General features: G+C 43.9%; 4 protein-coding genes and 2 long non-coding RNA genes across 17 annotated transcripts; 4 read left to right on the forward strand and 2 right to left on the reverse strand.

The window, feature by feature from the left end:
- The first annotated feature begins 10027 nt into the window (after positions 1–10027).
- Positions 10028–45788, forward strand: LOC144380956 (uncharacterized). The gene is made up of 4 exons (XR_013445315.1): positions 10028–10126; positions 35624–35730; positions 44959–45061; positions 45382–45788. It is a non-coding gene; the product is annotated as an uncharacterized LOC144380956 (long non-coding RNA).
- Positions 45789–58718: 12930 nt separating this feature from the next.
- On the forward strand, positions 58719–107733 carry ADRA1B (adrenoceptor alpha 1B). The gene is made up of 2 exons (XM_036103642.2): positions 58719–59957; positions 107095–107733. The coding sequence occupies exons 1-2, from the start codon at positions 59009–59011 to the stop codon at positions 107706–107708; spliced, it is 1563 nt and encodes a 520-aa protein (XP_035959535.1). The 5' UTR covers positions 58719–59008; the 3' UTR covers positions 107709–107733.
- A 28672-nt stretch (positions 107734–136405) lies between these two features.
- On the forward strand, positions 136406–183221 carry TTC1 (tetratricopeptide repeat domain 1). Of its 4 annotated transcripts, none has more exons than XM_078066812.1 (8): positions 136406–136531; positions 137883–138244; positions 158643–158703; positions 160162–160274; positions 165948–165984; positions 170927–171075; positions 173026–173080; positions 182591–183221. In XM_078066812.1, the coding sequence occupies exons 2-8, from the start codon at positions 137915–137917 to the stop codon at positions 182722–182724; spliced, it is 879 nt and encodes a 292-aa protein (XP_077922938.1). In that variant the 5' UTR covers positions 136406–136531; positions 137883–137914; the 3' UTR covers positions 182725–183221. The 4 variants fall into 4 exon arrangements, with proteins under 4 accessions (XP_077922938.1, XP_077922937.1, XP_035959534.1 ...); XM_078066811.1 differs by having other exon boundaries at positions 136426–136539; XM_036103641.2 differs by having other exon boundaries at positions 136436–136535.
- On the reverse strand, positions 176043–181790 carry LOC118542975 (uncharacterized). Its single transcript, XR_004920861.2, has 3 exons — positions 181606–181790; positions 179973–180234; positions 176043–177253 (listed from the first exon to the last, which is right to left on the reverse strand). It is a non-coding gene; the product is annotated as an uncharacterized LOC118542975 (long non-coding RNA).
- A 113-nt stretch (positions 183222–183334) lies between the features above and the next one.
- On the forward strand, positions 183335–195704 carry LOC144381088 (uncharacterized). Of its 2 annotated transcripts, XM_078066814.1 has the most exons (9): positions 183335–183580; positions 183688–183796; positions 185157–185239; positions 185995–186220; positions 186385–186534; positions 188691–188957; positions 189274–189349; positions 192240–192318; positions 195241–195704. In XM_078066814.1, the coding sequence occupies exons 1-5, from the start codon at positions 183514–183516 to the stop codon at positions 186446–186448; spliced, it is 549 nt and encodes a 182-aa protein (XP_077922940.1). In that variant the 5' UTR covers positions 183335–183513; the 3' UTR covers positions 186449–186534; positions 188691–188957; positions 189274–189349; positions 192240–192318; positions 195241–195704. The 2 variants fall into 2 exon arrangements, with proteins under 2 accessions (XP_077922940.1, XP_077922941.1); XM_078066815.1 differs by lacking the exon at positions 188691–188957.
- On the reverse strand, positions 190437–225975 carry PWWP2A (PWWP domain containing 2A). Of its 8 annotated transcripts, XM_036103631.2 has the most exons (5): positions 225331–225973; positions 206469–207433; positions 194999–195118; positions 194168–194358; positions 190437–192604 (listed from the first exon to the last, which is right to left on the reverse strand). In XM_036103631.2, exons 1-4 carry the CDS (start codon positions 225912–225914, stop codon positions 194207–194209), a joined length of 1821 nt encoding a protein of 606 aa, XP_035959524.1. In that variant the 5' UTR covers positions 225915–225973; the 3' UTR covers positions 190437–192604; positions 194168–194206. The 8 variants fall into 8 exon arrangements, with proteins under 8 accessions (XP_035959524.1, XP_035959527.1, XP_035959520.1 ...); XM_036103634.2 differs by lacking the exon at positions 194168–194358 and having other exon boundaries at positions 225331–225971; XM_036103635.2 differs by lacking the exons at positions 190437–192604; positions 194168–194358; positions 194999–195118 and adding exons at positions 219464–219533; positions 223363–224486 and having other exon boundaries at positions 204226–207433; positions 225331–225463.
- Between the last annotated feature and the right edge of the window lie 48255 nt (positions 225976–274230).

Raw genomic sequence — 274230 nt, forward strand, 5'->3', positions numbered from 1 at the left:
TGGGATTTATCCCTGTGCTGCAAGGGTGGTTCAACATCCGCAAATCAATCAACGTGATACAATACATTAACAAAAGAAAGAACAAGAATCATATGATCCTCTCAATAGATGCAGAAAAAGCATTTGACAAAGTACAGCATCCTTTCTTGATCAAAACTCTTCAGAGTATAGGGATAGAGGGTACATACCTCAATATCATAAAAGCCATCTATGAAAAACCTACAGCGAATATCATTCTCAATGGGGAAAAACTGAGAGCTTTCCCCCTAAGGTCAGGAACGCGGCAGGGATGTCCACTATCACCACTGCTATTCAACATAGTATTGGAAGTCCTAGCCACAGCAATCAGACAACAAAAAGAAATCAAAGGCATCCAAATTGGCAAAGAAGAAGTCAAACTCTCACTCTTTGCAGATGATATGATACTTTATGTGGAAAATCCCAAAGACTCCACCCCAAAACTGCTAGAACTCATACAGGAATTCAGTAAAGTGGCAGGATATAAAATCAATGCACAGAAGTCAGTGGCATTCCTATACACCAACAACAAGTCAGAAGAAAGAGAAATTAAGGAGTCGATCCCATTTACAATTGCACCCAAAACCATAAGATACCTAGGAATAAATCTAACCAAAGAGGCAAAGGATCTGTACTCAGAAAACTATAAAATACTCATGAAAGAAATTGAGGAAGACACAAAGAAATGGAAAAACGTTCCATGCTCATGGATTGGAAGAACAAATATTGTGAAGATGTCAATCCTCCCTAGAGCAATCTACACATTCAAAGCAATCCCCATCAAAATACCATCCACTTTTTTCAAAGAAATGGAACAAATAATCCTAAAATTTGTATGGAACCAGAAAAGACCCCGCATAGCCAGAGGAATGTTGAAAAAGAAAAGCAAAGCTGGTGGCATCACAATTCCGGACTTCCAGCTCTACTACAAAGCTGTCATCATCAAGACACTATGGTACTGGCACAGAAACAGACACATAGATCAATGGAACAGAATAGAGAGCCCAGAAATGGACCCTCAACTATATGGTCAACTAATCTTTGACAAAGCAGGAAAGAATGTCCAATGGCAAAAAGACAGTCTCTTCAACAAATGGTGTTGGGAAAATTGGACAGCCACATGCAGAAGAATGAAACTGGACCATTTCCTTACACCACACACAAAAATAGACTCCAAATGGTTGAAAGACCTCAATGTGAGACAGGAATCCATCAAAATCCTAAAGGAGAACACAGGCAGCAACCTCTTCGACCTCAACCGCAGCAACTTCTTCCTAGAAACATCGCCAAAGGCAAGGGAAGCAAGGGCAAAAATGAACTATTGGGACTTCATCAAGATAAAAAGCTTTTGCAAAGCAAAGGAAACAGTCAACAAAACCAAAAGACAACTGACAGAATGGGAGAAGATATTTGCAAATGACATATCAGATAAAGGGCTAGTATCCAAAATCTATAAAGAACTCATCAAACTCAACACCAAAAGAACAAAGAATCCAATCAAGAAATGGGCAGAAGACATGAACAGACATTTTTCCAAAGAAGACATCCAAACGGCCAACAGACACATGAAAAAGTGTTCAATATCGCTCGGCATCAGGGAAATCCAAATCAAAACCTCAATGAGATACCACCTCACACCAGTCAGAATGGCTAAAATTAACAAGTCAGGAAATGACAGATGTTGGCGGGGATGCGGAGAAAGGGGAACCCTCCTCCACTGTTGGTGGGAATGCAAGCTGGTGCAGCCACTCTGGAAAACAGTATGGAGGTTCCTCAAAAAGTTGAAAATAGAGCTACCATATGATCCAGCAATTGCACTCCTGGGTATTTACCCCAAAGATACAAAAGTAGGGACCCGAAAGGGTACGTGCACCCCGATGTTTATAGCAGCAATGTCCACAATAGCCAAACTGTGGAAAGAGCCAAGATGTCCATCGACAGATGAATGGATAAAGAAGAGGTGGTATATATATACAATGGAATACTATGCAGCCATCAAAAGGAATGAGATCTTGCCATTTGCAACGACGTGGATGGAACTGGAGGGTATTATGCTGAGTGAAATAAGTCAATCAAAGAAAGACATGTATCATATGACCTCACTGATATGAGGAATTCTTAATCTCAGGAAACAAACTGAGGGTTGCTGGAGTGGGGGGTGGGGTGGGAGGGATGGGGTGACTGGGTGATGGACACTGGGGAGGGTATGTGCTCTGGTAAGCGCTGTGAATTGTGCAAGACTGTTGAATCTCAGATCTGTACCTCTGAAACAAATAATGCAATATATGTTAAGAAAGAAAAAAAGAAGAAGAAGAATGTAGCAGGAGGGGAAAAATGAAGGGGGGGAATCGGAGGGGGAGAAGAACCATGAGAGACGATGGACTCTGAAAAACAAACTGAGGGTTCTAGAGGGGAGGGGGGTGGGAGGATGGGTTAGCCTGGTGATGGGTATTGAGGAGGGCACGTTCTGCATGGAGCACTGGGTGTTATGCACAAACAATGAATCATGGAACACTATATCTAAAACTAATGATGTAATGTATGGGGATTAACATAACAATAAAAAAATTTAAAAAAATAAAGTCACGAAAAAGACATTATCTCACATCTAGAGAGAAGGGGACTCTCACTTAGGCATATAGGCCTAGTGCCTGTGATCATCACCCTCTGTTGCTTTGCTTTGGCTTTTATTTTCAAACTAGTGAAAACCAAGCCAAATTAAAAGAGATAGCAAAGAAATAAGGAGGAAGTGAGAAAAGGGAAAGCATGGAATCCCGAAGTAGAAGAGCTGTGGACATGCACAGCATCTAGCCCCCAGGAACACCATTAAATCATCATCGTTCCATTGTCAGGCCCATCCTCAGAGCCACTGAGTGTCTGAGCCAGATCCTATACCAAACATTTTGCACATGTTTTCTCATTTGAATCTCTCAAGAACCCTATGAGGTATTATTATTCCCATTATATAGCTAAGGAAAGAAGTACGGAGAGAATTAAGCAAACAGCACAAGACCACAAGATAAGGACAGAGCCAAAATTAGGATTCACATCAGTGCAACTCCAAAGCTCTCACTCTTAACTATGATATAAAGTGGATCCACCTGAAAGCCACATGAAACTTACACAAATTCAGCTAGAGATGTTCAAACAAGCAAGGAAGCAAAACAACCAGAGAGAAAGAAATAATCTAATAGTGTAGGTGGTTTCACCTGCTTTCTAACCACTGACCATGAACCCCAAGATGAGTGTCAGATAGAAGATGTGCTCCGTTGGTCGGTCCACTGCCATGTTTTGTAACATCATCACCACTGCATACAGAGTGACTCCAGACACACTTTTTCATTTCACCTAAACGTAAGCCCACTATGACGTCCAAGGCACCAAGAAGCAGCAGTGGTCCCAGTCCAAAACTGGGAGGAAAATGGCTGTGTTCTGACTCCTTTAAACTCCAGCAAGGGCAAGTCCTTCCGAGAGATGGGGAAATTCTTACCACACCCAATTTTTCTCCTTGTGTGTTCACTTTGGAGCCCAGTTGCCTTAGAAGTTATGCCTCCTGTGACTGGACCAACTGAGAGCCTGATGGAAGGCAAAAGCTTCAGGTTCTCACTATGCCACCAACCTGGAGGGAGATGCCTCCTCACCGTGTGCCAAGGTTTGGACTAAGCTGATCACTGAGGAGCCAAATGATGAAGAAAGGCAGACCTGATATTTGGGGCTGGTCTCTGAAAACTGCAGAAATTGGGTGAAACCAAGTTGAGCTGAACAAGGGGACTGTCCGGACCCTCAGGTGATTCCAGGTCTCACATGGTGGATGCCCACCACCCCCACCCCCGAGGAACTCCATACTGTTCAGCAGCTGGGCTGGGCCTCTTCTTGGTTCTGTGGGGAAACGATAGGGCACAGCTTCTTTGCCTGGAGGCACCGTTGCAGCTGGGCTGGGGCTCAGATTTTGGCCTGAGGAAAGGAAGACAGGCAGCGAGCCCCTCTCCGTCCTTGTCAGCCCCTCCCCCGCCCCACAACTGCCACCACACTACCCCCTCCCACACACACACACACACACACACACACACACACACACACACACACGCCCCCCCCCCCCAGTAATTCATAATCTCCATGACAGAAGACGTGGGAGAGCCAAGAGAAGGAAAGAGATCTTTTCCAGCCAACTGGGATCTGAGCTGTTGGATTCAGAAGTTTATTTTATTAAAAATAAAAAGGGAAAAAAAAGAAAAAAGAAATAAATAAAAATAAAAATAAAAAGGGAAAGGGGAAAAAAAATTTGACAAGGGTGATTACGGAGAGCCTACGTTGCCTGGTGAAAGATGAGGACTTTCTCTTCCAGACAGTGGTCTCATCTTCACCATGCCAAACAACCAGCACATTGGCTTGGTTTTCTTTAAATGAATTGACCCGTTTGTTTTTTTTTTAAGATTTTATTTATTTATTTGCCAGAGAGAGAGAGCACAAGCAGGGTGAGTGGCAGGCAGAGAGAGAAGCAGGCTCTTTGCTAAGCAAGAAGCCCGATGTGGGACTCGATCCCAGGATCCTGAGATCATGACCTGAGCCGAAGGCAGATGCTTAACCATCTGAGCCACCCAGGCGCCCTAAATGAATTGACCCGTCTTATTCAAACAAATAGATCAATTGTTTGAGTGCCAGGCACCATAGCCTTCATATTCTCTTGCAACTTAGCAAAGTTTCTCACATCACAGTTTTGCAGCCCTGCCCGGGCTGATGAGACATACAACTTCATCATCTAGCACAGTGAGCCAAGGGGATTGCTGGAGGAGAGAGTCAAACATAACAGCCTATGTGTAATGAAGGTCCAAGCGCCCATGGAGCTCAGGGGGAAACAAGGCCATTTGGAGCTGGCTACATCCTCTCCCAGGGGAGTTTCACTTGCAGTTACGGAGAAGACCTAGAAGCAGACAGTTCAAGACCATTCTGCTGACACTGCACTTTGTAACACAACACCCCCTGACTTCTGTGGTCTGCCCACTGGAGAGGGTCCCCTGGCCCTAACCAGATGCATTCTGCACACCAGCCTTCTTAAGGAACCAAGCCCCTCTCTGCCTCCAAAGGCTAAGGCAGGTACGCATTTGCTACTGGTACACTTATTCTTTTTTAGGAAGTAGTGTGTGTATGTGTGTACACACATACATATGTGATTAATATTAATAATAATGCTCTATCTAGCTTGTACCTGTGAACTGTCATACAACCCAACCTTTATCTCCTGTTGCTTTTATTCTCAAACTAGTTCATGGGTTAGTCTTTTCTTCTCTTACCAGGCTAGGAATAGCTCTTGTTTCTCTAAATCTAGAGAATTCCAGTGGATCTTAAAGGAGAGGTCTTAAAGTTTTCTTTTTCCATCCAATGCTTAGCTCGCTGTCCCAGAGCCCAGTATGGGACAGGTTCACAGTTGGCACTCAATAAGTATTTGGCAACTTAATCAGGAGGTGGGTTAAAGGCTGATGGGGGCTTACCCTGATCAAAGGCAGCTTCAGGTCCTTGGCTCTGCTTCCTTGACTAAACTAGAGCTACAGGGACTTTCATTATCATCTAACAAACAACATGCACACACACGCATAATTGAAAGCCTCACAAGGACAAGTTGGAATATCCCCCCTTTCCCAGGGCAGACCCTGAGTCAAGGACTCAAGGGCAATGGTTCATTTGGGAAGCGATCCCAGGAAGCACCCAAAGGGGATTGGGAAAGTAAGATGCAAGGGAAGGCAGCCAAAACAAGATGTGTTAACAAGTGACTGAGTCATATTCCCAGTGGGGACCTCTGGGAAAAGATGGAGAGCATGGCTCCAAGTTGCCTCCACCAAGGAGTATTTTCCACCACCCCCCATCTGTGAATTGAAGATGACTTCTGCAGTATCAATGCCCACGCGGCCCTGCTCGCCGGCTGAGAGTGCTGCTGCAGCCCAAGACAGCCCTGAGGCAGAGTCACAGGTACCTGCAGTAAGAAGCTGGGGAGCAAAGGAAGGATGACCCTGGCGCGTAGGAGCAGGGCCCTGACAATGGCTGGTACAGTTGGACACCCCCCCCCAGTGCCCATAGCAGTGCCCAGAACACAACGGGTGCTCAAAAACAAAGTTGCACAAATGAATGCATTTATTCTATTGGTTTTACGAAACCTGTTTCTTTTTTTTCAAAAAGAACACTTTCTTCAGAAGAAATCTTATGGGCAGAGTTCAGGGTGTAAAAAAGATTAAAGAGGAGTTCCTTGATTTAAGGACCAAATCCCCATTGCCTCCCCCCACCACACACAGACAGCTGTGAGGAACACTGAGGCAAGCCCTGATTTAATTTATCCTCCTCATTTTACAGATGGGACAGTTGACGTGCCGTGTCTCTGGTGACACCATGAGTTAGTACTGGAAGCCAAAGGCAGTCCAAAAGAGCTGGTCAGTGGGGTGGGCACTACCCTGAGCCCTGGCTCGGTCTCAGCACGAGCCTCCCCTGGAAGCACCTGGGAAGCCCTTGCTAAGGGTTGGGATGCTCTTCCAAGACTGAGGGTGGGAGGAGAGAGAATGATCTGTCGCAAAGTCGCGACACCTCAACTATCTCCAAGAGCACAGTGATTAAGCCCATTGTCATTCCCATCCCCTCACTCAGGACCAAATGTTGGGGTGGGGAACGGACGGGACGTCAGCACCTTGCATTGTTGCCATTGTCGAATCTGCTTTCCACCGCCACCAGAACCACTGTGACCTTGGACAGGCAGACTCTACACTCCCATGCAAAATTTAGTCCCCTCTTCCCTGGGAAGGCGTGCCAAGTAAACACATCTTGAGGGGGTAGCCAGGAGCAAAAATCCTGAAGAACTGAACAACACAAATTTCGTGCTAGAAAGCCAAGTTTGAGGCCACTAAACTGGAATGAACTCACAGTTTGGACAGAGAGAAAGAAATCGAGATGTGGAAGGAAAGATTTCAGCACTGGTTTCCAGGAGCTTTTGGATTTCCTGTGGCAAAGTTTGGATCCATGCATAGCGCCCACCCCTCTGGTCTAGGTCTCTTGTTGCCAACACTGAGAACTCCCAGCTCAGCCACCTACCTTTCAGTCTTGAAACAGCAGTCCGAAAACCAGGTGGGCAGCCAAGGCCACATCCTGGATTTATGAATGCAAGTGGGAAATCCCTCTTCCTTAGTCTCTCTGGAGCACCCAGACCTTCCTTCTGCTGATGAGAAAAGAAATAAGAAGGAATGGTTCAATGTGAACCCCTTATCATTCTAATCTCCAAAAAAAAAAACCTCAATGGATCATTCCAACCAGGGCAACTTGCCCAAACTCCTCATTTTCACAGAGGAAAATCTGAGACCCAGAGAAGGAGAAATGACATGCCTAAGATCTCAGGGCTATTTAATAGAACATCTGCAACTAAAATACCAGTTTTTCCTATCCTAATTTGAAAGACCATCTACATTTTTCCTTTAGCCCTGCTTTTTCTTTTCTTTTGTATTGATTGATTGATACATAGCTCTGTACCTGGCCCATAAATGCTCATCATATGTTTGTTGAATAAAGGATTGTATGAATATATGAATGAACCTCCCCTCTGATGGAAAGCTTGGGATTTTATTTAAATGCCCATTTTCAGACCTTCAGAGATCTTCCAAACGATGCAAACATAAGCATATTGGGCAAACCACATTCCTGATAGAGGCTGAGGTTGCTAGATGGGGGACGATACGGTTCAGAGTTCCAAATTAGGAGTGATGGAGAGCAGGCAACATTTGGCAGCCCCTGTGAACACCACTGCAGCTGCCCCTCTGGGAGGTTTGCTGGGTTTTTTTTTCTAGTGACGTCTTGTGTGTTTTTTTTTTAATTTAAATTTGATTAGCTAACATATAGTACATCATTAATTTTTGATGTAATGTTCAATGATTCATTAGTTGCATATAACCCCCAGTGCTCATCACATCTCGTGCCCTCCTTAATGCCCATCACCCAGTTACCCAGACCCCCACCCACCTCCCCTCCAGCAACCCTCAGTTTGTTTCCCGGAGTCCGGAGTCTCTCATGGTTTGTCTCCCTCTCTTATCCCTCCCCGTGGCCCGAGGCAGGGAGAGATCCATCAGGTGCTTGCCTCGTGGCAAGGCTGAAATTATGTCCAGGTCTAAAAGTCTGTAAGTCAGTACACTGATTGACTAAAAATTAGGATATCTCTGCTACCGGCTGCGATCACAACGACACCCTAAAAACACTTAGCCTGATGAGGGGATTTAGAAAAAAGAGGTTATTTTGATCCAAAACAGCCACAGTGATTCCACCTAAGGGAAGTCTCGGGGCATCAGTCTGTCTGCATTGCAGGCTGAGCTTGCCTTTCTTTGGCTTCATCTGCTTATCATTAGCACTAGAGCATTGCAAAGCAAGTGATAGGCTTTATCTTTGTTTATTTAAATTTTGTTATTTACTAGCCATTCTTGCCTTTCAGTAAGCAGGCTCACTGTAAACACACTTTTTTTCTTCAAACAACATGGACACTAAGCATGAACAAAATAAAAATCACTGCCAACATTTTTATGAGCATCTTTCCCTTTTACGTCTCTGGCTCCATCATCCAATATTTTCACTTCATCCTGGTGTTTCCATTCCCCCAGAACCACCTTCCTTTGAGTACTTGGGGCTGAGCCTTTTATATTATCTCATTTAATTCTTACAACATCCCCACAATGTGGCCAGTATTATCCCCATTTTACAGATTGGGAACTGAGGCTCGGAGAGGTTGTGACCTGCCCAAGGGCACACAGCTAATAAGTGACAGAGCTGGGTTTCAAATCCAAGTAGACCTTATTCCAGAAATCAAGAGTAAAACTATATATGTAATGACCATTTTTTTTACACCTTTGCTATGTACCGGACTCTGTGCTGAGTGCCTTATGCGTCCATTATCTCAGACCTTCTTAACAAATTTGATAAAGTAGGTTTTATTCTGTCATTGGGCATAGAGGTGTTAAATGACTTGCCCAGAATCACACTGGTAAAAGCTGGTAAAAGCAAATTCAGGAATTTTGACTCCTAAGTCTGTGCTCTTAACCAGGAAACTGCCTGGTACTCTCCATTCCTCCATTTGAGACAGATTGACACGTATACGTAGTCACACTCTACACACTTCTGTAACTTGTTTGTTTTTCTCCTAGGTGAGGTAGTGGATTTTCAATCCCTGCCTTTCAACTTGAAATGGCAAGGCCCAGGCCTGCTCCCAGAAGCCAGCAGCCAGCCCCACCACACCTGGCGGCTCTCCTGCTCAACCACAGCCCTCCCCCTGGCCACCCATCCTCGCCCTCAATCACTCCCGGACTCCTCACACTGGTCTCGTCTTCAGGCTGTCATCTTCTACTTACCCCTTAAACCGGGAACTGCATATAGGCCCACTGACCCAGACCTCCAGTTTCAAACAAACCCTCATCCCGTGATGTGGTTACTTCTGACTACTCCAGGGAACCACCTCACCCCCTCCAGCCTGCTATCCCGTTCTCGAACCCTGAACACCAGCCCTGGCCTTGAGAGCTCTTGCCACCTTTTCTAGATTGGCTCTGGCTCAATAAACACAGTCAGCCACAGACATTCCATCAGATAACCTCCGAATTCCCTGTAGTTGAAAAATAATATCCAATGTTAACACGTCCACTTAAATAAGGAGATGAGAGTTTCTTATACATACACACAAACTACTCTACCCTGAGGTAGAATTCTGTCAATCTCCCTGCCTGAGGCGATCTCGCCATTTGGCTTTGGGCTTGTCACTTCAGCTGTCTGTCCTAAGTTTATCAAACAGCTAGAAGTAGATGGTCCCGGGCCCCTGTCAATGCTGCAATTCTATTATCCTATGATTTTAAAAATGACAAGTCTGGTAGATATTACTCCCATCAGTGTTTTTGTCCAATCATTAACCAAACTAATGAGACCATTTGTGCAATCCAACTGCAAAGTTCACTTTGGGGGAGACGGGAGGAATTGGGGCCATTGGACATTCCGGGACATCACTGGGGCCAAATGAAGTTGATGGTTGTGTGCGGGCAACAGTGAAATGAAATCAGGCGAATCCTCACCTAGATGGGGTACCCTTTGGACCGAGGGAGCACTTTTGGTGAGTAGAAAACTGTTATCTGACTGAAGCCAAGATAAAATCTACTTTTTGCAAATGTTTGATATTTTTTTTAAGTTTGGCTCAATCACTTGTTTTTCTCTGTTCCTTATGTAATCTTGTGGGATGCAACGTCAGAAAGTCATAAATCATTCATGGTGCTCTGGGAAAAAAAAATCACTTGTGCAAAGCAGATGCAACTTGAAATGAGAGAAGTTTTTGCATGAAACCCAGAGAAAAACGTAACTCATATGGTCCGTAGCCCATGCTGCTCACTAATTCCCATAATCGCTCTGTGGCTTGGTCGCTTGTTTCTGGCCTCTTGTTTCTCTTCATTTTTTTTTTTTAAGATTTTATTTATTCATTTGAGACACAGAGATAGAGAGAGAGCATGAGCAGGGGGAGAGGCAGAGGGAGAGGGAGAAGCAGACTCCCCACTGAGCCAGGAGCCCGATGTGGGGCTCGATCCCAGGACCCTGGGATCATGACCCGAGCCGAAGGCAGATGCTTAACCATCTGAGCCACCCAGGTGTCCTGTTTCTCTTCATTTTAAATGGAGACTAACTTAAAGATACAGCCTGTCACAACTGACTGCATTTTTCCAGGAGTCTTAGAAAAGATGCTGTAGTTGTGGCATTTGTGGGGACAATTGAAGCTGGCAGATTTTATTTCCTGCTTAAAGAAGTCAAGCAAGCCCTTTATCGAAAAATCTCTTTTTCAGTATGCCATCACTCCTGTCCATAATTCCTACAGGTTAATTAAATTCCCTTTGTAAAATATAACACTCTTTTCCAAACCCACATAAAAAAAAACAAGTAGTCCCCAGCAGAGGTAACCCATACAGCTAACCCTCAAACATGAATGCCTTAAATTGGGTTAGTTTTATAATTTCCAATGTGGCAGCTAGATGTGATGGGGTTCCTAATAAACGAGCAAATTTGGGTTTTTTTAAAAAAACGTCTTTCATACTCATTAAGTCATTCAAGCTTCCCAGAAGTAGCAAGGACAGGTATGTGTTCAGTCATGAATTCATTCCTATAATATGAGTTAATTACCTTGGGAGTAAGCAAAACTGAGAAAGAATTCTCAGCAGAACAGAGGAGGGAAGGATTCCCATTGGTCAAGGTCACAATTTCTCCCAGTCAGTCCTGAGATGATGTTCAACCTAGCACAGTATCTGGCATTGGGTTAGTCCTCAAAATATGTCTATTTACTCTCTGTTCAATTGATTTCAAACTAGTCATATGACCACTTGTGGCTATGTTACCAAGTGACAGGCGGTTGCCCCCTTCCAAACTCCTGAGATCTTGGTAATGTTGCCTTGAGCCCCCAGTTCCACAGCATGGAAAAGCCTCACACCTTCCTCAAGATCTTTGCCTTTTCCTGTTATTGAGAATCTTCCTGTTTGGTTCACTGTCAGCATTCTACCACCATGCCCCAAGGCACTGTCTTTTCCCCATTTTCAAAGAGAAATCTATTTGTGCCAACCATTTGCTAAGCTTTTCAAAGAATTTACTGAAGATCAGACAGTTCTGGAGAGTACTTATATCACGCACAACCCAGCACAGCTAATTCACCATCTTGCTGGTTCTTTCACTCCCTCCCTCTCCATCTCTCATATTTCCCTCTTCCTTTCCCTCTTTGCTCAGACACAGCTAGATATCCAGAGCGTGTCAGCTTCTACTCTAAGTGGCCCTAATAAGGGGTTTTTTCCCCCACTGAGGTGAATCTCTCCTCAGAAAGAACTCTCAGATCAACTGCTAAGACAACAATAATGTTCTACCTCTCATTTCACCCAAAACTAAAATCAAAGATGTAGACCATTGCCCACTGTTTTCGATAATTCCTATGGCCACATGATGAAAAGTGGCAGAGTTCCTATCATAATATAGCTCCTCAAGGCTCTCCTGGCTCAGCCTGAGGACTGCTTCTACCTCAGTCCAATGCCCAGCATACCCACCTGCCTTTGATTCTCTGGTACCACACGCTTTTCTTTTTTTTTTCTTTTTTTTTTTTTTTTTTTTAAACATTAGTCTTTTTTTTTTTTTTTTTAAAGATTTTATTTATTTATTTGAGAGAGAGAGAATGAGAGACAGAGAGCATGAGAGGGAGGAGGGTCAGAGGGAGAAGCAGACTCCCTGCCGAGCAGGGAGCCCGATGCGGGACTCGATCCAGGGACTCCAGGATCATGACCTGAGCCGAAGGCAGTTGCTTAACCAACTGAGCCACCCAGGCGCCCCCACACGCTTTTCATATTCTGAGTGCGGCATAATATTTTCTGGGTCTGCAGCAATAAGCAACAGAAAAAAAATTATTAAACACCTAGGGTATACAAAAAACTATGCTAGGGACTGGGGAGAATAAAGAATCATGGCCTCTGCCCTCAAAGAGCTGAGCTCTGGCACAAATTTACCATGTAATCTTAGGAAAATGACAACTAAGGTTCAGTTTCCTCATCCATAAAATGGTGATGTTATAACACCTACTTCACAGGGTCACTGCAAAGATGCACTGTAAATAAGGCAACACACAGACACACAGACACACAAGGCAAAACGTGTAAAGTGCTTGGTTTGACACATGGCTGACAATAATAATAAATGGAGGGCAAATACGTAAATCCATACTTATCGCTAAAATGAAACAAGAAAGCATACATAATATAAGGCAGACTTTAATAAGTTTTATAGGAAAGATACCAAGTTCCAGGGTGGTATGTGGGAGGGAAACTCTCATTTTAGTTGACAGGATTGAGAAAGACTACTCAGAGTGGATAGAAGTCAAGCTGGGAGTGAACGAGCAGGATTTGGACAAAAGGTCTTGGGGAATTTCCACAAGTTGTTGATAATCAGTGTTGAAGAGTTGTATATTTCTGGTGGTGTTTTAGTCTTGAAGAATGACGATCTTGGCTTCTACCAGTTTGGGTGAGAAGCTTTGTGGCTATACTCAGAAATGATTTGGTTGATAGAACTCTTCAGAGCTTTATGGCTAAAACTCTACCTGACCCCTAGGCAGTCTATTGGTGGCATAGAACTATGAGACTGAAAGATTATTTAACCCATATTCATTAGATGTCTCAACTATTGTAGGTATAATATCCTTGCCCAAAAGTCATCTAATTATCAGTTTGCACACCTCCAATGACAGGAAGTTCACTGCCAATATAATTTTGACCACAGTTAACATATTGAAAAGAACCAGAGGTAGGGAAACCCAGCAAGTATATAGGAGATCACGGTAAGGACATAGTTTCCAGAAAGTACCAATTTTAGGAGGGATCTTATTTTTATTACTAGCTTGACCCTATGCAAGCCACTCAGTCTTTCTGGGCCTCAGAGTACCTCTCACACTGCTTATAGCTCTAATGTCCTAAAACATCTGATCAAAAAGTAATGCAGGTCAAATGTCATGCTGTAGAGAAAATCAGCTAAAATCAAACATGCAGAACTGTTTTGTGACTTCTCAACTATAAAATAAAAGGATTTTTATTACCACTATGAAATCTCTCCATTTCAGTTCAACAAGCAGCACATCAGTCCCCATGGATACAGAGATGAATAATCCTACCGTACTCCACCCTGCACTATCCATGCCTGAGAAACCTTGTATCGGGATACGGACACCACAGTTTAATTGGGATACCAATACGCTATGGTTTAGCAAGAAGCTGGAGCTATTGCTGGGATGGAAGCTGTCATCTAATTGGAAACTCTTCTCAGCGCTATGTGGGAAGGACTAAAATTCTTTTAAACTGCTGAGGGTAGAACAAGTATCCACAGGTAGAAATACCAGGGAAGTGGATTTCAGTGTCATGTAAGGAAGAGCATCCCAATGGTTAGTCGTCCCATCAGAAAAGTTAGTGAGTCTCCATTGCCAGAAATGTTGCGGAAGGATCTGAAGAACTAACAGAATAGCTAATGCAGATATTACTGCATGGGCTAGGAGGTTAGCCCAGAAAATATATACATGTCCTCCCAGTTCTGAGTCCCAGAGTTCCTCAATACACAGTAATATTTATCATGATTCATTTATTTATCTGACAAATATTTAGTGACTGGTCCTGACTTTGGGACCAGCATGGCTGGGTTTAAATCTCAACTCCACCACATTCTCACTCTCTGTTTCCTCACCTGTAATATGGGAATAATAAAAGTTCATGCTTATGCTCTGAAGATGAAAGGAAATGATTTATGTAAAGCACTTTTGAACAGAGTTTGACACACGACACACAGTTGATTCATGTTAGACATTCGTAGCAGTGGTAGTGTATGTCAGGCACTGAGCTAGACATTAGGTCACCAGGGCTAAGAAACACATGAATCCTACCTTTCCTGAGTTTAAAGTCAGCCAGGAGGTGGGAGAATATAAAATATATTAAACTAAAAGTCACAAAAAAATATGAATACAGCTTTAGACTATGACATTCACTATGAAGGGGAAAAGAAGATGCCATGACAGCGTGTGACAGAGGAGAGAAGGACTCATTTAGATTGGAAGGTGCAGGGAAGAGTTCTTTGAGGAATTGACATTTAAGCTGAGTTGTGATACAGCTGTGTCCCAGCACCAGTGGTTTAAAGCGGGGCCTGATGCCTGGCTTTATTTTAAGTCAACAGAGAAATGAAGCCAGCTAGCTGCAAGGGTATGGAGTCACGTGTCAATCTGAGTCTCAATTTGTGCATCAAGCCTCACATGAGGCAGTGTAAGTGTAGACAGGTTTTCTTCACTTTAGCTACTAGTTTCCATTTGATTTTTCTCTGAAATCTATAAACTCATCAATGTATCCATCAATCTGCCTATCCATCCATCCACCCATCCATCTATTTATCTATGGGGGATTCAATGATATGTAGTCCCCAGCCTCAAGGAACTTGTGTCAGGGAAGCTGGTATGTGCACAAGTTCCCATAAGCAAAGATACATCAACAAGGTAGAAGGAAATGTTATCGAAGTTGAAGAATCTAGAAATTCAACACATATGAGGGGATGAAGGGAAAATTTTTGGAAAAGGTGACATGTTGAAGCATGCTAGGGAATTCTAAGCAAAGCGAATTCGAAGGAATTAAATTTCACTCAGCATTTGGGTTCTAAAATCATGAATAAGGCAAGAAAAAAACAATCACGACTAGATGATGGTCAGCAGGGACCATGTTGGAGAATCGCATACTATGTCTCAAGAAATCCAATACAGCCAGTGTTTTCTCTAGTCCTGAAATAAATTTCGGTTGCTTCAGCTGAGCATCAAGTGAGTTTATGAGTTTGCTTTGAGGTACCATGACGTATGAAAAATGGAAGTTCTGAAAGACGGAGCTCACACATCGTGTGAGGTCCAGGGGAGAGAAGAGAAGGAGCAGTCATCGCCATGTTGCCTGCATCCTCCCGGGAGGGCACTCACCACTTACTGTGTGGAAAGGGGGCAGAACTGGCGGTAGCTTGGCTATTAGCATACTATTTCTCTGCCTCTGTCAATCTATCAATTAGCCTATCTCTTGTTAGTTTTGCCACATGGTTAAACGTGCATGTATGAAATAGAAATATAATGCATGTCCAATGTAACATAACCTGAAGTCAGCAAAGAGCTGGGCTCCCAAGAAATAGCTCAGTGAAACACTACCGCCCTAAAGTTGGGTCTGTATTAGTTTCCTAGGACTCCCGTAACAAACCACCACAAATCAAGTGACTTAAAACAACAGAAATTTATTCTCTCACAGTTCTGGAAGCCAGAAGTCCAAATCAAGGTGTCAATAGGACCTCACTCCCCCTGGAGGCTGTAGGGGATATTTCGTTCTTTGCCTTTGCCAGCTTCTGGTGGTTCCCACATTCCTTGACTTGTGGTGAAACAGCTCCAATCTCTACCTCTGTCTTTGGCCATCTTCCCTGTATCTTTGTGTCTCAAACCTCCCTCTCCCTTCTCTAAAAAGGACACCAGTCATTGGATTTAGGTCTCACTCGAAATCCAACATGATCTCATCTTGAGACCCTTAATTAATATCTTCAAAGAACTCATTTCCAAGTAAGGTCACTTGCCTAGATACCTGGGGTTAAAACTTGGGGGGCACCATTCAACCCACTACAAGATTCAAGAAAGAGTAATAAAAGTGGGTTGAAGCTCTATTTTGACAGGCTTTGTATGTTAATTTCAAACATCTTTGAGGGTCTAATTTTTTGCAGAGATGTGATGCTGACAATCTTTACTTCCACAACTATTTAAACACCTTCTACTGTAGGGTCCCCTCCTCTGCCTCACTGCCGCTATCTGACACCCTGAAGCTCTCCTCACTCTAGTTTATTTGCTCATCACGTCCCTGCAGTACAAGCCTTGACATACTTCCATCATCTGCTTTTCCATGTCCTAATCAAAATTCCCATCCTATATATGAGTGATGGTTACTCAACTAAAATAATCTTTATTAAGACACTGGCTCATCAACATTGTTAAAACCTGTACACATAGCCCTTAAAGTGTGATCATGTTAATTCTAGCTCCCCTCTGTGGAGACACAGCTGTTGCCAGAGATACCACTTGAAGCTGATGGAGAAGAGAGAAATGTCCTGGCTTCTTGTCCAGAGATCTCCCACCATTGGCCAAACCCAAGTAGAAGCCAGCAACACAGGAGCCTGGGAACAGCAGCTTGCAGAGATCTGCTCCTTTGACCCGGAACTGAGGAAGTAGGGGAAGGTATGGACCTGAGGACAAGTAGGGCCAGGACCAGCTTATATTATTATCCTCACTTTACAGAATAGGACATGGAGTTCAGCAAAGGTTATTAATTTCCCAGAGTCACACATCTAGTAAGTTTTAACATGGACTTTGAATCCGGGTCTATCCAAATCCAAAGCCTGAGTTCTTGCTATCCTCGTTCTCACCACCACCACGGACATTTCAGTTGCTTTGTCCAAATGCCTTGGTCAGGAGATAGCATGGGGTTCTGAGGGGCTGTTTCATGGCTATCACATCTGTAAGAGGACCTTCTCTGGGTTCGGGATTTGGATTTTGTGAAGGACACAGATCTCCATTCAAGGAAGAACTCCCCATGCCCCCTGCTGCCGGTGCTCTCAGCTGAGCTGCCGAGATCCACTTTGCTCAAGACTGTACCCTTCCCCAGCAGCGCATATCCAGTGACAGATAAAGGCTCGGTCCTTTTGGCCCACTACAGGACAATGGGACCAAGTATCACAGTTCAGCCTCTCCAGCTGCCCAGGCATCTCCTTTCCACAGGTGTTAATCCCTAACACTAAACCCTGGCTCACATCTGCTTCTAGAGAAGCCAAACTACAACAGGCTTTGCTGTTATTAACATTCTCATCTCGGCCCACACCCCTCAATCTGCACATACTAGTTGATGATGCAGCAACGTCCATCAAAGTGGAAGCAGTGAGGTGGTATCACCTTCTCTCCTCTTAGACAGTCTACAGGCCCTCACTGAGATGTTTCTGGCTACTTTAAACTGACAAGCAAGTGGAGATACTATCAGATGGTGAGGTATTTGGTCCTTTTCTTGGTGACCATCCTTTGATGGTCCACCCAGAATGAAACACCAGCAAAGTACTTGATCAGAAGGTCTGTGGAAACACAATCATCAACTCTTTAACCTCACTTCCTATTCCTTATGCAGAGGGCAGAAAATGTCTTCTGAACCATTTACTGTCTTGATGGCAAAGATTGAAACGCATCCTAACATTCCTTAGCGCTCCTGGGATGTTGGGGTCTACCTAGAAGTAGCCAAGGTTGGGCTCTGCCCTTCTGCAGAATTTCCTTCTGAAGAGCCCGGGATGTTTGGAGAAGGGATAGAATTCACTGATTTCTGACTGCCAGGCCCCTCGGTTATGATAAAGGCCTGGAGCCTGAAGGGGCTTCCAGAAGCCATCAAGTCCACCTCTCTGCCCTTGAAAAAGGACCCCTCTCCCCAACACATCTAGATTTTTTCCTTTAAAATGAAAGAAATTCCCTATTTTGTTGGGTATCCAATCAAACGGCAATGAGCTACAGGGGCTCTGCAGGATTGGGGATGGCCTCCCCCTCATACTGTTTTCTTCCCTGCCAACTAATTCTTGCCCTTAACCTTCTTACGTGTCAGTACAGCACCTATTATTCATGGCTTCATTGACATTTCTTCTCAATCCCTGAAGCTGGTGGTGACTCATCCTCCCTTGTCATCAAGAGGGCATCGTTGGGCTCTACACAGTACAGTGCATGAAGTTCATGTTAGCTCTTCTCTGATGCCTTTCAGCTAAGGCACTCCAAAAACTTTTTAATTTGATGACCTAAAGGCAAACATGAAGATTTCCAATTTTACAGCCTGTGGACTTAAAATTAAACAACCTACTTGGGTCACGCAGGGGCCAGGACTCAACTTGCCCCTGAGGAGCAGGTCCATGGAAAATGAGTTTAGCAAAGATCTAAAATGTCCACAGCCATCCAGGCCTTCCCTAGGGGGCTGTGTTTGTACTTACCCACCCACCAAAATGCTCTTAGCATGGAAGGGGAATGATCTTTCGGTGCAAGCCTCTCTCTGCAGACAGTGTCCTTGGATTTTCCACGGGATATTTTTATTTTGCTAAAAAGAACAGTGCAGGGTGCCTGGGTGGCTCAGTTGGTTAAGCGACTATCTTCAGCTCAGGTCATGATCCTGAAGTCCTGGGATCGAGTCCCACATGCTTCTCCCTCTGACCCTCCCCCCTCTCATGCTCTCTCTGTCTCATTCTTTCTCTCTCAAATAAATAAATAAAATCTTTAAAAATAAATAAATAAATAAATAAATAAATAAATAAATAAATAAATAGAACAGTGCACTTATTGGACTAAATGGGCCTGAGAAGGCTTGCTCCCAGACAGAATGTGTGTCTCCACAGCACTCACCAAGTCCTATGGATGGCAGTCTTCTAGGAGGTGGCATCCAACTTCCTGGCCCTCTAGCTACTTGATCGAATAGATTCTCCCCAATTCCATTTTTAGAACCTGAACAACAGTGATGCTCGAATAAGAAAAGGGGACCTCTGGTAATGGGACTTGGTGGAGTGACAGTAACCTTCTCTGTAAAAATCACACTCAGGACCTATGTGAAGAAAAGGTTTGACCCACAAGGTAAAAGTTTGTTGTCTTATAGATGTTCCACCTTAATGGCAGGCCACAGTCGTCACCTTCATCCTTCCTCCCCCCATCCTTCATTTTTCATCCCTGTATCACCCAAGCCCACAGCCACAGCCCCACTCAACACAAAATCTGAAAGAAGTCATTGACAGGCCACACTTGTGATCAAGCTAGGAAGAGATGGTACTTTGGGATGAACTGTCCTGGCACAAATGTGTGACTTCTGGACTATACCTAGTGCTCAGATGTGTTGGTTTGCTCCATACAGTACCTTTCTTTAAAATTTAAATGCACATATAAAATTGAGAGATTCCACATAAAAATGCAGTTTTCCAGTTTGTCTTGAACAGTAAAAACATCTAGCCACACCACTCCAGCATTCCTGTATGGCCAACACCAGCCCCTTTATAAGAAGCACTCATTCACCAGTTTGCTTCTCTAATACCACTCCAGGTTCACCTTTCTGTATTTCCGCGCTGGTCCCTGCAGGCAGCCAAGTTTGAGTCCCTTTGGTTAAGGCAGGGAAGGGAGAGGAAAGAGAAAGTCAAATGAAGAGAGGTTTCCCTGAATGCTTTCTGATACACATAACAATATCTGACTAAATGTGTGTAAACAATAAGTACTTTTAATACTTTAACAGAAAATCTACAGGTTGGCAGTTAGATGCAGGGTTAGATCAGTGGCTCACCAATTTCAACGCTCTGTGCTCTTGGCTTTTTCCTCATGGTGGCAAGATAGTTGTCACAGCTTCAAGCGCCACATCTTTACCCAATGACATACAAAAGAAAGAAAAGAGAGACCACAGTTTCTCCTCACAGGTCTCTTTCTTATCAAAAAGCAAAATCTTTTTAGATGATTACAGGAGACTTTGCCTTAGGTCCCATCGGCTAGAGCTAAACCACATGATCACACCTAAACCAATCATTAGCAAATGGGACTAGAAATGCCACGTTTGAGTGAGACCAAACATGGCTCATGCCTGGATCTAGTGGAGGGGTCCACCGTAACACATTGTTGCCCACACAGTTATGCTAAAAAGGAAGATGGAGAGAATGGTAGGTATTTGTAATACCTACCACTGGTGAAAGGTGTGGCCACACAGGGTATGCCAAAATCCTACTATAATGGTCCCATATCAACTGGGATGCTAAGGAAGAACTGCAATGTGGTGGAGCACCATTAGCCACTGTGGTGTCTGTAGAGGTTGTAAGATAAGACTGGAACACAAGGGCGCCTGGATGGCTCAGTCGGTAAGCGTCTGCCTTCGGCTCAGGTCATGATCCCAGGATCCTGGGATGGAGGCCCACATCGGGCTCCCTGCTCCGCGGGAAGCCTGCTTCTCCCTCTCCCACTCCCCTGCTCGTGTTCCCTCTCTTGCTGTCTCTCTCTGTCAAATAAATAAATAAATAAATCTTAAAAAAAAAAAAAAGACTGGAACACAAAGTAAAAGACTAATTGTCCCTTCTTCTGGACTCTGTATGCCCAGCATATGTTATGAACTCTACCGCTCCTATCTTCCACTGCATTTGCCTGGCCAGTAGGAGGGCAGGTTCCCATACAGACCCAGTCCCAGAATTTGCTTCCAGGTTTTCTTCCCCCTAAGGGGTACATAAAAAGGAGAAGCCCTTGGGAGCAGGCCTGGGACTCAATCCTGCAGCTGGAAAGGCAGTTCAGCTGGTTAAAGCTCTTTCCCAAAGGGACTAATGATGTGGCTTCTAGAATGGGAACCTTGGGTCATAAATCAGGGCTTGTTGCCTGGTCCTCTGTCACCTCCTTGGATCACTCAGTCCCAGGCAGCCTCAGAGCCAGAGACTCTGAGAAACAGTTGGCAAATAAAGCTTTAGCTCCTGGTCCTCCCCACTTATAGCCCACTCTGCTAAGCTTGAAAGCCTGAGCAATGTTGATAGCCCAAAAGGCCCCGGGACAGTAGGAAGATGCTGTTGAAGCCCTTTCCATCCCACTGCACCAGATCAAAATGTCATACAGGAGCCGGGTCTGGGAGAGTCCTCCACATCTTCTGGCTGTGAGGCACCCAATCTATGTCCAATAGCAATTAGCAATCATTTAGCAAATTTCAAAAACCAAGAAAGAAGATAATTATTTTAATACTCTTTGTGGACATCGAGCCTTCCAGTCTTCCAAACATGTTCAATTCTTTATCTCATGGGGTCCTCCTGATGACCCTGAGCAGCCAGTTAGGCAGGGGTCACAAGAACAAATCTCAGTCATCATAACCACCATTTTATTGACTGTGTACTGCGCCGCAGGCCCTGTGCTAAGCACTTTAGATCCAACGTCTCATTTAATGCTCTCAAGAAGTCTATGAGGCAGTTTCGGACCCCATCTTACAAGTGAGGAACCCAAAGCTCAGAAAGAGGGTGCAACTCGCCCAGGCTAGCAAGCAATAGGGCCAGGTTTCAAGCTCAGATCTGTCTGGTTCAAAAGACTGAGCTTTTAATAATCACTACATTATTCTGTCAGTCTAGGAAATGATGTTTTAATGGTGGTTGCAGTAACCATTCTTTATTGCAAGAGTAAGGATAGACGTTATACCATTAAGGTGATTGTCCTCCACTTCCTGACTTTTCCTGCTCTCCCCGGACTCACATCCTGCTCTCCCTTGCCCTCTGACCGCCCCTGGCATTACTTCAAAGCTCAAGTGCTGGATTTGGTGCTCTCTCTCTTTGAAAGGCAGGTTCAGGGCTCTTCAGCTTGGTCCCTTCAGGACTCCAGGGCTGAACCAACCTGAAGAATCAGAGGTAGAAACTGACAGGACCAAATGCCAGGCCAGTCTCCGGCAACCCTGACATGCTGGAAAGTTCCGGACCAATAGTAGAGCTCGAAGAAGAGCAGGAGCTTATACCTAAACCATTCAGGGCCAGGAGACAAGGGAGGGTCAAAGGCCAAGAGGAAAAGCATGTGAGGCAGAGCACAGGGTCTGCACTGGGCAGCTGGTGTCCGGTCCGAGGGATCTCTCGCCTCAGCTAGGAGCAAAGGTCCAGGTGCATGTGTGAGCCAAAGGAGAACAGTGGGAGCTGAGGAAAACTCACACTCAGAGCAGGGCTTGGAAATAAGGGGCCAACAGAACAGGCCATCCCAGGGGCACCTAGGTTTCTCAGTTGGGGTTGAGCATCTGATTATTGGTTTCAGATCAGGTCATGATCTTCATGATCTCAGGGTCCTAAGATCGAGCCCTGCTTGTCAAGCTCCATACTCAGCATAAGCTCTGCTTGAGAGAGTCTCTCTCTCCCTCTCCCTCTGCCCCTCCCCCCGACTCATGCTCGAAGGCCCATCCTCTCTCTCTCTCTCTTAAATAAATAAATAAATAAATAACACAAAATCTTAAAAAAAAAAAAAAAGAACAAACCATCCCAGGCAATCTTGGTGGGGGAGAGTGGGTGCTGTTTCCTACCTGGTACAATCTAACCAATTAATTCAATTCAAGTGTTATTGGCTGATAATAACTTGATATCCATTCCTCCCAGGTAGCATATACCATAGTGAAGTAACATACTTGCACTCTCTCTAATACTTAGCATAGCACCCAAAACATAATAGGTATCCACGAGTCCCCATTTTACAGATGAGCAAACTGAGGCTTGGAGAGATTAGGTGACTTGCCCAAGGTCTTTTAGAAGAGGTAGGATTAGAGCCCTGGTCTTCCTGGCTCTCTAAAAAATGTTCTTTCCTCTCAAGCACGCATCTTACCCAAGAACTATAACTGGGGCCCTCATACACTGGGAAATTAAAGAGGTCATGCATGTATCCATTGTCAACTAAGATCTAGGGACTGCCTCTATGTCAGGCAGTGTGCTGGGTGCTAGGAGTGCAACAGTACATGAGACACTCACTGCCCCACCCCTAACCCCCACCAGACTGTCCCTCAACGCCCAGCAAAGAGCCAGCTGCCTCTTTCCACCCCCTCCCTCGGGAAGGCAGGTTGGATCCAACGTTGCATTTTCCCCACACCTCTTGCTCTGCTCATTACAGAAACCACACTGTTGACAGAAGCAAGACCATTGGGCCAGCAGATTAGACTGTATCATTATGAATCTAAACTGCATCCTCTGTGATCAGTGGCATCTGCAAGCCCAGAGAGGTTTCTGTTTGTTTGGAGCTGGGGGGATTTGCTCGGATTAGCATCGAAATTGCCTGTGCACTGGGGAAAGGGGCCCAGCAGCAGCCGATGGACCAGCTAGAAGGCAGACAGTTCAATTCCTCCCCATGGACAGGAGCCCTGGAGTGACACAGCGCTTCTCGGCTCAGCGGCAACAGGCGCCTGCCTCTAACAGAGCTCGGTGGTGGGAACGACATCTTTTGGTTATCTTATCACTCTCCATCGCTGAAGCTCCTCAGGAATGATTTCAGCTCCCTCTCCAGCAGTTGAGGCTATAAATAAAGATTCCCCAGGGATGCTGAATTCTACCCTCATCCAAAGCGTCTCTGTGACTCATCCCACAGGCAGATTCCTCTATCTTCTTGATTAGGGGGAGGGGGAAGTGAAAGTCGGTGCCTCTCTGTGAGTGTAGATGGACACGGTCATGTCTGTCGGCACGCATTGTGCATTTATTAGGTGCAGTCTGCGTGCACGCATGCATGCAATTCTTTGTGGACGAGTGTCTACTTGTGACTCAGTGTTTAATTTTAAAGGGTAGAGAAGAAATGCATCCTCGTGAAAGTTTTGGCATGGGGGCTGTTAGCTAAGACTCCATATTGAATCCCATCCACTAGTATTTACAAAGGCCCTCCTTTGTGCACAGCCCTCTGCTAAGCAAGAATACGACATAGCTATATTGCCTTCATGAGCTATACAGGTGCTTAAAGCAAAGAATGTCCCCGAAGTGGCAGCAGTAGTGGGGAAAGCGGCATTTCAAGAAAAGAAAAGCCTCACCTGTCACCTGTCACAGAGAAGAATCAAGAAAACACTCATTTACTGAGTCCCTTCTCTGTGCCAGGGATTTACTAAGTGCCGTATAATTTATTCCTCACAACCACAGAGCCAGAGAGTTTCCTATCCTAATTTTCACAGATGAGAACCAGCTCCAGAGAAGTTAAATAATTTGCCTGAAATCATGCAAACCTAAAGGTCCAAGGTAAAATTATAATCTAGAGCTCTGGGGCAGAATCTTAGAAGTTACACAATCTAAACCTTCCTCCAATGTTTGCAACTATCCTACAAAATCCCCAAACACTGGTCATTTGGCCCAGTAGTAGGAGAAACTCAACTCTCAAGACAATCTGTTTCATCTTTAAACAGTGCCAAATTGCTGCAAAATTCTGTCCTATGCTCAGTCCCATTCTGCCCCGTTTCATCTCTGCCCATCAACTCTCTTATGCCCTCTGGGGCTAACAAAGCAAGTCTAATTCCTCTTCCTATCACTTCCCTTCAAATAAAGGATGACAGTCATCACGCTGTTTCCTCACCAAGCTGGACCTTTCAGCCATTCCACACCTGAAATCATTTTCAGTCCCTAAATATTTGTTCATCACTGTATCCTTCATGCTGTTATCCACAGTGCTGGTACATTGAGGTTAAGTAAATATCAGTTGAGTGAATAAAGAGATGAACAAGCTCTTTCAGGGTAGATGGTGCCATGACTTGTTTCATTAAGTCTTTTGTCTTAATTAAGGGTTGCCTGATTACCAAGAACAGAGCCTATTGTGGCTAGTTCAAGTAACAATTCAGGTTTGATGGAAGGATCCAAGGGATGCTAAAGAAAAACTAAATGTAGGAAGGTTAAGCAGCCTTGTGGACTGAGAACAATATCAGAAAATTCTCTCTCTCTCTCTCTCTCTCACTCTCTCTCTTTCTGCCCCCCCTTCCTCCCTCCCTCTCCTCTCTCCCTCTCCTCCCTTGTGTTGTCTGCTGTCTACGTTCTCTTTGTGTATCTGTTATCTTCTCTTCTTGGCATTCTTATTTCCTCTATTGCTTATGGCCCAACATGGCAGCTGTCCCAGAGCCATATTCCCATATGGCTCCATGTCCATCAACAGCTAAATGACAAGGACTCTGTCCCAGTAGAGGGGAACTTTTTGTTATACCTGAGTCAAGTGGCCACTTCTAAACCGATCAGAAATGGTTGGCAGGCATCAGGGAGGGATCACCTCGTGCAAACACGGATCCTTCAGCACCTCGTTAGCTGATTTTCCAAGGAGAGAAGGGGAGGGAAGATTCTATGGGAAAGGAGTATGGGTGAATAGAAATGCTGACATTTCTTGTACACCTTTAAGTACCAGTATTATAAATTTATCTGAAAGGTTCTCAGAGGATGAGCATCTCTGAGGATGCTCTCAGAGAAGCATTTTATCCTTAGCACATCCAAACACGGGCTCTAAGGACTAGGAGTGTTCAGAACTTCTTGTGCTTCTGTAAGTTTATTTCAGGGCCATGGAGCCCTGAAAAGCCTGACAGGTGGCCATAAGTGACCTGGAAGATTCCTTCCAGCAGGAGAATGTTCTACCAGATTTGTTGGTGGCTCCATGGCATATTGTCAGTAATCAGGACCATCTTCACAAATAGAGAAGATCTAAACAGCAAGCACTAAACAGATAAACAGCCCATTTTTCCCCTTTCCCTGTACACACAGAAAAGGTATAGTGTGTGGAGTGATGAGGACTATGGTTAATGAAGGGCTGGAGGAAATGGGAATGTGACTGTTTTCTAATAATAATAATTAAAATAAATTGAATTGTAGACTAGAAAGTTCCTTAGAAATCATTTAGCGATCTGGTCATCAATGTGTTCCTCAGACCTCTAGTGCAAGTACCTCAAGAACCAAAAGAAGAGGTAACAGGAAAGCCTGAGTAGGCAGATTTCTGCCCCCAGCACCACCACCTGACCCACCAGCATCCTTCTGGGAACCGGACCCATTCTGCTGTTCTTAGTATTGTATGTTGGGTTGCTGTGCGTTATTTCACTCTTTCACAGGTGAGGAGACTGACTGCAGAGAGGTAGAATGACTGGCTCATGGTCACACAGCTAGCTAGAGCCTGAGCTGGACTAGTCCCTAGCTGTGCTGACTCCCAGAGCCCTCTTTCTGTTGGCACAGGTCATATTGAGACAAGAAAGAGAGCAATGATTTTTGACAAGAATAAGTATCATGACAGCTGACCATCTGTGTCTTCCACCTGCAGTGAAGCACCAAGCATTCACTACTGACACATTTCCATTGCCCAATAGCCCGAACATACAGCTGTGCTTGGCAGTGTTCGAGTAGCAGGACAGTGATGAGCTGACAGCTTCAGGGCTCAACCCCCCCTAAATGGCCAAACTCACTCCTCTGGTGTCTGTCTATTTTGCAATTAGTTAATTCATAAAGGGACCCTGTAACAGTGAGGGTAATTGAATTGCAATCAACAGAACCAACTCTAACTAGCTTGCAAGAGAGACTGAGGGAAAACATTGAAGAGTTCTCCAAACAACAATGTCAAGGCACCATGGCTGGAATGAATGAAGGTCAACCAAGCTTCCCAACATGTAAGGTCCTGGAGGAGGGAGACACATAGGTGAGCTCAGTTCACGTGACCGCCTCCTTAGTGACCACTAAAGTTCTCATGTGCAGCTGCTGGTGCCAGGCTCTCTAGGCCATTATATTTACTACTCCCCTTGAGCCAAGTCCTAAATAGCATTGATCAATCAGTCACATGCTCTCTAGCTCACGAGTGGCTGTACTCTTTCTCCCCTTTCCCAGATCTTGTTCTCATCATGCCTCCACCACTCCAGGAATCATAAAAGCAAACTCTTATCAGACTCCTAAGCAGAGTCTCCTTATGTTCTCAGCATCTTGCAGCCTGGGGTTATGATTCTTTTCTTTGACTCACACATATAATTTCTTACCATGTTTTCTCTTCTGGGAACTTGGGAGAGGTCTTTTGGGGCAAGGATAGAGGGCAAGATGTAAAATATATCGCATCCAAAATTATCCCCTTTCTTTGACAGGCCATTCAAGAACTGCACTGAAGGGGCGCCTGGGTGGCTCAGTCGGTTAGGTGTCTGCCTTTGGCCCAGGTCATGATCCCAAGGTCCTGGGATCGAGTCCTACCTTGGGCTCCCTGCTCAGCGGGGAGTGTGCTTCTCCCTCTCTCTCTGCCCCTCCCCCCTGCTTGTGCTTGCTCTCTCTCTCTCTCTCTCTCTCTCTCATGCTCTCTCTCTCTCAAATAAATAAATAAAATCTTAAAAAAAAAAAAAGAACTGGACTCAAACTTAGAGTCAATTCAAGAGTTAAGGGGCAACCCTTGTTCCCTATCTCATTTCAAGAATTTTAGCCTAGAGCAAACAGTCAGCTCCAACATATTCCATCACTGGCTTTCCTAGGAGGCCTATGGGGACTCTACACAAACAAAATCTCTGTATCAGAGTCCCTGCAGCAGACATGAATTAGGCCCACCCCATGGACTGTGCAGCAAAAACATTTAAACACATAACCTCCAAAGTCATTTCTAGCACTAAGTGTTCATGATTCTCTGATGAAGCCAAGGGAATTTATTTCTAAGAAGAGAGTGATGAACATCTTACTCAATGAACCATAATTCACTCTGCCAGATTCTGGAGACTTCCTGGCTGATCATTGAGAACACTCCCATGGTACTGAATTTCTGCCATTTGCCTGGGAGTATGACATCAGAGAGCAGGGTCTGACCTGACCCTTGGAGGAAAAATGTTATATAAACTATGAGGTAATAGACCCATGTCTACCCTCAGAACCAAACACATCATTTTCTGGTTGACTCAGGCCAATTGGCTAGCAGGTGAGGAGTTGATGATGGTTGATTGAACTGACCATTTGTAACACACAGAAATGGTCTATGCCATCTGCTCAACAAGCAGTCTTCTTTGTGACCAAAACCAAGAATAAATTAAATTAAAAAGAAAAAAATCAATTCAATTATGCATGTGGAACTAAACTGTGCTTTGGGGTGAAGGAGCTAAAAAAATCTGGTTGTCCCATGTAACTGAGGAATATTTGATATGTCATTATGTTTTAGGTTGTTTCTCCAAAATGGGAGTAATTTTTCGCCAAGCCATCCACATGGGTCCTTCTTTAAAAAAGAAGAAAAAAATGTGTTAGCCACCCAATCTGTGACCACAAAACAGAGAGGAGCCACCTCAGTGAGCTAGACATGTTCAAATCTACCACCCTTCAATCCAGAACGCTATTTGAGGTGGGCTTGCCATCTTAAGGACAGGAAGGATTCCCAGGCGTGGTCCTAAAGTAGAAAAAGGCTTTGGCACATAATCAACTATGTCATCGGCTCAGTTACACAACTCACTGTTGTGAGTGACAGATGCTGGGATCTTGAAATCAATTTCCTTTGGCTCCTTCTTAGTAGTTCTGTATACCTGGAGTGTTTGGCTTGCGGTGTTTCTGGTTGGAGAATGAACATTGGAAGCAGAAATGTTACATTTCAGTTGCCTTCTCATCAGAAGAGGCAGAGACCAAACTTACTGACATGGTAAGATCAGAGTCATGATTCTCAGAACACAAAAGAGACTGGGATAGCTAGCAAGTAGTCTAAAGCAGAAACTGATGATAAAGATGGTAATAATATTTATCAATTGTGGAGATTTCGGTCAGATGCCTAGCCAGTATCCACATCTCCCTTCTTCTTTCCTAACAGAACCTCAATTTTGTTCAGCCATACAACCTCCCTCCATGCAGCCTCCGGGGAAGCTGACTATACCCCTTAACTCCCAGGTGATTCCATTGGTTAAATGCTTCTTACAGTGATTGATCAGAACAGGCATGTGACCCAATGAGACATAAACAGAAGTTTGCTGATGGGATTGAAAAAAAACCTTTTGTTTCATATAGAGTCACAGGAAAGACAGACCTTCTTCTTCCCTAGGACACTGACACATCTGCATAGTAGCCATTCTATTACCAGCTTGATTGTGGAGCCAAAACTCAGGATCGCAAAACAGAAATATAGAAGGAACCAGGTTCTTGAGGACATCACCGAAGAACTAATTTAACCAACTTTGAAGACATCCTCTCCCTGAACTTGTAGTCACATGAGCTATCACGCTTCCTTTTAAAGTCTCTCTGAGCTGGAAGTTCAGTTACTTGCAGCCAAAACCATGCCGAGTTAGAGAATGCTTACAATGTGCCAGCCACTGCCCTTACTACTCTGCAAGAATTATTTCCCTTTATCCTTGTGGCAGACCTGTGAGATGAATATTATCACTAACCCATTCTACAGTTGAGAAAACAAAGTCTTGGAGAGATTAAATAATGTGCTCAAAATCAGTTGGTAAGGGGTGGAGACTAGATTCAAAATTAAAGCCCAGGGCCTGCATTTTTAACCTCTATGCCATACAACCCAGAAAAGGGAAAAACTTGCTCTGAAAGTACCATATGTCAGTATCACTCAGGGATTGAAACGGAGGTCTAGTGCTCTTTCAGTGCTCAGGTGGACGGTGATGATTTCAGAGATCAGGAGTCAGTGTGGTCTCTCCCATCACCATTAAACCAAGGCATCCCTTCTCATGGAACCCACAGTCTGGCTTAAATGACTGGCCTTCTCTGTAATCATTGGCCACATTCTCTGGCTCTCTATGCTCATCTCCTTGCCACCTTTTTCTTCATTTCTGCCTTTTTAGCTCATTAATTGACTTTCTGCAGCCATTGAAGAGAGACATGTGATTCTCCTGGAAAATCCCCCATGGCAGGGACAAGATCATTGCCAGTGAGAAGTTCTCATCAGCAAGGAAATTAGGCTGTCTTCTGGGGGTGTGGAGGATGATTTGGCAGGTTTCCTATGTTAATTGGTTTCAGTCTTGATTCAGCAGGTCCCCTAAGCCAGGTGACTGCTCAACAATACCCAGCAGTTGCAGGCATGGAAGGAAGGCAAATACTTGAAGCAGCTTCAAGTTGAGGATAAGTCACCAGGAGCTTTCCCACAGGGGCTTCACAGGCCTTGTTGTGTGAGGGGACAGACTAATGATGGCAATTGCATCATGCTAATAAGACAAACAGGCATGGGGAGCCCACCCTTGCATTGTGCGGTTCTGGAAGTGGGAAGGCAGTAGCATGTCATTTATGAGCATGGTCTTGTAATTAAGCAGATGTGGATTTGACTCCAAGTTCAGTTACTTGTTAGCTGATGAATGCAAAAAGAGTGAGTAATAGAACTTGTCTAAACCTCAGTTTTCTCATCTATAAATAACAAGGGTAAGATGGTTGTAGGAATTAGATGTGCTTAGCATTATTGCTGACACATAGTAAATGTCCAATGCCTTTGAAGATAATGATGTTGGCTGCAAAGATAATGATGATAAGGATGAAAAATTGAATAGAGAACATGTGTTAATTCCCATGGTCAAAGTTTCTCCTTCTTAAGGACAACTCCAGATAGATCCCAGCCTTATTCAAAATATCTGCTTCTATTCTGGCCCATGCCCCTATGATTCTTCCCTCCATAAAGAAAGCACAAGTCAGTGCACTTGAACTTTATCTAAACACTCAACTGTCTCTATTGTGGCTGGCTACAAAGATGTTTCCTAATGTATCAAGCTATGTTAATGGTGAATACCCACCTCAGCTCAGTAGAGCAAATTAGTTAGGCCACATACAGCATTGGAAAAGGTGAACCAACACAGATATGGTTAGTTTCAAGAAGGAATGTTGGTTATAGGGTAACTGAGCCTCAGCATTCAAAGCTATTACAATGATCTTATCAGGTTCATGGTAAAAAGATTTGGACCATCCATATTCAAATATTTCCCCAGGATTCCATTTACATCTACCATTGAATGTGATGTGGTTTACCAGTGGCCAAAATATACATCTCTTATTTGATATGGTTTCAGGAAAGATTTGTACTCAGGTTCCCCAAATCTATTGGTAGAAATAAGGCCGTGTGCAGACTATCATATGAACAATGCATGGGTATCATCTTTAATTGGCTTCAGTTCACCTACTCGTTGTGCCTGTATGTGTAAAGCTAAAATATATAAACAAAGTGATCCAGTGCAGAGTTATAATTTTGCTCCTTGGAGCCCTAGAGGTGTGACAGAGGTACTACCAAAGGTCTGGGGATAGAGCAGCACTGGGAATGCCCACTCCTTACTTCAGTCAGAGCATTTATTTCTGTTTTACATATTGGGTTTCCGCATAGCATTACTTAAAACTTACACACAAAAAAACGTTTGGAAATCACCCTCCTAGTTGAACCCACTCATATTTCAAGAGGGGAAACTGCAGCCCAGAGAAGTCAGCTGACTTGCCCGAGGTTGCACAGTTAGCTACTAATGGAATCTAGACCAGAATTCCAGGCTTAAAGATCAGCACTCTTGCCCAAGCAAAGCTATGGAAGCATTATCCTGCAGACATGCACGTCTAATCCTCATGCTTGTCACTGTCAACATCAAGAAACACTATTGTCACATACCTACTTAAGAGAGAGTGGTCCTGTATTTAGCCCTTTGGGGCTTAAGGAGCAGAGGGTGGGGATAATATCAGGGAAGGCTTCCTGGAGAGCTCAAGTCTGAAGAAAGTTTTGAATGGTGCATATGTGTTTACCAGATGGAAAAGGCAAGAAATGGCAGCATTCCAAACATTAAAGCTCTTTGATATTGAGAATATTATAAATGTCAGGCATATTGTTCTTACCAAATTACCATGTGCATCAGTCAGAATCCAGTGAGGAAACAGGAAGCCTATTAGTATTCCAAATACAGGGGATTCAACCCAGAGAGCGAGTTACAAAGTTTGGGAAGTGCTAAAAGAACAAAAAGAGAAAGGGAGGTAAGGCAGAACTCAGGAGCCTAGAGAAAGCAGCTCCTTCTACAAGGGCTGAGACAGAGACGAGAACATGTTCCTATCCAAGCCCAGGAATGTACTAGGACTGCACCGCTGGGGGTGCCAGAAAGGGTGGTAGAACCCCCAAGGAGGGGCCACCGGGGCTGTACTGGGACCAGCAAGGAGGGCTCTCCCAGACCAGTGCTGAACTGTTGTGGCTGAACTGTAAAGGATACAGTCACTCCCAAAGATTCCATGGGAAGTGGTGAGAGAGAGAACGTGCCTTCCCACCTCTTTCCACCTTCCAACTTCCTACCAGGGCTTCAGATTGGCTGAACCTACCAAGGGAGACTAGGTTTGCAGGGGTCCAAGTCCTGTGCAGAGTAGAACACTGAAGGGCAAGAATGGTGCTGAGAATAAGCAGGCAGCTAACCAGCACATCACATTTTCCAAATATAATGATCTCACCAGCAACTTCCTCATAGTTTTCAAATTCAAGGTCTGCTCTCCTTCTCTCCCACAAGCACACAGTGACACATTAATATATCCTCAATAACAACAAGCCTAGAACTCAGTAGTGGACCTTTGTAATTTTTTGTCTGCTCAGTACCTGAAGCCTCTTTCTATGTGGGGGGAATTCTTCACTGTACAAAGATGAATTGATTTCCCAGCTATATCCTTGATTTCCCAGCTTCCCCTGAAGCTAGGAGGTGGCACATGACTCAGGATCCATCAATCAGGTTCATTTGCTCTTAGACTTGGAATTGAGTGCCAGTAACCCAAAGTAGAGACAGGGAGGTTCCATCCTGATGGAGAAGTAGCGTTATCTGTGTTCCAAGGGCCATAATAGTAGCTGCATCTGGGGTTCAGTGACACCCAGGTTCCAATGGCTGTGGCAACTGTGTCCTTGCTGAACTCATTCTCATGTGATCTAGCCCTTATTCCCTACCCTTCTCAGGGATTTTGAGAACTCCCAAATCTTTTCAATAATTTCATTTTCTGCTTAAATCATCTAGAATTCTTGCCCATTGTTTGCAATCAAGAACCTTGACTAACAGAAACTCCTTCATCATTTTGTGACCAGAGAATTTATATCTTGAGTCTAAAACTTATGATTGCCCGAGGGTTTTAGGGAATTTTATCTCCTGCAATATCCAAGAGAAATAGGTAATGGCGGTTAAGCAGGCTCTGGCATTAAACCTTCCATAAGTCCTGAGGGGCTGGGATAAGCTTCCAGCCTCCGGCATCCAGAGGGGTAAGAGCATGCTATCTCCAGCCATGATGACCTTGCAGAAGAGGACCTTGTCTCGAGGGTCAACTCAAAACTCAATGGTAGAGATAGGGTCATCTGCCTGCCTCTCCCACAGAAACATTCCATCCAGGAAGCTCTTGTCTCTGTTGCATCTTCTGCCCTCTCCCAGACCAACCACGGTCAGAAATGATTGACCTCTGTTCCCTTGCAGTTTCAGAACCTCCAGCCTCCTTGCAATATTAGCCAAGGATCTCTCAAGGGTAGGATACTTGCCCTGCTCCTCCTATTCCAAATCATCATCTATTTAATTAGTCATCTACTGCTGCATCATAAATCACCTCAAAACCTCACGACTTAAAACAACATAGTCATTTATTGCCTCTCATGGTTTCTGGGACCAGGAATAAATTCAGGGCACAGTAGGAATGGCTTATTTCTGCTTCACAATGTTTCAGGGCCTCAGCTAGAAAACTCAAAGACTGGATGCCTCATTCACCCGAGGGCTCATTCACTCAAAAGTTTGCTGATAGAAGCTGGCTGTAGGCTGGGATCTAGCTGGGGCCATGGACTGCAACTCTCCCAGGCATGGCCTCTCCATGGTTCAGGCTTTCCTCAACATGGTGGCTGGGTTCCAAGAGCCAGCTTGTGTTGCCTTCTACGATCTAAACTTGGAAGTCACCAGGCATCACTTCCACCACATTCTGTTGGGCAAGGCAGTTACAAAGATCCATCCTGTTCTGTGGCGAGGGAACAGAAACCCCACCTCTCAGGAGTGTCCCTGTCGTGTTGTCGGATAAGCTTGTGGAATAGGACATACATTGATGTGGCCATCTTGGGAACATAGTTTCTGCCCCAGCCACCTTTAGTAATTCCCAGGTTAAGAAGGTCTCTCTGGACTCCTTCTCCTTGGATCATGCAACAACTCACTCTGTACCTGCTAGACCCTCCATGAGTACAGAACGCCCTATATCCATCCACCTTCTAAGAGGGGGACTACATTCAGTGAGTCCCAGATAGTCTTCTGAATCCTTCTTCTGAAGAAAAACAAATAAATGCAAATGTCATTTTAACAAGGCTCCCTGTCATACACGTGAACCCAAAGATACTAATTTCAATAACCCCTCAGAGCTCCAAACTACTTTTAAGTTCACATTGTGCTTTTGCTTGTGTAGACTCATTTAATCAATAAACTCCGAGATGCACTTTTCTGATGAAAAAAGGGATGTAACCAAAACTACACAGTGTTAAGTACAAGCGTGGCTCGAAAATCACTCATGCTACACTTCTCCAGCTCTATTCATGAAGACCCAACCCCTCTGGAGCTGACACCTCGGCATGAAATATGTTGTATGTGAACAAGCTTGTGGAGGTGGGAGAGGAAACCAGGTAAGATGGCAGCTTACATGACAAGAAGAGGGGTCCCTCGCAGGCCTGAGTTAATGTTCCCAAACTGGCAGGAGCTGGATCATTGGCAGGTGGAAAGGCACCAAATACATTGACTGCGCTTTCAGCCCTCAGGCAAAGCATCAGTGACCCAGTGCTGAGATGTTCCCTAACACCCTCCCATGGCCCTACTCCCTCCATTCTTCTGCTGTAGGCCAGGCCTTACAAGGGCAAAGTGGTGTCAGGGAAGTCAGAACTGGGTACAAAGTCTGGGCTGCTCCAAACGTAGAGCTTCTAGGCCCCGATTTTGGTCACTGTGGGTTTCTACCCTGGCTTGCGCTCGTCAAATAGGAGACACTTGCACTCGTCAAAAAGCTTGAGTTATCGATACTGAAACTCGAAACGGGCTCCCAGCGGTAAATGAAAATAGTGGCTATCCTTTGAAGGTGCTTAGTTTGTGCCAGTCACTGAACTCTGACTTTCATAGATATTATTTAATTTAATTATTTAACCAAACTGATTAATCAAGCACATGTTCTTGAGTCTGTACCACGGTGTCCTGGAGCTTATGTTCTTTGAGGTATGTGCTATTAGAGCTAGAACTAAAACTAGCTCCGTGGGATCTAGAGCCTGACACATTAACCACAAAGCCATAGAACCCCATCCTGGTAACGCGTGTCCTCCGTGACCCAAGGGACTGGTGCCACGTGTCCAGAGGTTCATCTCAGGCCGCAGGGCTCAGCAGGTGGATATAAGAATTTCCATCTTGGTGATCTGCAGAGACAACTCAAAGGAGGGAAATGGAGAAGCTCAAGAGGCCCAGGCTACATAGAAAGCCAGGCCTGGATTTCAGTCCCAGCTCTGCCACTTACTAACTGTGTGGCCTTGGATGAATTATTCCACAAATTAAGGATAAATTAAGGAGAGAGATAGTTCTACATCAGTTCAGGTCAGGTTTTGCTATAAAAACTGCAAGTTTATATCAAAAACAAACAGATGAGTTCCAAACCAATTTTTTTTTTAACGTTCCATTTTCAGGGCATTTGGATTTTCGGAATTACGGAGGAGGATTGTAAACAAGATGATTTTAAATAGTGATACAGGCAATGAAGACAATCAAAGAGGGAAATGCAATCTGGAGTGAGGTAGGAACACAGCAGCTCGGGTAAGGTGGGTATTCACCCGAGGTCCCCTGCACAGCCTTCCCCACGCACGCCCTCATGTCACCTTCTTGTTCCCTGAGACGTAATGTTGTCACTTCCCTTTTACAGACCAGGAATGAGAGAACTGGCACCATCAAGAGCCTCATTCTAGGCCAGTATTCCCCAAACCCCCACAAGCAAGTACCACGCATGGTTTTACCACATTCCCATACACTCCGCTAGTCCTTAAGCTTCTCCTTTTAATCATATCAGTTGTTTTAAACTACATACATTTATTTTTAAAGGAAGCATTATAGAACCACCAAAAATGGAAAAATAGTATCTTTGTAGTGCACGTAAAATACATAGCCCTTAACATTGTTCGGTATTTGCCTCGGCACCACCTAAACATCATCTGTGTTCATCATACTTTGAGAAATGCTAACCTAGGCCAACTAGTGGGCCCAGCTTCAACCCGATTCTTTTCCTCTCACCCAGCACTGCCCTTCTAGCCCAGCATGGCAGCAACTACCAACTGGACCCATTTCACCAGCCCATCATATCTCAGGACCAATGGGCACCTTCACCTTCCAGGGACACGTCCAGAATGGGCTCCGGAGAAGAAAGCTTGCCACCAGGCGCTGTACCAAGTGCTGTCCCCACAGAGCCTTGTGGCAGCTTCACAACCCTGGGGGAGATGCCACTGCTACCCTCATTCCACAGAAGAGGACACCAAGACAAGGGGAGGCCAAGGTCACACAATTACCAGAGGCAAAGTTGGAATTCAAATTCAGGTCTCAGGCCTCCAGAGCTTGCACTCAGCTTTGACAGTCCCAGCCTTCCCTAATGTCATCCCCATCCTCCCTTCAGCATTCCAGAGCACTCTGTTCCACCACCACTGCACTAAAATCCTGACCTGGCAGCTTGCAGGTGTCTTGCGTGTGTCCTCCTCACCTACCAAACTATGAGCGCCTAGAAAGCACAGCCCAGGTTTTAATGCTCCCAGAAGACTAAGATCCATGAACCAGGGAACATTGCTGCCTTGTTCAACATAGTACAGTGCCTGATACCCACAGGAGGTGTTCAGTAAATCTTTGTTGAATCAATGAATGGATAATGGACAAAGGGATGGCTGGGTGTCCACCCGTGATTCTGGTACCCCACTACCCAGCACAGTGCTTGGCACACACACGGATCTCCATAAAGATTTGTGGAATCAATAAATGACACTCCTGTGACTTGGAGATTTAGCAGAACTAAGATTTTATAATTCCATTTTCTAGAATTGGATGCATTTTAAACGGGGCGTTCTTCTGCTTAAGTAAATAAATAAGCAAACAAGCACCAACAGGCAAAGGAAGAAGAGAGAACACTTCCCCATTCAGTTACTCAAGATCAATGTAGACAAACGTAAAACCTTAAAAGCCTTGGATCTGAAACCAAACCTGAGCCTGAAAGGAGGCACCTTTTCAGTGACATGTTTCCACGAGAACGCTCACTATAATTCCCAGATCGCACATCAGTTCCCCAGAGACTGATGACACCAACCAATTCTAAGTGATTAAATGTGTTCCTGGAATTCTCAAGTGTTCCTTCTGACTCAGATGGAAGGTGTGTGCTCAGCGAAGAGAGGACACATCTGACGATTTATTGTTCAGTGAATGTGGGTGTGGAAGGGTGGGGAGGAAAGGTAGGGACACCACGAATCCCTCATTTTGCGGGGTTTGGAAACATAATATGATATGAAACCAAATGCATATTGAAGAGCACATTAAGTCCTCTGTCAAATCCATTCTGGTTTTATGATGTGATCATCTCAGGGTAACACACTCATCAGCCTCGCTCCACTGGGATCTCAAATGTAACCACCCCCTGGACAAAATTCTCAAGGACAGAGAGCACCGCCCAGCATAGGGCAGGAAAACACCTTATTTCTCTTAGTCACCACGATGGGAAGATGCAGGACTGTTGCACATATTCAATGAGATCGTGGGTAAAACACCTATCTCAGTGCCTGGTCCATCAGAATCCAAGAATTCCTTTCTGTGATAATGAAAGAGTTCCACAGAAGAATCTGTCCAGGTCCCGAATAATTATTTACCTAATATGGGCAATTTGAAGCAATTGGAATTGGGGCAATTTGGAAATTGCTTGCATTTCCTTCCTTTCCTTTTTTTTTTTTTTTACTCCCCAGCAACCCTTTATGGCCAGTTGGCAATGGCTTTATTGTCCCCATGCAACCGAAGTAGAAATCAAGGCTCAGCCAGTCAAGTCACACAGCAAGGAGGTGGCAGAACTGGGGTGGGCACGCAGCTTCTGGGACTCTCGGGGCGATTTCCCTGGACTCCTCTGCCTCTCCCACTGGCTTATTTGGCAATGTCTTGGACCAGCCCCATGCATAAATAAAGCAGGTTGTCACTGAAGCAGATTTTTAAAATTTTTTCTGCCCCAAAACGTGTTTTCTCCAATGTCCTTCCAAGGCACCTGAGATCCCTATCCACCTCTCTTCAAGGTCAAGTGCCAACACATAATCCTCCACCGAATTGTCCCATCTGAGTCTTCGAAAGAGCCCAGGACTATCTCTGTTGGTGAACATTGGAGTCAAGATTTTGCTTCCAGACTCCCAGTGCCTTCATCTTTACAATGATGAGTCTGGATCACATGATCTTCAAAGTCCCCTCCTGCAGCAACATTCTCTGTCACTCTGATCTAAGCAGGCGTCTTAAGAGTTTGGCTATCTCTTCCTGATCCACTTATAAAAGGCCCAATATCAGGATAAGGACAAGGGACACTGGAGCCTGAAAAGAAATGTTCCTGCCAGAGGCTGGTATGCCCGAGAACTCTGGGACTGGCACGGCTCCTGACTCCAGTGCCATCAAGCTAATAACATCCACTGACCCTTCCTGCTCGCTCCCCCTCTCCTTGCTCAGCCTGGCAAGGCTGGCAAACCACAGGCAGAGAAGCCCTGGGCAAAACTGGTCTGTGGTATCTCTGCTGGCTCTGCCTATGATTCCACTCAAACCAGTGGTCCTGGTCTCGGTGACCCTGCCGAGATTGTTTCGCTGCTTCTGGATTGCTGGGCAGAACCACTGAAGGACAGCCCCTTCTGGCCTCTGCCATAACCACAGCCCTGCAAGCTCTCTGCTTTCCTCGGAAAAGAGGCAGGAGAGAGAAAGACAGAGACAGAGGCAGAGAGACAAAAGGTTTGGGGAGAGAGAGAGAAAAGAGAGACTGACTCATGAGATAGCCGTAAGACCTAAGGACACAGAACTATCCCTGGATTTTAAAAGCCACTGGATCATGGAACCTGATTCCCAGAAGGGGTGTGTGTGTGTGTGTGTATGTGTCTGTGTGTGTGTGTGTGTGTCTGTGTGTCTGTGTGTGTCTGTGTATAACAACTAAAACTCTGATAAACATCTAATTCTCATTAATATTCAGTAATTTATACCTCTGACTTATTTTCATAACCTAGGGATTAGGTTAAGAATATAAGCATTAGGGACTGTTAGTACATCAGACATATGTTTATGGATTCCAACAGAGTGATTTTTAAATATTTTATTATTATTTTAAACTACTAATTATTGACTATTTGCAAGATACCCATCACTATCTAAGAACTTTGCTTGTATTATCTCATTTAATCCTTAAAACACTCTTTGAAATTATCATGGCAGAATTGACTGCTTATTCTGGGGGGAAATTCCCTATCAGATGCTAATATCAATGAATAGAAACTAAGGTAGAGGCTTGGGAGGGGGACCATTCTGAAGACAGATTTGAGCTACTCATTTTAGAACAAAAAGGCAAATAGATATTATCTCAAGTGCCAGCTACAATTGAAAACTGGTGGGAACCTCGAGGGTTGGGTTGAAAAAGATTCTGTGATTAAGTCTGAGCTTAGTGGGAAAGAGTGACATGATTGACAGGCAATGCCTGTCATGGATATAGGAGGGAGAAGTGTCACTACATGGGACAAGTGTTTGCCGTCCCTGCGAAAGAACAAATTCCTTATCTATTCTCCTGTGCAGGACCCCTATGTATGCCCATCACGTTGTGCTCTGCACAACTCTAGAGGGCACCATTTATAGAGATTTTTATGTAAATGGAACCCCTGGAATTGTGCAGTCCATAACCTGCACAACCATACCTGGCAGCCCTGCCCCTATTATCCCTCATGGAAATGAAAATTGAGGTAGGAGATGATGACCTGGGCTGTAGAGATGGGTCCTTAAAGAGTAGGTGCTTTAGTGCAAAGAGCTCCAAATGGGAAGTTAAGAACCCTTGGCTTTGCTCTCAATTTGTTTTGTGTCCTGGGGTAAGCTCTTTTCCTTTTCTGGATTTCAGTTTTATAACTTATGAAATGAGCTGTTTAGAGTACAGGGTCCCTGAAATTCCTGCCAAATATGTATGTTGTAAACTTCGCTGCTGATTTTGCCACCCAGCGTCTCCTCCTCTTGTGACATCATAGCCCAATTTTGTTTGGAGGAGCTGACCTCCCCACTCTGAACTTTTACAAGCTTTACTGCAGTTGTGAGCACATTACTAAACTAAACCAAGCAGTGTATCTCATCCACCCCATAAACCCCAGCCACAGTGACTGGTTGAGAGTTGGACCCATAACCCAAATGGGGCCATGAGACTCAAGTCCAGAGAATTTTTTAAACTAGCACAGAAGTGGGGTTCATCTTTTCTACTGATGTAAACGTGGAAGGATGTAGCCCCAAGAAGTGTTGGCAGTAATTTGTGGGAACATGAAGGGAAACCTTGTTTAAAAATAGACCCTTGGGACATGTCTGCCTCTTGATTTCAGTTCAGGTCATGATCTCAGGGTTGTGGGATCGAGCCCCAAGTTGAGCTCCATGCTCAGCAGGGAATCTGCTTGAGATTCTCTCTCTCTCCTTCTGCCCCTCCCCGCTCTCTCTTCCTCTCTAAAATAAATAAATAAATCTTTTTTTAAAAATAGACCCCTATGAAAGAACAAATTAAAAAAAAAATAGAGAAATTGTATTCTGGTACTGTTTGAGCCCTGTTTCAAGCTTCACCTGAAGCCAGCCATTCTCTGACATGAACCAATAAATTTTTTGTGCTTAAGTAGTCTGGTACAGACTTCCCACTGGAAGAATCCTAGCTGAAAACGTCTGAATTCATGAATCTAAAGAGTGAATTCTGCACCCTCTTAACTCTGGCCAAAACTGGTCTTGGTATCACTGACAAGAGCCCAACAGAATTGGGACATCTGCATGACACTATGAGATGCTCAGTATGCATCCCGAGTTCCATCTACGTGCTTCTCCCACGCACATCACACACACACAATGGGACTGGGGAAATGAAACAAGTTATTACCATGCTTACCAAGCCTTCCCCTTCCAAGTGAGTGCTCTCATCAAAGCAGTTAACCGGGGGGAGAGGCTGTGGATTTATTTCTTAATGTCAAAAACGCTTCCAGTACTCTTTCCTGAAGTTGTACAGATAGTTTGCAAAACCCCCAATGAGAACACTGTAGATCAAAATCACAACAAACCTTCACTGACCACCCATTAGGGGTAAGGGGTTATGACAAGTGCTGGGAGATGAGAAGCAACCACAAAAACATCCAGGGCCTCAAAGTATTTACAATTTAGAAGGAAAAAATAAGGCAGATGCCCAATCCATCTAAACATTGCACTCCTGCTGGCTCTTAAGAACAGTTTTCAAGTGTTAAGTGGTTTTCTAGGCAAACCCTCCCAGTTTTTCTTTCCTCCATCCTATTTTGGATCCTTATGTGCTCTGATGAATACCTGTGAGGCACCTCTTTCCTAAGAACTGTCCCTTCCCTCGTCTATATGGCCACCGTGGAAGTCATCCCGGAAGAATGTGGACACCCCCCCTTTCCCCTGGCAAAGGTTGATGGCCCAGGGCTAGACACCTGTCCAACCTGAGCCCATCATTGAACCCATGGCCCAGCAACAGCCGATTGGCCCAGAGGCGAGCCCCTGACCTAAGCAGACTTGTCTGAGCCCTTCTGTGGGAGTTTGGGGACAAGGTGGAAAGGAGCCAGGCTTTTTGTGGCTGCCTACATTCTAAGATGTAAAAATGAGAATTTTTTTGTGGTTGTGTTTCTCATCCTGTGGATCAGAGGAAAAGAGGTTTCATCCTGTGAAAAGAAATGAAGATGAGATGTGGTATATGAGGTTCCATTGGCTACTGAAGCCCAGGTAACATGCCAGGTTTTGAATTGTTTATTATACTCAACTAACTTATAATAAATTCCTGTTTTTGCTTAAGCTAGTTGCAGCTGGTTTTCTATCAGCTAGAACAAAGGGTCCTTACAAATACATGGGCCTGCTAGGTCTGATGTCTGGTTCCAGTTTAAGTCTGTCCAGCCAGCCAGATTTGGTCCCCTCCCTAATTCCTGCATTTGGACTTCCGTGGTTGTAAGCATTTGTGTCCCCTTCCAAGTTGATGCCTTCCAGTCTGTCAGATAGGGCTTCCCCCACTTCATCCCAGCCGTAAAACTCCATTTTGATTCTCCTACAAAGGGGGGGATGGAGAGAGAAGACAAGAAATTCCCAAGAAACTACCACACCCAGCTGCAGGTGTGGACTGTGCTAGAGCCGTGTCCGAGGTGTGGTGGGAGCGCTGAGGAAGGAAAAAGCAAGTCTGCCTGCAAGGCCAGGGACCAGGTGAGGGGTGGGGTGTTCCTACAGGGACTTAGCCAACCCCCAAAGGCTGAGTGAGATTTTAATAAGTGGAGAAGATTGGGATTATTAGGGGGAAGGCAGCTTGGAAAGAGTATTTCTAGCTAAAGAAACAAAATGGGCCAAATGGATAAGTACAACTTTAATGGAGCCCTAAATAAAAAAGCCTCCCATCTTGATTCCAGATTTGGATCCAATTGATTCTGTCCTCCAAATTTTTTTTTTTTTTTAGGAGAGGAGGACAGTTGATGACATGTCTATTGTTTAAAAAAGGGGGGAAAGCCTTTGGGAAATAGGGGAAATTATGAAACCACCTAAACTCCCTCCACCTACTCAGATATAATCCCAGCTAATATATTTGTATATATGTTTATCACGTCTTTTTAAATCATCTAAACATTTGTACATGTGTTGTAAAAGCAGACTTTAACTATTCATAGAGATGGCATCCTGGTTTTTTTTTCACTTTCAATATTTTCTGAAAGACTATTCATTAAATATATACTACATCATGACTTTCCATCACTGTCCTTTAAATGGCTGCATTGCCTTCTCTGAATGCTTTAAACAATTCCCTATTAGTGGACGTTTAGGATGCTTCCAACTAGGTGTGAGTGTGTGTGTGTCAATTTGATTTCATATCAAAACTGTGATAAACAGATCTTTGTGCATTTGTTTGCTAGTTACCGTAAGGTAAATTCCAAGAAGTGGAATTACTATGTTAAAGAATACACGTTTTCAAGTCTTTTGACACCTGTTATCGAACACCCTTGAGAAATGTGCCGATTTACACACCTACCAACACTGTATGAGATGATCAATTTTCCCTCAGCCTTCCCAGGCTTTTCAGATTTAGTTTTATTCCTTTCTATCTTCCCAATAGGTAAAAACTAGACATCATTGTGTAACTTACATTTATTGTTACACAAATTTGTGTATGATTATTGATCATTCATGTATTTTACTTAAGATTTATCCATTCATGTTCTTTTCACATTTTTTATTTGGATGTTATTCATTTTTTCCTAGTTGATTCATAAGGATTTTTTTAAGTATCTAGAATGTTCATTATTTATGATTCATATAAGTTGAACATGTTTTTAATATATCCTTTGTGTTTTAACTTGATAATGTAGGAAGTTTTGTTATAAGTTTCATAATTTTGTTTGTATTCGGACTTGTTTCTTTTATGATTTCTGGTGTTGATTGTTAAAAAGAATTTCCCTAACCCTAAAGAGCTAAAAACATGTACCTATACTTTCTTCTAATATTTTTATGATTTAGATATTTACATTTAAATCTCTAATTTATCTGGAGTGTATAATTTATTTAAGGTGAGAAGTAAGGCTCTAACTTTATTTTTTTCCAAATATTCAAATTTGACACCATTTGTGAAAAATGGAAATGTCACCTTTATTACATATTAATTTTTATGCATAGTTGGACCTGGTTTTAGATTATCTATTCTATTCTGATGATCTGCCAGCCTAACCCTCTGCCAGTCACATTGTCAAGCATTTTAATCCAGTAGGGCAATTCCCTGCACATAACCTTCCTTTTTCCAAATTTTCTTGGCTATTCTTAAGCATTTATTCTTCCAAAAGCACTTTGGAATCATTTGTTAAGTTCCCTCCAAATCTCATTGATATCTTTTTTATGTGATTGCCTTAAATTAATAGATTAAACTGTGGGACATTGACATCATTATAATACTTCCAGAAGCATAATATATCATTCCATTTATTCAAGTCCTCTTTCATGCTGCTCACTGAAGTTTTGTCATTTTCTCCATAGAGGTCTTATACATTTCTTGTTAAAGTTATTTCTGGGTATTACATGTTCAGTTACTATTGTGATCGAGATCTTTTTTCTCTTGTATTTTATAGCAAGTTCATGCTGGCAAATAGCAAGCCATTGATATGTGTGTGTGTATAATATATATACAAATATATTTACATATTTATACTATTGGATCTGTCTGGTGGTGCAGGAGCCACGGAGGTAATGAAATTTTACCCGAGAAAAACAGAGAGAGAGATGTCCTAACTTCACTATTTCTCTCCCTGCTGCCATGCCCCCTACTGACCAAACCCAGCTGGAAGCAAGGGAGATGGCAAGGGAGCCTGGGAACTGTAGCCTGGAGGATGGGGGGTCAGCCCCCAGCCTTATAAAACAGCACAGGGCTAGGTACCTTCTTAGGACTATCGATTCTAAAAATCACATCTGCTCTCAGATAATGAGTGTTTGACTCCGCCATGATGGACACAAGAATGTGCATTGGTTTGAGAACAATATTGAGAGAGGAGGAAAAAATAGTTTTAATTGGATTATTGAAACAAGTGTATTGCCTGCTGAGGTTACTACTCTAAAGGAGAAAACCCACATTTGGATGTATTGACATTATTTTTAAGTAAGCACATTAATGTAGATTTATTTACTATGTAAACCGTGTGTGCTATTCCAACAAGCTCCCAAGGAGTGGAGACCAAAGATGGTTCACTCTCTACAATAACCCAGTCAAGTCTTATTTTTCTCCCTTCTGCCTTAGAGCAGCATGCTCGCCTTCCTGAGAGGGAAAAGTGAGGAGACTTCTCAGCAGGTGCATTCCCTCCTGCCTCCAGCACCAGCCAAATAGGCCAAATAGAATACCGGTAAGAATAATACTTTATGAATAAAGACTTGCTAAATACCCACATGAACTGATGAACCTGCTGTAAAATGTAATTTCAGCTCTGTAACTTTCAACTGTCTTAAAATCATCTAGATGTTACCTTGTAAAAAATTCCAAAACTTTTCTAGAAGCTTCTTGAGGGATTTCGTGTTCATCTCGGCTTTCCTTAGCATCTAGTAGATGCTAAAAGAATGAAGTGAAATTGAACCTACTTTTTTTTTTTTTTTGGACTGGCAATATGATTTTTGTATTGACACTTAGTTCTTATAATAACATCCAAAATGTGTTCTGTTCTTATAGCACTGCCGCTGGGGCTGCATCTGGTCAGGGGAGATGTTGCCGGAGTCTCCCTTGAGAAGTGTGGGGGAGCTGGTGGTGAGAGAGACACACTGGTTTCTCTTTGGGACCGCTATGCAGCCAGGTGGAGAGCTGCAGCAGGTGCCTTGGCTCTGATAGGGGGTGGGGAGGCGATCCCAGCCCACCCGCAAACACGGGGGCAGAGTCCCTTGTCCCCAGCCCCAAAGAACATGGGAACATATTTAAATACAAACGACTGGCAGGCTGACTCTTGAGGCCCTTCCACACTTTAACATCCCACCCTGGTGACAATACCCCATTCCACAGTTTATTCGCCTTGCCTAATTGATAGCATCGTGGATGGCAGAGTATGGGCTTTTTCCATGTTTGTGTTCCCCACGCGATCTAATATAAGCTGGCACCAAGCTCAACCAACGTTCATGAAATCAATAAAGGAGCAGATGGAATAGGGCCTCAGTGTCCCCATCTATACAATGGGAGCCTTGAACATCTGCCTTTTAAACAGTCTGTGTGATGGAGCAATTCCTCTTGGCTCTCTGCTTGTGGAAGGTGAGAGTGGGGGTTTTCCTTCCTTCTGTGCCACCCACACATGTCTGTTCCCCTCCCGATGAGTCATCTGGGAGCCAGACACCATCGCTTTCGGACAGAACACGTCAGGTACTTGCTCAGGAACGGCAGGGCCATAAATCTGTGCTGCGTCCCTGTGGTTACCTAGGGAACACTGGGGCATGGCCAGGAAGAGGGATGCTGCAGACAGAGAGGGCTCTGGCCGGTGTCCCAACCCTCTCAGCGACAGCCCAGCGGGCACTTCCCAGTCTCTAGTCTGGAACCAATGTCCTGTCCCCTGCAGAGGGCAGAGGTGGCCCCCAGCCAAGACCCCCGGAAAAGCTCCGAGATCCCCCTACCAATGTTCAAAGAAGCAGAAAGTATCCATAGGCAAAATGACTATGACAGGAATCAGGCCAGCTGATGTCTGGTCCCGCACCTCAGTCCCTCACCGCTACACAAGAAATCACACACAGCAGATCCCCCTTCCATTCTCTGCGGGTGTGAAGATTAAATGGAACAATATATTAAACTGCTTGGCCTAAGTCCTGACCACAGCAAACAATTAATAGAGGCAGCTGTAAATTTAATCATTATTATTGCTATTGGTAGTACTAGTGGGAGTATATTATCCTCACTGTAATCTCCCAAGTATTATCCCATTTTACAGAGGCAGAAACTGGGCACAGAGAGATCAAGTGACTTGTTCAAAAGCCCTCCTAAGAATTAGATCCAGGGGCGCCTGGGTGTCTCAGTCTTTGGGCGTCTGCCTTCAGCTCAGGTCATGATCCCAGGGTCCTGGGATGAAGCCCCACATCGGGCTCCCTGCTCCGCAGGAAGCCTGCTTCTCCCTCTCCCACGCCCCCTGCTTGTGTTCCCTCTCTCGCTGTCTCTCTCTCTCTGTCAAAATAAATAAATAAAATCTTAAAAAAAAAAAAAAAAAAGAAGAGGGCGCCTGGGTGGCTCAGTCGTTAAGTGTCTGCCTTTGGCTCAGGTCATGATCCCAGGGTCCTGGGATCGAGTCCCACATCGGGCTTCCTGCTCCGCGGGAAGCCTGCTTCTCCCTCTCCCACTCCCCCTGCTTGTGTTCCCTCTCTCGCTGTCTCTCTCTCTCTCTGTTGAAAAATAAATAAAATCTTTAAAAAAAAAAAAAAGAAGAAGAATTGGATCCATTGGTAACAGCCCACTAGCTACTCTAATGCATAGGAATTATTCTTGTGACTCCTGTGGGAGTGAGTGAGGGCAGACAACATCACTGAGTTCCATTTATGTCCACACCCAGACAAGCACCCTCACTGTGGTCACATGATGGCTGGAACACCCCCACACCTTACTCCAAAACTTCATCCCCTCATCTTCAGATCCCTTGCCAAAAGGGTCTTTGAGCTCTCACTGGCTCTGATGGGGTCAAGGTCTCCACCCCTAGAGCCACAAGGGACGGTCAGCCTGGGTCTGGGAGGTGGGGAACTCGGGGGACAGCTGTGGGGACCAGGGGAAGTTGAACAGAGGCTAGGGGCCCAAACAAGATGCACTCGTGTATGTGCACGTGCAAGCATGTGTGCGTGGGCATGTGTATGTGTGCATAATTGCACATGTGTGTGCGTGTGTGAGTGTAAAGTGTAGAAACGATTTGCCAAAACATTTACAGTGATGTTCTCTCTGGATAGTGGAATAAAGGGCGATTTCCCTTTTGTCCTCTGTACCTTTCCATAGCTTTACCAGAGGAACAATTTACTTTGATAATTTCTTCAAAAGCTATTTCCTTCTGTGTAGTGATTAAATAATGCAAATAATATATAGTTATTTTAAGTATATTTCTTTTTGAGATTCTTGGGCTAGACATCAGAGGACTCAGTCCTGGTTCTAGCTCTGAGTGACCATGGTCACGTCATTTATTTGGCCTTGGTTTCCCCATCTGTGAAATGAGGGAAGGGCCACACAACCTCTCCAAGCACCTTCCAGCTTATTCTGAATGCCTCCCTTCTGTATACGCCCGGCGAGCAAATCAGCTGGGTTCAAGGGGACCAGCTTGAACACAAAGAGAATAATTGTTTCTAAATAGATATCCATCCTGAATGCAAATGGGTACATTTATGGAGTTGAAAAAATGTCTTCACAAGTTGAATATACTCCCCAGAGCCCCAAAGAGAGCACCCCTCCTCAGCAGAGACCAGCTAACCTACTCAGCCATGGAAAAGGCTTCCTACCCTTAGAAGGAAGAATTGACGTTACTGAGTGGACCTACTATGTGTCAGACCCAATACAAAGTGCAATACACACACAGTCTAATTTAAACTCGTAACACTTGTGGTTACCATCATTTGCATGACAAATAACTAGATACTGAAGATGCTTGAAGTGTTACTTATTGCCACTCTGTTATTAAAGGCTAGTTTATGACCCACCTCCCCATAAAGATCCTTGAGGGGAAGAGATGCTCTTTATTCATCCTGGACCTCACTTCAGACCTACTGGATCAAAATCTCTGGGGCTGGGACCCAGGAATCTGCATTTGAAGGCTCACTCTAGGTGACTCAGGCCCAGTAAAGCTTGAGCATCACTGGCTGTCTAAGCAAACCTTTGCCTGCTCAGTGGCTCCAGGCTTCTTCCTTTCTAAATCTCTAGGCTTCCAACAGAGCAGCACCTGGAAGGGGTAAAGTTGGCAGTCCCCTAGACTGAGCAAAAGAACATTCTAAAGTTTTCAGGTGACAATAAACGACTGAACTTTTATACCTGGAGCTTGTCCAGCTGTTTAGGGACAAGTTCTCCAGCTTAACTTGAGAGAAAACAGCTCTAGACTGAATACCTTTTTTTTCTTTTCACTGCTTCATTCAAACTCTGGAATCTAATTGAAGATCTGTATTCACTGGAGTTTGTTCCCTGCCCTTTTCCCCACCCTCTCTTCTTCCCCTTCTCGTGGATCCGGTCCTTTCCGCAGTATCGGGGGCAGGTGGAGATTCATATGGGTCCCCCTTCCTTCCCTGCCCTTCGAGGGCACAAATGGTCAGCCTCTGATGTGATGGTTTATAGTCTGTGAGCCTCTTCATTCTGATACACAAGGAAAATTCCTGTTGATGCTAATTGTACCAGTGGCCAAGAATTATAGGCCAAGAGCCCATGGCCCTGCCTGCAGGTTCCCTTTCCCTCTGCACAGCAAGCTCATGGGGCCAACAGCCTACCACACCCCACTCCCGGAGCCCACAAGTACCCACTCTGGCTCGGTCTCCAACATCGCTAGGAGTTCTCTGCATGAAGAAATACTTCCAGCAAACCCTGGGCTCTGGGTGTGATAGAGTCACTTTCAGAAGTTGCATCTCAAAGGCCAGATAGATATTTCCCCCTACCTGATAGGATTCTTGTGTTAAAATGAGCTGGGGCAGGTAAAGCCCATAACACACGCCTAGCACGCAGTAATTTCTCAACAAGTGGTAGCTACTGTTGCTTATATGATTGCTATTCTTTTTTTTTTTTAAAGATTTTATTTATTTATTTGACAGAGAGAGACACCGTGAGAGAGGAAATACAAGCAGGGGGAGTGGGAGAGGGAGAAGCAGGCTTCTCGCGGAGCAGGGAGCCCCATGCGGGGCTCCATCCCAGGACCCTGGGATCATGACCTGAGCCGAAGCCAGACGCTTAACGACTGAGCCACCCAGGCGCCCCATGATTGTTATTCTTCCAGCCACTGTTTTTTCAGGGCTATTTGTATGAGAAAAAACAAAAAACAAAAAGGAATCATTTACATCAATTGGCAAGTGAAGGGTTGAAAGTATCACTGAGAGATCAGCTAGGAAAATCTATACCTATATACTCCAGATACTGAGAAATCTGGTGTGTGTTTTTAAGGTGATACAAAATATTGACAATAACTAATATTTACTGGGAGCTTTCTAGGTGCCAAAGTCTCATTTAATCCTTATAACAACTTGATGGGGTAAATACTATTAAAATCCCCATCTTACAGATAAACAGTTGAGAGCTTAAATAAATGAAATAACTTTGCCCAAGGTCACAAAGCTAGGAAGTGGCAGGAACTAGAATTTGATCTGAAGCTTAATAAGCTACTTCCTGAGGTCCAGCTGGCATCTCTCATGCTCTTTGGAGTCTATATACGCACTTGCATTTTCTCCCTCTCTCTCTCTCTCTCTCAATCTAACAGTTGGTTGCCATCATGGGATCAAAAACATAAACTTTGCAGTACTTAAAGACAATTATTGGATCAGGTCTCCCACCCTTCCACTTGGAAGAATTGAGACTCAAGCCTGAGCTCACTTGAGGCTCCTGAGGACAAGTTAGCAGGAGAGATGTAGTCTTTGGATCCAATTCCAGAGAAGGACTCATGTTTGTACTATGTGGTAGCACACAGTCCAAAATGACTTCTGCCTCTCTAGATCTCTGTCCCCAGCCCACCGAGGTTTGCCCAGAAATTCCTGTAATTTGGTTTAGCAGTGAGGTCAGCCTGCAGCCAGATTCGGGTTATCTGGGAGATGAAAAGCATCAACTTTGAGTCAAACTGCTTCTGCTCTAATCTCATCTCTGGGCAACCTTTAGCAAGTTTATTGATGTCTCTTATCCTCAGTTTTCTCATCAGTAAATTGGAGCCAACAACGTCTGCCCCAAAATTCTGTTTAGAGAATTAAGTAAGATGATGCCTGTGAATTAGCTTGGCACATGCTTGGTGCAGAACTGTACTCATAGTTAATTAAAATAGGGCCATGGGAAGAAGGCAATGCTTACCTTTAAATGGAGAGCACTCCAAAGGGCTAGGAGATATTTGGAAGCCCCTCCAAAAACTTGCAATTCATACCATGTGGCTAATAGCCATTTTATCAGGTGCTCCTGTCTAGATATTTCCACAAAATCTTCCCCGTACCCCCTACCCACAAGCACTTACCAGGGAAGTCCCACAAAAGGCAAGGAAAAAAAAAAAAAAGAAAGAAAAACAAGGCTCCTCCTCCTTCTCCCTTCATCTTTTCAGGACTCCTGAGGCAACCTTCCAAATTTGTCGGGTTGGTGTCCAATAAATAGCTGAGAAACGCTGGGCATTTCCTGTCCCGGCATTCTTCAATGCACGGCAGAGATAGGCAAAGAAAACTGCCTCTTTCTCACACTCCTCCCTCCTTTGCCATGCCCACAGGACCCACGGGGATGCCACACTCCCTTCCCAAGCATGCCCACCCACCCTCACCCTAGGGCCCTTCGCTGTCATCTCTGTCAGAGAACGGAAATGAGAAGGCAGAAATCGTCCTCTGACATCACTTCCTCGCCTTGCTCCCCAGGGGCCTGGTCTGTCCTCTCCAAAGTTGGGCTCTAATACCAGATATAATTTTTAGATGCCCCCAAGGAGAAAGGTTCCCACCACTTCCTTTAGACCTTTCTGAACTTGGTGGCCATCGCAAGTGAAAAACCCCCAAAAAAGGTTGAATGGTTTGGTTCAGAGAGCACAGAAGAGGAAGAAGAGGAAGGATGGAGAAATTTGAGACCTATGTCATGTATTTATTTGTTTCCTTATTTAACTCACATTCATGTTCAATGTCAGACACAACTCTGCATCCTCAGATGCATATTCCCGTTATTCATCTCAGACCGTGAGCTCCAGGAAGACAGGATAGGGCCAGCGTCCACTCACTGTACTCAGTTCAAGTGTTGCTCCATGATGAAAGGGAAAACGCTGGATTCGTTCTGTTGCCCAAGAGTGAAAGAGGTTACACTGAGATTGAGTCAGCGGGAGAGAGGCTCAGCAAACAAAAATAAGAAGTAACAGGCTGCAGATCAATTGATCAAGGGGCCCTGCCAGGAACTTGGCACTGAGGAAGCTCCTATAAGGAATTCAGGAAAAGAGTGGAGTAGAGCAATGTGTCCACAGCACTCAGTAGATCCTCAACAAGGTCCAGGACCCAAAAAGCTAAAGAACCAGTGGTAAGGGGTAGCCCTTTTCTTTATGAAATGTGGGGGGTGGGGGGGTTAAGATTAATACATGTAAAATCACAAAGGACATCAGTAATAATAATACATGTTGTTGATTGTGTTTTTTATGAGCCAGGTCCCATCCTGAGGGTTACAGACTATAGCTCCCTTAATTCTCACAACGACCCCGTCTGGGCCTTATCTCAAGAAATAGGATGCATTATCTGCAGCTCTCGGGTGAAAAAAATGGAGACTGAAAGAGGTTACGCAGCTCGCCCAAGGTCACACATCTCATCAACTATCGCTGAGATTCAAACTCAGAGCCTATGCCAGACTGCACAAACAGAGGCAAAAAAACAAAACAAAACAAAACAAAAAACAAAAAACCAGTGGCAAAAAACAGTCATGGGGATGGGGTCAAATCTCTGGGCTACTAACCCTGGCTCTGCCTTTGGCAAATCCCTTCTCCTTTCTGGGCCTTTGTGTTCCCACATGTAAAATAACAGTACTGAACTACATCAAGGGTCAACAAACATTTTTTATAAAGGGTCAGAGAGTAAATATTTTACGTTTTGCTGGACAGACCGTCCTATTGCAGCTACTCAGCTCAGTCATTGTAGCATGAAAGTACCCACAGACAAAACATAAGCGAATGAGCCTGGCTGTGTTCCAATAAAACTTTATTTACAAAAACAGGCACACGCCAGGTTTGTTTCACCGGCTAAAGTTTGCTGACCCCGAACTAGATGCTCTCTAGGGTCCTTCTGACTCTGACATCGCAGAAGTGGGTGATCCTGACTATAACAGAAGAGCCCAGAGAGGCCAGTGACTTAAAAGTCAGCTGTAAGGAGCCTATTGCCATAAATTTTGTTTTGTGATGTTGTACGTTAACCTTTGGCGGTTTTAACAAATGTGGTTGGAAAGTAAATCCTGGCAGCGGCAATACACAGGCACCTGGGGAGAGCTTTAGCCCCAGTAAAACCTCCCAACAGCTCCCTGCCCTAGGTCTTTGTTGTGGACAATGGCATCGGTCTTGTGGAGAGCACAGTGCAAACACAGCCACCCACCTTCAAACCAGATCACAACCTGGAGGCTCTTTCTATCTTGGGACCACCACAGATTCTTGGGCAAAATGATGGGCAAAGCCCACAGCCATAAAGGGACAGCCAGAGTCATTTGAGAAAACAACACACACTCCCCTTGGCCCTCGGGTCTGCAACACCTCGGGTTGGCGTCCGCAACCTGTTTACCTTGTCCCACCAGAGTTGCTGCTGGGGCATAAGGAAGAAGGGACCAGTTCCCCGGTTCCAGAGTCAGCGGGTTTTCACACTCCACGTTCTGGCACCCTGTGCGTTCGCACCCCAGCCCCCAATTCAGGGTTCCCGGGTTCTCCCAGAGCACGTGCCATGAATTCAGCCCCTGGATGACTTGGCAATTAATCGTCACCAGCCTGCTGCAAAAAGGACTGCTACAGAGCTCTCTCCACCTTACCGAGAAATGCTGTGCTACGGGAAGTTCTGGGCCGGGGAGCCCGCACCAAAGATTGACGAACTGTAATTACCAGAGAGGACAGGTTTGCCCCGAGGGAGCTGAAATCTCTCAGTCCTGGGATCCTCTGACCTGCCGTCTTTGGAGGCAGAGGAAACGCCTCTGCTGTAGCCAGCGTCCCCTGCCCAGGAGAAAGGGGGCTTCTCATCTCTCCCATCTGGGCTACATCAAGGGTAAAAATTCTCCTTCAAGTCCCCGAGACCTCAGTCTACCTCATGAAGCAGATGCCTCACATGTCCAGTTCTTTTTCATGTGTAGCCTCACTCACTGGGTGCATTGTATTCCAGCTCTGTCACGTGCTAGCCCTGCAGCCTTGGGCAACCACTCTGAGACTCAGTTTCCTTATCTAGAAAGTGTCAATCATAATAGCATCCACCTCACAATATTATTATCAGGATTAAATCAGATACTGTATATAAGGCATTTGGGGCACAATGCCTAGCGTCTAGTAAGCCCTTAGTAACTCTTGGCTGATACTATTACTATTACTCTGTCCTAGGCACTTTACACACATTGTCACATTTAATCCTCAACTCAGCCCAATCTGAGTTAGGGACTGTCAAGATCTTCATTTCACAGGTGAGGAAACTGGGGCTGAGAGCGATTAAGTGACTTGCCCAAGGACACACAGCTAATAAATTAGTGGAACTGGGACATAACCCAGGTCTGTTTGATGCTAGAGTTCACTTTATTATCTTGCCCAAGGTCATATTAATAGCTATTAAATGAGGGAAGCAGGGGGCGTCTGGGTGGCTCAGTCGGTTAAGCGTCTGCCTTGGGCTCAGGTCATGATCCTCGGGTACTGGGATAGAGCCCCCCGCATCATCGGCTCCATAATCAGCAGGGAGCCTGCTTCTCCCACTCCCTCTGCCACTCCCCCTGCTTGTGCTCTCTTGCTCTCTCTCTGTCAAATAAAGAAATAAAATCTTAAAAAAAAAAAATGAGGGAAGCAGGATTAGAATCCAAGCCGGCTCTCAAATCCTCAGCAGAGCAAGTCCTGGTCTGGAAGGCAAGGAAGCCTGACCTAAGGAGTCCCATTGCAGAGCCCTCTCTCCTGGCCAGCTCTGCCTTGCCGTCCCCACGCCGACCTCTGCTTTGCTCAGGACCCTGATCACATTCTGTTTTCTGCTGTAATTTCCTTCAGGGCTAACACTGAACCTTCTGCCACTTTTTTTTTTTTTCTTTTTTTTTTTAATCTCAGTCTGCTGCAGAGAGAAGGATGCAAGCTTTGGAGCCAGACAACAATGCTTCGAATACCAATGCTGCTTACTCAGTGAATGAACCTCTCTGGACTTCAGTTTCCTCATTTGTAAAATGGGGACAATTCTTACCTTGCACTGTTGTGAAGCTTTGAGTAAATGCTCACGGAGTACATAGCACAGGGCCTGGCACATAGCAGGTTACTCTCTGAAGGGTGCTTCACCATTGTCATCCCCTCTCACAGACCGGAGCTCAGGGCTAGGGCATCGCTTGCTTGATTTAATTCATCTTTGATTTGCCCACAGCACCTAGCATGGTGCCTTACACAGAGCAGATGTTCCTGTGTGAGGCTGGTGGAGAGAGCTAGAGAGGGAACACCATGCAAAACTGCATGGTCACAGGTGAGAGACCTCCCCCCATTGAGTCTCTAAGCTGATCTCAGAACTTCCCATAGCCCTGGTCTCCCCACAGGTCAAACTCAGTGACAGCCTCTCCTAGAGGGCTCACAGAAATGGGAGTTTGCAACATCAGAGGTTTCTAATGTAATCAGATGGATAATGAAAAGGTTCTTCTTCCCCAAGCCTCGAGTGAGTCAGAGCTTTATGCTTGGCTTTGCCCCAGGGAGTACCAAGAAAATGAAATATTGTCTGTATCCTCATGACACCTAAACAAATGGTCAATTCCATGGGTCAAATATCAGCCAGAGGGGTTAAGAGGCATATCCAGCGAAGGGAAGGGAGGAGCAACAAGAAAAGGACCATTAGCAAAGGTTGCTTAGTGGGGTCCTGGTACATGGCTGCTATTAAGGCTAATACCTGTTTGCCTTATGGTGGGATGTTTGTTTTGCCTTTGTGAAAGACACCAGTAAATGACAATATGTCTGAAATCTACATGGATTTTGAACCTTTTGATCTGGCTCAATAATCTCTTCTACATTCTGATGCCTGAACCAAGTCATGAGTGGCTATCGTGTGTGGCTTCCCTTTGGGCAGAGGAAGGAGCACTGCTCTGGGGTCTGGGGAAACGGAGTTTGATATCCAATTCCACACATAACTATCTATGGGAGTTTACCACTTCCCTCTGCCTCCTAGACCACCTCCCAAATGGGAAAATGGGCAAGTGAAATTTCTGATAGCTCTTGAGGAGTTAAATCGCTATAAACCTGTGAATCTCATATTTTAAAATCTTCAGATACAACTTAAGCAAATTTAATTGAAACAGGGGAAAAAAATCTGTTTTCAGGGTTGTCTCTACCACACATTTCTTAATCTCAAGGAACCCTTGAAATTGTGTATTTTGTGCATTTGAGAATCTCTGCATTTTGGTGGGAGAAGATTAAAGCCTTAGATTAAAACCTTAGATAGGTGTGTGATAACCATGTATTTATATTTTGTATTATATGTATTATATTTTATATTATCTATTAAATGTATTTATATTTTGTATTATATGTTTATATAATAAAAAAGAGGTTAAGAACCTACCTCTAGGTTGAGGAGTTTAAATGTAAATCACCCTGAGTGACTTCCTGGTTCCCCACCCCTATAACCCCAGGTTATAGTGATTATCAAGGGCAGACAGTGGGAAGCCCTAGATGCCAGCTTCTGGACGAGAGGAAAAGAAGGCGTCAAGCTTTACCTTTCAATCTACGGCTGTCACTACGTTGCTCTGCCACAAGTCTAACAACCACATGATCTCAGGAATGTACTAACTCTCTTGGAACCAGGGTTTTCTCATCTGTCAATGGACAATGGTTACGCCCCTCTCAAAGCATTGTTGTGAAGAATAAAAGAAAATGAGTAAATGCTTGGCTCTCAGTAGAAGCTCAATAAATGTGAATTCTTTCCTAGCACTAGTCACTCAGGTCCCAAAAATTTACTGCTTGGAAGACAGGTCCCTCTTCAACAATCAATCCACTCCCTTCCTCAAATGTAAATTGGGAGAGTCACTTTGGAACACAGTATGGAGGTTCCCCCAAAAAATTAAAAACAGAACTATCATATGACCCAGCAATTCCACTTCTGGTTATATAGCCAGAGCCAATGAAAATATGATGTCAAAAAGATATCTGCACATCCATGTTCATTGCAGCATTGTTCATGAGAGCCAAGATATGGAAACAACCTAAGTGTCCATCAACTGGTAGATGGATAAAAAAGATACAGTATATATATATACAATGGAATATTATTTAGCCAAGAGAAAGAAGGAAATCCTGCCACTTGCTACAACATGGATGAAACTTGAGGGCATTATGCTAAGTGAAGTAAGATAAAGAGAGAGAAATACTATATGATGTAGCTTATATGTGGAATCTAAAAGCCAGAGGTTGGGGACAGTGGAATGGGAAGATGTTGATCAAAGGGTACAAACTTCCAGTTATAAGATAAATAAGTTCTGGGGATCTAATGTACAGCATGATGATTATAGTTAATAATACTGTATTATCTACTTGAAAGTTGCTAAGAGTAGATCTTAAATGTTCTCACCACAGAAAAGAAATTATATTTATGTGACATGATGAAGATGTTTGCTAACACTATGATGGTAATCATTTTGCAATATATATCAAATCAGCACACTGTATACCTTAAACTCATACAAAGTTATATGTCAGTTATATCTCAATAAATCTGGGGGAAAAAATCCACCCCCTTGAGTGCTTCCAGGGGAAAAGTGTGACACAGCTGCTCAGTGCTCAACTTTAGATAGACCTGCAGTTGGATCAAGTTCCTAGCTTCTCTCCATGATGGCTATGTGGACTTGGGCAAAGGGTTAAACTTCACTGTACCTTGCCCATCCACAAAATGGAAATGATGATGAGAATAGCCCTTCTTTCTTAGGATTATGAGAAAATGCAAAATATATTTAGCGCACTGTTTGGGACATCACAAGTGTTGAAAAAATGTCAACTACCATAAGGCTCTCCCTCTGCCCGTATCTTCTCTCCTAAGTACCATATGCCCACCTTTAGGAGTGTGTCCCTATAACTGAATGTCCAACATGAATATCAGACAGAAAAGGAAAAAAATCAATAAATAATCCAGATTTCGCAAGTCCTTTCCCCAAATGCCTGGAGGTCTCTTCCGCGGCCACCACCACCCCCCTCACCCCATATAGCCCAGTAACTTGTCCTTCATTTCTTTCAGATCTTGACTCAAACTTGTCATTTCAGTGACATTTAAAATTTCAAATACCCCTCCCCACAACACACACACACACACACACACACACACACACCATTCCATTTCTCCCTCCCTGCTTTATTTTCTGTTACAACTGTCAGCATAGGACACACCTCATAATTGGCTTACTTATTTATTGTCTGTCTCCTCCCAGTAGAGTGTAAGCTCCTGGAGGGCAGGAGGTCTTTGTCTCCTTGGTTCAATTGCTATGCCCCCAGCGCAGGCAGTGGGGACTCCTTAACAATTTGTCGAATGAATAAGTGAATGAGTGAGTGAGTGAGTGAATAAACGAATGAAGAGAAGCCTCGGGACTTTATTAGGAGACCAGAGAGGTTTCACAAGGAGGTAAAGGCGAGAAGGGGTGGGGAATGTCTCACATCTGACTCAAATCCCTCTCACCTGCCTAACCTTGCAATCCTTCCTTTAGGCGCCACACAAGTTGCATATCCCCCTAAATCTGGGTGCTGACTCCAGACGCCCCCCATTAGCGGCAAACACCCCACGCCACTTCTGAGACTGAAGGGAGACTAGAAGGGGCGAGAATCCCAGCGGGCCAACCCAAGGTGGGGGACGGGGGTCCCTACGCTCAGGTTGCTCCTAACCCCTTCCCCAGCCGGAGGCTCGCGTCGGTTGGGGGTGGGGGCAGGGGGGGCCGGTGGGGGGAGGGGCGCGCGTCCGGCCCCCCGGGGGCTGCCCAGGGCGGCGACGTCGGGGCTGCGGGCGCCTTCGCTGGACCCGCATTGCCCCCTAGTGCCGCGCGGAGTCAGGGCGCCGGGCTCCCCCGCCTGATGTCACCGCCGTGCAGTCAGCCCAGAGGCGGCTCGTTGCAAGCAGACCCTCCTCGGCGCTGGCTGGGCTGGGCGCCGCTGCCGGCACACGCGCCGCGGGCCGGGCCGAGCCGGGCGCCCCCCGCCCGCCGCCCCTCCCCCGCCGCTCCCCGCCCGCCCGGCCCGGCGCGCCTGACGTGGACCATTAAACTTGGAGCTGCCGCCTCGGCCCCTCTCGCCGCCGCCTCCCTCTGACAGCCAGCGAGCGGGCGGCTCAGTGCAGGCAGGCAGGAGACGCGCCGCCGGGCTGGGCTGCCCCGGGCAGGGGAGATGACTCCTCGCCGGGAGGGCGCCTCTGGGAAGAAGACCGCGGGCGAAGCAAAGTTGCAGGGCAGCTGAGGAGCTTGGCCGCAGCCCTTCCAGCCTGCTCACCCCAGGCTATGGAGGGCCGACTCTAAAATGAATCCCGATCTGGACACCGGCCACAACACATCAGCACCTGCCCACTGGGGCGAGTTGAAAAATGCCAACTTCACTGGCCCCAACCAGACCTCGAGCAACTCCACACTGCCCCAGCTGGACATCAGCAGGGCCATCTCCGTGGGCCTGGTGCTGGGCGCCTTCATCCTCTTTGCCATCGTGGGCAACATCGTCGTCATCTTGTCGGTGGCCTGCAACCGTCACCTGCGGACGCCCACCAACTACTTCATCGTCAACCTGGCCATTGCCGACCTGCTGCTGAGCTTCACCGTGCTGCCCTTCTCGGCCGCCCTGGAGGTGCTCGGCTACTGGGTGCTGGGACGGATCTTCTGTGACATCTGGGCGGCCGTGGATGTCCTGTGCTGCACGGCCTCCATTCTGAGCCTGTGTGCCATCTCCATCGATCGCTACATTGGGGTGCGCTATTCCCTACAGTACCCCACGCTGGTCACCCGGAGGAAGGCCATCTTGGCACTCCTCAGTGTCTGGGTCTTGTCCACGGTCATCTCCATCGGGCCCCTCCTTGGGTGGAAGGAGCCGGCCCCCAACGATGACAAGGAATGTGGGGTCACTGAAGAACCCTTCTATGCCCTCTTCTCTTCCCTGGGCTCCTTCTACATCCCTCTGGCGGTCATTCTGGTCATGTACTGTCGCGTCTACATCGTTGCCAAGAGGACCACCAAGAACCTGGAGGCCGGCGTCATGAAAGAGATGTCCAACTCCAAGGAGCTGACTCTGAGGATCCACTCCAAGAACTTTCATGAGGACACCCTCAGCAGTACCAAGGCCAAGGGCCACAACCCCAGGAGTTCCATAGCTGTCAAACTTTTTAAGTTCTCCAGGGAAAAGAAAGCAGCCAAGACCTTGGGCATTGTGGTCGGTATGTTCATCTTGTGCTGGCTACCCTTCTTCATCGCTCTACCACTTGGTAAGTTGGGGACTGGCGGAGGGGAACTGGGTATTTTCAGATCTCGGGTCTGCTGCTGAGCTTACTGTAAAGTTTTTTGTGGGTTTTGTTTTTTATGCAGTCTGTGTGTGTTTGGAGATTAGAGAATACTGTTTGTTCTGCAAAGGCTTTGCAGACTGGGTAAGCTGGCTAAGAACCAACTCAGGTGTGAGTGGAACACACTAAGTAAGGTGCTAGTCACTTGAAATAGAACCACAGGAGGAAAATCTGGTACGTGGAATGACTCATTCAACAGCGTCAGTTTAATAATTAAGAAGGACACTGGACTTGAACATCACACCAGCGTTATCTCAGTAGTAATGATGTGTCGGCTAAGGCAGCGTCACTAATGCAGCATACAAAATAGTTTGTAGTTACCGCAGACGCGGTGTTTGGGAAGCAGGCAGGCAGCTCGTACGCAGAAAGGCAGTTTTCATTCAGCATTTCCAGGGCTCTTGCAGAGACCCACGCTCCCCATGAGCTTTGCAGAGGCTGCGTCCTCCCCTCCTCCCTTCACGGCTTGCTCTCACCTCAATGTACTCCCTTCATTATGAGTTAGGAAGAACATCTTAACAGCCGCGCCACCCCAGTCAGCCTTTGAGTTATCTAAAGCTTGAGATTTGAAAGAGAAGGAAGACAGAGGGTCACGTTTTCAATTTTTACCCGAAAATGTTCCTAACTCTGGTGAGTCATGGAATACCCAGATTTAAATTACAGTGGTCCCTCACCTTATGCTGCCAGACACCAAATCGTGCTGGGATGAAATTGAGTTCTTCCTCTCCTATACAAATATGTCCATCTTCTTTTGTTTAGTGGTCTTACTAAGTTGTTCAAAAAGCTTCCTGGTTTTTCCTAAGAAGACAAGGTCTGGTTAGGAGGTAAACCTAGAGGAGGGTACCGTGATATGCTGTCCACATGGGTTGGGAAACACTTGTCCCTTCTCTGAGGCACTGATCTGCTGTGGTTTCCTCTCCCATCCCTGGGGGACACTCCAGAAAATGAATGGAGGGAGGTGATCATTGCAAAGTCATGTGCCATGATATCAGAAGAGGTAACGGCTGCCACATGCCATGGACCATGTATGCCTGCAATCACACCCGGGGCTCCATTAGAACCGAACATAAGCAAATCCCTCAAATAACTAAAATTCTGCAGACACACTGCTTTCACCAGAAAAGGGTAAATGGAAAGAAAGCAAATTGACATCAGGAGTTTCCATTTAAAAAAGATAAAGGAAAAAAGGTGTTTAACCTACTCTCCATGTTGTCATTTCTGAGGCAGGCTTGCAAGTTAATGCCTTTTAGAAATATTTTTAGTCTGTTACGTGGGAAGCATTTGAAGCTGTACCTCCCCCCCCCCCCCAGAGTGGTCACATCTCACTGCAGAGAAGTTTTCTTTTTTTCCCAAGGTCTCAGGGTCCTTTTGCAGGCTTGTTGGGTTAAAGTGGGTAACAGTTCACACTGCTTTGGGCTATATAAAGATCATGGTTGTATGTGGAAGTGATTTGGTCATGCATTAGCTATGGACCGCTGGTCTGTGAGCCTCAGTTTCTCCATCTGCAAAATAGGGCTAATTACTATTTGCTTCATGGGGTTTGCACTAATGCATGGAAAGGACTTAATGCAGTGTCTGGTGCGCAGCAAAAGCTCAATGAAAGTTAGCTTCGTACTACAAACCAAATCCCAATTGCCCCTCAGTTATAACTGTGTTTCTCCTTCTCTACTCACTGGCCAATCCCACACCTGTTAAAGGCTTAGAACTGAGTTTTTCTCCTTTCTTCCTTCTGCCTCTGCCCCCCAGCCTGCAGAGGCTATGACCAGAGCATCCTCAGGAAGGAGAAGGCCCCAGCAAGATGCAGAGAATGGATCAAAGGTGCAAGCTTTCACTTTAGGGGGCAATGGAAACAGGTCCAAATAGGTGAAGAGGTTGCCTGCATGCCGAAATGGAAAGAGCACTGCACTGGGGATCAAAGGCAATAGAGTTCTCATGTGAGCTTTGCCATCAGTCCACTCTGTTACCCTAGGCTTGTTGCTTTACCTCTCTGGACTTCAGGATCTCACTTCCAGGGAACAAGAGGGTTGGACTAAATCAAGGGCTCTCAAACTTTATTAAAGATCAGAATCATCTGTGGAACTTGATAAACATTCAGCTTCTTAGCCATAATCCACAGATAATCTGATTCAGTAAATCGGATGGGTTCCAGGAATCCTCATGTTAAACTAGCCCACCAGGTGATTCTGAAGAGGTGGTCCACAGACGAGGCTTTGAGAATCACCGGCCAGAGGATCTCTCAGCTCCCTTCGGGCTCCAGCCTCCTGGACACCAAGGTTTTAAATGCTGCAAAGCTTAGCCCTTCCCCAGGCACGCGGTGGTGTAGGATGATGTGTCTTCTCCGTGGGTCCTGCTCTTCAAACTCACCCTCAGCTTCTTCTCACTCACCCTATCTCTGCTTTTCCTCCCTTTCTGTTCGTGACTGTCTGAGACCATAACCCCCAAATATCTCAGGTCCTTGGCTTCCATGGCCTGCTCTCAGAGCTTGTTTCTCCTCTCCTTGCCATGAAACCTGTCTGAATACCCCTGCCACCATCTCCCGGAGGTGTCCGCAGGTGTTGTCCCTAAGCTACTCTGCCTGCATCCTCTCCCTTGGTTGCCCAAGCCTTGGCAGGTAAGAAATATGGACTCTAGGCCTTGGCTTTGGGATGGACTTTGAAAGGTACTCAAGAGCTTCAAACAGATAAGGTGCTTAATTAGCATGTTCTTAATCATTTAGGAAGACCATCCCAGCAAAATGGAGATGTGGGTTTTTCTACTTCCCCTGAGTTCAAGTAACACCCAAACAATGGGAGCATGACGTAGAACAGTAACTCTTTTGGAGCCTGAACAAGATTCCAAATTCAAAATTTTCCATGAAATGCTTTTTGCTCACAAGGAGAGAAAGCAAATCTAGGGGGAGACAGTCATTGGCAAACAGGGAGGTGCAGGTAGAAGGAACTTCCAATTAGCAACAGACTTCCAGGTGCCTGGATGGCATGAGATTTCCATAGCTGTGTTTGTCTTCTCTGTGGGAGAGAAGGGTTGGGATCCCTCCTGGGAAGGAAGGAAAATAGCCATGCCCTCTGCAGGGTCCTGGGCAGAGGCCCCATTTGTTTTCCTTCCTCCCTTATTTTTATTTTTGGGAACAGGGTTGGGCTGCCTGTGGGGCTGGGCCCCTCATCTCCTGTGGAGCTCTCCCCACCTGTAACACCCTCCCTACCTCCTCCCCACCCTTCCCCTGTGGCCTCAGACCAAGTCGGACCAGGGACCAGCTCTCACTCAGGAGCAGGGATGGACTCCACCAAACAAGGACCTCTTTATTCAGCCCCTGGAATTGGGCCATGGAGGGACAGGAAATAATTGGAATATAATACAGCAGCATTTCTACTCAATGGGCCATATGCAAGATGTCCAAGGAATCTTCAGCTGCCAGGCATTAGAGTGAAGGCTGGCTCCTACCCACCTGGGGAAGACCTGGTCAGGGTCTCAAGGAGTGGCCGGGCTACTAAGGATGTGCACTGCATTGCGGGGATAGATTGGAGTGGGGCGGGGGGGGAGGTGCACGGACAGCAGGAAGTACTGGGCAGCCAACTGGTAGCTGGATTTAGTGCGTTGTTTAGAAAACACTGGAACCTTGCCTCGCTCCAGATCTTTCTTCCGTCTTTTAAAATGCTGAAAGGCACCAGGAAGCCATTATTGAACTAACTGCTTTCCCCTCCAAATAAATGAAGGTCAATTTCAAAGAAACAGTTGTGTTCTCATAGTACTGGGACCAAATAGGAATCCCTCTCTCCATTGATTTGTGTCTCTAGTCCTCTCATTCAAATCGAGGCTGATGAATTCCTGCACAGGAGAGGGTGAGGGTCTCAGAGATGACTCAGGACAGGGCCACCCCCACAAATACACACACTAACCCTTCAGCTCTGTTTTGAAACACGGGGATTTGAGGTGCTCACAAAGAAAGCAATTGGTTTGAGTGAGGGAGAAATTTTTATACACAGGGAATCCTTCCTGGAAAAGGAAAGTCCTTCTGAAGGAAAATACATTCAACCATTTATGAAATCATTAATAAAGACTTCTAACACACCTACTATGTGCTACATGGCTTCTGCCTGCAGGATGTTTACAGCCTCGTGAGATCATATTTTTATGAAGCAGGTACTATGTGCCAGACATTCTTCTAGGCTCTTTGCAGACGTTATCTCATTAATCCTCACAGCTGCCCTGACAGGGGAGAATAATTGCTCCCTCTCTAAAGATGGATACGCAGGAGCTCAGAGAGGTTAGTCTTCTTGCCCCAGGTCACACAGCAAGTAAATGATAGAGCCAAGGGTTGAATCCCAGTCTGTCAGGACAGGCACATAGCTGTTCCACTGACTGGAGCTAGGAGATGTCTGGCCTTCTTGCTCCCTGGTTCCAATCTGCTCTCATAGCAAATGTGCCCCGAAACTCCAGAGCCACCTTGTCAAAAGCTGGGTATTGTACTTCTGTTACAAAGCCCTGTCTTTCTTCTGCTCCCCACTCACCCCTGCAAAAAGACTCACCCAGAAAATGTCAGGGAAGGTCATCCGCATTCTAGCTCAGGGCTGGATTTGCTCCACACCTCCGGCCCTGTGTAGGATGTGGGTCTCCCGATGCCCGGCCTTTCATCACCCCAGCCAGAGGAAAAAGTGGGACCTTGCCCTCCATCTGAGAATCTAGCTCTACATCTTGACTCATTCATTCATTCATTCATTCATTGAATAAATATGTATTGGATGCCTACTGCATCCGGGTATTGTGCTAGAGATATAGTGGTGAGCAGAACAGCCATGTTCCATGTCCTCACAGGATTTCGTTCTAGTGGGAAACACAGATCATTTGAAAATCACATGCACACAAATAAACACGACCACAAATTGTAACAAGCGACCTAAAAGTAAAGGGGTGAGATGCCATTTAAAGTAAATAACAAGAGCCAGCATATCACAGGGGCCCCTGAGTGACATGGTGTGGAGGAGCTAACTCAGTGAAGGCTGAGGTAGAAGGAGAGGGTCCGGGCAGGAGCAAGGGCCTGCCTGAGAGACCTGAGGCAGGATCTGGTGGGGAAGTAGCAAGGCTGGGGGAGGAGGGTGCAGGTGCAGGTCAGGGCTGCAGGTGTGGGCAGAGGCCAAGCCATGCAGGGGTTTTAGGCCCCATCAAGGACTTAAGATTTTATCTTAAACTACACTGGCCACTCCCCGAAGCATTTGAAGCAGACGAGAGATAACATCTGAGTTATGTCTTGAAACGATGAATCAGGCCTCTGTGTGGAGCATGAGTCCGGGGCATGACGGTTAGGAGGCCACAGGCCCAGGGAGAGCTGATGGTAATTTAGACTCGGGCTGGGGGGCAGTGAAGGTGGAGAGAAATGGACAGATACAAGGACTTGGGGATGGGTCAGTTATATGATTTAGGAGGGGTAGTGAGAACGAGAAATGTGTCTGGAATGACTCTGAAGTTTCTGGGTGATACAGGTATAATTCGTTGAGAGGCCAGCAAAACACAGCCACGAGGATTCCTCCCAGGACCTTCCTCAGACCCCAGCCATCAGGGTTCACGGGACAGCATGCTAGGAGTGATCTGCCAGACACCCTTCTGAGTAGACAGAATGTCCTGACCCAAAAGCTGGGCACTGTGACCAACAACTGACCCGCTATTCATCAGAAACATCTGGCAGAGGGCTCTTCCCCAAAGCACAGATCCCTGGGCTCCAGCACAGACCGACTGTGTCAGGATTTCTCATGAAGGGGTGGAGAATCCCAATCTTTAACAAGTTCCCAGGTGATGCCTATGCAGCCAGCCTCGCACCAGTCCTCCCCATGCCTGGGAAGCCCTGGAATGAGCACCCCATGGAGAGCCAAGAAAACTTGCTTATGCTTCCCCCAGTGCAGCCAGGAGCACCTCCAATCCTGCCCACCGTGGGCTAGTCCACGGGGAGGAAGGCAGAAGGCTGGCAGGAAGGAGGGTGAATTCTTTCAACTAGAGCTGCCCCGGAGGAGAGGAAGAGAATGGGCACTGCAGACACAGCTCCTCAGTGTGATGCGTACACTGCTCACCACTGAGCTCCATGTATTGCCCATAATCCTCACAAACCCCTCTGCAGAGCAAGCATCATCAGCCCTGTGTTTATAGGTGAGGGAGCAAGAGATCAGAGAGGTTTGGTAACTGGCCCAAGGTCAAACAGCTAGTAAATGGTAGAGTCTATCAGACTCCACATTTGGCACTCAGTAAGCACTTGTTATCTCATTCCTGTTGTCACTGCAGCACTTTCTGAACATTTGTCTCGGGTCTGGTGCCCATGGGCCTAACATTTTTACTGGCTCGTGACAAAATAAGGAAAAAAAAAAAATGAGAAAAAGTCTGTGTTTTTCCAAATGTATTCAATATAAATGACTGTCCTTTCTATTTTGGGACACTGAAATAGCATTTCTTTGATGGAATGGTGGTAATAAGTAGTGATGATAGTCATAGTCCTGTGTGTATTGTGTGTTTAATGTCCTATTTGGCAGAATAACAAGTTGTAGCCCTATGTCTATTTCCACCAAAAATGTTTTTGAAATTTTACTGTGATCTCCTAAAGTCCTGGCATCATGGAAGATACCCTGGTGGTGAGACACAATAAATATTTGGGGGAGAAAGCGAGCAGTAAAGGAGGGAAGTAGGGCACCAGGGAGGGAGGAGATAGATAATGAGTTAGCCTCAGCTTTGCAGTGACATTCAAGGGACTGGGGCAGAAGGGCAGGAGGGGGAGGGATGGTGTGTGAAGGGTACAACAGGATGGGGGACCATTTGTGGAGGCACTGAGTCCTGCTGGGGCAAAACAGGCCACAGAAATGCCAACGGGTGTGGGTGGAGCTGCAGCGCCCTCCCAGATGGGCCCGTTCCGATCTGTAATGCAGGAAATGCCTTTACCTGTGAGTGTGTGTGTGTGTGTGTGTGTGTGTGTGTGTGTGTGTGTGTGGCTCATAAAAATAACTGATAGCCGCTGGGCCACACTGGGAAATTGCTTTCTCCGGCATCTGCGGGATGTTTCCGCAGTCACTGTGCTCCCGGATCACGTCTGATAATAATAATACTAAGAGATCCCATTTATAAGGTCTTGCCGTGTGCCAGGCTCCCTGGGCTACCCAGGGCTGGGGGGTGCTTCTGTGCCTTCTCTCATTGACTCCTCTCCAAAGGCTTACAAAATGCACACTGTTATTGTCCCCATTTTACAGGTAAGGAAACTGAAGCTCAGAGAGGTTGAGTGATTTACCTCAGGCCACCCAGCTGATGAGGGATAGAACCTGCATTCACATCTGGGCAATCAGATAATGCTAAAGCGTTATCACTGGGAGTACTCTAAGTGTGGAGCTCTGAGCTACAACTTATGGAACCCCAAAAAGGAGTTGGGGGAAACCAGAGTCTATTCAGAGACGGAGGAAAGGAAGGGCAAGTGGCAGCCCATCATTCGGCGACCGAGAGGCATCATGTCCTGGCAAGAACATAAAGAAATATAAAAATAATTGGGTCTTTCCCCTAGCAAGATAACTCAAAATTTCTCTTTTATTATGGTACTTCAGACATTTTGCAGCCTCCCAACTTATGATTGGTAATTTCACATAGTTTTTTAAGACTTTTATAAAATTTGGGGGTGCCTGGGTGGCTGTGTTTAAGCCTCTGACTCTTGATTTCGGCTCAGGTCACGGTCTCGGGTCATGAGATTGAGGCCTACGTCAGGCTCCATGCTCAACAGAGTCTGCTTATCCCTCTCCCTATGCTCCTCCTGCTATTCTCTCTCTCTCTCTCAAATAAGTAAATTAAAAAAAAAAAAACTTTTATCAAATTTAGGAAAACCTAAAACTTGGAAGACTTTTTCGCAGTTTAGTTTCTGGCTGGATATATTTCAGACCATGATTCACCCCTGCCACCCACATACATGTGGTCCCAGCACCATAGGACTTACCGTATCACGACTCAGCCTCTGGCCCTACCTCCTGATGTCACAGGTCCAGGTGAGTCAGCATCATGAACAAGAGAGAATCTCCAGAAGCTGTTTCCATGTTGCAGTAACTGGCTAGAGATGACAAAGCTATACAGAAAGAAAAGTCTGCAAACTACATATATTTACTGAATAGAACCAAAATGAAATATATCTCAACTCTTAATAGCTCTCAAAAATGCTGATGGCCCCTTTCCTAACACCCATGTGAGGGGAAATAAGATAGAGGGAAGTCGGGGGGCGCCTGGGTGGCTCAGTTGGTTAAGATAGAGGGAAGTCGGTATGGAAACAGACAGTGGCCCTAATCAACTGCACTCAATAGATCTTACTTTTGAAAACTACAAAATCATACAACTATGAGGAAAATTCCTGTGTCCCCTCCCAGGGCCTTAGAGTTCCCACAAAGAGAGGAACCGTGGGGCCCCTGGGTGGCTCAGTTGGTTAGGCAACCAACTCTTGATTTCAGCTCAGGTCATGGTCTCGGGGTCCTGAGATGCTCTGTGCTCAGTAAGGAGTCTGCTTCTCTTTCTCTCTCTCTCTCTTTCCCTCTATCTCTGTGCCCCCCTAAAATAAATAAGTAAATCTTTAAAAAAGAGAGAGAGAGAGGAATGCTGAGGCTAAGCAGGTGCCCTTCATCCACACCCAAGCATGGCAGGGATGGCTCTCCCTAGAAACCTGGTGACTGATCGACTTACCTCTCTCCTCTACAAACTGTGAATGTCTTATAAGCAGTGACCACATCTTTCCTCTCTGCCTAACACAGGTGTTCACAAAAGCTAACTGAGTGAGTAAATCGGCAGCACTATGAGTTTAGCGGGAGAATTAGGAGCCTACTATAACTCGGATAGAATTAGCTGTAGTTTCCCAAATACACCTTGCATCTTCCTTCCCCTGTGCATTTGCTCAGATTGTTTCTCTCTACTAGAAATGCTCTTTCTGTACCCCCTGAATATCCCAATCCCGCCTACCTGTGAAACCCCGGTTCTGTGGACACCTCTCTCACGGAAGTTTTCTTGGTTCCCATGCCTTTCCTGTCAGTGAACCCTCCCTCTATCCCGTGTTTATCATGCCCGCTACATCTGTCCATGGGGATTAGGATGATGTGCACATCGTTGGCAGCGCTCTCGGGTTGTGGACCTCTGGAGGACAGGGTCCAGGTTTGACTCATCTCATCCTCCACGCCTGAAGACATGTACCCAGTAGACTCTCAGTAAAAATACCAACTGCAGCTATAATTCATACAGAGCATTCCAGGCTTTATCTACCAGTTTCCCATCAGACAGGTATTAGGGTCTTGCCCATTTTATAAATAAGGAAATGGGCTTAGAGGCGTTAAATGACTTATCTCATTCCCAGAAATGATCACAGGCACATTGAAAGGAGATTGTCATGACTGCTTCTTAAAACCAAATGCCAATTTGGGCCTGGTCATGGGGCCAATGAAGTAAGATGGGATATGTGAAGACCAGAGTGGACACAGGCAGGAGCTTGAAAATTGGACAGCGATTTCATTCTTTATTAAAAGGTTACCATTCCACCCACTCCGGGTGGAGACCTTGTCCAACCGACCCCATTTCCCCTCACCTTACCGGCCCTTGTCAAGGTCCTCTCACCTCTTGGAGGGATGTGGCCAGACCTGATCCCCGTGGAAGAAGCGGAGGAGGAGACAATTCTGGGAACGTCATAGCAGGGCCAGATTAAGACCTTTAGAGGGGCCCAAGGTAATGAGAAGTGAATGCTTCTCCCATCTCCAATGTAATTCTAAACTAAAATACATACATGCACACACACGCACACACACATATGGGGCCCTAAGATAAACGTTAGGCCCACAACATTCTGGTTTATTCCATGAAGACTACTTTGATTTCTTTAATATCAAATTACTTCCCAAAAAAGTGGACATGTCACAGGTTTGCTACTGCTCTAAAGACTTACTGGGTCTGCTTGTCGGGCAATACAGCATTGCTTTACAATGAAGTGACCAGATGTCCCAACCCCCATTACGTCTGTTACCAAAACATGGTGATGATGATGATGATGATTATCGTAACGCTCCTTACTCTCAAAACAAATTTATCACTCAAAATTTGAGTGATACGAGTACCTCTGTATGTGAAACCCCTGAGTAAGAGTGTTTGCAGAAGAGTGTGCTCACTGAGGAGCCTGAGGGAGGGGAGAAGAGAGAATCTGGCACCCACAGCCTCAACCATCGGGAGAAAGAAGAAGAATGAAAATGAAGTGAGCAACAATTTCAGGAGGAAAGATGCAACTTCTCATGTCTATTCTTTGTGGGCAAGAGGAGTCACTGTAAATGTTGACTTGAAATTACTAGATCTTCATTCAGCTAACGTACCCTGGTTCCACAAGTGATGGAGGTGGTGTCTGAAACCATGGCTTGGCTGACCTTAAATACTTAGTAAATGAAGGAATGGATCCATCTCACCCAAGAGAAGTGGTGTAACCTGAAGGACACGTATCTCTGGAATGCAGAGACAAGAGAAGAGGAAGGCTGAAATAATAAGATTTGGGGAGCAGAGGGGAGAGTGAGCTCTGAAGGACTCCTCAGGCTGGAATATCTGTAGGGGGAGGGGCATCTTCACTCCATCCATCACCCCCACTCCTGGCATGACAGCGTGAGTCAACCCAGAGTAGAGTACTCACTGACAGGCCTGTGTTCCTAGGACTCTGTCAAGAGTACATCTGCCCACACCCACCAGCAGCACATCTGAGCCCCCTTTGAACCCCCAAGCACCCCTCTGTTGTGAGTACACAAATTGTGCTATAAGCTTGCATCAAGGAACAGTTCAGGCCAAATGTTCAGAAACAGAATGTTCTAGCACACACAAGGGGACCATTCCTCACAGAGCCCCATTTCACTTTTTCTAGGGGTATCTGCTCACAGCATCTTGCTCCCCTGAAGCTGGGATGCATTTGGGGTTTGGCTTCGCATGATTTTTGAAATTCTTTTTTAAGATAGAGTTTCTTGCCAGGCTGACGAGCATTGCTCAGAGGCTGAGCTCAGCACCCTGGCTATGCCCCAGAAGGAGGTTAAAATGGGACCAAGGGCAAGCCGGGCTTACTGTCATTCGCAGGCATGGGCCCCCAGGCTCCCACCACCAGCACAGCCGGGCAGAGATCCAGGGAGGCAGCTGGTGGGGGGGAAGGAAGTGCCACCAACTGGAACAACAACAACAAAATTACATCTCCAATTTATATATTCAGGCCATAAATCGCCCCCTGGCACCAAGAGAAAGTGGTAGGGCCCCTCTCCCTGCTTGTAAGTATACCCTGACAGCATCCATTTGTGACTTCTTGTCCCCAACACTTCAGAAGTTACCTTAACACAAGGGTTCTTGGGCTTTCTTGCTCCCTGGGCCCCTCTGGCAACCTGATGAAGCCCCTTCTCACTATAGACACATAAAATAAGAGACAGGATTGCAAAGAAAACAATTATGTTGAAATGATTATTCCAATGTTGAAAAAAACAAATTTATGATAGAATAAAAAATGTTCTTCTTTATTAACATATTAAATAAACAAGATCTAGCAGCAAGTCAAATAAATAACCACTATAATTTTGAAGTAGTGACAAGTGCAAATATTTCAAGATATCTGCAACAAATGTAATGTGATATCATAAATCTGATTTCTATTGGTGACAAATCCTGCTAATTCTACTATGGTTTGCTGCCCACATTCCTACTGAAGGAAATGCTAACTTTCAGCCAAAGGTTAGTTTAAAAATAAAAAAAGTGATTTTTCCCATCCAAGTTCACAGACCCCGCCCCACAGCCCCAGAATAAGAACCTTGCCACATGACATAAAGATGTACTTCAAGATGTGAAGTTCTCTATACATCTTTCTTTCAAACAATGCAGTCTTAGGACCACAGGGAACTTGGACTGTGCCATCGTGCTTTGTAATTATTTTGCATAACTATTTGTAGCAACTTTTTATCAGCTAACTTCTTCTTTTTTTAAGATTTTATTTATTTATTTGGGAGAGAGAGAGAGAACATGGGGGGCGGTGTTCAGAGGGAGAAGCAGACTCCCTGCTGAACAGGGAGCCAGATGCAGGACTGGATCCCAGGACTCCACGATCATGACCTGAGCTGAAGGCAGACACTTAACCGACTAAGCCACCCAGGCATCCCCTGTTTACCTTTACAAATGGTATCATTTTGTAAAAACTATCAGATAGTGAAGATAATGTTTTGCACTCAACAGGGTGTCTTGGACATAGTTCTATGTCAATGTATAGAGTTACTGTTTTCCTTTCCATGGCTATATCATAATCCATTTTATGGAGTATCCTATAGTACTTACCAGTTTCTCCACTGATGGACACTTAGGTTATGTTTGGCCTTTTACTACTACAAACACTGTTGCAATGAATATTTTCGCATATATGTCTGTGCCCACATATTCAAGATAAATTCCTCGAAATGGAATCACTGGGGCAAGGAATGTTTGGTATTTTAAATGGTTTAGCCTGATTATGTTCAATTTTACATAAATAAGAAATTTAAAATATAGTAAAATGTAAAGTGTCATTAAAACAAATAGGTTAGGGGCGCCTGGATGGCTCAGTCAGTTAAGCGCTTCCTCTTCATTTCAGCTGAGGTCATGATCTCAGGGTGGTGAGATCAAGCCCCTCGGGCTCAGCGGGGAGTCTGCTTCTCTCCTTTTCTGTCTCCCTGTGCCCCTCCCCCCACTCACACACGTGCTCTCTCTCTCTCTAAAATAAATAAATAAAGCTTAAAAAAAGCAAATAGGTTAGATCTATGTCTACTAATCTATTCTTTAGGAGGGTAGTTCATGATATTTAAGTTAAAAAAGTAACTCGTAGAGTAACATGTAATCCCATTTTTCAAAGCCATTAATTCAATCACCTGCAGGGGCAGAATGAAGGGAAAAAGAGTGGATTATTAACTTTTTTATATACCTCTGAATTATTTCATGTGTTACAACAAGCACATATTCTGTTTGTGATTGAGAAAATGTGATAGAATATAAATTGAGTTTCAGTAGAGTTATGATGGGGCTATTCATTTTTTTATGATTTTAAGAGAAAAAAATATCAATGGCCAAAAAGAAAAAATTGCACTTTGTCATTTTTAATCTAATTTTACTTTACATACATTTAATATTTTTTTGATAAACATGTATATGTGTGTGTGTGTGTGTGTATGTGTGTGTGTATATATATATACTGTTATGTGATCACCAGCTCTAGGACACTTAAAAATTACTTTGTCCCCTTTCTCTGTTGGATATAGCTCTGCCCACTGCCCCAGTTCAAAAATATGTTGTCAAGTTGTTTGTTGATTTTTGGTTTTGTGTATTTTTTTTCAAAATGAAAAGAATTTTGTCACTCTTGGTAACGAAAAATAATTTAGACACAACAGCAAGATAGATATAAAAAAGAAAGCAAAGGTCATCCATAATCCTTCTCTATATAATCATGTTTTAATATTTTTCCTGTGGAACTTTCCAGAATTTTCTATATGAGTGTGTATGTGTGTGTACATACAAACTGGATCACCTAGTGCTTTTATCACTAAGCATCAAGGGTTGACTTCTTGCCATTTCAATAAATCTGAATCTTTTCATTTTTTTTATTTATTTTTCACATTTTTTAATGCTGCATTGCATTCCATAATGAAAGGTACCATAATGTATTTAACCAATCCAGTTATGACAACCAATTTATGTAAGGAGGTGAGACACACACGAGGTATCACATTCAAAGTGTAGAATGAGAAGTATATATGTCCCTCTCACTTCGCTGGCCCCCAGCCATCTGCGTCCCCTCCCTGGAGGCAGCTGTTGTCAATTTCCTGCATAGCCATTCAGAGATAGTCTATGAAATATATTCATATGTTCTTTTTAATGGAAATCACATACTAAAAACACTATTTGGCACTTTGGGCTTTTTTTCACTAAATAATGTACCTTGGAGATCTTCCTGTACAAGTACTTCAATATAAGTACAGCAACCTCATACTTTTTAATAGCTGCATAATATTCCATTGTGCTTTTTTTTTTTTTTTTTTCTAGTTGACCTCTATGGAAGGACATTTAGGTTGTTTCATAATTTTTGTTATCACAAACAACACTATAATAAATATTCTTGTACACACTTCATTATTTTCTACATCATCTATAAGACAAAATCCTGGAAGTGGACTATTCTGAGTAAATTTTTACATTTTTATAAATATTGCCAAATCATCCTCCATAGAGATTGTACCAGTTTGCATTTCCATAACTGATATTTGAGAGTGCCCACACATTTGCCAACAGTGTGTTATCAAGCTTTCTGATCTCTGCCAACTTGATAGAGGAAATTTGGGGGAAATGAGGCTAAGCATCTTTTTGTATGTTTAGAATAATCCATCATCTCTTGATGTACTTTTATTTTGAGTTTTCAGCTGTGACAAATATTCTTCTATATCCATTTTTCCTTTAGGATCTTTTTGCACCTGCTCTTTAGGATTTCCTTAGGATAAAGTCCACTTTGAATGGTTAGATCAAAAAGGTAGATTCAGGTAAAAGGCATCAAACATATATCATCAAATTACCCTCTGGGAAGGGTGTAGCAATTTGCACTCCCACTAAGTGTGTTTCAGCATAGCTGAAGAAACTACTTTTTACTCTGATAGCTTCTCACTGCCAATGCAGAAGTTTCAGGCATCCGCATGACAAGTCAGCTTCCCCTCAGAGGTGATAAGATGGCTTGAAAGCTTCAAATCCTTCCAACTAATTTGGTGTCCGCTTCCCAAGTTCAGGGCTAGCAAGCTGCCCTCTTGGAAGGCAACACCCCATCCATCGGGGGGCCAGAGCAGGCAGCGGCCTTGGAATGTGTGTTTTTTTACCCAGGATATGAGAACAAAAAGCAGTCACCAACGGTGTTTGGCACACGACCAGGAAACACTTTCCTGCCACCAGTCTTCTGCCGCTGCCATCTCACCCCCTCATCCAGTGGAGAGGGCTGGTACCTTCCCTTCTCCGGGACAGCCTCGTGGTCCTTTGTGACTCCTGTTTGAGTGGCAGCTTCCAGTACTAGAAAGAACAGGGACATTGAAATCAGACAAATCCAGGTCTGAAGTCCTGGCTCTGCAGCTCGTCTCTCTAAGCCTCAATTAATTCATCTGTAAAATGTGACCAAAATCATCTGCTCATGGATTGTAATGGATTTGATCTTTCGCAAGGCTGCCAGGCCCACCACTGTCCACATCAGTGGTTCGAGGCTCCAGGGCTCCTGATTTAAATCTATAACAATATAAAAGCAAACGCTGCCCCCCAACCTCCAGGAAAACACGAGTTTGAGGCATTTGGAGGATGAGTTAGAAAGGAAGGATTCCTCTGGGCATCCGAACTTGCCCCACCCCCCACCATGGGAGCCTGTGCAGATCCAGGGAATGTAGTGGTCAGTCTATATTTAGACCCGAGCGTGGCAAATGCACCACATTTTCGTTGCAAAATTCAAATTGGCTCTGGAAGATGCCAGCCTCATGAACTGAAAATTGAATTGAGCACTGCTCAAGAAGCAAGGAGATAGGCTGTTGAGCAGACTCGGCTGGGAAAGGAGGCTCTTCGAGAGGCAGTCAATGGGCTCTGGTCAGCCAGGGGTGAAATTTAATACTGACCTTGAACTGCTGATCTGGAAGGAGAGGCAGGGTTATTTTCAGACTGTACTAAATCTAGAGGTGTTAGAACCAGCATCTAGGACAAGGCAGGGACGGGATGAACTTTGACCCACTGCCACAGGGCCAGAGATCATGGAGACGCTAAGCCAGGTGCTTGGGACCAGCCAGGGATTCTCGGAACACAACCAGGAAACACTTTCCTGCCACCAGTCTTCTGCCGCTGCCATCTCACCCCCTCATCCAGTGGAGAGGGCTGGTACCTTCCCTTCTCCGGGACAGCCTCGTGGTCCTTTGTGACTCCTGTTTGAGTGGCAGCTTCCAGTACTAGAAAGAACGGGGACATTGAAATCAGACAAATCCAGGTCTGAAGTCCTGGCTCTGCAGCTCGTCTCTCTAAGCCTCAATTAATTCATCTGTAAAATGTGACCAAAATCATCTGCTCATGGATTGTAAGTGAGGAATAAAAAAGGAAGGATGAAAAGGACTCAGCCGGGTGCCAAACACTAGTAAATATTGCATAAACATCAACTACTAAGGTATGTGACGGCTCTAACACACTATCCACTTTGAAGGAGATATTTTATAAGGTCCTGTCAACGTTGTCACGATTATGACAAATTCTGTAACGGAGCTATGCCTTTTGGGGAAACAAAAATACGATTGATTCCTGCACATTAGAAAGCTGGGGGAGGGCGCCTGGGTGGCTCAGTCGTTAGGCGTCTGCCTTCAGCTCAGGTCATGATCCCAGGGTCCTGGGATCGAGCCCCACATCGGGCTCCCTGCTCCCCCTGCTTGTGTTCCCTCTCTCACTGTATTTCTCTCTGTCAAATAAATAAAATCTTTAAAAAAAAAAAAAAAAGGCTGGGGGAATCCCTCTGTTAAGAAAGAGGAAAAGAATAAAAAACTGAGTAACTAGAGTGCCAGGTGTGATGGTCACATGCTCAGAAAATATCAGAAGATATTTACATTTCTACTCGTGTTTCGTTCTTTTTAAAATTATTGGTATTTAATTATGAGATATCTCAGTCATTCCAAAAAGTACAAAAAATAAGAGACACCCATGACTCCTCCACCCAGATTTAACAAATGTTAACACGTTGCTGAACTGGCTATGTATCTTTTTTCTTCTTTTAAGAAATAAAATGTTACAAATACATCTAAAAGCCCCCACTTGTCTCCTGGTTCACCTCTCTCCTCAGAAGCAACTACCAAGATACATGTATGTGATTAAATAGACCCTTCTCCCTACACTTTCTTAAATGTGTACTCTTAGAAGCAAGAAGAGTGTTCAAGACTGAGGCTCTGGATTATGTCAGTCTGAGTTCAAATTCTGTTCCTGCTCCTTTACTGGGTGACCTTTGGCAAATTGCTTGACCTCTCTGTTCCTCCTTTCCACTCTAAAATGGGACAAATAACAGGTCCTCCCCTGGGTCTTTGTGAGGATGAAATAAGATTACTCATGTAAAGCAATGGTTCTTTACCAAGGATGATTCCCCCCGTCCCTCCCCCACCCCCGCCCCCCATGGGTCATTTGGCAATGTCAGGAGACATTTTTCATTGTCACAACTAGAGTGCGTTACTGGCATCTAGTGGGAGAGGCCAGGGATATAGCTAAACATCCCACACTGCATAGGACAGAAAACTATCTGGCCCAGGGTGTCAATAGTGCCAAAGTAGAGAAACGTTCACGTAAAAGCATGCTGTCACTATTCTCTAAGGGTGCAAAAAAACATTTGTTTAATGAACATAGCAAATCATATTTTTTTATTTATAAGACATTATGCTGGACACTTTCGCATACATTATCTCACTGATATCCAGGGAGATGAATCTTCTTGGTAAAAAGAACAATGGAAGGCAAGTACTGTTGCTTCTGCATGTCTGAGAATATCTGTCCTGTTAAGCCAGTGATAAGCTTTTGAAAAAAAAGTGTAAATTTTGAGGCTAAGAGATGAATTAGAAGTTGTTACTTAGAGCCTAACCCCTCCTTGCTGTCTGTGAAGAACAAATTGTATCAACACATTCCGCCGCAAAATTGGTTCATTTAAACCACAAATATCCCTTCAACCTAAGCAGGCTCAGAGACTGGCATGGCAAAAAATAAATAAGGCATCATAATTAAGTGAACATTTTTGGCCCCTGTTTGCAAGGACTGCAAGTGACTCAAAACATCACAGAAGCAGGGTAAAAACAGGGGGAAGGGCTCTACTTCTCTGCTTCATCCCAGACTCTGGAGGACTCAGAATATTATGCCCATGGCCATCCCAGGGATTGGAACGACCATCTGTGTTGGTCAGAGAGCACCCACTACGAGTGAGCTTATCCAGTGAGTTTCCAGTGTTGTTCCCAGTCCAACAGCACCAGCACTGCCAGGGAACTTGTTAGAGATGACAATTCTTGGCCCCCACCCCAGACCTACTGAATCAGAGACTGGGGTTGCAGCCCAGGTGATGGGATGGGGGGGCGGTCTCCTGAGCCCCACAGGTGAGTCTGGTGTGCACTCGAGTTTAAGAACCATGAACCTAATCAGACTGGATCCCCCCCCCTTCCCCCAGGGGGTCCGTTTCCTGTTGCCCATGGCCCTCCCACTGTAACCACACAGCTCATCAGTTTAGAAGTGGAGAAGCCGCTACTCCCTGGCGCTTTCCTTGGGCGAGATGCCTGACACACAGCCTGGAACTTTCACGACAGGAATATGAGGAAGACACCAGTATCCCTTTGTCCAGATGAGAAAATCTCGGCCGAGAGAGCTTAAACAGCTTGCCCAGGTTCATACCTACAGAAGAGAGCTGGAACGGCCTCTGTGTCTGCGTCAGCCTGAGGCCAGTCCCACTCTCTTAATGATGCCAGCACACTGCCCATTGATGACGAAGAGAGAGAGAATGCAAACACATCAGCCCCGTCAGGGTCAAACAGTGAGCACTGCCAGGTTTTTTTTAGTGCCACTCAGCCACTTGTCCTGGGGTTTACCTGACCACAGATAATACCCCCCCACACCCCCAAGTGCTTAATTTAACCCCCAGTGTCCTGATACTGCCCCCTAGAGGCCAAGGCTCCCTGCACGGCCACCCTCTCCAAGCCTTTGCCTGGTGTCCTGGGACTTCAAATCCCCAGTCTCCCCCTCACTAGCTGTGCAACTTTGACACTGACTCAATCTCTCTGTGCCCCTGTTTCTTGTCTATTAGATCAGTTATAATAATGCATTCATATCAAGGTTTTAAGAGGATTAAATGGGGGATAATAAATGTGGAAGTATCTAGCCCAGTGCCTGGTGCATAGTAGAAACTAACTCTTGGTTTTTTCCCCATCCTGCTCTACACACTAACAACTATCAAAACTACTCACTCCCAGGACTGATTTTCTTGAGTCTCATTTATTGGCCGATTAGCTAATATTATGAGCTAATCTGTGGTAAGATATTAATCCATAATAATGGTTTCCTGTGTTTCCACAATACCATTGGCATTTCAAGGAGGGGCCCTTAGTCCTCAAAATTGTGCCATTTGGGAGTGATTAACGGTGGAAATATTAGGAAATATGGGAGGCCAATGGGGAGGCTTTCTCCATCCTTCATATCACTCCAATACACCTCCAGTGTACAGGGAATCCCAGAGAAATGGGAAATTAGGTAAAAAAGGGAAATATGCCTTCAAGGTTGCACCTGGCTTTGAAGAAAAAACAAATCAACCACAGGCATCTGAATATCAGGATAGGTGGGAGCCATGCAAAAGAAGTGAAATCAAAGACTAATGGGTCATTTGCCAACATTTAATGCAATTGCTTGGGATCTGCGTAGTTGAATGTAATAAAGCTTCATTAAAAAGTAGTTATAACAACTAATAAGACCTTAATTAAATTAGCTTTAACTGGGCAAGCTGCTTGTGAGGTCCTAATTAGGTTATTTGCTTCCATTGGCCTAGTCTGCAAACAAAAGAAGGTTCTGTTACATCTTCAGTGATGCCTAGAAAGCCAGATCTCTGGCCTTGTGCAAGAAATGCTAAGAGGCTTAAAATCTGGGGGCAGCCAGTCTCCACCTATCTCAGTTCTCCAAAAATCATGGTGTGTAGCCACAGTGAAGTCCCTTAATAGGTCCCACTGCTTTTAGGAGCCAGTTTTAAAGATGGAAAGGGCATTTAAACACAGAAATTCCAACAATTTCATTTTGCAGAGGAGGAAACTGGGAAGTGATTTGTTGAAGTTCCCCCGGCAAGGAGCTAGGTCCCAGCCCCCCCGCCACCCACCATGGTCTGGAATAGACACGCAATTCGGGCCTGCTGCTACAAATTTTGACTGGGGGAGGGAGACAGAGGCAAAAAGTGCGGGATTCTCAGAGGCTCCGATCATTGAAGCCGTGTGTGTGTGTGTGTGTGTGTGTGTGTGTGTGTGTGTGTGTGTGTGTGTGAGAGGGATTCACTCCCAGGTAAATTGCTGACCGGCTTACAGTGTGGGTAGAGCTCTCCCCAAAGCTGTCCTGGCAATGATCCCCCTAAAACACAGATCCAGTCACGCCAGGATCATGCTGAACTACCATCGAGGTAACTTCTCAATTCCTGCACATGGCGGGAGAGTCTCTTCACCACTGGGCTCCAGCCTACCTCGTGTCTCCAGACTGAGCTTTGGGCTCCACAAACCAGAATCCCAGCTCTGCCCCTCACAAGCTGTGCAACCTTGGCCAAATGACTTAGTCTCCCTCAGCTTCCACTCTCTGCCTATAAAAAACGGGAATGACATTTTACTCATCTCGTCAGGCGAATAGGAGAATTCGACGACACTAAAGCAGATAAGCCACACGTGACCCGTGCTATTACCCCTCCAACCAAACAGGAGCAGTCTCCCTTCCCTGAACTCGCCCAGCTTATCCCCCTCTTACACTTTTGCACATGCTGTTCCCTCTGTCTGCAACACCCCTCTCCTCCTCTTCCATGTCATAAATTCTTCCAATTCAAATGTCCGGCTCAAATGTCACTTCCCCTTTGCAGACTTCCACAACTCTCCAGGCAGAGGCTCCTTCTCTCCTGGGCTTTCTCTGCTCTCAGCCCCCCAGCCCCCATCAGCCCCTGGTCACCCTGGGCTGGAATGGGTTTTTGATGTCCAGCTTCCCCATGAGACTTTGACTCCACGGAGCACAGGCCTGGCACACAGTGAGAATGCAGTAAGGGAATGAAATCTCACAGGAGCTGTGAGGAGGAAGACTGGTTCCAGGGGTACTTCTGTTCCCTGTCCCCAAAGCTGAAATAAAAACAAATTCTGTGTAGACACACACACCGACCCACCCACCCGTACACACCAAGATATTAACAGTAGTTGCCTGCGGTCGTTTTTATTTTCTTCTCATGCTTCTCTACAGTGAATATGTATTCCTCTTGTAGTAAGAAACAAAACAATAAAGCCAGTTCTTTAAACTGAGTGAGCTGAAAGCATAAAGGAGATACACAAAGTGCCCATTTCCCAAACACATCCCTGAAAAAGTTTGGGAGTTAGCTGAATTTCAGTGTGGTGCAGTTCTAACTGAAGACATCATAGTCTCCGAATTTATCCTCTGTAATGTCTGTGACAGGAGCTGGTTTGGAGCTGTGAGATTCAGACCAGGAGGCACGTCACTTTCCCGGTAGATTAAGGCAACCTGCTTTTGGGAACTGTGAGTTTTTACGGACAGGAGAGATTAAGTACTCGGCTGACCAACACAGTAGTCCCTGGCCACATGGGGCAAATCAAATTTAAATTTGTTAAAATTATATAAAATAAAAAATTCAGTTCCCCAGTCACAGTAGTCACATTTCAAGAGTTCAGTAGCCACACGTGTCTGGTGGCTGCCACGTGGGACGGCGCAGATTTGGAATATCTTCACCATTACGGAAAGTTTTACCAGACAGCACTGAACGTGTTTCTCAGCTTGCTCCTCACGTGGTTGATGAGGTCTCAAGTTAATCAACACATCCATTTGCCCAATGAATATGTTCTTTCTTGTTTAAAAAAATATATATTCATGGCAATGTAAAATGATGCGGCAACTCTGGGAAAAGTTTGGCAGTTCCTCAACAAGTTAAACCCAGAGCTGCCTTATGACCCAGCAATCCCACTCCTGATACATACCCAAGAGAAATGAAAACATATGCTCACCTAAAAACTTGTACACAACTGTTTACAGAAGCATTGTTCGTAATAGCACCAAAGTGGAAATAAACCAAATGTCTGTCAGCTGAAAAATGGATGAACAAATTCTGTATATGCATTCAATGGAATATTATTTGGCGCAAAAAAAAAAAAAGTACTGACTCATGCTACCACATGGATGAAGCTTGAAAAGGGTATGAGAAGGAAAGAGGCCAAACAAAAAGGTCCTATATTGTCTGATTCCACCAAACAAAATGTCCAGAACAGGCAAATCCACAGAGAGAAAAAAGTAAATTAGTGGTTGCTAAAGGCTGAGGGGAGGAGGGATGGTAGTGATTGCTAATGGATACTGGGTTTCTTTCGAGAGTGATGAAAATGTTCTGGAATTAGATAGTGGTGATGCTTGTACAACTCCCTGAACACACTAAAAACCACTAATTGTACACTTTAAGACGGTGAATTTTATGATATGTGATATGTCTCAATAAAACTGTTATTTAAAAATGGGGTGCCTGGGTGGTGCGGTTGGTTAAGCCTCTGACTCTTGATTTTGGCTCAGTCATGATCTCAGGGTCGTGAGATGAAGCCCCATGCGTGTGGAGCCTGCTCAAGATTCTCTCTACCCTTCTCCCTCTGCCCCTCCCCTGCCTCTCTAAAAAAGAGAGAGAGAGAGAAGAAAAAAGTTATTTAAAAAAATATATTCTTATTGGGAAACAACCTAAATGACCATGAATAGGCAAGTGAGGAATTAACCCTGACATATCTGTACAATGGACTTTGACGCAAGAGTTAGAAAGAATGAATTAAATCTGTATACTAATTAAGAAATATCTTCCAAACAAATTGCTCAGAGAAGAGGGAAGAAAGTCTCATAGTGGTGCATGTAGTATGAAATGTTATCCCAAAAATATGAAAATTCCAAACATTCTATTTTCTATGAGTATATATGTATGAAAATGCATAGAAAAAAAAAACTGGAAGGTTATGCACCAAAAACATAACAAGAACTTCCTCTAAAGGAGGAGCTCAGAATTAGAGGTAATGGTCAAAAGGTATGTTCTTAATTTTTACAAAGAAAAAGAATTCATTATTATTTGTGTAACTAACAATTTTAAAGCCCTCTTTATTAAAATAAAAGCATAAATTAGATCATCTCTGTGGGGGAGAAAGAGAAATATAATAAAGAGCAAGTTTCAAAGAAAAACACTACCTAAGTATAATCAAATACTTTGTTAATTGAGCTCTTCTATTCCCCCTGGGGAGAACAAATGGCTTTTAAACTTTACCTCCCCCCTAAAAATATCCACACAGGGCTACTTCCTCTGGTTTCCCTGACAAAAGAGCCCCAGACCTAAAGGTCCCTGACTCCCTAGCTCCAACCTGATTAAAAGTTGTTAGTTGGATGACTTCCTCTCTGTGTTACCTGTCATCATTTCTCACTAACCAGATCTATCTAGGTAATGCCTTGAAATTCTTTCATGCTTCCTATAGCCTGGGCCCCCACAGAGATGATTGAGGATGCTGCATGTGACCTACTTAGGGGATTTTTTTTTCCCAGGGGTTGGGGAAAAGAAGAGATTTGCTTTTCATTTGACTTTCCCCATTTTTTTCAATATTTTCTTCCCTAGATCATAAGAAAAAAAAAAAGATAAAATGAAAACGAACACAATGGAAAACTTTCTCATTTTGCAGCTAAAATTCTGTGATGATTTTCTTCCAATCACTATATTATTACCTGGGTGGCTGACTTCCTACCACAATTGGCTCTCATTTTCATTCATTCTCTCTCTCTCTCTCTGTGACTCTTGCTCCCCAATTTTATTTGGGGATAAATAAATAAAAATAATTTTATTTTTTTATAATTTTCTGGGTTCTCTCTTCCTTACAAATCAGTAGCTTTTATCATCAATGAGGTTCTTCACCCAAGATCTGTCCATTTATTTACATCAGCATCTTATAGAGACCACTTTTACCTTTGTGAACTACTTAAAGCACACAGGTCCTGTTCCCTCTGAACCTTTTGAACAGGTTTTTGGTGGTTTTTTGTTTGTTTGTTGTTTGTTTGTTTTTACAAAATACTTCGAAAGATACCAGTTTACTTGGGATGCCCCATTTGTCCCAGTGGAGAGCCCTGGCAATCTGCTTTCTCACCAGCCGCTGTCTCCTGGCCTGAGTGTTGTGCTCCTGTGTTTTCATTTCTCTGGTATCTGACCATAGGCAGGGTCCTGCATGCTGCTCATTCTTCTAGATACAGATTCCATCTGCCCTGTCTTTTTTATTTTTTAAGATTATTTATTTATTTACTTATTTATTTATTTGAGAGAGAGAGTACACAAGAGGGGCTAGGGTCAGAGGCAGAAGCAGACTCCCCGCTGAGCAGGGAGCCCGACGCGGGACTCAATCCTGGGACTCCAGGATCATGACCTGAGCCGAAGTCAGTCGCTCAACCAACTGAGCCACGCAAGCTCTCCCTCTCCCGCTGCCCCTCCCCCCTGTTCATGCTCTCTTACTCTCAAATAAATAAATAAAATCTTAAAAAAAGAAGAAGAGCTCAGTGTTTTCACTACATGCAATAGAAAGTCACTGGAGGATTTTGGAAAGGGAAGTAATATAATCAGGTTTATGTTTTTTAAAGACTTCTGTGGATAAAGAGAGAATGGGTTGTAGAGGTTCAAGAGGGAGGCCACTGGGGAGGCCGTAGGAGTGGTCCAGGAGAGAGGTGAAAGCTGCGTGGGATTGTGCTATGTTCTTACATATAAAAATCTAGACTGGGGCACGGGGGTGGCTCGGTCAGTTAAGCAGCCGACTCTTGATTTTGGCTCAGGTCATGATTTCAGCGTCCTGGGATCAAGCCCCTAATCAGGCTCCACACTCAGCAGGGAGTTGGCTTCAGGATTCTCTCTTTCCCTCTCCTTCTGCCCCTCCCCTGGTGCTCACGCGCTCTCTCTCTCACTCTCTCTCAAATAAATAAATAAATCTTTAAAAAAAACAAAAAAGAAAGAAAGAAAAAGAAAGAAAGAAAGAAAGAAATTAAGAAAGAAGAAAGAAAGAAAGAAAGAAAAGAAAGAACTTAGACCATCTAAGAACAAGTGTCATCTAGGGTTCACAGAGAATTTCCCACCTTCCTCAGTAGGTTGACTCGAGACCTCTGCAGGCCTTGCCCCATCTCATACTGAAGGTGTGCCAAGGGTGTGTCTCTTACTTTTCTTTAAATTTTTTAGCGATGTGTGACATACAGAAAAGCGCACCAGTCATAAGGGTAACATCCTATCTGCTTTCACAAAGTGACCACATCCCTGTAAGCGGCACCCAGAACAAGAAAGAAAAGATTATGCACACCCCCACCTGGGGGCTCCCCGCATGCTCTTTTCCAGTCACTGGCTGGCGTTCCAAGTGTGTTTTGCTAGAATGACAATTTTCTCAGTCTTGCTTAACCCATGACCCCCTTTACCTAAACCGAAAGTCGCATGCCCTCCGTAATTAGAGATTCATATACCACCAGCCAAGATTCGCGCTTTATATATTGTGTTGTGTGTTATGAACACAACAGGGTTTCACATAAAATATTAGAGTATAATACTGAATATGCTTTTTTCAAATTTGACACGAATTCCCAGTCCCACGTTCTGTTAAGGGCCCTCTTAAGAATCACATGGTTGGAATTCTGGAAAGACTGCCAGTTGCCTTGTCAAAAAGAAGAGTCTGGAAGTCCAGGAGCATAGACAGCAGGCCCAGCATACGTGAGTCTGTCCTAGAGAATGAAGACGGGATTTCAGGGCTTCGTCCAGGGGACAGGACACGACAGAAAACTAATATTTACTGAGCACTCATTACGTCCCTGGCACCAAGTGCGGCGCTTCGATATGTTATCTTATTTAACACTTTGAAGATGGCATCATTGTCTCCATTGTATAAATAAGAAAACCGAGGCTCGGGAAAGTAAAATAATTGGCCCAAGTTGTAGGGGCTGAAAAGTGACAAGAGCTGAGCTTTTCTGTCTGTTCCTGTATTCCACACTCATTTCATTGCACCACAGCAGCTTCTCTCCTGCTTTTCTTCCTTTGATCTGTACCAAATAAATTGAAAATACTGGTCTCAACACTTGGTTGCTGCAATAAGCCTCATTTCTTCTGATGGTTTCCTTTTTACATTCCTTTTTAATACATTGACTTTCAAATTAACAGTGAAGCTATTCGTAAATGAAATGGGAACCCTGGCTATTACTTTGCTTCTTTCCAGAAAGCAAGGGCCCTTTAAGCCTGATCAAGTTTAATGCTTGCTGTAAATCCAGGAAAGAAATGAATGAGCGCAATTTACATCGCCCAACCCAGAGCCTGGCCACGCGAGGGACATGGGAGCCACACTGCGTCACCATATCATCCATTATTGAAAAGGGAGCCGACAATTAACAAAGCAATCTAGATTAACCATGTTAACATCTCTGGGAAAGCGATTCATGTTCTCTGGCTTTCTGGAAGCTCTTCCGAGCTCAAGCTGTCCCTTGGTTCTTAGGCTTTGCGTCACGAAGGGAATTGATTTGATCAATTTACATTGCGGTTGCCTAATTAGTAAGCATGGCCACACTTGCCCATCGGTTTCACAGAGATTAAACTTGGGATCCTGACTGCAGACTAATTTTCGTAGCTGAAAGTCACTGTACCTTTCATCCTCAATCCATACCAAGTTCCCCAGAGTAAATCATACAGGACTTTAGCCCAGAGCGGGAGGCAGGTTTTCAAAGTCCAGAGAGCTGGGCGTAGGGGTCCTGCATGACAAGGCAGATTGTTTTGTGAGAGCTTCTCTGATTCGGAGCGCCAGGTGTCACCCTTCACAAAGCACACTCATCCTCCCCCTGTCATTTGAGTTGCCCCTCTCTCAAGAAAGAAAGGAGGTACAACTTTCATCTCAGACCTGAAGAAAGGAACGCTCACAGGAATGACTACTCAAAGTCACAGTTTCTCAACTTGGATTAGTCATCCTTTTTTTAAAAAGTTACTTTTAGGGGCACCTGGGTGGTTCAGTTGGTTAAGCGTCTGCCTTGGCTCAGGTCATGATCTCCAGGTCCTGGGATCGAGCCTGCATCAGACTTCCTACTCAGCAGGGAGTCTGCTTGTCTCTCTCTCTCTCTCTCTCTCTCTCTCTCTCGCTTGGCCCCTCCCCACCACTTGTTCTCTCTCTCTCTCTCAAATAAATAAAATCTTTTAAAAAAAAAAGTTATTTTTATTGAGGTTAGTTTTGTCTTTATTGCAAGAAGCTATAATGCTCATTGTAGAAAATTTAGAAGACATAAAAAAACAAAAAGAAGACAATAAAAGCCACCCAAAGAAGCTCTCACAAAGCCACCCTTCCAACATAATCATTGAAATATTTAATGCATACTTTTTCAGCCACTTTTCTATGGGTATAATACATACTATTTTGTAACTTGCTTTGTCTTCTGATATAGTATGAACATTTTTTCAATGATACTCACTAATTTAATCTTTACTAGTTGAGTTCTATGGATCATGAAACCAGACACTTACATTGGATATTTGCGGTTGTTTCTAATTTCCAGTTATGATAAATAATGTGACAATCAGATCCTAGTATCTAAATAATAATCACTGATATTTATTGTGTCTCAGGCATTGTACTAAGTGTTTTACACGTATTACTACCTAGATGGATAAATAACATTACCTCCATTTTACAGATGAGGAAACTGAGGTCCAGAGAGCTTAAGTAACTTGCCCACAGTGACATAGAAAATGACTCTGGAGCCAGCGCCCTTTAAGATCAATTTCTAGAATTGTAATTTCAGAGTAACTAAATATATAACATTGTAAGGTCTCTGCATCATGTTACCCGATTGCCCTCTAACAGGCATATCCCAGTTAATACTCCCACCATCAGAGTCTAAATGCCCATCCATTTGCCTGGTCACCAACACAGGGCACTATTAACTTTTACTCTTCATTAGAGAAATGAAGCCTAGACTCCCTATAGTTGATCTGTGCTCTTTAGAGCATGCATGCAACCCAGTTCCTGACTGAGACATCGATTTTCTTTAGATCAATGGTTCTTATCCTTATTTTGGTACATGGAACCCTCTGAGAATCTGACAGAATTTATGAAGCAGCTACACAGAAAATGCACATGTGCCCATCAGATAACCACTTATTTTACAGGGATTCACGGACACCATTAAGAATTGCTGTGCTTACTAGAGGATTGATACATCAACAACATTGAAACTAAAAGCTAACCCACAGGACGAATAGACCCAGTCAAATGCTGGTTGACCAGATGGTTCTTTTAAACAATCCTGCAGCATACAGACCCAGATCAGAAGAGGCTGCAGTAAGATGCCCAGGCATGACAATTTGCCACATTGGGGCGGAAGCAGGTACCCAGGTCAAGACTTTCTCCTGAGGTCATGCTGTCCTCCAGCAAAGCAACAAGAGCTCAGAGCAGATGGGTGGGCCAGCCCCGGCCCGCCTCCACCAGGCACTTTGGCAGCGTCCAAAGAGCAAGTGCGGGATCCTGCTGCCAAAAAACCTTCTTCCCAGGCTGCCGTTTTTCATGATCGCCCCCCACATCCTGCTCCTTTATGGTTTGGAAAGCCTCATCCCAGATCAGTCAAACCTTCACAGACCCTCCCCAACGGCTCCTGTCGCAAGCAATGGATGAGGACAGGAGGGGAAGGGACATGAAGGCCAGGGCCTCGCCTGTCCATCTGCTGGGAATGCCACTTGGCCAGGCAGGCTTTTCCGGGAGCCCTCCTTGGCCTGAGCACATGCTTCTGGAAGTAACGGGGCCATTTTTCATAATGGTCCTCTTGAGGTTCGGTGACATCTTCAGAATTGGGAGGGAAAATCCGGTCTGGATTGTATGCAGCCTGGAGGGAAGGAGCCTGGAGGGAAGGAGGTGGACAAAGGAATTAGCACCCTCAAGTGAATTGCCCTTTTGGGTGACCCCGTGGATAATTTAGCTCCATCTGGATGGACAGGTTGCAGTGCCAAAGCACTGTGAGATACACACAGAGAATGCAGGCAGCTTCTCAACCTAGAACATGAACTGCCCTAGCTTTGCCGCCCAGCCATGGCCAGCTCTGGGGTCCCATTTTGCACAAGACCACCACATCTTTGTCAGAACTATGGGGCGGAGTCATGATGGAAAAAGGGACTGTTCTGCCTTTTACTGGCTTCATTCCATCTTTTGAGCTGTATCTATTTTTCTCCAACCTATGAAAACTTTGCCCTAGTCTCTCGCCTTTGCTCTTGGCATTGCCCCTCTGCCAATGATGGAAGAATCTGTGATTTAAACATCCCCTTCTCCCCCCACCTTCTTGGGCCCCTGGGACTTACTTACTTTTTATAAGGCAGGATATGGCAGAAGGATGACTTTTCAATTCTAAATAATTACAGTTCCTCCTGGATTTGGCAGGGAAGATGAGTCATCTGAAAACTAGTCTATTCACACCCAAACATGGCTCTTCTGTTTCCCCCAGCACCCCACACTCCCCTGCGGAATCTGCTCCACTTTTTAAAATGTTCTTTTAGTCCTCGGTTTCTTGGTGGCCTGCCTCACACAGTCAAAACAGCAGATGAGGGGACAGCAAGAACTCGTGGGTTGCAATAGAACTCTACTATCTCATAGCCCTGTGACTCTGAGCAAATTACTTCTCTTCCAAGCCTCAATTTCAACACCTGCAAAATGGGGACAGTAGCTGTACCTCCCACATTGAATTGTTTTGGGCACTGAATGAAATAATGCACATGAGGGGTTAGATACAGCGCTTGCCACCTATAAGATCTCAGTAGGTGGAACCTGCCGTTGTCATTGTTGTGGCTAAATTCGGATCACCACCATCTTCTGTCTTTTCTTTGGAACCATCATAAGTATTGAGTCCATTTCTAACTATCGTGAGAGTCAGCATGCATTCTCCACCTTCCCTGTAAGCAGGACACTGTGTAGGAAGTCAGGCCTCCTCTCAAGGACGAAAGTACCCTTAAGTTACAAGCTCTCTAAAACACACTTGCTTCATTGCCATTGCAACCCCACCGCACCCCTCCCACAAAGAGGACTCCTTGCCCTTCCAGTTCCTGGCTCCTCAAAACGTGTGAGGATGGAATTGTTTTTTGCAGGAAAGTTCTCTGAAAGTGGCAAAGTCAAATAACACCTCCTTCCCAAACCATCACCCACACACGTCTCTCCATGCCTCCGCGTAACCAGCGCCTCTGGGTTTTCTTCCAGCACCCTCACATAGAATGTTCCGGGGAAATAACCAGTCTCCGGTCTGTGGGAATCAGCACTGAGGTAGCAGAAACATCAGTTGCTCTGGTGTCAGGCCTGGAATTGAATTCCGTCTCCACCACTCTGTAATCTTGAGCAATTTCCTAAATCACTCTAAGCCATAGTCTTTCATCCATAAAATGGGCACCTCGTGGCTTGGGGGAGACTGAATAAAATCATCCTTGAAATCTCCTTGCTTCCCCAGTCAATGTTAATCTCCTGGATTAAATTCTCGGCCGGTTCCAGGCACCTAGGAAGTGCTCAGTAAAGACTTGCTACGAAATGCAGCAAAGCAAGGGCAGTGATCTACAAATCTCCATCAAACGGAATGGAGCATTTATTTACATGGGAAGAGATGGAGAAAATTGTGTTCTCTGAAAATCTAGATTTTCTGTGAAGAAAGGACCTGTCTTTGGGAAACATCTTAATTAGAGCTGAAAGTGGAAATTGAAACCCATCTCCCTCAATCACTGTCCCCAACTGTCCCCTCCCTGCTGCCCTCCACAAAGCCGATGTCAAAACAACTGGAAGAGAGAAGAGAAATGCTCACCTTAAGAATGAAAGAAAAGAAAAAGCAAAGAATTTGGAACTCTTGGAGCAATCTGGGAAAAGAGGAGCTAACATGGGAGGGGCAAGGAGGGGAGCAGAGAGCCCAGCATTAAGTAGTGCTTCAAATGGTTGGTGCAGGTGATGTTCCTCTTGTGGGATCATTGCCTCGAGGTGGGATAAGCAGAGCAGGCTGTCAAGGGAAATGGAGCCCAAGAAGCAGGAGAGGCGTGAGTAGCTAGCAGATCATCACCTTTCTGAAGGTTATTGCTGCCCCACACTAGGAATCCAGAGACTTTGAAGGGAGGATTTTGGACTTGACATAGTTAAGGAAAAGGGACACTCAAGATAATCCCACCTCGCTTTCAAGGGGCAGGAAGGCTCCCAGCTGACATCTGGGCTACACATATATAAACAGCACAGGCCATAAATATTGAACCCACCCAGTCCTGTCTTCACGGAAATTCCCAGAAAACATTCTCACGTGGCCTCAGCAAACCCAGCCAGCTCTCTGTCCTTCAGGCACTTCTACCTGGAAAGTTTCCTAGCAGCGAGGAGACTTTGCGCTCTGAGAAAGGGCTGGAATTTCAGGGTCATTTTTGTGGCGTGCCTGTGAACCTAGATTGAGAAGCAAGATAAAGTCCCACTTTGCAAAAATCTGGAGAGTGGCATGCATTCAGCAGCAAAGACTAATCATTTTATTATACAGTATTCACGAGGCCAGCAATGTGCCTAGCTCTCGAGATGCACAAAGGCAGGAGAGGGCTCTGGCGAAAAGACAGGACAGCCTGGAGACAGCGGAGTAGCATCATCACTCACTCCGTGGTTGAGAAGCTCTGAGGGCTGCAGGCCCCCCCCCGCAGGGAAGAGCGGGTCCCAGCCCAGACCAGGCAAGTGGAAAAGAGATGATGTGCTGTCCGTGGGTCCCAGGCCCAACCTGAGCCTGCAAACCAGTTTGGAAATAGGGGGCAGTTTTGATTATCACCAGCCAAAGGACAGAACAGAGGGATGAGTCAGAGAGAGGAGGGCAGGGAAGTCGGCAGACAGCTGCTGAGGGAAGGGATGAAAAGCCTCGCACGGAGCCTAATGGCCTAAGTGGCCCAATCTCACCATTTCACCATCTGATTCCCCAAGGCCAGTAATTGTCCTTGTTCTCTCATGGAGCCTTTCATCCAAACACACCGAGCCTCTCCACCCAGCGGCAGGCTCACGTGTGCCTCGGAAGGAAGGAGCGAGTATGCGAGGCCGGTTTGTTCTGGGCTCGGAGACGCTGGCTGCAGGTGTATGTCTGTACCTTTGCCCCTCATTTTCATTCCACCTCTAAAACCAAAGGAACACACAGCTTAGAATCTGAGAAGGAGGGGGCCTGGTAGCCCCCTCATTGCATTACGTGAAGAAAGGGGAGCCCAGAAAGGTGATGATCTGCTAGCTACTCACGGTACTTTGGCCCTTTTCTTCCCCTACATGCTCAACCTTTCTCTCTCCCTCCTCCTCCCTCTCCCTCCCCCTTCCCTCTCCGTCCCCCTTCCCTCTCAATTCCTCTCTTGCTCTCTCTCTTTCATGACAAAAGCAATGTTCGTTCACTGCAAAAATAATCCTAAATACAAAGTGAAAGTCTTCCCATAAACCCATCCTTCAGAAATAACCACCAAGAACAATTTGGTATATATTCACCCAGATCGCTTTTTCTGTGAACATGCTGTGCACACTCACACACACAAACACACACACACACACACACTCACCACACACACACAGAGTTTCTTTATAAAAACAGATCATAGAAGGCATTGTTTCCTGAAACTTACTTCTTTCTAATTAATTCTGTCATGGATATCATTCCTTGTAGACTTAGCTCACCATTTTAATAATGTGTGATTTTTCGTTGTGTGATAATACATGGCTCATTTCAAAATCCCCTATTGTTAGAAATTTAGGTAATTTCCTATTTGGAGGGGACGTTACTGCAGTTCCTTGTACTTTTATCTCTCTCTTTTAAGAGTTCTTCTGTAAGATAAATTCCTGGACATAGAGTACTTAGATCAGCTATGCTCATTTTAGTTTTTTTAGATAATGCCAATTTTCCACCCAAAATCTACACTCCTACCCAGAATATACAAAAAGGTCTGTTTCACACACCTTTGCCAGATTGAGCATAAGCAATATTTTAATATATTCCAAACTAATAGACCTGAAATATTTTGCTGTTGTTTAATTTAACCTTATTTATTTTGTAAAGGAATTTTACTACATTTTCACTAATTCACTAGCTGTCTGTTGTACTAATTTTTGTTATTTGCTTATCCATAATGATTTGCTTTGTTTTCTACTGAGCTATTTTTTCTGAGATTGATTTGAAAGAGAGCTTTGTGTCTTGGAAATATTACTCCTTTTACTACTGTTTGAATTACAAGTATTTCTCTCAATTCTTCCTTTAACTTTGTTTTCAAAGTTTGTAACCTTATCGAAATGTCTAGGCAAACTCATCAATGCTTTTCTTTGCAGATCCTGAACTTCTGTCATGCTTTAAAAGTCCTTTCCTATTTCAAAATTATAAAAACATTCACTTACATCTTCGAATATTTTAATAATTCTTATACTTAAAATCTTGGATGCATCTGGGTTTATTTTGATTAAGAAATAAAGTAGGGATCTGGTTTTATTTGTTTCTAACTAGCCAGCCTGGTGTCCCAACACTGCCTAGAGAATCATCTCTTCTTTCCCATAAACATTGAAATGGCATATACATTCTCATGGATAGTTGGCTCTCTTTCTAAAGTATATAATTTCATTGATCTATCTGCCTTTTCTTGCACTTCCTGCTCTGGTATTTTTTTTTTTTTTAAGATTTTATTTATTTAGGGCGCCTGGGTGGCTCAGTTGGTAAGCGACTGCCTTCGGCTCAGGTCATGATCCTAGAGTCCTGGGATCGAGTCCTGTATGGGGCTCCCCGCTCAGCGGGGAGTCTTCTTCTCCCTCTGACCCTCCCCCTCTCATGTGCTCTCTCTCTCTCTCTCTCAAATAAATAAATAAAATCTTTAAAAAAAAAAAAAGATTTTATTTATTTATTTGAGAGAGAGAAAGAGAGAGTGGGCGCGGGCAGGGGGGAGGGGCAGAGGCGGAGGGAGAAACAGACTCCTCTCACTAAGCAGGGAGCCCAATAGGGGGCTCAATCGATCACAATTCTAGGACCCAGGGATCATGACCTGAGCCAAAGGCAGACACTTAACCAACTGAGCCACCCAGGCACCCCTGGTATTTTTTTAATTACTGTGATTTTATGGTAGGTTTTAATATCTGTAGGAGTGGGTTTACCCATCTTCCCAAGACCACCATTCTTTATTTATTTCAATTAAACTGGCTATTTTTTTTCATGGTTATTCTTCCATCTTCCATATTCTTCTATATATATTCACTCTATATATATTCATTCATTCTATATATATTCATTCATTCTATATATATTCAATATATATATATTCTTCTATTTTTTATAGTTATTCTTCCATCTTCCATATTCTTCTATATATATTCATTCTATATATATTCATTCATTCTATATATACTCATTCATTCTATATATATTCAATATATATATATTCTTCTATTTTTTTATAGTTATTCTTCCATCTTCCATATTCTTCTATATATATTCATTCTATATATATTCATTCATTCTATATATATTTATTAATTCTATATATATTCAATATATATATTCTTCTATTTTTTTCATGGTTATTCTTCCATATTCCATATTCTTCTATATATTTGGATCATTTAGTGCCCCCCCGCAAAAAAAAAAAACCATCCTGTTGGCATTTTAATGAGGTTGTCTCGAATTTACTGGTTAACTTGGGGAGAACTGAAGTTCTCCTGAATAGAGACTTCCTGTACTAAAGCAAGCTATGTCTCTCCATTTATACATGTCTCCTTTTTATGCCCCTTTATAAAGTTTTGTAGCTTCCTTCACATAGGTCCCACTAATACTCAGTTTCTAAAAGCGATCTTCAGGGAAATTGCTATTTCCAGTGAGGTCAAAGCATGGAACACACTCAGTTCGGTATCAAAGATGGGCCCTTAAGTGCTGTGGAAACCACTCCATCCCATCTCCTCTTAACTCTGGGCCTATACCAGGAGGTAGCTTCCCTCCTGGAAGATGAAATGTGCCAATCAGTTAATCAGTGGGTAATTGATGGCACTGATTGCATGCCCAGTATAGGGCACAGACCCCCTCTTCAAGGTGCTTTGACGCTGCCTGAGCAGACAAGGGGCACATCCCTTAAGAATGGCGTCCCATATTAATCTATGTGCTGAGACTCTGTTCTGATGAGAAATAAAGAAGAGGCCTAGAGCAGTCGGGGAAGGTTCCAGGAAGGAGATGGGAACTGAACTGGGTGTTGGCATGTGGTTACCACTTAAAGAAAGAAAGAAAAGGAAGGAAGCAAGGCATAAGCAAGGGAATCACTCCACAACCATTTATTCAGCACCTCCTATGAATCTGAAACTGGCGTAGGCACGTGAAGAAGAGGTTATATGCTCAACAAATGTTTTTACACATTCACTATAAGGCAAGCTCAGTGTTAGGTGCTAGAGAAACCAAGATGAGTAAGATAGACCCTGGCCTTGAGGATCTTGTAAATAAGGGAGATGGACTCTCAGCTAAGTCCAACAATTGTTATGATAGGAATCTGTGCAGCAAATAGCAAAGACTCTTAATCTGGTGATGGTGCACCTCCTGGGTACCCATGGATGGGATTCAGTGGGTCTGTGAGCCCCTCAAATTAGATGGTGCTAAGTTATCTGCATAACCAGCATTGGCAGGTTAAGAACCACTGGAGTAGAGTGACATAAAACTCTTGGTTTCTAGATCCTGGCATCTTAATGGCCAGATAAAATATATGTAAGACACCATGACAAATAACAAGTAAACAATTCTAGACTTCCCCCACCCCAGAGGTGTTTTAAGAGTTCAGAGGCAATGCCCAGACTTGGACCAGGCAGATTTGGGTCTGAATCCCAGCTCTGCCATTTATGGCTGTGTGACCTTGGGTGAATTCCATTCCCTTGGAGACTTGATTTCCACATCTGTCATTGAGAAATGAGAATTAGACAACCCACCTCTCCTCCTGCCTGTTGGGAGGGTGAAATTAGGTAAGGTGTGCAGGTCACCTGGATCTTAGCAGGTCTTCATGGACCGTTCATTCCCTCCTCATGCTTTTACACTTCCGAGGAAGCCACGTAGGGTGGGCTGTGGTTGTGTGTAGGAGGAATCTGAGCCAGGCCTGGAAAGGATGGAGAGGAGGAGGGGAGAGCAGAAGGCATCTCAGACCAGTGGACAGTGTGAATAAAGGGAAAGGAGCCAGAAAAGTCAACTCATGTTGTGAAGATTCGATCCATTGCAGCCAAGTTGAGAAGGCCTTAAATTCCAGGCTCAGCAGTTTGAACTTTATCCTATAAACTATAGGAGCAGCGCGCTAGAGGGTTTGGGCCAAGAGTGTCAACCTCATGGTGAGGTGGCTTTCAGCCCAGCCGCTGCTCATCCATGAATCCCAAGATACCCAGGAAAACAATTTTAAAAGGAAAATTGTAACATGAGCTAAAGCAATGCTTTTCACCCCGGGACCTGGTTAAAAAAGCAGATCCTGATTCATTGGATCACTGAGGTTCTGCATTTCTAACATGCACCCAGGTGATATGGAGGCTGTTTATCCATGAACCTCACTTTGAGTAGCTAGGGGCTAACATATTTCAGTTTTATTATTTGTATTACGATTATCATTCCTGTAACACATGTTGGCTGAGTGCCTGTCATGTGTCAGGCACTGTGCTAGGCCCTAGGGAAAGAGAAAAATCAGACATGAACTCTCTCTTCTAGAAGCTCACAGTCTAATCAGAAGAGATGAGGCACAGCCCTCAGCAACTGTAATTCAAGGTAGAAAGTGATAAATGCCATACTTGGGGGTTCGGATAAAGTGCTTTGACAATTCAGCAAAGAGAGAGATTGTTCCCAGTTGAGGGAGAAATTGCCTGGTGCTTAAGGATATGAATAGAAGCTTCTTTTTCTTATTATTGAACAGTGAGTAAGAACCCAGACTTCAAAGTTGGATTTTAATCCTTACTAGACAGGTGACTTTGTTAATCTCTTAAACCTCAGTTGCTTCATCTGTAAAATGAGATACAGTAATAGCAATGCTCCTGGAAGGACTGCATGAGCAAATGTGTATAAAATATAGTACCTGATAACCGGTTCCTAGGTCATTGTAAATGGTGGCTCTGGTGACTATTATTGTCTCGTTTGCTTTAAAACTTAGCATGGGTCTGTTGGCCCCAAAGCTATTGTATTTGTTGGACAACTTTATGATCTCATTCCAGGGTTAAGTGGCAAATAAAAATGGAAAACCTCAAAGGGAATTTCCAAATCCAAGGAAACCTCCTTTATAAAACTAGTGCTGAAAGATTAGCAGCTATTCAAATTTTTTGAGTTTTTATTGCGCCAAACTGTTTCAGCTGGGGAGACTTGGCTTGGCTGTAGGTGTAGCTAAGTGCTCCTCATAGGAGCCATGTTGAAAAGGAGTTCCACTCAATTTACAAGTTGATCAAAATGGTTTTACCACCCACTGGCTCCCCTGAGGTCATCAGCTTGTCTGATTCTGTGAAATAGGGTCAAATCAAATCTATAATCCTAGAGTCTCAGAATGTCAGTGCCCGGGGGCATGTTACAAGCCACCCAGCCCCTGCTGGATGCTTTAGGTCCCCATGTCCTGGGGCATCTCCAAGGCCACCTGTTGGTCATTCCTCCAACCACTGTTTAATGAAGGCCTTGGACAAGTGCCACCTCCACCTGCATCTCCAGTTCTTCATCTGGAAAGTAGGGATAATCCCACTACTCACAGGCTACTGTAGGAATTAAATGAAATAGAGTCTAGGGAAGTTGGCCGACACATCACAAGGACCCAATAAGCACCGTATCTTTTGGGTTACTTCTTATTTTTTAAATAATATTCATTGGATTTTTCCCAATTACAAAATAATTCAAGTTTATGGAGAAAATTTTGGAAAACACCGAAAAGCACACAGAGGGGAAATTCACCCATGATTCTACCACCCAAGCATAAACACTGTAGACGTCTCCTTCCACGTGTATCCTTCAGTCCTTTATCCATATCCACATGCATATTTTGTCTCCCCATGTACTATCTTGGTGGTGATTGACAGCTTCTGTCAAAGGCGGCCTGCATTCAAATTCTAACTCTATCACCCACTGGCTCTGTGACATCCAGCGACTTACCTTCCATTCCCCAGAGTGTAATGGTCATGGCCTCCAGGGGGCGCATGCAGGTTGGCCACAGTTACCTAGAAGTGCTGTAGACGACCGTGTGGAATGGCGCCCCCTAGCGCTACGCCGGGCACAGCCATGCTGGGCTGCTTGGGAACATAGGCGGAAAGCACCGGAGATTAAGCATTTCCTCGGTGACTGGCACAGAGTAAGAGCTTGTCAAATGGTAGCCACTACTCCACAAACGCACCCTGTGGTTTTGAAGACTGGAGGCTCACAGAGGGTTGAGACCTTGTGTTCACTGCTCTGATTTGTTGAATGGCATTTTAACGGTGACCCACTGGGACCACATCCAGCCAAGAAATACTTCTCCCCAAGTAGATCCCGCTCAGCCTTGGCTTTTGAGCCTTACACTTCCCAATCCCTCTAAATCGCCCTTGCCCTCAGGCAGGCAAAACCCAAGTGGCATGGGTGGGCTCACTGCACCATCTGCTAAACTCTCAGAGGTACCCCCCCCCCCACCAGCTCCACCTCCTACGCTCCCCACCCAGGTAGAAGTGTTCCAATGACATGTTGTCCCATTGGATCTGGTTAAAAGGCCTCAGTAGGAGCCACAACGTTTCCCGGGCTGCTCCTAGACCTCTGCTCAAATTCACTAGGGATTTGAGCTAGTGTGCAGGATAGCTTGAAATGACAGCTAGAGGGGCGCCTGGGTGGCTCAGTCGTTAAGCATCTGCCTTCAGCTCGGGTCATGATCCCGGGGTCCTGGGATCGAGCCCCGCATCGGGCTCCCTGCTCGGTGGGAAGTCTGCTTCTCCCTCTCCCACTCCCCCCTGCTTGTGTTCCCTCTCTCACTGTGTCTCTCTGTCAAATAAATAAATAAAATCTTTAAAAAAAAAAAAAAAAGAAAGAAAGAAATGACAGCTAGAGATGGCACAAGAAACTGAATCACATACTCAGTAGATCAGTCGGTCATTGAGCAAATATTTATTCAGCAGCTACCACGTGCTCCGGGCTGGGTTCTCCCGTGAGAAAATTTTTCCCTGTTCACTTTTCCCTCAATCCCTTGAGTTCCTCAAAGTGGAATTCCTCTTAGTTTAGCAAGTAGTTAATACCCCGCAACCCCAGCTAATCTCCCTTTTTGAAAAAGAGAGCAGGCCTCAGGCCCACCACTGTCTGGAGCAATCCAGAGATACTAATATCATTTTTTTCATCTTATTTTTCTCTACTATGACATTCTATTTATAACAAGTGGTGCCAATTAAAAAATAGTGACAGAAAGCTTCCTAAAAAATGTTTAGTTTAGACACCAAAAATTAGTTGATCTAAAGAAAAGCATTGAGTAACTGGTGCTGAGGGGGCTCCAGACTTGAGACAGTTTCTTTCCCAGAAAAACGAGTGAACACTGCATGCAATTTCAGCATGTTTGAGAACCATAGGGTGCCCATCCTCGGGTCTGTGTTGGACAGAGCATAGGGTGGGAGTCCCCACACCCAGGCGGCACAGGAGATCCTGTGCTCTTTGCCACATTCCTCATCTTTGCAGCAGTAATACTGCGTTAACAACAGTGTTGGCAGTAATAGTAGTGGCTGTGTTTGAAGCCGTCAGAATAGTTGTACTTATTGGGTGCTTTTGACATGCCTGGCACTTACCGAGCCCAAGTTCATCTCCTCCACACAGAAAAGAACTATCACTATCCCCATTTTCCAGGAATCTGAGCCTCACTGAGCTCAAGTAGCTTCTCCAGAGTCAGCACTTGAACCCAGATCTACCTCCTTAAGACGTCTGAACAGGTCCCTAACCACTGACCTGCACGTTTGTTGAATCAACGTTTGTTGAATCAAATGAATGATGCTTGAACATGTTCTGGCAGTCACTCTGCTAGTCACCAGCTGAGTGACCTTGAGCAAGACCCTCACCCTCACTGAGCTTCTGTTAAGGAAGTTTTCCTGGCCCTGTCAAGCCAGGATTCTAAGATGCAGGGCAAGGAACATCACAGCATTTCATGAGCAAGAGAAGTGGAGGTAGGCTCAAGGACATGCACTACGAGCTGGTGGCCTTGTCAGAAAGGCTGACACAGCCCTGACCTAAAGCAGAGAGAGCAGGCTTCCTGGAACTGCATTTCCTTGCTTCCCTCTCTTCACGGCTTTTTGGGTCCCCAAAGGTCTGTTTGGGTGCCCAGGAGAAAAGATCCCTGTCACTGATCCTCTTTCACGCCAAAGAGGCTCAGCACCTTCCCTAATTAGCTACGGCTTCTTGGCGGCATCCGGACCACCCCGTGTAGCAAACAAGACCCCTCGGACCAGTGGCTTCTGTGCAGCTGGGGGGAGGGGCAGAGAGAAGGGGCAGAAATATGCTTGGAATCCGAGAGGCCGCTCGGCTAGCCCTTGACACACACTGCCCCCCTGTGGTGGGTCTAGAGAAGAGGGCACGTCCCAGCAAGGATGGGCAGGGCTTCCATCTCTGGCTTCATGGAGAGAACCCAGATCAAACCAGTCAACTAAAGGAGGGAAAGTGAGGCCCAGAAAGGGAAAGCAACTCATTCAGAATGATACATCGAGTTACCAAACATAGGTCCCACCTATAGACTTCCTGTAATTAGATTTCCAGCCCAATCGGTGATTGACAAGAATAAGAATTATTTGGTTGGGGTGCTTGGGTGGAGCAGTCAGTTAAGCATTTGACTCTTGGTTTTGGCTCAGGTCGTGATCTCAGGCTCATGAGATGGAGCCCCAAGTCCAGCTCCGCTCTAAGTGCGGAGACTCCGTCAGATTCTCTCTCCCTCTCCCTCTGCCCCTCCCACTCGTGCTCTCTCTTTCTCTCCCTCACAAAAATATATAAATAAATCTAAAAAAAAAAAGAATTATTTGGTTAATTAGCATTAATGCAAAGTTGATTGGGTGGCAGGCTCCTGGTACCCTGAGTGCTAATAAGGACTTTACATGTTTTACCTTCTTAATTCTCAAAATAACCCAGAGGCATTGTACCATTATTAGCCCCATTTTACTGATGAGAAAACTGAGACTTAGGGACACTGTAAAAACCTGCCCAAGGTCACTTGGCTGCTGGTGAGACAGCCTGGATTCTATCCTAAGGAGTCCAATTCTAATAAGGAAAGAGACTCCCTATCAGAGGTCACTGAGGGTTTGCTCAGGGTGGGCATGTAATACTGGGGTCTGCAGGAGGACAAAATAAAACAGAATGCAAAGGGAACAAGAGGGCAAAGTCATTATTCAGCTTTCAGACAAGTGAGGATTAAAGACTGACCAAAGCCAGAGTTGCAGATGTGGAGAGAAAATATCACAATCATACACAGCCAATGGGAAGGTGAATTGGTATAACTAGCTCAGAAGGCGATTTGGCTAGCTGTCAGCACTTAAATGTGCCACTGACTCAGTGGTTCCTCATGGAGGAGTAGATCCTACAGAAACACTCAAACACACAAAAAGCAAAACGCATAAGGCTTTTCATTACTACAGTTTGTAACAGCCAAAATTGGAAATCACTACTTGACTATCATTAGAAAAGAATTAAGGTTGGAGAACGTTAAACTAGTATATATCCAGACCATAGGATGTAATGTTCTGATGTGGGGAAATGTTTTATATACATATACATGTGCATAAATTAAATATAAATAATATATATTTAAATTAAATATAAATAAATATTTTTTTTTCAGATTTATTTATTCACTTTAGAGAGAGAGAGTATGTGAGCGCATGGGAGGGAGGGGCAGAGGGAGAGGGAGAGAAAATCCCAAGCCGACTCTGCGCTGAACTCAGAGCCTGACGTGGGTCTGGATCTCACAACCCTGAGATCACCACCTGAGCTGAAACCAAGAGTCAGACACTTAACCGACTAGGCCACCCAGACACCCCTGTCTTATACATATTCTAAGTGAAGAAAGAAATTTGGGGAAAGGTACGTGTATGACCCCATTAAAAAAAAAAATCTAAAAGGATAAAAATAAAACTGTGAACTCTGGTCCTCTATCTGAATGGAGAAGAATTTTTAATTTATATTATATAGAATTTTTTTTGTAATGTAATTTTTTAAAAATCAGTATGTATCACTCTTTATTTTAAGTAAATGAGGTGGTTGCTATATTTTTTTTTTAAGATTTCATTTTTAAGTAATCTCTACACCCAATGTGGGGCTCAAACTTACAACTCTAAGATCAAGAATCGCATGCTCTACCGACTGAGCTAGCAAGGCACCCCAAGTGAGGTTTTTTAATAGACTATTTTTTAGAGCAGTTTTATATTCACACCCAAATTGACAGGAAGGTCCTGAGATTTCCCTCACACCCGCTGCCCTCACACATGCACAGCCTCTGCCATTATCACCAGCCCCTACCAGAGAAGTTCATTTGCTACAATGGATGAACCTCACGACACATCATTGTCACCCAAAGTCCATAGTTTACATTAGAGCTCACTCTTGGTGTTACACATGCTATGGGTTTGGACAAATGTATAATGACATGTATCTGCCATTATAACATCATAGAGAGTAGTTTCACTGCTCTAAAAATCCTGTGCTCCCTCTATTCACCTCTCCATCTGTTATTTTTGTAATAAAAATATACAAATCTGGAGAGGGAAAGAAAAGAAATGAAGAGGTAGTCCTTGCCCAGAAGGAATTTAAAGTCTGAGTGGTGAGCGAGGACTCAGCCAGCCCTGGGATGGCTTTACAACTTTAACAGGCAAACAGTAAAATAACAGAATAAGATGTGATTGTGTATCTTCTGTGGAATACAGAATGAAGAAGTCAATGTGAGTTGGGAGGGGCTCATCAGAGCAGAGTTCCTGGAGAAGACTCCTGACTGGGCCAGGATATAAAGTATTTTTAGAAAATGGCCACTATTTATTATTTATTATCCCCGTGTCAAGTATTTTACATGGACATTTTCTTGTGTCCAAAATAACCCTATGGAACAGATACTATCTCCAATTTATGGATGAGAAAATGGAGGCCAATTAACTTTTCTAAAGTCAACAGCCAGTACACCAAAAAAGGGGACTCAAAACTAGGTCTGAGTGATCCCACACCCTGTATTCAAGCCACAGGATCACATTGCCTAAGTCGGCAGAAGGGTGACACAGGTAGGCAAAGAATGGAATGCAGAGAATGTCCGTCTCAGAAGAACTAGTAGCTCAGGAAGCCCAAACTCACAATATGGCTATAAATAAATGCTATGAAAAAAGTCAGCATCATCCCCTTACTTTTGGCTGAATACTTCTCAGAGCCATAGTCCTTGAAGAATACTTTGTAAGAAAATAAAGGCAAAGATCCAGCCCGTCTTTATCCTTGATAAGGGGTTTCCAGTATGAGGGAGGTGAAGAAGAACCAGAAAGAAATGCCACGTGGGCATAGGAGGACAGAGTAACATTTATGCCGCTATCGTGATGTCACAGGTATTCTGTTGCAATGACCTGTTAACACATCTGCCTCCCCACTGGTCTGTGGGCTGCCCGGGGCCGGAGGCCACACCCCAAGTCATCTCTGGATCCCTGCAGCTTGGCCTCATGCCCGGCACTTAGCAGGAACTCAGTATTTATGGAATGAATGAATGAGCAAACGGATAGATGTATAAATATGGAAATAGCGGGCGCCTGGGTGGCTCAGTTGTTAAGCGTCTGCCTTCGGCTCAGGTCATGGTCTCAGGGTCCTGGGATCGAGCCCCACATCGGGCTCCCCGCTCAGCGGGAAGCCTGCTTCTCTCTCCCACTCCCCCTGATTGTGTTCCCTCTCTCGCTGTGTCTCTATCAAATAAATAAATAAAATCTTTAAAAATAAATAAATAAATAAATAAATAAATAAATAAATATGGAAATAGCTACTACTCTCATATGTTGGTGTCCCGATCCATAAAATGAGACCGACAATAGTACATGCATCAAAGGATTATTGTGATAATTAAATGGGCTGATGGTATGAAGGTTTAGCACAAGCCCTCTACAGAGCACACACACAATATAAACAGTGGGTCTGAAGAATATCAGCCATTGGCATTATTGTTGTTAGTGTATCCTTTAAAAGAGCCAGTCCCTAAGGATGTATCCCCATTAAGCCATCTATATTTTACTGTCAAATTCAATGGGGTTGGCAAGCAAAGTTACGAGTTTGTTTTCAGCAAGCTGTCCTACTCTTGATCTCCTCACTGCCGCATGACTATCTGTGCATCCCCAGCCCTGGACCCTACGTGTCCTCATTAGGGCGGTGTGCCTGCCTGTGTACACGCTCCATTAGCATTTACCCTCCAGGGTAATGCACAAGGTTTCCTAGCTTTTCCACCTTCTCTCCACTTCTCCCAAAATTTATTCTCCAGTTTTGAATCTGTCAAGACCAGTGCCTATGCCCTTCAGACTCAGTGACAGAAACCAGAACATCCCCATGGACAGAGACAACTCATCTGGTCATGGGTACTAAGTGTTCACATGCCAAATGTGCACTTCAGCCGGAGCCTTCCATACAGCGTCTTAATCCAAAGGAGTATCTGGGAGGGGGGGATGAAAACCTAATGGGGCCGGCCTTGTCACAGATCAGACCACGAAGTGGCGCCCTCATCTGCCTCCCCAAAGCAAACCAAGAATCTAGCCCACTCCCACGTTTCCCCAACTGATTCAGGTTGCTTGGCTGGCTCAGTCGGTACAGCATGCGCTTCTTGATCTCAGGGTTGTGAGTTTGAGCCCCACGTTGGGTGCAGAGATTACTTAAAGAAACTTAAAAGAAAAGAAAAGAAAAGAAAAGAATCAGTACCTGTATAATTAGCACTTACATTCATGTATGGGTAGCCCTCTTTCCTTTTTTTTTTTTTTTAAGAGTTTATTTAGAGGAGGCAGGAGTAGAGGGAGAAGGAGAGAGAGAGACTCTCAAGCAGACTCCACGCTGAGCATGGAGCCCAGCGTGGGGCTTGATCTCAAGATCCTGAGATCGTGACCTGAGCCGAAATCAAGAGTCGGACACTTAATCAACTGAGTCACCCAGGCATCCCTGGATAATCCTCTTTCTAAGTTTAAACCCTTGCCTGGCTTAACCCTGCACCAGGAGCCCAGGGACATGGTTTGAAGTAACAAAAAAGGAAGGAAGGAAGGAAAGAAGGAAGGGAGGGAAAGGAGGGAGGAAGAGAGGAAGAGAGGAAGGAAGGAAGGTCCTATAAAGTATAATTGCATTTATCAAAACATTTAAAGATATATATACAACAGGAAAAAAAATCTGAAGGTATATGCACCAAATGTGATCTCTCTGCATTGCGGGGTTGTGTGTGCTTTCAAAATATTTTTTTTTCTTTTTGCTTTTTTGTATTTTCTCATTTTTCCACAAAGGGTATTATAAATAGCATTTTAAAATCATATTTTGTGGGCGCCTGGGTGGCTCGGTTGTTAAGCATCTGCCTCCGGCTCAGGTCGTGATCCCGGGGTCCTGGGATGGAGCCCCGCATTGGGCTCCCTGCTCAGCAGGAAGCCTGCTTCTCCCTCTCCCTCTCCCCCTCCTGTGCTCTCTCTCTCTCACTGTGTCTCTCTCTGTCAAATAAATAAATAAAATCTTTTAAAAGAAAATAAATAAATAAATAAAAATAAACAAAAACATATTTTGTATTCAAACAGAATTTAGTTTAAATCCCAGCTATACTACCAACATGCCGTGTAACCTGGGGCAAGTCATTTACTCTCTCCAAGTCTTAGTTGCCTTGCATTTAAAATGGAAATTGTTTTTAATTTAATATTGCCATAAAATATTTTTAGCTCTGAAATTGAGGGGCGAGTTAATCATGTTTCTCCATCATAGCACCTCATTGTATTTTATTGATTTATTTCCTTTTATTTCCATTTCCCTCTGCCTACACCCTTAGGCAACTATTTTGTGTTTGACATTATTTGAAGTTTTTTTGCAAAATGTGTGTGGTTTTTGGTGTGTTACTTAAATAGTATTATGTTGTAAATCTCCATTCTGTTTCCTATTTGTTCATAAAGAATGATGTTTTTAAGATCTTTCCATAGAGCTATATGCACATGCCACCCAGGGCTCTAAGTGCGACACAGTGGCCGTGCTAGGCATCTACCCCACTCTACTTTTCCATAATTCCCAGTGAGGGACACCTAGGTTCTCGCCAACTCTCTGTCACCATAAGCAGCACAGCTCTGAATATACTCATGCATGTCCCCTTATGGACCTGTGCGAAAGTTCTTTGAGATCTATGCCCTGGAGCAGAACTGCGGGGTCAAGAAGTCTGTATATATAATTAATGAGACCAAGTGGGGCCAGAGTCTCCAGTACCGCTGCACAGCCTGTGCCCCCACCAGCCGTGCAGAAGGCTCCCCCCTGTCCCCACAACCCTACCTACATCTAGCACTCTCCAGCTTTCTGATTTTTGCCAGCCTAACAGATACGTTGTATCTCTTTGTGGTTTTCATTGTAATTTATTTGACTCCCTAATATTTTGAGCATCTTGGTCTATGTTCATTAGCCCTGAGGTTTCCTGTTTTGTAAATTGCCCGTTCATTTTCTTTGCCCACATTTCTACTGGGAATGCTCTTTTTCTTGTTGATTTGCAGGAGTTCCTTATATATTCTAAACATCGATGCCTTTGACTGTCTTAAACATTGGAAATATCTTCTCGCATCCTTGCCTCATAGTTTATCTTTTTGAAGTGTTAAGTTGTCTTTCTTTCACCCCCTAGATCAAAAAGATCGTCCTTTACGTTGTCTTCTTTTACCTTTAAAGTTTTACCTTTCACATTTAGGTCTTTAATACCTCTCATATTCACTATGGAAATAAATCGGCGTCTGCTTCAAGGCCTTTCTGTAGGACAAAATAATATAGCTAAGCGCCTAGCACAATGCTTCCGACCTAAGAGCTGTGCGAACGCAGGTGATGCTGATTATCGCTGGGGTAGAAAGTGGTAAGCGCTGCCCCGGGAAATCGAGAGAAATGGGAGCTTAGGTGCTGGCTAGCTAGACCAGGAAAGGTTTTAGGGGTGAAGCGGAAGTCATCGAGGTTGGCCCTAAAAAGGAATGTCGGATTCGCTCGCTGTGAGATGGAAAGGCGAGCACTCCGGGCAGAGAAGGTGGCCCGGGCAGAGCCGTGGCGGCGGGGCTGCCGCGCGTTGGCGGCGTTTAGGCGGAGCACGCGGAGGAGAGGGCCCGACTACTCACGACCTGCTGTCTGTCTTTCTGCCCCCGTGCCCACCCCCCCCTCCCCGCTGCAGGCTCCCTGTTCTCCACCCTGAAGCCCCCCGACGCCGTGTTCAAGGTGGTGTTCTGGCTGGGCTACTTCAACAGCTGCCTCAACCCCATCATCTACCCGTGCTCCAGCAAGGAGTTCAAGCGCGCCTTCGTGCGCATCCTCGGGTGCCAGTGCCGCGGCCGCCGCCGCCGCCGCCGCCGCCGTCGCCGTCGCCTGGGCGGCTGCGCCTACACCTACCGGCCGTGGACGCGCGGCGGCTCGCTGGAGCGCTCGCAGTCGCGCAAGGACTCGCTGGACGACAGCGGCAGCTGCCTGAGCGGCAGCCAGCGGACCCTGCCCTCGGCCTCGCCGAGCCCGGGCTACCTGGGCCGCGGCGCGCCGCCGTCCGTCGAGCTGTGCGCCTTCCCCGAGTGGAAGGCGCCCGGCGCGCTCCTGAGCCTGCCCGCGCCCGAGCCCCCCGGCCGTCGCGGCCGCCACGACTCGGGCCCGCTCTTCACCTTCAAGCTCCTGGCGGAGCCCCAGAGCCCCGGGGACGACGGCGGCGCCAGCAACGGCGGCTGCGAGGCCGCGACCGACGTGGCCAACGGGCAGCCGGGCTTCAAAACCAACATGCCCCTGGCGCCCGCGCAGTTTTAGGGTCCCCCCCAGAGGTGGGGAGGAAACCATCGTGGGGGGGAGGGCGGGCGGGCGGAGGGGGGGAGGGGACGTCGGCGCCGGGAGACCCGGGCCCGGGGTGGGGGCGGGTCCGGGGGGGGAGGGGGGCGGGGAGAGGGGCAGCTGCTTTTCTGGCAGGGGCATGGGTGCCAGGTACAGCGCGGAGAGCTGGGCCGAGCATGCTGAGAGCCTGGGGGACCCGACGCCGGCCGGGATTTCCGTCTCTCTCTCTCTCTGTACATATCCAAACGAGTCCCTTGTACATGTATTTAACCGTGGGTACACGTGCGTGTGTCTGTGCGGTGTCCGTGTGGTCTGCATGTGTGCGTGTGTGGGGCCGCCCGCGCGGGGCCAGAGCGAGTGTGCGCCCGGGAGGCAGCGGGGGCGTTGTTTGTCTCGTGACTTCGTACCTCTCAAGCTCCTCCTTGTACTTCACTTAATGATGGCACTTGGGTGGGGTTGGCAACAAATCAGACATTAAAGGTCATTTCTCCTGTGCGCCTTTGAGCAGTTTGTGAACGGGGCGGTGGGCAGGATCTGGAGTCTCCTTTTCCCCTTCAGGTTTGTCCCCCGTCCATCCCACTGGTCCTGTGGCCAATAGTTGTGCTGGGGCCCCTTGGCCCCCCTTCTACCCTTGCCGTTACTGCCCTCCAGGGCTAAACAGATCTGACCCTGTGGCTGAAAGTGAGCCGGTGGATTGGTCCCATAAATCCTGCTTGCCTGCTTTGGACCCTTAGCAGTATCTAATCCTTCTGCTGTGGACAACACTGGGCAATGTCTGGTCTGGTCCTAGGGACCCCAATCCTAGCTGGGGCTCTGTGGCCAGGATAGTAGGCGGGCCTGTCACTTGAGAGGGGATGGGACTCAGAGAGATGGATTGGTTCCTTTCACCTCCTCCCTGCACCCCAAGGCCAAACACTCCATTATTTACCTGTGTCCACGGAACCCGATAAAGAAGTCCAGACTGAAGGATTTTCTGGATAAGATATGGATCCAGGTGACCAAGCAACATACATGAGCACAAAAAGCCTCATAAGCTCGGATCACTGAGGAGCCTGCCTGGGAAAGAAGCACTGAGGAAAGTCACACAGAGAGGTGGAGCATACCTGGGAGAAGGTAACCTCCACTGATTTACTGCATGACCTCAAGAGTCACATGCCCTTTCTGGATCTTGGTTTCCCATCTGTGTAATGATGTAAGTTCTTTTCTGCCTCTAAAAGCCTCCAATTTGCTAAAATAATAATTACTATTATTATAAATATAAATATAGGATGGGGAACAAAACGGAGCATTTTTCTTCCCTAAAATTCAAAAAAAGCATGACAGGAACACACCCACCTCAATCCCTTTCTCTTCCCACTTTGCTTTTCCTTTGCTGAGTTTCATACTTTTTCAAATGGCAGGAGACTTTTCTAATAATGTTAGTGCATCAATCATTTATTCTATAGGTGATTGAATAGAAAATACTTAGTGAAAAGGAGCAATAGGGTGCCTGGGTGGCTCAGTCGTTAAGCGTCTGCCTTTGGCTCAGGTCATGATCCCAGGGTCCTGGGATCGAGCCCGACATCAGGCTCCCTGCTCGGCGGGAGGCCTGCTTCTCCCTCTCCCACTCCCCCTGTTTGTGTTCCTTCTCTCGCTGTGTCTCTCTCTGTCAAAAAAATAAATAAAATCTTAAAAAAAAAAAAAAGAAAAAGAAAAGGAGCAATAGTTCATGTAACTGAAAAGTGTAGGGGTATCAGGCATGGCTGCATCCAGGAGCTTAAACAAGATTGTCAGCTTGCTCAGAAGGCTCTAACTCTTTCATTTAGCTTTCCTCTTTTAGCTCTGCTTATCTTTCCTCATTTCCTTCCTGCAAATAGCTTTTTCACACCATTCTTACAACTTGAACCCCCCCAAAAGGAGAAATATCTCCCACCAGTTCTGATTTAAAAAAAAAAAAAAATAGAAAAAGTCCTGAGAAGCTAGATGTTCTGTGTCAGAGACCCCGTTGAGACTCTGATGAAAGCTGTACATTCTCCTTCCAGAAAAAAAAATGCACTATATACATATAATATTTTTATACAATTTCAAATGACTCATCCCTGTTTAAGATCCCATGAACCAAGCATGATATCCCAGATCCACAGGTTATTTGAGCTAAACTGGATTTTCAGAATTATCTAGGCCAATCCCCTCATCTTTACAGATAGGGAGACTGAGATAAATAACTTGACTAAGTGACATTGAACTAGGACTAGGACCCCTAGGATGAGGCCTCCCTGTCCAGTACCTTTTACACTCCCTTGTGCTGCCATGTTGCGGTTGAGTACATCCTCCAACGGAGAGTAAATGTCTGCTTGCCTCAATACAGTTAAGAGTCCTAGGAAAAGAAGAGCCTGAACCCAATTTCCAGGGAAGAAGGAGCAGTTTGGAGCAGTCCTCTGAAAACATTTTGTTAGCAACACAGATCTTTCAAAGCCTTACACAGACTCCTGACATAATTGTGGACCAGAGTAAAGAAGGAAAGGGACAACAGACCCTCAACCCCTTGATTGCCCTCCTCCTCAGCCCCTCCCTCTGGCCTGCCGCAAGCACCTGAGGGTTCCACAGAATGAGGTCTGAAAATCACCGGTTTAGTGCAAGCAAGTTGGAGTCAGTAGGACCTGGGTTCAGCTCTTGGCTCTGTGTCACCTTGAGCAGTTCACCCCCTGCCTCTTTTGGTCTGTTTTCCCATCTACCAAATGGACATGATCATCACAGCCTATCAGGAATCCCAAAGGATTCAGTGAGATAATTGTGGTATAAACACCGAAGTGTGGCTCACTGGGCAGGTGCAAGTTGTAACTGGGACCACAGATACCTGAAGCCATAGGCACCAAAGGCGTTTCCTGAGCTGCTCGGTTCCGATGACCTCACACATCACTGGTGTTTGGAGGCCGCTCAGGCGACACAGGAAGGCCACGGCAACCTCCTGCCTTTTTCCAAAAGGAAAGGTGGCCAAGCAGTGGCCCACATCCTCACAGGTGCTGGGTTCCAGATCGGACTCCAGTCAGAGTCTGTATTATGCTACCTCTTCAGGTTACCTCACTGTGGTCGGACTGAGAGAGGGCCTGGAATTCAAGAGCCCTTGGGGAAAACAAGTCTTCTCTACTCTGACCTCCCCACTGGCAGCAAAGCAGGCCTACTGAATCCAGCCACCCAAACACTCCTGGGTCATTGTCACCACTGAGACATGCACAGGAATACATCTGCCAACCAAAGCAAAGAGGCAAGTGGCTTGGCAAAATGGGGTGATAGTTCTCCAGATCAAGGTTCAAAGCCTACCTCTGCCATTTAGTAGCTCTGTGACCTTGAGCAGCTCATGTTACCGGTCTAAACCTCAGTTTTCTTAACTATAAAATAATAATAGTACCTACCTCAGAGGTAGATCAAATGACTTCATGAGTATAAATCAACACCATGTCAGTCACTTGGAAACATCTGATGCACGATAGCTATTAGCAGAGGTATTAACTATTCAATCTTTACTTTGACATATGAAGTTTAGAAAATCTGAATAAATGGACAAAGAAAACAAATTCTGTGTCATTCACCAAAGTCCAGGGTTTTAGGACTCAGGGTCCACCTTGAAGAAGAAAGACAAATTTATAACAGAGTAAAAGAATTTTGTGTCCTACAGCATGAACAAACACGTTACTCAAAGAGGAGTTCAGCCCAAATTTGAAAGGAAAAATGAAATTTAATAAAAGTTATAGAACATTCCAGGGTGACAAAGCCAGAATGGGTGCATGAGGGAAGTCTGGGTGTCTTAGGGCTTGTGCATCCTATGATGGGGAGCAAAGGCAGGGGGCGGGGAGGGGCCTGCGGGGCACACAGAGCCGCTCTGAGCACACACCTGGGTTCAAGGCTCAGCTCTACTAATTGATCCAGGTGCCTTGACCTCCCTGCAGCCAATTGCCTTGCATGTAAATTGAGAATATAGTTAGCACGCACCCCACAAGTTTGGGATCAAACAAAACATGAAAGAGCTTGGCCCAGAGTAGGCACTATTTTTAGTACCTGTGGGTGACGTTATATATCCCCCATTCCAGCAATTCTCAACTTTTCCTGCATCAGCAGCTCCTTTAAGAATCTGATGAAAACCAGAAAGAAGTGAGTGTATCAGCCCAACTTTCACCTACAATTCATGCCCCCTGAATCTCCCAATGGACACATGAAACCCAGGTTATAAACTTCTCAACAGATTTGACTCCCTGAAAATATAGAAGTAGTCAAATCCAGAGAGAGGTACACACAGAAAGAAGAACGTCTTTGGCCCAGTCCTCCTGGAGTTCAGCCTGGATGAGAGGTGGGCAGGCACCAGGCAATCCCATTGGAGTGTATAACCAGAGTCGGGGATCTAGAACCTTCCTCACTTGGTGAGACCCTGAGTGTCAGGCTCCATCTTCCGTCTGGAGCTTGGCGGTGACAGTTAAGTGCCCTGGGTTCTTGGAAAGGGGTTGGATGGCACTTGGGCAGAGCATTGAGCATCACTCCTCCAGATGAAGAACAGGCTTGTCCTGGTTGCCATCAGCCTCTTGGTGACAAGGAGTAGAACAGCAACCACTCCTCACCCCAGATTCGGGGTTAACTTCCACCTGGTCCTGGAAGCAGACCTGGTGGCCTCTGGCTGCCTCATCTCCTCTCAGCAGGTCCCTTCAGGACCATCTCCACCCTACCTTGCCAGCCCATGGAATCTTTATGTAGCCTGGCTGAGAGTCGGGGGAGGATACGGAGGGAGGCCTGAGTCAGTGTGGAAGAACTTGCATCTTTCTACAGTTTCCCATCTTATACCTGGCCTTCTGAAACTTAAAAGCCAAGAACTTGACAGTCTTTTCTTTGGCTTTTCCTATAAAACCTTCCCCTAGGCAATGGGTGACTTCACTCCTGGATGGCGTGGCTAGAGTCAGAGCCTCGGTTTGCATGTTAATTTGCTAAAGTATGGGTGTTGGGAGGTGGGACAGGGACAGAGGTATAATCTGCCCCCCTTCCCTCCCCCTCTCCCCTGCTCGTCTCCCCTACCCTCCCTTCCCTGCAGCCAGGCTGCCTCTGCTATTCCTCAGGTTGGGGGAGCCCGACTCCCCACTCAGGGCCTTTGCGCTTCTGGTCCCTCTGCCTGGAGCCCCTTCCTCCCTCACCTCCTTCACACCTATGCTCCAGTGTCACTTCTCGGGGTCACCTGATTTCTCTGACCTTCCCACTGCCATTGCCACCCAGCCCGCCCTGGGGCATCTTCCGTACTTTTTCTCTATAGCACTTGTCACTACCTAGCATGTTCTATATTCCACCTGTTGATATGTTTATTTGTCTCCCCACACACACACTAGAAATGCACACTCCACGGGGGGTGGAGATTTTTGTCTGTTTTGTTCACTATTATAGTCTCAGCCTCTAAAGTGGTGCCTGACACATGGTAGTTGCTCAAATATTTGTTTTCAAATATTTTTGAATGAATGAGTATCTATGTCCCTAGCATGAGTATGGACATGCTATAAGAGCAGAACAGGGGGCTATGGGAGCTCATGGCAGGAGCTTCTGCCTCCAACCTGATGATGGAGGAAGGGAAAGTTCTGATCAGGGAAGGCCTCCTGTAGGAAGTGACATCTGAAGAATGTCAGCTGGGTCCCCACTGCCTGACGCCCCCTGTGTTTCCGTTGTTAGTGCTCTCACACACCCCTCAGTGGCAATGGGAGTCTGAAGGCCAGGTCCTAGGTCCCCACTCCTTTCTCGGCCTCTGTCTACTGACTGACAATCAGGAACACTGAACCAGAGACAACAGGCTTAGTAAGCCCTGCCAATCTGTGACTCCAGCTTTTCTTCTCCTCCCACAAGGCGCAATCCTCAGGGACAAGCTGTTTGGGGCGACAATTTTATTGGGATTAGTAAGACAAACAGCTTTGGTTCCTGCTAATGGCCTCATTCAGAGAAATGGCGTCTTCATAAAAGGCCTGCTCAGGAGAAGAGGGCAGCACTAAAATCTGGTGACTGTCCTCATGTGTAGTGCAGCCCCTGTGGGAAGCATATTCCCGTCTCCATCAAATGTCCCCAGGGCCAGCAAGCACTTACACCGTACACTCCATGGACGCCTGTATCCTACTTCACTCACCCGTGTGTTCTCTCGTTTATTCCACAAATGATCGTGGAGCACCTACACAAGTTGGGAGCCAAGGATACAAAGAAGAAAACCCAGCTTTGCTCTCATGAAAATTTCAGTCTGGAAGAGGACATTGAACTCAAAAAACCTTGTATACGAGGTAGAAAGAGTTCCAGTAGCACAAGGGTTAAGCATGAGAACCACAGAGTCAGACAGAACCGGGTGAGAATTCTGATTCACCCATTTATTAGTTTGTCTACTTGGGCAAATCACCTACTGTCTCGGAGGGGCAGTTTTCATGATCTGCGAAACAGGCATGATCATACCTGTCTTCAAGGTGTTACAGGATTTCTTCTCCTTTAGTGCCCACGGTTCTTGGTCACACCGCTTCGAAGAATGAAGAGGTAGACCAGATGAAGAGTGTTGGGCAGCAAAGCAAGGTATATTGAGCAATAGTAAAGTGATAATACAGAGCTCCCAAAGAGGGAGGGGATCCCAGAGGGTTGCCACTAGAATTTCTAAGTCTAGGGGTTTTTACGGGCTTGTTGGCAGGCTGTTGTAATCTGATTAACCGTCCAGGTTCCTGTCACCCAATCAGGTTTTTGTCATCTGTCACGTGGGAAAGAGTGGAGGGCTCCTTCCAGGGTGGTGTAAAATCCTTTTAAGGGTGGTTTCCTTTTGGGGGGGCAGGGGGGGTGGAGGCTTGTCCCTGCCTGCCTTTCTTCCAACTAGCCTTCATCAGAGGGTTGTTGTGAAGTTCAGTTTCAGTAGGCATGAGGTGTGTTCAGTACAGAGCCCGGCACCTGGTAATTGCTCAATAAAAGGCTATTGTGATTACCTGGCCACTGTAGCCCTGTAAATAATGGGCTTTGGGAATTTGAGGGAGAAAGAGTTCCTGCCCATCTGCACAGAATCAGAAAGGCTTCATGGAGGAAGTGGCATTCTGAGCTGGATCTGAAGACGTGGCTAAGTAGAGATGAGCAACAAGCTGGAGCAGAGGAACCCATCCGCTGTTCAGTGGGGAAGCTGAGGCCATGTGCAGATGTCTCTTCCAACTGAGCGCCCAGCCAGCCTCCACCATCAGACCTGTAAGTGATTCTTGAGTGAGAGCTGCTCGACTGAGCCCCATCAACCCCCAGAATTGTGACAGAGAACAATAAGTCACTGCTGCTGTTTCCCACCACGAATTTCTTACACAGTAACAGATGACTAGAAAGGAAAGAAGATTTCTACTTAGGCAGTCTGACCCTGGAACCCCTGCTCATAACCATTACCCTTAGTGCCTAACTGGTGCCCAAAATGTGTTCATCCTCTCTTGACAGAGCTAATGAAATGCTGGGCAAGATTTGAGGTCTGGCAGCTTCTGATCTTGACTTGCCAAGGAGACAGAGGATGATAGGAAAGAACAGGAAATTGGGCCAGGAAGGGATGTGCTTTGTGGTTTGATTATTTTTCCCCAGCTTTATTGAGACATAATTAACGAATAAAAATTATATGTATTTAAGGTGTACAAATTGGTGTTTTGATACATGTATACACTGTGAAATGGGATTACCACACTCAAGCTAATTAACATACCCATCACCTCACATAGTTACCTTTTAGGTATATGTGTCAAGAACACTTAAGGTCTACTCTCAGCGAATTTCAAGTGTACAATGCAGTTTTTTTTAACTATAGTTACCATGCTGTACATTAGATCTCCAGAACTTACTCATCCTGCATATCTAGAACTTTGTACCCTTTCACCAACATCTCCCTTTCCTCCCCCTTTCTGGCAACCACCATTCTACTCCTCATTTTAATGACTTCAACTTGTGAGATTCCACAGATAAGTGAGATCATACAGTATTTGTCTTTCTGTGTCTGGCTTATTTCACTTAGCACAGTGTCCTCCAGGTTCACCCATGTTGTCTCAAATGGCAGGATTTCTCTCTTCTTTAAGGCTGAATAAGATTCTTTTGTATGCATCTACATGGTTTTATTTTTTTCCCCATCTAAATTAGGGGAGGCAGATTTGTGCTCCCCAACCTCCAGGACCTCCAAAGTTTATTCAGTATTGTATTAGTTTGCCAGGCCTGCCATAACACAGTACCACGGGGAGAGGACATCCATCTACAAGCCAAGGAGAGAGGCCTCAGAGAAAATCAACCCTGCTGACACCTTGATCTTAGACTTTCAGCCTCCAGAACTGTGAGAAATAAATTTCTGGCTCCCTGTGTCCTCATACGGTCCTCCCTCCATGCATGACTATGTCCAAATGTCCTCTTCTTACGAAGACACCAGTCATATGGGGTTAGGGCCTACTCTAATAACCTCATTGTACATTATTTAACCTCTTTAAAGACCCTATGTCCAAATACAGTCACATTCTGAAGTACTGGAGGTTAGGGCTTCAACATACGATTTGGGGTGGGGGGATACAAGTCAGCCCATAGCAAGCACAAACAATCCAGAACCTTGGGACTAAAGCCATAAAGTCACAAGAACATGTGTCAGTGAAGTAGGCATTATAATTGTCTCATCTTTAGGCTTAGAGAAGTTTAAGTAGTCCAAAAGAATGTGGCTTCCAGGGGGCAGAGCCAGGCTTTGAATCAAGCAGCCCACCAATCTTGCTCTGCGCATGCCCAGCCTGAGGAAACCTCCTTTGTATGTGCGAAGAAGGGCCTCTCACCCTCCTGGTTCTCCAAGCTCCCTTCTTCCCCCGACCTCTGCCCTCTCTCTGGTCTTGGGCTTTTAGAAAAGAAAGCCAGGAAACCCTGCATGCTTCTCCTGCTTCCCCATCCACACCTCACAAAACCTGCTGCCTGCTTGAATGTCAGGAAAGGGATGTGTAGGGCAGAAATGTGGATGAACATCACAAACTGTCATCCAGTCATTCACTACCGGAATGTCCAGTCAATCCCCATCCAAAGGGTGAATCCAGCCGCGAAGATGTTCTGCATGTATGCGTGCACATATATGAAGGACGGAGCACGCTGACTCAGCCAGGTGTGGAGGGGTCCAGCCCACACAACTAATCCAGCTCAAGGCCACTGCTCCTGAGCTTCTGCAGAGCCGGGTTTGATAAGGAAGCACTACTGCAGCGGGCAGGGCTGAAGCAGCCTCCTTCCTTCCCTCCTTCCCTGATCCCAGGACGGGCTCAGCAGATTTCTCAGGAAGGGGCTCCAAAGGCAGAAGCTGGTGGTCCCTCCGACAGAGCAGACTCTGCAGGGCTTCTCCAGCCGGACCACTCTGCTGCCCAGAGAGCCCCGGGAGTGGGCCAGCGCCCGGCTGGGACCCATCCAAGGGAACACCTTGGGCAGGTCTTCTCTCTGCGCCCCGCCCCACCACCACTGGGAATCCCCTGCAGGGAGATTCTTTCAGGATCTTCCCCACCGCAAGGTTCAAGCTCCAGATATCCCAGCACAGTTGTGCTAGACCTTCAGTGTCGTTCCGAAGGTCCCTGAGGGACAGGTGCTCCTTCAGCACCATTCCCCATATGTTGCTCCAAACCAGGCATGCTTAGGGTACGGTGATGAACTAGACAGAACCATCTAGCTGCTCAGCCTCGGTGATGGGAATGTGGCAGGAATGCCGGGCAAACCGTATCTGGGATTCATGGTCTGATTGGGCCTGCTGTGCTGGTGGCCCAGTGACCCTCCTAGGCAGCTAGCTGCATAAATTGACATTTACAGAATCAAAGAAGCCTGCAAGAAGGGCAATTTTGTAGGTGGGCATCTGGGGGCAGAGAGACAATAATCCCCCTTTTTCCAGTCTTTACCTTTCTTTCTCTGTTGACCCCCATCCCATGTCCTCCAGCTACCAAACTACTTCTTTATTTCCCTTGACAAATCTCCTCTTTGTGTTTCCATCCGTGTCTCCACTCTGTGCCCTCCATTCCCTCTCTCATCCATTGCAACAGCTTTCATCCCCATCACCCCCTGGGAACCGTGCTTGTCGAGTCACGAAGGACCCTGATGCTGCTAAAACCAAGTCTCTTCTTGGCCCTCATCTTCCCGTCTCTTGGAAGCATTCAACACAACTGATCCTGCTCCTCTTTGTTTTCAAGCACTTCTTTCACACAGCTTCCAACCTGGCTGACCACTCTCCTTCTGAACGGCAGAGAACCTTCTCTTCCCATCCCCTCAGTGCTGAAGCCCCCCACAGCTCAGTCCTTGGGTCTTTCTCTTTACTCCCCGGTGACGGCCTCCACTCCTGTGGCATTAAATTCTATCCACATGGTGACCACTCCCAAACTGTGTCACCAGCCCAGGCATCTCAAACTTAACAAGTCCCCAACTGACCTCTTGTCTCTCTCCCACAACAGCTTCCCCCCAATTCCATTTGGTGATCAGATGTCATCACCTCAGAGAGGCCTTCCCTGATCACGTGTTCTAAAATAGATCGCCGATCACTGTGGCTCCTTACCTGGCTTTCCCTTTTCTACAGCACTTTTCATGAACTGATTTTATTTATTTATTTACTCACTTACTTACTTACTTACTTGCTTGTTTATTGGCTGTCTCCTCCATTAGAATGTGAACTCCACCCAGGCAAGAACTTGACCCATTGTATTTATTTCTGGATTCCCCAAATCAGAGAGTAATAATTGGCGCACAGCCCGCACTCATTAAAACTTTGTTAATCATCTGCCTTCGGCTCGGGTCCTGGTCTCAGGGTCCTGGGATCGAGTCCCATATCAGGCTCCCTGCTCAGCGGGGAGTCTGCTTCCCCCTTGGCCCCTGCTCACTCTCTCTCTCTCTCTCAAATAAATAAATAAAATCTTTATTTAAAAAAATTGAATTGAATTAAATTTTAAAAAGTTTGTTCCCCGAGTGAATGATGTCTTGGTATCTGGTCCCTGGCCAGGTCTCAGGTAGAGGTGTGCTAAACTTGCCTCTTACCAGTGATGAGGCCGATTATCAGCATGGCTTTCCAACTTTGCACTCAGTGACATCACACCGGTAGCTTAAAGCCCGCTGCCCTGGGAATATTTATGCCACAGAAATCGGCAAACACTACAAATGAGGACTTTGGTTTTCTTTTTTGGGAGGCAGCTTGCCAGCACACCACTTCTAATCTCGGAAGAAGCTCTTCCCTCAAGGGGCTTTGGGTCACCTGGGAGCCCAGGCAATGCGGCCTCGGGGCCCTGGTGACAAAATCTGACCCTGAGCTAGAAACAGGGCCATTCTGCTTGGAACAAAGCATGGCTGGGGCCCTGCAAGACCTGAAGGGAAGACACTTCCAGCTGGCCCTTGAGGGTTTGCAGCTTTGAGAGGGCCGGGCCTTAGCCCCAAGGGCGAGAGCCACGAGATCGAGCTGGGTAGTTACATTTCCAGGCACTCCTTCACGCAGCTTATAGGAAGCAATTATTAGGGAGGTGGTAGGAGAAAGGGCTTCACAAGAGTCTGTCAGAAATACTTTGGAAGACTTTTTAAGAAGATCTGAAGTGTAATAGGTGGGGCTGACTAGACAGAAACATCTATTATTCATACTCACCTGACCTAGTCTGTACCCTGCCAGAGGCAGGACTAGAGCTAGTCACTTTGGAGGGGGATGGGTGCCCAGAGGCTGCCTCTTGCACCAACACTTCCCTGCTCTGGATATCAGGACTGGCGCTGTGGTTCTCAAACTCAGAGTAGAACCGCTCAGGGGCTTCTTAAGAATACAGGCTCACCTCGAGCTTCCTCCAGCTGATTTACCAGGTGAAGGTAAAGCCCAATAATCTGCATTTTTAGCAAATGTTCCAGGTGGTCATTTTGAGAAGCACTGTACTTCAGTACCACCCCAACAGGAACAGGACTAGGTTTTACTCCCTCAAGATCCCCTATAGGGTCTACTGTCTTCCGGGACCCACTTTAAATACCGAGTTGAATGAGCCGATTCCTCTCTCCCTAAGCCCTGATGGGGTGGTTTCCAGGCGGGGCATACCTGCCATCTGCCTTTAACCCAGGATGGCTCCCGAGAAAGTAAGCCTCTCATCTGACCCAGAAGTCCAAGATTGTTGACCTCCCCACCCCTGCCTCCTGGAGGCAAAAGGGCAGTGTTGTAAGAAGCTCCAGGAGCCCATTTCCAGAAATCAAACAGCACTTGTTTTCATGCTTTAGTTTAAATCACGCTAAGAGGTTTCAGTGTCCTCCTTTTGCAGGCTCACAATAATATTTGGCGTTAGGTTTCTGCGTTTTCTGCCACCGCCTGGAGCTCGGATCGCCGGGCCCCGGGCGGGGGCGCAGTGCGCACCCAGGTACGCGGGTGTCCTGCGGGCGCAGCGCGCGGGCGCCCTGGCGTCTCCAGCCCCGCGCAGCAGAGGACGAAGCCTCCTGGGGCCGCTCCTCGCCGCCCTGAGCCAGGCGTCCTTCCTCCGTACGTGCAGAGACTGGGAAACAGTTCTTTAAGACACTGCAGTGACCGAGACCGCTCCACGCTCCCTTCCCTGAGCAGGTGCTCCGAATGGGACAAGTTTGGCGTTGAGGCGGACCCCGGCGCCACCTGCTGTTGCCCGCGCCTAAGCGACGGAGCGTTAAAGAACGAAGTTGCTTTGCAATTCAGCTTGCACTGCTCTGCCCGCTTCCTCTGAGCCCCGCATTGGAGTTTCAGCTAGCCAGACATTCTGGAAATCTGAGTTAGGACAGAAAGACGTTTGAAGATGCGGCGCAGCTGACTTCGAAACTGAGAGAAGGGGAGCCGCAAGACATTGGCAGCCTTTGGAAGCTGGACAGGACAAGGAAACAGTCTCCTCTGGAGCTTCCAGAAGGAACTGCTGACACCTTGACTTTAACCCAGTGTAACTAATTTCAGACTCCCAGCCTCCAGAAATGTGAGAGAACACATTTTTATTGTTTTATGCCACTAAGTTTGTAGTGATTTGTTACAGCAATAATAGGAAACTAACTCACATCTTAGCAGGCATCACACCCTAAAAGCGATTAGAGACTCCATACTCACAGCCCTTTACAATGCTGAGGGTCTCTGTATGACTGCTCCTTCCCCTCTCCAGGAAGAGACAAGTCAAAGAGGCAGAAAGTGCAAGTAGCACTGATTTACTGCACTTCTGCGCTGTGCGGGACAGGTAAGCCTACATCCAAGTCCCTTTCCTGGAGAGCTTGCGGACTGGGGAGGAGGCTAAAGCCCGGGCTGCTTTTTTCTACCTGGGCTATACAGAGATGTGCCAGGGACTGCACACGGTGGGAGGATAAACGTGGGGCATCTCCTGGAGCAGCAATTTTACTGGATGAGACAAGATGTAAAACATTTGTAATATAAAACTAGAATTAGGGGCGCCTGGGTGGCTTAGTCGGTTAAGCGTCTGCCTTTGGCTCAGGTCATGATCCCAGGGTCCTGGGATCGAGCCGCACTGGGCTCCCTGCTCAGCGGGGAACCTGCTTCTCCCTCTGCCTGCCACTCCCCCTGCTTGGGCTCTCTCTCTGTCTCTGTGTATCAGATAAATAAATAAAATCTAAAAAAAAAACAAAAACAAAAACAAAAACTAGAATTGTAAGATAAAATGAGACTTCAAAGACATTTTCCTCTCCCTTAAGCCACTTGCAATTGTGCTTCTCAGGTATACATTCACCCGGCTGTTAGGGATATTTTGGTGGGAAAATCCAAAAAGCTCCAGATTAAGCGATGTTGAACAAAGGATGGAACGCGCAGTTGGATAAACCTTGACCGCAGAGGCCTCCAGGCAGAGGCTGAGGCAGGAGCACCTGAGGAGGGGACCTGCAGCCCACCTCGAAGGATTTGAAAAGGCAAACAGAGGGGAGGGGAAGGCGTTCCTAGAGGGAGAGATGCCCAGAACACAACCTCGCTGGTTGGCTACTGTGTCATTAGAAAAATACACGCGCAGAGTGGCCTGGGTTCTGGAGGCCTCTGAAAGCACAGCAGGAAATATTTTTTTTCCATTGATCATCTATTGAGCATGTAGAGAGAGAGGCAACTGCATACAGAGCTGGGGGGCAGAGGTGTGGGGTGGTGCAGATATTTTGGAGGGCAACTTGGCAATGTCGAAAACATTTTAAGTGAACATGCTTTCAGCAGAGCACGCATAGTCCTCTGACCCACAGAGAGAGTCCTACAAGCGCACAAAGATGTACAGGGCGTTTACTGCAACATTGTCTGCGGTCGAGAAAAACTGAAGTGATAAACTGTCTATCCTCGTCTCCCCTCAGCTATGCGAGAAGGAAGTCCATCTTATTATGCCCTCCTGGTCCTAACTTTTTAAGATGCCATAACTGCTCAGGTGGTGTACTTTGTACTGGATCCAGTTCATGATGATTTAAACAAAACACTGACTGGGACATAATACTGAACCATAGAATGAGAAAGTGCTCTCTTTTCAGCCTCTTTTACTTCTGATTACATCAAATTGAGAGTCTCACTTCGGTGCTCATAAATCCTTAACACCCCTCTCCCACTTGCCAGTCTCTCCCCCTCCACCCCTAATTTTTTTTAAAGTAAAGAGATAGCAGAGCTTTCGGCAGGCAACCTTAGAACTCCAATTTAATAACACTGTTTTGTTTTCTTTGTATTCAGTTTTACTGAAAACTTCTCTTTAGAGCAAATGTCACTAGTGTTTCAACTATGCAGATGACATAAAATTTTCCTTTTAAAACAAATTTTATTGAGTGATGAAATCATTTTTCAATTTACATAAATAATAGAGGACCTCAGAAACGGCAAAAATCATGATGGGATATGCTAATGACTGCAGTTTGGGAGATGGTAAGTACACTCTTCAATTACTGCTCTTAATTCTCAGGAACTAATGCCCATCAGACCTTGAGATATTATAGGCTATGGACAGAGTTCTGGTTTAGACTCAGATTGTAGCAGCCCCCATTCACCCCCACCCTGTCACTGTGTCACTGTAATGGAATGAGGAGAGTGAGCCAGGGAGGCCTGTGGTTTTGAAATTAAAGCTGAGCAGACAGAAGCTGGCTTCTGGTCCAAAGCTTTTTGAGCTGGCCCTGAAGGTAACGGGGAGCTGGGCTGTGACTCCATCACAGAAGTTCTCAGCAGGGGAAGGGATGGCAGTCAGCCAAATGGAATGCTTGGTCAATCTTGCTGCCTCCAAAATCCTACCTCCTCTTCCAGATGTGAAAGAATCTTCTAGAAAGAGGTCTTCATGAGTTGGGCGCACACTACTAGTCCTAGTTATCTTCCCAAGAGGATGCCACTGGCAGGATCGGTCTCCATGAGAGGTGAGGTCAAGATAACTCTGCAAGCACTCAAATTTTTTCTTGTCTTCCCTCCTATTCCAAGAACCCTCCGAGCAGTGATTACTAAGAAGCCCCCAAATGAATAGCATCTCTAAATCTAAGATCTAAAGGGCTGTTCATTTTAAGTTATAACAAAAACAACTGTCTGTGCTTTAGCCTTTAGAAAAATCTTCCTAGATAAGAGAAAACATTATGAGGGGTTCCCAATTCCTTCAGACTGATGCCTTGAAAGCCCTGGGATTTTTGAGTAGAAAGCTGGGTTCAGTAGCCGACCAGCTGTGTAGCTTCCCGGGGGCAAGGGGACTCTAGAAGGAATGCTAAAACATGCCTGGGATGAATTAGTATAAAAACTAACTGGTCTCATTCCTGTTCCAGAAGATGGTTCTTGGAGACTTAAAAAAAAAAAAAATCCACTCTTTGCTAACCCAGACCTAACTCTGTATGTGTTTGGTCAGAGTCCACAAAATGTTGGTAATCACAGAATAGAGCATATTTCTTAAAGTTCTAGTTCTGCCTGTGTTTGGGAACATTCTCATACAAATGCTTCTGCTCATTTTAAAAATAAAGTTAAAAAATAGGTCTTCAAACAGTGATTGTATTTTGGCTCAAAATATGTCACAAATCAAAATATAACTTTCGGCAACCCCCTAGCGGAATCCAGCTGAAAGAAAGCCCTCACTAAATGAACTCAGCTCCTAGGATAGAATAGTCCTATTTACAACTGTGGAAGAGATGGGTAGTTAGAAGCTGGCTCCAGTCTGAGGGCCAAGACGAGGAGTTCAGGCATGGGGGTCCTTGTCACATCCTTGTACTGCTCCTTTGTGTCATCATGGTCATCGGCACCATTCCTCACAAACAACCCGGTCCTCAGCTCTCCCAGACATGGGAGAGGGGAGATCCAAGATCTGAACACTGATCCAGCAGAAGCCACTAACTCTGGGTAAGAAAACTCCATCAAAAAAATAGCCCCTCCCAAAAAAAATGGACCCCAATCCCTCCGTATCTTCTGCCCTGAAGTCAGGAGACAGGAGATTGGAAGATAGACAGTTGATGCCATTTTTTGCTGTTCCTTTTTGTCCACACCAGAAAATAATGAATTTCTTTTCTTCCTAAGTGCCTGCTGGTAAACAGTGATTGATTCCCTTGAACCATGTGGGTGGGCTAGAACAAGAATATGCTGCAAATAATTGATGTTAGGCTCACAAAGTCAATGGGTACCTCACTGTAGCTGAAATTCTGAAACCAAACAATGCATAGTGTGGGCCTGTTTCTGAGGAGTGGGTGCTTTGTTTCATTACCTTAAGTTTGCACCCTTTAACCTGTGTCCCCAAAAGTTATCCAGTTCAGAACAACCACAAAAGAGACTGAAAGAGAGAATAAGTATGTGGAACAATGAGAGACGCTCTCCTGAATTTTTTTCTTGGAACATTAATTCTGCTTTACCAGTGCAAGGGGGCACTACTAGGTGATTTATCTGATTCTATGAATTTTTATTTATAGAAAATCACTTCTTCCTCATCCTCACTGAATAAAATCTACAGGGCAAAGTTTGACAATTTGCTTTTGGGGCAAATGTGGGCAAACAAGTATTTTCATGCAGTATTCATGGGAATGGAAACAAAACTTCTTAAGAGAAGGTGCACATTACCCCCCCCCCCCAGCCAAGGAATTGCAAAAATTGATCGCCTACTTGATAAAAGGAGGAAGGGGAAAATATAGAGATCAAGCACATATTTCATATTTTGATGAATTGTCCTGCTCATGTATGTATATTATTAAGTCAGTGTATTAGTCAGCTCATGCTTCCATAACAAAATATCACAGAAAAATTTATTTTCTCACAGTTCTGGAGGCCCAAAGTTCAAGATCAAGACAACCGCACGGTTTCTACAAAGCCTCTCTCCTTTCTTGCCGAGGGCTGCCTTTTCGCTGTGTCCTCACATGGCCTTTTCTCAGTGACGATGCATCCCTTGTGTCTCTTCCTCTTCTTATTAAGGCCATCAGTCCTACTGGAGGGAGGCCACGCCCTCACAATCTCATTTAAACTTTATTACCTCCTTAGAGGTCCTATCTCCAAATACAGTCACACTGGGAGTTAGAGTTCGGCATATGAATTTGGGGAGGACATAATTCAGTCCATAACAGTGTGTTGAAGTCTTCTGGAAGGATACAGAGCACACTGTTGTTAATGTCACTTCTGGGGAATGGCACTGGGATTCCAAGTTAGGCCGGTCCTCTACTGAATTTTTTAAATGGTGCTATTTTTAAAATTTTTTTTCATTTTAATTTTCTTAGAGAGGGAGAGAGAAAGAGAGAGGGGGAGCGTTGAGGGGAAGGGAGAGAGAATCTTAAGCAAGCTCCACGCCCAGCACGGAGCCCGATGTGGTGCTCAGTCTCGCAATCCTGAGATCATGATCTGAGCCCAAATCCAGAGTTGGACACTTAACCAACTGAGCCACCCAGGCTCCACTAAATGGTGTTATTTGAGAAGACAATGATGATAAAGGGATATTAATTGGAAGGGGTGCCAAGTTTTAGCCTGCCCAGTACATCTACAGAGGCCCCACCAGCCCAGAGTGTGGAGAGCCACGTGCTTCACTTCTAGGCCCCACGGAGAAGGAAGCCTGCTTTGGCAGGCTTTAGCATCCCACTCAGTCCCCATGCCATCAGTGCAAAGGGAAGGAAAAGGACCCAGTGGGGAAACAGCACTGTCCTGTGACAAGTCTGTAGGCCAAGCGCATCTCTGGGAACCCCAACTGCATTTACGCATTGGCCCCTCCTAAGACCCATGGGCTTCCGCATGCCCTGACTGCCCCCAGCCCCCCAGCTTTGGGAGCAGAAGGTACAGCACAGTGGCCATGGAGCAGGGCGGGGGCAGCGTTTGGTGTTGAAGGGTCTTTCTCAACCTCCCCGCAACCTCTCCAATCACTTCCCATGCCACGTTCTTCCCGGGAAGTCAGTACTGCTGGCCGAAACCATTCTCAGGGCTGATGCAAGAAACCTGAGGAATAGCGAGAAGTTGCCTTCGTCCCTGAATTTCTACAAACTACCTAATTGCCCCATGTCTGTGTTTGTTAGCCACTAATTATTAGGTGTTTTGTCTCTGTCGGCATTTTTTATCAAGTGAGACATGATAAGCATTAAATCAAGGCTGACTTGGAGGCCTGCGTAGCAGAGCCACGGCGGGAGGGTAGGGTGCGCTGGTGAGGCTGTGTGTGGTTTGGAAGCTCAGAGCCAGTCTGGTCGAAAGCACACGGAACCGTGGGGCACTGAAACGGTAATGGTAATAACAGCTGTCTTTTTCTGTGCACTTGAAATTGGGCCAGGCACTGCCTTAAGTCCTCTCAGCCTTGAACCCTCACCAAGCAACCTTGAATGGGGCTCTTCTAGAGGAGAGCTGGGAGAAGCTCCATCACCCAGCCAGAAAGAGGATTATGTCAGTGAGGGAGGAAGTTTGGCTGTACATAAAAGAACACAAGTAACAGAGGCTTGAATAGTCAGAAGATTTCATTTTTTCTCCCATGTGGGAAGTCTGGAGGTAGGCAGTCCAAGAATGGTGTGGCCGCCTCATACTGCTGGAAAAGACCCGTGTCCCTTCTAGTGTTTGCCTGCACCATCCTTCTAGTGTGGCCATCATGTCCCTCTTCCACTCCCAAAGAGGAAAGGGACAAGGGCAAAGGGCTGGTTCTGTTCCCCCTTTAAGGAGATTTCCAGAAAGTCCCATCTGTGTGCTTCTGCCGTGTCACATGGACGCTCTTTTCTGCAAGATGACTATTGTGTGTTTATCCTTCATAACAGCCCTGTAAGGAAGGTCTTTCCAACCCTTAGGTTCTAGTTTTTTTGTTTGTTTGTTTGTTTGTTTGTTTGTTTAAGTAGGTTCCACGGCCAATGTAGGGCTTGAACTCATGACCCTGAGATCAAACATTGCATGCTCTATGGACAGAGCAGCCAGGCGCCCTCACCCCGGGCTCTAGCTTAGTCCCTGCTAGTACATGCCTAAGTCATCCCAGATAAATCTCTTCCCCCCCCCCCCGGCCCTCAGTTTCCTCATCTGTTTATGAGGGATTGGACTAGAGTTAAGAGTTCTTACTTGAGGTCTACAGACCTCTATAGGGCCATGGGTAATATTCAGGGGGGAGGGGGAGGAATTTGAATGGGGAAAAATAGTACATTCTTATTTTCACTGACCTCTAGTTGAATTTTAGCATCTCCTTTTTTTTTTTTTTTAAGATTTTATTTATTTATTTGACAGAGACGCAGCGAGAGAGGGAACACAGGCAGGGGGAGTGGGAGAGGGAGAAGCAGGCTTCCCGCCAAGCAGGGAGCCGGATGCGGGGCTCGATCCCAGGACCCCAGGATCATGACCTGAGCCGAAGGCAGATGCTTAACGACTGAGCCACCCAGGTGCCCCTAGCATCTCCTTTTATTATGGCTGTAGGCAACAGACCACAGTCATAGTAACAGAATCTGGGACTTCTTCACCAAAAGAAATCACAGACATTTTATAGCATATTACAGTTGTTTTAGATATGTTAAAATACTGTTTATGCTCATCACCACTGCAAAATTATGGTAGTTATTATACCTGCCATATTTAATGGGTTAATTATATACATATATAACAAATACATATATCACAAAAATGTATTTTTTAATATTTCAGTAACTGTATTTCAATATAATTTATTTTGTTCATAATCCTGTGTATTTTGTTTTATGCACTTAAAAACATTTTTCTGAAAGGGGCTCCGTAGGATTCAGCAGGATGCCAAAAGAGTCCATAGAACAAATGAGATGAAGAACCCCTGAACTATGATATTTCTGTGTCCTTCTGGCTGTAAATGAAACTCTGCCACTAGTTATCATGGCCACCCTGAACAAGTCCCCTCAGTTTTGTCTTCTGTAGAATGGGAATAATACATGCTTTGCCTAGCCCAGAGCTGCTAGGAGAACTGAAGTAATTACATTAGACAAACTCAAATACAAAGCTTATGCGTGTTCAAGACACAGCGTCCCTTCTGAAATGCTAAGTAAATGCTAAGTGTTGTTAAATTATTCAACTTTAGAGCTACTTTCCAGAGATGCTGATGTTTTTCTATCACTTCTGGATAAGTGTGCTGCGCTAGCCATATATATTCTGGTGCCAGATTGGGATTGAACTAGTATAAAATTCAATAATAATGGGGGAAAGGCACCTTAAGTGCACTCGGTTGAAGCTACTGAAGACCACAAGGAGACAAAATGAGATTTCACCAATGGGTCATATAGCTGTAATTATCTTAGACTTTTTGAAAAATTTGAGCCAACATACCATGGTTTAAAAACATCATGGATCAACCAGTCATTTCCTTTGTCATCTCTAAATATAGGGATAATTGGACAAATAACAGGGAAGTTGGGAAAGTTGGTTTCCTTCCTAATCTGTGCCATTAAAATATCTGTGAATACTTATTATGTATTCATCCAAGAAGCCTTCCAAGGTGGCCATAATTAATGTTTTAAATAGCAAAGTAAAGCTCTACAAATACCTTATTTGTTAAATTATATCTTAGAAAGGATCTCAAATTATGTTTGGGGTAGTACTGAGGGCTTTCACAGTCTTGAACTCAAAAACACAGGGTACTGTGAGGTCGTCAGCTTGGCCAAGAAAGATGCTTCCTAAACAAGCTGGTATTTTGATCAATTTTCCCAAGGATGTATGGAAGTACATATTCTGGGATGTTTTTGTTGGGGAAAATATTTGGTTTGCACAAGGGAGGCTGCCTTTTCTTTTGGCTTTGAGAGAATTTTATTTTTTTTTTATTTTTATTTTTTAAAGATTTTATTTATTTATTTGACAGAGAAAGACACAGCGAGAGAGGGAACACAAGCAGGGGGAGTGGGAGAGGGAGAAGCAGGCTTCCCACAGAGCAGGGAGTCCGATGCGGGGCTCGATCCCAGGACCCTGGGATCATGACCTGAGCCGAAGGCAGACGCTTAACGACTGAGCCACCCAGGCACCTGCTTTGAGAGAATTTTAGTCTGATGCTGGGGTCTGAGCTATGTAGAGAACCTAGCTAAAGGTTAGACTTGGGGAAAATTTTTATGCTACTAAAAAAGAAAAAGAAAAACCTACTTCCTATTTTTAAAAAAAATCAACAGAGTAAACCCTGTTTTTTTCCATCCTGAGGCTAATAGGAGATCATTCATTCATTCATTCACTTCTTGACAAGTGTTTCCTGGCTGCCTACTTTTTGGCCCTTGCCCCTGTGAAACATAAAGACTAATGTTGATAACATTGAACATTCTTAAAAGATAGGCTCTGTTCTAAGTACCCTGCATAAGTTAATTTATGTATGCTTCCCAATCACCCTAGAAGGAAAATACTATTACTATCCCCATGTTACAGACAGGGAATCAGAACCTTATTGAGGTTAAGGAGCTTGTCCAAGTTTACAGGACTAGTCAGGGGCTGAGCTTGTTATTCAGTCTTGCCCAGTGTGATGCTACAATCTGTGTTCTAAAACACAGGTTGGCAAACTATAGCCCTCCAGCCAAGTCCAGCCTGATGTCTGCTTTTGTAAATAAAGTTTTATTGGAACACATTCTCATTCATTTACATGGTGTCTATGGCTGCTTTCATGTAACAACAGCAATCCAGCAGAGATTCTATGCCCCAGAGTCTAAAATATTTACTACTTGGTCATTTATAGAAAAAGTTTGCGAACTTCTGCTCTAAAACTCTGCTATACTTTCTCTCTAGAAAAAAAGAAAAAAAAATACATAAGAGGTAAGTAAAATAATTGACAATAATTTTTTTAATGTGCCATGATTTGTGAAATGGAGTGCTGCCAGAGAGTCACTGGAGTGGTAAGGTAAGGTTAGAGGCGTCCTCTTTAGAGTGTGAGCCCCCAGAGCGGGGGCCTCCAAGCTAAAATCTGAATCCTGGGATTGAGCTTCTTGCTGAGGAATTTGTACTTTACTTAGCTATCCAAATATCCACTGTCTTTGCCTTGATCTGAACAGAGGATGACAAAGGAACCGGTCTCCTTTCTGGAGTGAAAAGGCTTCTTTCCCCTTCAAAGGGAGCCTGGGAGGATCCAATGAGAGAAATGACAGATGAAAATGTTCAGCAAGTGCTTGATACTCAGTTGGCACTCAACAAACATCCCCTTCTTCCTTCTGACTCCTGTCCTTGCCACCTGCTGGACCAAAATTGGCCCTCTGGACTTGGAAAGATTTGTACATCATCAATACAATGCTTTACGCTTTAAGGTGGACATTGACATTTAATATAGCAAAATGAGGTTGGAAGTATGGTTCCTAACTCAGAAAAAATTGTTTGATCCAACTGATGAGTCCCAAGAGAAAAAATGTGCGAGGTCAGTCATTCCATTTGTGGTTGGGGCACAAATTCCCTCTCTCGGTCCAAATGACCAAGTTCGAGGGCAAAGGGGGGTTGGGCAGTCAGGCAAGTGGGTGCAGGACGCTTGCCTTGGCAGTTTTCTGGATGACTCACTCCAAGACAGTCAGTCTCCATTTTATATGGGACCTTCATCCATCCATCACAAGCACTAAAGGCCTCGTCTTTAACCAGGCTCTGAGCCATTTGCTTGACACTAAAAAACTACTGAGTTTTCCTGCCAAGTATATATCCACATATATTTTTATAGAAATAAATCACCTTCAAAATCACTCCTTTTGCAGTTAAGTTTATTCTATCTGTCCACCACTTTTGTTCTTTAGAAAAATACAGACTTTGTGGTTAGATCCAACTTTATGTTCTTGTTCTCTTGTATTAGCTGGGTGACCTTGGGGAAAACTTTTAACCTCTCTGAGCCTCAGTCTTATTTGTAATAATAATACCTACCAAATGTCATCCATTTATACAATATCTGATTGCCTATTGAGTGCCAGCCACCGTGCTAGGCTATAGGAATTACATAGCAAAAAAGACAGCCAAATCTCTTATAGTTCTGACGGTCTAGTAAAGGGAGTTATAATACTGGAGTAAATAAATACTCAAGATTGTTACAGACATGATAAATGATATAAAAGAGATATACAGGGTGATGTAATAGAGTGAGCTACTTAAGTGGTATTAAGGCAAGACCTGAAGAATGAAAATGAGCAAACCATGGGAAGGGCTCTTAATGTCTTCAGGCGGAGGGAATATTGAGTACAAAGGTTTGGACATGGGGCAAATACTGTTGTGTTTTAGGAGCAGAAAGTAGAATAGTATCCAAAAAGGACAGTGGCACAAGATGAGATCAGAGAGGTCGGTGGAGACCAGATTTCATGGGCCTTAGAATCACAATAAGGAATTTTGGATTTTATTCTAATCCAGAGTGGGAAGTCAATGCAAACAGTTAAGACTTGTACAGGATTCATGTTTGTTTGTTTGTTTGTTTGTTTGCTTGCTTGTTTTGAGAGAGAGAGAGTGCAAGCAGGCGGGGAGGAGCATAGGGAGAGAGAGAATCTCAAGCAGGCTCCACGCCCAGCACAGAGCAAGATGCAGGGCTGGATCTCATGACCCTCAGATCATGACCTGAGCCAAAATCAAGAGTTTGACTCTTAACTGATTGAGCCACCCAGGCGCCCCAGGATTCATGTTTTTGAAGATCAGTCTGGTTACTGCATGGTGAAGGGATTGTAAGAAACAACAGTGAAGGAGGCCAGAGTCATTGTAAGGATTACCTATAATTACAAATGTAAAATAATGAGCACAGCCCCTGACACCTATAAGTTCTCTCTGAATGTTAGTTAGCTAATGTTCTGGAAAGTCTGAGCCTAATACAGTAGACACTTGCTTCAAGTGGCTATTGAACATTTGAAATGTGGCTAGTGCAACCATGGACTTACATTTCTCATTTTACTTAATTTTAATAAAATTTAAAGATTAATATTTGATTCAGTCATTGGGAATTATATTTGAAAAAACTTGGATTTGTGAATCTACATAACTGTAAATTTTATGAAATCTGAGTACAGATTCAAGCATTTTCAATGAAAGCCTAATGTCCAAATTGAGATGTGCTATGACAGTAAAATACTCACATGATCCCAAAGACTTAGTATGAAAAACAGAATATATTCTCTTATTTTTTATATTGACTACATCTTCAAATGAGAATATTTGAGACACATTGGGTTAAAGAAAATATTGTTTGAATTAATTTCCCTTCTTTTACTGTTTTTAATGCTGCTACTAGAAAATTGAAAGTTACATATGTGGCTTGCACTGTATTGCTATTAGACATGCTCATCTAAGGGAAAACAGGAACAAACCTAGGAATTTAAATGCACAGAACATTAGCTCTTGATTATGTCTCCTATAGGAAATCTCAATTTGAAGATTGGAACTGGGAAAAAATAAAAAGCAATAGCATCTTTTGGAAACATTATAGGAATACAGGATCTACATCTTAATTATGTATTTTATGTAATACCTCTCATCCTCAAGGAATTCTTTTGGCATCCCTGGCTATTCCTGGATGCTGGACCTTGCTTTGGCAAGTTCGTGCACCCCAACTCTGGGGGAACATGGAGAATAGAGTTCAGGACTTGGAGGATCCCAGAGCATAAAGCTTTATCTTTAAGCTAGGACTCAGTAAGCCCCATGGTATGAATATATCCACTTGGGGCACAGAAAAGACTGAGTCACTCTAGCATAGATTTAAATCTCTAGCTCCAGGATAAGATAGTTTAACACGCTATGTGTACATAAGTCACCAGGGGAGGCAGGAGTGATTTCCATCTCTGCCTCAGATTCCCCACAAAGCAATTTAGTTTATGTTAAAGTTTGTGCGAGGGTCTGTAGGAAGTGCTTTAGGTTCATTATTTCATTTAAGCATGAAACCAGGGCGCCTGGGTGGCTCAGTGGGTTAAGTATCTGTCTTCAGCTCAGGTCATGATCTCGGGGTCCCCGGATTGAGCCCCGCTTTGGGCTCCCCGCTCAGCAGGGAGTCTGCTTCTCCCTCTCCTCCTGCCCCTCAGATCGTTCTCTCTCTCTCAAATAAGTAAATAAATAAACACTTTAAAATAAAGAAAACAAGCTTCATGAAATCTTATGAGGTGGATATCAAGGTTCAGTGACTTGTCCAAGATCACACAGCTGCTAAGAGGCAGAGTAGGGATTCAGACCAAGGAAGTCTGACTCCAGAGCCTATACTCTTAACCACCATACTGGACAGTAATCCTATTGTCGTGCCAGTCACCCAAAGGACAATCTTGAGTATAAGACTCCTCCTCTTGTATCATCCCATGCCACTAAGAAATCACCCAGCTGCTCCAGGAAGAAAAACAAAGAGAAAATGGTTCCTTTGCTAGTCTCCTGATTCATTGCTGTACACACCACAGGGTCTTGTATGACGCCTAGCATTCATTCATTATTCATGCATTCATATGCAGCTTCCATTCTTTCAACATACTTACGGGCTCAGTCCTCTGTCTGGGGGGTTTAAATGAAAACTTCACAAATATTATCACTATTAATATTGATTATCATGAGTAATGCTATTAATCAAATTACCATTACTGTTAGTAATTGATCATAATATTGGTAATACTGTGAGAACTTCATTAATAATAGTAATACAATGACTGCTAATGTTTATTGAGAACTTACCATCCATACTAAGCGCTGTTAATATTAAAGCATTTTTTTCTATCTTGAGCACTTCCCTTGTGTTTTAGATAAGACATGACACCATTTACTTCTTACAACAATCCTATAAGATGATTCCAGAAGTCTCGAAATCTTTTTATACAACTCATCAGAGCCCCGAGTTACCCAGTGTTTTGGCTATAAATTCCTGAAAGAGAATCATTCACCCATGTGATAACAGGATGTTCACTGACCCCTTACAACTGTAAACAAGACAGACATGGTCTCTGCCCTGGGAAAATAACAACAGAACAGCCCTCTAAATGAAAAACATTTCTTTTCCTTTTACATGGTGGCTATGAGCACTAAAGACAAAATTTCCAAGTTTCCAGGATCTGATGGGTGGACTTCCATTTGTAAAAATTTGTTTCTTGCTTTGTGCTCGGATACCTCGGCAACATCCAACTATGTATCATTCCCAAAAATATTCCTGAGATTTTTATGATGTCCCTCAGCCTTCCCTGGTTTTTTCCTTCTTAATGAACTATTACTCTTTCCGTGGCATAACTCAAATATCTTATTAGTGAAGACTTACCAAACTGAGCGAATTGGACGTTGGCTCTTCATGGTTTAAAAAAAATAAAATAAAAGAGAGAATGAATTGCTTCTTCCTTCAGGCTCAGTAGAGCTTTTATCTTATCCCCAATCTTCCCCTCCCCCAATAGGCAGTGAGCTCCCCAGAATGCGGAGGGAAGGGGCAGTGCCTTATTAGTTTTCCTGTAACCAGCAACTGTCACAAGGTCTGTCACATATTATTATTGTCTCTAACATTCATTAAACACTATGTGTCAAGCCCTGTGCACCTTGTCTTCTAAATTATATCATTTCTTTCTCCCAAACTTTCCACCAAACTACCATTGTTACCCAACCCAATTTTTACATATGGGGCAAATTTATATATCAAAGTTTAGAAGCATTAAGTTATTTACATCAAAGTCACACAGCTAGTCAAGTGGCAGAGCCAGAATGAGAATTCAAATAATCCACATAAAGCATTTTTCACAGCATGTGACACCTAATAAACACATAATCAATAAATGTTAGTTACTAGAATTATCATTCAAAGTTGGGCAGCTAGTAAAGTAAAAAAGCTGATGTTGTAACTCAAGTTTATTTTATTTACTTACTTACTAATTTTGCTCCAAAATTCATAGCCTTTCTATTGCACCAGAATTTAATTAACAGGACTTATTTTTTATTTTTTTTTATTTTTTTTAAATGTTTTATTTATTTATTCATGAGAGTCAGAGAGAGAGAGAGAGAGGCAGAGGCAGAGGGAGAAGCAGGCTCCCCGCCTAGCAGGGAGCCCGATGTGGGACTCGATCCCAGGACCCTGGGATCATGACCTGAGCCGAAGGCAGACGCTTAACCATCTGAGCCACCCAGGCGCCCCAGGACTTATTTTTTATTATTATTGAAGTACAGTTGACATACAATGTTATATTAGTTTCAGGTGTACAATATAGTGATTCGACAATTCTGTACATTACTCAGTGCTCACCATGTAACTGTAGTCACTATGTCACCATACAAAATTATTACAATATTATTAGCTATATTCCCTATGCTGTACTTTTCATCTCTGTGACTTATTTATTTTATAACTGGAAGTTTGTATCTCTTAGCACCTAACCGGACTTCTTAAACGTCGTAAGAAGCCTAACTATTGAAAAATTTTTAAGTTCCTGCAGCATTTTAAAAATTTTAAATATTAAAAGTTTCCAAAATTCTGATACATATTTTTGTTTTTGTATATTAAAGCTTTTGACTTACACAAAAATGCAAGAGTGTGCATAACCTCATTTAGACATAAATTCAAAAAACAAGTTTGATATCCTTCCTGAAAAAAGCCCCTCCCAGCTATCTCTCCAATAGGTTCTGTGAATTACAGAAAACTATTCTGCTGTTATTGCTGATTACCTGTCGGGCTACCTTAACAGGTATTTCAGTTCTGTATTCCCGGCATGGGAATGTAATGGAGTCTAATAAAGATTCAATAAACATTTCTTGAATGAATGCATTGGGCAACAGTTCGCTTTTGGTTCCAGGACCTCTTAACTCTCTTAATATTAGTGAAGACCACAAAAAGCTTTTGTTTATGTGGGTTATACTTATCAATATTAGAAGTTGTATTGTATTAGAAGTTAGAGCTGAAAAATATTTAATATTTATTAATTTAAGATAACAATACACCTATTATATGCCAACATATTCTTTTTATAAATCACTATATTTTCCAAAACAAAAAAATCCGTGTAGTGAGCAGAGTAGCATTGTTTTACATTTATGCAAATATCTGGCTTAATAGAAGACAGCTGGATTCTCATAGCTCCTTCTACATTCAATCCATTGCGCGATCACATGACACAGCCTCTGGAAAACACTGTATTCATGAAAGGGGTGTGGAAAAGGCAAATAACAACTTAGTATTATTATGAAAACTGTTTTGATCTAGTAATGGGCCCCTGGAAAGGCACACTTTGAGAACCATTAGAAAACTATTTTGGACAAGGTTTATGCTTCAGGATTCCTCCATGCATTGCTAGCATAAGAGGCCAGAGTGAAGGAGTAAACGTTAACAGCATGGAGACAGCCTTTTTCTACTGTGCTGAGTAACGCGGAGTCTCGCCGTAACCCAAGATGGCAACCGTCACTTGCATTTCAGTCCGTACAAGGCGTCACACAACGCGACAGCGACGCGCTCTCTCCCCGAGAGTTCCACTACATTTCCCAGGATGCTTTGCCAACGGCGTCGCCATTGGTTGGTGCCGAGGGAAGTGCACTTGACTGAGCGGAAATAGAAGATCCCGGAGACTGGGAAGGTGAAGACTAGAGGAGCTGGGGACCTGTGAGTAGGTACCTGGGACTGTCCGCTTTGGCTCTGAGGGACTCAGCTAGAGGACGAACTGCTGGGAAACGTAGGGTGGCCCCGCCTTAACCCTGGGTATTCAAACTCGCGTTCTTCCACTAGATCTGGGGGCAGGGAGAAACAAAACATTGCTGTGGAGGCGAAGTCTTAGTATTAAGATCTTGCTGTTTGAAGTTTTCTTGGGACGAGCTGGGACGAATTCGGGCCCTTGTCGCGACACAAGGGGTCGTTGGCGTGATTTTGCTGCGACCAGAGGGGCGAGGGGGCGGGGCTGCTGACGGTCTGACTCAGCTTCTACAGCCATGGTTCTCAGTTGGCTGTACGTTAAAATCACCTGGGATGCCTTTTTAAAATACAGGTGTTCTGGGCCTAGGCCAGACCAATAAATCATAATCTGTGGAGAATAAGATCTGGGCAGCAGTACTTGCTAAAGCGTCCCAAGTATTATGTTGTCTAGCCAGGGTTGAGAATCACTCTTTTAGTGCCTGAGTCTGACCCCCACGGAGATCCTGTGTAGGACCAGCTGCGCCAGGATTCCCCTTCCACCACTATAACCTGCGTTGGTTCTACAGCACACATTTGGGTGAGGCTGACGATCTCTGTTTTGGCACCGATTGCGTTTTGAGCTCCATCGGAAACTTATCCTTGAGCTTCATACGGTGGTGCTGGAAAGGCAGGCCCGCATTTTTTTATTTACGACCTGGCTATTAATTCCGAATAAAGATTAGGGCCGTTTCATTTTTCTTGCCATTGTTTTAGCTTATCCTGTTTTTTGCTACCCCCGACAAAATTCGAGCAGTGGAAAGAGGAAGAGCCACATTAAAACCGTTCTCTTTTTGCTAATACGAAATTCTGAAAGGGGAGTCAGTAAAATGTTTGGCATTATTTATGGCTTATATAACCAATTTTTTAATAATGGATTTCAGCAAAAGGAAGTTAGGGTATGTTTTTGGTTTTGATGCAGAAGTTTGTTTATGCATGATAGGTAGGATTTTTTTTTTTTTAATACAGGTTTGCCCTGCTATCCAAAAGTTGAGCATTCCTGTCAAGCCTTTCCTAAGCTGAAATAGCCTAAGGCAAAGATTATCCACACACACACCCCCTTTCCAAAAGGTGGAATTATACTACTTTGCTTTTATGAAAGACCTACATTAATATTTACCTGTTTTCACTAATTGAAAGAAATCTGAAGGGGATGTTCACTTTTATGAAAACTGTTACCATACTAACGTAGGTCTCTGTTAAAAGCTAAGTGGCATATGGTGGACTTTTGGAAAGTGGTGGATGTCTGTATAAGCACCATTACCTAACATGTTTTCTCTTTTCCCAGAGCTTTGGCTTCACCTCCCTCACTGATACAGCATGGGGGAGAAGTCAGAGAACTGTAGGGCTCCAGAGGATCTTTTCAATGGTTTGAAAGTTACAGATCCCCAGGAAGCAGAGTGTGCTACCCCTCCGGTTTCCAGTCCCAAAGATCACCATCTCCAGAGCAAGCTGCTCAAGGATGTTGCAGCTCATTCCCAGGAAGACCAGGGAGAAGAGGAGTGTTTTCATGACCTTAGTGCCTCATTTGAGGAGGAGGAGCCAGGAGCAGACAAGGTTGAGAACAAACCTGATGATGTGAATTCCTCTGAACTTGATGAAGAATACCTAATAGAACTGGAAAAAAACATGCCAGTTGAGGAGAAACAGGTAAATATTTATTGTACACGATCTGCCACATAAACTGCTTTTTAAATTGAATAAATGTGGCTGCTACGGTATCATAGATTGGGTCATCTGTGGTAAAGAGTAACGTGCCATCTGTGTCCTTTTTGCTTCAGTAGTGATGGAGCTGAGATAAATCAGTAGCATGGCAGGGAAGCTTCACAACATACCCACTCCTTCCATCTTTCCACCCCTGCCAACCTGGGAACCCACTGTTCGGATTCCTGATAGGTTGGTTTTTTCTGTTCCAGACTTTTGTGTAACTATAATTACTTTTCAAATATAAACATTTTATATTTGTATATCAACCTATGTTTTCATAGCTTAATTTGAAAATTTATAAGAATAACAATATCTCATAGAAACAATGTGCTGTGGTGTTAGCCCCTGTTACATTAACTCCACTAAGGAAACATCATCTGAAGAGTACAGACTGCCTTTACCTAATTGTGGTACTACTCTCTTAGGTAGTTTTGTGCTGTTTTGATAAATATCTTTATGAAATTATTAGGAAACCAAAACAGATGAAGAAATGTCTCTTCACTGCACATACGTTTTGGTTTTATAGGTCATCTGAAACAGGATACCTTTGATTCTTTTAAAATAGACAAAGTTGAGATAATTCAACAACAACAAAATAAACACAAATGGCCAAAAATGTGAAGACTTTCAGCCTCACTAATAATTTTTTTAAGACTTATTTATTTATTTTGGGGGGAGAGAGGGCATGCGCGTGTACACACACATGCAAGCACGGGGAGGGGCAGAGGGAGAGAGTCATCAAGCAGACTCCTCGCTGAGCGTGGAGCCCTACATGGGGCTCGATCTCACAACCCTGAGATCATGACCTGAGCTGAAACCAAGAGTCGGAGGCTTAACTGACTGAGCCGCTCAGGCCCCCCTCACTAATAATCCTTAAATGCAAATTGAAACACTGTGTTTCATATTTATCTGATGTCAACAATGAGAGGACATAGGAGTGCATGTACTAATTTTGAGAGTTTAAAGTGCTACATCATTTCTGTGGGGTACAGGTATCAAATTTTTATATGGATGTTTCTTTAGATCAGGGCTATCAGTAGAACCTTCTGCAATGATGGGAATTTTCTATATCTACTCTCTTCAATACAGTGGCTACCACATTTTAATAGTCATCAGGTGGAGCATTTGAAATGTGACTAATAGAGCTAAGGAACTGAATTTTAAAATTTTTTATTTCAGTTAATTTAAATAGTCACATGTGGCTAGTGCGTTCCATATTGGACAGCACAGCTAAACCTCTGATTCTCTTTAGTCATTTAAGGAAGTTACTAGAGATGTGTACAGATGTATGTATAAAGATGTGTTGCAGCATCATTCATAATTTTGAACATTAGAAATAATGTTCAACAGAGGGTATTACTTTAAACATTTTTGCCATTTTTATGCAGCAGCATATTATGCAGTCATTAAAAAGAAAGATAAATCTTAATATTGACATGGAAAAAAATTCCTGTAATGTTAAATGAATTAAACAGGTGTGATAATATGGCTTATAATAAGAGATATGTATTTGGTTTTTGTCCAGTTCCTGGCACAGAGGTCCTAAAACCCTTGGAATTGCCTAATAAGAGATAAGAGTGTCGTTTGTTATTTATAACAAGTCCCTTTCAACCACAAACGAGGTGATTTTTGGAAGGCCCCCAAGGATGAGGTCTGGTTGTCAAGAGTTGGGAGCTTTCAGCGCCACCCTACCCCACCCCCACCTCTGGGGAGGGGACGGGGGCTGGAGGTTGAGTTAATCACTTGGGGCCAGTGATTTGACCAATTGTGCTTATGTACTGAAACCTACATTTAAAAACCCAAAAGAAGGGTTCAGAGAGCTTCCACGTTGAGTGAACCTGTGGAGGTGCAAGGAGGGTGACACACCCAGAGGGCGTGGAAGCTCAGTGCCCCTTCCCACATACCTTGTCCTATGCATCTCTTCCAGCTGCCTATTCCCAGAGTTACAGTCTTTAGAATAAACTGGTAATCTAGTAAGTAAACTGTTTTCCTGAGTTTTGTGAGCCTCTTTAGCAATTTAATTGCACCTGAGGAAGAGGTCATGGGAACTTCCAATTTATAGCCCATACATCAGAAGCAGAGGTGACAGCCTGGACTTGCAGTTGGCATCTGAAGTAGGGGTGGGGTTGGGGCCAGTCTTGTGGCACCGAGCCTTTAATTTGTAGGATCTGACACTATATTCAGGTGGATCGTGTCCAAATTGCGTTAAGTTGCAGGACAGCAGCCGGTGTGTGCTCTAGAGTTGGAGTTGTTGGCTGTGGGGAAACTCCCACACGTCTGCTCACAGGATGTTCCCTGTGAGTTGTGACAGTAGAGACACACGAGGTGTTTTCCCTTTACAGCAGGTTATGGAGTGATGTTTCCTTTTAAGTTAAAAACCTATGTGAAAATATGTTCATACAGAAAAGTTTGGACTGATACAGGATGTGATTATTAGGGAATTTTTATTTATATTTAATACACTTTTTTGAAGTATAGTTGACATACGGTATTGTATTAGTTTCAGGTGTTCAATATAGTCATTTGACAATCCTATATATTACTCATTTCTTACCATGATAATGCTTACTATCTGTCAGCATACAAAGTTAATATTATTGACTGTATTCCCTATGCCGTACTTTTCATCCCCGTGACTTATTCTATAACTGGAAGTTTTACCTCTTAATCCCTTTCACCTATTTTTCTCATTCCCCACTTTTTTTTTTTTATAGTAAGCACACGTTAAAACAACAACACAAGTTACTCCACTTTAAGAATATAAATAAATAAAAATTGATTCTTTACCACCAGCATGGACTTTTACCAAACAGCATATAAAGCTGACCTTGAGGATTTAGAAAGAAATGCTATTAAAGGATCTGTGTATTGGCAAATGTTTCTCTTCAGGCAGAATCAAGTATCAATAGCTAAAGCCTGTTATTCAAGCTGACTTGATTTGCCCTGTGCTGAGAAGATAATCCCGGCTCAAGAGGAGTTCCCGTTCTTAGCAGAACTCATAAATCAAGAGCAATGGAGAGGAGGAGGGGAGGGGGCAAAAACAACAGGAGTAATGGAGGAGGAAGGCAGTAAAGATTTTTAAAAACAGGCAAAATCTCTTAAGGAAAGCACTGTGTATATGTGTATGTATATCTTAACCTTTTGTGAAAACTTAAATGTCAACATGACTACCCAGAGGAATGGGATTTCAGCAAATATTTGAGATGTACTAGATCTGCAAAGCAAATAGGTGATTCTCAAAGGCCTGGTTGAAGTAAAGGACAAATCTGGTAGCACATGAGAATTATTGCTATAATATTAGACGCAAAGATGCTTTATAGTATGGAGACCTGTGGAACATACTGGATTGTGGTGCTATTGATCCTGTAGTAGAATCACCTTTTATGGGCTACTTGTCACAGTAGAGTTTAGTCCTTATGTGTATATTCCCTAGGTAATTTTTTTTTAAGATTTTATTTATTTATTTGAGAGAGAGAGAGCATGATCGGAGTGAGGGGCAGAGGGAGAAGCAGACTCCCCGCCGAGCGGGGAGCCCAGTGGTAGGGCTCGATCCACGGACTCCAGGATCATGACTTGAGCCAAAGGCAGATGCTTAACCAACTGAGCCACCCGGGCACCCCTCCCTCCCTAGGTAATTCTTACGTGCTCACTAAAGTAGAGGACCTCTCTCTTGGGGCCTTGCACATCATCTTCCTTCATCAAATAGCTGTTGAATAAATGGTATGATTATCTGTGCTGTGAGGGCCAGTAATTGGTCTTACAAGTTATAGACCGTTTATCTCATTCATTTATTTACACCAGAAATATTTGCATTTCTTCCACGTGTCAGGCATTGTTTGAGGCTCTTAAGAATACAGTGGTAAACAAGATGGGAGGATTTCTCTTCTCTCATAGCTGGGAGATATTTAAAAAAATGAAAAATAAAAAATAAATATAAATAAACAAGTAAAATGGTAAGATGAAGTGACAAGGCATGGGATTAGAAGGATGGGAAGGACTACTTTAGATTGGCTGGTCAGGAAAGGCCTCTCTGGAGAGGTTGTATATCAGCAAAGACTGGAAGGGAAAAAGGAGTTAAATATGTGAACAGTCTGAGAGGGAAATATTCCATGCAAGGGGAGAAAGTAGTATATAGCACGATTCCTTGGCTTCAGCTACTGTGGGGTGGATGGTGATACCGTTTATAAATATGGAGAAGACGGAGGGATTTTGAGTTCATTAGGGTTCTAGTGATTTAATTCTTGCTGTAAATGAAAAAGTTTATTTGTAAGCCATAATGCAGATTTAGTCATTTTAATGGGTTTCCTGCCTCCTGCCATTTGATATACATGGTATTCATTTGCAAATAGGTACACATGTAGATCCATTTAAGTAATAAGTAAGGGATACAAAAGTCTGTTGCTTGGTGAACATGTACTCAGAGCGCAAGGTTCTGGGATTTTAAGACATTTTCCTTAGTCTCTGAAAACATAAAGGGTTGTTCTTTCCTTCAAGACTGTTCATGTTTAACCAGGAACCGTTATTGAAGTATTGGTTAGGAGCAGAAGTTCTTTATCAGTTCTTTCCCTACCTCTCATTTTTCCTAACTCCCACAGTACTTAATCTTTTTGATTTCCACATTTTTTGTGTTATTTTCATAATTGTTTCCAAGGTTGTTGTAACAGTGAGCATGTTTGCAGGGAGCATTCTCTTGGTTGCTTCCAGAGAGTTTTCAGTGACTTTTCTGTAGTGGCCTGCATATTCTGTTAACTTTATGAGAAAACTCTTTCTGATTTGTTTCCCTTTTATTTCATTTTTAATGGGCATCCTTTTGAACTAAGGTTGCCATATTTATTAATTTCTTAGCGTTTACTAGTTTGGGGTTTAATGAACACTATTGACAAGTGATCAAATAAAATCCCAGAACTTAAGAATTGGAAGGGACCTTAGATTTCTGATCCAAGTTTAAGTCAGGGGAAATAATATTTCCAAAATGTTTACTCCAAAACATTTGGAAGTTAGTGGGTTGGTTTTTTTTTTTTAAGATTTTATTTATTTGTTTGTTTGTTTGTTTATTATAGAGAGCGGGGAGGGGAGGAGTAGAGGGCAAGGGACAAGCGGACTCTGCTGAGCGCAGAGCCCAATGTGGGTCTCAATCTCACGACCCTGATATCATGACCTGAGCCGAAATCAAGAGTCAGACACTCAACTGACTGAGCCACCCAGGCATCCCTTAGTGGGATAATTTAGACTGTTTGCTGATGAAAAAGTTAAAGTGACATTCGGTGTTCCTTAAGGAAGGAACTTTATGTAGAACTGTAGGTATGTGTTTATTAAGGAAGATCACTTTATGTAGATCAGTGGTTCTCAAACTTTATTGTACCTAAGAGTCACAGGAAATATATTAATCATGCAAAGTCCTAAGAAGTGTCTTGATAGCACAGACTTGTGAGGTGGCAGCCAGGAATCTGCTTTGTTAATGAACATCCCCAGGTCATTTTGGTATAGGTGAAACTGTGGCCACTCTTTGAGAGGCAGAAAGCCAGACTGACACACCACCAAGCTTTCAAAACACAAGTGTAACCAGTGTACTGACCGCATCTAACATCAGAAGAGTTTTATCAATGGGATGTTTTTCTTTTACCCTCATCTGTGCTTGGGGTCTAAAACAGACTTGTTGGGCAGAATTTAAACAGTGCTAAAGTAAGGAAATTTAGTTCTATTAAATTGAGTTTTGGGAAGTAGAATTTTCTGAGCTAAGAAGGAAATATTTCTAAGGTTAGTTTCTCATAGAGCAGTCATCTTTCCTGAAAAATATAGGACTTAATGAGAGGTCAGGTTCTAACTACAGCTTAAATCCAGAGATCCTCCCTCCAGACTCCCTAGAGGGTTTCTAAAAGTGACTTGTGGAGAGAACAAATGTGTCTGTATGTGTAAAGCATCCACGTTCTATTTCAAAACTGAAGCTTTTGTTTCCTTTTTAATGATAAAAGGACTGTTGTCCCCAGCCTTTCAGTGTGTAGCTTTTTCATCTCACCTGGATAAGAGCATAGCAGAAAAGTTTTGTTTCGTGTGCCTCCATTTTCCAGCCCTTTAGCAAGTATGTAGCTTTTTTTTTTTTTTTAACACTCATTTTTGACCCTTACGTCGTTGATCTCTGTGGCCACAGTGCTTGACTTGTTTTATTTTGTAGCAATTACTTTACAAAACTGCAGGGGGAAGCAGAGAGCTGCTGATAGATTTATGATACGGAAATTAACTTGCTGATGTGAACTTCTTGGTTTTCTCCCTGTTGTCTATTATTAAACACATGATCACTGCAGGATCATTAAGAGAATTTTTTTAAATGTATTCAGTGCAAGTTTTTGTCATTTAATGATAGAAGGGTTATACACTTCTAAGCTCTAAGTTATTTCTGTTCTATTCACTGATCTTAAGTATAGGGAATATTCCTAGCTGGCATTGTGAAGGTGGTTGTTTCGTGATTAATAAGGGAATGGAGGAGCACCTTCTGTCTGACGTTTTTGCCAGTTTACACCAAGATTAAAGTTGTATCAATTTAATTTCTCTAGGATTTTTGAGTCACAGAAAGCCATTCCTCACACTGAGATTGAAGAGCAAATCACCTATATTTTCTTCCAATACTTGTATGGTTTCACTTTATACATTTAGATCTCCAGTCTACGTGGAATTTACTCTTGTGTAAAGTGTATAAATGTATTCTAATTTTATCTTTTTCCAAATGACTACCAAGTTGTCCTAGCACCATTTTTAAAAGTCCATCTTTGCCTCAATGATTTAATTAAATTTTAATATCAACTCAGACTAAGTTTGTATCCTTTTCCAAATGCTTACCTTCTACCTGCTTTGTCAGATTATCAGTTAAAGCCTAACTTAATTTACAGTGGTATCATTAATCAAAACAACCACATTTAGGGGTTCTGGGGTGGCGTAGTAGGTTAAGTGTCCAACTTGATCTCACCTCAGGTCATGAGTTCAAGCCCCATATTGGGCTCCATGCTGGGCATGGAGCCTACTTCAAAACAAAAACAAAAAAACATTTACACTTCGGTTGGATCACCATTGGAAGGTCGCAGTGGCAATGAAATTTAAAAATAACTGGAGAATTGATTAGTTTAGAAATACAGAAATGTGTTGTTGTGATGGTGTTTTGCAATTTAATATTTCAAAGTTCTTTTATCTTTAAGAAAGTACAGTTCTCCATATCGTGTGAAATTCTTTTGTCCTGTGATCCAAGAAAATCATTCCCTGGAAAACAGAATAAAATTAAAGATCCTGAACATACCTATATTTGTGAAGGAAAAGAATAGATTTTAAACATTTGTGAATTGAATTTGTCCATCTGCGGGGCACCTGGGTGGCTCAGTCATTAAGCGTCTGCCTTCGGCTCAGGTCCTGATCCCAGGGTCCTGGGATCGAGTCCTGCATCGGGCTCCCTGCTCCCTGCTCCGCAGGAAGCCTGCTTCTCCCTCTCCCACTCCCCCTGCTTGTGTTCCCTCTCTCGCTGTATCTCTCTCTCTGTCAAATAAATAAAAACTTAAAAAAAAAAAAAAAAGAATTTGTCTATCTGCAAAAAACCATTTTACTAATTCAGTGGAAAATGGCCTTGGATTAACTATAGAAGAACAACTGAAGATCTGTGGTGTATGTGCCTGATTCAGGGAGGTAGAGGTTTATTTTTTTTATTTTAATTTTTTATTTTTATTTAAATTCAGTCAACATATAATGTAGTATTAGTTTCTAGGTAGAGTTCAGTGATTCATCAGTCTTATATAATACCCAGTGCTCATTATATCCCATGCCCTCCTTAATGTCCATCACCCAGTTACCCCTTCCCCCCACCACCCTCACCTCTAGTAACCCTCAGTTTGTGTCCTATGCTTAAGAATCTCTTATGGTTTGTCTCCCTCTCTGATTTCATCTTGTTTTATTTTTCCCTCTCTTCCCCTATGATCCTCTGTTTTGTTTCTTAAATTCCATGTAGGAGTAAGTATGATAATTATCTTTCTCTGATTGACTTATTTTGCTTAGCATAATACCCTCTAGTCCATCCATGCCATTGCAAATGGCAAGATACCAGTTTTTTGATAGCTGAGTAGTATTCCATTGTATTTATATACCACACCTTCTTTATCCATTCATCTGTTGATGGACATCAGGGCTCTTTCCATAGTTTGGCTATTGTGGACGTTGCTGCTATAAAGGTAGAGGTTTATTTATTTATTTATTTATTTTTAAAGATTTTATTTATTTGACGGAGACACAGCAAGAGAGGGAACACAAGCAGGGGGAGTGGGAGAGGGAGAAGCAGGCTTCCCGCAGAGCAGGGAGCCCGATGCAGGGCTCGATCCCAGGACCCTGGGATCATGACCTGAGCCAAAGGCAGATGCTTAACGACTGAGCCACCCAGGCACCCCGGTAGAGGTTTATTTTAACAAAGGTCTCAAAATGACTAAAGATGAGATCTGTGGGACCGGATGACATGTTCTAGAGCAGTGTCATCTTAGTTGACAAGTGCCTTAGTTCTTGATAGCAAGGGAATTAAAAATATCTTATAATTTAAATGTAATTTTTAAAAATTTAGTGCTTTCTGGGATGCCTGGGTGGCTGTCGGTTAAGCGGCTGCCTTTGGCTCAGGTCATGATCCCGGGGTCCTGGGATCGAGTCCCACATCGGGCTCCTTGCTCAGTGGGGAGCCTACTTCTCCCTCTGCCTGCCACTCCCCCTGTTTGTACTCTCGCTCACTCTCTCTGTGCACTCTCTCTCTCTAGCAAAAAAATAAATAAAATCTTCTAAAAAAATCTAGTGTTTTCTGTTACATTAATTTTTTAGTGTACCGTTTTAATATTTCTCATTTTTAAACTGTTTCTTCGCTAAAATTTTTTAGTGGTCGCTATATGGATTATGTTGTGCATCTTATTATAGTCTAGTTTAATACTACGTAATTCCAGTAATGTATAGAAATTTTGCTTCAGTGTAACTCCCATTTCCTCCCCTTCATTTGTGCCACTATTGTCACATAGAGTATATCAATATATGTTATAAACCCAACCATATAGTATCATAGTTATTATATAATCTGTTTGTCTTTTAAGGAAATTAAGAGAGAAAAGAAGGGGTGCCTGGGCGGTACAGTTGGTTTAGTGTCCAGCTCTCTTGTGGAGTCGGCTTGAGATTCTCTCTCCCTCTTCCTCAGCCCTTCCCGTTCGTGCATGCATGCTCACTCTCAAATAAATCTTAAAAAAAAAAAATAATGTATTTATAGAGCCTTTTATGTATTTACCATTTCTAATGCTCTTCATTTCTCCTTGTAGATTTGAGTTACCATCGAGTGTCAGTTCCTCTCAGTCCAAAGGATTTCCTTTAGTATATCTTGTTTTGTGGGGTTTTTTGGTTTTTTTGGTTTTTTTTATTTGACAGACACAGCGAGAATGGGAACACAAGCAGGGGGGAGTGGGAGAGGGAGAAGCAGGCCTCCCGTGGAGCAGGGAGCCCAGTGAGGGACTCGATCCCAGGACCCTGGGATCATGACCTGAGCTGAAGGCAGACATTTAACGACTGAGCCACCGAGGCGCCCCCCCTTTAGTATGTCTTGTAAGGAAGGTTTGGTGGAAGCACATTCTGTGTTTATCTGTGAATGTCTTTACTTTGCCTTCCTTCTGAGGTATGGTTTTGCCGCATATCTAATTCTTGGTTGACAATTTTTTTTTCTTTCAACATTCTGAGTATGTCATCACACTGCCTCTGGCCTCAGTTGTTCCTGGTGAGAATCGGGTAACAATACTAGTTTTGCTGTTCCCCTATACCTGGTAAGTTGTTTCCCTGCTGTTGCTTTCAGATTTTGTCTTTGTGTTTTTCTTTCAGCAGTTTGACTCTGGTGTCTCTAGATATGGATCTATGTACTTGGGGTTCATTGAGCTTCTTGGATCTTTAGGTTAACATTTTTCATCAAAATTTTGACATTTTCAGCCATTATGGCTTCAGATATTTGTTCTGTTCCTTTTTCTCTTCTCTTCTGGGACTCCCATCACATGTGTTGTGAGGGCTCTGTTTTTTACCATCCTTTTTCTGCCCTCGGTTCTTCAAATTGGATGGCTCTCACTTCAAGTTTACTTATTTTTCATGCCAATTCAAATCTCCTTTCTATCAATTTTTCATTTCAGTTTTTGGACTTTTCAACTTTTTCTTCATTTTAAATAATTTTTGTCCCTTTATCATGGTTCTCTTTTTTTAATCATTGTCATTATGCTCTCATTTAAGTCTTTAAACACAATTTCCTTTAGTTCTTTGAACATATTTACTTATAGGTGCTTTCACATCTTTGCTAGATCTAAAATCTGTGGATGTTCAGATGTTTCTTTTGACTTTTCTTCTGATTATAGGTCAAACTTTCTGTCTCTTTGTATGTCTTACAGTTTTTTATTAAAACTGGATGTTTTAAGTAATACTGTAGCAACTCTGGATTCTGGCCCCTTCCCAGCACCACCACCCCCCACTTGCATTATTTTTGTTGTTGCTTTTTTGTCAACTTGTTTGTTTAGTAATTTACCTGGACTTAAATTGTATAATCTATTTCCCCTGGGGTGTGTAGCCACTGACAGCTGTGCTCAGGTGGGTTTTGTTTTTGTCCGTGTTTTTATTTTTAAGTCTGGCCTTCATGGGGTTGCTTCTGTTTTTGCACAGCTTAGTGGTCAGCCAATAACTGGTCAGAGATTATGTTCAAACACCTCAAGCCAATAAGGCTTCCACCTACTGATTTGTCTGTGGATTTAGAAATGTATGACAATTTTAGGGAATTTTCAAGTCTGCCCTAGCTGGACTCTCTTGTGTCTCCTCACCACATGTACACAGGCTCCTGATAGGGCAAGGGTGTGTAAATAGCTTTGGCCTCTTCATTCTTCCCAAGCATGTACACCATGTCCAGTCCATCAGGGGTATTTGAAGAGCTTATCAAGTATCTCTGTGACTGCCTCTTCTATCTACCGGTTATATTTCTGTCTGGTCCATGGGTCCCTTGTTTGCCCAGCCAGGGCTGCAACCACAGAGTAGTAGAACCTCTGACCTTCCCTGTTTGCTTGCCACTCAGATTGCTACTTATTACTGAAACCACCACTGGGCATGGATTATTTCACCTTCTGCTTTGAATCAGTTCATCCTCCTCAAACAGTGGAACTGCTGGTTATTCATGGCCTACCTTGCTGTATTCCAGCCACGATCCGTGATGTCACATGATCGGAGGAAGAAGGGGAGCAGTCCCTTGCAAATAAGCCACAGATCTCATGGTTGTTTCCTAAAATTCAATAATTTTCATGAGTGTTACTTTGTTGTAAGCTTTTAGTCAATTTTTAGGATACTGAAATGGTTAGTTTTGATCATTTTGTACAATTTATAGTTGCTTTTTAGGTTAGAGGATTTGGTAACCTCCTCACTTTGCCATATCAGAAGTCGCACCCAGTATTGAGTTTTGATCTGTGTAAGTATTTTACATATTAAAGTATTAAAATTAAACCAGAAAGGATGAGGGAAAAATTAAGCCTTAAAATGGATTATACATTGAAACAAATTAATATAACTATATCATATTGATTACATAGAGAAGACAATTCCAATAACTTTGGACACAGTACTCTGGCTGTTCACCCTTAGTAGGATATATTCTAAAGTTAGAACTGCAATGAAATCTTGAACTTTAGGGGCGCCTAGGTGGTTCAGTCGTTAAGCGTCTGCCTTCGGCTCAGGTCATGATCCCAGGGTCCTGGGATCGAGCCCCACATCGGGCTCCCTGCTCCGCGGGGGGCCTGCTTCTCCCTCTCACACTCCGCCTGCTTGTGTTCCCTCTCTCACTGTCTCTCTCTGTCAAATAAATAAATAAAATCTTTAAAAAAAAAAAAATCTTGAACTTTACATAATAGGTTAGTTGTATGTACTGATATTCTTATAGTAATTTCAGAATTTTTTTGTTGATTTTAGGATAGAGCAAATGAGTAAATATATTGCTATTACTGGGAACCAGGGTTTTCAGTGTGGGAAAAGTGAGGAAGAATCCGGTGGTGTTCACTTGTATGACTACATACAAGATTTCATGTGTATGTATTCTTTTGACTCGTGGGATTTTTGTTTTTTTCTTTTTTAAAGATGTATTCCCTGCATTTCTTTTTTTTTTTTTTAAGATTTTATTTCTTTTTCAACAGAGAGAGACAGCGAGAGAGGGAACACAAGCAAGGGGAGTGGGAGAGGGAGAAGCAGGCCTCCCGCCAAGCTGGGAGCCCAATGTGGAACTCGATCCCAGGATCCTGGGATCATGACCTGAGCCGAAGGCAGATGCTTAACGACTGAGCCACCCAGGCACCCTATTTCCTGCATTTCTTATGGAGAGGGCCTAAAAGTAGTGACTTGCTAGTAACAGGGAACATACTAGCATCCAGATCTTGGTTTCTAAATACCATTCCCCACCAAAAGGATGCAGGACTCCTTGGAGAAATGGCTGATTCCAAGGCTGGAGCAGGCATAATACAAAGTACTGCACCTGGAACACAATATATACTTGCAGCAAAGTCCACCCTTAGAAAGACAGACCCAGGCAAAGGCTCGTGCAGCTCCTGGAAGTGAGCTAGGGAGACTCAGGCAGGAAACCCTGGAGCATGGTCTAAAAGGGCTCCGTGGGAGGAAATGTGCAGTTAGTCGAGGGTCTGTTCAGGGGCCCCTCTTACCTAGGTCTAAGTAAGGGCTGCACAGTGTTTTATACCCATGAAACCATTTAAGCATTAAGTAATATTCCAAACATTCTGCAATGTTTTTATTATATATGTGTAGACACACATTTTTTTAAAATATATATAATGTGAGACAATTGAATCCCCAAATTAGAGGTACTAATGTACAGTGTGTTCAAAGAAAGATTGTGCAAGGAAGGAAGTGAAAGGTGTCTCTGAGGAGGAGATATGCTTTGTGCTGAACTTTGAAAACAGGAAAATTTGGTTTGGGCAGTTGGAAAGAAGTTACGGACGAAAAACAAAGGCATTCCAAGATGGGGATGCATTAATAAAGGAATGGAATGAAGGATAAGGTGGTGGGTGTTGAGAGACCATAAAGAGATCAAACTGTCTAGAGGAGGGACTTGTGTTGGGTGGTAATGAGAGATGAGGTTGAGTAGATTGGAATAGAATTTGGTGTAGTGTAAAAAAAAAAAAAAGAAACCAAGAGATTTCTGAATCGTGATTTTCTTACTGTAAAATGGGTAAGATTTGATGCTTACATCTCAGAATTGCCTTGCAAAAGCAAATGAGCTAGTATATGTGATTACAGATTTTAAGAAGTAGAATGCTATAGTAATACCGGTTATATAATTTTGAACTCCAGGCTGAAAAGTTTGCAGTTGTGGTAGTAACTGTTAAACTCTATTCATCAAGAGCATTGTCTCTGGGGTTTTCCTTGACAGCTCTTGTGATGATTTATAATGCAGAATAATACCACTATTTCTGCCTGAGTTTTCAGTGATGGGGAGGAGTACTAAGTAAAGAGCCCTTTAAAATTTCTTTGGTTTCCATTGTTATGGAAATATAATTCTAGAGCAGATGTTTCTCTGTGAGGCCTCTGGAATGTGTTAAAAGACATTGTTGGAGGGGCGCCTGGCTGGCTCAGTCAGTAGACCATGCGACTCTTGATCTCTGGGGTTGTGAGTGCAAGCCCCATGTTGGGCACAGAGATTACTTAAAACAAAACACTGTGGAGACCCGAGAGGGCTCCTGACCACATTAGACCAGAACCTGGAACAATTTGAACCTGATAATGCTGCTGAATGTCAGCACTACCAGCTCATTTATGTGTGTATGCTCTTGGCATTTAACATGCTAAGTAACACTTATTTCCTACAAAATCTGTCTTTGGATTCCAGTAATGTTACACAGTATGCATGCCATCTTTTGGAGAAAGAGAATGTTCCAGCAGCAGCATAAACCCTAGTCTTTGTACTGGGATCAAGTTAGTCTCTTGGCACAGCTGGGAGATAGTGCAGCTTTCTCCTAAAAGTGCTATTTTTAGCTGTTTCCAAGGAGATGTTCAGCATGATACTGATAATTGCATTAATCCTCAATTTACACAATCTGTGGAAGCAGCAGCTCTTTTACAGTGTTTACTGCTTAATGGGTCACTGAGTTGTGATTTGTCAGCCGAAAAAATAAAATGCCTTCCTTCAAATAATTGGCTTGAGAAATATGTTCTGGATCTCTTCCCTTTGCCAGTTCAACTTTTAGTCCTAGTTGTAAAGACACTGAGCATAGCATAACATTTAAACTTGTCAAATCACTACTTCATACACCTGAAACTAATGTAACATTGTATGTCAACTACACTTAAATAAAAAAATTTTAAAACAGGGGAAAAAAAAAAAGACACTGAGCTTTTCCCAGGCTGCCTGCTCAGGCTGGCCATTATTGGTAATTCCTTCTGGGTATACCGTGGATCTAAGCTTTGCCTACTGGTATCTTATTATTCTAAATTTGCCAAAGAATGATTAAACTCTTTACACACACACAAACACACACACACACATATATACACACACGAGTCTGATCTGGCAGTCTGAGTGCTTCATATGTGTTCATAAAACATTCCTGATGAATTTGCTATGGAGAACAGATTATAGATCAGAAAGTAGCTTCAAAGAGTTAAAATAGAGGAGACTGAAAGTTCTTAAAGGATAGATATTAAACCCTAGTAACTTGATTAGTGGTTCTTTAAAGAATTTTTGTTTTTGAAATAACCTTTCTAAAATATTTTAAAGACCTTTAGGACCTGTGTTGCATTTATTCATATGATCATGTAATTTTCTCTTTTAACTTATTAATATGGTACCTGGCATTAATATATCTTCTAACGTTAAACTAACTTTTCATTTCGCTATTAGAACATTATTGGTCAATTATGCATGATGTGTGTGTGTGAATTTAAAATTGGCAATGAATTTGCTATTACAGAGTTTTAAGTTTACCTTAATTGAAGTTGTTTTATAATTTTTAAATATTATTTTTTTCATACCCCTTTCACCCATGTCTCCCACTCCCTGACCCTGCCTCTGGCAATGGTCAGTCTGTTCTCTGTATCTATGAGCGTGGGACTTTTTGTGTGTTTTGTTGTTTAGAATCCACATATAAAAGAAATCATAAGATATTTGTCTTTCTTTTATTGACTTACTTCACTTAGGGTAATGCCCTCAAGATCCATCCATGTTATTGCAAATGGCAGGATTTCATCTTTTTATGGCTGAATAGTACTCTGTGTGTGTGTGTGTGTATACAGCACAATTTTTTTTAACTAGGCAAAGAACTTTATTAACCTTGTTTCAAAGTTTATTCCCAGGCTGCTTCACCTTAATTAGCTGCAAAGAATGAATCGTATAGAAGCAAAAACTGAAAAGAGCTGCAGTGTCCAAGGGGCTTGGGCTTAAAAATATTAGAGATCCTGGGGCACCTGGGTGGCTCAGTCGTTAAGCATCTGCATTCGGCTCAGGTCATGATCCCAGGATCCTGGGATCGAGCCCCGCATCGGGCTCCCTGCTTCGTGGGAAGCCTGCTTCTCCCTCTCCCACTCCCCCGCTTGTGTTCCTGCTCTCGCTAACTCTCTCTCTGTGTCAAATAAAGAAATAAAATCTTTAAAAAAAAAAAAAAATTAGAGATCTAGATTTATCAGATCCGTGAACAAAATTTTAAAAAGCAGTCATAATATAAAATAGCAGCTCCCAGGGCGCCTGGGTGGCTCAGTTGGTTAAGCCTCTGCCTTCAGCTCAGGTCATGATCCCAGGGTCCTGGGATCCAGCCCCGCATCGGGCTCCCTGCTCAGTATGGAGCCTGCTTCTCCCTCTCCCTCTGCTGCTCCCCCGTTTATGTGCTCTTTCTCTCTCTCAAATAAATAAAATCTTTAAAAAAAATAAAATAGCGGCTCCCAATAACTTCTTTAAGTTTTATCTTCAGAAGTTGACTCAGGGGGCACCTGGGTGGCTCAGTCGTTAAGCATCTGCATTCAGCTCAGGTCACGATCCCAGAGTCCTGGGATCGAGCCCCACATTGGGCTCCCTACTCTGCAGGAAGCCTGCTTCTCCCTCTCCCACTCCCCCTGCTTGTGTTCCCTCTCTCTGTGTCTCTCTCTCTCAAATAAATAAAATCTTAAAAAAAAAAAAAAGTTGACTCAGTTCAGTTTGCTTCATTCTTGGCAGCTTCATCAGAATTCTCCACAAGATCTGGAACTTCATCATCCTCATCCTCTCCAATGGAAAAGTGGTGCTTTTCCATCTGTAGATTGTTTGAGCAGAGCTTCAGCCAGTCTTCTTAAACTAGTCAGACTGTCTTCACCAAATTGGTGTAAGACAGTAGCATTTCTGTCAGCTGCTGTCTCAGCAGGGCCTGGAACGGTGAAAGTGTTCACTTCCCGGGTTGCCTGAACTTTTGGGTTGTTAAAGTGGATCAGTGTTCCATGGTTTGTGAACATACTCATTTCTTCAATACCAGAGATATTGTTTACTCCTAACTTCTTTAAGGAGAACTGAAGTTATTTATCATCTGCTGTAGCTGTTTTCTGAGCCGCCTTCTTTCATCGAGCTGTTCCTTTCCCACCACTGCACACTTGGCTTACAGTTTGGTGAGTTTCTCTTGGTTTATGATAGTTTCTTTCATCCTGTTGGACTGGAAATGGGAGCGAGCAGGGGACTAGGGTTGGCGTTCAGGGGGTCTCAGGCAGACCAGCTGAAATTTAGGTGCATAGGCGGCAGCTAGAGGGAGGCTGGATGTGATGGCTGCACCACCATTTCTTTATCCCTTCATCCATGGACAGATGCTTAGGTTGTTTCCATATCTTGGCTGTTGTAAATAATGCTGCAGTGAGCGTAAGGGTGCATATATCTTTTCAAATTAGTATTTTCATTTTCTTCAGCTAAATACCCAGAAGCTGAGTCATATGGTAGTTCCTTTTTTAATTTTTTTTTTTTTTAAGTAGGCTCCATGCCCAGCATGAAGTCTAATGTGGGCTTGAACCCAACGACCCTAAGAATAAGACGTGAACTGAGATCAAGAATCGGATGTTTAACCAACTGAGTCACCCAGGCACCCCTATTTAATTTTTTAAGGAACCTCCAAACAGTTTTCCATAGTGACTGTGCCAATTTACGTTCCCACCAACAGTGCACAGGGGTTCCCTTTTTTCCACATCCTCACCAACACTTGTTATTTCTTGTCTTTTTTATAATAACCATTCTAACAAGTGTGCGGTGGTATTTCATCATGGTTTTGATTTGCACTTCCCTGATGATTAATGATACTGAACATCTTTTCACGTAACTGTCGGCCATCTGTGTCTTCTTTGGAAAAATGTCTATTCACACCCTCTGCCCATTTTTTAATCAGATTAGGTTTTTTGCTGTTAAGTTGTATGAGTTCTTTATATATACCCCTTATCAGGTACATGATTTGCAAATATTTTGTCCTATTCAGTAGGTTGCCTTTTCATTTTATTGATGGTTTCCTTTGCTGTGCAGAAGATTTCAGTTTGATGTGGCTCCATGTGTTTATTTTTGCTTTTGTTGCCTTTGCTTTTGGTGTCAGGTTCAGAAAATCATCAACAAGACCGGTCAAGGAGCTTACTGCCTATGTGTTCTTCTAGAATTTTTTATGGTTTCAGCTTTTATGTTAAAGTCTTTAATCCATTTTGAGTTAATTTTTGTGTACAGTATGAGACAGTGGTCCAGTTGCTTTTACAGTGTGGCTGTCCAGTTTTCCCAGCACCATCTATTGAAGAGATTGTTCTTTCCCCATTGTATATTCTCGGCTCTTTTATCATAAATTAATTGATGGCACATGCATGGGTTTATTTCTGGCCTCTCTATTCTGTTCCATTGATCTATGCATCAGTTTTTATGCTAATATCACACTATTTTAATTACTATAGCTTTGTAATGTAGTTTGAAATCAGGCACCTTGGGGCCTCCAGGTTTGTTCTTCTTTGTCAGGGTTGCTTTGGCTATTTGGGGTTAAAATCACTTTTTTTATTTGAGTCTAGTTGACATACTATGTTGCATTAGTTTCCGGTGTACACATAGTGATGCAACATGGTTATATGTTATGCTATGTTCACCGCAAGTGTGGCTCCCATCTGTCTCCATATATCACTATTATACTATCATTGACTATATTCCTTATGCTGTGCCTTTTATTCCCATGACTTACGCATTCTGTAACTGAAAGCCTGTATTTTCCTCTCCCCTTCACTCATTTTGCCCAACCCCCAGCCCCCTCCCTGCTGGCAGCTGTCAATTTGTTCTCTGTATTTATAGGTCTGATTCTGCTTTTTGTTTGTTTATTCATTTGTTTTTGTTTGTTTAGGTTCCACTTATGAGTGAAATCATATGGTATTAGTCTTTCTCAGTCTGACACCCAGGCGCCCTCATTGGATGCTTGTAACCAAGACTTTGAATCTTGACTGGGGCAAAGAAAAGGAAATAGTTAGAATTTATTTGCTACTATTACAGTCCTGTCTTGGCCAGATTCTTCCACTAAAAGATAATTAATGCTTTCTTGCTTCTTGACTTAACAGAGTTGCCTTGAGTGCTGCCCTTTTTCTTAGCCTGTGTTTTAGGCCTCCCAGTGATTCTGTGAGCCCCAGTATCTTTCCAGTGAGTCAATCCTCTAAATTTTTTTTTTTACCTAAAATACAGTCTTTTTGCTTGCATCCAGAAATCCTGATAGCATAGAACATTATGATCCAAGCACCTCTGTCCTAAATAGTACTAAGTAAATGTGACTACGTTCTTATATTTTGATTCCCATCACCACCACCCATGTTATTTTTTTGTATTCCCTTAGAATAGCCCATTATCTAAAAAATAAAAATGAAAAAGTAAATAAAAATGAATTCCTGTGTCTGCTGTACATCTGGCACATAGTAGATACCATAAAAATGAGATTCATTTTATACCTGCCTTTTAGTTTCTTCACTGAGATTCCTCATCTAGAGTATGGTAATGAGGCACTCGGGAAACACCCTTGTCTCGCCAGCATATTTACAAATCTACGGAGACATAGTATTTTTACTTTGGTTCCTAATCTTAAGAGTACCAGTTATTTAGGCTCCAGGCTTCTCCTGTGCATGAAATACCCTGCTAACTATATTTCCTTCCTTTAGTTTTCATTTAGTCAGAAGCTTCAAGAATGAAGGTAGAGATTTTTGGATTCTCTCTCTCTCTCTCTTTTTTTGAAGCTCTTTCAAAAGGAGGCAGGCAGTCACTTGTGCCAGTTCTGCTCGTGCCGACCGTATTGCTAAGACGTTCAGGGCTGAGAGCACACAGGGACTCGGCATGTGCCATCTTGGCTCTGCAGAATAACATTCATTCTGCCTGCCTTTGAGTATGATGGGTGTTTGGCCATCTGTGTGAATGTCTGAGTTGTTAGAAGCAGCTCAGAAACGAGAGACGTATCTGGCTTTCTTCAAACCTCCCAGGAGTAGCCTGCCCTGACCCTGCAGGTGAAGTTTGCTCCCTGTGGTGCGCTCTGCCAGCGCCCTGGCCAGCTTTTGCATCACAGAAACCACAGAAACCACTTCTTTTTTTTTTTTTTTTTTTTACAGAAAAGTAATAGCTCATATTTCTTGAGCCCTTATTTACCAGGCACTGTATTAGGAGCTCTACGTATATTATCACATTAGTCCATAAAACTATAAAACCTCGTATTTTAGATAAAAATAACCAAGGCTTAGAAAGATCTGGAACTTGTCCAAGATCATTCATTTATTTTTTTTAAAGATTTTATTTATTTATTTGGCAGAGAGAGAGATAGCAAGAGAGGGAGCACAAGCAGGGGGAGTGGGAGAGGGAGAAGCAGGCTTCCCGCGGAGCAGGGAGCCCGATGTGGGGCTCGATCCCGGGACCCTGGGATCGTGACCTGAGCCAAAGGCAGATGCTTAACGACTGAGCCACCCAGGCGCCCCAAGATCATTTATTAAATAAGTAGCAGATTCAGAATTTGAATTTATGGTGGCATACATGCCAGTGGGCATGGTGTTTAGTTTCATTTTGAGTAAATAGAAATTAAGTGATACCTGAATTGCTATTCCTTGCAAAAGATATAAACATAGGGAACCTAGGTTTTGTGTTTTAAATCTCAGGCATGGGATTAGCCAGATGGCCACGTGTTTCTCTATATCTGTTTGAGATTTAGATAAAACTGACCCAGTTCTCAAAGGTCAAGTTGAAAAAAACAAAAGTCAAGTTGCTGCATGTTAAGTAGCCTAATGAAAGTTAACCTTTTTATTCACTTATAATGTATTGTGGGAAATGATGTAATTGTCGGATCTCTTGCAGAAGAGAAGAGAAGAGAGCACTAGACTAAAGGAGGAGGGAAATGTGCAGTTTAAGAGAGGAGGTAAGGCACCTGTCTCAGCACTGATGTCTGGTCATCTTGATTCCTCGTGCTGTCTTGGAGTGTGAAGAAACACCAGAAACATTTGGAAACAGCTAGCAAACCTAAACTGCTCACAGTACATTGTTGATTCCCAACACCTTGGAATTTGATTTTTCACCAGGTCCAGATCATTCTCACCTACGGTGACCAATTGCCATGTGTCTCTTGGCACGGGCATACTTTTTCTTTTCTGTAATCCACTATAGAACCAGAAGGTAGGAAGGCAGACTTCTCAGCTGATGCTTTGGAAAACTAACCTGGAATGTTAAAAGGCTGTTTGCTTCATTGATGTAAAAGCAGGGTCCCCCTTACTTACTTGCAACAATGCTGTAAAAACTGGCCCAGTGGTTCCAACATGGCCTAGGAAAGTATTTTGCTTGTACTTTGGTCTTTCATGTACCTTTTTCTTCGGCTGCCTTAAGTAGAGAGATGTTCTCCATGTCCTTCTGTGTTTCTTAACATTTGCTTAGGAATAATCTGAGTTCATTCAGTTAATTTGGGGGAACTGTTTGATCTTATAATAGCCTTCTATCACATGTAAAGTGTATATGCTTTAGAAAAATACCAAAATTGGGACGCCTGGGTGGCTCAGTCAGTTAAGCCTCTGCCTTCAGCTCAGGTCATGATCCTGGGGTCCTGGGATCGAGTCCCACATCAGGCTCCTAGCTCAGCGGGGACCCTGCTTCTCCCTCTGCCTGCCCCCCTCCCCGCTTGTGCTCTCTCTCTCTGACAAATATATAAAATCTTAAAAAAAAAAAAAAGAAATATATCAAAATGTATATGCTTTAGAAAACTAGAAGTAGTAACATTTTCCCCTAGTTATTTTTTAGATTTAAAATTTTTTTCTTATATCTGGTTTAGCAATCACTTTTTTTTCCTATGTACTAATGGTTCTGATTTTGAAAGCGTATCTCTTGTATTTTATTGTTAAATATTTCAAACCTGAGAAAGGAGTGAACGTGCAATTTTCTTTTAGTGCCCTGACCATAATTCTGTGTGTGGCAATGAGTAAATAAATTTATCACCATTTTCTCTTTTAAGGTGTTTAGTCAACCACTGATTTTTACATTGTTGCTCTTAGCTCCATAAAATGTCTCTCCAGACATTTCAGGGAAGCAGTTTTGGCCAGGTTGACTCCATGAAAGCATAATATCTTTAATGAAAATACATATGTAGAATTTTTGTCTTTATCCTAAGCCATTAATCCTAGACTTTAGTTTCTTTCATCTGTCCAGTTCTCTAATCCTCTTTCATTATTCCTTACTAAATTGATAAGCCAAATGAAAGTTAAACATACAGAACATTCTACTTGAGACCTTTGTTCTGTGAATGGAAAGCTGTGCATTCTGAGATACTGTGGAATACATAAATACAGGGAATAAAATCATAATGACCTTTCATCTTTTACCTTATCCTCAGATTATATAGAAGCTGAGAGTTCTTATAGTCAAGCCCTTCAGATGTGCCCATCCTGCTTCCAGAAAGACAGGTCTATTCTGTTTTCAAATAGAGCTGCTGCAAGGATGAAACAGGTATGTATCTTTGAGCTTTTCTTTTTAAGAAGCACATGAACTTGCAGTGTTTTCATAGGGTAGCTTCTGTTTCAAACTAGCAGAGGGGCTGCGACTCTTGATCTTGGGGTTGTGAGTTTGAGCCCCATGTTGAGTATAGAGATTCATTAAAAATAAAATCCTTTAAAAAAAGAAAAGGGGCTTAAAGTTGCTGCCTCCCTTTTCCTGCGCATGTATTTCCCTGATGTAAAGGGCATAGGAAAGATAGAAAAGTATTTTGAAAAACCTGAGTCGGGGCGCCTGGGTGGCTCAGTCGTTAAGCATCTGCCTTCGGCTCAGGTCATGATCCCAGGGTCCTGGGATCGAGTCCCACATCGGGCTCCCTGCTCCGCGGGAAGCCTGCTTCTCCCTCTCCCACTACCCCCCTGCTTGTGTTCCCTCTCTCGCTGTCTCTCTCTCTGTCAAAGAAATAAATAAAATCTTTAAAAAAAAAATCTGAGTCAGATTACTGCGAACATTCTTTATTAGAGTCGCTGATTGAACATTTTCATGGGAGGAAGGCTGACAGAGTCTCCACCAAACTAGAGCAGGTTAATGAAGCAAAAAGCCAAGTAGTGCATGTTCTAGAATAGCTGCAGCTGCTTATTTTAAGTCTCTGGAATTCTCGATAAAGATTCAAAGGGAGAGGGAAACACCGATTAAAACTCTGGATTTGAAATGCTTATTGCTAGGATTCTGATTCTCTGTCGAAAGTGTGGACACAGGGAGAAATGTCCAACAGTTGGGATGAGAGGTGCCCCTAAATGTAAAATAGGTGTCAGGGAAAGTTCAAGAGCATTTTGTATTTCCAAAGGATTGAGAACCGAGTATAACAGAGTTAATGGAGGCTAATGTGCGGTTGTATTGGTTTTGTACCATGTTGGTACTAAAAGTTAGGTTTGGGGGCACCTGGGTGGCTCAGTTGGTTAAGTGTCTGCCTTGGGCTTAGGTCATGATCTCAGGGTCCTGGTGTTAGAGGATCGCAGGGTTCTTGTCTCATGGAGTCAAAGAATGAATCTCGCGGACACAAAAGGGTGAAGTGAAGTGAAAGTTTATTAAGTGAAGGTGAGAGCAGAAAGCAAAGAAGAAGCTCTCTAGAGGGAGAGGGGTCCTGACAGGGTTGCTACTGAGGGCTTTTAGTGGCAGTCTTTTATTGAGAACTGACCAGGAAGCTTGTGGCCTTGAGCTTCTTGTGCCATCTTGGTTTGAGCATGGACTATTGATAGCGTCCTTAATGACTTAATTCTTTGAGGTTTGGCCATTTTCTATGATGCAGTGTAGCCACCAAAGAAAAGTACTCCCTAACATCGGAGGCCAGGTGGTCGGGTTTCCTTATTCCTTGTTCACTCTGGCTTAGCACTTCTGCCTGCCGGGAATAGTTTCAGAGCCCAGCAAGGGGCCCCCTACTTCTCCCTGCCTATACCTTAACCTTATTTACTGGGATTGAGCACCACATTGGGCTCCCAGCTCAGTGGGGAGCCTGCTTCTCCCTCTGCCATGCCCACCCTCACCCCTTCCTGTGCTTGCCCATGGGCACCCTGTCTCTCTCTCTCTCTCTCAAAATATTTTTTTGAAATAAATAAAAATAAAAGTTTGTTGTTGATTTGTCTACTTAGTCAACATAGTCCTATTTAGTCAACATAGTCAATTTCAATGGATTGAAATGATGTGAAAGTTTTGGGGGGAAGAATTACCGCTTGTTTAAATATGGCTATTTATATCCAAAGGACAAAGAGTAGTTTATTTAGCATACCTTTAAGCAGCCACAAAGCAAGGTCAAGGGCACCTGGGTGGCTCAGTCGTTAAGCGTCTGCCTTCGGCTCAGGTCATGATCCCTGGGTCATGGGATCGAGCCTGGGATCGGGTCCTGGGATCAAGCCCCGCATCGGGCTCCCTGCTCCACAGGAAGCCTGCTTCTCCCTCTCCCTCTCCCACTCCCCCTGCTTGTGTTCCCTCTCTGGCTGTGTCTCTCTGTCAAATAAATAAATAAAAATCTTAAAAAAAAAAAAAAAAAAAGCAAGGTCAAGATTGGGTTAAGTGGTTTTTTTGTTTGTTTATATCAGGTATTTATATCACTCTCTCTAGTTGCCTGAAATTCTCAAGTGCCTCTACCAAAGTCACTTTTGATGACTAGGTTTTTTTTTTAAAGGGGTGGGATGGGGAATACTTGAATAATTGGACATGAGGAAAGGGTTTGGTTTTTTTGTTTGTATGTCTAAACTTGTATGTTTTATTATTGGATACAGTTTCTAAGGTGAAGTATTTTTAGAGTGATTCATATGGAATGCGAGAAGAAATAATTCTAGAATATACAAACACATTTTGTGTTAGAAGAAATAAAACAGGGGCGCCTGGGTGGCTAAATCGGTTAAGCATCTTCCTTCAGCTCGTGTCATGATGCCAGGGTCCTGGGATCAATCCCCACTCAGCGGGGAGCCTGCTCCTCCCTCTCCCTCTGCCATTTCCCTGCTTGTGCTCTCTGGCTCGCTCGCTCTGTCAAATAAATACAATCTTTAAAAAAAAAAAGAAAACAATTGTTTTAAGTTTACATAGAACAATATTCATTAACATATTCTACCACTGATCTGAATTCACACTTAGTTGGAAAAAATCTTACCTTTTGCTTTTGCTTCTTGAAGACATCTTGTCACATTCTCAAACTGGAAACTGACATTATGAAATGAGATCAAGGATATCTTCAATTTCAGGAAAAGGCCCATTTGGCTCCTGGGATTTGGAATTCTTTGTTTCCACAGTTGACAAGTTATTGATTGGGTTGAGCTAGCGTAATCGACCAGTTCTTAAATTAGGAAAATGTATATGGTCTTGCTGGTCTTTTGTCTGTCACATCTGAGGAGAACTCAGAAGAGAATTGTTCTGTGACTGTTTCCTATACGAAGGATAGGTTTGTTGGTGCATGTTTTGTTTTGTTTTATTCTTTTAAATTGTACTCTTAATATTTTAAGAAGACTCTATAGTTAGAGACATAAAAACTTCCAGGATTAAAGCACTGAAGTGATTTAAGGAGCATATTCTGAGTTTTTCAAGAAGTGGTGGGTTAACTGCTTTAAGAAAAATTTCTGAAAGGCACATGCAGGCTCAGCAGCCCTGACTGAGTGACCCTGACCAAACTTTACGTTTCACATCTGGGGAGAAAAGGCAAACTGGAGTTAGGGCAGAGTTTCTGCTCTAAGCTTGGCTATACGAGAGCAGACAAAGCCCTAAAAGTACAGACCCTAAGTTTTTAAAACTGTCCTTATATCTTATATACATTGTGGTGTGTGTATCTTATGTAAGTTATGAAAGGATGGTAAATAGGTTCTGATTTTTTTTATACATGGCACTTTGGAGACTAACACTCTTAGCAGCAGATAATACCTGAGGGGTTAGTAGACTATGACCTCAAACAAAGGATTCCGCAGTAAAATACCGTAATTCCTTGATCTGCAGAGGCTGATTATTGATAAGATGCACTGCAACTTAGTGCTCTCTTAGGGGCACAAAGAATACCACCACAAGTGTACAGATAAGTTGTAAAGATTTACTCCTATTTCAGAAACTTTAAAATATGAAATTGTGTGTCTTAGATTTATAGAAATATGGTAAATTGGGAAAATACTGACTTACCCAAAGTTATACAGATTTCTTTACTACAGGACTTCATAGAGCTTTTAATATGTGAATTGGTAATGATGAACATTGGAAGAGGTATATAGTTAGTGCCTCCCAGATGACTCTGGAACCTTTTTTGTTTGTTATGGGTAAAATGCAAATGACCTAAAATTCACCATTTTAACTGTTTTAAACTATACAATTCAGTACCATTAAATATGTTCACAATATTATGCAGGCATCACCACTATCTGGTTCCAGAACTTTTTCATGACCCCAAAAGGAAATCCTGTACTCATTATGATAGTCACTCCCCATCCTGAAATTTTGACTGAATTCTGAAACTCAGTTTGATAGACATTGCTCTAAAATACTGTTCAAAATATTTAGTATTTTCTACAGTAGCCATTATGGGAAGTATTGAACATTTATTCTTTTTCTTTTTCTTTTTTTTTAAGATTTATTTATTTATGGGGCGCCTGGGTGGCTCAGTCGTCAAGCGTCTTCCTTCAGCTCAGGGCATGATCCCGGGGTCCTGGGATTGAGCCCTGCATTGGGCTCCCTGCTAGGCAGGAAGCCTGCTTCTCCCTCTCCCACTCCCCCTGCTTGTGTTCCCTCTTTCACTGTCTCTCTCTCTGTCAAATAAATAAATAAAATCTTTAAAAAAAAAAAAATTTATTTATTAGCGTATGTGCACGCATGTGAGGGGTGGGGCAGAGCAAAAAACAATACCCCTTGTTTAAATATGGCTATTTATATCCAAAGCACAAAGAGTAGATCTCCTGCTGAGCATGAAGCCCAATGCAGGGCTCAATCTCACGACCCTGAGATCATGACCTGAGCCGAAGTCAGTAGTTGGATGCTCAACCGACTGAAGCACCCAGGCACCCCTGTTGAACATTTATTTGAATTAACATTTCTGTAATATTGTAGAAAACTTCTAATTTGGGGAAAATAGACATTTTAGAGCTTGAGGGGCCAAATAGCAAGTTAGTGTCAGAGCTGGAATTACAATCTAGTTCTTTAGACATCCAGTGTTCTCCTCCCTGTGCCGTGCTTCTAGATTGAGCAAGGTAAATTAGATATCTTATTTCATGAATTGTTTTCTATTTTTGTTTTATCAATGGATAAAGTAAGATTTATAACCAAGGAGCGCCTAGGTGCTTCAGTCATTTAAGCATCCATCTCTTGGTTTCAGCTCAGGTCATAATTTCAGGGTCCTGGGATTGAGCCCTGCCTTGGGCTCAGAGCTGAGCTCAGAGTCTGTTGGAGATTATCTCCCTCTTCCTCTGCTCCTGCCCCTGCTTGCTCTCTCTCTTTCTCTGTCAACTAAATAAATAAAATCTTAAAAAAAAAAAAAAAGATTTGTAACGGAAACTAATGACAAACCACACTGTGTGTCTATGATGGACCATCTGTATACTTTCTAGAAGATACCACTTTGGGTGTGATAATATAACAGCTAGCCAAGGAGAAGAGTTATGAACAGTTACTCATATTCAGTCATTTGCCCTGCTTATTGATCATAACTTTCTCTCAGTATCAGTGTTCTTTTTTTTTTCTTTTCGAAGAGTTTATTTATTTGACAGAGAGATAGAGCAGGAACACAGCAGGGGGAGTGGGAGAGGGAGAAGCAGGCTTCCCGCCAAGTAGGGAGCCCGATGCGGGGCTCGATCCCAGGACCCTGGGATTATGACCTGAGCCGAAGGCAGACATTTAACGACTGAGCCACCGAGGCGCCCCTCAGTATCAGCATTCTAATGGTGAAGTGCCTTGGAAATATAATAGGTCAATTGCAATAGTCTTTAAAGATGTTAGGAAGAAACTCCTTGAATAATTTGTTTCTAGGAGGCTTTCACATCAGAGCTGTCACCATACTTTGAATTTTAGCTTGGAAGTAACATGCATGTTTTCATGTGACTTCTTTAAAGAGCAATTGTGCATCTCCATAAGCAGTTATTAATGATCAACTTATGTCATTGAGCCTTTGGGCCATTAAGATTGAACTAGGGTGACACATATTAATGTTATGTTTCCTTTTAGGACAAGAAAGAGATGGCCATCAGTGACTGCAACAAAGGTACAACTTTTTAGTCTTATTATATGTTAACATACAAGAGCATTACCTCAGCTGGACAAATAGATGTATGTAGTTGACCCTTGAACAACACGGGTTTGAACTGCATGGATCTACTTATACATGGATTTTTTTTTTTTTTTCTGAATAAATACAACAAAGAACCCTCAATGTGTGGGGATACAGTTGGGGATATTTTAAGAAAATCTTATGATTTTCTTAATAACATTTTCTTTTCTCTAGTTTCCATTACTGTAAGAATACAGTATATAATACACAGAACATACATAGTACGTGTTAATCAACTCTCTGTTACTGGTAAGGCTTCAGGTCAACAGTAGGCTATTAGTAATCAAGTTTTGGGGGAGTCAAAAGGTATATGTGGATTTTTGGCTGCGTGGGGGTTGGGGGTCAGCGCCCCTAACACCCCCTCCCCCTCGCATTGTTCAAGGGTCAGCCGTACTTGTATATGTGTATACCCTTACTCTGGGACTTTTAAAGAAGAAGTTTTATAGTTCAGCCTTCTTAGAGGTGCTGTGTAGTAGTCATCGTCACATAAACATGCGTTTGAATGGATAGTTCTCTCAGTTTATCCTGTATTAGTAAATATGTGAAGAAAAATTCAAAGCTGCCTTGGCAACAGAAACTCGTGGAACAGAATTTGCTTCCTGTAGTGTCTAAATTACTTTCCTTGGGGATTGAAATTGAAGATCTTAGGTGCTGCTAGGGCATCTGGATCCATGTGTTTGGGGGGGGGGGGTGTAGCCGTGGGGAGGGGCAGCTTCTGTTAGGGAATTGGTACTCTCTTCATGTGCAGTAATTCTTCCAGACCCACTTGTCATCATTTTAATTCCCTTTTCAGGTTCCACACAATGAACCGAGACTTTGCTCTCTGATACCTGAGTTCCATTATGGTCTTTTCATCCCACCAACTTAGAGAGACGCTCCCAGCCATAGGATCTCTTTTGGGGTTTTGGTTGGTTGGTTGCTTGGTTTTGGTTTTTATCCAGAGATTTCCTGATAGGCCAGATCATTGTCTTGCCTTTCTGCCCAGCTTGGTTTTGGAGAACACACATAATCACTTTTCCTTGCATCCTACTACTCTTCCATCTTTGGATAATATTTTCCCAGAATTGAAGAGTTAAAAAGAACCTTGTATGTTATCTGGTCCTACTCCTGCTCAGCATGAATTCCTCTCCTTTTTTTTTTTTCTTTACATTAATTAATCACCTCTGTTGGCTTGCTTTCTTTATAGTTGGTATTTCTTGGTATCTGAATGAAACTGTTAGTACCTTTGAATCTAGCAAAGTACTTTTGATCTATTATATGTTGGGCTGGAAGTAATTCTGAATGTGCTATTTTGTTTGGAGGAAGGTGTTTAACCTTAATTTATGTGAGACGTGTGGCTCAAGTTTAAATTAGGCTCGAGTTTAAATTAGGAACAAGTTACTGATGTTCAGACCTCTTTTTCTGTAACCAAATCATGAGAAAATGCCTTGTAAGCCTGATTACCAAGGCATACACTAGGCAACATAGTTCATTTCCAGCTGTACCCCCAAGTGTAGGAGCCTTGCCCAGAAAATGAGAGGAAGTGGAGGAAAGTGTTTTCGAGGTTGCTTTTGGGATTTGCTTAAACCAATACTCATGTGCTTATACATAGTCATTATGGGCTGCGTACCTTGTACCCACAGGCAAAATCATTGACAGTAGTATGGTTTATTTGTATTAAGGTCCCTTCCCCCCTCACTCCAGTCCTCCAGACACAGTTCACAAACCTTCAGAGGACTTAACAGCATCTTCCTGAGGTCATATTGGAGCTCGTTAGCACTCCATGGAATAATATTTAATGGAATAATATTTAATACCACTCACCTTAGACTCTTCAGCTTTGGCATAAAGTTAAAGTTCATTCTCTTCATATGGATTGGGAAAGAAAATCACATGTTTAGGATGCTATGTTGATTTTAGAGGTTTTTATAAAGTGATCTTGGGACAAGTTCTTTCTCTTCAATATATATTTGCATTGTTAGAAATTATCCACTAGTTGAAAAGGAGGCAGTATCTGGGTGAAAATGTAAATTAGGGGTTGAGTTTTTTAAAAGATGTAATAGAAGTCACTGGAGAACTTTTCCTATGGATATTATGATATTGCAGTTGGGGATATTTTAAGAGAATACGATGTACCAGACTAAGGGGAGGTTGACTGCATGTAAAGTTGAAATGTTAAGGATTTGGGTTCCTTCAGAAAACCTTCTCCTGAACCAGTATCCTCCCCCCCCCAAAACTACTGTACCATTTCTCTGATCCTCTTCATCACAACAGTAATCTATACTTGCTGTGTCTACTTTGTCTTCTCCCATTCTCTCCTCATTCCACATCCACTAGGCTTCTTTTCCGTGCCACTGGAAACTCATCTTGTAAACATCACCCACCACTTCATCTTGCTCAACTCAATAGTGGCTTCTCTATCCTCTCTTTACTCATCTCCCCAAAGCATTTAATACAGTGTATCATTCCTCATTTTTTTTCTTGTTTCATTGGCTATTCCTTACTCTGTTTTGCTGGCTTCTATGTCAGCCTTGACATTTTTAAAGTCGCTAGATCTTAGTCCCACATAGAGCCCTCTTCTTTTTTTCCCTCTATAAATTTTCCTTGTATGATCTCATCCAGTTCTGAAATGTTAAATGCCATCTACAGTTTATATCTTCAGCTCTTTCCTGTTGTCTGGACCCCCTGTATCCCATTGCAAACTTGACATCTCAAGATTCTTGGATGTCTGGTAAGCATTGAAGATTTAAGGTGCCCAGAACAGACTGGGGCCTCCCCAGTCCCCTCACCCACATACCCACAAACAACTTGCAGTTCGGTTTTTTCTTTTTTTTTTTTTTTTTTTTTTTTTATAATGATTCTTTTTTTTTTTTTTTTTTTTTTTTAAAGATTTTTTATTTATTTATTTGAGAGAGAATGAGAGAGAGCACATGAGAGGGGGGAGGGTCAGAGGGAGAAGCAGACTCCCTGCCGAGCAGGGAGCCCGATGCGGGACATGGTTTTTTCATTCTTATAAATGCATTACCATCCATTCACTTGCTTATTCTGTTTCTTTCATTCCACATAGTTAATTAGCAAGTCCTCTGGGCTCTAGTTCAAAGACATATATTTAATGTGGCCTTTTCTCTCCCTCTCCACAACAACCAGCTTAGCCAGCAGTCTCTGTCATCCGGACCACTGCAGTAGGCTGCCAGCCACCTCACTGCTTTCATTCTTGCCCTCCACACTGCGGCCCGAGGAGTCCTTTAAAGCTCTAAATCAGATGATGTCTTTAGTCTGCTGGCAGCCGTTCCCGTGCCTTCTCGTCACACTTAGGAAAAAGTGTACGCTCCTTTCCCTGGCCAGCAAGGCCTCCACGCTCTGGTCCTTGCCCATATCTTCAGCCTGACCCGTTCCCCATCCCCGAGCCCAGTCACTAATATGCCAAGGTTGTTATTGTTTTGGAGCCTTTACTCTTGTTGGTCCCTCTTCCTGGTACACTTCTCCTTTCAAATGGCTGGCCTCCCTCAGATATTCCCTTTTCATAGTCTTCGACTGCTGTCTGAAGTTACCTTATTTCCCCTTTCACTTGCATTTACTTACCTTGTTTCATTTTTCTATATAGCTCTGCAACTGTCTGAAATTATATGCCTGTATGCTGTCTCCTCTTGCCTACTAGAATAGCTTAAAGCTTTGTGAGAAGGAGGACTTTGTCTGTCTTGTTTACCACTATACTCCAGAGATACACTGCATGAGGTACAGATATTAGGTACTAAAGAAACAGTTACTGAAAACATGAATGAATAATATATTACTTGAAGAAAAAAAGTTATGGAGCCATGACCTTGCTTTCTAACAGAAAAAGAAACAACTCAAAAGAATAGGAGAAATGCAGTATAGTTGATCCAAAACATGGGCAAAGGATTTTTAGAAGGGCAGTTATTGCTGGATAAAGGAAAGGATATTATGCATCGGTGACCTAAAGGTGTTGGAACAGAAGTCTGAAGGAACAGTGAGGGTTTAGCTAAAAATGTAACCTCAGTAGTCAAGGCATAACCTCGGGTGTTGAGGCCTAGAAAAAAGAGAATGATAGCAGAGTCTGCCACCAAACTATTTTCCCTCAATTCTTTAATTTGTACCTTCAAATTCTCTCACTTTTGGACTGTGCATGAGGGCTCTGTGTTCTGGCCTGTTCCGAACTAGACAAAGGGCAAGTATGTGAAAACAGAACTTTGGGTGTAGACCTGGGTTTCGTACACTACAGCCACCAAGCCAAACTCATCCTGCCACCTGCTTGTGTACAGCCCCCGAGCTGAGAATGGTTTTACATTTTTAAATGGTTGGAAATCAAAAAAGAAATATGGGGCGCCTGGGTGGCTCAGTCGTTAAGCGTCTGCCTTTGGCTCAGGTCATGATCCCAGGGTCCTGGGATCGAGCCCCACATCGGGCTCCCTGCTCGGCGGGAAGCCGGCTTCTCCCTCTCCCACTCCCCCTGCTTGTGTTCCCTCTCTCACTGTGTCTCTCTCTGTCCTATAAATAAATAAATAAAATCTTAAAAAAAAAAAAAAAAGAAATATTTTGTGACATAGGAAAATTGTATGAAATTCAAAGTTCAGTGTCCATAAACAAAGGTTTCTTGGAGGACAGCATCTTTATTTTCTTCTACATGGTCTGTGGTTTCTTTTGTGCTACAGTAGCAGGGATGAGTAGTTGTGACGGAGATGGTCTGTCCTGCAAAGCGGAAGTTATGTGTTGTCTTGCCCTTTACGGAGAAAGTGTGGCAGTGCCAGGTGCAGTCTTTGACAAATGACTCTTCCTTTTAGACCCTTGGCGGGTGGTTAATAAAGAAACACAATACAGCTGGGCACAGGCAGGCCCTTTTTCTTCATAGTAACAATGATTTCTTCTCTTTTTACAGCAATTCAGTTAAACCCCTGCTATATCAGGGCAATACTGAGGAGAGCGGAGTTGTACGAGAAAACGGACAAGCTAGATGAAGCCCTGGAGGACTATAAATCCATTTTAGAAAAAGATCCATCCGTACATCAAGCAAGAGAAGCTTGCATGGTAAACCTAATTTTTAAAAAATATTTTTTGTTCTGTTCCCTGTGTTGCTACTCATTGAATCTTAGATAATCCTCTGGGACCCGACTACCTTCCATTTGTATATTTTTAAGGGCTTATCAAAATATATGCGAGATCTAACTTTGAAGTGGTGGTCACAGACCCTCTGTGACCATGTACCATTTAATCTCCATTCTTTAAGTGTTAACTATGTAAACCTTTAATCTGTAGGATTAATGAGAACTCAGTTTCATTATTAGACTATGGAAATCTTGTACAGTTTAGTCCAAAATGAGTCTGAGTATTAGAGGTAATAAACTTCTGGTTTTCTGCCCATCCTTTTCAGTCACCAAGTTTCTATTTACTATCATATGGCCAGCATACTTCCAATTAAATATATTCCAGATTAGCCTTCTTATCTTTCTTAAAATTACTCTTACTCTTGTCTATGGCACCTACAGATCCTCTTGGTTCTAATAAACATAATATTTTTGTGTCAGTTGTCAATTAGCTAAATGTTACTGTTTTTTTTTCCCCTTAAAAATAACTCCAGGGGCACTTGGATGGTGCAGTTAGTTGAGCATCCGACTCTTGGTTTCAGTTGGGGTCATGATCTCAGGGTCTCGAGATCAGGCCCCACGTTGGGTTCCTCAGGGAGTCTGCTTAAGATTCTCTCTCTGGCCTGGGTGGCTCAGTCGGTTAAGCAGCTGCTTTCGGCCCAGGTCATGACCTTGGAGTCCTGGGATCGAGCCCCATGTCGGGCTCCCTGCTCAGCGGGGAGCCTGCTTCTGCCCCTCCCCCCTGCTCATGCTTGCTCTCAGTCTCTCTCTCTCTCTCTCTTTCTGTCTTAAATAAATAAATAAAATCTTAAAAAGAAAAAAAAGATTCTCTCTCCGTCTCTGCCCCTCCTGCTTGTACTCTCTTCCTTCAATAACAACTGATCTTTTATTTATCCAGAAGGGGAATAATGGGAGATAGACTGGTTTGGATCATTAAAAGACATCAGCAGTTTGAAATTGGTTTTAATCCTTTATCTGACTTTTAACATCTCTGAATGGTGGTAGGATTGACTTAAATTTGACACAAGGAAAGGGAATAGAGTTCTTAAAATCTTAGCCAAACTCTTGGTAGCCTTTATTCTTGTCACATTGGTTTTAAACCTTCTGTAAAAGGGAGCCTTTTATGTCAGTTGTTATATGCATAATGAATTTGTTTTATTTTGAATTATTATAACTGGGTTACTAAAATTGCAGAGTACTTAGGGCCAATTACAGAGCTAAAAGCAGCTATACAATAAAGCCTCTAATCTAGATCATTGGTTTTCAAGTGGGATGATTTGGTTTCCAGGGACATTTGGCAGTGTCTGGAGACACCTTGATTGGCATGACTGGAATGGTCCTCTTGGCATCTAGGGGCCAAGAATGCTCTAAACCTCCTACAATGCATAAGACAGCCCTCACAACAAAGAATTACCTAGTCCAGAATATCAGTAGTGCCAAGACTGAAAAACCCTGAGTAGGTGATTCATTTAGGGACATCCAATATTGATCTGACCCCTTCTCAACAACTTAGATTATACTAAGAAAGGACTTCAAGTTAAAAAATACAAGTCAGCCAAAAAATTAAAAATATATAACCCATAATCCCACCACCTAAATATACCAATGTAAACATCTGGAGTGTATTCTTTCAGAAATTTTTTTGTCTGTGTATTTACCAAATTTTTATTGAGGTCCTCCCTGGGCCACTGTGCCAAGAACTGGGAATAGAGCAGTGAACCAAACAAAACCCCTATTTGTGTAGCTCACCCACAAATACTTGTTTTTTTCTGTATTTAATAGGATCTTATATATGTACATCATCCAATCTGACTCACGTGAAGCTTGTTTCTCAAATTCAAAATAAAGCCAAAAGATTTTTCACCAGCCCTTGTTTCTCCTCTTTTCCCCTCAGAGATTACCTAAACAGATTGAAGAACGTAATGAAAGGCTAAAGGCAGAGATGTTAGGTAAGTTTGCTTCCCTTACTTTCCCATGACCCTAGTAGCTAGGAGGCGGGGGTGAGGGGCAGCAGGATTTGGGATTTGCTGGAGGAGAACACAACAGTTAGAAATAGCTTTGGGGCCCATCGTTTGTTGTATGAGCCATAGCAAGGTCTGAGCTGTCTTTGACTCCAGAAGGGTTGGAGTGGCTTAGAGAGGATGTCAGCTTTTGAAAAACTAAACTTCTATTTTGTTTTTCCTGAGAAATTTTCCTGCCTTCAAGAATGCAAACATGATTCAACCTGGGATCCCACTAACCTCTATTTCAGATCATGAATTACATGAAAACAGTTGAGTTTCTTCATTGAATAAACAACTTAAGTTTTTAATTTCATTAGAATACAGCTACTGCAAGTCAAAACCGTGTCAGAACCAAGGGAATGTTTGTTTTGAAAATGGCCTTGAGAGTCCCATTAGTGTTTGAGAAGACACAAGAAGGCAGCAATTAGGAGTAAATAGTGAGGGGACAGAAGACTGAGTGGAGCTCAGGGAGGATGGACTAACGGTTTAGTTCTCGTACCTGCCAAAGCACGTTATAGTTGGAATCAGAGAAGCCCCCCATGAATAGTCTGCTTGACTAAGGGGAGTAAAGGTTCTTGGACAGACACCTGCCCAGTATATTCTGCTCATAACCTGACTGATACTTCCCTGCTCAAGGTCTGTTTTGTATTCTTCCTTCATGAGTATTTTCTGAATCCACCATGTGAATTGAATTTAACATATTGCAATCACATGGGCCTAAAGGAAAAAATCTTAAAATAAATTGAGTTTGGCCATTTGAACATATTTTCCAAAGGATCACTCTGCTAGCAGAGCTGACTGAGAAGAAGCCATCCATGGGGCGCCTGGGTAGCTCAGTCGTTAAGCGTCTGCCTTCGGCTCAGGTCATGATTCCAGGGTCCTGGGATCGAGCCCCACATCGGGCTCCCTGCTCCGCAGGAAGCCTGCTTCTCTCTCTCCCACTCCCCCTGCTTGTGTTCCCTCTCTCGCTGTGTCTCTCTCTGTCAAACAAATAAATAAAATCTTTAAATCTTTAAAAAAAAAAAAATTTGAACAGTCCACAACCCTCTGGCCCCTGCTGAGAACTGTTTTTAGAGTTGGGGAGACTTCTGGAGCCTTCCCCAGTTTTTCCAAAAGACACTCTTTCCCTACTTTACATATTTAAATTTGACACCATGTTTGAGCAGAAAAATTATTTTGGAGGTGCTCTTTCTTCAAAGAAGAGGGAAAAGAGCATTTTCCACCTATTCTAACAATGACTTTTGTTTTAGAAAAAACATAGTATGTGTACTTAGCTGAGCTGTATTTCATGCTGAAAGAGATGATGTCGGGCTGGCCATGGTGGACTTGGAGAAGACCCTTAGGCGTTGTGCTCTGGGTCCACTTTTTTGAGCCAATATGAAACCCTAAAGGGATGGATATAAACTGAATCTTGCAGCCATTGTCAATTCCAGATGGAATCAAAACTTCATTTCTCCTTGCCTGGCTGCCTCAGTCACTCTAACTTCTCATGAGCTGAAGTTTCTGTCTCCAGGGCTTTGGGTTTTACTTATATTGGCCTCCTCGTTTGAAATACTCAAGTTGAATTCGTTCTCGGTTGCTTCTGTAATGAATTCTCCTCTCATCAGACTTAAACAGTTTAAGTTGTTTGGTAAATATTATGTCAGTTTGTTGTTACACAGAAACAGTATGAAGGGCTAGACTCCTTTATCTTCTTCCTAAGTATAAAGATCACGAGTAAGATATTGCTTCTAGGTGTTCCCCACCATCAGAGAGCCTAAAAGGGAGAAACCACTCTCTATATGGAATCTCAGCCCCACAAAAGCTTTCTGGAGTTCTTCCCTCCCTGTTACAGATGACATAACTGTGCTTCATGTGCTGTGAGATCCTTGGAGGCTACTCACTCTGCAAAACAGTGCCACCCCTTAAATGTTCTGAGCAAGCTTTTTGCAGCGGACTGCACGATTTTTAGTGCTGGTTTCCCTGGAGATACTTGGCTTCTGCTGAAATACCAGCAGTTAAAGATTTGAAAAACTGTTCAACACCATTTGTCATTGGCATTTACGAAGTTAGGTAATTATTTAACAAGGTGAGCTTTTATTTAGGTTTGTTCAACAATCTTTGACTTGCTTTTTCAAGTCAAGTAAGTTGACGTCCTTTTTGTTAGAGGAGCCCTGTAGTTGCCTCCATGGGAAAAAAAAATCCCAACTGGAATAATGAAGGGGGTAGAACATACTAAACATACTTGCTCCTCCCTTTCTAGCCTATCATTTAGAAATATCATTAGAACAAGCGTGGAGACCCAGAGTGGCCATCAGTCATAGTGCTGCAGTCCTTGCTAATCACAGAGAATAAGCATGTTGGCTTCAGATTTGAGGAAAGTGGTCAGCAACTGGTGTGTTTCCTTTTGTCCTTTTCTCTGGGAAGCTTAGCCTCATGGCCATAATAAGCCAGGAAATTTAAGGTTTAAAAGGACTTAGGGTATGGTCAGTGGTGCTGGACAGAGCACCCCAGGAGGCTGAGAGCTTTTTTAAGGGACTGGTAGTACTAGTTAGTGACCAATGCCCTATTTATTTGGCTTTGCTCAAATCTAGTGATTTTTCACTTTTTTTTTAAATAGGAGAACTTTTTATTTTTTTATTTTTTAAGATTTTATTTATTTATTGGAGAGAGAGACTGACAGATAGCAAGAGAGGGCAGGAGCAGGAAGGAGAGGGAGAAGCAGGCTCCCCACTGAGCAGGGAGCCCGATGGCGGGGCTCAATCCCAGGGCCCCGGGATCACGACCCAAGCTGAAAGCAGACGCTTAACCAAATGAGCCACCCAAGCGCCCCAGAGAACTTTTTAAAAAAATCTTACGTGATTACACCAAATTAGAACAGCTAGTAAAAAAGGCAAGAAAAAAAATTTTACATGAAACCACAACATAGAAAACAAAGAGTGGTATTTTATTTGTATCAGTTCAAATATATAGCATTTATTATAATCAGAATAACCAGGCAAGTTTGAGGAACATAAAAATTTGAAATCGGATTTAGATGGTACGCACAGCCTTATGAGTATCTGTATCTAATTTATTTCTGGTTTTGATTTCACATTAAATTTTTGTCCACATAGGTAAACAGTAAAAACAGTTTCAAAGGTAAAACTGATGAGACATTTTCAGAATCCCTGAAGCTCCTCTGCTCAGCTGGAGGACACTGAGGGCCGATGTTTAGTGTATTGCTCTGCATTCAGGAGCATCTCGGGCAGCATGGCTGTTTAACCTTAGAGGGGAGCCGGACGAGTGCCTTCCTGGGGTCGGTTCTATACACAGTGCGCGATGAGGTGAGCCTCATCCTGGCAGTGAGGTGAGCGCGAGGGCTGTGTACTTAGAGGCCAGATGATGATACTAATAGATCTCTGAATAAGCCTTGGTTGCAAATAGAAAAGAATGGGATGAAGACTTTTGTCATCATCATTTGTAAATTGTGTTGTCCTATATCCTGGCCCAGCCATGAAATCTCAAACAAGTAGAATTGCTAAGAATCTGTACATGTGTGTTTGTAGTTCTTCCTTGATCTCTTGTCATCTTGTTGAATTGAACTGTGAGGTGGAAGATAAAGTTGTTTGCTTTCTCCAAAAAGTAACGTGGGCTATTTTCACATCATGTAAGAGAGACACTCCGCCCGGGGCAGCCTGTCCCGCCAATCACTAGAGACAGCTGTCCACAATTAGTTTTCAATATCAGGCTCCTGACCAAGATTCCACTGGCCAGCTACAAAAGCAAATTATCTTTTGGGGCTGGTTCGCAGAATGCATTGCTCAGACCAGCTTCACATGAGAACTCGTTCAAAATGCACGTTTTCAGACTCCACGCCCATCCTACTAAATCAGAGGTCGGGGTGGAGCGCAGTGCTCTGAGTTCCGACAACCCCTCTAGGTGTTTCTGGTGCACACTCGCATTTATCCAGCGCTGTGTGGGTGTGTGACTGCTGCATGGGGGCCGTGTGGAGGCAGCTCAGGAGAGGACCTAGAAGGGGGGATGGAGGGTGCATTGCAGGGATGCGGCCAGGAGTGGTCAGCCACTCTGCTCTGAGAAGTTCCTCCTGAGCAGAAGCAGCATGTCACTGAGTTTTGCCTTTCCGTCCTTGTGCTGTAGCTGCAGCAGAGAAAAAAGAAAAAGCAGACATTTCAGAATGCACTAGACTTGAGATCTCAGACCGCTCTCTATGGCCAGCCATTCCTTGCCATGTTGCATTTCTGGTGTTTATTTGGACAAGCTGTCACTGGAGAAATCGAGTCAGCTCACTGTAGGTTGTCACCATTTACCAAGTGGGTAGGGGCTACCACCCAGGTCCTCGGGTGGGGTTATATCCCAGTAGCAGGTGGAGCTTGTGTTCTAACCGTTCCATGAGATGCTGCTCTTCTTACCTTAACCAAGAGCTCCCAGGTTCCTGTCCTGACCTGGAAAACCTAGAGCCACCCCTTGAAACTCTCTGACTCCCCAAAAGGAACCAGAGACCGGGGGGACTGGGCATAGCCCAGTAATACTTTCCTCTCCCGGACACCTGCACTGCTTCCTGCCCGGCTGCTCCAGCACACACCTGGGCCTTGTTCACCATCCGGCCCAGGTCTTCCCCTCTTACCATCACCTCCTTACACCTTCTTGGAACGTATTTCTGCTCTCCTGATTCCTGAAGTTTCTCCAGTGTTCATTCCTGACCACTAGCAACCTCATGAGCGCACATTTGTGAACTGATTTAAGAAAACCATCTTCTCTGATGCCATGATCAAGAACTATAGAAGGGAGCTTAGGAATAATTCATTCATTATCTTGGCAAAGATTGAACATATTCTTTTGCCTCTCCCTGTGCATTACATGCTTCTCTGCTGTGCATAGTACAGGGTTCTAGAATCAGCTCCCTTACCCAAGGTCACAAGAAAGTCTTGACATTGTCACTGACTCTTAAAACTGCTGAAGCCATACATGTGGATACCCTGGAAATCCAGGATTGTTTTTGTTTTTTTTTCATATTTCTCTTCATGCGACCCTGCCTAATACTCGTTAGAGACTATACATGCAGTGTTTTGTACTCCGGCCACATGAGTGCCTCTGAACCACTTCCTTGCTGCGGTTATTCCCTCAGGGAGTATCAGTGTATAGATTCTCACTGCCCTACTTTCTGCCTCATTTCCTGGTTGTCACTCCTTCAGCTCCTCTCAGGAGAATCACTCCCGCTTCTTTGACAGTTCTTGGTAAGGCTTAGCTCAGCCTCCGCTCACCCAAGAGCTCATATAGGCATTTGATTTGGCTGTGAATTTTATCTTCCATATTCTGTGCTGTCTCTTGATAAGCCTTTTCCTCAGAGGAAAGCAAGAGGCCGCTTCTGTGGCTTAGCGCCTGCCTCGTAAGAGGGAATGCCGTGTCAGGATTCCCTTGCATCCCACTGGGCCCAAACCCCAGGGATCTTAAGGACGTGAAAACAAATGGCATTCCTGGCTCCCCTCGGGGTAAATGGACACAGTTAGTAGCTCCAAAGAGAAGTTACACATAATGAGTCCATTGGGTTGTTGTGATACAGTGTTGCTTGGAGGCATAGAAACTAGTATTTATCAGTTCTGGATCCAGTGACAAGGGTTGTTCTCTCGTCCAGTAAACATTCTTACCTGAGCACAAGCAGTTTTGGACTCTTCTCTTTGCCTGCAGTCTAGGCTAGCAGGAGAACCTAAGTTAGGGACATGCTGACACATTCCGGCTGAGCGATGATGCCGGATCTGTTGCAAGTGGAAATACGGCAACCTAACTGAGTGCTGCCCAGATAGGGAAGGTGTAGAATTTGGCAGCCGGTGGAAAAGGTGGCAGATAGGCTAATTTGGCAAATGATTCTGTCTTAGGGACCAGGAGGCTGCATTAGTCTCTGCGCGTCCAACCCGCCTCTAAACAGCAGCAGGAAAACTCAGTGTGATTGTGTATGTATTTATGAGCATGACCTCTACTGAAGATGCTTCTCTGCTGTTATCATAACAAAAGATGAGTTTTCAGAAACCAAAAATTTGTTGGTTATACCGTAATGTTTTGCTCTGTTCCCTTATGTTCTCACTGGCCTTAGTCTGATTTCAGAGCTTTTTTTTTTTTTTAAGGTCTTATTTATTTTTTTATTAGTAGTACTTTTTTTAGGAGGTGGAGAGGGGCGGAGGGAGAGGGACAGAGAGAATCTTAAGCAGGCTCCACACTGAGGGCGGAGCCTGATGTGGGGCTCAATCTCATGACCCTGAGATCATGACCTGAGCCGAAATCAAGAGTCAGACGCTTAACCGACTGACTGAGCCATCCGGGCGTCCCTTAAGATTTCATTTTTAAGTAATCTCTACACCCAGCATGGGGCTCGGACTGAGAACCCTGAGATCCAGTGGCGTGCTCTGCCGACTGAGCCAGCCAGGCGCCCCTCAGAGCTGCTCTACCCAGCATTAGACATTCAGATGTCTGTTCAGGGAATAAATGGCTTCTTTCCCATGACGTTGCACTCACTCCAGGGTCTCCTCTTCTGATTCATTCTTCCCTGTGGCACAGGAACCAGAGACCTCTGGCCTGGCTCATAAGAACCCGCTGGGACGTGCCCTTCCACCTGCCTTTGAGCCCACTGAACACACTGCCTGCCCTCGCCTGCCCTTGCCCGCCCTTCTTATGCATTTATTCACACCGTGTCTGCCTGCACGCCCACTCCCTCTGCCTCAGGTGGCTGCAGTCCTGTCTGTCCTTGCCGGGTGATCCCAGTGCACATGCTTCCCCGAGAAGCTCTGCCGGATCTCCCGTCCTCCCTGCCCCCGGGCACGGAGTCCTCCTACGACCTCTCCTGGCACACTGTGTCTCCGCTTACCTCTGCACCTCCGGCTTCCGTGTGTAGGGCTGGTCTTCCCCATTGCATCGCAGCTTCTTCCGGGGCGGTGGCCGTCTCCGGTCCCTGCGTCCCCACCACACACAGCAAGATGCCACACACGAGAACTTAGGACCGTTAGTAACCTCAGGTCTTCCCTGGCGCAGAGACTTTTTCACTGTGTGTCTTTAGTAGGTGTCTCGGGCACTTCGGTCAGTTGTGTCATTGAGCAAGCAGAACTTTCTGTGTTCTGTTCTGTTCTGTTCTGGAGACAAGAGAGTGAAACTATTGTGGAATGGTAAAAAGGCTGAGAACGGAAGGGCAAAGACCCATAGCCTCGTGTGTAGGTTGGGTCGTCAGAGAAACCGAAGCCAGGACGGGATTCGAAGTACAAGAGACTGATTGGGGAAGCACCTGCAGGGGGCCTGGGGCGGAGAGCCGTCAGCTGCCCGTGGAGGAGAGACGGAAGTCTCACACAGCACCGCAGTGCTAAGAAAGTTCCAGCAAAGCCACTGAGGAGCCACAGTTGGCTGTCACAGTACCTGGTCCGCCCCTCCCGAGCTGGGTCATGGACGGGGACGCGCCGCCCGCAGTGAGAGAAGCACGTTTTCCCGAGTGCCATCCACAGAGTCAGTGCAGCGAAGAGGGGCGGGCAGGGTCTGCAGCCAGTCAGGCAGAGGGAGAAGCTGCCAAAGGCCCTCCCTGTCCCTCTCCGTCTGTGCCCCTGCCGCGCCCCGTCAGCCCCGGTCCCTCGAGCACTGCGGCGTGCAGTCTGTCCTGGGACGCCTCCCTCGGCCGCTAGACTGAGCGCGTCGCAAAGGCCGAGAGCCACCTTTACTCGGTAGCTCCCGCCGTGCAGCAGAGTAGGGGCCGCCTCCGTGCACAGGGCGCCCCGGCCTCGGCCGCCACTCCCAGCCGCCCCTCGAACAGAGGCCCCTCGAAGAGAGGCCCCTCGAACAGAGGCTCATGCGGGCGGCGCTGCTCCCTCCGGCAGCGCTAGGTGAAGACCGCTTGAGATTCAGTCTCACTTGGCTCACTCCGAAGAGCCAAGCCTTGTGCCATCAGTGACATTTTATTCGGCTTCCCCGCCCTCCTTCCTCACCCCCAGGATAGACTGCCAGGGCTCTGGGTCACTCCCGCTTGCCCGAGGACGCTGCCTCCTCTCTGTGCTTGGTGTGTCCCCTCCCTGGGCGGCCGCCACCCGTGTGCAGGGATGGACTGCGCCCGGCACCTGTGTTCAGTAGGGTTGGGAAGCCTGCCTGGACAATGGTCAGCCTGGGTTCTGGGAGCTTCCTCAGAATATGGTGAGCTTCTGGGGCGCCTGGGTGGCTCAGTTGGTTAAGCCACTGCCTTCGGCTCAGGTCATGATCCTGGAGTCCCGGGATCGAGTCCCGCATCGGGCTCCCTGCTCGGCGGGGAGTCTGCTTCTCCCTCTGACCCTCCCCCTTCTCATGCTCTCTATCTCATTCTCTCTCGCAAATAAATAAATAAAAAATCTTTAAAAAAAAAAAAAAAAAAAAAAAAGAATATGGTGAGCTTCTGGGAGCTAAATCTTAGACTGAGACCAAAAGTTCTTTCCATGAATTATTAGAAAATGCCTTGACATGTAAAGGTTATGTGTCTATAAGTTCTTTACCTGGGCTTTTCTTCAAGGTGGGAGGCCTCAGAGGGATAAAGCTGCTACACGTGGGAGGGCAGGAAGGAACCTGTAGCTCCGACGATTAGGGATTTCTTTCCCTTTGACCCCCATTCTCCTCTCCATTGGAAACAGACGTGCAAGAAAACAGTTCAGAAAGGGTCAAAACTGTGTATTCACCTATCCCAGCCAACATTTTCCAAAACACTCTTAGTTTCAAATATTCTATCCCTTTGCCCCATAAGTCTCTGTAAATCTCTCAAAAGTCCTGAAAACTCCAGCTTGAGACATACAAACTCTGTGGCACTGATATATGTAGAATCGGCATAAAAATCCTTGGTTATACCATGTGTCTCAGTTTTGGCTAATGGACATGAACTCACCTGTGATTAATGCGTAAAGCCTGGATCCTAGGGAGAGGAGACTGGACTGTTGTGGGCAGTGCTGTCACATGAACAAGAGTCCCCCGTCTCCCGAGAAATGATGATTTTGGTGTAGAAGCTCAGGCTTGCCTTGAGTCTGAACCCAGGCTCGGTAGCAGTCTGTCGAGTGGGATCAGATTCAGTAGGAGGCTGCAGCTTTCCACCAAGAACACTCAGAGGGTCCCCTGCCCTCGGCGTCAGGCCCTGGGGCCTGGCAGGGTACTTTCACCCCCCGGGAGCAGCAGTCCGGCCATCACTCATCCCAGGGCTTGTGTCCTTGGTTGGCTCTGGCCAGTCTGGACAGGAAGCTTTGCTTTCCCAGAGGGCACCAGCAGGGCTCCCTCACAGTCGTCTCCAAAAGCACAGGCGTGGGGATGGGTAGCACTGAAGTGACCACATTGCCGAGGGGACTAAAGGTTTCACAGTTTTAAAAGCAGGGGTTTCTTTAACTGCAGAGGGATGCTCTTTATATTTTCTAGTCAGATAGTAAGGCAGGATCGGTTGGGTCTTCCTGCTTCTGTTTATTCCCCATATTTATCTGAATTTTCCCTTTTACATTGCAGGTAAACTAAAAGATCTTGGGAACTTGGTTCTTCGACCTTTTGGACTCTCCACCGAAAATTTCCAGATCAAACAGGATTCCTCTACTGGTTCCTACTCCATCAATTTTGTTCAAAATCCAAATAATAACAGATAACAAAGTTAACAGTAGCTTGTAAAGCTGGCTTGGAGATTGTGTGCTGCTTGCTATTAACAAGGGGGAAGGCCCTGCCAATATTTAACTAAATTAAAAGCATTTTATCTCAAAGACAGGCTATCCACTGGGGCCCAGTGTTCCCTTTTCCCTCTTGTTTTCCGATCAGGGTGAAATGCACTTCTGATGTCATGAGCCTAATTTGATTCCCATTTTAAGGTGGTGTCTGCAGCTGTTGCCCTTGGTTCTGGCTGCCCTTGGCTTTGTCCGGGACGAAGCCTGCTTGTCAAAGCTGACCTCCCTGAGCTACACACGCGAGCCCAGCCAGAGCGTCCCCCGGCCCGAGCAGACCTGCCGGTCGGAGACTGCCCAAACATGATTCCTGGGGTTCCCGCCTGCTGTCCCCTGTCCCTGATTACTCACACCGCCCAGGCTGCCGGGCATGGGCTCCGGCGTCTCCTGGTTTCTTCTGTGGTAAATAAACGCTTTCTGTGACGGTCTGAGCTGGCTTGTGAATTTTGTCCCCATAATGACAGCTAAAGCAGAAGGCTTCTCTGGCTTCGGGAGCAGTGTTGCTGAGTGTTACCGGAGTCCACAAGTCTGCCCAAAGTCTTAGTTGCCACCTCGAAGATGATCTTGAAGAAGTGACTATTCTACCACGTACTAGAACGCAGAAACTCCACCTCACAAACTGTCTTGGGCTTCTTCAGGTTTGTGCAGATCATTATAAAATGAGTGTTTTTGCCCAAGCATCAGTCTTAACAGTTCAACCTAAAGTAGCTTCCGTCAGGTATGGTGGTATGTAAATCCTGGAACACACCGTCATCGTTTAGGCTACCTGAACCCAGAGGTTTCAAAGGTAGGTTTAGCATTTTTTTCCTAGTCATTGATGATTACTGGTGAAAAGCTTCCGGTTGCTCTGGTTTGAGTGTCAAAGGCAGTGACGTGCAGGTTTCACCTTTCTAGAAAGGAAGCGCAGGTCTCATCGTGTGAGTCACGTTGCGGTGGTCTCCTCCCAGCAGGAAGGATGCGCCGCCGCTGTGATCTGCTCCCCGAAGCCCCTTCCAGAGTGTCGGTAGGTAGCGGAAGCGTGTGCGGTCCTGACTCTGGTACGCGGAGCCTGTCTTCCAGATGGTGAAATGAAATGCTTCATGGAATTAACAAGGGGAAAGGAGAGGGAGAAGGAGTGTAGTTACTTTTGCTTTGCTATCTTGATGGTAAATCTGGCATCTAATATTCCAAAAAAAAAGTGTGTGTGCACAATCACGGAAGTTGTACGAGCCTCGGCGGTAAGCGCGTCCCGCGCGGCGGGCGGTGCCGGGGCAGCAGCTCCCAGCTCTTCGCCGCTCGGGACCCCTTCACGCTCAAGGGAGGCTTAAGAGTGTTTTGGTTTATGTGGATTATATCCATTGATGTTGACCAGATGAGAAATTAAAACAGGATTCTCTTAAAAATTTAGGTAATGTCTTTAAAAATAACAAATACATTTCCTATTAGTATAAATAATATTTTTAGAAAAACACCTCCCAAAACAAGAACATTTCAGAAAGAATGACATCATTCTACATTTTTGCAAATCCCTTTCATGTGTGGCTTGATAGAATATAGCAAGATTCTTAGATCTGCTCCTGCACTCAGGTCGTCACAGTATCATGTCCTGGAGTCTGGAACATCCTGCACCGCGCCTACCCGTGACAGCGGGACAGTGTGAAAAGCAGATGCCTCCTTAGTGTTGTCGCGAAAATAGCTTTGACCCCGTGGAGACCTGAAAGGGTCTCAGGAACTGCTGAGAAGCCTCAGACTACTTGTTTGTTTTCTTAATGTAAGCTCTACACCCAACCTGGGGCTTGAACTCGACCTCAAGATCAAGAGTCACATGCTCTACAGACTGAGCCAGCCAGGCACCCCTCAGACCACACTTTGAGAGCTACTTTGTCAGATTAAGACCCAGCTGAAAGTTTTTTAGCTTTTTAATAGCTGAACCTCGGCCAAGGTCGGGGCGCTGACCCTCCCCAGGGAGTGGGAAAATAGCCGTGTTTGCCTCCATGCAGCCTGCCTTAACACGCTACCCTTGCTGCGGGCTCTAGAGGTTTTGCTTCTCAATGCCTTCCCCCTTGTCCTCTCCCTTCTCCTCCACCTCCTCCACCACGACCTCCATTTCCACCACACTGAAATCTCACAGTGGGCCAAGTAATGCATCTGGAAAGGAAAGGAAGGGAATCTAACTAGATGTCAATTTTCTTAAGGCAAAGAGTGTTGTTTTGGGTATTTTTTTAATCCAACCACAGTTATTTCTCTACTTACAAATCTGGAAGAAAAAATAGATTCAAACCTTTTGAAAATGTTTGAGAATAGAATAGAAATGTTTGATATTGCCTATATTCTTATTCCAATAATATTGCAATGGATCAAAATAATTTTGGATCTCCTTTTAGAATTTCCTTGAAGACTGTAAGACACATTTTATTTAATTACTATGATCTACTATCCCCTATCTGCCTCCATGAGCTCCTAGAAGGTAAGGGCCATATTTATTTTCTTAATAGCACCAACACCTACTCCTCTACTTGAAACCTAATTGGTATTAAAGGCATTCTACAAGAAGTGTTCTCAGTGTGAATAACCATCACTATCCCGAAGTCTCCAGATTCTGTACCCTTTGGTCAGTCCCTGGTTTTTAAAATGTCTCCTTTGCTAACCATTATCTGTTATCTCAAGATAACTAGAAACCAGTCATTTTCCTCAAAATTTTAAGACCCAGCAAGTGATTGAAATGTCAGCTTAGGAGGTTTATGTGCTACTTTTCACCTTCCAAAGAATGTGGTAGGAGGCAGTGAAAGACAACAGCTTGGTTTCACCTAGCAAAGACCAGTGTATTGATCTGGACTTCCCTGTGTATTGCCCAGAACAGCCTCAGCACCCTGCAGTTTATGGTCCCAGTTAAATTTCTACAGTAGTGTTTTTATTTGGGTAGATGTGAGGTTCTGGCTAATTTAGAGGGCTCAGCTAGGATTTCTCAACAGTGAATCCAGTACTTGTACACATAAAGCCTAGACACTTTGTAAAAAGAATCACTTTAAACCGGTCGAGCCCATCATGTGCCGCCACGTAGAATGCCCTCAGATGTTGAGCATTCCACCTGGCTAGTAAGCCTGTGTCTCCTGGTCTTTAAATTTTCATTTTTGCATCTTAGATATATGCAAGGATTTGTCCTGAGACTTTCAGAAATCCCCACCTTGTCCTCTTGTTTCAGCCTCTCCACCTTCTTCCCAGATCACATTTCCGCTGAATCTTGTGTTCTCTGTATCTCCACACCGTGTCTTAAGCAACCCTCCAGCTTTCACTTGAGCGACTTCTGTCCACCGGAGCCTCCTGCAGAGGGCTTCACCTGGGAAACTGGGACTATTTCTGCAACAAAGTCCTGCTCGTCTAGTGCTTTTTCTATGGGGAGTACACTGTGGATTAGTTCCTTTTCCTCACATCATGGATCTGAATTATGGTTAAATTCTATTCTTAAGATCCCCTTCTTTTTCTAAGCAATACTTTCCATACGGGTTTGCCTTGCATCCCAAGCACTGCCCCTGGGTTCTTCCGCCGTATCCTTTTGCTCCTTGTCCCACCCCCCAGAATGCCATATCTTATTACAAGTTATTGTGCTTGTAGGAATAGAGACTATTACACCATGCTGAGATGTGGAGGCTGGGGAGTGGCCGAGCCTACTAGCTAATGACCTGAACATTGCGGCACTGGGCCTACATTTGAGCTTCAGTAAAAGGTCAAGACCTCACACATTGGACCTTCAGAGTTACTCAGGTATAATCAAAGGCATGAATGTTCGTTTAGTCTATAAATGACGAAAGTCCTATTTCCTGCAACATTTTGTGTCGTTGAAGGTAGGGACCTGCTTTTGGAAATATTGGGCTTGGTGATTATTTCTGGTGCTCCGTGGGTCCCTGAGCTGGCCTCTTAAGACTGTTGCTGAATTACGTTTCACACGGCTCTCATGCTGGAATTCAGACTGATTCAGAAAGATCAGACAGGAACTTTGTGGAGGCATTTTACTCTCTGAATAGACTACTGCGGGATGGGAAACTGGCAGCAGGTATTAAATGCAAACCTGATTGGAAGATGTCTTTGCAAGGGTTGTGTGTCTGATCCTAAGAGCTAACCAGACGTGCAGATCCTGTCTTTTACAACTGGTTTGGCCAAAGTTGGAATGTCAAAGGGGAAGGTATTGATAGGAGATCGAGGAGGAAGGGAACAGCTATGCAAGTGAATGGCTGCTTTAATCTCCTTAAGAAAGATCTTTAAAGGGAAGGGTCCAGTAACCCTCTAAAACCAGAGTGCCAATCTGAGAAACCGCCTAGGACAGGGAAAATCCATGACTTAAGCCTCTGTCCCTCTTCCTGTGGTATCTGAGCTCTTCCTTAAGCTCACTGTTGGCCTGAAAGGCAGGGCTGAGCCGCAGGAGCTCCGTGTTTTGGGTGCAGCCTGTAGGCCTGCAGCCCAGGGGTCACCGCCAGCTCGGCTCCATTTGTTCTGTTGTTCCTATTGCTGTGATCACTTGTCCTGCGATCCTTTCACCTCATCCCTCCCTTATTTCTTAAGGCCTTGAACTCTTCCTCTAATACTTTTATTACTGTGTGCGTGATACCTACCCCTAAACCCTAGTAAAATCCTGGAGCAGTTTCAGGGAGACGTGTCCACCCCTTTTCAGCCTGCCCCCTCTGTGCTGCGATAGTAACAAGCCTAGTCCTTCTATCACCTTCATTTTCTTTAATGAGGAAGTATATGCAGAGTACGGCAGAAGGGGCTAGGAAATCTGTGCTTCAGGGAGCTGTACAGAAAAAGGAGGTGGTAATTTCCAATTGCTTCCTTCTCTGAGGAGCTGCCCTGAGTCCACACTAGACCAAGCCCAGTAATGCTCCTGATAATGAGAAATGGATTACTTGCTACCAGCCAGCCCAAGAGGTGGAGCTAAAATCACCCTAGAGCCTCAAAACAGTTGCTTCAAACCCTTCAAGGGGCAATCAGAGAAACCAAAATCATGAGTTTATGAAAACTAGTGAGGATGGCCTCATACTTCAAAGCACAAAACATTTCAGTCCTCCTGGCTACAAGCTGGTAATTGGTGAAGCTTGGGGTGGATACACGGGGTTTGTTGGTTATACCAGTCTGCCTTTACAAATGTTTGAAATACTTAGAAGAATATTGCCATCTTCTCATTTTCTGACCTTCTCAGGTCTGCAAACTAGGAATAAGCTCCATCATGCAGGAGTTAAGTTCTTTTGGCCAGAACTAGAAATATGACTCTTGACCTTTTTCCTTTCACTCAAGGGGAAACTTTGGAAGCTCACATTTCCCTCTTAGCTAAAGCATGGCATGGCCTGCCGTCCCCCTGCCAAGGAAGCCCATAGCTAATAATTTAGGGCCAGGATTCAGTCCCAGCTCCTAGAGCTCTAGCTTGCTGAGAGTACAGCTCCCCCGGGTGGGATTTCTGCCGCAGGCGCTCCACCGGGGCTCACATTAGGCAGCCGCCTCACACCGCCTGAGCACCCAAGTGCCCTCCAACTCCCCAAAGTAGCAAGTCTGAAATCCACAAAGGGTCAAGTCTTCAAACAGACTAAAGACAGTAATCCTCAAGGAGGCCAGGAATGGGAAGCCAGGGAATGGAGTAAAGTGGAGAGAACAGTTTCCATTTCAGAGAATGCAGGCTTTGGTGGACCGTCTCTGGTAGTTGGTCTCAAATATACATTGTTTTGTAGAGAGAGTTTGACTACCCCAAAATAGAATAACAACACTGTTTGCAACTTTGCTTCATGAAGTTAACTGGGAGGACAGATCGGATAATTTCCCGGGGCTGTGTGACTCGGATTAGATCCTGCCATTGGCAGAGTTGGCATCAGAGACCAAGAGTTAGAGCTTCAGCTTGCGCTGCAAGTGTTTCCAGCCTGCCTCGTTTTCCACAGGTGTTAAAGAAGCTGCATTTAGATATGTGAAGGATCCCCTCCACCCCCGTCTTCTACGACACTGCTCTGTGTCTTCCTGAAGCCCCGGCTGTGCTTGTTCTAGGACAGTGCCACAGCCGGCGCTCCTTCGCCCTGAGGTACTTCACACTGCTGGTACAGTTCGCCTTTGGACCACAGGTCTGAGCTGTGCACTCAGGGCCCACAGGAGTTAGGCACTGACTGAGCTTAGAATTCAGAAACAGAAGATCGCAGACTGTTTCACTCAAGGTAAACAAATTCCCCGTCTTGGACCAGTGCGGCTGTGTGCTTGTGTCAGGAAGGTAACTGGTAGAACTCAGAATGCACATCTGTAGATGAAAGCAGGTCGTTTGTATAGAAGCATCCTCCTCCTAAGTATCACCAGCTCACTCGGCTTCCTTTGCGTTAGAAGGTTGCTTCGATAGATGTGCGTCACAGGGAAATCAGGAAAGGGGCTAATCCTACAAGTATTCTTAACTCTTAAGTATGGTGACCTAGCCACTGGGGTTGGCCGGCTCGCTCTTCTTCTGGCACAGTATTCCTGACGTATATTCTTTCATTCCAGGTTCATTGCCTTCTTGATATCCGAGCAAAGGAGTTAGGCCATGAAATTTCACTGTGATGGTCATCACTAGAGAAAGGTATGCTTAAAGATACACAGTGTGCTCTATACAAAGCACTGAGGGAGGAGTCAGAATCATTACTTGAAAAAGGAGAAATGAGTTATCAGGTATAAAAGCAGGAAAACAGCTTACTTTTTTCTATAGTGCATATTTGCAGTGACGTACCCAGCATGTCCAGGAAGGAACTGGTACATTCCATACATTATTTCGGGGCATGAATCCAATCTTCGATTTCCTTACATGAAGACAGCACCAGAAAGATCCTAAGTTGTAGCCACGGGTCTTGTCACTCACTCCGTCTCCTGTTAGGAGGTGTGTCTATAAGCATAGCGACACACGTACGTAACATGATCGGGAGTGTATCGGCGCGGGGTGGGTGTCATGTGGAGGCCTTCCCAATAATGTGCACATGGCTTGTTTACCTTGGTTCTCTCTAGTACCATTTTCATTACTAGGAAACTTGAGGGGGGGAAAAAGATACTAACAGAGCCAGACTCCTGTGGCCTCCTTTTTATACCCAGATAAACTGAAATGAGAGTACATTTGAGAGTAAAGACTCCATGTATACTCTGGAATAACAGGCAGCCTTCAGAAGGATTGCTTTACTCAAATGGGGGTGCGAGGGAGGCACACTAACCTAAGTTTCTGGGTCAGTCTAAAAATAATCTCAGCTATCTGGTAGGTTTTAAGAGGCTCATTTTTTCCTGACAACGGAGTGTTTCTGGTCACACACATCAGACATGCTGGGCTTTTAAAGAAGCAACCATTTATCCATAAAGGCAGGACTTCTTGAAACTAAAACAAACCTACGAGTAGATATTTGCTCAGTTACATCCAACTCTGAAGGGTAGCATATTTGTTTCCATCAGAAAACAGTCATGTTTGTGCACAGGATCCTAATTAAACTCTTCACCCTTCCTCTATTCCTTGATCATAGAGGGTCCCATAAAAATCTCCCAATGATTAAAGAAAAACAGGCTGTTCTCCTAAGGAAGCAATGTACTTAAAACAGCTCCTTAAAGAACTAGTGGTTGAATCTTTAATATATAAAAAATAACCTTTAAAAACCTAATTCCTAAAAAGTAAACAAAAGTTTTGAAATAACTAAATTTTAAAAAATCAAGACTTTATTGGATAAATGTTACACAACATTCTTTAACATTTAAGTCTTAGCATACTTTAGATGAGAAACAACTTTTGTCATTCAAGTCTACAGAATGAAAGAGGCTTGTGAAGATTTGAAATACAAAGGTAGCATGAAGCAGAGCTTAAATATTAAGCAACTAAAGCAATGAAAAGTGAAATAGCAACATGGTATGTCTAGATTTTAAGTACCACCAAATTTCATTTATTAAAAAATGAAAATGTGGTTTATAACAAAACACCTTTGAGAATTTTGTCATGAGAAAAAATATTAGATACTTAAAAGAATTGGGAGAGATCAGATTTTGCCTTTGTATTATTTCTTGGTCATTCCCATCACTCTGCGCAAAGTATTGTACAGTCCGCCATGGCGTGGAGTTACCTGGTTCTTGAGTGAGCCTGTACTGCTGGTGTTCAACCTCAGAAGGAGCAAGACGCACCCCACCCAAGCCCTAGGCCGGGAGGGAGAGGGGCCGTGGAGTACACATAATCTGTAGCACTCCCTGCTGCTCCAGGTCCTGAGCTGACCTTTTCAGATTTGATCAAATGTGTATAATGACTTCATGAAGATTTCCAAAAAGACTTTAGAATGCGCTCCAAACTTTTAATTACTTGCAGTGCAATTAGAATTTGTATTAAGCTCACTCGAAGACTGTCTTCCTTCTCTTCTTGAGTTATAAAACCAGTCCTAGTCAGATATATCAAATGTTCTCCAGCTCTCAGAACCTTTTCTTAATCCTGAGTGTGGGGTTATTAAGAAATCCCAAACCTATACAGTAAGATTATGGAAAGTTTAAACACTTGAGCCAAATGCTCAGTTATCTGTTAACGTTGCTTCAAATGAATTTTGTATTTTATTTTTTGGCATTTTCCCCCCTTTTTTTGTATTAAGTAATCAATATGGATTATCTTTCTGGTTTAAAAAATAAATCAGTATTGCCACTAAAAAACTTGTTTTATTATTAAAAGTACTGCACCATCAAATATAAAATGCCTTAAAAATGTAGTACTAATAGGTCCATCTGGTTTTCTCATGAAAGTTTTCTCCATTCATTAAAAAGAAAAATTAAGGTTTTTCATAATATGTATTTTCCAAAGACAAGAAAAACATTATGGTCTCCATTAATAAGAATTCATGTTCCATGCATGAAAGCTCTTTATGGGTCTGTTCCTACTGCTTGTTCCCAGGGTCAAGTCCCACCTGACACCTGGCTTGCACTTAGCAGGGGCTCTCCATGAGAGAGGTCCACATCAAAATTCAGGGAAAAAGCCTTTCCACCTCAGTAGAATTAAGAAGTAGCTCTTAGAGTAAAAATTTTCACTCTAAGGTCAACACTAGCCTATCCACTTTGAGTCAGAATTTAAAAGGTAAGAATGCAGTTATGAAAATGTGCACAAAATGTTAAATACTGGTGGCAAATAAATACATCTTAATATGTTCTAACAAGCAAACGTATATTCAAGATAATACAGCCCTGTTTTATTGAAGAAAGAAAAGATCCAAATTCTCTTTGCGGGGTGGGGTGGGGCACTTTGCCATCCTTTCAGTAGGATGTTAGAGCATCTTTCCTGTTGTTTCCACTGGTACCCTGAAGGAGACCTTGGCCTTGCCCGGGCAGCCGTGACTCTTGCTGTGTCACAGGAGAGCCATCTTAGAAATGCCTTTGCTCATATCTGAACTGATTAACAAAACCTTGGAGAAAGCACAGTTTTAGTTTAAAAAATAATTAATTCAGCGTCTCTGTCATCATCCCATGCCTTTTAGGCCTGTCCAAACTGTACTGAAAGAACTTCACATTCAGAAAAAGTTACGGTCAGTGATTCTTCATATATATAAAATTCAAGTGAGTTCTTTGCGTGTTTCATATCACTTTTCTCCTCCTCTCATGCATAATTTATTGCAATAGTTCATTTTTTATAAAATATTCCCCTAATACCTTTTCTTCGGTTTAATACGGCACAATTTGCAAGTGCCCCTTTATAGACTTCGGTTTTAACCACTGCCTTAACATTTACTTCTTAGTGCAGCTTTAAAAATCTGAGTCTCCAATGTCATTCAGTCCTGATGCTCTGGTGTGGGGTCATTGTGGGACGGGTCCGTGAAACCAGCAGCCTGCTAATGTCTTTGTGCTGAAATACAGTAAAGAAAAGGAAGAAAATGTAGTTAAGCACAAGTAAATAAGAGAAAAATGATGTCCTCGTTGTTTAAATTCAGCCCTATGTAGATTATGGGGTCACACTTACTTCTTTTAAATCAGCTAAACTTAACTGACACTTGAAAAAACCATTTACTTCCACTCTAAACCAGCAGAAGCATTCATTGTATTTCCAAAGTACATCTGGCCAAATTCCAACATAAAACTGTTGTCACCTTCACAGAGTCAGTCTGCACTTGAGTAGATTTTTAAAAATCCTTGTTGATGAATATTTGCCTATTGGGGGAAGGGTGGGAGGGCGTTTAGCTTCATTCTCTATGCTGCCCCTTCGCCGGCATCCATGTTAACCTTTGGAAGTCCACGCCGCTGCCTGCCGTGGGCCAGTCGGAGGCACCAGTGGCCTTCCTCGCGCGGGCTGCCTACAGACGGAAGCCGATTCATACCCAAAACCAAGCTAGGCACGGGTCAGCTGCAGACCGTACCATCTGCGTATGCGCAAAGAGCAGACGAGGGGGGTGGAGGGTGCCTTCCCAGAGGTGCACACAGCACATCAGAAGGCGTCCAGAGCGCCATGTTGCTACTCGAAGACAACTTCTCTACACTAGGTGGACTGACTAGTGTCCCGTATTACACCAGCACCCCAGATCATGAGCAGAGGCTCTCTTTACCAAACCTCCAACAAGAAGCAAGACTGAGCAAAACATTTATAGAGGGTAAGGCTTAGAAAAATTACTGCCAGCATGACCGGAATTTCTGCCCAACATTATCGACTTCCCTTTAATACCAAGTGGTAAAAACCCCACTGCAATCCTCTATCATCCTTGGTTAATGCCTCTCGGACCCAGTAGACTAAGTACCAATAAGAGCTCAAATTCCAAAAGAAGTGATCGTGGAGAGAATGATGATTTTTTTTTTTTTGTCCAATGTATTTTTAAACCAAACCAAAGATCTGTGGCGTGTTCAGTGGAATAACAACTGACAAAATAAACACAGAATGCAAAAAGGGAAAAAGAAAAACCACCCTCATCCTTCCCAATATTTAACTTCCAAACATTTCAAAGTAGGAATCTTTGCCATTCTTTGCTAGAACTCTTGATCTCCTGTTAGCTTCCTGGGTTGCCTCCCTGACTTACTGGATCGAGGCCTATAAAACACAGTAACAGGGCATTCTATCACGTTTTTCTCAAGCAATGAACAGTGGCTTCTAGCTGTAAGTACCCCACACATCAGAATAGAAGGTGAATAGTCTTCGCTTCTGAAGAAACAATGATTAACACCTTTAAATTTGACATTGAACTAAGAAACGTTTATTTTTTCAAACTAGTATTGTAATACTCTTTAGACCCACACAAAACTTGGGAAGTAAACTGAAAGAGGAAGAAAAAAAGGTAAACAGCCAATCCCATGCACAATTCCATTTCCTTCTATTTATGACTCAGTATTTGGCTTCAACCTTAGGCCTATTCAAGTGGACAAGCAAGCCCAGGGTTGAAGCAGGTCTTACTATTCCTATGAGAGGTGCAGAAAACTAACACACCATTCCCTCAAGAAATCACCATCAGCGTCGCTGCCATCCCTACAGTACAGCTCCGCGTCCAGAACCTCCCAGCCTCAATCTCCGATCCCAACTGTGCCATTCTGACCCAGCTTGCAAATGACAGCTCCCGTGCAAAGCCACGGCCCGATCATGGCTCTTCGCTAGCCGCAACCACCACAGGGTTAAATAGCCTTAATTCAAGGAAGCAAAAAGAGAGAAGTTAAACAGCAGCACAACAGAAACCTTAAACCTTTCCAGCTGTGTAAGAGCCCAAAATAAGCCTTTAAGGCGCTATCCAAAGAGGTCTCAATAAATGTAAAGATTACAGCCCCTCTGAGTTTAGACTTTCCTGATGTAAATGACAATGGTTTTGAGGTTAATTCACTAAGAAAACAAAAATATATATATATATGTTCATATGGATATATGTAATCTTATATATACACATTAAGAATGACTAAGAAGTGGATATAAAAGTGACAAAGACTGAGATAGGGAAAAGACAAGAAATCCACTATTTGACTTCCCACGGTGACTCAGTTGCTATGTGACATAATTCTACAACCTGATAGCCAACTTTTAGCACCCTAGGAGAAACTCCTTTCAGAGAAGCTCACAGGAGGCTAGCTCTACTTTTCTTAGCACAACTGAAAGTTATTGTCACTCGTTAAAATTGTCACCTACATGAGGTACACCCAGCTACCAAGGTCAATGAAGACTACAGAAAAAGAACGAATGAATTCTTTGAGGTCTAGCCTGATCTACTTCAGAATGATTAAGTGATGACATGACGCCCTCTTCACTTTGTGGCAGGGCTTAACACAGACAGACCTGCCCGTCTCACTGTTAACTTCAATGCTCCCAGTCTGAATCCACAGTGGTCTGTCAGACACTGTAAGGGAGCAGCAGGACTCGTCACTGTCTGATGTAATAGCTGCCATTTGTTGAGACCTATGGTAGAAAAAACCAAGTTAACAAAAGTAGAGCAGTCATTTGAGTTCTTTTAAATCCACTTTACAAAAAAATCTTAAAAATAAGACCAAAATTCAGTTGAATTTTCATAATTATTCTAGGTAACTTGCTGACTTCACAGAAAGTGAAGCTTGGGTACGAAGAGACGTGAGGTGTGTGTACACACCAGCGCTGGCCAGGAGAGGGCACTCTCCGGCACCAGTCCGTTCAGCAGCGACATGCCTTGGGACGCCCACACTGAGCGGCTAACTCCCACGTAATGTTCCAGCTAAAAAACTTCTCCTAGCCTACTACTAACTGAGGGTTGGAGTAGTCCTATCTTCTCAGTATACGGCGAGAGCTGAAGTTGTCATCCTTGTCCACGTTATTGCATCAGTGAGCTCAAAGACCCTATTTTGCAGAATGACCAAAAACTACCTGACGCCTCCTCTCCTTTGCACACTAACTTAGGACCTGACCTTCCTGTGTGAGTCAGTACCTGCTTGAAGTAAGTTTGACAAGATAAGCTTTCTCACTTGGGCTTTCGGAACAGAGACTTCAAATACAAAGAATAATTCAAATGAAAGACTGCTGTTTTAAGCCTTATTTTTAACATATTTGCTTGTCTTCTTACTCCCCTATTTTAAGTATAAACAATTCATCACATCAGGGTAGTCAACTCTGGGATCATTGATTTAGGGGATTTTCAGTCCTTACAATGAATGATTTTTAGAATACTAAAGTACATCAGAAACAGTAACATAAAATCAAAACTTTTTAAAAAGGCTTTTCTGACATTGAGAAAGAAATCTCATACACATGATCTATAAAAATAATTACTTCTGAATTTTAACTCAAAGGAGAACAATTTTCTTAAATGAGACTTAATGAGATTATTCACCCTTTTGTTCATGGGAAAACTTAGATATACTATGTAAGTATATCTTATATGCCTAAATATACTATTAACTGTAATCCAACAGCAATCACAGAAGAAAAAAAAGTAATCCAAGTGCATGAAACAATTTAACTTTGAACCTCTCCCTCCATAAGTAAAACTTGTTAGGTTTCAACAATCATTCTGTATCTCTTCTTTGGGAGCGCCTCGGTGGCTCAGTCAGTTAAGCATCTGCCTTTGGCTCAGGTCATGATGCCAGGGTCCGGGTATCAAGCCCCACATTGGGCTCCCCCGCTCAGCAGAGTCTGCTTCTCCCCCTGCCTCTCACCCCACTTGTATTCTCTCTCTCTTGCTCGCTCTCAAATGAATAAAATCTTTAAAAATAAATCTTTAAAAAAAAGGAAGGAGGTCATGCTCTTAGAGGAAAGTTCAGCATTAAAAACTAAAGAGTTAAGATTATATAAGATTATAGACATGTACCAGTTACCTTGCTGAACACTAAGTTTTCCCTAATACAGTGTAGTATCATGCAACATGAACAGGAAAAGCACAGTGCCTCGTTCTTCTCATTCTGGTTTTCTAGCCTTGGTGCTATTTTTCTAACCAGTTATTCCAATAAGGTTTTAATAGTTCTTCCCAGCCTACCAAGATGCCCCTCCCAGCCGGATTCCTTGATAAAAGCTAAAGTGGGGGTGGCAATCATAGGTTTGTAATTAACAGCATCTAAAAAATGAGCAATGGATAAAGAGGACTACCTTCTGGAAAATACGGCCACAATGCACAAAGATCAAGGCCTTAGAATGTGTATTTCCCTCCTAAAATGTGGAAACAATCTACTCAATCATACCAGTAGCAATAAAAAATAAAAAGCAATGTTCAACTTAATATCCATTTTTTCATCACTTGGCAAAAAATATTAAAACACCAGGGTCCCATGGGAATACGGCATTTGTGCAAATCGGCTAATTGATGCAACTGAAAGGCTGACAGGCATAGCTTTGTGCCTCTAATACCTTTGTAAAGCTCTCCTAAGAGGACCTCTACTCCACTGAGCCCCACCAGCGCAGATACTTCTCATGCCTCTCTGAAAGGATTTGGGATGTGCCAGGCTTCTGGGATGGCAACTGGTCGTTAGTACGTAACTCTCTGAACCAGAGTTACTCTTCCTCATTCATTCACAGGTAGACATCATTTCTCCTTTGTCAGGCCCTGTGCTTGGCATAAGGGAGAGTAGAAACGGGAGAGGAATAGACTGGAGTTTATGCAATACATAAATGAATGAGGCAAGAGTTGAAAGAGGAGGTGAATGCAGTTCTCCCTTCACTGTAATCCCCATGACCCCCAACCCAGCACCCTCCACAAATGCCTGTTGAATATAGTTAATGCCGCCTTCTAGATGTTTACGGACAATCATACTATGATTATTGTAATCTCAGATAAGAATACATTATAACACTTTTCATTTATAAGGTGTATATGTTGCACAAAGATAATTTCGAAAGCCACCAGGAGGAAATTCCTATGCCATACACAGAAAGTGGTGGTTGTGGCAACGATAGCAAGTTATTTCTCTAGGTCTTATGCTAGGCACTGTACTGCTTTAAATATTTAAGTTCTCACAATTACCTTATGAGGTACTATTATTCTCCCCATATCACAGAGGAGGACACTGAGGTAACCCAAGATCACACAGCTAGCTTGTAGGAGTCAGATCCAAGTCTTCCTTTGAATCTAGGAAGAAATCTGGCTCAAGACCCTGTACTTTCAATCATGTGCCTGAAAAGTGAGAATGATTCTTTGCTCAGGGTGCCTGGCTGGCTCAGTCGGTGGAGTGTGCAACTTTTGATCTCAGGGTTGTGAGTTCGAGCCCCACGCTGGGTGTGGAGATTAATTAAAAATAAATCTTAAAAAAAAAAAATGATTCTTTGCTCAATAAAAGCCTAGTATGGAGCACTGCTGGTCACTGTTAAGTTATATACTCCTAAGTATCCATTTCTGTATTTTACACTCAAAAGAACCCTGACATTCCTCCAAAAACATTCTCCCCAAGCAAGCAAAAAACTCTTGTTTTACTGAGGAAAAATTATATCCCTTCTAGGCTTTTTCAGTAACTTTTTTTTTTAAGGTTTTATTTATTTATTTGACAGAGAGAGAGAGTACAAACAGGGAGAGCAGCAGAGGGAGAGGGAGAAGCAGGCTCCCTGCTGAACCGGGAGCCTGATTCGGGGCTCGATCCCAGGACCCTGGGATCATGACCTGAGCTGAAGGCAGACGCTTAACCGACTGAACCACCCAGGCACCTCCTTTTTCAATAACTTTTAAGTGAATCTGTGCTGGAGAGAACTAATGAGGGACACTGGAGTTACAAAGTTATCTTACACATTGCTTTTTTAAAATGCCTTTGCTAAAACTTGATATATATTATAATTACAAGTTTTTAGTTTAAATGAAAAGGGGGAAAGTGTGATAACAGCTTTAGCTATGGCATATGTGGTTTTCCTTCTAGATACAGGCACTAGGATAGAAAAAATTATGAGTTTCAAATCATAATTTCTGGTTAAGACTTAGATTTCTAAGTCAATAAAAAAGCTACCTGTCACATTCTTATGATACAAGGAAGATTCCATATTTATATTACAGCCATGTTTTCAAGTTACTTTTAATGGGGCCTTATAGAACTATCAGGAATTCGAGGAAAATTTTAATTCACACTTAAATCAAGTTTTAAGGGATGCCTGGGTGGCTCAGTCTTTAAGCATCTGCCTTCGCCTCAGGTCATGATCCCAGGGTCCTGGGATCGAGTCCCACATTGGGCTCCCTGCTCAGCGGGGAGTCTGCTCCACCCTCTGCCTGCCGCTCCCCCTGCTTGTGCTCTCTCTCTAAGACAGAAAGATACATACATACATACATACATACATACCTGCTTTTTTTAAAAAAAAATAAACCAAGTTTTAAGACCAGGTATTTTTTAACTGATCTTTTTCAACATCAAAGTTTTAAGAAATTATTGTACAAATATAAAAGTGTCCAATAGAAGGCCTGTAAGTTAGACAACATATATTACAAGCCATCTAATTTATTCGGTGGAAAAATAAGAATTTGACTCAGAAATTTGGCATTTTGATAAATCCTTATAATTTTTTTGAGTCTGCATCTCTTTTCCTTTACACCTCCCCATAACCAATCTTAATTTGTGCCAGAATAACAGGAATCTATAAGAAAAATTCAAGTTCAGCCATTACTTTTTTTCCAGAGATTAGATGCATTAAAATTTGACTCAATCCATCCCAAGATGGATTTAAAGACATGATATAAAAATAATTTAAGGTGTGCACGTGTATGGCACAGTTGGTTAAGCTTCCAACTTGGTTTCGGCTCAGGTTGTGATCTCAGGGTCATGAGATCAAGCCCCAAGTTGGGCTCTGCGCTCAGCATGGAGTCTGCTTGAGATTCTCTCTCCTTTCCCTCTGCCCTTCCCACTCATGCTCTAAGTTTTTTTAAAAAAATTAATTTAGGGGCGCCTGGGTGGCTCAGCCGGCTGGGCGTCTGCCTTCGGCTCAGGTCATGATTTCAGGGTCCTGGGCTCACGCCCCGAGTCGGGCTGTCTACTGGGGGTGGGGGGGCCGGCTTCTCCCTCTCACTCTCTGTGCTTGCTCTCTCAAATAAATAAAATCTTTAAAAAAAATTAATTTAGCATTTCCTACCAGAGTGTGGTACACAAGATAATGTGAGAATTTTAACAGTATGTATGTCAAGGAATATTTGTTTGCCATTAACTATACTGACATAAAAAGTGAGTAACAATATACAAATTTGAAAATATGACAAAAAGTATGGTGGTGTATAAATAATTTAAGTTTTGGAAGCTAATTAATTCCATTACTAAAGTAATTTAAGTGGTTTCCATATTCATAAAGTTGTCCAAAACAATTGTTTTTGTCACTGGGAGGGGATGGTTTTAACTTAAAACCTACTCGTAAGAGACTTTAATTGGCAAATATAATCACAGTAACTCACCTAAAAATTTTACCAAGAGGCAGTTACAAACTGTTCTTAAAAATGGGGCGCCATTAGCATTGCACAGGACTGCAAGTTGATTACGCAGGAATGCCTGGAAACCAGGCAGCCCAGGTGTATGTTCCAATCACCGTGCTTGACTAAGAAAAACACTCCTGTGACTTCATTTCCAAATACCTTCTAGAACAATATCAGCCCAAATTTAAAAGATTTCTATCAAAATCCAAATTACAGATGGAAGGATTACGACGGGTACACATGTGAATGTCTTACAGAACTGTACACTTTGTAAAAAAAATGGTTAAAATGGTTAAATTGTATATTAGGTGTACTTAACACTTTAAAATACAAAAAAAAATTACAATGTTCTATTAATATGACAGGAAGAAATTTCCACCTGAAGTCACAACGAAAGGGAAAAAAATCGTTGAGTCTATAAATATTAAGTCTCTTGAGTAAAGACTAAACAAAGAGAGACGCCTGGGTGGCTCAGTGGGTTAAGCGTCGGCCTTTGGCTCAGGTCATGATCCCAGGGTCCTAGGATCAAGTCCCATATCGGGCTCCTTGCTTGGCAGGGAGCCTCTTTCTCCCTCTGCCTGCTGATCCCCCTGCTTGTGCTCGCTGTCTGATAAATCTTAAAAAAAAAAAAAAAAAAAAAAGATTAAACAGAGTTGAGCTGTTTCTCTTTTTTTAAAAAAAAGATTTATTTTATTTATTTGACAGAGAGAGAGAGAGAGAGAGACAGCGAGAGAGGGAACACAAGCAGGGGAGTGGGAGAGGGAGAAGCAGGCTTCCTGCCAAGCAGGGAGCCCGATGCGGGGCTCGATCCCAGGACCCTGGGACCATGACCTGAGTCGAAGGCAGACGCTTAACGACTGAGCCACCCAGGCGCCCCTGTTTCTCTTCTGATCTTAGTGTTGACTATCCATGGTAGAGAAACCAAGACATCCTGGAAAACTGAAAATAGAGAGCGCATCTGTATCACTGGGACTATAAACTTCCTATTCCTTTATTGAAAATAGCACAATAGAGCCTATTAATTACTAAGGCTTTCATTTTCTAATTCTCCGCACTCTGCTGAGTGAAGGCATACTGCAGATGTATGTAAACTGCAGGTACAGAATATGAAGAGCCTATTAACTGAGAACCAGGTGAAAGTAACTCATTCAGCTTAGTGGTTTAATTCTCTCCTGGCAAATGGCATGGTGCCAGCCTCTTCTTTTCTGAACTGCCTGTGTATTGGGCATTTCAATTAGAGATGGTCTTAGCAGCCACCATACTAATACAATCTCAAGGCAAACGCTAAATTTGACCAAACTTAGAAATAGGGTCTTCATTCTCTCTGGCAAATTCCCTATCAGAGGCCTTCACTGGGCCCAAATCAAAACAATATCCTGAATCAAAACATCTGATCAACTTTTCTAGACCTTTGTCAGTCCCTTCTCTGCTAGGAGTACTAAACAAAAATGAACTGATACAGCACAAACCACAGAAAAAAACACAATTTAAAAGGGAAAAATCTAATTTTAGATCCAAATTATAGATTTCTTAAGGTACAGGCATACCTCGTTTTATTGTGCTTCACTTTACTACGCTTCGCAGATACTGTTTTGGTTTTTTTTAAACAAATTGAAGGTTCAAGACTTCAGTGGAGGAAGTAACTGCAGATGCGGTAGAAATAACAAGAGAACTAGAAGTGGAGCCTGAAGATGGGACTGAACTGCTGCCATCTCATGATAAAACATTAACAGATGGGGAGTTGCTTCTTATGGATGAGCAAAGAAAGTATTTCTTGAGATGGAATCTATTCCTGATGAAGATGCTGTGAAGATTGTTGAAACAACAAGATTTAGGATATTACATCAACTTAGTTGATAAAAAGCAACAGCAGAATTTGAGAGGACTGACACCATTTTGAAAGAAGTTCCTCTGTGGGTAAATGCCATCTAACAACACTGCATGCCAAAGAAGAAATTGTTCATGAAAAGCAGAGTCAACGATGCAGCAAACTTCACCACTGTCTTACTTTAAGAAACTGCCACAGCCACCCCAACCTTCAGCAACCACCACCCTGATCCGTCAGCAGCCATCAGCATCGAGGCAAGACTGCACACCAGGGAAAGATTTACGACCCACTGAGAGCTCAGATGGTTAGATTTTTTAGCAGTAAAATTCTTTTTTAATTAAAGTATATACATTATTTTTTTTAGACACAATGCTACTGCACATAGACTGCAATATAAATAACTTTTATATGCACTGGGAAACCAAAAAATTCATGACTCGCTTTATTGGGATATTCACTTTATTGTGGTGGTCTGGAACCAAACCCACAGTATCTCTGAGGTATGCCTGTATTTCCAATTCCCAATTCAGTTATTCTATGTAAAGGAATCCTCTATGTATATAAAGGAACGCAAATGTGTTATCTTTCCTTCAACATAACCAGTATTAAGTACAACCTGCTCAAAATAGCAGTGCCAGTCAGTATTTTGTAAATTACAAGCTCAGACCCACTAACAAGATACACATTTGATTTTAGCAGCACTTTCATACTGCCTGAAGTCTGTCTTCATATCTATATCCTTGTCTACTTAGTACTAATTTAAAATTACTGTTTATAGAATTTTCCATCAAAACCACGTAGGATACATCAAATCATGCAAATGGGGCAGACTAATGAATTTTACTTTCCCCATCTCACTGATCTTTTTTACATCTAGTTCCACATCTATAAATGAGTCGAAAAGATATCCCTTTCAAATGAACAGTCAGCATTCTGTTCAATACACTCTGGGAAACTAAGAAAAATACTCTGATGCTTTAAATTTCTGAGCAATTCTAGAAATAAAGACCTCTCTGGCTGTTACAGCTTACTTTCACTTGGTTTCTCCCCTTGCTAATCCTTTGTTTTACCCATTTTTTTTTTTTTTAAGATCGCTGGAGATTTGGCCTAAGCCTAGTTTTCTCTCTGCAAAAGGAAAAAAAACACATTTGGTTATCTCCATACAGAGTAAATGCCTCCTCTGACCACTTTAAAGGAAAAGAGCTGCAACTATCCAATTCAACTCTATCTCCTCCATCTGCAGTAAATACTGGATAAATTTACCTGCTTAAGAAATTTCTATTTGGCATAATGTAGAGAAGCTGAATCACTATTATTGTACACCTGAACTAATGTAACATTATGTCAACTTTACTCAAAATTTTAAAATTTCCATTTGAAATTGGAAACACAAATATGCAGCTACTGGATTTAGTGTTTAGTATGTATTTTAAGATTAAGGAATTCTTTAAAATTTTTCCTTACTGAAACATCAGATGAAATATGCCGGTTTAAAATGGAGGGATCATTTGGCATGATAGAGATCATGCACATTTGTGATTATGCTTGAACCTTTCCCTCCGTGGTATGGACTACATAAAATTTAATGTTATTTTTGTACTCATCATGACTTTATTCCCGCCACCCACCCCCAACCAGGGCTTCTGAAACAAATCAAATTTGGTTTATGCCAACAGAGTGCATTTGCCAACGCACTCGACTTATTAGCAATATCCACTGTCAAACCCACTGTTAAGATAAAACTCACCTGGATCATTACATGAAGCCTTGGAATTAAATTATTTTAAGTGACTTTTTGCTCTGCCTCGCTTAAATCTTTCTGAACCTTAGATTTTAAACTTTCAAAAGTATCTGAACAAGTTCATTAATCTGAAACAGTACTCAAAAATTTAAGATACTTCCTTAAAACCCCTCAGTCACACCGTGAACATCTTTCAACCTGTTATAATCAAAGAATTTTAAAAGTAGTATAGTTGTTTCTGTTTGCAGGAAAGAATATGTTCTACTCAAGTGAAACTTTTTTTAATTGTGTGTTTATTATAATCAAAAAGCATTGACTGAGTTCCCCAGATGAAATTCTACTTGCTTTTGCAGAAATCAGTACATAAATCATAAAAGTCCGTAACTTTAAAGAAGCTGACAGATTATGGATTTTAATCTCCATTAATCTTTTCATCATTAATTCCATAGGTAACTAAGACATTTCAAATTGGATTACTTAGAATTACACAGAAAGTTGCTCTCTTGAAAATTTTCAAGTTTCCGAACGTGTCAAATTGATACTCTTATCAAATTCAAAAGGTAGTTAGACACAAAAAATATGAAAGCAACTTGAAAAATCTTGGGATAAACTTGCCTCCACGGGCAATCAGATCTATTTTTCCACTAACAATAAAAAGCTAAAAATGGCAAGTAAGTCAAATCTGAGGGACAGATGGACCATGTAGAAAAACAGTGATCTAAGTTACTAGCCCCAAAAGCAAGGATACCTGAGGCAGACCAGGCTAAAGAGAGACTGGTTGTAACTACCCAAATACAAAAAAAGAGCCATGTGATGAAGTATTAAGGCTAAACATGAGGAAAATTAAACCCACACATATATGAGAAATTGGCGGGAGGAGGGTCTCAAATCTAGAAGCGTTATCAGACCTCTACACTATAAAACCTCATTTTCAGAATACATGGATTAATCACTTACTTGAATTTTATCTATGGTCAGGTAATATATTCTGATAGGACAAATAGGAAAATAAAGGTTTGATAATTTTCATCTCCTCTATACACTATTACAAAGAATAACTTTCTACCATCTTGATATTTTTCAAAGCTTTTTGAGAAACACACACAAATAATTTGGATTTAGTCGATTTTATTTACAGCTTTTTTTTTTTTTTTTACATTTCAGAGCATTACACAATTACATTTTCTCATTTTCTGACCTGCAAACAGATACCTTAAACGGAAATATTTCTTTAAAATTATCAAATTAGGTACATCCAAAATGCAACAATTACACATATGACAATTAATTCACAAAGTGTAATTTACCAGGACGTATCCTAAGAATTTAGGAACAGCCAGTCAGGAGAAATCTGACCAAATTTAGCAATCAACTATTTACATATCCAAAGACAAACCTACCTAAACTCCCAAACCAGAATTTTGAAAGTTTTTGTTAAATCCCCATTAAACAAGAGTGACGATTCAACCCTTGTCAGCCTTAAAAAGTCTTAACCCCAAATACTGGGCTATTTCCCCAGTCCACAACTGAATAGCAAGCATCTCAGTTTGTCAAACACCTAAGTATCAAACTCTTGCGCCATTGTGCACATAGAAGGGCTAAGTATTCATTAATTAAAAAACAAGTAGTCATTAAATATCCACACTATTCCCCATCCCCACCCCCAACCCAGCTCACCCAGCCCTTACTGCAATCCCAAATATGCAACCTATGTCACATAGTGACAAGCTATGTTATATATATGTATGTATTGCATATACACACATATACGTACATGTGCATATATATAAATATACACACATACACACAGTACTAGGTACAAATGGCAATTAACAGTCCCTGCAAAAATTCATTTTCAGTTGAGGCTATGGCTCCTATGCCTTGGGATGGTTTGACTTCAAAACTGAAAAATACTGCTAAAATCTCACTTCCTTAAGACAAAATTTGATTGCTTGTTCAGTTTAAGCTTCTCAGTCTAAAAATGGCTATAAGGTAAGTATAAAAAAGCAGCCAACTGAGTACAATTCCTCTCTCCGATTTGGCCAAGCTATTTCGTAGAAGTTACTCCTAACTAGACTAGGAAATCTGCGGTGCCTTCCAGTGGTTCTTGCCTACCTTACTGTCCATGTTCACGTTTCAAACTGTGTCAACAGAGCCCGCACTTCAGGGGTCAGCTGCTTGGCAGCCCTAGCCGCCTCTGTGACGGCCTTGCGGTACAGGCCCTTTCTCTTCTTATTAAAGCGTGACTGGAAGTTTTCTAAAAAGGGGGAGAGTTGCGAAAGAGCAAGAAAAGAGGTTGTTGGAGACCCAAACCACGAAATACGGGCCTCCTGTCGGACTAAAAGGCCGTTATCTTTCCGGCTCACAGTTATAGTGAGAATACGGGCTGGCCACCAAGGGAAGCCATAGATCTTGGCCCAAACAATGTCCCCTACACATATGGTCCTGCCATCTGGTGTGACGCATTTAGAGACGTTTTTGGAAAAGACTTTCATTTTCAAGGAATTACTGAGCTTTTTCTCTTCCTTTGAAGAGGAGGAAGTGGAGGAGGTGGAAGGTGCATGCATACTGCCTGGAGGAAAATCAAAGCTTTCGGAAGAACTACACTCAGAGTTGGAGGATTTCAAATCATCTGTGCTATCAATGCTACACACTGAAGCACTGGAAGAGTCAGATTTCTTTTGATTTAGGGTCATGTAAACAGAGATATTGCTTTTGCTGCCCTTTTTGCCCAGTGTCTGTGGTTCATCCTGCTCACCAGGCACAAGCACTTCATTGGTGTCCTGAACCTCACTGTTGGCCTCTTCAGGGCCTTTTGAGGGACTCTGATTTTCTGAAGGGGCCTCACCTGCTGAGCGGGTAGAGGTGCAGCGAGACTGGGGCTTGGGTGCCATCTTGCCACTCCGCATTTTCTCAAGTCCTGTCTTCAAAGAAGAGTCATTTTCTTCATTCCTGTACCTTTGTGGTTTTAAACGAACCCGGGGTGGAAGGGAACCTGAGCTAGGACTCTGATAGCGACGTGTGAAATGGACCTTTGAATGTGCATTTTTGGATGTAGAGGTTTCACTTTGCTTCTTTTGTGCCTTTTCTTTGGCAATTTTCAACACTTCCCGAGCTTTTGCATGATCCATGTTCTTACTCTGGAGCACTTTTTTAGTACTTAACTGAGCTTTTGATGTATTTGCCTGAGCAGAAACTTTGACTACTCTGCCTCTGCTGTGAGCAATATTGGAAACCTTCACCACAGCATTTCTTTTCTGGCTTTCGTTTTGGTTTTTCCCATCCACTTTATGGTCAGTTTTCAGTTTTTTGTTCACAGTAGTTACACTTTCGTTTTTCCGTTTTTTGTCTTCATATTTAGAAGAGTCACTTGCACTACTACCTTTTCTAATTTCCTTTTTCTCCGCAACAACACTGTTTTTACATTTGTCACACAGGACTTGCCTGGGTCGCAGTTTAATAGCATTCATTATTGAAGTAGGTTCTTCCCTGTACATTTTTCGTTTGGGTCGCTTAATTTTCCGAGGCGGTGGCTGAGGTATTGACTGGTTATAGGTGTCCCTGATAAACAAAGGGGGAGGGTAAGGTGCTCCTTCATGGAAGAGAGGCGGTGGTTTGGAAGTCCACAGGCTTTCAGCCAAGCCCCGCTCGGGAGGAGAGATGGGAGAAGGGTCATCGGGAACAGCACCATTCACTTCACGCTTGACTTCTGTCCCTTCTTGGAATGTATTACTTTGGAGCTGCATGGCTTCAGGTTTCTCCTTATATTCCCTTTTGGGAAACACTGTCACAGGGATCCCATGGGGCCCAAACCTTGGAAAGAAATCAAAGAAAAAAAGAAGACATTAACACTTAATGTCTATGATTCAGTTTCTTACACTGAAACACCACCTAGTGTTTGTATATATGACCTTTCCTGAACTCTATTCCATATTAAAAAATAAAAACAAAAACCTACTAACCACCTCCCCACCAAAATCCCAAAGCCCTTCATTTTTTATTGGTCCCATTTTAGGTATAAACAGATTATACATTTAGGTATAAACTCAAATGATTGTTCTAAGCAGCACCAGAATAGCTGAGATTATTTTTTTTTTAAGCTGACATTATTTAAAACAGACCTTTCAGTCTTAGATCAGAAAGGTGTTCTATCAGATAGCTTAACATTACATGTCATTTGAGGTTATATTTGCTGGACTATGGACAAGTCCAGTAAATGCAACTATAAATATACAACATACACATCTCCCTCTGGTTATACGAGCTTTCAAAAGCTTCACAAAACAAATTCAGCCTTAACTACCCAAAAACACTGAATAGGTAAATTTCCACCTCAACTTCACTTAATCACTAAAGATTCAAAGACCAGCTGCTCCTTTACTCTTGCACCCTAACTCTTGAAGCCATTCATCTACCTCCTGCCCTCAAAACCCACAAAAATATGAGTAATTCAGATGCCCAAATTACCACACAAGCAGATAGGTACAGAGCTGTGGCTAACTTTTTAAAAAACACATCACACATTAAGAAATATTATGTATGTATACGTGCATGCATATATAAATATATACATACACACACTTAAGCCAAAGTTTCACTAAATGTTTAACCTTATATTATGTGATACATAATGATATTTTCCCCCTACTCTGGTCTATTTCATTTGTTTTAATGCTGGTCAGACTCATAACATGGATTTTAAAACTGGTCCAGACCCAGTTTGAAGAGCACTGGTAGAGAACACAAATCTTTACAATTCTCAGTTTCTAATAAAACAAGGGTCAACATAACCCTGTTTTTCATGTAGACTTAGAAATCACTGTGATTTAATCCTCCTGGGCTAAACATCTTAAAGCTAAACCTGCTACACTCAGATTCCTTCACATAAAATTAAAATCACACTACCAAGTAATTTCATCACGTGCATGTTAACATGTTAATTGTAAGCACTGTTTGATGGTGTCTGAACAGCAGTGAACACAATTCTAAAGTCAATCCTTTCAGGCAGCAAGGATCAGCTTCAGATAGTCAGAACTCCTAAGATGCAAATGTCTTGCATGTCTGTTTTTCTAGAGAATGAGTCTTCGTTCTCATTCTCTAACATATCCTTAGGTCCCCAATATCTTTGTTGGGAAGAAATCTTGACATCAATTTCTTAGGGCTATAAACACACCTAAACTCAGACGGGGATGTAATAAGTGCCAGTACCACCAGTTCTGTTTCTGATACCGAAATTATTTTCTCCCTGAAGTCTTCTGTTAGTTTGGGGACCACAAACCAACAGCTTGTAAGAAAGTATGTACAAACCACAAAGGAAGAGGAAAGCTTTTACCCAGGGTGCGACAGACTCGAATCTATTCTAGCACAGCATCTGGTACTTAAGTGTTTGCGTCCTATTTACTTGGCAAGGCGATTTGAGCATTTAGGCTTTTCTTATATGAACGAGAGGTGATTTTTGGATCTTCACATACAGCTACATAAAACAATGTAACTTATCTGAGGCGAGACCACTACTGATACACAGCAATCAAATTTCTAACTCTTAAGAAGCTATCCTTTTGCCCCACTGCACTTTCACATGGTGTTTTCACAGCTGAATAAAAAATGCCCATCCTCTTATTAGGCATAACTAAAACTATAATCATCCTAATGTCTGAGGTAAAGTTTCACACCTGTTCTTACCAACTTTGTATCCATGGTGTTACTAAACATCTCTAGATGCAGTTTTTGTTATGTGTAAAATAGGCTAACACTATTTCCTACCTTAAAGGATTCAGGTAAGGATTAACAGGAAAATGCCAGCCATTTTCTTGACTAAACTTTACTTCATTTAATTAATCTGATTTTTTAATAATTTTTTTAAGATTTTATTTATTGTGAGAAAGAGAGAGAGAGAGAGAGCACCCACGTGCACAAGTAGACGGAGAGGGAGAAGGAGAAGCAGGCTCCCTGCTGAGCAGGGGCGGGGGGCCGGGCAGGAGGGGGCCTCTAGATCCCAGGACCCTGGATCATGGACCTAAGCTGAAGGCAGACCCTTAACCAACTGAGCCACCCATGCGCCCCATTTGATCTTATTTTCAACTAATTTACTAGACTTTAGGATCATTTCTACATCTTAATTTATACTCTCAAAGTGAAGACCATCTAGCCAATTATTTTAGAACTTTATACCAAATAAGCTGTGGAATCTATTATGTTTTCCCTCAGGGAGTTTAATAAAAACTTTAATTTCACTTCTGGGGGTTTTTTCCCTTGCCTTTCCCTCTAAAGCATATAAAATACAAACATTAAATGTTTTTAAGTAACACAGGAAGGCACTTCATTGTGCAGTAATAAGGCACCAAAAGCGGGGGGGGGGGGGAAGCCAAGCTGGTAATTGTGGGTGGTAGATAATTTGGCAAAAGTAGAAAAATATTTTTAAGTAATAATAAAACTTCCTCAAAGGATCACAAAGATTAAATCACCTTAGGAAGAAAAGGGATATCAATGTACTACTCCATCTCAGTAATCCTGCTGTCTCCCTAACATGGACAATACTTATTAGTATCATAACGGTGTTTTCAAACTAATGGTGAAGATGTTGGTTGTGAAATCAATTTCCAGGATCACAACTATGATTTAAATATTAAAAATCAGAGTCTAAATATATGTAACTGCAATGGAACTGTTTCATATGTATATGTATATACACATCCACATGTAAAATACATTTGTAACTATGCTCAAAATTCTGAAAACCATCAATTTATGAAACTGTAACCTTAATAAGAATATAAAGTAGCAACAAAACTACATCCTCTTCGTGCACCTGGCTGATTCAGTCAGTAGAGCATGTGACTCGATCTCAGAGTGGTGAGTTCAAGCCCCACACTGGGCATGGAGCCTATTTAAAAACAACAACAACAACAAAAAAAACTATGTTCTCTTAAAAATCCCAAAATCTAATTTCTCAAGTGTGTTCTCTAGAAATCTGCAACACTCTGTGGTGTTTGAAAATGAAGATTGCTAAGCCCTACCCCAAGACTGAATCATAAGACCCTCCCCTGGGTCAGGGGGGGGAACACAGGACTTAAATTTTTAGCAAACACTTTTGCTTTAGCTTTTTCTAACGTGAAGGTATTTATGTCTCATGTGAATGCTCACCTCAGCAGAGGAGGATTTGAATCATTCGAGATGTGAAAGCCTGACTAGTATCCTTGCTTGAGCTTTTTCGAGAAGAACTTTTCACAAATTCTTTAAGACTTGAGCAATAAGACGCAAAAGCATCTGTCCTCTTTTCTCCACCCCTTCTTCAGGCAACAAGAAAGTATTTATTGGGGCACTGGGGTGGCTCAGTTGCTAAGCGTCTGCCTTCAGCTCAGGTCATGATCCCGGAATCCTAGGATCGAGCCCCGCATCAGGCTCCCTGCTCAGCGGGGAGCCTGCTTCTTCCTCTCCCACTCCCCCTGCTTGTGTTCCCTCTCTTGCTGTCTCTGTCAAACAAATAAAATCTTAAAAAAAAAAAGTATTTATTAGCATATCAGTGACTCATCCTAACCCTTACCTATTTTCAGTATTCTTTAACCACTACCCAAAAATTCTAAAGGAAAAATATTCAGGTATTATGGCTTAATTAAAAATTTCTGGGGAGGGGCGCCTGGGTGGCTCAGTCATTAAGCGTCTGCCTTTGGCTCAGGTCATGATCCCAGTGTCCTGGGATAGAGCCCCACATTGGGTTCCCTGCTCAGCGGGAAGCCTGCTTCTCCCTCTCCAGCTCCCCCTGCTTGTGTTCCCTCTCTGGCTGTGTCTCTCTCTGTCAAATAAAATCTTTAAAAACTAAATAAATAAATAAAAATTTCTGGGGAGCCTGGCTGACTCAGTCAGTGGAGCATGTGACTCGATCTTGGAGTTGTGAGTTTGAGCCCCAGGTTGGGTGCAGAGTTTACTTACAAATAAAAAATCTTTTGGGGCACCTGGGTGGCTGTCAGTTAAGCATCAGACTTGGGTTTCAGCTCAGGTCATGATCTCACGGTTGTGCGTTTGAGCCTGTGTTGGGCTCCCCACTCAATGGGGAGTTTGCTTGAGATTCTCTCTCCCTCTGCCTCTGCCCCTCACCTCCCACTCCACTCGCTCGTGGGCTCCCTCCCAAAATTAAAAAAAAAAAAAAAATCAATGAAGAAAAAAACCTTTAAAAAATATAAATAAATAAAAATAGCTTAGTACCAGAGACCTCTGAACTATCTTTGCAAATTCCTGTGAATCTATACAATAAAGTTTTAAAACTAGCTACCTTCTTAGTAATTTAGGAGTAATGATAGCCAAAATTTTGAGGAGGAGAATACTGGGGCTTAATAGTTATTTTGTGTCAAGGCAAGAGAAAGAGAAAAAGGATCCTCACCTAATGTAAAGGTGAAACAAATGTAATATAGAGTATTTAATAAGCTAGAATTCAAAAAGTGACTTATAATTATAGAAAGGATAAGAATATTTTCTGGTATTTAGGTTCCATTCTAGAGGTCTGAATTTTACTGATGATTCTAGATTTGACTAAATGAAGCTTTTATTCACCCACTGATAAAATTATGGTATTTGCTTAAGATTTCTAGCATTACCAATCAATCTTATACCTAGATATGTATCACTTCTTAGAGTGAAAACTATCATCAAAATTCCCTTTCCACAGGAATACTTCAAACAAAATAAAAAATGTTTACCAACAACTCTTACCTCTTATGCTGAAAGTATTTTTTAAATGCTGATATATTTTAAAAAATAAAAAAATAAATGCTGATATATTGTTTATCAACATTAACTTCACAGCAACCTCAATCACCTTATCTCTGACCTAGGATTATACTCTTTTCCTTCCTGTTTACAATAGTTTAATAGTGCACAACTGATTCTCATTTTCTTCTTTCAAATTCTGGTTGCCAAGCTCCTACTTTAAAAGGAAATTCTTCTAAAAATATTGTACAGTAAAAATAAAGAAACTAAGGATTCATATTTTAGGCAAGCAAACAGAGATCCTGAAGAATTTGACACTCAAAAAATTCAGGAGGGTTAGTTGAGACAGGCCCCAATGTTCTGGCTGGCTCAGACTTCCCTCCAATAAACAGAAAACAAAAAGAAACCTTTCCTTCCCAAAATTATGTTCTCTTAAAGAATCTACAGTAAGAAAAATTTATATGCAATTAACCACATGAAAAATAGTAATCCAGACTCATTTCAATTCAAGCAGTTGTTTTCAGAAATTATTTCTTCCTTAAATTAGCAACAGGTTAAATCATAAAGGAGGGAAAATTATAAAGCAAACTTATTTTGGTTCACATTCCATCTCTGGAGATTGGTTATGTCAAAATTTAATCTCAGGATAAATGAAATTAATTCAATAAGCTGTGCACAGAAGAAAATTTTACATAAATAAAAATGTGTATCTAAGCACCCCAAAATTAAAAATTCAAGCCAGTACACAACACTTCTGTACATATATCCAAAATAATCGAAAACAGGGTCTCCAAGAGATATTTGCATACCCATGTTCCTAGCAGCATTATTCACAATAGCCAAAAAGTGGAAACCCAAGCACCCATCAACAAATGGATAAATAAAATGTGGTATGTACATACAATGGAATACTATTCAGCCTTAAAATGGAAATCCTGTCACGTTACAACATGGATGAACCTTGAGAACATTATGCTAAGTGCAATAAGCCAGAAACAAAAAGAGCCTCTATGATTCCACTTACAGATCTAAAGTAGTCAAAATCAGACAAACAAGAGTAGAACTGGTGGTTGTCAGGACTGCGGGGAGGGGGAAATGGGGAGTTGTTTAATGCATCTGGAGTTTTAGTTTTACAAGATTAAAAAGTTCTGGAGATCTGTTTCACAACAATGTGAATGTACTTAACACTAGTTACTGAACTATACACTTAAAAATGGTTAAGATGGGGGGGGTACCTTGGGGCACCTGGGTGGCTCAGTGGGTTAAGCATCTGTCTTCCACTAGGGTTATGATCCTGGAGTCCTGGATCTAGCCCCCTGCCGTCGGGCTCTGCACGCCGCGGGAACCTGCTTCTCCCTCTGCCCCTCCCCACTCATGCTCTCTTTCTCTCTCAAATAAATGAAATCTTTAAAAAAAAAAAAAAAAAAAAAAAAAGGTTGGGAGTGCCTGGGTGGTGCAGTCCGACTCTTGATTTCAGCCCAGGTCATGATTTCAGCCCGCATGCTGGGCTTCGGGCTTTGTGCTCAGCGGGGAGTCGGCTTGATATTCTCTCTCTCCCTCTGCCCCCCTGAAATAAATAAATCTTTTGAAAAAATGGTTAAGATAGCATGTGTGTCTTTTTCCACAATTCTTAAAAAAATTTTTTTTTTTTAAAGATTTTATTTATTTATTTGACAGAGAGATAGACAGAAGAGCACAAGCAGAAGGAGTGGCAGAGGGAGAGGGAGAAGCAGGCTCTGCACTGAGCAGGGAACCCGATGCGGGACTCGATCCCAGGACCCTGAGATCATGACCTGAGCCAAAGGCAGACGCTTAACCATCTGAGCCACCCAGGCACCCCAATTCTTAAAAATTTTTAACTGTGTATCTACCTAACACTGAGGGGAAAGTTTGATGAAAAGCAGTTTATTTTCACGGTAGTAAAGGAATGATTAGTACAAGGGAAGTAACAGTAACTACACTGAGGAGTAACAGGACAAGGACCTGACCTGAGAATCTAAGTGAACATCAGCAATGAGGGCAGACGTGGACCCTGAGAACACTGCGTCACCTGTGTAACCTGAACCTCTCGTGAGCGATCATCAGAGAAACCTAAATTGAGGAATAGTGCCTATTACATATATTCTATGGCAATTGAATGCAATACATGATCATTTACTGGAGGAGGAAAAACTTTAAAAGGACATTATTGAAAAAATTGACAAAATAATGAAATATGGGCTACAAACTAAAGTACTCCGTTTCTTGGATTTGAAAACTATATTGATCTTAAATAAATGCACAAGTATGGAGGGGTAAAGGAGAATGATGTATGCAACCTACTCTCAAAACAGTTCAAGAAAAAATACTTTTAAAGACCAATACAGCAAACATGGCAAAATGCTAAAAAGTTTGCTTTATTGGTCAAATCCAGTAATAACTTTTTCTTCATGACACAGCTCGTAATTTCCTCACAAGCCATCTGCCCTAAGGGGTTATTGGGTAGAAAAGATTAAGAAACATTCTATACCATACATTATCCAAGCATCTCCTAGTTATCTCATTCCCTAGTAAAATAGAAGTATCATCCTTCTTTACAGAAGGGTAAAGTTATACTTTGAAGCTTCTACAGATCATTTCAAGGTATTCTGAAGATACAGACTACACTGCAATACAACAGGATTTAGGTTAGTGGCCAGTCAAGCAAACCCGTATTAATTAATCCTGCCACTTAGGAGCTACCTCTTAAAAGTCCTAACAGCTACCACATACAGCACTTACTGTGTGCCAGCAGCTATTTAAGTATGTACTTATTCACATTAATTCATTTAATGACCACAACCCTTTTAGGAAAGTTATTTGTTCTACCCCCATTTTACAGAGAGGGTAAGTGACCTTCCCAACACCACACAGCTAGTAAGGAGTAGAGCCAGGCTGTGAATCCAAGCGGTCAACCCGGAAGCCAGGTTCCTTGCTGCTCCTGCCTCCCTTGTTTCATCCAGTGACTTGTGACTTAAGCCCACTCCACCACCTCCACTTCCCCACCAAGGGAGTGCACGTGCGGACAGGTCCACATGCTCTTTTCTCCTGTGCAGATCGACAGGCTTCAGAATTTGGAATTTTTCTGGCTTTTTGAGATAATAAGCAGCCTATTATCAAGCACATTAATGCTTCAACAATCAAATGAAAAAACGTTCACACTAAATGGGATATACAGATATAATAATCTCACATAATTTCAGTCACGTTAGGTTTTCCCACCAGAAAGTAATAAAAAGTTCAGTTTTCAGAGCTTTTGGACACTGGAATTGTAGTTAAGTAACTTCAAAGAATTGTCATCTAGATTAATTAAGAATATGCATAAAAAGGGGCACCTGGGTAGCTCAGTCTATTGAGCACCAAGTCTTGGTTTCAGCTTAGGTCATGTTCTCAGGGTCGGAAGATCAAGCCACACCTGAGGGTGGAGTCTGCTTGAGAATCTCTGCCTCTCTCCCCTTTTGCCCCTCCCCCACTCACAGGCACTTGCGAGCTCTTAAATTTTAAAAATCTTTTAAAAAAGATTTAAAAAAAAAAACATGCATAATTGTTCATCTCAGGTCCTACTACACAGGAAGTAGGCACAATATATGGTAATTATTAAAGTTAAAATGTGTTCAATTTTATTAACAAGTGAATATGATGTTTTTAATTAAAAACTCCCAAGTATTACAAGAGCAATTTGCAGAGACTATGGGTACCCAAATGGGCACGGAGGTAGGAAGGATGACTTTATCAAGATAAAAACAAAATATGCACCAATTATGAACTGGAATACCAGGAAATATCTTTTAAAAGTAACTGATAGGGAGGGAGGCTGCATAAACGTTTTAAAATAACATCTCTCGGGGCACCTGGGTGGCTCAGTCGTTCAGGTGTCTGCCTTCGGCTCAGGTCATGATCCCAGTGTCCTGGGATAGAGCCCCGCATCGGGCTCCCTGCTCTGCGGGAAAGCCTGCTTCTCCCTCTTCACTCCCCCTGCTTGTGTTCCCTCTCTCGCTGTGTGTCTCTGTCAAAAAAATAAATAAAATCTTTAAAAAAAAATAAAATAAAATAACATCTCTCTAACCATAAAAATGTACTCCATCTTTTAAAAGTCTATCTAATCCTCTTTTATAACATGGATAGCTTTTGAAGAGGGCAGGGGGTTAAACACTAATAATTTAGAGTTTAAGCTCCCAATCATGTACGTTCAAACCATCCTCTAAAAACTTACCTGGCTAACTAGGTTTGGAAATAAAAAATGGAGACACCTACAGATAGAGAAAACACTTATGCTTCAGTCTTTTGAAAAGTATAAATAGTAATAACATCTGTATGCCATCTGTATGGTATTCAAATTATTACTCCTTAATAGTAAATTCTTTTTAAAAATAACCATCAAGAAAACAGTTTGAAAATTCTTTTTTTTTTTTTTTTAAGATTTTATTTACTTATTTGACAGAGACACAGCGAGAGAGGGAACACAAGCAGGGGGAGTGGGAGAGGGAGAAGCAGGCTTCCTGCAGAGTAGGGAGCCTGATGCGGGGCTCGATCCCAGGACCCTGGGATCATGACCTAAGCCGAAGGCAGACGCTTAACAACTCAGCCACTCAGGCACCCCCAGTTTGTAAATTCTTGAACAGAATTCCCTTGGTCCTGGCTCCAAGATACCAATAAGCAGTTTTACATTTTCTTTGTTTCCATTATGAATTCTAAGTACTTTTAATATTTCTTTTGTATTATGTCTAATGGGGCCCACCACACAGAGGCCTAAATGATTTCTCAACAGACTAACTTTAAAAAACAAAACAGAACAATCTATTCAATTTATTTCTCTATTCCTATTTTACCAAAAACAGGCTGTTCAACAACTTACAGTTTTAATCTTTATAAACTATTTTCCAATTCAGCCATCCGGCACTTAACATATGCTGATCTTGTGCTCAGTAAGCTTCAAATCTGACATTTTGTAGTTCCTCTCTCAGCACGTGGACTCCACTGTTGCCAGGGCCAGGCCAACCAAGGCAAAACATCCCAGGACCATATATAAAGAAGAAACCCCATTTCCAAAAATGCCCCAAGTGTTCACTAAATTAAACTGAAGAGCAATTCCTATTTTAAAAGCAAGCAGCTATTGCCTGGTTGAGAGAGGACAAAGAGCTCTATCATTTCTACCCTACCAAGGTAACTCCCCATCAAAATCATAAGCTAAATGATAATGGTAAAAATACAGAATATATTAGATTTAGAACAGGATTGTTTTCAAATCTTAGACAACTGCATATTGTTCAAAAAGGGCATCTTTTATCTACTAATAGTTTATATTTTAATATAAGATAAATATAAAATATTTTAATATAAATATAAAATATGTAATTTTAGGCAATTTACTTAATCTCTCTGAGCCTCAGTGTCTTTATCTGTGAAATGGGGATTAGTGGAATTTACTTTACTAGACTTCCCAGAGAGTAAACTGAGAACAGTGTATACAAAGTGCTTGTCCCAGTGACTAGTTTAAGAGTGAGAAATATAGTAGCTATTGTTAATTACAGTGAAGACTGGCAACCTTCCTAGATGGTGGGAATATGCAGAAAGTGAAAATCAAATATTACTGGAGGTCTGAGTTTTAAAAGGCTAAAAACCACTATTCTATTGTAAGGTATAAGGTGACTGTATAAAAAATTGGTCCAAGGGAAAAAGATGAAAGTTATGAACTACTGAACTCCTAGTAGGCAACCAAATTTAAGAAACCTATTTGCATGTCTAATTACCAGTTCTATAATAAGGATCTGGATCTGCCACCCAAGTGGCCCATCCCCACATGTATTGCTTACTTTGTAATTACATCCCAATCAAAATTAACCAGTAACTTTTAAAACAGGTTTAACAAATTTATGGTCCTACTATTTTGGCAAAACTACTCCCTAAAAATTACTTATCTCCAAATATGGTACAAGAATCACCTGCATCAGAATCATTGGTTAAAACTGCAAATTGCAGTGGAGCTCATAAATCTTAAGCACATTTGTTTAGAGGACCACTGCCTGAAGTGTTTAGTAAAAACATTCTATATTAAATCCACCCAAAGTGTAACTTAACCTCCACTTACTTTCTTGCAAGATCTGCCACTAGAGCAAGCTCTGTTCTGCTGGTAATGTGTGCCTGAATTAATCAGGGAATTTAGGGAGAAAAGGGCCAATAAATATCAAGAAATAAGAATGCACTTCATAGGCACAACTAAGTACTAAGAACATCTTTCGTTTTTTATCAATGTGTCATTAACTCAGCCTAACAGATAACAGGGATGAGCACATACTACACAAACCCTTTAACATTCCCCTACAGAAAAATGGATCTTAGGAAGCTTAAGCCTAGTTTCATCAAGAACTTTACTTTAGGGGCGCCTGGGTGCTTCAGTCGTTCAAGCGTCTGCCTTCGGCTCAGGTCATGATCCCAGGGTCCTGGGATCTAGCCCTGCATCGGGCTCCCTGCTCAGCGGGAAGCCTGCTTCTCCCTCTCCCACTCCCCCTGCTTGTGTTCCCTCTCGCTGTCTCTCTCTCTCTGTCAAATAAATAAATAAAATCTTAAAAAAAAAAACTTTGCTTTAGACAATACACAGTGAAGTATGGTCTGTCTTACACATAAAAGGCTGAAAATTAACCTCATTAGAAGCCCCAAGTCCATTAAAACATGCCTGGCATAGTTTGTGTTTACAACATCTAGTTATCTAGTTTATAAAATTTAGTTTTAAAATCTGTTTTTAACACCATGATGTTTGTTACAAGATTCTTTACACTCAAACTAGGTTTTTAACGTCCAACAATTCATCACCTAAAAAAAAAAAAAAAAAAACCCACACACATGGCAGTCCAACATGTTAGAGGGAAGAGCGCACTCTCAATACAGCATATACGCTGCTTTAGTAGTGGGTGTCCTAAAACTGTCTGGGTCAGAAAGTGGCACTTGCCTCTGTGCTATCTTCTGTGGGAACTCTTTATCAACACCTTGGGATATAAGCAGACTAATCACCAAAAAAAAATGTTTTAAATATGTACAACTCAACACAATCATTCAAGCATACTACTTGAGGACCTAAATTCTCGACCTGGATGCTTAGTATAAGCTACTAATACCACTACTCACTGCTTCACCAGAATGGCTGTATATTTTTCCCACCAAAAGTAGAGCTATTGCACCATACGTTTCATGGTCTCTGTAAAGAAAAAAAATCATTGTCTTGGTTTATATTTCCTTAAAAAAAAAAAAAAACAAACAACTTTTCTACAAATTGTTTTAAGAACTTAGTGAAACCTGCAGTTTTTTAAAGAAATCACCTCAATTTTTTTTAATGCAACCATACCCTGTAGACACACACAGTATTTGTAAAAGGTGAATTCTGAAATAGAACTACCTACAACCTTTAATAAGCATGTACCACAAAATTAAAATGCACAAGAGTTTTTATGCATAAACATTTACTTCATGACTCCTTAATTCATATCAGATCCAAAAAAAAAGGAATTCAAGACAGATTTTTCAGGATTTCAAAGTGGCTTTAGAACTACTTTTCAAGATGATGGAGAACAGGAATAAACAGTTGAAATGATCCCTCTGTGTAATTAGAAACCACAGGTCCCAGTAAATACTGTTCCTTCAGGTATTGACTGAGAAAGCTGACAGTACCTTTTCAGAAACTAGGGCTGGGGACGCCTGGGTGGCTCAGTCGTTAAGCCTCTGCCTTCGGCTCAGGTCATGATCCCAGGGTCCTGGGATCGAGCCCCCCATCGGGCTCTCTGCTCAGCAGGAAGCCTGCTTCTCCCTCTCCCACTCCCCCTGCTTGTGTTCCTGCTCTAGCTCTGTCAAATAAATAAATAAAATCTTAAAAAAAAAGAAAAGAAAGAAACTAGGGCTGAAGACTTTTACCCTTTGCAGATAATCTTGACTGGTTAAATTTTTCTATATTTGGAATTATTAAAGTTGGATGTGTGTTTAAGGGATAGGTCTAAAGTGTGCAAGCAGGCAAGAGATGTCCATATCATTTCTACAGACCCAAAATATGGGACTTTCAAAAGAGGCCCTCAGAGGGCTGTGGTTGCCCCTTCGGTTTGCTCCTGAAGGAAAAAAACTATTTTTAAAACTTCCAATGGGATGCAATTGGAAAAAAATCTAAAATGTGGGAAATTCTGCCGAAGTCCATGGTTTAACAAATAAACTTCAAGGAAATATAATGGCAAGAGAACTACAAATGAAAAATTTATGAAACTCATCAACCAATTGCAATGTATAAACTTTACTTGGATCCTAATTTAAACAAATGTTGATTGAGATATTAATCTTCAGACACTGAAATTTTAACACTGACTAGGTGGGCCATAGGACGATAGAAAGGAACTGCCGCAGTTATTTTAGGTGCAGTTAACAGTTGTACATTATGGCCTTAAAATCTTTATCTTTTTAGAGATCTATACCGAAATTCTTACAGTGAAGAAATATGTTTAAGATTTGCTTCAAAATAATCCAGTGGAGGTGGGCATATGATGAAATAAGTCTTAATAGTTGATAAATGTCAAAGCAAGGATAATACATACATTGAGGTTCATTTCCCATAATAAAAAATAAAACAAAAAAATTATTAAAAAAAATTTATTATCCTCTCTAAAATAATCATTAAGACAGTTTAGCAACGTGAAGGAATGCTTATTATAGAATGCTAAAAGAAATAAATGCACTTAGGTCAAAATTTCAAAAGCCTAGGTTAAGAAAGAAAAGGGAGTAAGAAAGCCAAACTGAATTTGTGGGTTAGCTGATTATTTTTATCTGCTAGTATTAGATTACTGTCATTACATATTGCTAATGAATTCAGGAGTAGGCAGGTAATTCAAACTACCTAAGAGAGCTGGGTATAAAACAACAGTGGAGGAGCCTAGAATAAACTAAAAAATGGGGGCGCCTGTGTGGCTCAGGTCATGATCTCAGGGTCCTGGGATCCAGCCCCACATCAGGCTCCTGGCTCAGTAGGGAGTCTGCTTCTTCCTCACCCTCTGTGCTCGCTCTCAAGTAAATAAAATAACATCTTTAAAAAATTTTTTTAAAAATAAAAGAATGCCTTAAAGGGTTTTTTCAAATAAATCCTATAAATCAGTTTTTAATCAGATATTCAAGTATTTTCATTTTTAGGGTGACCATGTCATTTGTATAGTAGCCAAAGCAAGCTACTTTGAAGGCGTGAGTTCAAACTGGGATGGTACAGAAAAGCCAGACCACCTGTCACCCTATTCACTTTATATATAAACTGAGGCATGAAATTTTTTTTGCTTGTTTGGGTTGGTGAACTGCCTAAAATCAAAATGAATTCGCCTCATAAGACCTAGAGAGACTGGAGCCCAAAGAGGCATGGAGATTTGCCCAAAGTCAGTGTTAACTGGAGAGCCTGGCACCAGAAGTCAGACCCCAACTACCCTGACACTCTGTCCAGATCAATCTTTTTTTTTTAAATCACATGTGTCCTGTTCCTTTTCTCCACGAAAAGATTATCCTCAAAAATGTGTTCTTCAATCAAATAAGAATAAGGCAAAAAATAATACAATGGCAGGAAGGTGAAGAATGGCAAATGCGTAAAGAATCTGCTTGGCTCCAACACTAATACCCTTTGTATTATCCCATACAGCTACTGAAATCAGGATAGGCACTAAATTGCAGAAATACGCAATTCTTTACTGTTTAAAAGAAAATTTGCCAGCCCAACCTTCTAATATAAAAGTAGAAAAAGTGTAAGCTTTAGAATCAGATCAACCTACATTTGACTCCTTACTTTGCCATTTATAAGCTCAATAACTGGCCGAATTAAATGAATCTCAATTTCCTCCTATATAAATGAAAAATATCACCAGGGTTATAAAGACTAAAGCAAGTGGTACAATGCCTGGTGCATAATAGGAAGCTCTTGTTATTTTTACCCAAAGGTTTCATTAAATGTCCAATTTTAAAGCAGCTGATTACTGGGGCACCTGGGTGGCTCAGTCGTTGAGTGTCTGCCTTAGGCTCAGGTCATGATCCCAGGGTCCTGGGATCCAGCCCCGCATCGGGCTCCCTGCTCATTGGAAGCCTGCTTCTCCCTCTCCCACTCCCCCCTGCTTGTGTTCCCTCTCTGAATGTGTCTGTCAAATAAAATCTTTTTAAAAAAATTAAAAAGTAAAAAAAAAAAATAAAGCAGCTGATTACTATAGTCATGGTCATGGTAGAATCTATAAAGAGGATCTCCTGGATTATCATTTAACCCCCAAACTGTGCATCAAGTATGCAATCAAGGTAAAGGGCAGATTACAAAATATATAGGCAGATCCATTTTTCCAAATTATAGCATGAAAAAGTGATACCCAACTAGTCAATCATTAGTCCAATAATAATTTCTTCAAGTGCTAAATTTTAAAAAACACTGTTATTTCTTCACCAATTCCACAATGCTTACCTCCCAAATATAAGCTTCCAGAGGCAGGGACTATAACTCATAGCATTCAAAATACTAGAAGGGTGCCTTACACACAGATATGCTCAATAAATATTGTTAAATGAAAAGCTGATATGGTTTCCTTAACGAACATTTAAAAAAGACTTTAATGACAGAGACCTTTCACTTCAAAACATTAAAATGCGGGGCACCTGGGTGGCTCAGTCGGTTAAAATGTCTGCCTTTGGCTCAGGTCATGATCCCAGGGTTCTGGGATCGGGCCCCTTGTCAGGCTCCCTGCTCAGCGGGAAGCCTGCTTCTCCCTCTCTCACTCCCCCTTCTTGTGTTCCCTCTCTTGCTGTCTCTGTCAAATAAATAAATAAAATCTTTAAAAAAAAAAAATGCAGAAGGTTCATAATAAAAATAGCTCCCTCCACCAAAGAAATTGTTGTCTATAAGAATCAGGGTTAGCAAAGTAGAACAAAACTCAAAAAATAAATTGCAATTTCTTATCAAAGAAAATTAAAAAAAAAAAAAAAAAAGAGCACCTCAACAGAGGAAAGAACTATCCAATCCATTTCCAGGAACAACTTACCTTTTTGCACCTTCCTTTTGCAGATTTGAAATCCAGATTCTCACACAATCACTGGCCTTCACTTCTGTTTGATTCAATAGCATACACACTACTGAGTCTCTCCACTATTAAATACATCAGTAGAAAGCACACTGGTCTTATCTGCTAACTACGAAAACAGAAGTGCAAAGTTCCTAATCCAAAATTCTCAAAAAAGAAAAACTAAAAAAATTGCTGAGGTTAAACAATGTACAGAAACAATTATAGGGGCAGCCGGCTGACTCTGTCGGTTAACGGAAGGACTCTTCAGTTTTGGCTCAGGATCTCATGGGTCCTGAGATGGAGCCAGTGTAGGGCTCCACGCTCAGCTGGGAGTCTCCTTAAGATTCTCTCCCTCTGACCCTCTCCCCCCTTCATGCTTGCTCTTAAAAAAAAAAAAAAAAAAAAGTGGAGCACCTGGATGGCTCAGCTAGTTAAGCATCCACTCTTGGTTTCGGCTCAAGTCCTGATCTCGTGGGTCCTGAGATCAAGCCCTGTTAGGGGGATGGAGGGGCATCCCCAATAGGGAATAGTCTCCTTGGATATTCTTCTCTCCCCCTGACCCTTCACCCACTCCTGCTCTCCCTCAAATAAATAAATAAAATCTTAAAAAAAAAAGAAAAAAGAATTATAAAGGCTCCCATCTTCCCCCCTGCCCAAACACCCTACTTCAACATATATTTTTTTATTTTTTCACATTTCTACTGCCCTGTAACTGCCTTCCATATGTATTTTAAAAATTTTTCCCCCAAAATGGAAAAACGACACTGGTGTCTTCATGCGAGGACAAGGAGTTAAAAATAAAACATACTGGGCCGTCTGGGTGGCTCGGTGCTTAAGCATCTGCCTTCAGCTCAGGTCATGATCTCAGGGTGCTGGGATCGATCCCCAGGGCTCCCTGCTCAGAGGGGAGTCTGCTTGTCCTTCTGCCCCTCTCCCTGCTCATGCTTGTGTTCGCAATCTCTCTCAAATAAAAAAAAAATTTTAATAAAAAATAAAACATATTAAAGTAAGCCATTTCCAAACAGGTGAGATACCCATCAGAGTGTGTGCTGTTGCAGGAAACAGAATGGAGAGCCGTGAATGGGAGTCTCTGCACTTCATATCTGCAAAAGAAGAGAATAAAAAGGTTAGCTTAACTCTAGACTTAGAATACCTTCTTTACCTGTTTAAAGCAATGCCCACATTTTAAATCAAAGATGAAAATGTGCTACGCCAAAGGCTTGTGCGTGAATTCCACCTTCTTGCTCTTAATACATAAACTGTATCTACAGTATTAGAAATCAATATTTGAACATTTCTGTACCACATCATCCTGATACTACGAAAGGGTAAAAGAAAAAAATTCTCTCTTCTTTAGGCTTAAGTATCATTTTAATTAGCCAAATGTGCTTCCCTACCGCAAGCACAGTTATCTAAGGGTAATTAGTTCTAACAGTAACAGTCAAGGGTTCATTTCTAACAAATACTCTTCCCCCTATAAGGAGTGACAGTTAACCTTTTGGGAACCCCAATGCGCACACCCCTTTCTCCAACCTCGTTAAGGGTGAATGTAAGAAAAAAAGTGCCTCACGAGCAATGTCCCCCGCCCAGCACCAGGTTCTCTGCAAAACTCCTTCTGCATTTCGCATTAGCCCACCAGCCCCCAGAGTGGGTGCGCCAGAGCCAGGTCGCGGAGAGAGCCCGGGGGGTGAGGGGTGAGCTCCGCAAGCCCGTCAGGCCCCCGCGCCCCCCACCTGGTAACACACCTGCCCTCACAGGCGCCCACCTGGGGCGGGGACCGCCCTCTCCCGGCCCCGCGCGCCTGCCCCACTCGGAGCGCGCGCCCTGCCCCGCACGGGACCCCAGGGCGTGCAGGCGGCGGGAGCCCGGGGTACAGGGGCCGTCCTGGTTCGCTCCCTCCCTGGGGACCAAGCGGGCCCGGGGGCGTCCTGGGGGCGGGCGCGGTACCTTTTGGACAGATCCATAAGGACCCCGGAGAAGAGCTTCTCCCCTAGACGGAACGACACGACGAGCGCGTCCTCAATGATGTGGTCCAGCGTGACCCGCACCTCCGAGCCGGGAATCAGCTGCGACACCGCGGAGTCCCCGCCCGCCGGCGGCACGAGCGCCGGGGCTGCGGGCTGGGGCAGCGGCGGTTCCTGGCGCTCCTCGGGAGCTGGGGGCTGCTCGGGCGGTGGTGCAGGGGAAGGTGGAAGGTCGGGTCTTTCCTGAGGCGCGGCTGCCGCCGGCTCCGCTACCCGGGCGGGCAGTTTCTCCTCAGCCTCCAGCTCCGGCCCCGCCGCCTCCGGGCTGCGGGCGAGCTCCCCCGGCGGCGGCGGTGGCGGCGGGAGCGGCGGCTCGTCGGCCTGAGGAGAAGACTGCTGCCCGTCGGCCTCGCCGTCCGGCACAGATGCTTCCGTCGCCGTGACCGGGAGGGGGTCAGTGCCGGCCTCGCTGCCGGGGATGGGCTCCATCTCCGGCTCGGCCTCGCCGGCGCCCCCCTCCCCGGGGGACGCTGCAGTCGCTGCCGCCTCTGCAGCCACAGCCGCCATTTTCTTCCTGGCTTCTCCCTCCTCCAGCTCCGGGTGCAGCGGCGGCAGCGCTGCTTGGTTCCCTGGGCCTTCCCCTCCCTCCCTTGAACAGTTTCGTCCCGCCCTTTCCCTGATGCTCGTTATTGGCACCGCGCCATTGGCTCCGTCCTACACCCCTCCCGCACTTGTGACACTCCATTGGCTAGGTGGGGGCGTCTGTCACCCAGTCATTCCCTCCCGCCCATACAGAGTAGGAACTTCTCATTGGCCGGATGAATTGTCAAATGTTGAACCTTAGAGGAGGAGTGAGGGGACGGGGGAAGTCACAAAAGCTGAGCCATATACTTATCGCCTCTTTCTATTGGCTGGAAGAGGAAATAAAGTTTTATGGTTGGCTTTGGCTCTTGCCCATTATTAGTCAGGCTTTCAGAGGTGGGAATAAAGGAGAGAATCACGTGGCGTGCCAGTTCTTTCAAAGGCGACCGAGGGGAGGAGTAACAAGAGAATGCGGGAGGGGAGCAGCTTCCCAAGAATCCGTGCGCGGAGGGCCTTAGAATAAATGTTATTTCTAGGCGCGGACCTGCTTGTGGCTGCGTGTGGGTACGGCAAGCTTCTTTGAGAAGGCTAACTAAAGTTTGAAAATAATTCTAGACACATGTTTTGAGCTCCTACTAGGCTAGGCACCGTGCTAGGTGTTGGGGATAGAATGATGTGCAAGACATTCCGCATAACCTCGTGACAGACACTCCATCCCCCACACAACGAGTGTTTTCCTTGACTTCTCTCCACTTTCTAGGAACAATGAACTTACTTATTTCAAAGTAGGAAAATGCTAATGAAAAGAGGAGGGACACCATGCATACTGTATTAAGCTGATGAACGTCCCAGAGAGCAGTCCTGAGGCATTGGGGGACTTACATGTGAATATTGTTTGCTCTCTCCAAATTGACTGGAAAAGTGGGCGCGCTGGTTCCTTGCTTAAGCCCTTTCCTTTCCTGGCCTCTTCTATGCCACAGGTTCAAAAAGTCTCTCTTCAATGTCTTAATGCTCCTACTTCCCTTCCCACTTTAAGTCTCTGGATTTGTTATGTCCAGAAGAATCTACCGAACCCATTTATTTCAGATTGCACCTCAGAATCAGCCTATTCTCCAGAAGAGATTATAAGAACTGAGAATGCCGACAGGAGGGAGGGGACAAAAGTTGACAGCATTAAGGGGAGTAAAAAATGAAATTCTAAATAATTATAGCTAACATTTATTGAGCACCTTCTGTGTATGAGGGCCTAGTACAAACAGTATAGCATCTCACTTAATCCTTACACTACAGGTAATATTATTATACCCATTTTACAGATAAGGAAACTGAAGCACAAAGACAGTGCCCAAGGTCAGTCAGCTAGTAGATTTCAGAGACAGAATTTCAGGTTTACATTGAAAGGACTGAAAATGGCAAAAACTAAGTATCACCATATGTTCTATTTCAAGCCCTGGGGCTCTTGGGAAAAGCCCATAGGGAATCCTAGTCCGTGCAGGTTTAGCATCTCCAAAGTAGCAGAAGGAAATTAAATTACTGAGTGTCAACTCTGTCAGAGATTTTCCCATAAGCTCCCATTTAAAATCCTGTGAGTTAAGGGGTGCCTGAGTGGCTCAGTCGGTTAAGCGTCTGCCTTCAGCTCAGGTCATGATCCCAGGGTCCTGGGATCGAGCCCCGCATCGGGCTCCCTGCTCCGCGGGAAGACTGCTTCTCCCTCTCCCACTCACCCCCTTTGTGTTCCCTCTCTTGCTGTCTCTCTCTTTCTGTCAAATAAATAAATAAAATCTTTAAATAAATAAATAAATAAAATCCTGTGAGTTATGTCTTCTCCTTCTTTTCCAGATGAGAAAACTGACCCTTAGCCAAGTTAAAGATCTTCTCAGAGGTCACACAGCTAGCAGCAGATCCTATCTAACTCTGCCAAGTGCGTGACTATTCCATTCACTCATTCATTGAACAAATAATTTATCTCCTGCAGGCCAGATGCCTGCAGTAAACAGACACAGATCTCACCTTACAGAGCTTTTACCATGATCACTTGGTCTATAATTCACCATAGTCAATTAATTAAATATTACATATAGTCCTATGAAACTTTTAGAGCCATGGTGAGTTCCCACACTGTATAATCTCTCAGAAGGGAAAAAATATAGTTCAGGTCCTGGGACCTGATTAACTCTTGCAGTAATTCATTGCAAGACACTGCAGTGAATCACTTAAATTTAGGATTTATGGCAGATTGTGGCGTACCAAGTCCTCCTTCTAAATCACCATTTTCATCCTGCAACTGAAAAGCCTCTACTGGGTCACTATGTTCACATCAAGTATAACCCCTTCTGCTTGTCTTTCAAGGCCCTCTCCATTCCTCCTCTATCTTTCAGGTTTGTTTTCTACTATTCTTCAAGCTTGCTAATATTGGGAAGACCTGGTCCTGCATCTCTCATCCATTTATTCAACAAATAAATGTTGAAGGCCTACTATGTGTCAGTTACTGGCTAGCCAGGCCAAAGGCATGCAGAAAGAACATGAGAAACTTAGTGGCTGGCTTCTTGGAGCTTATTTTTCTAATTAGGGAGTTAGAAAACAAGCAATGAATAAATAAGATGATTACAGATTGTGAGAAATGCTATAAAGGAAATAAACAGGATGAGGTGATAAGCAGTTGTTGCTAACAGAGGGGCAGAGTGTCTTCTTTAGATAAGGTGGTAAAAAAAGGTCCCTCTGAGGATAAGACATTTTAGCTAAAATGCAAAGAATATGAAGGAGCCAGTTATTGACACTGTTGGATGAACATTTGGGTCAAAATGAACAGCAATTACTAAACTCCTGAGGCAAAAGAGGGCTTAGCTTATTCCAGAAACAGAAAGAGACCAGTGTGGTTGAAGAGGAATGAGCAAGAAGATAGGTAGGTGAGATAAGTTTGGAAAGGAAGACAGGAGCCAAATCATATTTTATGTACTGCCAATATAAAAATAAACTCCCTCAGGGAGTTTCAAGTTTAGTGGGAACCTAGCTTTTACATGTGCTGTTGTATCCTAATCACCCCTGCATTCAGCCTCTTCCTGGCATAGAATCAGCATAGAAGAAGCCCTTGGTATTTGTGGAATGGATTGCCACATGGTATTTGGGACTAGATGCATGATTAGATGAATGGATGGAGGTTTGGATAGATGTTTGGAAGGCTGGATGGTGTCTTAGTCCAGTCAGTTGGCTAGAACAAAATACCACAGGCTGGCTATTATAAACAACAGAACAGGCTTAAAAACAACTGAAAGGTATTTCTTACAGTTCTGGGGGCTGGAAGTACAAGATCAGGGTGCCACCATAGTCTGGGTGATGGCCCTCTTCCAGGTTGCAGACTTTTGGAATACTCACATGGCAGGAGGGGACAAGGGAGCTCTCCTCTGCCTCTTGTAGAAGGACATTAATCTCATTCATGAGGACCCCACCCTCATGATCTAATCACCGTCCAAAGACCCCTATCTCTTAGTATCATCACTTTGAGGATTTAGGATTTCAACATATGAATTTTGGAGGTACACAAACATTCAGACCATAGCAGATGGATAATTGGTTGATTGGACAGATCATTGAATGGATGGACAGATGGGTGCATAGATAAATGGCAGTGATAAAGAATACAACTAACTACTCAAGTGGATCCTCACTGTCACAAGCAGACTTTGAACTTGAGCTCTGTGGGGTACTATAGTTTTGTGGCTAGAAACTCAGAGTGGAAGTGAATGAACCTGTATGTGACTCCCCAGTCGGCCTCTGACTATCTATGTGATCTGGGCATGATCTTAGGCTAGTTGGTTAATCTCTGCTTCCTCATTTATAAAATATCCTAATAATAACTATGTAAGGGTATGTTTGTTTTTAAGTTATATAAATATATAAAGTGCTTAAGATAGAACCTAAATCATAGTAAGCACATCTCCATCACTGTTAGCAACTAGATCTAGAAATTCAGTCTTTTTTTTTTCAAGTTTTATTTATTTTCTTTAGTTATCTCTACACTCAATGTGGGGCTCCATCTCAGAACCCTGAGATCAAGAGACGCAGGGTCTTCTGACTGAGCCAGCCAGGCACCCATGGAAATTCAGTCTTATTACATCTGGTGTTGATAACATTTCAGGGGCTCTGACTCCCAATACCAACCTGTGAAAGGCTAAATAAAACCCCAAACACTGGGGTGTTGGTTCATGGAGAGGTTTAAATATGGCTAATTGTGGTTATTTTTTCTGGTCCTCGTCTCTCAGGAAATCAAATTATAGACAAAAAATAGGATGGGGAGCAGAGACTCAGGGCAAAAGGAACTAACTCACAGCACATGGCTGCAAAGCCATGGTGGCTAAATGAATTGTTCCTCCTGTTCTAGGACTATTTCTGTCCAGTAACCAATATTTCTCTTCTAAAATCAGATCGCCTACTCTCAGATCAAGACTGTGATGGATAACTACTGACAAACATGTCAATCATTGGCTCTCTCTCTGTGTCTCAGGGGTTCTCAATGTAAGAAGTGATCTCTCTGAGAATCTGTTAGAAGCTATTTTACATATTGTGTGATCCCATTTACATAAAGCACCAAAATAAGCAAAACAAATTTATGCTGTTAGAAGTCAGGATAGAGGTTATTCTCGACCAGGGAAGAGGGACATTTCAGCTAATGACTAAAAGGGAATATGAGTGGGGTTTTCTAAGATTCTGATAATTTTCTATTTCTTCATCTACCTATTGGTTACACAGGTATGTTCAGCTTATAAAATTTCATCAAACCATGCACTTATATGTGATTTTCTGTATATAGATTTATTAGTTATCAATTACTGCAAGTGTCTGAAACATCATACATTTATCACAGTGTCTGTGGGCAGAAATTCAGGCATACCTTAGCTGGATCCTTTGTTTAGGTTCTCTCTCAAAACTGTAATCAACATGCCAGCAGGGGCTGCAGTCTCACCTGAAAGCTTGACTAGTGAAGGGCCCACTTCCAAGCTCACTCACATGATTCTTGGCAGGATTCAATTCCTCAGTTGCTGTTAGCCAGAGGCTGCCCTCACCTCTTTGCCACATGGGCTTCTCCATAAGCCAGTTCATGATTTATAGCTTGCTTCATCAAAGCAAACATACATGAAAAGTCAGAGAGAAATGGAGCAAGCAAGAGAGAAATCAGTCTTTTTTTTTTTTTAAAGATTTTATTTATTTATTTGACAGAGAGAGACACAGTGAGAGAGGGAACACAAGCAAGGGGAGTGGGAGATGGAGAAGCAGGCTTCCTGCAGAGCAGGGAGCCCGATGTGGGGTTCGAACCCAGGACCCTGGGATCATGACCTGAGCTGAAGGCAGACGCTTAACGACTGAGCCACCCAGGCGCCCCAGAGAAATCAGTCTTTTATATCCTAATCTCAGAATAGGTATCTCATCACTTGTGCTGTGTTCTATTCAGAAGTAAGTCACTAGGTCCAGCCCAAACACAAGGAGAGAATACTATAAAGGTCATGTGTTCCAAGAGGCAGGGATCATTGGGAGTTGATTACCACACAAATTAAAGGTTTTTAAAAAATGAAAAGGAAAAATATTTAAGATGTTTCCCTAAATCCTCCCCCACCCCCACACACTCATCCACAGACTCTGTTAAAGCCTCTTGTTCTATGTGGATGCTTTACATCCCATACCACCTGCCCCCTAGTAACAGATCCACACCTCAGACAGGCAGGTGGAAGAGGCCCTCATATTACAAAGGTCAATCCTAAAATTGAGAACAGTCCCTATACGGAGAGCCATCATTGATCTAACCATTTAGTGAGTACCTACTATGTGCGAGGCAAAGACTACAGTCAGATGAGCCAGGGGAGGATCAAAGGTTAGCTCCATTTCTCTCTGACTTTTCTTGTATCAAAGCACATCAAAGGTGGGCACTGTTTTGAGACATCTTCCTCTAGAGTCTTGGGTGTTTTTTCACATTCTCCCGCTTCCTTTGTATCTTTTCAACAGCTGCCATGTCAATAAAGTTCCTTAAAAATGGACCTCAAAGAACACTACTTTGGAGGGAGTGGTTCTAGGATGACCATCTCAGTTTGCCTGGGGCTGAAGGATTTTCTGGAATGTAGGATATTTAGCATTCAAAGTGGTACAGTCCTGGGCAAGCCGTGATGGTTGGCCAGAATTCATACTACGTGTCTTGCAGAAATGAACACTGATCCTCACAACAACCCAAAAGGACAGGGAGCCTCAGAGAGTTCAAAGAAAGCTTCCAAAGCTGGAAACTGGGATTAGGATGGGAACTGGGCCTGTCAGTCTCCAAAGAATGTGCTCTTGGCAACTTTGATCTCTTGGCTATTTCTTCCATTTCCTACGCCATCCCCTGGGACGGGATCCTTGGATAAATGGCTTATCAGTGTGCATTTTTTGTCCAGTTTTCTAGTTCCAAGCCCACAGGTTAAACCTGACCTTAGATTCTAAACACCCCTGATTGTACCCACCTCTCAAAAAAATGCTAAGAACATTTATTTACTTGACATTTCTCTCAGTTGTGTTCTCCTATCATTTCAAATATGGTGGCTCTTAGACTGTGACACTCTTATATTAAAAGACTTCATTTTATAGCTTCCTTAGAATAGTGCTTATCTACTTCATGATACTTAATCTTTACCATGTGCTTACTTCCTATCAGGCATTAAATCAACTAAACCGTATTATATCCTTATGAGGTACATTCCATAATTATCACCATTACAGATTAGGAAACTAAGGCACAGAGAGATTGCGTAAATTGCCCAAGTCCCCACAGCTAGTAAGAATAGGTATGGATGGGGCACCTGGTTGCCTGAGTTGGATGAGCCATGCTACTCTTGACCTCGGGATTGTGAGTTCCAGTTCTATATTGGGTGTAGAGATTACTAAAAAAATAAAAAAGAATAACAAATAAAAAGAATAGGTATCAGAGAGCAATACCTATTTGCACATTGATTATAAAGAGCTCCTGTGTTTTCTCTGGGAAGACTATCATTTGCTCTGATAACCTCAAGTGAAGCTTTTTTTTTTTTTTTAAAGATTTTTTATTTATTTATTTGACAGAGAGAGACACAGCGAGAGAGGGAACACAAGCAGGGGGAGTGAGAGAGGAAGAACCAGGCCTTCTGCCGAGCAGGGAGCCCGATGTGGGGCTCGATCCCAGGACCCTGGGATCATGACCTGAGCCGAAGGCAGAGGCTTAACGACTGAGCCACTCAGGCACCCCACAAGGGAAGCTTTTCTGAGAAACAGGTGAAAACCTCAGCTAAAGAAGCACATAGGATATGAGAGACAACCTTGAAAAGCCACCACCCCACGATATTTTGATAGAATTGCTGCTGTGTCAGGACAGTTTCTCTCGGTCTCAGTTTCCTCATCTGTAACATATGCATGATAATCATCATCTCTACCTCAAACAGTTGCTGTGAAGGTTACATTAAATTGGATCATGTCGGTGAGGTGGTAACAGTTAGTATCCCTCCCGGAACTCTAGAGGCCCGGGTGGGAGCGTGGAAGTCATTCGGTGCATAAGATGTAAATTCGGAGCCAGAAGCTGGGGCCAGGCACTAGTCTTAGCATTTACCTCATGGCTTTTCACTTCCAATCAGCTATTCCAGCGTTTACCCCTGGACATTCCTCTGACTACATATGCAAATACAGTTCTAAATTGCTTTGGTTCATTTTTATGCCAAATTCCTACTCTCTGTTTTATTTGTATTTGTTTGTTTTAAAAACAGCCAAGATTGTTTTCGGAAGGAATGTGTGTATAGCTATACATAGAAAACAACAAACCTTGTGAGGTCTGTCTTGTTCATCACTGCACCTCACTCGTGGAGCGCGGCGCCGGGCACACAGCAGGCTTTCAAAACATACCTGTACAATTCATGAGCAAATGACTAAATAAGCGAAGAGTTATTTCAAGGGGGTAGAATCAATGTGGGTTTTTTTTTTTAAGATTTTATTTATTTATTTGAGAGAGAGAGAATGAGAGAGAGAGAGCACGAGGAGGGGAGGGTCAGAGGGAGAAGCAGGCTTCCCGCGGAGCAGGGAGCCCGATGCGGGGCTCGATCCCAAGACCCCGGGATCATGACCTGAGCCGAAGGTAGACGCTTAACGACTGAGCCACCCAGGCGCCCAAATGTGGGTTTTCTTTCCGCTTATCTGGATGTCCCAGTTATCCCAATTTTCTATAATGAACATCTGTTTAAGAAATGTTTAAATCCTTACTTCAACAAATAAATACATAAGTAAGTGAATAAAATAGGGCCTAGGTAGTCTTGTAATGGGAGGATTCCAAACACGGAATCACTGGACATGGTGCGCAGAACAGCATGGCCTGAGTGGGTTGCCCAGGATCTAATGGGGGAGGAGGGATAAGAGAGTCCACACCCTAGAACACAGAGGCTTCACCAGCCTGCAGTTAACATTCTCCTTTGGGTCACAACACATCATATTTTACTCTGATGTGTTTGCTGGGTGAAGGTGAGAAGCAAGTCTCAGAAGAATTTTTTAAGGGACTAGTCTAAATGATTCTCCGGCAGCTGAGGCCGGGGAATTGGGGGAGGGGGGTGCCTTTCCCCACCCCGCCCCACCCGTCAGTGAACCTTCAGAGGTGACCCCCCCTCTGTACGAGTTGGCTTCCTATCCAAATCCGAATTCCTTCCAGGCTTAGCCCACTCCACCCTGGCGAAGTGGATGCTGACGAAGAAGGGAATAGACAAGCCAATTTAGTTGTCGTCCTCTCTTTGTTCCCTTGACCTTGAGGCACTTAACGCCGCAGAGCCCGCCGTGCAGGGAGCCCGGCAGAGTGCTGGAATGAAAGGCAAGAGACCTTGGAGGGCTTTTGGAGCCCGTGCTCGTTTTCTCTGCTTTGGTCACCATAGTGACTTCTCTCTGAAGCCTCAACCCTGTGGTTTTTGCTCGATATTCATTCATAATAAGGCCACCCCTGCGTTTTCCGCCCACTGGGGAACAGAGCTCCGCGCGCATTTTCAGTCACATGGCTGATGCGCTGGGCCTTTAAACTGCGTGTGTGTGTGTGTGTGTGTGTGTGTACAGAGCTCTGCACGCATTTGCAGTCACATGGCTGATGCGCTGGGCCTTTAAACAGTTTGTGTGTGTGTGTGTGTGTGTGTGTGTGTGTGTGTACAGAGCTCTGCACGCATTTGCAGTCACATGGCTGATGCGCTGGGCCTTTAAACCGTGTGCGTGTGTGTGTGTGTGTGTGTGTGTGTGCGCGCGCCACATGGCACGGTCCTCTGCTGTGCAGAGAGAAGGGTCAGAGCTGGTAAAGAATTCAGATCCCCTCTGGTCCTGTTCCCATCGTTTACAGAGAAGTGACTTGCCCAAAATTTCTCAGCCCTTCCGGGAGACGCTCTACTGGAACATGAGTGCCCTGACTGCCTAGTGCTCACTGCACTCCATCACACACAGACGTGCAGGGCCATGGTCTCATCCCAAGTTTTCTAACTTCTTGGCCTTTTGTGCCAAGCACGGGGGCCACACTTCCTGGGACTGTCACTAAAGGATACAAAAATTTACAGTAACCAGTTTGTGAGCCTCTAGTGAAAGCCCAGAACTAGAACTCCCATAGTGAGACAAAGCACTTCCATTTCCAGTACAGATTTGCAAGTAAATTAGCTCGTTTAATCCTCAAAATTACCCTGCGAAGTGATGACTTTATTCCCTTTTAAATTTAGAAACCTGTGGCTTCAGAATGGCTGTATGGATCAACTTGGGAGTCAGAGGTGAATCTGAATCCTAAACTCTGCAATTTGTTAATGATGAAGAATGGCATAAAAGCTCATCAGTATAGACGCTGACTTCAAATTCAATGAGATCAAGTTTCCCTGCCATTTCCCTGCTGTGTGACTTTAGGCAAGTTACTTAGCTTCTCTGAGCCTCTATTTTCCATCTGTAAAAACAGCATAATAGAAGCTATTTAACAGGGTCATTGTGAGGATTAAATAAAGCAATACACGTAAATCACTTAGCACTGTACCGGACACTTAATAAGTGGTTTCTATTATTCCAAAATTAGAAAGTACTCTCCTGCTAGAACTGCTGGTCACAGACAAAAAGAAAAAATCTACATCCCACATCCAGGCTCACCCACAGCCCAATACCTTCCTTTGTGTCAGCCAAGGAACCGAGTACTTGAAAAAAAAGACTTTCCAAAGAGAGGAAAGTGAATTTGAAAGATGCTTTTCATAGCTTGATTTTGCATTTTTAGAAGATTCAGACTTGGGAAGGGAAAAGTTGAAATCAAAGTCTCCCTATAGCTTTGCTTCCAATACTCTCCAGAACTATGCTTCAACAGGGTGGCCTCCAGCCTCTTGTGGTTACTGAACACATGAAATGTACCTGGTCCAAATTGAGATGTGCTGTAAGTATAAAACATACCAATCTTGAAGACTTAGTGGGAAAAATTTTAAAAACATTTTTAGAATTAATTTCACCCGTTTCTTTTGATGTTTCTAATATGGCTACCAGAAAATTTTCAGTTCTGTATGTGGCTCATACTCTATTTCTACAAGACAGAGCTGCTATAGCTAGAAACATAGAATTCCAGCTCAGCCCACCTGTGTGGGTCTCTCTCCTTTAATTCTCACAGTATTGTCTGGAAGATATTGTTATCTACATTTTGCTCCTGAAGGGCGAACTTAAGGATGCCAACCCTTCATTTTGCCAGGTAAGTCACCAAAACCCACTATTATTATGTGCTATCATCATTTCATAAAAGACTTGTAATACCCAACATCACTGAAGATTTCAACACCATAAAAGAGTACATTGCCCCTCACAACTGCCTCATAATAAAAGCCACCAGCATTTCTCAAGAGCTTATTATTTTAAAGGCACTAGGCTAATATATGCTTTAGCTCTTTCAGTTCTGTGAAACCCATGAGGTCGGTACCATTATTATCCCCATTTAAAAGATAAGGAGACTGAGGCTCTGAGACCCACCGGCTAATAAGTGGAGGCTGTAGGATCTGAAGCCACATCCGGTAAACTCTGAAGGCCGTTCTCCATCAGTTGTGCCTCCCCATAACAGTCCCAGGAAGTGACTGCAGTTTGCATTTGGCTAAAAGTTTGATGAGGTGTTTTTTTGTTTTGTTTTGTGTTTTTAGAATTCTATTATAGGTTCATACCCTTTCCCTCTCAACCCCACCCCAGTTTGTACTTGCACTTGGGAAAAGATAATTACAGTCAAAGTGACACACATATTTAAAGGGAAATCAACACATCTACCTTCATCCTGCATGAATATGGAAGAGGGATTTCTATCTAACCAGCCCCCTCTCGTTTTCCCTTCCAATGGGAAACGCCAGGAAGCTCTGGAGACCAAAGTGAGCCCGCTGGGAAGGCCCTGGTGCCCCAGGTCCAGTGAGGACCAGGATGTAGTTGGGCTGCTTGCCTCCTGCTCATCCACAGCTTGATCGGCATCTTCCACGCAGTGGGAGACCAGGTGCTACGAGGGGGACCACTCTACTCAGCCCCTTTTCCCCCTGACAGGGGATTTAGAACCAGGTTTCCCCTGCCTGAGTTCCAATTCATGTCTGACTTGGCCACCTCCCAGCTTTCTGCTTCCAGAGCACAGCCCTCATGGAGATCACGCCTGACTTCTAAAGCCGAGGGGAAACCTGCTCAGCATTAACCTTCTCTAAGTCCAAATTCAAATCCCGAAGTTGCAGATTTGCAGGGTGGAAGATTAGGGAAGCTGGCATTTTAAAGCTACAGGATAAGAGGAGGCCATAATAATCATGTTTTCCAGGCATGTTGGGCTTTGTAACTATAATGACTAGTACTTGCTAGGAGCTTTGCAAACATGGTATCACTTAGTCCTCATAGCAACCTACGAGGTTGGTCTCATTCATCACACAAAGGAGAAAACTGAGGCTAAGGGAAGTGAAATGATTTGCTCAAGGTCACACAGCTGCTAATGGCTGAGCCAAGACCCCAAACCTAGACTGTCAGACTCCAAAGCTTAGAACTGTGACTTACTTTGCTCAAGGTCACATCATAGCTGGTAAATGATAGAGCCAAAATTCCAGTTAAAACAAAAATGAGAGAACATGCCCTTCCCAGCAATGTTGTTTAAAGATTTAAAAATGATAATACCAAAAATGAGTCAAGGTGAGGTGAGATGAGCATTCTTTCAAGCACTCAAACCTCTGCAATTTGATAGTTCCCTTTTGAAAAGCAACTTCAAAAGCAACTTGAGGGGCGCCTGGGTGGCTCAGTAGGTTAAGCATCTGCCTTCAGCTCAGGTCATGATCTCAGGGTCCTGGGATGGAGCCCTACTTCTCCCTCTGCCCCTCCCCCTGCTTGTGTGCCCACACTCTCTCTCTCAAATAAATAAAATCTTTAAAAAAAACACTTAAGGGCGCCTGGGTGGCTCAGTTGGTTAAGCGACTGCCTTCGGCTCAGGTCATGATCCTGGAGTCCCTGGATCGAGTCCCACATCGGGCTCCCTGCTTGGCAGGGAGTCTGCTTCTCCCTCTGACCCTCCCCCCTCTCATGTGCTCTCTCTCATTCTCTCTCTCTCAAATAAATAAATAAAATCTTAAAAAAATAAAATAAAAATAAATTAAAAAAACACTTAAAAAAAAGAAAAGCAATTTGATAATTTTTCAATTCCATTTCTAGGGAAGTAATTTTTTGAAAACTTTATGTATAAGGAAGTTTTCACTACATACTTTATTAAGGGGCAGGGGGAGAAACAATCTAAATTTCACCAACAAGGATTGGTAAATAAATTATAATATGACTGTTCCATGGTATATTACACAACTTTAAAAGTTGTGTTTGTAAAGGTTTGCATTAATGTAAAAAATGTTTGACCTAGTCTAAAAGGATAGAAAGTATTACAACAATGATTAAAGACATAGTACCTGGGTGGCTCAGTCAGTGAAGCGTCTGCCTTCAGCTCAGGTCATGATCTCGGGGCCCTGGGATCAAGCCCAGCATCGGGCTCTCTGCTCAGTGGGGGAGTCTACTTCTCTCTCTCCCTCTGCCCCTCCCCCTACTCAAGATCTCTCTCTCTCTCTCTCTCTCAAATAAATAAATCTTTATAAAAGATAAAGACGGGGCGCCTGGGTGGCTCAGTTGTTAAGCGTCTGCCTTCGGCTCAGGTCATGATCCCAGGGTCCTGGGATCAAGCCCCACATCGGGCTCCCTGCTCAGCAGGAAGCCTGCTTCTCCCTCTCCCACTCCCCCTGCTTGTGTTCCCTCTCTCGCTGTCTCTTTCTCTGTCAAAAAAATAAAATCTTTAAAAAAATAAAAAATAAAAATAAAATAAAAATAAAAAAGACATAAAAAATCCTGGGAATAAATACTCTAAAATATTAATAATGGTCATGTTTGAATGTTAGAAATCAAAACCACTATTATTTTTCTTCTATATTTTTGCATGATTAAAATTTTCCATAAGGATATTTTTCCTTTAATGGATAAATATTGGCCACTATAAAGAGTATTCAAAAGTATGTGCTCTGGGGGTGCCTGGGTGGCTCAGTCGTTAAGCGTCTGCCTTTGGCTCAGGTCATGGTCCCAGGGTCCTGGGATCGAGTCCCACATCGGGCTCCCTGCTCTGCGGGAAGCCTGCTTCTCCCTCTCCCACTCCCCCTGCTTGCGTTCCCTCTCTCGCTGTGTCTTTCTCTGTCAAATAAATAAATGAAATCTTAAAAAAAAAAACAAAAAACAGTATGTGCTCTGGTCTCTGCAAGCTATTCCAGGAGAAGGAAAATCATAAAGAATAATGTCAATATATTTGGAATGAGTGTAAAGCAGTTCAAAGTGAGTAATTTGAAGGGAACATGATAATTTATCCAGACTCTGCACTTCCCCCTCTCCTTTCTACCCCTTCACCTGTTCCTTCCTTTTCATCACTGATCACTCTATGAAATGGTGGATCTTATTTACTTACACACTTACTTAATTGTTGTCCCTTTGGCACAAGTCCCACATTGCCCCCACCCCTGTACCTATAACAGTCTCTGGTAGTCAGTAGGCCTCAATAAAGATTTGTAGGAGGGATGAACTCCTTCTTACCCTGACATTCCCCTAAGGCCAAAGTGCTGCTAGGTTCATTTAAAATCAACAGTTCAAAGAAGAGAAATTGAGAAGTGAAGGACAAGAACTTAATTTGAAAATATGCCTGATCCACCTGGCAGCCCATAGAAGAACCATTACCAGCCTGCAAAGGGTCAGGATACTTATAATCGATCATTCCCATTGCAAACCTTACCAAAAGATTATTCCATTGTTAGCCAAAAATGCTACTAAAAATAATTACCATATTTGGAATGTTTACTTGCCAAGGATTCATGTATTAATATTATTTCATCTTCATAATGGCCCTGTGGATAGATACTATTATTTTCATTGAAGAAACTAGGTCTCAGAGAGGTTAAATAACTTACCCAAGGGCGCCTGGGTGGCTCAGTTAAGTGTCTGCCTTCAGCTCAGGTTGTGATCTCCGGGTCCTGGGATCAAGTCCCGCGTCGGGTTCCCTGCTCGGCAGGGATCCTGCTTCTCCCTCTTCCTCTACTCCTCCCCTCCTGCTCCTGCCCTCTCTCTCTGTCTCTCTCTCTCTCTCTCAAACAAATGGATAAAATAAATAAATAAATAACTTACCCAAGGTGGGTGGTGGAGCCAGGACTCAGAGTCAGTGCCATGGTTTTCATTCCTGGCTAAGCAGAAGAAAATGGAGATTTCCAGACCTCCTTTAAGTCACCAACTCAGGACTCCCTAGAGTACGCTCCTGGGATGTATTGAAATGTCTCCACAGGTGACCTGAAACCCACCAAAAGTAGAAGACCTAGACCTAGTTCAGTCTTAACCCCAAACCCATCTTTTTAACCTCTCACTTGTCTTGGACCCAGCACTAATCATGTTTTCTTACTGCCCCAGAAGAATCTTTGCTTGGGAGAACCATTGATGGTCTTTGTGAAGACTTTGGTCCAATGATCAGCTTTCCAGACATGACTTTGTCGTTGGAGTAATAGACACAAGCACTCGGGCTCAGAGGATTCTAATGGAAAGGGTTTCAAAAAGGCGATCTTCTGAGCCCAGGTACATGCCTTTCACCCAGGCTGGATGGAGCCCTATGCCCTCTTACCTGCCTCTTTGCATCCACCCAATGCATCTCTCAGATCACAACTTCTGCCTAATCTTATGAACTATGTACCCCGCTCCCCCACACACAGCCTTTTCTGTTTATTTGGGTGACTATTTACTTGTTTCCCCTTGCATTCGACCAAAGAAAGCAAGGAGCAGCCCTTGTTTTGCTCATCTTCCAACCCTAGCATGTAGTAGGCACTTAATAAATAACAACTAACCGGGCGCCTGGGTGGCTCAGTTGGTTAAGTGGCTGCCTTCGGCTCAGGTCATGATCCCAGGGTCCTGGGATTGAGTCCCGCATCGGGCTCCCTGCTCTGCGGGGAGCCTGCTTCTCCCTCTCCCTCTGCCTACTTGTGTTCTCTCTCTGTCTCTCTGTCAAATAAATAAATAAAATCTTTAAAAAAAATAAAAAATAAATAAATAACAGCTAACCTTTACAGGTCTCCTACCATGTGCCAAGTCTGTAGTGAGCACTTCATATATACGAACTCACTTAATCCTTACAATACCCTGATGCCCATTGCACAGATGAACACATGAAGGCATAGAAAGACCAAGTGGGCATTTCAATGTCTAAAAGCCTCAAATACACCAAACTAGTCAATGGAAAAGCCCAGATTCGAACCCAGGCAGTTGAACTTTAAAGCTGAAACTCTTGATTAATTCATGTTATGGTGGTTGACTGATTGATAGTTAAAGGCCTGTGGAGCTGCCACACCCCCAGTTCACCTGCTGGAGACCAGAGCTAATGCCTGACCCTGGAGGGCTGATCAGAGTATCCCAGCCACAGGGCCAGCGTTCCAGCCCTCAGAGATGCAGCGTACCCTGGGAAAGAACAGGCTTTGGGTGCAGCCTTGAGATTATATCCTGGTTCCATCACTTACCTCTCTGGGCCTTAGTTCTCCCATCTGCTGCATGGGTTAGTAATTGCTACCCTCAAGAATCTTAGGAAGATGAGACAACCTAGTGTAGATGAAACAATCTAACATGATGTATCACACCCGGCAGAGGGTTCACCACACATTTGTTTCCTTTCTTTAATCAATCTGTCTTTCTGTCATCTCAGTCTAAAGCCAATTCTAATAAGGCTGCAGCTTTTTCCACTCTCCACTCTCCAGCTGAGATCCAGAGGCAGCTGTGTCCCCTGCTCCTGTCTGCCTGCTCCCTCGCAGAACACTCCCCTGCTATTTCTAGCTCCTCTCTCATCAAGGTCCTTTCCTATTTTCCAAGGTAGCTAGGATACAGACTTGTTAGGCCTGGCCCTGAATTCCCTGTGGAGGCCAGAGCAGGGCCTTGGGCAGGTGGCCCTTAGAGAAGCTGAAAATGACCGCATCAGTAGAAACAGATTTGTCCTGAGAATAAGGGCAAGGCCCACCATGCCCTCTGCCCTGACAGCAGCTCAGAATAAGAAAGGGGAGAAAAAGGGAGGGTCTTCTTTCTCCCTTCCTCCTTTCCTTCCTTCCTTCCTTCCTTCCTTCCTCCCTTCCTCCCTTCCTTCCTTCTTCCCTTCCTCCTGCCCTTCCTCCCTTCCTCCCTTCCTTCCTTCTTCCCTTCCTCCTGCCCTTCCTCCCTTCCTCCCTTCCTCCTTTCCTCCCTTCCTCCCTTCCTCCTTTCCTCCCTTCCTCCCTTCCTCCTTTCCTCCCTTCCTCCCTCCCTTCCTTCTTTCTTCCCTTCCTTCCTCCCTTCCTTCCTTCTTTCCTCCCTTCCTTCCTCCCTCCCTTCCTTCCTTCCTACCTTCTTCCTTCCCTTCCTCCGTTCCTTCCTTCCTCCCTCCCTCCCTCCCTTTCTTCCTCCCTTCTTTCCTCCCTTCCTCCCATTCATCCCTTCCTTCCTTCCCCCCTTCTTTCCTTCCTCCCTCCCTTCCTCCCTTTCTTTCTTTCTAAATAAAAGTCAGTGTTTTTAAAAGGACTGGAGATTTGGGACTCCAGATGACCTGATATTGACTAGGACCCATGAACAACTAGGAAGAACAGTATCTTGGGAGGAGCAGGCTATTGTGGCATGTTTGAGCATAAGGAAAAATCAGAATAAAAAGTAATTCCTCATGGGTCTTTGGTTTGCTTGGCAATGAAGGCAACTGGCAGAACCTCACCCGCTAGGGCCACTTATTTCTGAAGTCCCTCCCGAGCTCCAGTGAGAACAAGGGGGATGGGCACATGGAAAGATTCTAGGCAAAGATCTAAATTCAAATGTCCCCTCCTTGGGGCACCTGGGTGGAGCAGTTGGTTGAGTGTCCAGCTCTTAGTTTCGACTCAGGTCGTGATCTCAGGATTGTGAGATCAAGCCCCACATAGGATTCTGAGCTCAGCACAGAGTCTGCTTAAGAGTCTCACCCTCTGCCCCTCCCCTGCTCGCTCTCAAATAAATAAATCTTTAAAAAAACCATTTTTCTAATGAACACATGCACATAATGAATAATTCAGACCACTCATAAGAGTAGAGTGAAAGGTAAGCCTTCTTTGCATCCCAATTCTCAGGTTCTTGGGAACAACTATTGTCTTCTTTTTTTTTTTTTTTAGTAATCTCTACGCCCAACTCAAGGCTGGAACTCACAATCCCGAGATATCAAGAGTCGCATGCTCTACCAACTGAGCCAGCCAGTTGCCCCAGGATTATTGTCTTCTTTCGGCCAGTGTATTACATACCTTCAGATCTCCTCGTCCAAGCATTTCCCTTCCCATGAATTATGTCAATTGCCAAATACGTATGGAGCCTCTTCTACGTGTCAGACACCGGACTAGACACTGAGGATACCATGATAAGCATGCAAACACAGTCCCTGGCCTCAGGGACTGTGTAGGAACAGCATAATAGACAAGTAATTGCATATGCATAATTATTCAACCATAATTGTGAAAAGTGCCATAAAGGTAAATTATAGGCACATAATATGGCTGGCCAAGGAAATAACATTTAGCTGGTGTCTGAAGAATGAGTAGGAGTAAAAACAAAAGGGAAAAAGTGTTCTGCCAGGGGGAACAGCATATGCAGAAGTCCTGCAGAGGGAAGGTGTTTGTCAGGAGGGATTGGGGGAAGGCAGGCATAACAGCACAGAGTGAGAGTGGGCTGTGAGGTAAGGTTTAAGGGCAGGCAGGCTGACTCAGCCAGCGATCTGGAAGATCTGGCAACCAGCCCAAAGCTTTCCAGAATTGTCACCATAACAAGGCCCTGTACCAAGCACTTTGGAGAAATCAAAAACCTTCCAGAAGTTACTTGAAAAAATAAACTATAGACAAATGAAATAAGGACTAACCACATGTAATTCAAGCCAGGTGAGCAGAAGAGTCCTCAGGTGGGTTAGGAGCCAGGTTGGAAGGTTTCATGAGGCTGGAAGTGGAGGAAATGTAGTTTGGAATTAAATGCTTACTAATGTGTGTCCTCAAGAAAGCTGACAATTTCTCCCTATCTTGGGTTCCTTATCTAAGCGCAAAGAGGTTATGAGGTAGCAGAATAGGGACTAACATGATGAGAACAATTTGCTTGATTTTTTAAATTCAAATTTTGAGAAAACTGTAGATTCACATGCAGTTGTAAGAAATAATACAGAAAACATCCCTTGTACACGTCAATGTTAGCATGTTACAAAACTGTGGTATAGGTGTATATACCCAAAAGAATTGAAAAACTCACAAAAATCTTTTTCCCTCTTGTCTTTTTTAAGATTTTTTTTTATTTTTTAAGTAATGCCTACATCCAATATGGGGCTCGAACTTACAACCCCAAGATCAAGAGTAGCATGCTCCACTGACTGAGCCAGCCAGGCGCCCCTCCCTCTTGTTTTAACTCCTACTCATTCTTCAGATACCAGCTCAAATGTTATTTCCTTGGCCAGCCATGTTATATGCCTATAATTTTCCTTTATGGCATTTTTCACAATTATAGTTAAATAATTATGCATAAGCAATTACTTATCTATTGATGCTTTTTTAAAGATTTATTTCTTTATTTTAGAGAGAGAGAAAGGGAGAGCGCAAGCATAGGGGGTGATGGGCAGAGAGAGTCTTTTTTTTTTTTTTTAATTTATTTATTTGACACAGAGAGAGTGAGAGAGCATAAGCAGGCAGGCAGAGGGAGAGCAAGAAGCAGACCCCCCCGCCAAGCAGGGAGCCTGATGTGAGGCTGGATCCCAGGACCCTGAGATCATGACCTGAGCCAAAGGCAGTTGCTTAACCAACTGAGCCACCCAGGAGCCCCCAGAGAGAGTCTTAAGCAGACTCAGCGCTGATGCAGGGCTGGATCTCATGACCTTGAGATCATGATCTCAGCTGAAATTGAGTCCAATGTTTAACCGACTGCACCACCCAGGTGCTTCTATCTATTGATATTTTCGATTGATGTCTATTGAAAAGGGTCTTAAAGAGATATTTGTACACCCATGTTCATAGGAACATCAGTCACAGTAGGCCAGAGATAGAAGCAATTCAAATGTTCACTGATGGATGAATGGATAAACAAAATGTGGTATCCACACACAGTGGAATATTATTCAGCCTTAAAAATGAGGGGCATTGGGGCGCCTGGGTGGCTCAGTCGTTAAGCATCTGCCTTCGGCTCCGGTCATGATCCTGGAGTCCCTGGATCGAGTCCGCGCGTCGGGCTCCCTGCACGGAGGGGAGTCTGCTTCTCCCTCTGACCCTCCCCCCTCTCATGTGCTCTCTCTCTCAAATAAATAAATAAAATCTTTAAAAAAAAAAATGAGGGGCATTATACTAAGTGAAATAAGCCAGTCCCCAAAAGACAAATACCATATGATTGCACTTATATGAGATATCTAGAGTGGTCAAATTGAGAGAGACAGAAAGTAGAATGGTGGTTGCCAGGGGCTCAGGGCAGGGTGGAGGGGAGGGGAAACAGGCGTTATTGTTTAATAGGTACAGAATTTCAATTCAGCAAGATACAAAGAGCTCTGGAGATTGATTGTATAACAGCATGAATGAATGTACTTAACATTACTGAACTGTGTGCTTAAATATGGTTAACATGGTAAATTTTATGTGTATTTTACCACAATTAAAAAAAATCCTATTAGTGTAATATCACTACCAGGATACTGACAGTGACACAATCTACTCAATTTGGTTAGATTTCCTAGTTTTACTTGTACTTATTTGTGTGTGTGTATTAATTCTATACAATGTATCACTTATATGAATTCCTGTGTCCACACCACAGCCAAGATACAAAACATTCCATCACCACAAGGATCCCTTGTGTTGCCCTGTTGTAACTACACCCACTCCCTCCCCTTTTTCATCCCTCACCCCTGCAACCATTCATCTGTCCTCCATTTCTAAAATTTTATCATTTCAAAATGTTATATAAATCGAATCATACAGTATTCAACCTTTTGGAATTGTCTTAAATTCCCTGGAATACATCCAGGCTGTTGCATGGATCAATAGTTTATTTCTTTATGTTATTAAGTAGTATTCCATGAGGGGTATGTACTTCAGTTTGTTTGACTGTTCATCCACTGAAAGACATCAGGGTGGGTTCCAGTTTTTGTCTATTACACGTAATAGACAAAAGCGATGAGCGTTTGTATACTGGCTTTTGTGTAAACATAAGTTTTTATTTATTAGGGATAAATACTTAGGAGTGCCACTGCTGGGTTATATGGTAGTTGAATATTTAGATTATATTTTCAAGAAATCCCTAAACTGTTTTCCACAGTGGGTATACCATTTACATTCCCACCATTAATACAAGAGTGAGGATTCTCTGCATCCTCACCAGCATCTGGGGTCATCACTAGTTTTTATTGTAGCCATTCTGATGGGTGTGTAGTGATAGCTCATTGTAGTTTTGTTTTGTTTTGTTTTGTTTTGAGAGAGAGAGAGTGAGAGCAGGTGGAGGAGCAGAGGGAGAGAGAGAGTTTTTTTAATTAACATATAATGTATTATTGGTTTCAGAGGTACAGGTCTGTGATTCATCAGTCTTATATAACACCCAGTGCTCATTACAACACATACCCTCCTTAATGTCCATCACCCAGTTACCCCATCCCTCCACCCTCCTCCCCTCCAGCAACCCTCAGTTTGTTTCCTATGATTAAGAGTCTCTTATTTGTCTCCCTTGAGAGAGAGAGAATCTTAAGCAGGCTCCACACTCAGCATGGAGCTGGACGTGGGGCTCACTCTCACAACCCTGAGATCATGACCTGAGCCTAAATCAAGAGTCTGGTGCTTAACTGACTGAACCACCCATTGTAGTTTTAATTTGCTTTTTTTTTTTTAATTTTATTTATTTGACAGAGAGAGACACAGCGAGAGAGGGAACACAAGCAGGGGGAGTGGGAGAGGGAGAAGCAGGCTTCCTGCTGAGCAGGGAGCCTGATGCAGGGCTCGATCCCAGGACCCTGGGATCATGACCTGAGCCGAAGGCAGACGCTTAGCTGACTGAGCCACCCAGGTGCCCCTTAATTTGCATTTCTTAATAGTTAATGATATTAGATATAAAATGTGCTTGTCATCTGTATTCCTTTTTAATGAAATTATTCTTCATGGCTTTTAGCTAGTTTCTTTTCTTTTTTTTTTTTTAAGATTTTTATTTATTTATTTGACAGAGAGACAGGGAACACAAGCAGGGGGAGTGGGAGAGGGAGAAGAAGGCTCCCCGCTGAGCAGGGAGCCCGATGCGGGGCTCGATCCCAGGGTCCTGGGATCACGACCTGAGCCGAAGGCAGACACCCAATGACTGAGTCACCCAGGTGCCCCTTTTAGCTAGATTCTAATTAGCAGATTGCTTATTTTTTTTTACTACTGGGTTTGAGAGTTCTCTCTATATTTTAGATACTAGTCCTTTGTCAAATATGTGGTTTGCAAATATTTTCTTCTAGGGCGCCTGCATGGCTCAGTTGGTTAAGTGACTGCCTTCCGCTCAGGTCATGATCCTGGAGTCCCGGAATTGAGTCCCACATCGGGCTCCCTGCTCAGCAGGGAGTCTGCTTCTCCCTCTGACCCTCCCCCATCTCATGTGCTCGCTCTCTCTCTCAAATAAATAAATAAAATCTTTAAAAAAATTTTTTTTCTTCCATTGGGTGTTTTGTCTTTTCATTGTCTTTGCATGGGCTTTTATAGAACAGAAGTTCTATATTCTTACAAGGTCTAATTTTCCAGTTTTTCTTTTTATGAATCCCGCTTTTTTTTTTTTTAAGATTTTATTTATTTATTTGAGAGAGAGAGAGAGCACTAGAGTGCTGGAGCGGGCGGGGGGTGAGGGGGGTGGCAGAGGGAGAGGGAGAAGCAGACTCCCCGCTGAGCAGGGAGCTGCAATGCAGGACTCCAGGACTCTATTTGAGGTCCCTGGGATCATGACCTGAGCTGAAGGCAGACATTTAACCAACCGAGCCACCCAGGTGGCCCTGAATCCCACTTTTTTATGTCAAGTCCAAGAACTCCTTGCCTGGCCCTAGATACTGAATTTTCACCTGTTTTTGTTCTAAAAGTTTTATAGTTTTAGGGGCGCCTGACTGGCTCGGTTGGATCCCGGGGTAGTGAGTTTGAACCCTGCGCCGGATGTGGAGCCTACGTAAAGAAACTGTACAAGTGTTGTAGTTTTACATTTTACACTTACGGCTATGACCCATTTTGATTTAACTTTTGTAGAAGCTGTGAGGTTTATGCTGAAGTTCATTTTTTTATCTATGGATCTCTGATTAGATTTTCTTTTTTTTTAAGACACATTCATTCAGAGTCATGATCAGACTATTTACATTTAGCTATCAATAGCATGGATGTCAAAAAGAAAAAAAAAAGCAATCTACATTAAAACCTTCTGGTGGAATGCTTTACAACTTTCCACAGAGCAGAGACTACAATCACCTGTTATATAATTAGTCACAAATATAGTGCTTGAGGTTTTTGCCCATGTACATGAGTATTGTCTAAAACATGTCTTCCTCGTAGCAGCCCTGCCCCCACTGTGCTTGGCTGAGTTCACAAATCTGTTATAACCTGTAGCTTCCCTGCCACTCCTCTGGCTCTCCTCTCCTGCTGAGCTTTACTTCCTGGCAGAAATTAGAACCTTCTGCCACTGTCACAGCTTCTGCTATGGCTCGGACTACCATAGTTACCCTGGTTTTGTGGTTTGGCCAGCTATCGGCCTCCACCACCATAGGGGCCAAAGCTTCTGCTTCCAAAGCCTCCTCCTTTCCTGGGACCAAAATTTGAAGATGAATTGTAATTGCCCAAATCATTTTAGCTTCCACCATCTCCAAAATTGCTTCCACTATTACCAAATCTAGTAGAGCCCTCCCCACCGCCACCACATCCACCACCACGACGACCGCCACCAAAGCACCTCAACCGCTGAAATTTCCTTCACAACCGAAGCTCTCATGCCTATCGAAACCACTGCGATAACCAGCACCAAAGTTTCCAGCTGACTTCAAGCTCTTTGGCTGGATGAAGCACTAGCCTTCTCTTAGTTACATAGGATTTCCTTACTTAATATTTGTGGCCACCCATCGTATGGTATTTCTCTTTTTTTCCCAGATTTATTGAGATATAATTGACAACATCGTGTGAGTTTAAGGTGTACTATGTGATGATTTGATATACATATATACTGTGAAATGTATACTTAGCAAAGTAAGGTTGGTTAACACATCCATCACCTCAATTACGTTTTGTGTGTGTGTGGTAAGAACATTTAAGATCTGTTCTCTTCGGGGCACCTGGGTGGCTCAGTTGGTTAAGCGACTGCCTTCGGCTCAGGTCATGATCCTGGAGTCCCGGGATCGAGTCCCACATCGGGCTCCCAGCTCAGCAGCGAGCCTGCTTCTCCCTCTGACCTTCTCCCCTCTCATGCTGTTTCTCTCTCGCTCGCTCTCTAATACATAAATAAATAAAATCTTAAAAAAAAAAAAATCTGTTCTCTTCGTAAATTTCAAATATACAACATGGTTTTGTGCACTGTAGTCACCATGCTGCCCATTAGATCCCCAGAACTTATTCATCTTATAACTGCAAGTTTGCACCCTTTCACAATATGGTGTTTCTGAATGGCAGTCTTGTCTACTGAGTCATGGTCCTCAAGAGTTCAAAAGCAAAGCCCCTCTTCTCGCCACGGCCTTCGTCAGTCATGATTTCATCACTTTGATTTTCCCATTCTGTTCAAAATAACCTCTTGGGTGATGTTCCTCAGTGTCTTTTCGAAGGCTGCCAACGAAAATCTTTTTCCCTGTTAAGTGGGCCCCTGGTCTTTGAGAATCTTCTCTTGAGATGGTCCTCTTTGGTCCCCCAACACTTCCGTCCACCTCGTGTGGCCTCCATTCACAGCCACATTCATGTCACAGGGTAACACAGGTGACAGACCCAAGGCTCCTGGAGCGCTTGCTAAATGGGCCTCTCCTTACACGGAGTCCCTGAGTGGTCCTCATGGCTCAAAATGGCTCCTCACGCTCTTCCGGCTTGTTGCAAAACCCTGCCGCCCACGGAGAGCTTGTACAGCTGCCGCTGCTCTGCTTTCCCGGAGTCTCTGACTGAACAGCAAGGCAGTGGACGGGGAGCCTATAAGGATGCTCACTGGGCAGTGACCACAGGCAGAAAGTAGGCTTGCCCATTTATAATCATCACCTCTCTCTTCCTCACCCTTCATTCCCAACACCCACAGCTGTTCCCCTCCTCTGACTCCTTTAGGGCATGCAGGATTAGATTTTGTTTTATCTAAAATAAATTTATATTAACTCTGTTTAGAGATATTTACATACTTCCCCTTAGAGGACTAGAGGCTCTCTAGATGTCCCCAAAACAAGTTTGGGAATCATCTACCAGAAGCCTTTGGGAGTTTGATGTATTGTTGCTTTTCTGATTTATTCATTGATTCCACTTTATAATTAATCCGGCTAGTTAAGTTACCATGTATGGTGTCGAGGCATGTGCCAATAACTTTGCACTATTTATCTCTTTTTCTCTTCATAATATGCCTGCAAGGTAGGTATTTTTATGCCAGTTTTACAAATAGAGAAATTGAAGATGAGAGAAGTTAAATAAACTTGCCTAATAGGGAAACCAAAATTTGAATCCATTCTTTCTGATTTTAAAGCCCATATTGAAACTGAAAAACAACCCATAGAATGGGAGAAAATATTCACAAATCATATATCTGATAAGGGAGTTGTATCTAGAATATATAAAGGACTCATGGGGCACGTGGGTGGCTCGGTCGTTAAGTGTCTGCCTTCGGCTCAGGTCATGATCCCGGGGTCCTGGGATCGAGCCCCACATCGGGCTCCCTGCTCAGCAGGAAGCCTGCTTCTCCCTCTCCCACTCCCCCTGCTTGTGTTCCCTCTCTCGCTGTGTCTCTATCTGTTAAATAAATAAATAAAATCTTTAAAAAAAATAGAATATATAAAGGACTCTTGTACCTCAATAATAAAAAGACAACCCAATTCAAAAATGGGCAAAGACATTGACTAAATATTTCTCCAAAGGAGATATGCAAATGGTCAATAAGCAGAAGAAAAAATACTTAATGTCATCAGCCATCAGGTAAATGCAAAGCAAAACTACAAGATACCACTGACACCCACCAGAATGGCTATTATATTAAAAAGACAGTGGCTCAGTCAGTTAAGCGTCTGCAGTCAGCTCAGGTCATAATCCTAGGGTCCTGGAATTGAGCCCCGCTTCAGACTCACTGCTCAGCAGAGAGCCTGCTTCTCCCCCCCTGTGCTGCTCCCCCTGCTTGTGCTCTCTCTCTGTCAAATAAATAAATAAAATTAAAAAAAAAAAAAGACACATAATAACAGGTTTTGGTCAGGATGTGGAGAGAACGGAACCCTCATACATTCTTGATGGAAATGTTAAGAAAAGTACCGCTGCTTTGGAAAACAATCTGGCCATTTCTCAAAAGTGTAAAACAGAGTTCCCACATGATGCAGCAATTCCAATCCTGGGTAAATACCCAAAAGAAATGGAAACATATGTCAACACAAATACTTGGATGTGAAAGTTCATAGTGACATTATTCATAATCTCCAAAGAGCAGAAACAACTCAAATGTCTATCAATTGAAGAATGAATAAATAAAATGTGGTATATCCACACAATGGAATACTATTTGGCAAGAAAAATAAATGCAGTACTCCATTTGCAATGACATGGTTGGAGCGAGAGTATAATGCTAAGTGAAATAAGTCAGTCAGAGGAAGACAAGTACCATCTGATTTCACTCGTATGTGGAGTTTAAGAAACAAAGAAACAAACAAAATTGAGCAAAGAACAAAAGAGAGACAAACCAAGAGACAGACTTGTAACCATAGAGAACAAACTTGATGGTTACCAGCTCGGAGGTGGGGAGGGAGGTTGGGTGAAATAGGGGATGGGGATGAAGGAGGGCACTTGTGATGAGCACCGGGTGTTGTATGGAAGTGTTGAATCACTATATTGTACACCTGAAACTAATATAAGACTATACGTTAACTATACTGGAATTTAACATAAACAAACAAAAACCAAAGTACTGATGCATGCCATAACCTGGATGGAGCTTGAAAACATAACGGTAACTGAAAGAAGCCAGTCACAAAGGACCACATATTGTATGATTCCATTTACAGGAAATGTCTAGAATAGGCAAATCCATTGCCTAGGGTTGGGGGCTGTTGGGGTAGTGACTGCTAGTGGGTAGAGATTTCTTTCTAAGATGATGAAAATATTCTAAAATTGATTTTGGTGATAGTCACACAGCTCTATGAATATACTAAAAAGCACTAACCTGTATGCTTTAAATGGATAAGCGGTATTTGAGTTATATCTCAATAGAGCTGTTATAAAAAATAATAAGACTTGTGTTACCACATGGCTTCTCAGGGGCTTCGTTCCTTATTCAGGGAGCTGCTCAGCAAATATCAATGAGTACGTACCATGTGCCAGGCACCATTCTGGTCACTGAGGATACAGTGATTTGTAAGGTAGACAAGGGCTGACCTCCTGAGGCTTACACTCTGATGAAGAAAGGCAGAATATAAACAAATACATTTTAGCGATTCTGATACATGCTATAAAGAAACAAATGGGAGTTTTAAGATAGAAAGTGACTGGGTCAAAGGGGAAGTGAACTTCCCCAAATAGGATTGCCAAGCAAGGCTTCTTTGAAGGGGTGGCTTCTAATTGATTGATTGATTGATTCATTCATTCATTCATTCATTCAGCAGACTCCTCTGAGCTCCCCCGAGCTCCGCGATAAGGATTTGTTCCATTGCCAGCTGAGCTTCAACCAATGTTTTTTCTGATTGAATGATCTGTTTTCTTGCTCAAGTCAGTGCCCATCTGAGTTGTGAAATGTCTTCATGGCATCTTTCCCTTTCTCTGGTGGGAGGGAGGAAGCAAAATTGCTTTCCTTTGGGACAACAAGTAAAAATTATTCAGCAGTTGCAGAGAAAACCAGAATATAAAGCAAACATTTTCTTAAAATCAGTGCCATGGACTAAATGCATTGGTTTTGTTGGAATCCCTGGGAATTCCCCTCACCCTCCAACAAGCTGGTTGACAAATGGGAACCAGACAGCCGTAGGGGGTGAAACTTGTAGTTGGTCAGGCCATGACGTCTGCTCAGTCCCAGGGGCCCTTTCGAACAGCTCTCTATGAGTTCATGGCTTTCCCTACCAGGACTCTACTCCAAGTCCAGTGGTGCATATAGAACTGGGTAACCCTGAGACCCCTGACCTCTGAAGGCTCACCCCCAAGTTGAATGCCACCAGATGTGGGTATTTCTGAGCTTCACTACAGCAAGCAGCTCCTTTGCCAGGATCTGAGGCTGAGGGCACAAAACGCAGAATGACCTCAGAAAACAATGGGAAGAATTGGTTGCCCAAATTCTGGCCCTGGTTCTGCCATTGACCAACCCTGTAACTTACTTCAGTCCCATCAGTTTGGGAGGTCTTAGTTTCTCCATTTGTGAAGTGAGGGCACTGGACCAGTTCTGGGATGACTAAGATCAGATCTACATTGTGCCACACATACCCCTGCCATGGCAGATGTCACTAATCCATCATGGCGATAGGTGGGGGGGGGGATGGGTGAAATAGGTAATGGGGATGAAGGAGGGCACTTGGGAATCAGTCTCAGAATCCTTTTCAACACAGCTGATTACAGCTACCACCAATGGATCAGAGTTGGCACAGAGCCGACTGGCCATGCGCCTAACCTGGGTCATTTCTAAGGGCATATCCAGCTCTGATACTCTGATGAATTTGAACCCTTAGGTTTATAATCACAACAGAAGTGAGGCATGGGAGTGGCAGGAAAGGAACATGGGCATTATCATCAGAAAGTCCTGGGTTTGCATCCCAGCAATGACACTTACTGGTTATGCAATCTTAGGTGAGTTAGTTCTCTTTGGACCTGAGTTTAGTTTTCTCTATTAAATGGGAGCAGAGTCCCTAACACATAAAGGGTAGAACACATTAAATTAGGTAATGCATGTGATGTCCCTTTTGCTTGCACATGGAACATAAACAGACACACTGAGCATATGTGTACACCAAGAGACTTGACTTCTAGCCAGCTAATGCTACATCCCACACAGCTGCATGACAAGTGGCTACTGACTTGTGCCACCTAGAGTCCCCTCCTCCCAGGCCTGTCTTTTCTGTCAATGTCAGATTGTTCTCTGGCCTTCCAAAGGTCCCTGGGGCCTGCTGGCCTGTCAGGGAACTCAGGGCAGCCTCCCAGTCTTTTCTGCAAGGTAGGACCATCAGAGATTAATGAACTGTAGGCTTTGCCCTTGGCTTTCACTCTTGGTCTCTGCTTAATGACAGCAGCATCAGATGCTGGATTCAGGTGGGAATATACTTTTCTAGAAGCAGGACTGTAGCTGGGCTGGTTTTTGTCATTTGGTATAGATAGCAGGGGCCACTGTGAGAAAACTTGGTTTATAACTTCTCTAGGCCCTAGATGGCAAATTTATGGCCCAAGTACCACCAATCCCTAGCCCCCACCCCCCACCATCACCATGCTGTCTTAGAGCTGGGTTCTCCAGGAAGTAGACTCTGAGACAGAGATTAGCATGCAGGACGTTTACTGGAGATGCTTTCAGGAACAGCAGCTGTGGGGAGGGACCACAGCAGGATGGGGAGCAGGGGAGAGGTTGAATTATGCTGGAGCTCACGAGCTGGAATGACCCGTGCAGAGTCGCCTCCTATTGTGGACCCCCACGTTGACCAGTGGGGTGGTGCTCTTTCAGCCCAGGGGCCAGGTCTACAGAGGGGCTCCGCTGAGTTGGCCCTGATAATACTCCAGCACTCCCAGCAGCTGGGCGAATGAACAGTTCAGTCCTGGAGCCATAAGCCTGCAGCACCCCTCAGGATCCACCGCACAGGCGCGTCGGACATTGCACTCTTCCTTCCGGGCACTACAGGCCTTCAGAGTTCTCCTCCAGACTGTGCTCCAGCCGGCCACCAGCGATCCATGAAGGCCGGCATGCCAGAGGAAACATCTTTGTCATCCCTATACTAATCTTAATCCTTCATTTTACAAAGTGGGAAACTGAGGCTCAGAGAAGGAAAAGCCCTTCCTTGTCCAAGGCCCCACAGATGAGTTAAGGTAGAGGCAGGACTAGAATCCAAGCACCTTGACTCTGAAACCAGTGCTCTAGACCTGTCCAGATTTAGATTTAAATTAATCAAAGTTAAATAAAGAATTTAGTTCTTCATTTGCACTTGCCACATTTCAAGTGCTCAGTAGCCACATGTGGCCGTTTGAAGACCATAGGTTATTAGAACAGTTCCATTACCATGGGAAGTTCTACTGGGCAGCACTGCCCTGGATCCACTACCCATGCTGTCCCTTTGTTCTCAACTTCAAAAGTTAGGGCATCCCCCAAATGCCTTTGTTTCCCTTAGCAACCCATCTGTCAATAGTTAGTGATGGCAAGTTATGATAAGGGATGTGTAAATGTGGATGTTAACAAAAATATCTACACAAGTGTAAGCTCTCCTGGAGTTACTAGGGACCCAGAGACGGATTGTTCTCCTCAAAAGGAAGTCATTGTTGGTCAGGAGAGATGGACAGTTCATACTTCATTTACTTGTCCTTTCATCCAGCAAATTTTATTGGGTTCAGTTTGGATAGAGCCAGGTACTGAGCTGGGTGCTGGGGATATCAAGATGAATTAGACATGGTCCTTGCTCTCAGGATGTTCATAGTCTGGCAGAGGGGAAGGGGCAAACACAAGATACAGCTTGATGGGAGCATCCAGGAGAGACACCTGAAGAGCGTGTATGAGTTTGCTAGGGGGGTAAAAGCTTCTACAACCACAATGGATAGGTGTAGGGTGACCTTGTGTCCTAGGGGACCTTTGGCAATGTCTGGAGACATTTGTGGTTGTCACAGTAGGGGGAAGAAGGTGCTACTGGCATCTAGTGAGGAGAGACCAGGGTTGCTGCTCAACATCCTACAATGTACAGGACATGCCCCTACATAAAGAATGATCCTACCCCAAATGTCAGTAGTTTCAAAGTGGAGAAGCCCTGGGTAGGAGCTGCATTGGAGATCTGTACATCCTGATCTTCAGTCCTACTGTCACGGAGAGGGGAAGGTAAGCAGGAGCACGCAGGAATGATAAGCCATTTTGGAGGACCTCAGGAAGACACTGAAGAATCTTCATGGATTCAATGGCAGGCTTAGATTGGCACGTTAGCAAGGCACCTAGCTGCTGGGTAGGAAAATGGGCTGGAGTTGCATGGAAGCTGGGAGACTGCTGGGGAGGCTGTTGATGGTGGCAGCCACTCAGAGCAGCAAAGAAGGGGAACTTGAGAGCTGGGGGGAGGTGAGGGCTTTGGTGACCAGCTGTGGTAGAACAAGAGAAGACCCAGCACTTGTCACAATTGTGACTGAGTAACATTTTGTGTAATTAGCTGCTTAATGTCTTTCTTCTCCCCACTAGACTGTAAGCTCTGAGAAAGCAAGGATGACATAGCTTTTCATCTACTTCCTGGCCTTGGGCAAATTAACTCTTTTGAGCCTTGCTTTGCCCATCTGTAAAATGCAGATGATACTGGTACCTTCCAGTAATTCTATTTCTGGGTATATACCCAAACGAATTGAAAGCACAGAACTGAACAGATGTTTGTACACTCATGTCATAGCAGCATGATTCACAAGAGCAAAAAGGTGGAAGCATTCCAAATGTCCATTAATGGATGAATGGATAAACAAAATGTAGCATATACATATGATAGAATATTATTCAATCTTATAAAGGAATGAAATTTTCATACATGCTACAACATGAATGAACCTTGAAAACATCTTGCTAAGTGAAATAAGCCAGACACAAAAGGACAAATATTTTGTGTTCTACTTACATGAGCTACCTAGAATAGGCAAATTCAGAGACAGACCGTAGAATGATATTTACCAGGGGCTGGTTGTAAATGTACCTAATGCTGCTGAACTGTACACTTAAAAAAAATAGTTAAAATGGAAGACAACCTACTGAGTGGAAGAAAATATTTGTAAATGATGTATCTGACAAGGAGCTAATATCCAAATTAAATAAAGAACTTATACAACTCAACACCAAAAAACAAATAATCCAATTAAAAATGGGCAGAGGACATGAATACACATTTTTCCAAAGAAGACATACAGATGGCCAACAGACACATGAAAAGATGCTCAGCATCACTCATCAACAGGGAAATGCAGGGGCGCCTGGGTGGCTCAGTCGTTAAGCGTCTGCCTTCGGCTCAGGTCATGATGCCAGGGTCCTGGGATCGAGCCCCGCATCGGGCTCCCTGCTCAGCGGGAAGCCTGCTTCTCCCTCTCCCACTCCCCCTGCTTGTGTTTCCTCTCTCGCTGTGTCTCTCTGTCAAATAAATAAATAAAATCTTTAAAAAAAACAAAAAAACAAAAAAACAGGGAAATGCAAATCAAAACGACAATGAGGTATTACTTCATACCTGTCAGACAACTAAAACCAAAACACAAGAAATAACAAGTGTTGGCAAGGATGTGGAGAAAAAGGAACCTTTGTGCACCGTTGGTGGGAATGTAAATTGGCACAGCCACTGGGAAACAGTATGGAGGTTCCTCAAAAATTAAAAATAGAATTACCATATGATCCAGTAATTCCACTGCTCGGTATTTACCCAAAGAAAATGGAAACACTAATTCAAAAAGATATATGCACCCCTATGTTTATTGCAGCATTATTCATAATAGCCAAGATATGGAAGCAAAGCAAGTGTCCATCCATAGATGAATGGGTAAAGAAAATGTAATATATATATATATATATAAAATGGAATATTATATATATGATATATATATAATGGAATTTACTCAGTCACATGATATATATCGCTCTCACATTTATTATATATATATATAATGGAATATTACTCAGTCACAAAAAAAGAATGAGATCTTGCCATTTGTAACAAAATGGATGGATCTAGGTATAATGCTAAGTGAAATAAGTTGGTCAAAGAAAGACAAATACCATATTATTTCACTCACATATGGAATTTAGGGAAGAAAACAAATGAACAAAGGGGCACCTGGGTGGCTCAGTTAAGTGTGTAACTCTTGATTTTGGCTCAGGTCATGATCTCAGGGTTGTGAGATTGAGCCCCACGTCAGGCTCCGCACTGGGCATGGAGCCTGCTTAAGATTCTCCCTCTCCCTCTGACCCTCCCTACCCTGCTTGCACACACGCTTTCTCTAACACAACAGCAAAAATTAAAAAAAACCAACAACAACAAAGAAAAAAAGATACAAACAAAAAAAGCAGACTTTTTTTTAAGATTTTATTTATTTATTTGACAGAGAGAGACACAGCGAGAGAGGGAACACAAGCAGGGGGAGTGGGAGAGGGAGAAGCAGGCTTCCCGCTGAGCAGGGAGACCAATGTGGGGCTCGATCCCAGGACCCTGGGATCATGACCTGAGCCGAAGGCAGACACTTAACAACTGAGCCACCCAGGCGCCCCCCAAAAAAGCAGACTTTTAACTATAGAGAACAAACTCGTAGTTTCCAGTGGGGAAGTGGGAGGGGGAAGGGTGAAATAGATGATAGAGACTAAGAGTACACTTACCATGATGAGCACTGAGTCATGTATAGAATTGTTGAATCATTATATTGTACACCTGAAACTAATATAACACTGTACGTTAATTATACTTGAATAAAAGTAAAAAAAGAAAAATTGTTTCAGTAGTAAAGAGAAAAATAGCTAAAATGGTAAATGTTTATGTTACATATATTTTACCACCACCACCACAAAGAGAAATTAAATGAGATCATTTTATAAGGCGTCTTAGGACAGGGCATAATAGATATTCAGTATCATGACTTTTTTCCTAGAAGCATTCTAATAAAGGGAGGAAGCAGAGCTAGGGAAGCAGGAAGAAGCAAGTTGGCTAGCCCTGTCTGATTGTAAAGCTCTAGAGAAAGGCCCCACACCCTTAGCCCCAGCTCCTGGTGGCCCATCTAGGCGAGTCCTTCTGAGACTGTCCGAAGTCCTTTGTGTTGACAGGCAGGAATTTCTGGGTGGGAGGCATTTGCATTGGTATCTTGACTGCTGACCTCTTCCGGCAGCTGCTAAATCATTGATATGTTTTCTCTAAAACCCCAGTGCACAGGCAGAACATAAGTAAGCCTAGACCTCCAAGCTTTCTTGTCATAATTAGGGTTTTATTCCTCGCACAGAGAATAGCCAGAGCACCTGCTCTTAGGGGCTTCAGCTGCCATGAGATCTCCTTTGTATGTTCTTCATATATATGATTTTATTTATTTAGTTATTTTTAATTTATTTCTTAAGTAAGCTCTGTGCCCAGCATGGGGCTTGAACTCACGACCCTGAGATCAAGACCTGAGCTGAAATCAAGAGTCAGACGCTTAACCAACTGAACCACCTAGGCGCACCCCCACCACCACCACATATATATGACTTTAGAAGAAAGGCCTTTAGAAGTCATCTTACTCTAACCCACTCATTTTATAGCGAAGCAAACACAGCACCAGGGAAGTTAACAGACTTGGAGTGCTAGGGATGTGGTTCGAATCCCAGCCAGCCACTTCTGAGCTTTGCAACTCCGGCAAGGTTTTGACTTCTGGGAGCCTCATTCATCCTCAGTAAAATAGGGTCATAATACTTTCCTCCTGGAGGTCTTCTGAGGAATGATGGCCATGCTGGGGTTTACCTCAGAGAACCCTCTCCACGCCGAGCACATCTCTTCACGCTCTCACTCACTCGCCTGGTGCTCTCGCCTCTGCGAGGTTTATCCTTATCGGAAATGTTTACAGAGGGACCTGTTGGTTTCATTCTTCCTCCTTCCTCCACGGGAGAGTAACTCATTCACTGTGGCCCCACAGCTGGGGCCGTATCCAGCACATTACTGGCATTTAATAAATGTTTGTGAAATAAATGGCACTTTAGAGTCACTCTGGGATTAGATCAAGCCTTATTTATTCAAATCAGCACACAACAAATGGGCACTTTAGGTAAATTATTTCAGTAGCTTTTGAGAGGCCATCAGCCTAAGGGAGATATATTTAGCTATGTGGACCAAGAGTAGTTCATACCTCCAGGGCCTAGAAGAGAAGAGAAAATAAAATGAGGGCTTTTGGTACCAGCACCTGGAACCCAGTATCCAGGCAACCCAGAAGTACTGAGGGTAGAAGTAGGAAGAAGAGAGGTGTGAGGTGGATAAGATAGAGGGGGGAGAATAAATCGGCCCGGAGTTAGGTTGGCTGTTCTAGGATTTTGACTCTTGGCTGCGTATGGGGTTTGCGTATTGAGGTCTCAGGAGTCATTGTGTTAAAGAGAGAAATACGTAGGCTCTGGGTCCCAAACTAGCTCCATCCCTTACCTCCTGTGTGATCTGGAGTCAACCTCTGAGCCTCAGTTTCTCCACGTGTGATATAGAAGGAGAATAATACGAGGTACTTTACAAAGTTATCCCATGGTTAAATGAGATTAGTCACATAAAGGTCAGCATAGTGTGCTGTTGAAATTAATTTCCAGGCCCAACATGGAGCCACTCCTGCCTGGGGGAGCCAAGTCAGCAAAACGGAACCGTGGCTACTTGTGTGTCGGTGTAAATGCTCTGCTGGACCTGAAATGCAGTACATCCAGGCAGTCAATCCCCCAAGGCCAAGCCAGCTCTGGGCTCTATGCTCATTTCCTGCTCCTTATTCATTTTCTATTTTTCTCTTCCTTGTTCCTTATTCTTTACCCTATAAAAGCTTCCCGCCTTCTGCCCCATTTTGCCGTTCTCTGGACCCTCGGAAACAGAGACTGCCTGCTTCATGAAGTGTTAAATAAATTTGTTTGTATCACCGAAATTTTCTCCTTTAATCATTTGAAGCCTTGATCAGCACAAGGGAGCAGCTGAATAATTCTTAGCTGCATTTTCATACAAATGAAATGTTGAGATGAAGCGGAGAGACTGCCAATTCGTGCCAGAGCCTAGGCTGGAACTCCGTGCTCGTGGTTCGTGCTCTTTCCCTTAACTGTGGTCGCTGCTGTTTCTTGTCCCCAAGAGCCTTCGGTCTAGGAGGGGAGCCTCTATATGTAAACCGTAAATCTCAGGAACCTACAGGGTGACAACAGAGACTTTAGTATATGTGCAATGCAGTACACCCATACCTTGTGACTATAGGATCTTCCCAAAGAACGCCCCACCCAGAGTGGCGGGGACAAATACCATCTGCTAAGCACTTTCTCATAGGTGCAAGACACTGGTTGAATGCTTTATTTTTTATTTTTTATTTTTTTAAAGATTTTATTTATTCATTTGAGACACAGAGATACAGAGAGAGAGAGCACGAGCAGGGAGAGAGGCAGAGGGAGAGGGAGAAGCAGGCTCCCCACTGAGCAGGGAGCCCGACGCGGGGCTCGATCCCAGGACGCCGGGATCATGACCGGAGCCGAAGGCAGACGCCCAACCATCTGAGCCACCCAGGCGCCCCTGGTTGAATGCTTTAAATGAATTATGTTATTTAATCTTTAAAGCAACCCTGGGGAGTAGGAGATATCATGACTCCCATTTTATAGCTGTAGAAACTAAGGCCGTAAGAAGTTTACCTAAGTTTAACTTAGTTTGAACTAAGGCCATGTTAAAAAAGTTCCAAGCAGGGGGATCTGGCTGGCTCAGTCGGTGGAGCATGTCTCTTGATCTCAGGGTCGTGAGTAGAGCCCCACGTTTGGTGTAGAGATCACTTAAAAAAATAATAAAGAAATAGGGGCGCCTGGGTGGCGCAGTCGGTTAAGCCACCAACTCTTGGTTTTGGCTCAGGTCATGATCTTGGGATCTTGGGATCAAGCCCCATGTAGGGCTCTGCGCTCAGCAGGGAGTCTGCTTAAGACTTTCTCTCCCTCTCCCTTGCCCCCACCCCTGTGGTCTCTCTCTAAAATAAATAAGTAAATCTTTAAAAAGAAAGAAATAAAAAAGAAGGTTCTAAGCAGAGCTATGCAGTTCCCCTCCTTGCCCCCACCACAGACTGAAGTTTCACTATTAAAGAGTCCTGCTTTGGAGCACCTGAGTGGCTCAGTCGGTTAAGCGTCTACCTTCGGCTCAGGTCACGATCTCAGGGTCCTGGGATGGAGCCCTGCATCGGGCTCTCTGCTCAGCAGGGAGTCAGTTTCTCCCTCTCACTCTCCCTCTGTGCTCTCTCTTTCAAATAAATAAATAAAATCTTTAAAAAAAAAGAGTCCCGCCTAAGGATCATAGCTTCACCTCCTGCAAAAATGCGAGACGATAATAAGCCTTGCCAGGTATGCGCACACTCAAGATGCACGAATCTGTTTGCAGTAGAAGCTCAGAGCTGAAAGGAATATTAGCAACAATAAACAGTTAATCCTGTGTCAACTATTGTTGTAAGTTCACTTAACCTTTAAAATAAGACTACAAAGTATGTGCCATTATTATTTTTGTCTTACAGAGGCAGAGAGAGATTAGGTGAGGGGGCCACTGGCATGAGGCAGCTGATGGCTAATGATGGCGCGCGAAAAGGAACCCAGGCCGCAGGCAGTCTTGTGCTCGTCGCTTTGCGCTGTCCTGCCTCTTGGCCAACTACCTGCCCACTTGCACAATAACCTATTTGTAGGCTCAGGTGAGCCTTTGGGAATCCGAAAAAGAGCCATAAATACTTTCCTCAGACACATAACTCTTTGTGATTTTAGGGGGTTCCCCAAACCTCCAATGCTTGTCAGAGAACCTCCAAAAAGTAACCTCAGCCCAACCCAAACCCTCTACCTCTTATCTCCCTACAACAGCCCCACAATGGCCCTCAGTCTTGCTTGACCATCTCCAAGAGTGGGAACTTCTGGCCTCCCCAGGCAGCTCCATCAAACAGCAAGGTTCAATGAAAAACTTCTGTCTGGGGACACCTGGGGGTTCAGTCGGTGAAGCATCTGCCTTCGGCTCAGGTCATGATCCTGGAGTCCTGGGATCGAGCCCGCATCGGGCTCCCTGCTCAGAGGGCAGTCTGCTTCTCCCTCGCCCGCTGCCCCTCCCTCTGCTCTTTCTCTCTGTCACTCTTTCACTCACTCTCTCAAATAAATAATTGATTTAAAAAACCCAAAAAAACCTTCTGTCTGGTGAGATGATGTCTGTCTCCCAGAGGCCACTGCACAGAGCCTGTGGCTACAGAGAACAAGTCAGCTCTCAGCTCCTAGACAGCCTCTTCATGACAGCCCTCGTCCATCCCACCCCACCCCTCCTTCCTGGAAGGCTTCTGACAGCAGGGGTCCCAGACCCGTCATTCTGCTGCTTGTCTCCTCAGCAAAGGCTCCTTCTTTAAGCTGAAGGCACAGAGACAAGGGTGAAGCTGCTTCAGAAAGGATGTCCCCATCCCTGCTGAGAGGGCAGGTGTGGATGGAGGGAACCTAAAGCCACTTAAAGCCCCCTCCCCACCCAAGAAATACAGGAACAGATACCTTTCCACTGGCTCGGTATGCATCCTCGGTCAAGAGACTAGACTGCACGTTTCTGGGCCCAGATTGGTCTTTCTGCAAAATTCAGGTGTTGATTAGATTGGGACTGCAAACCCAAATGCTCACTGGGGCCATGCTAGTGATAGAAACATTTCTCTTCTGATTTCCTTAAAACCTGCCACCCTCTCAGTCTTTCATTCCCTATTCCTGACGGCGCCATGTAGGCACACTATCTAAAGTAATAAAAGCAAAAATGGCAAGGGTGAAGGAAAATGGAAACTGGCACTCGGTCTCGGTGGAGGGGACAAAAGGGGACTGTAGCCCATTCCCCTTACACAGAAGCAGCTGACACTCGGCATCGCCAGTTGGTGCCATGTGGACACACAGGCCCAGTGTTAACAGAGTGTAGCTTTCTAAAGAAGCTAGACATGTGAATTTTTATGTAAAATCTCCCGATTTTCAAAATGTTGGCTCAAATTTTTCTTAAACAGTGGGAGGGCCAAATACAACATGTTCTCAACCGTGAGCCACCAGTCTGCAATCTCTGGAGTTGGTGTTTTTAAAGCACCCTTTTTGCTGGAACATTCTATGTGAGAAGTGAAGGGGAAGGGAAGAGGGAAGGAGGACATGAAGGAAGGAAGGATGGCAGGAGCCCACAGAGGAATCTCTCTGAGATCCGGGTCAGCCTCTGCTGAGCCTCCAAACCTCTGCGGGTTGAGTGGAGGGTTGCGGGAGAGGGAGAGGAAGGCGGGCCTTTCCACTCTGTAGAGCTTTGTTTAGGTTAACTGTCTTTTCCTCTTGCTTTCAGCTCTCACTCAGGAGAAACACAATGGCCCCAAGCCTCAGAAGTGTCTGAACAGGTCCGAACAGGATGCTCCAGTTTGTGGTTGAAGTGGCAGGCCCTGGCTCCCGGGGCTGGCGGAGGAGGGGAGGTGAGACTCAGCACCCCAGGCCTGAGCAAGGCCCCCGGCCTCCGCCTCAGGCTGTACTGCTCCGTGGTTCCCAGCTGGCTTCTAGGTCCGGAGGAGCCCCGGATGTCTTTCCGACGGGCCTCTGCGTCAAGGAGGGAGTGTATAGCCCATGGTCGGCATGGCTGACTGCCAGGCTGGCAGATGGCCAGAGCCCAGAGCTCACCGGGAAGGAGCAGAAACAAGGGCCTTGGTGGGCAGCTGTGACCCAGAATCTTCCAGCAGAAGAGCAGTGAGGAGGGAGGGAGAATACCAGGGGGACCCTCCCCCCCACACCCCAGGCTGCCCAGGACACAGGCACCAGCCAGCGACAGCACGGGGCTCCCTGGGGCTCTAGACAAGCAGCTGTCACCAAAAGGGCTGCATGAGCCCATTTTTAAGGGGCCTTTCAGCTCCAACCTTCTGAAACTCTGTGATTCCACGCCTATGATTCAGCTTTTCTCACTGTAGACTTCTCTCTCTATAAAGGACATCTGTGGTTTTCCCTTGCCTGGAATCCACTCCACTCCTTCTATTAGCAGCACCCTCGTCATCCTTCCAGAAACCACCCCTCCTCCACTCTTAGTCCATGCAGTCTGGGCGAGGCTGACCTGGCCTTTCTACCCGCCTGGCTCCGCGGTGGGCACGTGTGCCAGCCCTGGTGTGGCTCGTCAGCTAATTTTTCTGCTTGCTGGGTCCAATGAGATCCGATCCAAGGAATTTTGCTGGAACTCTTGGGAAAAGGGGAATTGCCAGCAATTGGTTTGGTGCACATCTGGAGGTGCTGAAGACCATCTGGCCATGACAGGGGAGGAGCTTTCTTAAGAACAAAGAGAGGGAGAGAATTAGAGGAGGAGGAAGGAAGAGTGAAACAGATTATTAATTAGCTGATGCCTATAAGAGAGAGATGGAAACCTGAGACTGGACAAAATGGGTTGAACCCCTGGATTCAGCTTTAACTGATGCCTGGACTTTCTTTTCTTTTCTCTTTTCTTTTTTTTCTTTCTTTCTTTCCTTTCTTTCTTTTCTTCTTTCTTTTTCTTTCTTTCTTTCTTTCTTTCTTTCTTTCTTTCTTTCTTTCTTTCTTTCTTTCTTTTTCTTTCTCTTTCCTTTCTTTCTTTTCTTCTTTCTTTTTCTTTTCTTTTCTTTTCTTTCTTTCTTTCAAGCTCTATGCCCAGTGTGAGACTTGAACTTACAACCTGAGATCAAGAGTCACATGGTCTATTGACTGAGCCAGCCAGGCGCCCCATAATCCCTGGACTTTTCTTTTCCTTTTTTAAAAGATTTTATTTATTTGACAGAGAGAGACACAGCAAGAGAGGGAACACAAGCAGGGGAAGTGGGAGAGGGAGAAGCAGACTCACCACTGAGCAGGGAGCCCGATCTGGGGCTCGATCCCAGGACCCTGGGATCATGACCTGAGCCAAAGGCAGACGCTCAATGACTGAGTCACCCAGGCACCCATCCCTGGACTTTTCAACAAAGGGGTCAAGGATATGCTACTGTGGCACCAAAATTATTTGGGGCAGGAGGCAGTTGAAGTCCTGATATGACTTACCTGCCTAAATGCATAGCCTCCCCAAAGAACTCAATTGTCATAAATCCCCTCCGGGAAGCAAGCAGGAAAGACTGAGTAGAGACGAGAATGACCACACCTAAACAGACATTGTCACAAAACGATCATCTCATCTGTCTCCTAAGGGCCCCTTTATCTTTCCTTCAAGTCGTTGTTTTCCTGTAAGTGCCTTCTCCCTCCTTGCATTCCCCTATGAACATGGTGTGTGAATCCCAAATTCTAACCACTGCCTTGAGTCATTTTTCTCTGTGAATTCCTGTCTGGATGTGATCAAATCTGTCTTTTTTCAGTTTAATTTGCAGGCCTCAAAAATGAGCCTAACAGGGCATAGGAAAAGGTTGTTGTTGTTGTTGTTGTTGTTTTTAATTTTTAATTTTTTTTTAAAGAATTTTTTATTTATTCATTTGAGACAGAGAGAAACAGAGAGAGAGAGAGAGAGCAGGAGCAGTGCAGAGAGGCAGAGGAGAGGGGGAAGCAGACTCCCCGCTGAGCAGGGAGCCGGACCTGGAGCTCGATCCCAGGACCTGGAGATCATGACCTGAGCCGAAGGCAGACGCTTAACCATCTGAGCCACCCAGCCATCCCTGTTTTTTGTTTTTTTTTTAAAAGATTGTATTTATTTATTTGACAGAGAGAAATCACACAAGCATGGGGAGGAGCAGAGGCAGAGGGAGAAGCAGGCTCCCCGCTGAGCAGGGAGCCCTATATGGGGCTCGATCCCAGGACCCTGGGATCATGACCTGAGCCGAAGGCAGACGCTTAACCAACGGAGCCACCCAGGCACCCCAGGAAAAGTTTTATATAATCAAAAAATCTCCCTTTGACATCAGCTTCCATGACCCCACCATTCCACACAAGTCTATGATTTACTCCATAATTTACCTAAGAACTAAATGTTACTGTATCTATTTTTTAGGGCAGAGAGAAGCCAGCAGTGACCTGAGCCTCTGAAGACCTGCCCTGGTTGCCTGAAATCAGAGGGCTCTGCCCATGAAGACTCAAAGATCCTGGCTGCATCCCTGCCCTGCCTCTACTCCCAACGCAATCCCCCCACCCCTCCCCAGCAGTCCTGCTCCCTGCCCAGACCTGCAAAGCAAATGTCACAGGCCCCAGGGGTACACTTTATTAATTCATTTGTTAATTCAACACTCATTTACGGAGCACCAACTGTGTTCAGAAATGAAGTTCTTATTGTTAGAGATCTTAGGATTTGGCGAAGAAAACAGACCAGTAAAAAGAATTCATCAGAATGTGATTCGTGCTATGCTAAAAATAAGCGCAGAGAAGAGGCCTCTGTACCAGGAGGAGAGCAGTAGGCATGTCAAAGGAGCTTCCTGAAAGAAGTGACCCGAGCTGAATTTCATATGTTGAGGATTCAGCTGGATAGAGGGTAGAGGAAGTGCGTTCCAGGTAGGCGAGAGGAACAGCATGAGATAGACTCCAGGAGACGGGGGAGGCTGTGGCCTGTCAGAGGAACTGCCTGGCATGGAGCTGGATCGGGGAGAGGTGCCGGGGATTTCCATCAGGAGCAGGGCGGCTAGGCTCCAACACGCTGGCTTTGATGAGGACAGTTTCCTGCATGCACAAATGCACAGGTATCAAGCGACATAGCTCAGCCCCAAACCTGAGCCCAGGGCAAAGCCTGACTCATGCCCACGGAGAAAAAAACAAGCCGGCGGATCCCTAGCCAGGGTCCTGGGTCAAGGGGATGTGACAGAGTCCTTGAGCACAATTACTGGTGAGTTCCTTGCCCACAGAGAAAGCTTGGACCTTCCTGTTGGAAATAACTGTAGGCCACTGAAGGCAGGGCCCAAAGCAAAGTCTGCCCTCTTCTCTCCCACTCCTCATTCCTCCTAGATTCTCCCCTTTCCACCCGTGTCCTTGAGCCCTGCTGGGCCCGTGAGGACAGGAACCATCATGGGTAAAAGTAGCCTTCTTACTCAACCTCTCTATGCCTGACTGCGCCTGTGAAAAATGAAGCTAATGGTACAGATTAAATAAAGTAACGCATAACTGGTGACACAGTCATGAATGCATCCATTTACTCTTTTTTTATATTTCCCTTTCCTTGGGATTCAGATGGTTCTATGTGGTCTGTTGAGACTTTCAGTCATAGAGCCTTGGCCTCCTCCTGGACACAGGGATGGGGCGTTGATCATACCAGCCAATTATGATATCCCCTTCTTGGCAACAGCGACTGGTCGCTAGGGTGGACTCAAGATTCCCACAGGCCAACCAGAGTCTGCCTTGGGGAAGGATCTCTCCTGCCTGAAGCTCCTGAGCTGGAGAATAGGAGTTTGGAGAAAGCCCATCTATCTGTGGATGAAATTACTTCTTAGAAGGAAATAGAGCCAAGATGATGATGTTAATGATGATGACGAAGGTGATGATGATGCAGTACACATCACCATGCACTGCTTGAAGCCAAACCCACTCCTGGACTTCCCAGCTCCTCCAGCCAACTCATTAGCATTTTCCTCAAGCCACTGAGTTGGGTTTCCTTTATATGCAGATCCAAAAATCTTAAGTCATTTATCATTAAAAGCCATGAGCTCCGTACCTGCCACTATAAGAAGAGCTCAGTGAATGGTCACTACAATGAAGAGGATGAAAATGGTCCCATGCCTCCTTTGCCACCACCTCTCTCCTTTCCAGAACACAGACTTGACCCTTTCCTTCTGTCCTGGGGAACGGGCTGCTGGCTGCTGTTGGCTTCCCATTTGCAAAATTGGGCTGGGGCTGAGAGGTATGGTGACAGGCAAGCCATCAGCTTGGGAGCTGCAGCAGCCCTGCCCAGGTCCCCAGTCTGGCCACCGAATGTGGTCTGATTGGCGGCATGCTAGAGCGGACATCAACTGGAGTCTGACTGGCCTAGTCTGAATGTCACTACGTAGGGCTGTGTGGCCTTAGGCACTTTACCTTTCTGGCTTCCGTTTCCATGTCTGGAAAATCAGGACAATAACAGCCCTGTTCAGAGAAGTGAGGACTAGATGAAAGAGGAAAAAAAAAGAAACCCTAATATTATTGTTATGCTTACTATATCCAGGCATTGTTCTAAGCATATTACAAACTACTGGTCGAATGAACCTTGACAATAAGCCGAAGAGGTAGGTACTAGTATTATTCTCACTCTACAGATGAAGGAGCTGAGGCATGGAGAGGTCAGGGACTTCCCCAGCGTCTCACAGCTAGTATGTGGTCGAGCTGGGATTTGAATCCAGGGGTTCCGACCAACCTGCATCCACATGCTCACCCATCCATCGGCAGTGGTCCAGGCAGGAAATCAAAACCCAGGGCAGAGAGCTCAAGAGAAGGAGTTAAGACAAGCAACTAGTTAGAGAGACTAGCAGAGATGGAAACCAAGGACAGGTGGGACAACCTAGAGAGTAACAACTGTAGGAAACCACTATTAGCCCAGGGCTGAGTAGGGGTCACTGCCGCCCAAGAGCCACGCCCCCCTCCCTCCCCCAGACGGGGGCAGCCAGGACAGTGAAGGAAGGGGCCATCCTGTGGAGTGGCTACCAGGGACTGCAGAAGTGCTGGGGCTGGGGATACATCCTGACGTCTGCCGGGACCTCCCATTGGCCAAACCTAATAGGACACCAGTGGGCGGGGGAGCCTGGGAAAATGTAGTTGAGCCCTAGATGCTGAGCCCAGCAGGCGAAGGGCAGGGAACCACGCTGTACAGCCTCCTCATCAAAATGCAGGGCACATAAGGACAATTGTGCCATAAATGGGAATGGAAGACACACACTGTGGGAGCCAGAATTTAGGTCCCTGATTTCTGGTTCACTGCTGCGGCGAGCACGCGGGTAGAACCCAGCAGCTGTGAGCATCCAGTGACACTGAAAAGCAAGGGAAGGAGCAACTGGTGCTCCTGATGATGCCTCCTCCTCTTGGCCTGTGCACATCTGGAAGCTTCTACAGACAGCTCTGCACAGCTGGGGGCAGGACCTGCCACAGGAAGCAAGCTCTCAACTCTTTAAAGGGAGAACAGCCCGAGGCTCCTCAGCAACTACTTTGGGGCCTGAGACAGACGCAAATGCTGCTGAGCAGGACCAAGGGCAGAAGAGTCAGGCCAGAGCACAAGATGCGGAGTCTGAGCCTGTTCTGCTGGGATGTGGTAGAGATGGTCACAGGAACCCTGCCCTTCGACCTAGAATTCTGCCTCTAGGAATTTATCACACAGATAATCTTACACAAGGGCATAAAGACTTCTGGACAAGGTTACTCACTGTAGTGTGGATTACGATTATCAGAAGATTGGGAGAAAAAGCAAGTGGCCAATTTGATTAAACAAATTACGGTGCACTTGAACAATGGAATGCTCTATGCTCTTACAAGGAATGAGACCCTGCTCAAATAGGCTGATCTTCAAGATAAATTGTTAAGTGAAAAATGCAAGGTACAGGGGTGCCTGGGTGGCTCAGTCATTGGGCGTCTGCCTTCAGCTCAGGTCATGATCCCGGGGTCCTGGGATCGAGCCCCGCATCGGGCTCCCTGCTCCGCGGGGAGCCTGCTTCTCCCTCTCCCACTCACCCCCTTTGTGTTCCCTCTCTCGCTGTGTCTCTGTCAAATAAATAAATAAAATCTTAAAAAAAAAGAAAATGCAAGGCACAGAACCGTGTGCCTAGTATGCTCATATTTCGAGTGGGGGAGAGGTGTTTTTATGTATATTTACACAAGCATCTATTGCTATCCAAATCTATTTGGTTTCTGAATTCAGATAATGAGGGTTCAGATAGCAGGGGATACTGCATTATTGGAATCTTTGACACCTGCATTTCATTTCAGATAGCAAATAGCAAGAGTTTGACAACAAATAGCTTACCCGAGAAGCTATCTGAATCCATTTGGCTCTTGAGTTAGAATAGTATTTGCTACCCAGAGGAAATGCTACGGATGTCTGTATCGGTATAGCTCTCATGTCCATGTATGTACGGCCTCTCCCGGGGAAGACACAAAGGAAGTGGATTAGTGGTTGCAACTAGGGAGGGTAATTCAGCCCTGGGGGAATGGGGTGGAAGGGAGACTTATTTTTCAGTTTATATATATATTGTGATGGTTTTAAAAGATGGCCCCAACATTCTTTGAGAGGTGGGGTCTGTGTCCCCTCCTGTTCAATCCCAGTGGGTTTATATCTGCTGAGACCAGTAAAGAATGGTGCAAGTGCCACCCCGTGACATCAAAGGTCAGGCAGCTATATCTGGTCCTCTTTGATTGCTTCCTCTGGGACATTCTTAGCCCCCAGCTACCCATGTTGGGAGAAGCCCAAGCCACAGGGAGAGGCCCCATGTGGGCGCTGTGGTCCACAGCCCCATCTGAGCTCCAGCTGAAAGCTCATATCAAATGCCAGCTACATGAGAAAGCCATCTGAGATGTTCAGCTCCTATCCAGCCTTCAAATGACTGCACCCCTGGCCACCGTGTGACCACGATGTCGCCATGCCAGAGACCCCAGGCGAAAACCACCCATCTGAACCAAGTCACACACACCGATGCAAGAGACAGTAATACCACATTGTTTTAAGCCATTAAGTGTGGGGTGGTTTGTGTGGGGGAGGCGATATTAACTGTAGCATATATATATATTATCATACATATTACTACTCAAAATTAAGAGTGTCTTCCTTGTAAACATACAAAGGATGAGCTAAATGTTTACCCCTCATAGGGAACTGCCACTGTCTCTGTGGCCAGACGAAAAAACTAAAGTGCCCATGGGTTCTTGGGTTCCTTGTCCAAGATGACACAGCTCATAAGAGGCAGCCTTGGGACAGGAAACAAGGGGACCCACCAGCCCCAGGGCGCTCACTCCTGGGACCCTGCTCCCATCCCTTGCCCACTGTGGGCCTCACTTTCCTCAGGGAGGGGTTGGAATGGGGGAGGGGTGGAAAAGTCCAAGCCCAGTCCAAGCCTGGGGGGTAACACAAAGGGCCGAGCAGCATGGTGGGCTCTGTGGGAAGCTGCCTCTGCTCAGCTCTGGGAAAATCAGCCCAAAGTTGCCAGATCTTTGAATTTTGTAAGGGGAACTAGGAATCAGATTTTTATGTGCAATCTATTCCTGTTCCAATGTTGGCAACTAACTCTCTTTCTTTCTTTTTTTTTTTAAACTGTGAAGACTGAAAAGCAAAACAAAAACAAAAGCCTGCCGATTTGCCTCTCTGGACTTAAAGATCTCTAAGGAATTTTCAGTTCAGACATCTTGACTTTCAGCAGAACCTCTCTGGGGAGAGAGTGCAAATCCCAATCCCAAGCGGCTCCTATCTGAGGAAGGAGAGGGAGTGGTGAAGCTGCAGATGCCCCAGCCTCTCCCACCACTCCCCTCCCCACAGGGGTGAGGAAGCAGGGGGTGCTGGGCAGCTGAGCCACAGGGCAGGCCAAGCACTGTGGGAGGGCAGCTGAGCCTGCTTGAATCCTCCCCACACACTGCCCGCCGTCCCAGAGCTGTCAGTCTGGGCACCAGGGGAGGCTGAATTTCAGTTGCAATGGGAAACCACCCCAGCCCCACACCAGCCTTTTCCCCACCTCTTCTGCTCACCCCACTGCTTTTCTAATGGGAACCCTGCCCCTGCCTCCTCTCCCAATCGACCCTCCTTAGCTGAGCCAGGGATTGATCCAGACCTTGGCTCTCTCTGCAGGCCTCCTCCCCGCCTCCCCCACCGCCCCAGTGCCTTCCATTCCCTCCTGAGCCTGAGGCCCATTCCATCTTCAGCTGACTTGTCTTCCTCAGATACAGCTTGGCAGAGCACGGCAGCGTGATTGATGAGCTCAGAAGCTCCGGCTGCCAGGCGGGTGGGCAGCCAGGCAGAGACACGGCTCTCACGAGAGAGCAGAGCTGTCCTGTAAGGCGGGGGGGAAGCCCACAGCTACGAGGATGCTACCCAGGGTGCCCCATTGCCCCTGCTGACATGGCAGCCGCGCTAGGCAGGGCAGAGAACCACGAGGGCCATTGGATACAGTACATAGCCCGCAACGATCCCTCGGTCATTGAGAGTGCTCCCTTCTTTCCCCGCTTCAAAACAGAGACCCGAGGAGTTAAAGATGGTGAGCTTCTGAAAGGGGGGCATGTCTGTCATTCAAGCATGCCACTCTGTCCAGGGGTTTATCATTTGCCCATTCATTCATTCATTCGTTCATTCTTACAACATGACGGTTTGCTATCGGGATCAGTACATCCTTGTAACTGCTAGTGTGGTCTTGGGGGCGGGCAGGGTGGTTTGAAGCCAGGCTCCATGACATCCTCAGGCAGGTCACTTCACCTCTCCAAGCTGCCGCTCCTCTCTAAGGGCTGCCACTGCGAGATTCAATCAGATCCTACGTGCAAAGTGCTTAGAACAGAGCCTGGCATATAAAAGAGATAAATAAATTCTTTCTTTCATCCAATACCCAAAAACTGAAGGCTTCTGATGTGCCAGGTTCTGGGGCCAGAGCAGTGAGTGAGGCAGATGACTTCCCTGTTCTCACGCCGCCCCCGTTTACCTTTGAGAGCGAGAAGACTGACCATAAACAAAGATCCTGCGGCAGGAACAAACCTTGGAATATGCAAGCATCAGGAGAGAGAGAGAGAGTGAGCAGTGTGGCTGAAAAGCGAAGGGGGAGTGTAGGCCAGGAGCTTGGACCCAGGCAAGGCCAGATCAGCACATACTTGTAGGCCGGGATAAAGATTTTATTTTAAGCACAGTGGGAAGTGACTGTGCTTTTGTTTTTGTTTTGCTTTTCAATCTGCACAGTTAAAAAAAAAAATTACT

Source organism: Halichoerus grypus, chromosome 2 (genome assembly GCF_964656455.1).
Source record: "Halichoerus grypus chromosome 2, mHalGry1.hap1.1, whole genome shotgun sequence".
Classification (NCBI taxonomy): Eukaryota; Metazoa; Chordata; class Mammalia; order Carnivora; family Phocidae; genus Halichoerus; species Halichoerus grypus.

Excerpts from the sequence above, each read along its gene's own strand:
- ADRA1B (XM_036103642.2), top strand. The coding sequence starts at position 59,009 with ATGAATCCCGATCTGGACACCGGCCACAACACATCAGCACCTGCCCAC. Across the intron at positions 59,958-107,094 it reads CTTCATCGCTCTACCACTTG|GCTCCCTGTTCTCCACCCTG; the intron begins GTAAGTTGGGGA and ends TCCCCGCTGCAG.
- TTC1 (XM_078066812.1), top strand. The coding sequence starts at position 137,915 with ATGGGGGAGAAGTCAGAGAACTGTAGGGCTCCAGAGGATCTTTTCAAT. Across the intron at positions 138,245-158,642 it reads TGCCAGTTGAGGAGAAACAG|AAGAGAAGAGAAGAGAGCAC; the intron begins GTAAATATTTAT and ends GATCTCTTGCAG. Across the intron at positions 158,704-160,161 it reads TGTGCAGTTTAAGAGAGGAG|ATTATATAGAAGCTGAGAGT; the intron begins GTAAGGCACCTG and ends CCTTATCCTCAG.
- LOC144381088 (XM_078066814.1), top strand. The coding sequence starts at position 183,514 with ATGGTGGTATGTAAATCCTGGAACACACCGTCATCGTTTAGGCTACCT. Across the intron at positions 183,581-183,687 it reads TGAACCCAGAGGTTTCAAAG|AAAGGAAGCGCAGGTCTCAT; the intron begins GTAGGTTTAGCA and ends TCACCTTTCTAG. Across the intron at positions 186,221-186,384 it reads CATCATGGATCTGAATTATG|GAATAGAGACTATTACACCA; the intron begins GTTAAATTCTAT and ends TTGTGCTTGTAG.
- PWWP2A (XM_036103627.2), bottom strand. The coding sequence starts at position 225,914 with ATGGCGGCTGTGGCTGCAGAGGCGGCAGCGACTGCAGCGTCCCCCGGG. Across the intron at positions 207,434-225,330 it reads CTTATGGATCTGTCCAAAAG|GTTTGGGCCCCATGGGATCC; the intron begins GTACCGCGCCCG and ends TTTCTTTCCAAG.